At 54.3% G+C, this 245,007-nt stretch overlaps 57 protein-coding genes and 4 non-coding genes across 61 annotated transcripts; 28 read left to right on the plus strand and 33 right to left on the minus strand.

Moving 5' to 3' along the window:
* Positions 1-16: 16 nt before the first annotated feature.
* On the minus strand, positions 17-347 carry BZA05DRAFT_448995 (uncharacterized protein; the record flags this gene model as incomplete). The annotated part of the gene is made up of 2 exons (XM_051487305.1): positions 17-25; positions 93-347. 2 exons carry the CDS (start codon positions 345-347, stop codon positions 17-19), a joined length of 264 nt encoding a protein of 87 aa, XP_051335218.1.
* Positions 348-3,615: 3,268 nt separating this feature from the next.
* BZA05DRAFT_448996 (uncharacterized protein) lies at positions 3,616-4,529 on the minus strand (the record flags this gene model as incomplete). The annotated part of the gene is made up of 2 exons (XM_051487306.1): positions 3,616-4,447; positions 4,507-4,529. 2 exons carry the CDS (start codon positions 4,527-4,529, stop codon positions 3,616-3,618), a joined length of 855 nt encoding a protein of 284 aa, XP_051335219.1.
* Positions 4,530-6,831: 2,302 nt separating this feature from the next.
* On the plus strand, positions 6,832-7,684 carry BZA05DRAFT_448997 (uncharacterized protein; the record flags this gene model as incomplete). The annotated part of the gene is made up of 2 exons (XM_051487307.1): positions 6,832-6,842; positions 7,519-7,684. 2 exons carry the CDS (start codon positions 6,832-6,834, stop codon positions 7,682-7,684), a joined length of 177 nt encoding a protein of 58 aa, XP_051335220.1.
* Positions 7,685-9,410: 1,726 nt separating this feature from the next.
* Positions 9,411-11,022, plus strand: BZA05DRAFT_439413 (uncharacterized protein; the record flags this gene model as incomplete). Its single annotated transcript, XM_051486535.1, has 5 exons — positions 9,411-9,649; positions 9,757-10,182; positions 10,331-10,388; positions 10,594-10,746; positions 10,841-11,022. Coding segments are annotated over 5 exons (1,056 nt in total), but the record flags the coding sequence as incomplete, so codon positions are not given.
* Positions 11,023-12,935: 1,913 nt separating this feature from the next.
* Positions 12,936-13,395, plus strand: BZA05DRAFT_448999 (uncharacterized protein; the record flags this gene model as incomplete). Its single annotated transcript, XM_051487308.1, has 3 exons — positions 12,936-13,095; positions 13,119-13,287; positions 13,335-13,395. The coding sequence occupies 3 exons, from the start codon at positions 12,936-12,938 to the stop codon at positions 13,393-13,395; spliced, it is 390 nt and encodes a 129-aa protein (XP_051335222.1).
* A 3,752-nt stretch (positions 13,396-17,147) lies between these two features.
* On the plus strand, positions 17,148-17,750 carry BZA05DRAFT_411724 (uncharacterized protein). Its single transcript, XM_051485030.1, has one exon. The coding sequence runs from the start codon at positions 17,197-17,199 to the stop codon at positions 17,593-17,595; it is 399 nt and encodes a 132-aa protein (XP_051335223.1). The 5' UTR covers positions 17,148-17,196; the 3' UTR covers positions 17,596-17,750.
* A 1,982-nt stretch (positions 17,751-19,732) lies between these two features.
* BZA05DRAFT_439415 (uncharacterized protein) lies at positions 19,733-22,279 on the plus strand (the record flags this gene model as incomplete). Its single annotated transcript, XM_051486536.1, has 7 exons — positions 19,733-19,995; positions 20,159-20,244; positions 20,674-20,828; positions 20,865-21,010; positions 21,070-21,343; positions 21,377-21,490; positions 21,854-22,279. 7 exons carry the CDS (start codon positions 19,733-19,735, stop codon positions 22,277-22,279), a joined length of 1,464 nt encoding a protein of 487 aa, XP_051335224.1.
* A 2-nt stretch (positions 22,280-22,281) lies between these two features.
* On the plus strand, positions 22,282-22,692 carry BZA05DRAFT_190135 (ankyrin repeat protein). Its single transcript, XM_051479402.1, has one exon. It carries the CDS (start codon positions 22,319-22,321, stop codon positions 22,562-22,564), a length of 246 nt encoding a protein of 81 aa, XP_051335225.1. The 5' UTR covers positions 22,282-22,318; the 3' UTR covers positions 22,565-22,692.
* Positions 22,693-23,519: 827 nt separating this feature from the next.
* Positions 23,520-25,239, minus strand: BZA05DRAFT_449003 (uncharacterized protein; the record flags this gene model as incomplete). Its single annotated transcript, XM_051487309.1, has 3 exons — positions 23,520-23,784; positions 24,095-24,579; positions 24,655-25,239. The coding sequence occupies 3 exons, from the start codon at positions 25,237-25,239 to the stop codon at positions 23,520-23,522; spliced, it is 1,335 nt and encodes a 444-aa protein (XP_051335226.1).
* A 2,552-nt stretch (positions 25,240-27,791) lies between these two features.
* BZA05DRAFT_411728 (glycoside hydrolase) lies at positions 27,792-29,312 on the plus strand. Its single transcript, XM_051485031.1, has 4 exons — positions 27,792-28,335; positions 28,393-28,680; positions 28,742-28,841; positions 28,895-29,312. Exons 1-4 carry the CDS (start codon positions 27,958-27,960, stop codon positions 29,215-29,217), a joined length of 1,089 nt encoding a protein of 362 aa, XP_051335227.1. The 5' UTR covers positions 27,792-27,957; the 3' UTR covers positions 29,218-29,312.
* A 3,487-nt stretch (positions 29,313-32,799) lies between these two features.
* On the minus strand, positions 32,800-34,471 carry BZA05DRAFT_449005 (P-loop containing nucleoside triphosphate hydrolase protein; the record flags this gene model as incomplete). Its single annotated transcript, XM_051487310.1, has 3 exons — positions 32,800-32,888; positions 32,948-33,679; positions 33,727-34,471. 3 exons carry the CDS (start codon positions 34,469-34,471, stop codon positions 32,800-32,802), a joined length of 1,566 nt encoding a protein of 521 aa, XP_051335228.1.
* Positions 34,472-37,324: 2,853 nt separating this feature from the next.
* BZA05DRAFT_344183 (eRF1 domain 1-domain-containing protein) lies at positions 37,325-38,542 on the plus strand (the record flags this gene model as incomplete). Its single annotated transcript, XM_051481112.1, has 2 exons — positions 37,325-37,402; positions 37,457-38,542. 2 exons carry the CDS (start codon positions 37,325-37,327, stop codon positions 38,540-38,542), a joined length of 1,164 nt encoding a protein of 387 aa, XP_051335229.1.
* A 115-nt stretch (positions 38,543-38,657) lies between these two features.
* BZA05DRAFT_449007 (uncharacterized protein) lies at positions 38,658-39,371 on the minus strand (the record flags this gene model as incomplete). Its single annotated transcript, XM_051487311.1, has 2 exons — positions 38,658-38,851; positions 38,903-39,371. The coding sequence occupies 2 exons, from the start codon at positions 39,369-39,371 to the stop codon at positions 38,658-38,660; spliced, it is 663 nt and encodes a 220-aa protein (XP_051335230.1).
* Positions 39,372-40,560: 1,189 nt separating this feature from the next.
* BZA05DRAFT_344167 (uncharacterized protein) lies at positions 40,561-41,442 on the plus strand (the record flags this gene model as incomplete). Its single annotated transcript, XM_051481110.1, has 1 exon — positions 40,561-41,442. The coding sequence occupies one exon, from the start codon at positions 40,561-40,563 to the stop codon at positions 41,440-41,442; it is 882 nt and encodes a 293-aa protein (XP_051335231.1).
* Positions 41,443-41,509: 67 nt separating this feature from the next.
* On the minus strand, positions 41,510-43,894 carry BZA05DRAFT_411777 (IMP dehydrogenase/GMP reductase). Its single transcript, XM_051485032.1, has 3 exons — positions 43,450-43,894; positions 43,048-43,391; positions 41,510-42,849 (listed from the first exon to the last, which is right to left on the minus strand). The coding sequence occupies exons 1-3, from the start codon at positions 43,572-43,574 to the stop codon at positions 41,735-41,737; spliced, it is 1,584 nt and encodes a 527-aa protein (XP_051335232.1). The 5' UTR covers positions 43,575-43,894; the 3' UTR covers positions 41,510-41,734.
* A 1,968-nt stretch (positions 43,895-45,862) lies between these two features.
* Positions 45,863-51,247, plus strand: BZA05DRAFT_344221 (uncharacterized protein; the record flags this gene model as incomplete). The annotated part of the gene is made up of 7 exons (XM_051481115.1): positions 45,863-46,386; positions 46,462-46,669; positions 46,744-47,847; positions 48,217-48,552; positions 48,631-50,465; positions 50,513-51,077; positions 51,140-51,247. 7 exons carry the CDS (start codon positions 45,863-45,865, stop codon positions 51,245-51,247), a joined length of 4,680 nt encoding a protein of 1,559 aa, XP_051335233.1.
* Positions 51,248-51,321: 74 nt separating this feature from the next.
* Positions 51,322-51,684, plus strand: BZA05DRAFT_411782 (uncharacterized protein). The gene has a single exon (XM_051485033.1). The coding sequence runs from the start codon at positions 51,338-51,340 to the stop codon at positions 51,632-51,634; it is 297 nt and encodes a 98-aa protein (XP_051335234.1). The 5' UTR covers positions 51,322-51,337; the 3' UTR covers positions 51,635-51,684.
* Positions 51,685-52,558: 874 nt separating this feature from the next.
* On the minus strand, positions 52,559-52,645 carry BZA05DRAFT_t283. The gene has a single exon. It is a non-coding gene; the product is annotated as a tRNA-Asp (tRNA).
* Positions 52,646-54,308: 1,663 nt separating this feature from the next.
* Positions 54,309-56,251, plus strand: BZA05DRAFT_411784 (uncharacterized protein). The gene has a single exon (XM_051485034.1). The coding sequence runs from the start codon at positions 54,782-54,784 to the stop codon at positions 56,156-56,158; it is 1,377 nt and encodes a 458-aa protein (XP_051335235.1). The 5' UTR covers positions 54,309-54,781; the 3' UTR covers positions 56,159-56,251.
* A 1,072-nt stretch (positions 56,252-57,323) lies between these two features.
* BZA05DRAFT_422397 (uncharacterized protein) lies at positions 57,324-58,585 on the minus strand (the record flags this gene model as incomplete). The annotated part of the gene is made up of 3 exons (XM_051485785.1): positions 57,324-57,997; positions 58,061-58,264; positions 58,354-58,585. The coding sequence occupies 3 exons, from the start codon at positions 58,583-58,585 to the stop codon at positions 57,324-57,326; spliced, it is 1,110 nt and encodes a 369-aa protein (XP_051335236.1).
* A 2,650-nt stretch (positions 58,586-61,235) lies between these two features.
* On the plus strand, positions 61,236-62,283 carry BZA05DRAFT_422399 (uncharacterized protein; the record flags this gene model as incomplete). The annotated part of the gene is made up of 3 exons (XM_051485786.1): positions 61,236-61,349; positions 61,400-61,697; positions 61,886-62,283. The coding sequence occupies 3 exons, from the start codon at positions 61,236-61,238 to the stop codon at positions 62,281-62,283; spliced, it is 810 nt and encodes a 269-aa protein (XP_051335237.1).
* An 11,866-nt stretch (positions 62,284-74,149) lies between these two features.
* BZA05DRAFT_t282 lies at positions 74,150-74,221 on the minus strand. The gene has a single exon. It is a non-coding gene; the product is annotated as a tRNA-Ala (tRNA).
* Positions 74,222-85,119: 10,898 nt separating this feature from the next.
* BZA05DRAFT_t280 lies at positions 85,120-85,191 on the plus strand. Its single transcript has one exon. It is a non-coding gene; the product is annotated as a tRNA-Ala (tRNA).
* Positions 85,192-85,630: 439 nt separating this feature from the next.
* Positions 85,631-86,568, plus strand: BZA05DRAFT_477417 (uncharacterized protein). The gene is made up of 2 exons (XM_051488306.1): positions 85,631-85,862; positions 85,937-86,568. The coding sequence occupies exons 1-2, from the start codon at positions 85,835-85,837 to the stop codon at positions 86,338-86,340; spliced, it is 432 nt and encodes a 143-aa protein (XP_051335238.1). The 5' UTR covers positions 85,631-85,834; the 3' UTR covers positions 86,341-86,568.
* Positions 86,569-88,687: 2,119 nt separating this feature from the next.
* BZA05DRAFT_411787 (uncharacterized protein) lies at positions 88,688-89,701 on the plus strand. Its single transcript, XM_051485035.1, has 2 exons — positions 88,688-89,140; positions 89,219-89,701. The coding sequence occupies exons 1-2, from the start codon at positions 88,942-88,944 to the stop codon at positions 89,611-89,613; spliced, it is 594 nt and encodes a 197-aa protein (XP_051335239.1). The 5' UTR covers positions 88,688-88,941; the 3' UTR covers positions 89,614-89,701.
* Positions 89,702-90,144: 443 nt separating this feature from the next.
* BZA05DRAFT_t281 lies at positions 90,145-90,231 on the minus strand. Its single transcript has one exon. It is a non-coding gene; the product is annotated as a tRNA-Asp (tRNA).
* A 1,156-nt stretch (positions 90,232-91,387) lies between these two features.
* Positions 91,388-94,871, minus strand: BZA05DRAFT_411790 (P-loop containing nucleoside triphosphate hydrolase protein). Its single transcript, XM_051485036.1, has 4 exons — positions 94,658-94,871; positions 94,558-94,597; positions 94,322-94,441; positions 91,388-94,262 (listed from the first exon to the last, which is right to left on the minus strand). The coding sequence occupies exons 1-4, from the start codon at positions 94,680-94,682 to the stop codon at positions 91,442-91,444; spliced, it is 3,006 nt and encodes a 1,001-aa protein (XP_051335240.1). The 5' UTR covers positions 94,683-94,871; the 3' UTR covers positions 91,388-91,441.
* A 1,610-nt stretch (positions 94,872-96,481) lies between these two features.
* On the minus strand, positions 96,482-97,844 carry BZA05DRAFT_411793 (ribosomal protein L15e). The gene is made up of 4 exons (XM_051485037.1): positions 97,752-97,844; positions 97,273-97,621; positions 97,098-97,219; positions 96,482-97,038 (listed from the first exon to the last, which is right to left on the minus strand). The coding sequence occupies exons 2-4, from the start codon at positions 97,619-97,621 to the stop codon at positions 96,898-96,900; spliced, it is 612 nt and encodes a 203-aa protein (XP_051335241.1). The 5' UTR covers positions 97,752-97,844; the 3' UTR covers positions 96,482-96,897.
* A 1,454-nt stretch (positions 97,845-99,298) lies between these two features.
* Positions 99,299-102,634, plus strand: BZA05DRAFT_461926 (uncharacterized protein; the record flags this gene model as incomplete). Its single annotated transcript, XM_051487692.1, has 2 exons — positions 99,299-101,491; positions 101,541-102,634. The coding sequence occupies exons 1-2, from the start codon at positions 99,526-99,528 to the stop codon at positions 102,632-102,634; spliced, it is 3,060 nt and encodes a 1,019-aa protein (XP_051335242.1). The 5' UTR covers positions 99,299-99,525.
* Positions 102,635-103,797: 1,163 nt separating this feature from the next.
* BZA05DRAFT_344205 (inhibitor of apoptosis-promoting Bax1-domain-containing protein) lies at positions 103,798-104,941 on the minus strand (the record flags this gene model as incomplete). Its single annotated transcript, XM_051481113.1, has 3 exons — positions 103,798-103,848; positions 103,909-104,175; positions 104,285-104,941. 3 exons carry the CDS (start codon positions 104,939-104,941, stop codon positions 103,798-103,800), a joined length of 975 nt encoding a protein of 324 aa, XP_051335243.1.
* A 1,447-nt stretch (positions 104,942-106,388) lies between these two features.
* Positions 106,389-109,824, minus strand: BZA05DRAFT_432000 (putative DNA excision repair protein). The gene is made up of 3 exons (XM_051486208.1): positions 108,646-109,824; positions 106,777-108,595; positions 106,389-106,710 (listed from the first exon to the last, which is right to left on the minus strand). The coding sequence occupies exons 1-3, from the start codon at positions 109,787-109,789 to the stop codon at positions 106,485-106,487; spliced, it is 3,189 nt and encodes a 1,062-aa protein (XP_051335244.1). The 5' UTR covers positions 109,790-109,824; the 3' UTR covers positions 106,389-106,484.
* A 2,139-nt stretch (positions 109,825-111,963) lies between these two features.
* BZA05DRAFT_449025 (uncharacterized protein) lies at positions 111,964-113,892 on the minus strand (the record flags this gene model as incomplete). The annotated part of the gene is made up of 3 exons (XM_051487312.1): positions 111,964-112,273; positions 112,356-112,537; positions 112,591-113,892. 3 exons carry the CDS (start codon positions 113,890-113,892, stop codon positions 111,964-111,966), a joined length of 1,794 nt encoding a protein of 597 aa, XP_051335245.1.
* A 4,758-nt stretch (positions 113,893-118,650) lies between these two features.
* Positions 118,651-119,151, plus strand: BZA05DRAFT_422407 (uncharacterized protein; the record flags this gene model as incomplete). The annotated part of the gene is made up of 3 exons (XM_051485787.1): positions 118,651-118,672; positions 118,746-118,849; positions 118,912-119,151. 3 exons carry the CDS (start codon positions 118,651-118,653, stop codon positions 119,149-119,151), a joined length of 366 nt encoding a protein of 121 aa, XP_051335246.1.
* A 965-nt stretch (positions 119,152-120,116) lies between these two features.
* Positions 120,117-121,810, minus strand: BZA05DRAFT_422408 (uncharacterized protein; the record flags this gene model as incomplete). The annotated part of the gene is made up of 4 exons (XM_051485788.1): positions 120,117-120,479; positions 120,976-121,044; positions 121,263-121,274; positions 121,742-121,810. 4 exons carry the CDS (start codon positions 121,808-121,810, stop codon positions 120,117-120,119), a joined length of 513 nt encoding a protein of 170 aa, XP_051335247.1.
* Positions 121,811-123,667: 1,857 nt separating this feature from the next.
* BZA05DRAFT_411802 (uncharacterized protein) lies at positions 123,668-124,992 on the minus strand. The gene is made up of 2 exons (XM_051485038.1): positions 124,851-124,992; positions 123,668-124,776 (listed from the first exon to the last, which is right to left on the minus strand). Exons 1-2 carry the CDS (start codon positions 124,903-124,905, stop codon positions 123,884-123,886), a joined length of 948 nt encoding a protein of 315 aa, XP_051335248.1. The 5' UTR covers positions 124,906-124,992; the 3' UTR covers positions 123,668-123,883.
* A 6,072-nt stretch (positions 124,993-131,064) lies between these two features.
* BZA05DRAFT_411804 (uncharacterized protein) lies at positions 131,065-132,099 on the minus strand. Its single transcript, XM_051485039.1, has 4 exons — positions 131,822-132,099; positions 131,609-131,768; positions 131,305-131,529; positions 131,065-131,246 (listed from the first exon to the last, which is right to left on the minus strand). Exons 1-4 carry the CDS (start codon positions 132,072-132,074, stop codon positions 131,216-131,218), a joined length of 669 nt encoding a protein of 222 aa, XP_051335249.1. The 5' UTR covers positions 132,075-132,099; the 3' UTR covers positions 131,065-131,215.
* A 2,460-nt stretch (positions 132,100-134,559) lies between these two features.
* Positions 134,560-135,582, minus strand: BZA05DRAFT_449030 (uncharacterized protein; the record flags this gene model as incomplete). Its single annotated transcript, XM_051487313.1, has 3 exons — positions 134,560-134,658; positions 134,809-135,396; positions 135,460-135,582. The coding sequence occupies 3 exons, from the start codon at positions 135,580-135,582 to the stop codon at positions 134,560-134,562; spliced, it is 810 nt and encodes a 269-aa protein (XP_051335250.1).
* Positions 135,583-141,282: 5,700 nt separating this feature from the next.
* Positions 141,283-144,381, minus strand: BZA05DRAFT_190465 (uncharacterized protein). Its single transcript, XM_051479403.1, has 4 exons — positions 143,005-144,381; positions 142,791-142,943; positions 142,429-142,716; positions 141,283-142,366 (listed from the first exon to the last, which is right to left on the minus strand). Exons 1-4 carry the CDS (start codon positions 144,181-144,183, stop codon positions 141,329-141,331), a joined length of 2,658 nt encoding a protein of 885 aa, XP_051335251.1. The 5' UTR covers positions 144,184-144,381; the 3' UTR covers positions 141,283-141,328.
* A 2,857-nt stretch (positions 144,382-147,238) lies between these two features.
* BZA05DRAFT_190489 (protein SSU72) lies at positions 147,239-148,034 on the minus strand. The gene is made up of 2 exons (XM_051479404.1): positions 147,585-148,034; positions 147,239-147,528 (listed from the first exon to the last, which is right to left on the minus strand). The coding sequence occupies exons 1-2, from the start codon at positions 147,958-147,960 to the stop codon at positions 147,254-147,256; spliced, it is 651 nt and encodes a 216-aa protein (XP_051335252.1). The 5' UTR covers positions 147,961-148,034; the 3' UTR covers positions 147,239-147,253.
* A 3,349-nt stretch (positions 148,035-151,383) lies between these two features.
* BZA05DRAFT_190504 (uncharacterized protein) lies at positions 151,384-153,776 on the plus strand. Its single transcript, XM_051479405.1, has 2 exons — positions 151,384-152,832; positions 152,893-153,776. Exons 1-2 carry the CDS (start codon positions 151,542-151,544, stop codon positions 153,594-153,596), a joined length of 1,995 nt encoding a protein of 664 aa, XP_051335253.1. The 5' UTR covers positions 151,384-151,541; the 3' UTR covers positions 153,597-153,776.
* A 4,460-nt stretch (positions 153,777-158,236) lies between these two features.
* BZA05DRAFT_461951 (uncharacterized protein) lies at positions 158,237-159,022 on the plus strand (the record flags this gene model as incomplete). The annotated part of the gene is made up of 1 exon (XM_051487693.1): positions 158,237-159,022. The coding sequence occupies one exon, from the start codon at positions 158,237-158,239 to the stop codon at positions 159,020-159,022; it is 786 nt and encodes a 261-aa protein (XP_051335254.1).
* Positions 159,023-166,142: 7,120 nt separating this feature from the next.
* On the minus strand, positions 166,143-167,414 carry BZA05DRAFT_344217 (FAD-linked oxidoreductase-like protein; the record flags this gene model as incomplete). The annotated part of the gene is made up of 2 exons (XM_051481114.1): positions 166,143-167,108; positions 167,184-167,414. The coding sequence occupies 2 exons, from the start codon at positions 167,412-167,414 to the stop codon at positions 166,143-166,145; spliced, it is 1,197 nt and encodes a 398-aa protein (XP_051335255.1).
* A 2,056-nt stretch (positions 167,415-169,470) lies between these two features.
* BZA05DRAFT_321982 (uncharacterized protein) lies at positions 169,471-170,173 on the minus strand (the record flags this gene model as incomplete). Its single annotated transcript, XM_051480454.1, has 3 exons — positions 169,471-169,784; positions 169,865-169,952; positions 170,090-170,173. Coding segments are annotated over 3 exons (486 nt in total), but the record flags the coding sequence as incomplete, so codon positions are not given.
* A 74-nt stretch (positions 170,174-170,247) lies between these two features.
* Positions 170,248-171,263, minus strand: BZA05DRAFT_190544 (uncharacterized protein). The gene has a single exon (XM_051479406.1). The coding sequence runs from the start codon at positions 171,027-171,029 to the stop codon at positions 170,484-170,486; it is 546 nt and encodes a 181-aa protein (XP_051335257.1). The 5' UTR covers positions 171,030-171,263; the 3' UTR covers positions 170,248-170,483.
* Positions 171,264-174,991: 3,728 nt separating this feature from the next.
* Positions 174,992-176,408, plus strand: BZA05DRAFT_190576 (uncharacterized protein). Its single transcript, XM_051479407.1, has 3 exons — positions 174,992-175,057; positions 175,136-175,296; positions 175,353-176,408. Exons 2-3 carry the CDS (start codon positions 175,225-175,227, stop codon positions 176,076-176,078), a joined length of 798 nt encoding a protein of 265 aa, XP_051335258.1. The 5' UTR covers positions 174,992-175,057; positions 175,136-175,224; the 3' UTR covers positions 176,079-176,408.
* A 156-nt stretch (positions 176,409-176,564) lies between these two features.
* Positions 176,565-177,538, minus strand: BZA05DRAFT_411833 (uncharacterized protein). The gene is made up of 2 exons (XM_051485040.1): positions 177,229-177,538; positions 176,565-177,006 (listed from the first exon to the last, which is right to left on the minus strand). The coding sequence occupies exons 1-2, from the start codon at positions 177,385-177,387 to the stop codon at positions 176,770-176,772; spliced, it is 396 nt and encodes a 131-aa protein (XP_051335259.1). The 5' UTR covers positions 177,388-177,538; the 3' UTR covers positions 176,565-176,769.
* Positions 177,051-177,995, plus strand: BZA05DRAFT_190601 (molybdopterin synthase small subunit CnxG). Its single transcript, XM_051479408.1, has 2 exons — positions 177,051-177,313; positions 177,517-177,995. The coding sequence occupies exon 2, from the start codon at positions 177,535-177,537 to the stop codon at positions 177,796-177,798; it is 264 nt and encodes an 87-aa protein (XP_051335260.1). The 5' UTR covers positions 177,051-177,313; positions 177,517-177,534; the 3' UTR covers positions 177,799-177,995.
* A 9,219-nt stretch (positions 177,996-187,214) lies between these two features.
* On the minus strand, positions 187,215-187,826 carry BZA05DRAFT_422421 (uncharacterized protein; the record flags this gene model as incomplete). Its single annotated transcript, XM_051485789.1, has 1 exon — positions 187,215-187,826. The coding sequence occupies one exon, from the start codon at positions 187,824-187,826 to the stop codon at positions 187,215-187,217; it is 612 nt and encodes a 203-aa protein (XP_051335261.1).
* Positions 187,827-188,766: 940 nt separating this feature from the next.
* Positions 188,767-189,084, plus strand: BZA05DRAFT_422422 (uncharacterized protein; the record flags this gene model as incomplete). Its single annotated transcript, XM_051485790.1, has 1 exon — positions 188,767-189,084. The coding sequence occupies one exon, from the start codon at positions 188,767-188,769 to the stop codon at positions 189,082-189,084; it is 318 nt and encodes a 105-aa protein (XP_051335262.1).
* Positions 189,085-190,098: 1,014 nt separating this feature from the next.
* BZA05DRAFT_449043 (uncharacterized protein) lies at positions 190,099-190,918 on the plus strand (the record flags this gene model as incomplete). Its single annotated transcript, XM_051487314.1, has 2 exons — positions 190,099-190,396; positions 190,455-190,918. The coding sequence occupies 2 exons, from the start codon at positions 190,099-190,101 to the stop codon at positions 190,916-190,918; spliced, it is 762 nt and encodes a 253-aa protein (XP_051335263.1).
* A 748-nt stretch (positions 190,919-191,666) lies between these two features.
* Positions 191,667-192,927, plus strand: BZA05DRAFT_461959 (uncharacterized protein; the record flags this gene model as incomplete). The annotated part of the gene is made up of 4 exons (XM_051487694.1): positions 191,667-191,705; positions 191,781-191,884; positions 191,958-192,696; positions 192,754-192,927. 4 exons carry the CDS (start codon positions 191,667-191,669, stop codon positions 192,925-192,927), a joined length of 1,056 nt encoding a protein of 351 aa, XP_051335264.1.
* A 450-nt stretch (positions 192,928-193,377) lies between these two features.
* On the minus strand, positions 193,378-194,066 carry BZA05DRAFT_449045 (uncharacterized protein; the record flags this gene model as incomplete). Its single annotated transcript, XM_051487315.1, has 2 exons — positions 193,378-193,763; positions 193,838-194,066. The coding sequence occupies 2 exons, from the start codon at positions 194,064-194,066 to the stop codon at positions 193,378-193,380; spliced, it is 615 nt and encodes a 204-aa protein (XP_051335265.1).
* Positions 194,067-196,696: 2,630 nt separating this feature from the next.
* On the minus strand, positions 196,697-198,734 carry BZA05DRAFT_422426 (uncharacterized protein; the record flags this gene model as incomplete). The annotated part of the gene is made up of 8 exons (XM_051485791.1): positions 196,697-196,841; positions 196,898-196,939; positions 197,121-197,245; positions 197,344-197,381; positions 197,726-197,835; positions 197,991-198,003; positions 198,112-198,131; positions 198,214-198,734. The coding sequence occupies 8 exons, from the start codon at positions 198,732-198,734 to the stop codon at positions 196,697-196,699; spliced, it is 1,014 nt and encodes a 337-aa protein (XP_051335266.1).
* Positions 198,735-201,191: 2,457 nt separating this feature from the next.
* BZA05DRAFT_190635 (uncharacterized protein) lies at positions 201,192-202,292 on the minus strand. Its single transcript, XM_051479409.1, has 2 exons — positions 202,156-202,292; positions 201,192-202,082 (listed from the first exon to the last, which is right to left on the minus strand). The coding sequence occupies exon 2, from the start codon at positions 202,052-202,054 to the stop codon at positions 201,335-201,337; it is 720 nt and encodes a 239-aa protein (XP_051335267.1). The 5' UTR covers positions 202,055-202,082; positions 202,156-202,292; the 3' UTR covers positions 201,192-201,334.
* Positions 202,161-203,002, minus strand: BZA05DRAFT_190640 (uncharacterized protein). The gene has a single exon (XM_051479410.1). The coding sequence runs from the start codon at positions 202,595-202,597 to the stop codon at positions 202,268-202,270; it is 330 nt and encodes a 109-aa protein (XP_051335268.1). The 5' UTR covers positions 202,598-203,002; the 3' UTR covers positions 202,161-202,267.
* Positions 203,003-204,168: 1,166 nt separating this feature from the next.
* Positions 204,169-205,263, plus strand: BZA05DRAFT_190686 (uncharacterized protein). The gene is made up of 2 exons (XM_051479411.1): positions 204,169-204,949; positions 205,049-205,263. The coding sequence occupies exons 1-2, from the start codon at positions 204,400-204,402 to the stop codon at positions 205,132-205,134; spliced, it is 636 nt and encodes a 211-aa protein (XP_051335269.1). The 5' UTR covers positions 204,169-204,399; the 3' UTR covers positions 205,135-205,263.
* A 6,620-nt stretch (positions 205,264-211,883) lies between these two features.
* On the minus strand, positions 211,884-214,385 carry BZA05DRAFT_477438 (uncharacterized protein). The gene is made up of 5 exons (XM_051488307.1): positions 213,897-214,385; positions 213,772-213,803; positions 213,638-213,717; positions 213,478-213,559; positions 211,884-213,403 (listed from the first exon to the last, which is right to left on the minus strand). Exons 1-5 carry the CDS (start codon positions 213,970-213,972, stop codon positions 212,048-212,050), a joined length of 1,626 nt encoding a protein of 541 aa, XP_051335270.1. The 5' UTR covers positions 213,973-214,385; the 3' UTR covers positions 211,884-212,047.
* A 1,381-nt stretch (positions 214,386-215,766) lies between these two features.
* Positions 215,767-216,719, minus strand: BZA05DRAFT_190865 (uncharacterized protein). The gene has a single exon (XM_051479412.1). The coding sequence runs from the start codon at positions 216,572-216,574 to the stop codon at positions 216,011-216,013; it is 564 nt and encodes a 187-aa protein (XP_051335271.1). The 5' UTR covers positions 216,575-216,719; the 3' UTR covers positions 215,767-216,010.
* A 1,068-nt stretch (positions 216,720-217,787) lies between these two features.
* On the plus strand, positions 217,788-223,015 carry BZA05DRAFT_190877 (C2 domain-containing protein). The gene is made up of 5 exons (XM_051479413.1): positions 217,788-218,212; positions 218,366-218,449; positions 218,556-218,847; positions 218,920-221,888; positions 221,940-223,015. Exons 1-5 carry the CDS (start codon positions 218,084-218,086, stop codon positions 222,900-222,902), a joined length of 4,437 nt encoding a protein of 1,478 aa, XP_051335272.1. The 5' UTR covers positions 217,788-218,083; the 3' UTR covers positions 222,903-223,015.
* Positions 223,016-225,763: 2,748 nt separating this feature from the next.
* Positions 225,764-226,687, minus strand: BZA05DRAFT_323731 (galactosyl transferase; the record flags this gene model as incomplete). Its single annotated transcript, XM_051480462.1, has 5 exons — positions 225,764-225,914; positions 225,985-226,068; positions 226,127-226,394; positions 226,452-226,523; positions 226,579-226,687. Coding segments are annotated over 5 exons (684 nt in total), but the record flags the coding sequence as incomplete, so codon positions are not given.
* Positions 226,688-227,375: 688 nt separating this feature from the next.
* BZA05DRAFT_344176 (triose-phosphate transporter family-domain-containing protein) lies at positions 227,376-228,549 on the plus strand (the record flags this gene model as incomplete). The annotated part of the gene is made up of 3 exons (XM_051481111.1): positions 227,376-228,162; positions 228,220-228,347; positions 228,406-228,549. The coding sequence occupies 3 exons, from the start codon at positions 227,376-227,378 to the stop codon at positions 228,547-228,549; spliced, it is 1,059 nt and encodes a 352-aa protein (XP_051335274.1).
* Between the last annotated feature and the right edge of the window lie 16,458 nt (positions 228,550-245,007).

A 245,007-nucleotide genomic window follows, 5' to 3' on the forward strand; every position in this document is an offset into this window, starting at 1 on the left:
TTGCTCTGTCGAAGTGTTAGTGGAGCTACTGGCTTAGGAGACGGGTGAACAATATGAAGGGAGGTAGCACAGAAACAGCGGGGATGTAGGACACTGGTAACGGGCGGGGGAGACTCACTAGTATCGTGGTTGACGGTAAGCCTCAGCAACGAGAGGTCAGGGCCATAAATGGCGCAACCGTCGCCGATGAGCTTCAAGTCGGCACTGACTCCATCGCTGTGCCAGTCGACGTTGGAAGCCGAGTAGCCTCGGCACTTCTCGTTGACACCGGGAGTGAGGTCGGCGAGCGCACGAGCGGACAGCAGCGACGCCGCGATGAAAAGTGTTTGGACTGGGAAACTCCACATAGCGGGCGGGGGGGGGGGGGGGGGGGGGGGGGGGGGGGGGGCGGCCGATACGAGGAAGATTGAGTGAAGAACAGAACCGTACTGTGACCTGAGGGGATCAGGCTTCACATTTGTACCTCTCCACGTCTCGACGAAAGGGCCCGGTCAATGCGCCATAGGTTCGGGGGTCCACCGCCAAGCCCGGAGCGCGCTGCAGCCACTGCGTCACCTCTGCCGATGTCAGGCTCCGCCGCCGCAACTCTTCCCCGCACACTTCGCTCGGTGTAAGTCCTTCTCGACGGCGGTCCCGTAGCTAGCGTTGGCGCATCCGCATCCCAGATGTGCGGGGGAATCACCATGCAGCCCGCCGCTCGCCATGTGGTCCGACCTTGATCGGGAAGCTGGCCGAGCAGACTCCTCAACTAATATAAACGAGGGTGCTCAAGCAATATCGAGACATCTTTTTCTTTTTCGGCGCTGAGCTTCAATGTCGAAAGAGAGTAAGGTTTCCTCCCGGCGGGGGCGGGGGTGGAGTGTGGAGAATGATCGCTGGAAGCGAGCGAGTCAGCCTTTCGCGAGATGGTAGGGAAAAACATCCGAGTCGCGTGCCAGCCACAGTGTGGCGTGGTGAGCCACAAAGAGCTCGATAGAGTTAATTACTTTGCTACGGTGTGCCTTCCAGTGGCAGTCGGCATTGCCGCATTGCCGCATTGTGGCCACATGGGAAACAGGCCCTTTATGCACGAGTAAGAATGCACCAGGCGCACCTCACGTTCTCACCCCTGACCCCTGGAACGGGATACTCTCTTGCGTTGCAGTCGCTAGTGCACACTAACCACTCAAAAGAAGTAGCACTGCCACACCTTCACTCCCACCGAACAATTTATGGCATAACTTGGCGCGCTGACCGGGCGCGCTCACTGGAGTGGAAACATGTATGCAGGCGGCGACATCACCATCACTCGGTTTCCCAATGAACTGGAAATAGAAGTATTTAGACAACCACCGCGTCTGCAGAAGGATGTCCCCCCTGAACGGATATCCCTTGAGCACTGTGGCGCTGTACTTGTATTTTATTTTTTTTATTTTTATTTACTGCCGCAGTAAAGAGTTTAGCGCTGCAACGCAGGACCTACCCCCCCTGGAACCCGGTGCACCGCCTCCCCCGCGTTGAGCCACACTATATCCGCAGCGGCTGCTGCACACGAAGAACGAATCGAAATCCAATCGAAAAGGCCGTTTGCGGGGGCGGGCGCGGAACTGGCGCCAGTCCGGATGACGGAAAATTGGCGGTGGCTCGTTGGGCTATGTATGCTACTAGAATATTCCACACCCGCTGTCAGATCTACCGACAGTCAACTTCCTAAACGGCGGCCCACCACATTGGCTCCATTATCGCTGCCTCCGCTGCCACGTTACGGTGCCTTGCGCATGCATGCATGCTTGCTTGTTTGCCATGTTTTCCGCGTGGCGTGGGTTCTGCAGAACGGTCTTCCCGCCGGTCTCCCCATTACTTTGTTCTTCTCCGCATGCTTCCTCGATTAATCCCTCACAAAGCTGCATGATGATGGTGATGCGCGAACAACGTGGAATCCACATCGGCGTGAGTGAACGGGGAACCGACCGAACCACACACACACGAAGTCGGCAGTAGTGAGATGGTGGATGGGGTCGTATGTGCGTGAAGACAACACCACTGCGAGTACATACAGATGCGAACATTCGATTGGTCCGGAAGTCTTCACGAACAGCGGTTTGGTTCTCCTCCCGTAAAGGCCCAAGCCACGATGGCAGCCAGTGCAGGACGGATACTCGGGGATTGTAATGTAGAATGTATATACTTCTGAATACTGCTACATGTATTCCAAATACTGCTAGGTGACTGGACTAGACGATACAGAACACAGCTGGCAGGGAATAGTAAACGGGCATGGGCCCCCGAGAATAGTCGCAGAGCGCTGTAGGATTCCCGCTGATTCCTCGATCGCCATGGTATTGTGGAGTCCAATATTGTGGAGTCCAATATTGTGGAGTCCAACTACTACTTCGCGTAAACTTCGGACGGATGACCGATCAGGCGTCGCCCGCCGGCCATCTTAAGTTGCGACTTTCGAATACAGAATGGCCACACTCCCGGTCATGGTGTGGGGGGCGATGGCGGGCACGGAGATCTGTACTGCATCGGCACTGGGTATCTAGTATGATTCATCTAAATATACTCGATTCCACACTTTGACACTTGCCAAGAGTAGCGGCCACAGCTCTGAGGGCGGCTTCATCGGCGGCGGCGGAGGAGGAAGAGGGATGACGCTCTACTTGGCGGATGCAGAGTCGAAAAGCGAGGAGCACCCACGCCTTGACCGGGGTGCTGGAGCACGTTGATCGGCGGTGCGGCTCGATTGGTGGCAGGGAGCTTATGGTTGGCGGGAGAGGTTGCGTTGCCGCGGGAACCTCTCCTATACGGACCTGAACTGAGTCCAGAGCTGGCGGACCATGGTGGTCGCGGCAGTCGTTTTGGACGGGAGCTCATATCTGTGCGGCGATATTGTCAAAATTTGACGTCCGAAGATGATGCAACTCGGATCGGATCATCGGAAGTCTTGGACAATGGAAGCTCTCGGAGCACCCGAGGATGGATCGATGTGATGGATTGGCATTTCAAGTTTTAACCAGTAGTTCCGGCCTCAATTTCTGAGCTGCTAGGGATGGGGTTATGGAGACTTGGTATTGTCGGCAATGGATATGCAGATACCGATGCAAGGATGTCTAGACGATGTTCTGTTACTTCTCGTGCTTCTCGTTCGCCCAGGGCCCAGGGAGGCCCTCTATGTACATGTCCTATCCGCTTCAAGATATCATTCCTTCACGTAGAAGATATTCACGTCATCAGATAGTTCGCCAGGGGTTTTTGATGTATCCAACAAATCGTAAGTCAGGAGCCTTCAAGAATCCTGCTGTTGGAGGTATTGAGGCCATTGCTTCAGGGCGCTGAAGCCGTCGAAGAATTAGCGAGGGATAGAAGAGGATTGTCCATCGCAGGGCACCCACCACTTTCTAAGCATCGAAGTCCTGTTTCCAGCACGGAAAAAAACCCCGCGTGGTCTAGTGGCCCAGGCCACGCAAACGGTGGGAGGAGTTGGGGGAAAATTGCGGGTTCAACCCAGGTGAAATGTTGGAAGGATTGGTGGTCGAGATCACCGCAACGATCACGATGGGGAGAGGTGTTGTGTTATTCTCTAGGAACTACGATCCGAGTACACATCTAGCAGGCGTGACAATGGACATCGTCTCAAAGAACGATGCCATGCGCAATCCGTAGATGGTGCCTGACGGAGCCGCTGTTACTGTTGTAGCAGCTGCGCTTGTCGAGGCAGTGCTTGCATACCCAGTGACGTTCAACCTTGACCGCGACAGGGTCCCCATGCTGCCATATCACAGACGTCAGCTTCTGCCGGCCTGCGGTCAGCGCAGGTGCCGGTTCCGCAAATTTCGCGGGTGGAACGCTGGGTGCCTGGGCACTGTCTTGATGCTTGACGCGTTTGGAGCTCCGCCGAGTCTCTGGGACCCTGGGTGTCACCTGCGTGGTCGAGACCCTGTGGTTTTTCGCCGGCGGAACGCTGGGTACCTGGGTACCGTCTTGACGCTTGAAGTGCTTGCTGCCCCGCCGAGTCTCTGGGACCCTGTTGTTCACCAGCGTGGTCAGGACGAGATGGGGGAGACTCAGTAACAACTCTAACCGGAAGGTTGCTTGCTCCCAGTCATCTGGTAGCGAGTGTTCTTCGAGTAATCCGCCCTCTCCGACGACCAAGACCCGGGGAAGGAATTTTGGCGGCTCCTCAATACTGGACCGGAGGGTGACGTTGATGACCGACCAGTCAACCGTGGTGACGGTGCCCTTAACGGTCTTGACCAGCTTGACGTCGCAAGCCTGCGTGTTCCCCGGGAGCTTTGTAATGATGGCCGGGAGCTCCTCGGTGATCGTCCCAACCTTCCAGTCCCAACCGTCGTCGGAGTCCCGACCGTCGTCAGAGTCCCGATCGTCGTCAGAGTTCCGATCGTCTTCAGAGTCCCAACCGTTGTCAGAGTCGCAACCGTTGCCAGAGTCCCAACCGTTGTCAGACCTACAGGGCGATTAGCGGAACGAACAGCTGTAAGTGACTGTAAGTCGGAAAAAATCTACATGGGTGCGATCGAGCTGTTCATTGCGTGTTGATGTTGCGTGTTGCGTGTTGGGGGTTATGTGTTCTGTTTGAGGTTTCGGCGTTGCGGGATGTGGGTTGGTTGCGAAGTGTGAAGCAAAGAAGGTGGATGAGAGAAGGGGATTGAAGTATAGAAGCGTAGGCTGTGTGTAGGGCAACGGGAGTGATTAGGGGCAACGGGAGCCAGAATGTGAGTGGTGTTTTCACAAGCTGTGTATTGGCCGACACACAACTCACTAGTTTCAATGACTGGTGGGTGAAGGTGTCTTTTGAAAATGTGACGAGAATTCCCCACAAGTATGGAGTATAGAAGCGAAACCGTTGTAATACTGGTTGTTGACGGGAAGGGCAGGCTACTGGCGACTGCTCACAGAGGTGCCCAGTGTTCTCTCATCCGATCCGAGCCAGGAACAGACGGTTGCAAAAGTTCTTCATCAGGTCCGAGCCGGTCACGGACGGGTCGGTCCCCGTCCGACGGTGGTGGACAGCCGTCCAAGTCACGGAATACGATTCGGCTGTTGATGATTTCTTAGCACTGATATCCTACGCCTCACCGCGTCAGCAGCACATACCTCACCGCTCCGCAAGCTGTGCGAAATTGCAGCATTCTGACTCGGACGCCTAAGTTGCGACGTCCTGTCCCTACCACAGAGCCCTAAGCACCCTATCTCACTCGGACACTCAAGTTCCGCACCCGAAATCAGGTTTTGTCCAAGGCGTAGCAGACTGCCATCGACGGCTGGACCGGACGACGGAGAACACTGGTGGACGGTCTACCCCCGCTGGGCTCCCGAGTCTCGTAGTCCAGCACCTCTACTGCATCCTTTCCCACCGTAAAGGTAGCATAGCATCAAGAATGACGAGGGATAGTGGTTGGCGGGATTACGTTCGACATTCCGTCCTTGTCAAAAACGCCCCCTCCTTTCTGTCCACTTCCATCACTCGCCATGGTACTCATTGTGGCTGTTGTGATATCTCACTCGTTGCTCAGTCGCTTACGCAGAAGATCCTGTGGACGGAGGTGCGAAAGAAGACTGGCCGAGGGAATGATAGGTTTAAAATTAGGGACCTCTTTGCCAATCAAGATTGCAGCAAGGCCGTCCTCTACTTCCTCACCACCACAGATGTGGGCCGGCGGGTGCCCCCTTTGGGGTAGAGCCACAAGCATTTCCGAGCTTGACCTCTCTGACTTGGCAGCGGCAGCGGTGGATCCCACCTACCCCATAGCAGGAGAAGAGAGAGAAGGAGCGAGAGCGGCGGCAGCGGAGAGAGTAGCAGCAGCAGAAGAGAGGCGACAGGCTTCCGGCATACGCGAGACGAGATGAGGCGTTAAACAGGCGGGAGGAGTTGGCCAGGGAGCTGTGAGGTAGGGTTTTGAGAAAGACTGACGCTTTTCCTTTCCATTCCAGTTTGTCATCTCATTTGGTCTTCTCTCTTTCTGTCTTTCCCTTTGTTATGCGTGGATGGGCCGGGCGGAGGGCAATAGGAAACCCACATCGAGCTCGCGGCCAGCGGTCGGAGAAAGTGGGGTGGAACCGGACGTGTATACAGCCATGATCTTCTAGGGTCGAATGCTACGATGATGAAACAAAACAAAGTTCGTCGCAAACCTCATGCAGGGTCCGTACTACTATAGTGTAGAACATGCAGATACGCGCGATAAACCACTATGGAGAGAGAGAGGGAGAGAACATCGATTTATTATCGCATACGGCCTTAGTAGGTAGATCATCGCAGTCGAATGCTTTGGATATCACTCGGGTTCTTGCATATCTCGGTCCGGATTGGACACCGTTCTACACTACAGCATGTAGCTACGGAACAGGAGAAAAGGAGAAGGGTGGAATAATGGAAGCAACAGACGGGAGACAAGGTCATTGACGAGTTGGGGGCGGTGAGCGGACGAGAGGGGGTGGTAGGTAGAGTCCCTAGGGTACAAGTAATGAGGCAAACCAGCATTTTATGGTCAATGAGGTTGCAAGAAACACCATCCTAAAATAAGTTCACTCAATTAGTGAATGGCGTGAGGTCCAAGATGTCACATTAACGGAGACGTCACTCAATGCAGCATAATGATGAATGCGACAAGACGTAGAGGCGCTGGGTTTTGAGATGGTATTGTTGCAAAATGCGATATTTTGAGTAATTTGCAGTGTTATCAAATCGGTTACATTCATATGTGGTACTATATACGGCTTATTCTCCTATGCCTTCCTCTAGTTACGCCGCAGCACCGCCCTCTCCCTACCGCGGATAGCATACTCTCCTTGCCGCTGTCCTTGCTGTCCTTGCCTTGTCCTTTCATGATGTCCTCGCTGTCGGTTCCATCTCTTACTATGCAGTCCTACACTCGAGTCAGCTCAATCTCACTGCGGATATCACTGCCATCTCACCACAGATACCACGCTCTCGTCGCTGTCCTCGCCTGTCCTCCTATGCCATCCTACAAAATCAGCCCAGTCTCGTAGCGGATACCACACTGTTGTGGAAGTGATTGAGCAGCTGTCTGTGAGAGGAGGAAGTGGATGATGCAGAGATGGAGCAGGTAGCGAGGGGAGGAGCTGTCAGCGAGATGAGGAGCTGTCAGCGAGTAGCAAGAAGGGCTATCAGGGGGGGGAGCAGTTGTCAACGAGGAGGATAAGTTCTCAGCGAGTAGTAGGAAGAGCGATCAGGGAAAAGGAGGAGTGGTCAGCGAGGAGGACTTGTTGTGAGAGGAAGAATTGATTGAGGAGATATCAGCGAGGGGAAGGGGGACTGTCATCGAGAGGAGGAGTTGCGGGGGAGGGGAGAGTAGGAGCTATGGTGAGAGTAGGAGATACGTCAGGAGTAGCAGTTGCGGCGGGTGTGGGAATAGCTTGCGGCGGGAGTAGGAGTAGGAGCTATGAGAGAAGAGGTATCAGCAGAAGTAGTGGTAGCAGTTGCGGTGGGAGTAGCAGTTGCAGCAGGAATAGCAGTTGCAGCGGGAGGAGGAGTTGTGATGGTGATGAAAACAGGAATAGGAAGCAGGAGAAGAAGAAGAAGAAGAAGAAGAAGAAGAAGAAGAAGAAGAAGAAGAAGAAGAAGAAGAAGAAGAAGAAGAAGAAGAAGAAGAAGCAGAAGCATACGGCCCCGCCATGGACGCTAGCGTCGACTCCCGCCAACGTTGATGCTCCCCACTAACCACATCCGCTTCCTGGCACAGATACATCCTCCTCCTCCTGCTTCTGCCTCCTTCCGCCGACAGCTCCCTCGCTGGACCCTAATAATCTTCGGGCCGGCCGGACTATTCCCAAGTCTGGCCGTTTGCAAGTCCATTGTGTGGTGGCAGACGAGAGTAGAGGTTCAAGATCAACTATCCTGTAGATGATGGTGATGACTAGAGAGAGAGAGGAGGTGGAGGTTGAACGTGTATTCTGCAGACGAGATGAAGATGATGAGGGAGAGAGAGTGAGATGAGACCTGTCGGACAGCCTTCAAGTTCGCTGCCTGCCCGCTGCCTGTCCGCTGCCTGCCCGCTGCCTGCCCGCTGCCTGCCCGCTGCCTGCCCGCTGCCTGCCCGCTGCCTGCCCGCTGCCTGCCCGCTGCCTGCCGAGTTTGCTGCATTTACTAGCAATAATGCATTTAGCACGGTGCGTATCTGTCACCAAATGAGGAGCACCTCATGCTGCGACATTTCGGATGCAGTCAATGAGTGATTCACTCATTCCTTGTACCCTAGGGAGTGCGGACATCCAAAAACACATCTACCCCACTTTCTCTGGGCTCAGCCTTCTTCTTCGGCCGTTCTTCGCCCGCCCTTTCCCCCTCATCGTCGGGCAGTAAGCCTTCATTAGCCTCGCCCCTCGGCCCGGATGTGTGCTCCTTCACACCATGTCACCACGCACCAGGCCCGAGAAAGGCCTACCCACCCACAACAAAATCCCAGGATCGAGCGCCTGGCTCACCGTCACACCTGCCAGTTGAGCCTCCCGGACCACCCCGCTCTGCCGAACATTACCCCGCTTCCTTCTGAGTAATACCCCGCTTCCTGTGTCTATTGGTGACACGCGGACTCTGCGCGTGTCAGCCGCACAGATGTACTCCCTGGGTGAGCGTGCATACTGCTGCCCGTTCTATGTCTTCATTGGTGAGCGCGGAGATCGTTTGGAAGGCGAATACTCGCTGCCGCATCAGTCATGACATGATCCGGCGACTGTTTATGCACGTTGTTGCGCGAAACGGAGCAGGCGAGCCGACACGCATCGGTAGCGGAGCAAACTGGAACATGTGATCTTGCGGTGATCCTACATGTGTATCTGTGTATTCCTCGGTTCCGCAAGTACACTGCTCGGCCTGCCGAACAATTGGTATGGAGAAGTTGTGTCATGCATTCGCGCAATGGCTGATCCACTGTGCCATACGAGTAGATCCAGTCGCCTCTATCCGTCGCCGGTCGATCTCTATCCGTCGCCGGTCCCCGCTACCCGTCGCCGGTCGCAGCTGTTTATTCTTTTCCACCACCACCCGACCGGCGCCGAGCCGAAGCATCTCCACTTCCCCCGCATTACGCGCAGACAGAGACTCGCTAAGCCCTGCTTATCGTGTGCGGAAACATCCACAGAATCTACATAAACCTTTCCCCCCCCACGTGTATGCCATATCAAGCTGCATATAAACCGAGCGCTGCATCACGGTTTCGATGAGCAACCGTTGGAGAGCCTCGCGTGCCAGCAGCTACCGAAGTGAACCCGAATCTGAGGACGCAAGCGCGAGTATTCCTTTATTGGCGACAAGTGATAGTGGTAAAACGAATCATCCTCAGAACATCTACCCTTCCCATTGCACTCAAAGTTCTTCATCTCGCTGACAATGCATAGACCATCTTGCCTTCTCATCAACCTATAAGCGACACCGCTCAACCAGTGCCATGGCGAAAAGCCAGGATGAACCCGAGGCGACTGCCGGGGGTGACGACCTCCCCGACTCCGGGACGTCAATAACAGGCTTGCTGATATACAACCTGCAAAGGTGGAGCCGCGAGCGCTATCCCGGTGCGGCCTTGTTCAACTTTGGGACATTCCTCCTTCCTGCTATCTACGGCACGCTGTCGAAACTGTGGGTCTCGCAGATTGATAGCTCGCTGGTGGCTACGACCGACGTGTGTACGTACGTGTTAATTGCTTTTCCTCTGATCGATCGTTGTTTATTACACCATCACCATCATCATTGACAGCTCAAGTCAATAATACCCACTGGCCGTATGTCGTATGTAGATACATTGGCGTTTTCGCCGAAGTCCTCAACGAGGGCCTCCCCCGAGTTTCCTACCTCATCATCGGCGACCGCTCCTCGCGTACCATGCACTCACGCATCCAGCTCTCCAACACGCTCATCGTCTTCCGGACGCTTCTGGGCCTGATCATGTCGATCGTATTCGCCACGTCGGCGACGCGGTTCGCGCAAACCTTCGAGATTATCCGCCCCGCGCTTCTCTCGATCATGTGCGTCCTCCTGATCGAAATCCCGCTGTTCCTGATCCTGACCTTCGCCGCCGTGCGGCCGTTCGCGCTGTACCTCTCCGGGATTCAGGCGGTAGCGGACGTAGTCCGACATACGTGGCGCACGATCGACTGGTGCTACATATTCTACGCGGTGTCGACACAGGCTTCGGCGATCCTGCTCGCGACCCTGCCCGAGCTGTATTGGTGGAAATCTTTCGCTTCGAATCTACTCTGGGACCGTGGGCCATTGCGATTAGTCGCATCAATATTACTGAGGATACGGCGTGGCGGTTTCATGCGGTTGTGTTTGGGGGGAGTTTGGTGCCGAGTGCTGGTGTTACCGCAGTGGTTGTCGGGTGGTGGTGGTGGTGGTCGTTCGGGAGGGGGAGGGCGAGGCTCGGAAGGTGGGTGGCCACGTAGGTCGACGGTATGAGATGGAGGAGGTGGCAAGCAAAAGAATAATGATTCAATCCACATATATTCGTACGGTCCGCTGTGCGCAATGTCGCCGCCAGTCAGGTGTCTACCATGACAAAATGGAATCGATACCCGGCCCGACGATACCACCAAATCACACTCATGGCAATTTCTAACTCAACAAGACAATAGAAAGCTTGGTATATCAGCCCTTCGCTTCCAGAAAGGCAGTCACTCTCCGTGGAATCGGCTTCCTCGATCTCCTCCCTCCGCGTCTCGGTGAGGGCATCTGCTAGGCAGGGTTCTTCAAGTTCTCACTCTGGCCGGGCCTCCGCCGGGTGTCTTGTGAGTTTCTCGTAATATTTCATGCATTCTTTCCTTCAGCTTCTTCCCAATGTGTTCGATTGGGTTCGTGCTATCATGTGAGTTGACGGGCCAGGTCACGTCCTTAGTGATCAATCATCAATGTAGTTCTCCCGACGATCGGACGAATCTCGTGGGTGCGGCGGGTTTTGTAGCGCGCGAGAAACGCGTGAATTGTGGACTGTGGACTTGGGATGGGTTAGACTTTAAAGATTTGGATATTTGGGATAGCGGGAGATTTTGTGATGGAAAGCGAGGATCCGGAACTTCTACAGGAAGGACAGGTGGCCAGACGTGGTGAAGGACTTCATCGTGGTGGGGGTGATGGTGATGGTGGTGCTGCTGCTGCTGGTGCGAGACATCATCGTCGTGGTGGTGGTGAGCGCGGTTGGAAGGAGTGGGTGTTGCAGTGGCGGGGGAGGCGCCGGTGAGGCTGAGTACCCAATCCTGTTTGTTCTGGCCGAATGGCGAACCGTCAGCTATCATCTGAATACATGTATATAGAGAACCCACTTCTGAGATGAGAAGAATAATAATTAAGACTTTCTTTCTTCATATTCCTACATTTCACAGATCTGGTGGCAGACATACAGAATGAGGCGGACACATCGAGCGAGTAGAAGCCTCCATGGAGCTCAACTACGATGACGGCACGCTCAGGGGCAGTGCGCTGGCGAATTACGTCCGGGAAGCCATGGAAATCGCTGGGTTCATTCTTCATACCGATGATGTGCCGGAGACGTTCGGCAAGGATGCCAGATTCGTCGGTGTCGAGGTGCACAACAATGAAGCAACGTTAGGCGTCGGATTTAACTTTTCGCGCTAGTCAGCACTAGGGGCGGGAAGATCACTTTCTATACCACTCTTGTTGCCGATATCTATCATAGTATCTTCTATCAGAAGATCATTCGGCCAGAAAAGAGTTCTAAGCTCAACGATTAGATTATCCGATAGAACACAGATATCGACTCGATGAGTACGCTACATTGTACCTATTGCGTCGTCGGTCTCCGCTGCGTCTACTGGATTAGGATCAAGGGGACATCATCTTCGCCCATCCTTTTGTCCGTCGTCCACCTTCGGCACTGGCACTGGCGCCTGGTATGCTAGTAACTACGTGAACGGCTTAGACGGACGATGTTTTCCCCGGCACTCGTTGCCGACTAAGTAGCACGGTGCGTACCGGTCAGCAAGCGCTGTCAACACTGCGGAAGTGCTAGCAGGGATGGAAGGAAAAGTTATTCCAGTTCCTACGTCAAGATGCAGCGTAGGCACTTTAGGTAAGGCGAACCTTGAGCAACCCGGCACTAAGCGTCGGCACTCGGCAGTCAACCGACCGGTCCGTTTTGGACCCAGCACGAATGTACTCAGATTATATCTGCGTTCCCTCACAGGACTCTATCAATATCATTTGTATTACACCCCATCACTGTACGGTAATCACAGTTGTGGTTGAATGACAACCGGTGATGCCGGGATTTTCCTTGATCTCCTTGGGGTTATTTCAACTTCACATTCGGCAACGACTCTCGACACACACGTGCGATCACCAGAGGCCCGGTCGTTGGGAGGAAGATTCTCTACAAGCGCCTAATCCTCCTCACAGGGAACATTCTAGAGCATCATCTCTGTGTTTAGTCAACAATCGATATGTAGTCTTTCATGCAACTTTACCAAGATCTATAGCTCAGAACTCTCACTTCCGTACAGAGCCGAAGAACATACACAACTCCAAGAAGCGGTGGTTGGAAAGACCTCCGGCCAATTTGCGCGCGCTGTGATGCCTCTAGCTTCTGCAAAGGAACGGTGATTATCGAGCCCTGCTTTTGACCCGGCATCTGGAGGCAACCAGTAACAAAACTGCGCGCCCCGAGATGAGCCGGAGATGGGCGGGATTTTAGCTTGAGCTACGCCTTTAGCTTCATCTACAGCTCTAGCTTGATCCACAACTTTAGCTTGATCTTCACCTAGGTACCTACGCTATATCTTCTGTCGGCGCAGTCTGTCGGCACCGAAAGACTGCGCCGACAGCCCTCAAAGAAGGGATATAAAGACACCTCCTGTATCGGTTACTTATCCTCACAAACCACCACTGCAGACCTCCTCGAAGAAAACACCGCGACTAATCACCACCACCACGACTACCAGCACCACCTCACTCTCCCCAAGCCATGAAGCTCCTCTCCATCGCTGCCGCAGCTGCCATCCTCACGGTCGCCTCGGCCGCACCCCCCACCCTCAGCGCTCGCGCCGGCAACAGTGCCACCTGCAAGTACACCGATTCCTCGGCGTCGTTCACGCTTCTCGACTTAAGGTTCGAGCTTCGGGGGCGTGGGTCAACGACTGGGGCAAAGGGTTCCTGGACAACCTGCACGGGCGGTGCCGGAAGATCACGAACTGGACTTTCGACTACCCCAACGGCGTTGGCAGAGCCAGGTTCGCCGCATCGAGTCTGCTCAAGGCGGGTTGCGTCGAGGATGCTATCTGGCTCGCGAGCAAGCCTACTGGCGCTATTAGAGGCGTGTCGTGCTCTTACCAGAATCCACAAGCTTCCTTCCCTAACAACACAGCGATACCACGTTCTATGCTACTAATAAGACATTCGCTTGTAAGCAGCTTGAAGAACCCTGAATGCTGGTAGAAGTATTCAGTCCTCTGCCGTAACTTTTAGAACGACGGGATCATGAATTCTAACGCTCATCTGGACAGAAGTAGAAAACCGTCCTCCACTTTTGAAGCGGGCCGCGGCGACGAAAGCACGGAGGATTTTTTGCGAGCAGTGTAGATTTCCATCTGGGGATGAAGATCGTGATGAACAGTAGTAGTAGGGTAGTGGCAGGAAGATTTTTGTGCTGTTACGGGCCTGGATATCGCTATCGTGGTAGGTGATACGAAATTGTGCGATGAAGTTCCATCCGTACGAGGACCCCACCGACTGGGATAGTTTCCGCTCACGTTGTCGTTTCTAAGTAATTTAGCTATTATCTACCCTGATAGTAGCTGACTTTCGTGGTAGTTCCTACGTTTCCTCATAAGGCCACCTCGCCCCCTACTTCCATAGCGTCCCCCGCTATTTGGTAGGCAACGTTCCCCGAAGTTCACTGTTCTGTAGGTACTGCACATGGATACGACGGTATTCATCTACGCACAAGAAAAAGGTGATTCTTGGTCCACATTTTGCAGTGATGGCCCACCAAATCTCCCTCGGCTAGTACGCAGCGCCGCTAGACCTGAGCGACTCCGACAACTCCGGCTTGGTTGTCTCCTACTGCCGATACCTCCGGAGATACAGTACAAAATGTACACAAGATCAACAAGGGTTACCAGCATCTTCGGTCGGTGTAGAGGTTCGACGCCCCTGTTGTTGCCAGTTGGCAAACTGCAATGCGTGTTCAGCTGCTTTTCTGACGCCGTGGAGTTCTATGTCGTACACTCCAACTTGCGTGCCTGGGGGGAATGTACCTGGTATCTTCCGTGGAAGGGGGCGGCTGGGTTATTGACGGAGAGGTAGGCTGCACTAGCTTTGTCGTCAGGATCGATTCATCGGTCAAGTAGTAGGTTTCGGGCTTTGTCAGTTGCTGCTCCGATCAAATTCGTGACAAAGGCTTCCATCACCGGCGGATAGTCTTCTGTGAGGTACTACCCGATTTTTGAAGCTTCCCCGATACCACTTATAAGGGAATGAGAGGATCATGGTCAGTCGTGCGCAGAAAGGCTTGGTTGGAAGTGCTATTCCATCTTCACCATCTCCACTGGTCCTCTGTGCTGAGGCTCAGTTCATACACAACGTACCTCGGTTAACGAAATACGTCTTCTGCCACCCTCACTATGTCCCTGTGATGAAGTCCGAGTTCTCTGCCCAACCATCTGTCTGCTTCGAGTTTCCGCTACCATATGGAAGGCCAGCTTTTGGACACAGTCCCTCACATATCGGCCCTTATTACCAATAGACTACATACAAATATCCGTCATTGAATATCCTGCGAATGCATGCTTTATCGGTTGGGGGAAATTGTAGTAGTTGTACGTCAAAAAGCACTAGTTAGTAGGGAACGTACCGGTATTTCTCCACACACCGGGCCGCATCTCCTTCAGAACACAGCAGCACTACCATGTGGCAGATTGCCGCGCAGTAGTCCAGCAGCATATCCGCTGCAGAGTTGCGGAGTGATTCCCGAGATCAGGACCGGCAGATGTGACGCACGGTGGCGACTGACCGCGGGCAAGCCGAAACGAAACGGCGAAAGAAGACAGCGCGCATTGGACTCGCTGCCGGCCACTACTACCTACTGGATAATTAATTTATGCAGACACTGTATATAAGCGAACTTTCCCCTCCACGTTCCTCATCATGCGCGGTTCACTTGGGTTCGATGAACCGTGGGATATGTTGGCCCAATCGCACACACGACCAGGCGAGCCGGGGAGAAACCCCGTCTCCAATGCCCTGTGTGTATGCACACATGCGTGCTGCTCCCAATCGATACTGAACGGGGATGCCGATGGACGGGTGATTTTACCAACTGGTTAGCCCCTTTTATCGCTGTGGCTGGTATTTCGGCGGTAAGTAACTACATGTCGCGTATGTACTCTACATACCTGGCTGTGCGGAAAAGCTGCACTCTCGCCAAACGTCGTGTGCAAGGGGACCTTTCTCTGGACGTCAACCCTACTATGTAGTACTGCCGAAGGGGCCTGCTCTCGATGCTGCCAAGCGCAGGATCAACCAAGCTAAGTACTTACAGTAAGAAGAAGCGATACTTTTGCGATTCCTACATATCGGTACCAGCTGAAACCCCAGCAGATAGGTAGCAGATTTACCCGGTGTTTTGGCGGAGAATACTACCAGCGAACCACCCGAGTCCGGCGTCAGCCCGAGCTGTGATGAATTGTGTCCAAGCTTTGATGGATCCAGCACTGTGGCCTTTGACATCAGGATCGCACCTCCTTCTGCAGTAGCTGTATTTACATCTCTATCTTTCTTTTTTTCTTTCGTCCTCGTCGTTCGTTACTGCTACACGAGAGTACTTGCTACTTGCATGATTACTTGAAGTACGACTTACAGAAGTGCTTGGCTGGTCGCCATGCGGTGTGGACTCTTTTTTGTGGGTTAGGGTTCCCGGTGCTCACAACACCATTATCATTGTTACCAGGTAGTACCTATTCACATCTCAGTACATCGGTAACTACTGTACGCACAGGCTGCGTGTCACCTTCCGCCTGTATCAACTTCGCCAACGCCGGTATCACCATATTGAGGTGTACTCGACGCCGACCTCTTGCGAGGACAAAATGCCTATTCCAGTATGTACGATCCCCATCATCCGCTCAATGTGTAGCATGTTACGCATAGTATGTTGAATTCATTGGAAGAAAAAAGACAACAGCGAGCGGTGAAGAAGAACTGGCAGTAGTGGAGATTATTCTGGCACGACGACATGGTACTGCTCTGTGCCGGCGGAGTGCCACCTTGTTCAACAGACCCCACCACCGGCCGGAGTTAGTCAGTGAGTGCGAATCGATGCATTTGCAGGAGCCCTTCAGCATAGCTCGGACCGGAGGCTAGATGTAGCCAGTGTTGGGACTGAGGTCGCCATATCCGTAACCGATGCGCCATTCCTGCCGGTGCGTGAAGGTTGACGGTGATATGGCCACGCGACAGGATTAGTAGATGGTAGTGCAGAGCGCCGGGGAAGGAGGGGCAATGGGATACGGATAGATGGATGAGCGGCATGAAGTGTGATCCGTTTGGAAATACTCGGTACTGTACTTACGGTCTCAAGGGAGGGCAAGAATCGTGGAGTATTAGTACGGTCAGAAGACGTGGGTTTGGGGTCTTGATCCGATAATAGCAACATCATCCGTCCAGCAGAAAACCTAGTTTTTGGTTTACCTTTCCCTCGGACTACACTGCACGTACCCACCGAGGGAGTAAACGTTACCCATCTGTACTTACACCTTTGCTGTCAGCAACTCGCTCTTCATTTGATCCGATGGAGCCGCTCCTCCTCACATGTCACATAACCCTCATTTTCCCACTTCCTTCCGCAGGATTTCCGAATCGTCAAGACTATGGAACACGCAGCAGGCAAAGGACTGCAACCGTGGACCTTCCCTCCTCGGATGAATGAGTGTTTCCTATGCCCGCGGCCCCCACCTGAGCGCATATTGAAAGTTGCAGATGGCCAGACGGCCAAGCCGATGGTTGTCGGCGTCTGCACCGGCTGAGTAGAGTAGGCAATATAGCGACCTCGTACGGACATTCCGCTGCATGATATATCACTATATACACCGCCAGCCCGTCTTGGGAGCTGTCCTGGAGGGGTATAAGTATCCAGCCACCTCGCGGCCAGAATCTGAATACTCCCCCTCATCAACATCAACAAACTCCTTCTTCTCTACTCCACAACACAGCCATATCCACGCCTCACAATGCAGTCCTTCACCGCTCTCATCCTGCTCCTCCTCCCGTTGACGCTCGCCGTCCCCTCGCCGCAAGCCTCCTCGGCCCCGATCGTGCCGCCCAACCCGTGCACGACCAAGTGCGTCACCACCTACAAGTGCCCAACCACCTGGCCCGACTCCTGCTACTGCTACAACAACGCGGTCGCGCTGTGCGCGAGGCAGTGCAAGCAGGAGCCCCTGCCGACCCCCAAGGACTGCACCGTCAAGCCCTCCGATTGCATGGTCAAGTGCGAGACCGTCTGGGAGTCGACATACAACTGCACCGCCATGCCGTTCCCCGATAGCTGCTACTGCAAGAATAAGGGCACCACCGTGTGTGCCGAGCAATGCAAGGAGAAGGCACCCGTTTTGCCCCTGTGCGCCTAGATTTAGTCGCGGTTTCGGATGGGTTTTGTGGTGTGGTGGCGGTCGTCGTAGCCACTCCACCGGACATCTGGGAGGGATTGTGTGGTTGTTGGTCGGGTATGGGCGTGGTGGGAGGTTTTGGGGGACATTTGACTGCGGAAGTTGTGGGTATGAGGATGCTGGGAAAATATTATGTATAAGAAGCAATCGAAAAACACTTGGGTTGTCTCACTCTAGTCTATCCAATGGTGACGAAGTTGCTGCCGTTAGTTTTGTCGCTTGTGCTCAGTCCTCTATGACGGATTTCAAACAAACATTGTGTGGTGAAGATGTGAAAATACACTCTGTTTACACAGCAGTAACCATGCCGACTTAGAGAGCCTCTAAAGAAACGCTTCTGCTGTTATTGGCTACCCCGGAGTCACCTGACCGGAGAGCAAGCAGTAAGTGGGCGTCCCAATCGATGACCGATAGTGGTCATCAGAAGCCACCAGTAGACCACCAAGGCGTTGCGTTCAGCGGATCCTCGAGGTCAGCTATGCAAAACAATGGTAGTCCGATAGTCTTACCGATTTAATTCTATGCATAAGATTTTCCCACCGGTTTCGCCGTCGTTCGGGGCATGTATTTATCGTCTTTTCGGCACTGGTTCCGCCCGGGCGACGCACTGGGATCGGGCCGGATTCTGGCGATGCAGTTGTGATAGACTCTTTGGGCTTATCATCATCTCAGAGATCCGGTATGACGCTTGGAATCTAGCTAGGTAGCAGGTATGCGACTCCTAGGCCCACTCCAATTCGGTAGTGAATTCGCCTTCGTTTTGGCATCACTCGGAATGCTGAGAGGTCCGTCCACTAGGCCAGCCGCGCGGTTAGATTAAAGATTAGATCCGTGGCTCTTGAAACAATAGGTAGTAAGTAATTGCATAGCGATCGGTCGGCCGCGTGTTGTCTGTCACGATACGTGGTTAGGGTGATATCAAGATGAGAGATGGATAAGGTTGGAGTGATAGATCAGATGGGAGATAGGCGATAAGGGGTGCAGGATCAGAAGGCGCAGAATACGCTAGAGCCAATCGGGCTAGCCTCATCTGGCTGGAGGAGCCATGACATGGCTCTCCGAGCAGTAGTAGAGGACAAGTGAAGTGCTTCTATCATGTTTCTCTCTATCTTTCGAGTGTCCGCCAGGAGCATATACCGAGTTCATCACCACTGCGGCTTCGACCACTAACCTGTAAGTATTAATTCGCGTCGCGATAGACGACAGCGATGACGGAAAGACCCCAATATATGGGAGCTTCGCACGCAAACATCGCCATACTGGATATATTTTGTAGTGTCAATGTGAATCAGCGATAACCCAAGTTGAACGCCGCTAGTGGAGAATCGATAGAGTACACTGTATGTACTGAGAGGCGCGAAGGAAGAGGCGGCCTGGTGTCATCAGTGAGCACCGGAGAGAGGAGACCTTGTTGGGACTAGGGGAGACCTGGTCGGACCTATGTGTTTTGGAGGTGGGACCCGATGCGGATCCGATGCGGTCTTTGAACTTTGAATTGTTTCTGTTGTCACTATTTCTGTTCTTCCTGTTCGTCGTTCGATCTTTAATTACACACCTCTTGTGCATCATCATCGATCGAGAATTCTAGTGCACATCGATCACGTTTTTGCTCCTCACCTATTTTTTGCATCTCTCGGACTTCAGTACGTTGCTAGTAGTAGCTATGACTTCGCGGTAAGGATCAGTAGTTGTGTCTTTGGACAGCCGTTCTTTATCTGCATGTATCTGGATTCTGTAGGTGCATCCAATAAGCTCCCGTACCAACTGTAAAGGATTTCGGTATCATTGGCCATGGCGTTGTCGGCGTGGATGCGAAATTGCAAGGGCTGCTTCGTGCTCGTGCATGACTGGAGCCACACAACTCGAGACAAATATGCAGGATCATGCCCAGCCGCACCCATCAAGACTCGCTCGAATGGTGTGAGGACGTCGGAGCATTTGGAAGGGGCAGTGGGGCGGCACATTGGGGGGGGGGGGATACTGGGGAATTATTGTCTGATAAATGTAGGCTTGCCACCCAGTCCATTCGGCGGCCAGTCCTTGCCGGTATCGAACAGACACACCCTCGAAGCTAGCAAAACATACAGACCACCGCGAGATGCATGCCGATCCCGAGACTCCCTCAGCAGCGCGACCGACAGCCCTGGCCACTTGCTCCGATTCATCACCAACTCAGTGGCAGTCGCAGCAGAGGTTCGAAACCGAAATCGAAATTTGTAACCAGCCTGCTGGCCCCACCGCCAGCCGCAATCTGACCGGCAGCAGAATTTTCGGCGGCCACCGCACATACCAGGCCGGATCCATGAATAACGAGTTCAAAAGGCCGGTTTTCAATGGCAACCAGACCTTCATAGCTAGCGGGTATGTACTATCCCGCGTCCATGCCTGAAACGATGGCATCTCTATGGGATATTAGGCCCCGCTGATTGAAGCGATCCGGCAGATCAAATGGTATGGCAACCGGAAAAGGTCGGCTCGCAGGAATACGCCGTGATACGCCACTGACACTATGGCTAGGTTCCAGGAGGTCCGAGATCCTAGAGTGGATATCCGTAATCTCGTACACGGATCACCACGGGCGTATCAGTGGTAGTCGGCTACATGGTACTAGTGAGTGGATCTTATGGAAGACGGAGTACCGCATGTGGATTTCATCAAACCTTTCGATGTTGTTACTGCTGCGGGGAATTCGTAAGTCTGAGCCACCCTATTTCGTCGGGGGGTAACTGCTCGTCTTACTTGCTCATCTACTAGCTGGGGCCGGCAAAACATACATCCCATCGAGAGTCATCGATTCCCACCTTTCGAGCCAGACGTCCTAGAAGTTAGCCTACTTCTACTGCAATCGAGCCGAGGAAGATCGCCGGGATCCCGCGAGCATACTGAGCGCACTCGTCCAGCAGCTTGCCTGGCAGACGTCGAAAGATCAAGAACTCTTGAAACCGATCATCGATATCTAGGAAGAGCGAGAGAAATCTTGCCAAAAGTCCTCGCGGCTGCGCCTCGCCGAAAGTCAGGAGCTGCTCGTTAAACTCACAGATACATGTCCTGAAACGACTATATGCATCGATGCCTTGGACGAAGTGGAATCCAAAGTCCGCTTACAATTACTGAAGTCGCTGAAGCATGTCATGGAAAAAACCAAGAACCGGGTCAAGATCTTTGCAACAACTCGGATGGACACCGACATTCTTGTGTAGTTTGAGATGTTTCCGCGGATCGAGTTACAGCCCGACGACAATGCCGCTGACATCAACCGGTTCATACAGACGATTATTGAGGCTGCCATCAAAGATAAGAGACTACTTGACAGTGATATCTCGGATGAGGTTAAAGGCGAAATATGCGACGCTCTTCGGGAGCGATCCAAGGGAATGTGAGTTCGTCGTGACTGCTTCAATGCTGAAGAGCAAGTGACTGACGGCATATCGCCAGGTTCCGACTAGGTGCGCTTCAGATTACCGTTCTCTGCGATATGTCCACTAAAAACGAAGTGAGACGCAGTCTGGGGTCCCTTCCGAAAATACTGGCCAACGCCTACGCCGAGATGTACGAGCGCATTCTCGGCCAGCAAGGTAGCGCTCCCCAACTAACACTCAGGGCGTTCCGGTGGATCCAATGCTCATACGAACTGAAACGAACCGAAACTTTGCTTGATGCGATCATGGTCGACGTTGGCGGCTCGGGTGAATTCGCCCACGACGGCACGGTATGGGCAAAAATATTACTGAAAGCCTGCCAGAACTTCCTCATCATGGACGAACGTTCAAATGTGTTCCGATTCGCACATCTTTCCGCGGATGAATACCTCGAGACTCAGCTGCTCAAGGTCGATTCTCACACTGAGATCGCAAAAGTTTGTCTTTCACTGCTGACATCGGCGTCTTGGGACGACTATGACATGCATATCTCAACTCGGGAAGAGCGCTACAGTGACCGCCACCTGTTGTTGTACTCGACTGTCTTTTGACCGTGGAATTTTTTGGGTTGCGGGGACGCAACCAACAGTCACGTTCTAGCTAGCCTGTGGGATTCGTTCGTATCAGCAACTAACTATACGCGATGGCTCGAGTATCATCGCAGCTGTTTCATAACCGACTCCAACAAGTGCGTGGAATCCTTCTGGCTTCGATATGCGGCTCTGCGGAAAGGCGGCGACCATCTTCTTTCCTTGGTCTGTATTTTTGGGTTGCGATGGAAGTGCTCTACCGTAATGGAGTCTGCACTGGAGTCTCTGAGGTCTGCTCACGAAACCGGCACGGGCCGGTTTTTCTGTTTGTTTGGCTTACGACGGATATTCATCGGCGTATTCCAGCCCAAGTCCAAGCGGAATCGTGTTCGCATGAACCGGTTACTGCTCCACGCCTGCACGTTTGGAGACCTTGATATCGTCCAGCTGCTGCTTGACGGGGAAGCCGACGTCCCGGCCGCCAACTGTTGGATACGGACGCCATTGCACGAGGCCTCGTCGGAAGGGCATGGGGCAGTAGTGCGGCTGCTCATCGGCCGGAGAGCTGATGTCTCAGCTGTCGACACGGATGGGCACACGCCTCTGCACCTGGCCGTAATGCTCGAGAATGAAGTCGTGGCACGGCTGCTTATTGACCGCGAAGCAGAAGTACCTGCCGCGAACACGGACGTGTAGACGCCGCTGCACTATGCCGCAAGTGGAGGGCATGAGGCAATGTTGCGGATGCTCCTCGATCGGGGACCCGACGTCTCGGCCGCCAACTATCGAATGCAGACGCCATTGCACGAGGCCTCGTCAAAAGGGCATGAGGCAGTCGTGCGACGACTCATCGACCGGGGAGCCGACGTCACGGTCAGCGACCGACACTCAAAAACGCCGCTGCACCTAGCCTCAAATCGGGGGCACCAGTCGGTAGCTCACCTGCTAGTCGACGCGGGGGGCAGACGTCACTGCTCTTGAATCTTGATGCAGATAGGCACACGGCGTTGAAGTCACTTTCTTCTTATAGGAAACGGGATTTCAGATTCGGTCATTGCATATGTTGCTCATCACGCAATGAACGGGAGGAATACGGAATCGGGCAGCGTGGAATAGGAGAGTTAAAATGCGAGTCTTCCACCGTGGTCAGGCCGAGGAGTGACGCGTCTGATCCATCGTGCCCGGTGGTGCCTGGGAGGGTACTTCGGAGGCAGGTAATGGGGAGGAAGGGGGGCGGGGCGCGCCGCTTTCAACGTGACCAGGCCCGGCGAGAACACGGTGTCTGACCTATCCGTGACGATACCCAGGAAGCATCTGCGAACGCCGGCGGAGCGGATGAAGGAAGGGAGGGGAGCGTTACTTCCGTTGTGACCAATGCATCGGCGTCCGAATCGTCCTTGGGGATGCCCGGCATGGGGCTGAATGGTTCGGTAGCTTCGGAGGACACCGGAGGCACCGGTGGCAGCTGTGTTACCCGGAGCGCATACCCGTACCCGCGAGCCATGGTCCTGGCCACCTAGATATCACCTGTATATAGACGAAAACACCCACCATCTTCATGCTCTTAAATTTTACAGTAGATAGTGTGTGACACTGTGACCCGTAACTTGCGCCGGAATATGATGGTTGCACAGGACTCCGTACGGATAGGTGGTTGACGTACTACTGCATCCACTGTTTCGCATGCAGAGGGGGCACACTACTGTAAACTTGACATTGAAATTGTCGGGCTTGGGAATGGGCGGACTATGGCTTCGGGTAGGCAATGAGGATGATGGATGCCCTCTATACATGTAGTCGATCGCAAAAATTTCACCAACTCCTTCACAAAATCCGCGCCAGCTCTCCGAAGACACAAAAATTCATTGGTAAGTGCCATACCCCCCCTTCTTCCGCTTCCAGGTTCGTTCCGTGACCGCCAAACTTTCACAGTCTCTCAATCAACACCGTGCATTTCCACCTCCTCCGTTTCCACTTTCTCCGCCTCGGCCTCCTTGCGGTTTTCGCAGTCGCTGCCGCCTCCGCGCGTATGGTCATCGGCATCCAAAATGGCTCCGACGGCAGCGCGACCTGGCGTCGGAACAGTCGACCGACCCATGCGCCGGGAGTTCCTTTCCACGCAGCCCACCAGTCCGTGCGCGTCTACAATCACAATCGGTAGAATCTGCGGCCTCATGCTCGAAGGCGGCGGTGGATCGTCGCTATGAATAGGAACAGTGACTTCTAGGTATGCCTACTGCTACGCTAAGGGCATCTCCACAGGTTCGTGCAATGGACGGAGTCGCTGGCGCGGGTGTTCATGATTGGGGCGAAGGAAAATTGACTGTCAATTGATGAATCACTTGAATATGCTCGCTACTTCGGAATCGAATCGATACACTAATTCTAATCTCTGGGGATCACTATTTACATTGGTAGTAAATGGACCTTTCTATCCCAGGGAATCAGACCCCGAGCCATTCCAACCACTCTGGCTTCGTCGTTCCCTCGTCCGAATACGGCCGCACATACAGCCACGCGAGACTCCCGGCGAGAAAGATTTCGTACATGGTCCCGCTATACGACAGCACCTTACATGCCGCCGGGCCATCCGGGAGGCTTCGGGCTCGCGGCGTGGAAACCGGGAGGTAGCACGCAAAGCCTAGCAGCGCACTAGCGACGACCCGGAATACCCACGTCCATTCCAACAGCCAAAACCCTATCATCGGTAGCCACATATAAAAGACGAATGTGTTTACTCTGAATCGATTATCAACAGCACACAGGTTGTTTATCGTAAGCACGATCAGAAACACCATGAGGTGGACGACCAGAAAAGTACTTGTGGGACCCTTGGGAGCTTCGCTGCGAAATTTGGAGATGGCCATGTAACACCCGTCGATCCCCGCAAAGAACCAGACACTCGAGAATGCAACGATGCATGCCGGCGCCCACCAAGCTTTGCCGACAATGTCGGACACATGTTCACGACATTCGGCCACACGGTCGGCGGAAACCTTTTGGTCCCAACGCACCAGTAGTAATAAAGCGATCGACAACTACGAGAACACGTACATGAACCCGCAAGCTACGAGGAACGGTACTCCCGAAACGACGCAGGGCTTGATGAGCACAAACACGACGGGGATCGTTGTAAAGATCTGAATGCGAAGGTGGTTGCGGGACTGGCTGTCGTAGTACTGTGTTTCCGCCGCGCGGGCATGGCCGGTGATGCTGTGGGTGTTTTCGCTGCGGTGGAGAAGCAACACGCCAGCTGTCAGGCGGTAGCCATGCACGCTTCGGGAAATTCGCCGGCGTATCGATGTCGCCGTCGACGATGGGCCGCCAAGTAATCCACTCTGTCGCCCATGAGGTGTCGTGAGAAGGCATATCACAATCATCACGCCCTCGATCGCGGAGGAGAGGGGCGAAAGTCGTCGCAGCCAATGTTCGGGCCCGCGAAAAACGAGCAATCCGTAGGGCTGTGTCAAGCAACAAAGCCACAGCGTGAGAATGGTTGAAATCACGTTTGCCTTGGTGAAAGTCGGAGGGTGGTGGCCTTTGGTCTCGTCCGAGTCGGTGGCGATGTCTCCCGCGAGGACGGTCGACAGGAATACCGACATGCCATCGAATGCCCCCCAAACAGGCGCATTTACAGCGAAGCGAGTGATATCCATTGATGGAAAGGCTATTACCGGAGAGATCTGCTCCTACCTTCAAGCTAAGTTGCCGTATAACCTCGGATAACAGTTCACTTTGTGGAATGAGTTTAGCCTTAAAGACGGATTAAGGGCGGCTGAAAGATACTCGATCCTCAAAGACTTAATTCGATCCGTCGTTAAGCTTGGGGGTTGGAGTGATACGAGACGAGCTGGGTGTTGGTGGAGGTACGTATGTACCGCGCTTCAGACCAGCTTTTGTCATCTGAGCAAAAGTGCAGTTACGCGTTGTGCCCAAAGTGTTTGTGCTTGGCTATTTGGCTGCTTTCGGTTGCCGTACATGACCTGCGCTTTTGGTTTTTGGCTTCGGTGAAGCAGCCATGCAAGCACATCCGGGGTTTGGGGCATTTCAGTGGTGACCAGGTCGGCATCCAGTGGTGGGGAGTATTCTATTCGGCAATCTCCGCCGGTAGGCGGGCCGTGGATGATCGTCCTCCTCATGCAGACTTCGGAAATGAAGTTGCGGGTGCGGGGTAACGAGACCTGTACCTGCCTCATGCTATCAGGCGCCTACGCCCCGGGTTTCCGACAAGAATCCCCACAACTCGGGTTCGAGATAAGCTTTTCATTCCCGCTAACGGTTTGGCCAGCCCACCCCAGGCAAAATATAGCAGTTCACAAATAGCCCATCCAAAAACTACCATGGGGATACTTATGCACGCCTATGCAGCTGCTCCGGACCGCGGACTTGAGCTAGCGACGGCTACAGCCGCTACACAGGTAAATCAACTGCCCACATGCTGCCCCTTAAACGCAAGGTAAAAAAAGCAGTGAATTCTGTCATTGTTTACCTTTGTTTATGCCGGTAACCGTTCATGTGATTGGCAGTACTGTTCGAGGACATCCATTGACGGGCTCATGGCTACCATATGACCGTGAACGAAGACTCATGATCTGAGCTGGGCGGCCTGTGCGGGTAGCGAGGGTTTTGTAGGAGCCCCGAAACGTCCCGCATTTGTGGCATCAGGCATTGATTAGGGCAGCCTGCCTAGATTCGAATCGGGTGTGTCACCCCCACCCTCGGAGCTATTACACCGATTGATGGCGAGCGGCTGCGGTACGTACTCGTACTCGTGCTCGTCAGTGAATTACTGATCCCACTCCGGTACTCTCCATGGTGGACGTGTTTACCGGGTCTGATAAACCGGGAACACGACGGTCAGGGGCAGCGAAGACGGGGAAAGTTTTGAAGTAGTACCTAGTGCCGGAGAGGATTTCTGGTTATATTTGCCGTTCCTCCGGCCACCATTTGTTGTTTTTTTCAGGGCACGCCTCCGGGTATTCCACTGGGTGCTGTATTCAGCCGAGGCGGTTGGGGTTGGGGTTGGCGAAGGAGCACCTCAACTTTTACTATTTCCCGTACACGATCGAGCGTAGCTGGAATATGGCGAAAAAGAAAAGAAGGAGCCGAATACTTCATCGGATCGGATGTGCGGCACCTCCTAGCACCACGTGATACAAAGGCACAAGAGATACGAAGAAGCAAGCAACTGTACGTGTGCTCGGCGCTGAGGCTATAGGCTATACTAGCACCCGGCCCGTGTGCTAATAGAACCGTCTGAGGTCTACTACATGGGTCCTTGTTATCATGGCATTATGCCAATCGTGCAGGGTCGCCGCCGAGTCGATTTAAACAAATGGGATTATGGGCGTGCAGCGGACAGCCACAGGGGGTGGAAAGCTTATTTTAGCTAAGGTGTGGCCGCCAACTTTGCTCCAGCGTTGGGTAGCGACGCTTCTGTGCAGACGAGTGCTACGACGGACCATGGCGCTGGGAATCATGTAGCTACCTACACCGGATCTCAAAGAAGAAGGAAGAGGTTATATATAATGCCGGCGTGTCGGGTGGTACACTCGATATACACACATCCCATCGGATGGCGAGAAGTTCCACCGTACGGACTGGTTCCCGAGGTACTCTACACTTTTCTGAGCTCATGGCACTACCGTGAGTAATCCGTTCCGCACATTCGACCGAATTGGAGAACGTCTGAATGTTTGAAGAGGTCCGTAGAAAAATATCTGGCCGCGGTGGTGATATTCTGTAGCGGCTGCGCTCGCTCTCCCCGTCCGCCCATCTAATGGCCACCAGGCCATCCGTTCAATCTCCAGCGATTTTCCCGATGGACACATTCCGCTACTATAGCCGGATATTGGTTTTTATCCAAGTTCATCAGCTGTTTCTAAATGGATCGATTTCGGCCGAGTTAGCCTCCCGATGGGCATTGAGTTTATCCGTCAAGGAATGAGGCCACAGCGTATATTACTCTTCTCACCCATGCCACCGGTAATGCCCGGCACAAGCTATGCATTTGCACGTTACGAACCCCTCTATGTAGCTGTTTGCGACTGTCATTTCCAGGGATTTTGTGTTTGAGTTGGGTGGCACAAGGACTTCATTTGATCGAGTACCTACTCCACTGCCGTCGCACGGGCCTGCCGGCACGATATCCGAGTTCATCATATAGGATCTCGCGTTCGGCACTGGCAATAACTCAGCCCGAGCCAATCGGATGTAAGATTCAGTGGCCTTCCAGTATTTCGCCAGCCCCAATTGCAAAGTACATATAAATCGTCAAATTTTCCGGTCTGTATTTCATTCTTCAGCCTACATAGACTGAAGCCGTTCTGTTCGTACATTCCCCACTCCTTTCGTTTAAAGAAAAAAACACAACAATGCGTTTCACTACTGCTATCGTCGCTGCCATCCTCCAGCTTGCCGCTGCTATTGCAAATCCAACAAACGTCGAGAAACGTGCTTCTTGTACGCTTACCAGCTTCAGCGACCTTGCTTCGGTCAAGTCCAGCTGCACTACCATCACCGTCGGTAATCTTGCCGTCCCAGCGGGACAGACTTTAGACTTCTCGGGCCTGATCAGCGGCACCAAGATAATCTTTACCGGCACCGTGACTTTCGGATACGTGGAATGGGAAGGCCCTCTCGTGACCGTCGGCGGAAGCAAGATCACCATTACCGGTAGCCCCGGCCACCTATTCAACGGTAATGGTGCCTCTTGGTGGGACGGCCTGGGTGGCAACGGCGGAAAGATAAAGGTACATACCAGCACAGCAGCCAACCATGTATGAATCCGATCTAACGATTGTCATCAGCCCAAGTTCTTCGCCGCTCGTTTGACCGATTCGACAGTTACCGGTCTCAACATCAAGAACACCCCTCGCAATTGCTTCAGCGTCAACAAGTGCACGAACCTGACGATCGATTCGGTGATCTTTGACAACCGCGATGGAGACGTCACCAATGGCGGTCATAACACCGATGCTTTCAATGTTGGCTCCTCCACTGGCATCACCATCAACAATGCCACGGTTTACAACCAGGACGACTGCTTGGCTGTCAACAGTGGAGAAAACATCGTCTTTTCTAACAACTACTGCTCAGTAAGGATTTCCCTGACATTTTTTTTTACCATTCACTCAAAGTTCTTACCTCTGACCCTAGGGTGGCCACGGTGTGTCCATCGGATCCGTCGGCGGCCGCACCGACAACATCGTCAAAAATGTTACCATCTCCGATACCAGTATCGTGAACTCTGATAACGGTAATCTCTCCACGCACTCACTAACACGTCGTCGTGTTGACATGATGAACCAGGCGTCCGTATCAAGACCGTCTACAACGCGACGGGCTCGGTTTCCGACATCACTTATTCCGGCATCACGTTGCTGAACATCGCCAAGTACGGCATCGTCATTCAGCAGGACTATGAGAACGGTTCCCCAACCGGCACTCCCACCGCCGGGGTCCCCATCACCGGCCTCACCCTGAAGAGTGTCAAGGGCACCGTTGCGTCGAGCGGTACCAACATCTACATCCTCTGCGCCTCGTGCTCCAACTTCTCCTGGTCGGGTGTGTCGGTAACTGGAGGAAAGAAGTCCACCAAGTGCCAGGGTGTTCCGTCGGGTGTCAGTTGTTAAGCGGCACACCGGCGAAGCGGCTTTGGTGGGGCCGTTAAAGACATGGCTGGTTGTGAAATAACTGTATCATATAAGAGAGAATGGGAATATATGTGTCGTTTCAATGAACGATACCTAGCCATTTCCGCTTGAAAACCGAGTTTCCGAGTGATTATTTGTGATAGTAGCCCTGTGGAAGGACGAGCACGCTCTAGCACCGAATGGTAGGGCTAGGCTGAAACTTGGCGGCACTAAGGGCTTAAACGGATGGGTTCCAGAGAATGGCAGATGCACAATAAGGGCAAGATATAATGAGAGTGCTACGGGTCTACAGGATCGAGTCGCCAATGCTCTTGGGCTGCTGTTCGTGGCAACTATCGTAGTCCTCCGTCGTTTGGTTCTCGGTCTATATTAAAAGCAGTTCTGACACAGGAACGGTAGCCGACTCGACGTTATAGATCATTTGACCTTCATGGGCTGGGAAATGGAAGCCATGAGAAGGTGGCATTGGCTTTGATATATTTGGATACCTAAACCTCCGACTCAGGATGTGGGAGATGACCGCGCAGGTTGCTGGAGTGATGTGGATGGCAGACGGCAGCTAAGTACAGGGGAAATACAGAAACCAAACCCAGCCAAATTTCCAAGATTCAACCGGCTAGTCGACTCACACTATTCAAGCGGTGCCATGTTCGGCGCCGGTAACCGCCCGCGGCGGACTACCGGGAACACTGGAGGATCCGCATGTTTTCCAATCACAGAGGTCCTACGTTACTTCACAAGCGGTTTTCGGTTGTCCGTATCGTGGTCTACACACTTCGCAGAATTGGCCATGTGTATGTGCTAGTCTCCAGGGATAACGCTCCCCGTCCCTGTTTTACCAGCGACCGGGTGGAGATGTCCCTCTTGTGCTGCGAGACTGTGAAGACAATCGAGGAAGTTCGCAGTGAACATAGGAAGAATTTCTCTCTTACAAATGTCCTTTAGGCGGTAACTAGCTCCATAAATACTTTCGAACGGAAAACAACAAACACGGATTGACGCATACCGAGTGACAGCAAGTGTAGACTACTCTCTATTACCAGATTATTGCTTTACGATAAGGCTTGACACTTGACACCCGTAGATATTTACTTACGTAGCTGCGAGCGTCCTGCGGCCGTATAATCACCAAAATACGGAATTTTCTAGAGATTTTAGGTCGGTCGGTGTCCTCGGTGAGTGAGGAGTCATGAGTGAGTTTGTAGCCAATCAGAACGTTCCTCTCTTGAGCGAGTGACACAATCTGCGATTTGCTTCCCAGTTAGTCGCATGGTTATGAATATTTCTGCAACCCACTAGGGACGACTACCATCACGCCCCGAGGCAGGCGGTTTGTCGTCAGCTATAGCACAGCTGAGAAACTAAGAAACAGTTTAGCACAGCGGCTCAAATGTTGAGTTTAGTATGTTCGGAATCAAAGCGCCGAAATTCACATGTGCAACAGTTGTCAGTATGTCCTCGCCGCGGTGGAAACAGGAACCTGCCGCCCTGAACTGGTAATGCTAACGTGATACCGCCACAGCGCCGTGCTTGGAAACGAAGCTGCTCCGCATGCAGCTTGGCTAGCCATGCCTCCTTAACTGGTAGCAACCCGGACAGCGGAAAGGTGCCCTATTCGATAGCTCACGAGAATTTTGGCCGCGAGCGAGAAGGTCTCTGTGATTGGATTGCGCCGGGAAATAATATTAGAGGTGTTGGGTAGGCTTTTCGATTGGATGACTGCGTGGTACCAGGTTCCTTTGGGTGGGTAACGTACCAGTGTATCTGAGGATGAGTACATACGAGTAGGCACCACGAGTGGCATACTACGACTCTCAGTACTCGGCCATACCGGTTGGGGCACAGGTAATACATCTACGAGGCTTAGAAGCGGGTTGGCTTCGTCTCGATGGTAGAGTGATCTCTTACTGGTTCGCTCCCTGTTGTTCCGAGCCTGGGCGTAATTTGTGTTTACATCTGAGTGTTCATCAAGCTTTGTTTCCGTCCGGGATGCCGCTTTGTTCTCGAAGTTGACCTACGCGTGGTTGCATCTCGTGGATGGTTTCTTGTCTTATCGTATGCATCGGTCGCTTCAATTCGCTTTTCCGCTTGACCGCATTTCGGGGGGTCGTTAATTTGAGGACTCCGCGATGAGGCTATTGTTCATGAGAGTGGATACAGACACAGTTAGGAGTCTTACATTCGCGGTATTTGTTTTGAAGTTCCGCGCACAGCTGTCATTAGAGGCCGTAACACCCAACAGCCCTGTAATTTCGATTTCCCGGCCAGACGAAAATTGAAAGTAACACGCATCCTGGAAATCGCGAAGCACTTCTGCACTCCTCAGAGCTTACTTCACCGTGTAGAAAAAAACCGGTCGTTTGCTCTACCTACGCTGCTTTTAAGCCGGGACCACTGATTGCCGATGGAAAACTCAATAGGCATGGAAACTGCACAGTAGAGGATTTTAGAGTCTGGTTCCTCTGTAAGTACCAAGCAGTCAATAACATCATATCATGCCCTACATTTCGTCCGGTAATTACAAAGAAAGCGACCTGCTTCTCGCAATCGCATTTCCAACTAATCGTCTTGATCGATCTGGCATCTGTGGAAAACATCCGTCAAACCATGTAAACGACTTCATCAATTTTTTTGCCTCACCTGGATATTTCTTCGCACTACCTTTTCAGTCTAGGTTTATACCAGCAGGCTTGCATTCTGCAGTTGTAGTACGTCAATAACACTGCCATATGGTGCGGGGCAGGTTGCAGATATACACCTGATACGACGTCGACACGAGGGAAGCCCTTAGGCGCGCCACCTGATTGACGGAAGAAACTGTCCGAGGGTGATTCTTGCCGAGGGTCGTCTCATAGCCGTCGAGAGCCCGCTGGAAACACTCGGCGGAACGGTCATAACAACCTCGATAATATTCTATAATTCCAAGCGTATACAGTGTATTTGAGATATTCGCAGTGTCTTCATTTTTAGCACAGTGATAATATTTGAAAATATTTTGGGGGCCAAGATCAATATGGTTAGATATTCGTCGTTCAAATTCCAAATACTCTGCTGTCCTACCCGGGGAATCCGTGATAATAACTGTAGTAATCAATGATATCGCTTCATTCGCGTGTTTCCTCTGTTCCTGATCATTGACCCGCTCCCGGGCCCATTGTTGAACGAGTGGGTGTATCCAGAAGCTGTCGCACTTAACAAACGAAGTGGCTTTCCGCTTGACCAGAGAGACCGCCAAGAGATTCTCAATAGCGAGGTCAAACGCATTGTCATCTTTCGCAATGTCAGCCCACTAGTCACGCTGCAGAGACGTCATTCGAGCACACCTTGATTCAACCATTCGACCCCAGACTTCCCACGATGAAACAACACATCCGGAATATCTTCGTTGCTTAGGAATGCTCATACGTGCAGCAGACGCGCAGCAGAAGGACAGAGCGCTTGAAACGAAATTTCCCAACAAGTGAAAACCGAGTCGTTCCGGTAGGTCCATACGCTTGGTTTTGTACTCGCAGTACGCTTGAAATTGTTTTCGAGCTTTTGCAGGTATGTTTTGCAATCGATCTATGTCATTGCGATGTACGCTGCAGCTTGGTTGATTGCCAAAGGGAGTCCCCCAAGTTTTTCCACAACTTCCTCTGCGTCCTTGATTTCTATCAGACCCAATTAGCGAGAGCAGAAAAGCGAATCTGCGGCGATCGTATATAGTTACCTGTCGCTGTCAATTCTTCGCCGTCATCGCGTATAATCTTGGTCAGCAGTTCACGGCCAACGTCTTTCTCCATCTCAGTAACCGAAACCGAATGACCAAGTAATTGGGTTTCCGAACGACGAGATGTTACGATTATGCTGCCCCAGTTCGAGTTTGGAAGGTAGCTCGAGATGTTGACCGCCTCGAAGTCCTCATGGTTGTCGACTAAAAGCAACCATCTCGAATTTCCCCTTCTTTGAAGCCATTGCCTAACGCTTTTCCATACCAAGTCGGGATTGCCGACCGCCTCCTGATTGATATTGCCAGAAGGATCAATACCGCCTGGGACTCCCAGATCATTGGCGAGGCGTACGTAATCGGGATTCGGGGAAAATTCGGTAGCATAATGATGTACTAGCTGCTGGAGAACCCTGACACCGCTCGACTCCAAAGCTCCCCGGTCCTTTGCATCAACCCATAGAATCGCGCTGTATAACTGCTCGTAGCGGAGGGCATACTCCAGAGCTATTTGCGTTTTCCCGATACCTCCCAAGCCATGTAGAGCGATCAACCGCCTCGCGGTAGAGGTGGAAGAAGTCACATCTGCCTCGGATTTCGCCGGATGGAATATCGCGTGAATCCGTTCGATCGCCTCGTCTCGGCCACAGAAGAATTCGTTTCTGAGAAACGGTAGCTCCACTGGAAGCTGGAATTCGTCGAAAGAACGAGTCTTGTTCGTGGATGGCTTGTTCACTTCTACAATCAGTCTCGATGGTTTCGACTTGGCAATGGGAGCCTACCGGGTGGTACGAAGAGGGGTTTGGTGATCTTGGATAGACCTTCGTTGTATTCTTTGAGTCGACGAATAAGAGTACCAAACTTTTCCTTGTCCGAGACAGCCCATTTCCACTGCTTGTATGAGGATATCTTTCTGTCAAAGCCGACTGCTGATTGTGCGATCTGTTCAACGATCGTCGCGTCCGAAATCACGGGAGCAAATGGTGCCGGATGAGAGGATAGGCTGGCGGTAGAGGCTGTCCTTTTGACTACCGTTATATCGGTCGATTTTTCGTCTCTCGGTTTTGATGGTGACCTCCCAACCAATTTCCGAAATTTGTTATGGATCGAGAAGCTTTTGGGTCTGCCGCGTTCTCGGTGTTTGCCCTCCGGGGTTATCAGGATTCTTGGGATGGGCGACCCGGCCGAAGTCGGAGGCTGGCCCTCAATCCACAAGCCGTATGCGCTTCCCATACTCTCGATACTGGCGAAAAGATGTGCGATTTCGGCAGCCGTATTGACGATAAGCTTATACCGATCGTTCTCCGACTCGAGGACTTCCTCAAGTTGGCGCCCAGCTGTGAATTCTGCTAATCGCCTCACCCAATCCTTCAAACTCTGCTCCTCTAGGCAGAACAGGTTGTGGTAATGGCGGAAGTCCTCATCGAGCGCCCGAACATCGGAGAAAACTGCGTATCCTTGGAGACTCGTCTCGATGAGCAGACCGACTAGCCCGGGAATCCCTAAAAGAAGCCCGGTAACCTCCATCTTTGAAACCGGTCAGTGAATGTTCGATTAGCACAGACTGACTATTGACCTCGAGCTATCCCGATGTGCCTTGACCGATAAAGAGGTAGTCGCTAGTAGATAAAATCAAGATGATAGCTGTGGCTATGTGCGTGCAGTAGTCGTCCTGGGTGACTGATCGGTGCGGTTCTTATCGTTCTATGGAAGGTGTATTCGCTGGTAAAGGTGCGGGGTAAGAAGTGGGGAACGAGGCTGAAAGTGCTTGCAGCTCAATGGACTCCTTGTAATTGCAAGGGTTGGTAGGTAGCGTATGTAGCTCCCTGCAGGGTTAAGGGCAATCACAGTAATCGTTAGTGTTATTGTTACCAGAGTATTTTACTACACAACGAGCCGAAGATGTTTCTCGATAGCAAGTGTATCCTATCGTTGAGAAATCCACTCTTCCACATACGGCAAAGTATGATACCTATCTGACTCCGTCCTCGATGGTATATATAGTCCAGATTTAGTATCCTAGCGAATATCGTGGTCAGGGCTTAAGTATTTCGTCTTACTTAGTAACAATGCAATACGATATACCTGCTGGAGTTTGCCGCCGCTTCTGTGAGGCCACTGAAGGGCTACCTAACTAGTCCAGCAACGCGTGAGTTTTTTCCTTCAATAATATTGCTTGGAGAGCTATCCGGCAGCCCTGCGGAAGAATTTTCGACTTGAGGTCAGTATCGACCATGCAGCTGCTGTCGTCGTTCTTCGTGGATAGCCCATCTCCGTGGGCCCCCTGTCGCTTACGGTAGCTGCCACCGTTAGTTGCGCCAATAGGTATTCTAGTATAGCCATAGCATCAAACCGATTTCCCCCCCATGCAGCCCATTAACGCCATGACCGGGCTCAGGCCAGACGACCACTGTCTGGATCGTCAACCGAGCGGAACAGCGGCGGATCTACCGACAAGCGGCTATTCCATCGAGTTTGGGCAACTGCAGAATGGCCCCGATGACGAGATACCTCGGGATGAAATCAGAGCAGGTGAAGGCGCCCTGTGACGTATCCTTAGATGAGTTGAATAGCCGCAAAGTGCATGCATGGATATCATGATTTAGCACACGGTGCACGTGGTAGTCCGGAAGGAAGTAGGAGGCGGACGAGCAGATGCTACTTACTAGGTATGTACTGGTATGTATGAGCTTGGTATTGTAAAAAACCAATGTTGGGATTTTCTTACTAAAATAAGTACCAAAGTAGCCATCTTGCGGTCTCGCAATCCCCTCAATCTTCAATGGCAGCCCTCAAGTTTTCATCTGAGCTTCGATCGTGTGAAAACAAACACATCAATTGAGCACAAGTTTCAACGACTGAGCAAGGACGTCCGTACTCCGGCTGGTGAGCCTACTAAAACGCAGCCAGAAATCATGATGCGCTACGTTCAGGCGAAGCAATCTTCCTGTTCCCTCGCACCCACGCCAACGCCTCGCCTCCTCTTTTGTCCTCACTACTGACAGGTCGGGCCTTCCCACTGCCCAGTACTGGGAAGGGTGGTTCTCTGTGTTTAATCATCACCATGGCATTCGACCATACTAGAGCATGGCTGTTACATATACGTGCCAGCACCACTGCCCGGAGGCGTGACATGAGGTTTCCTATTACTCTCCACCCGTCCTTGCTGAACCTTCCAAGGACCCCAAAGAAAACACTGTAATCAAGAAGCGAGATGAAATGCAAGTAATCCGCCGCAAAGATGTCCATAACAGCCCCCGTCCAACTCCCTCCTGCCGTCAAGAATTCGTCCAACTCCTCATCCCTTTCCACTTCCCCTTATAGCTCTCCGCCCCTCGCTCCGCCTTGATTTGCTCTTGTTCCCGCAGTGGTGCCTTCCGCGTCCGAATATATAGGTAGCCGTCTTTTGACCCGTAGCCGTGGCCTGAAGCTGATCACATTCTAGGCTGGGGACGGGGGCGTAGGAAGAAAAGCAGATTCTTCCCATTCTCCTTGATTGTTCCGTGGCCCGGCGAGTCCTCTTCCCCGGTTTTCTGGATGCCTCGCTCTTCCAGCCACTGTGCTGCCCGCCTGGGCCCATAGCGACTTTTGGTGTTGCGTGAATAGTACCAAGTACTTATTTACTCAAGTACATGATTATTAACCATTTATGTAGGTAGTGGGTCATCGAGAGCAGCAATCCGCACAAAGCGATAAGTAAAGACTCGGTTCATCGGACATACATGTTGGAATACCAGCACTATACGGAGGTGTGGGTGGTCAGCGGCGGCGGCGCCGATAGGACGTCGGCGGAGGCAGGTGGTGCCGGCAGGTAGTCGACGGCAGGATATAAGAGTCGGTAGATAGCTGTCAATGGAAAGGCAACTCTCACACATATCATACATTCGAGTGAAACTCTGTGCCTTTCAACAATACACAATCTGTTCGGACTTGGGTTGCTGATAGAAGTAATCAATCGACTCCTCCGGTCTATCTAATCGCATCTAATCACATCTCGTAACTCACTTGCAAGCCGGTCCGGTCAATGGCGGTGGTGAAGCTCCCGCTCACCGGGCAGGTAGACTTCCAGGCGCGAGGACCCACCGACTCTCGGGAGCCCCATTCACAGATTATTCCGAAGCTCAATTCCTGCAGCTTCTCCCCATTCCGCTTTTGCCCCATCTTCAAGTTCAGAGATCTACTCGATTTTCCTAACAAGAATCGAGCCTGTATGGTTGATGATTACATAAGTTTAACTAGTAGTTAAGCGACTCAACACCTCCCCTCCATCCCCCCCCCCCGCACACAACGTCACCACCCTACGGTACCAGCCTTACGAAGCACCACCGAAACCATCAACACCAGCGACACCACCAACATCATCAACACCACCAACACGCGATGAGGCTGATCCGCAAAAGCCTCGAAAAAGACGGGCAAGGGCAGATGACGCTTCTCCCGGAAGTAGCCGAAGACATGGTGCGTACCTCGCAGCGGGCAACTCGCAATTTCCAGCGGCGCTAACCCTCGCAGTGGCACGCCTACAACCTGATCCGGCCTGGGGACGTATTGCGAGCATCCGCGCTGCGCAAAGTGACCACGACGTCCGCGACGGGAACCACGACGTCGACGCGCGTGCACACGATGCTCACGATCACCGTCGACAAGATCGACTTCTCGCCGGCGGACCTGGCGCTGCATATTGGCGGGCGCGTGTGCGACGAGAATAAGTACGTGGCGGTGGGCGCGCACCACACGCTCGACCTAGAGCTGGCGAGGAACTTCACCCTGTCGAAGCCCGAGTGGGACTCTGTCGCGCTAGAGACAGTGCGCGAGGCGTGCTCACCGTGCGATAATGCCGAGATCGCGGCTATCACACTGCATGATGGCCTCGCGCACGTGTGTGCGGTTGGGGAACATACGACGGTCATTAGGCAGAGGATCGAGATGGCGATTCCGAAGAAGCGCGGGGGGAACATCGAGGCGCACGAGAAGGGGTTGGCAAAGTTCTACGCGGCGATTACTGAGGCGTTCCTCAGGCTGTTTGAGGTGGACAAGGTCAAGGTGGTACTACTGGGGAGTCCGGGGTTCTACGCTACGAAGCTGAGGGAATACATCTTTACGCATGCGGAGAAGACGGAGAATAAGGCGCTGCTCAGGGCGAGGCCCAAGTTCATTGTTGAACACACCAGCAGCGGTCACAAGCACGCGCTCAACGAGGCGTTGCTGAGTCCTGCGGTCCGCGCGAAGTTAGCGGATACCAGGTTTGCGCGCGAGACGGACGCGGTCGAGAGATTCTTCCGGATGATTCACACGGAGGAGGAGCGCGCGTGGTACGGCGCGAAGGAAGTGGCAAAGGCGGTGGAGAAGGGCGCGGTGGCTACGCTGTTAATCTGCGACAGTCTGTTCCGCAGCCAGACGGTGGCCGAGCGGCGGAGGTACGTAGCGATGAAGGAGGAGGTGGAAAAGCAGGGAGGCGAGGTGATGGTGCTCAGTAGTATACACGAGAGCGGAGTGCGGCTGGACGGACTTGGAGGGATCGCCGCGATCCTGACATTTCCGCTGGCCGATCTGGACGAGGACGACGAGGACGTCGCAATCGAGGAGAATCAAAACTGAACCTCCTCCTCTATCTTTCCGGCTGTGTGTGTGTGTGTAGGTGAAAGCAAACTCCGAACGCCGATACGTGAGGATATTGTACAAATGGTGGTGCTACAACCGGTAATCTCGCCGCCTAGTGTCGTGTCGCCATCGCCGCCTCATCCGCCGCGCGCGCCTCCCGCCGTCCAGCGCCAATCCCCATGTATTCAAACACGCCTCCATGCTGCCCCTTCAAACAGCGTATCGCGTCCTGCGCCAGCCCAAACCCCGCACCAATAACGAACCCCTTCTTCGCAGTCCGCACCGCAAACCCGTAGCCCAGTCCATCTATTTCCCGTCAGCCTCTCTCCCGCATCCCACCGCCCGGGGAAAACCCACGCCAAAGCGAAAACACCCCCGCGCCGCCCAAGCCCGCACAGACAGTACTCAGGGCATCCACGCGTCCTCTTAACCGATCGACCGCGTCCTCAAAGATGACAAACATGGCGACCCACGCGCCCACCCGGACCGCATGCTTCACGCCCGCCACAACCGCGCCGTACGCTACGTGGTAGTTCTTCGTCTTGTGGTAGAAGTACCAGCCCTTTGTCGACGTCGGTTGGCGGTGCGAGTTCTCCGCCCGGAAGATCAGCGACGCTCTGTGACCGCCCACCATTGACCCCAGCGCGCCGCCGAGGAGGATCGATGTGCCCGTCAGGATGGGGAGGCGCAGGGCGAAGGGGATCGAGAGGCGCGGGGTTTGCGCGGTTGGAGGAAGAAACATTGTGGGCGTGGTGGGCGTGGTGGGTGTGCTGGATGTGGAGCTCGGCGTGGTCGTTGCCGTCGTGGTCGTTGCCGTCGTGGACATCGCGGTCGGTGATGGGTCGGCGGCCGTGGGAGCTGGGCGGGGATGTGTTGGTGGGGTTACCCGGTTGGTTACACGGGGTTGTGTGATGCGGCAACATCCGCTCCACACATGGCTAGATCGATCTGTGTCCGTCGATGTCCGTACGGCGGGACCAGATTCAACAATTCTCGGAGAATAATCAAGACATCTATTGTATGGTGATAAGAGGGTCAAATCATGAAGGAAGAATAAGCACGTGATGGGCTGACTGTCGCCAGGAGCTAATCCATTCTGGCAAGCGTCACTGGATTTACGTCACGACAAGCCACATAACGTGGATTCGGAGCAGTAGATGTGAGCATAACCTTTTCACATCACTCTTTGAGTCCAACACCGCCGTAAATCACATTGCTTCCGTTGCTTCCGTCGTTCCTTCAATTGGATACTGCACAATGGACTTGTTTCCGCTATTGTCAGGGAACTAATTGAGCACTCACCAAATGTTATTCAGTTTCTTCCAACTGGATGTCCGTGTGGATTGGGCCCAGCCGTTTCCTCGGTGCCATGCCTTGTCATTGCCTCCCGAAGCTTGATTAAGAGGTGGCGAGTCTCGCCCGATCCCACAAAACCTATTGGATACCCAATTTCGCAATTGCTTATATCGGCGTCGCTTTGTACGTATTTACCTGCGGAGCCTGTGAATCCTGATCAGGACGGTATGTAGACACGATAACCCGGTGCACTGTGTACGTACGTCATTGTTTGGAACACGGAAGCCTAATGCCCAAAGAGTGAGATTTACCTCTTCGTCTAAAACGGCGGCAGTTTGATGTGTCATACTCCTACATACCTGTGCGTGACCGCCGCTGCTACATATCTGACGACTTGCCAATTGTGGTGATATCACCACCTCCAAAGCCTTACCGTTGGTACCCTCCAATATAGATATCTCGGTACCCACGCTGACCACATCCACACTTCCACGTGCCAACGCGGCCGTTCGGATCCTCGGCACGGGTATCATCCCTGCAGCCCACACTCTCGCTCCACCACCATGCCCGCACCCCAACGGCCGCCCACTTCCAGTATATCAACAAGTATGTACCGCCTCCCCCTCCCCCTCCACCTCCGCCCGCTCTCCCACCTCACCCTTCCACCAATACTCCTCCGCCCTCCCCTTCCACCCCACTGCCCGTTCACAACCTCCCCAATGCCCCCCAGCACCCCCTCCACTCCCCGCCACAGCGCACCCGCACCCCGCCCCTCATCCTCCCTCCTCCTCCTCTCCCCCACCAACCGCCTCCTATTCCTGCAGCGCCCAACACACCACAGCTTCGCATCAGCCCACGTCTTCCCCGGCGGCGTCGTGTCCCCCACCGACAGCAGCGCACAGGAGTGTGCGCTCCGCGAAACGTTCGAGGAGACGGGGATACTTCTGACGGCTTCTGCACCACGCGGGCTGGCTGGGGCTGGGGGGGCGGGGGCGGGGGAGCTGGCGGACGCACAGGCGCGCGTACACGCTGGTACGCTGTCGTTTTCTTCGTGGGTTAGCAGTATCGGCGGTACGCTGCTACCTTCAGCCGAGCTGCTCCCGGCAACAACGTGGACCACCCCCCCCGGCCAGTGGAAGCGGTACTGCAGCGCTATGTTTCTCGCGCAGCTGCCTGGGTGGATTCGCGACGAGGACGCAGTGGGGGATGGGGGGGTTGAGGGGGTTGGGCGCCCGGTGTGGATGAGCCCGGAGGAGGCGCTGGTGAAAGCGAGGGGGGGGGAGGTATTGTTGTACCCGCCGCAACTTTATTTGCTCACGGAGATGGCGAGGGTGCTTGGAGAGGGAGGCGGGTGGGAGGGGGTCAGGGACTGGGCGGGGCGGAAGGGCGGGTTAGAGTGTGAGCCGGAAAGGGAGGTAGTGCTGAAGAGTGGTGAGTGGGTTATGGGACTGGGGCCGCGGGGGGATAGGGACGTGGTCGTGACGCTGCTGGTGGGCGAGAAGGGGACGGAACCGAGGGCTATGGAGGTGGTGCCGCGAAAGGAGATGATGGAGCGGCTGGAGAGGGAGAGGGTGGAGGGGGAGAGGTTGGAGAAGCTGTAGATGTTAGGAAGACATGCATATCACTCGAGCTGAGACGGTGGTGTTGAAGAGTGGCATGCTATGAACTAGGACTGCACACACATCCCAACCACCACACGCTTGGTACCTGTTAGCCCCAGAGTATCATATACAAAATCAACCGATCCCACTAGCAGAGACCGAGCACGACAGAAAACAAATCGAAAGAGAAAATAAGCAGAGGCCCCATCCGCCGCTCTTTTAGTTATCCCATAAACGCAATATCCCAACGCAGCCAGCCCAACCATACTCCAACTTAACACAAAGCACCCATCTAAGCATATAGCTTCTTGTTGAACTCGTGCAGGCCGTGCACGTTACCCTCCGCCTGGGCCGAGACAGTTCTGATCTCGAAGCGCACCTCGCCCTTGCGCACGCCCTTCTGCAGCGCCTCGATGCTCGTAACACCGATGTCCTGGAGGGAGTGCTGGAGCCCCGCCTGGAGGTACGGCACGAACTTTGTGACGGAGCCGCGGTCGAGCACGGAGCCGGAGACACCCTGCGCGACGCGCACACTATCGCCCTCCGAGAAGTAGCGGCCGGTGGCAGCGTTGTCCGCCGACTTCTGACTCTCCATGGCGTCGATCGAGCCCATGCCACGGTAGGCCTTGACCATCTTGCCCTCGGCGGACAGGAAGTACTTTCCGGGGGACTCGGTGGTTCCGGCGAGGAGACCACCCATCATGACGGTGGAGGCACCAAGCGCGATGGCCTTGACGATGTGGCCAACGTTCTGGACTCCTCCGTCGGCCATGCACGGCACGCCGAAGCGGTTGGCGAACTCGCAGATGGAGTATACGGCAGTGGCCTGGGGACGTCCGACGGCCATGACCTCCTGGGTGATGCAGGCGGAGCCAGAGCCCATTCCGATACGGAGACCGTCGGCGCCGGCAGCGATCAGGTTTGCGGCCTGCTCACGGGTGACAACGTTACCGGCAATGACGTCGATGTTGGGGAAGGTCGCCTTGATCCACTTGAGCATCGAGATCTGGTACATCGAGTTACCCTGCGACGAGTCCATGATGACGATGTCGAGGCCAGCCTCGACGAGCTTGCGCAGACGCTCCTTGTCGTCCTCGCGGGTGCCGATGGCGGCGGCGCAGAGCAGCTGCTTGCTGTCGACTTTGGACGCGAGGGGGAAGTGCAGGTTCTTCATCAGGTCGGAACGCGAGAGGAGCGCGGTCAGGTTGTTGTTCTTGTCGACGATCGGGAGCTTGCCCTTCTTGGACGAACGCAGGATCTGGTTGGCCTCGGCGAGAGTGATGCCCTCGGGGGCGGTGATCAAGTCCGTGGTCATAACCTCGGCCAGGGGGGTGGTATCGTCACGGTGGAACTGGATATCTCGCATCGTGACGATTCCGACGAGCTTGGACTTCAGGTTGCCATCCTCTGAGCAGCAATAAAGTCAGCGAACCGTCGACAACAATTGCGAGTAGTATCAGGAAAATGAAGTTAAAGAAAGAGAGCTCAGTTCCGTCTTGAAACATAAGAAATATAATCCACATAGATAATTGAGGAAGGAAATTGTTATAATCACAGCTCTGGGGAAATGAAAAAAGAAAAAAAAGATTGAAGGAGGAGTCATACCAGTTACGGGGATACCGGCAAATCCGTGCTCATGCTTGACCTGGCGAACGTCTCCTACGGTGTTCGCGGGGCTCATGACCACCGGGTCAAGGATGAAACCGTTCTCGTAACGCTTGACCTTGCGCACCATCTCGGCCTGCTCATCGGCGGTGCAGTTGTGGTGGATGACACCAACACCTCCCAACAGCGCCATGAAGATGGCCATGTCGGTCTCGGTGACGGTGTCCATCGGCGACGACACCAAAGGCAGCCTCAGCGAGATGCGCTTGGTGATCTTCGACTCGAGGGTGACGTCGTGCGAGGCGAAACCGATGTAGCCGGGCAGGATCAGGAAGTCGTTGTAGCTGCAATTCCGGCAAGATCAGAGACGGTGATAGCGGAGGGAAGGAACATGGTACTCACGTCATTCCTCCCCGCTTATCGGAGTCCAAGAGAGACTTGACATCTAAGCCGTCCCTCTGGTAGTCGGTCTTCAGATACTCGACAGCCGACGTGAAGTCGAGGATAGTGGGAGTGGTGGAGGACATGGTGTAGGAGTCGTGGCGGGTAGAAGAGAAGGAAGGAGGAAAGAAGGTGGGTTCTTTCTGCTTGACTCGAAAGTGTTTCCTGTTCCTACTACTTCTTCTGCGGGAGATGTGAGAGGGAGGAAGTGTTTTCAGAGACAAGGGAAACGGGTATTGACCGGTCCAAGTAAAAGAAAGAAGAAGAAAGGAGCGCGAGATGGCATTTTATGGCGGGGCAGATGACACTATTTTCGCATTAAGCTAGGGCGCTGTGGGCCGTGTGAACTTTTTTCCTGAAAAATTTCAGTTGTTGGTGGGGGGCTTGGCGGTGGGGTGATGGTTCAAGTTAGGGCGAGAGCGCGTAAAGCATCGTCCCATCCGGCTAAGTCATTTTAAGCTTGACTCGCTGACATCTGGGCTACTCGTTATCTTATCAATCGCTGAGTCATGCTGCGTCGGATGTTTTTGGCATCTGCTCGACGGCGGGATTGACATGGCCACCGTTTGGGCGGGTGGAGGGGTGTGTGCTAGAAATCGTCCCGCACATGTGGAAGTAGACCCCGACACCCTGGGGCGACGATCAAGGGCGCAACCGGAGAAGGGCTGGGAACTTCCGTAGGCGGACACGCACGAAAGACGAGGAGGATGATGAAGATGTCACTCTAACTCCGCCCTGAGGTCGCATCTGCTCTAGCGTTATGCTTCCTCAGACGCCGTCTGATGCTGCTCCCCTCATGTTGCTTCGAATCTCATCGTATCGTATCTTATCTTATCACATCCCTCTGGACGGTAGTCAACACTGCGCCAGAAGTATTGGCTACGGCTTCAAAGAGGATGTCACAATTATCTGCACATGTTTAAAACTGTTGTTGAAGCCCTCGCTCCCTCGAGCCATCGAGTCGTCCTCGGTCAGCAGCTGCCAGGATGTCGACTCGGAGAAGCCACGGGAGCACACGAGGTGATTTCCGCTGATTTGGACAACCCGGTGTGCGTCGCGCATTGAGTGCTGCCGTCGAGGTCTATGTGTGTGCAGTCATCTACTCTAGATGTGTTTCTGTCAAGCTGCGATGCCATCCTCTTTATCTGATCTTTTCCATCTCATCTCTGCCGCCGCGCAACTAGCCACTTCGTCCCACCAGCCACACCCTGACACACCCGCCCCTCCGTGGTTGCCACAGCGACGAGCGCACCCTGCGCACACAACAAACAGCGCATTTCGTTGGTTCACAGGCCTGCGAAGCCATCGCTCCCAGCCAACCAGAACCCCCATCGCGGCATGTACCTCATGTAGAGTGGATGGTGATACGGTTCTCTGCATGATATGATCCCCCGTGAGAGTTTGTTGTTTTGATGCGCGATAGTCAGAGACTGTTGAAAAGGACCGCGACGGGAAACAGAAGCCCAACTTCTCCATCTCCATCTTCTCCATCTCCACCTTCCTCTTCTTCTGTCTCCGCTCTAGCGACCGAACCATACTAGTAACTACCGCACCCCAACGATCGATTTCGTCACCTCGCATCTCCCTCCCCCTCTGCCTACCACCGCCTCTTCGTCTCCCCTGACCGCCATCTTCACCTCTTCAACCTCATCCCTCTCTATCCCCTTCGCAGCGCGAATCCACGCCTGTTGATCGATCACGCACCTCTCGTCCGCGTCGCTCTTCGCCGTTCGTCCCGCCGCTACTTGCTCGGGCCTCCGCTCGCTTATCGCCGCCCACACAGAACTACACGAACTAGAGCACCTATACCGAGATAGAGAGAGAGAGAGAGAAAGAGAGAAAGAGAGAACCGTGACCTGCGGAAAGAGCCTCCTTGCTGTTACGACCCCTCATCAACATATCCCCACCTTCATATCATCCCAAAGTACCACAACACCCTTTCCAGCGCTATCCCTCGCGTCTGGTCGCGCTCCTTCAGCTGCAAAATCTGCGAAGTGAGTTCCTGCCCCCACAGCGATCATTTACGCGCCGGGCGTGTGTGGCTGTGTGTGTGCGTGTACGACCGAGGAGACCTGAGAGACTGAGAGTGGCAGCTACCAACCGATCCTGCCTCTGATCCCCCCACTCCTCGAAACCGGATCCCACGGTCGATGTCATGTCCATCTACCCCCCAGCCTCGCCTCACACACGACAAGCTTCGACCGCTTCGAATTCCTCGCTCAGTGGTGTGTCGACGTACTCGTTCCCGTCCTCTCGCTCGGCCACAGTCTCGCCCACCTCATCCTTATCCTCGCGCTTCGGCAAGTTCGAGAACCGCTCAGCCAACCTTACCGCCGGTCACAAGCACGCAGCATCTCTCGGGGGCCCGGCGCCGATGCTTTCCAGCTACACCACGAACCTCGCCAACAGCAGCAGCAGCACCAGCACCAGCGAAGCTCCCTCGCGCCAGCCAACACCCCTCACTCCGCCACGGAATGCCTCGCCGCTCACGCGCCAGCCAACCCACAACCGAGGCGCCAGCGTCCCGAACTACTCGCCGAATCCTAACGTGTCGCCGACTGCTGCCGCACGGCCAACTCCATCACCGTACAACTCCGCGCATCGCAATTCCGTGATCGCCGGCACCACTTCGCTGAAGAAGGATGATATCACACACCTACGCAACAGCAGCGTGTCGCATTTCCGCACGCTGTCCCGGCTGACGAATGAAGGGAATGCTGAGGAGTTCGGCATCGTGGCGGGCGCCAGCGAGAATGTCGCCGGAATGCATGGACGCAAGCGGTTGCAGCGCGCGCAGACAGATAACATGACCAGCTGGGAGAGGATGACGTGGATGGATAAGCGGAGGCAGTACATTCAGGCATACGAATACCTGTGTCATATCGGAGAAGCAAAAGAGTAGGAGGAATCCCCGTCGAAAAAATAAGTGGGAGAGCAGGCTTCGGCATAGTACTAACACGGGAATTCGTGCAGATGGATGGAAGATTGCATCGGCGAGCCCATTCCGCCCATCGTGGAGTTGGAAGAGGCACTACGAAATGGCGTCGCACTTGCAAAGTTGACGCGAATATTCTCGCCCGAGCTTGTACCACGAATATTCGAGCACCCGAAATTACAGTTCAGGCATTCGGACAATATAGATCGGTTCTTCCGGTTCTTGCGCAAAGTCGAGCTACCAGATGTACACACGATCTAGTGGATCACCATACCACCCGTCCTGCCTGTCCAATTGAGTTGCGCTAATCTCGAGACTAGATATTCTTCTTCGAGACTACCGATCTGTACAACAAAAAGAACATTCCCAAAGTGATTTACTGCATCCACGCCCTCTCGTTCCTCCTCTTCCGACTGGGCCTCGCGAGCCACGCGGTCGGCAACCTCGTCGGAAAGCTCGAGTTCACCGAGACGGAAATCCAGAACACACAAAAAGGCCTGGACACGGCCGGCGTCAGCTTACCGGCCTTCCGGGGCGTCAACAAGCATTTCGAGGTTGAGCCCGAGCCGGAGCCGGAGGAGACCGAAGAGGAGCGGATAACGCGGGAGCTTCGCGAAGCGCGGCACGAAACGTTCGAGCTACAATGCCTATGTCGCGGCGCGGCGGTGCGGCTGCGGTTGGGAGATATGATGGACCGGCTGTGGGATGCCGAAGAGGAGATTTTGGATCTGCAGGCGAGAGTTCGCGGGATGTTTTGTCGACTGTCGTTTCAATACCGCGCGGATATGTCGAGGTGGGCGACGAATCTTCAGGCCATTTCGAGAGGGTATCTGGCCCGTCAGCGACATATTCAGCAGCTTCGGTATTGTGATAAGAACCAGAAGATCTTTGCGAGGTTGCAGGCTAGGATTCGCGCCAACAAGGTGCGCGAGCAGGTGAAGGAGCAACGGACGCAACTGGAGAAACAGCAGAAGGGAGTGGCAGTGGTGCAGTCGGTAATTCGCGGGCTCCTTGTTAGGCGGCGGCTCGGCGAGCAGGTCGCAGATGCACTCGAGAGTGAGGATCACGTGGTCGGACTCCAAGCGCTGGCAAAAGGAATTCTGGCGAGACGGAGGTTCGCGGGTCTCATGGGGGAATTGCGGGACCAGGAGGAGATCTTCACGCGCTTGCAAAGTGCTGTCCGGGGAAGGCTGGTCCGGAGCCGGATTCACCAGGATACCACCGCCTTGGAGCAGGCACAGGAGGAGTTTGCGGATTTGGCGGCTGCGGCGAGGGGTGTGCTTGTGCGGCGTGAGGTGCAACGGACCAAAGAGGCGCTGGCGGAACAGGCGGAGGTTATCACATCACGACAAGCTGCTGCGAGGGGTGTGTTGGTACGGCGTCAGATGCAACAGACCAAGGAGGCTCTGGAGGAACAGGCTGAGGTGATAACATCGCGACAAGCTGCTGCCCGTGGAGTACTGCTGCGTCGGGAGATGGCAAGGACAAAGGAGGCACTCTCGAAGCAGGATGGCGCAATCACTTCTCTTCAGGCTGCAGCCCGGGGTATGCTGGTCCGTAGCAGTATGGATAGTGACCAACAGCAGTTGCAGGCGGTCACCGAGGACGAGAATAACACACTTCCGCTCCTCCAGGCGATGATCCGCGGATACCTTCTCCGACAGGTGTTTAACGCGCAGAACCGGGCACTGGAAGCGGATATGCAACTGTGGATTCAGCTGCAGGCTGCGTCGCGTGGAACGATTGTGCGATGGGATTACAGGTGGAAAATGTTGTGTCTGGCCGAGGCCGAGGACGACATTGTCGATATCCAAGCATGTGCTCAAGGTTTTCTCGTCCGGAGCGCCTACCACCAAACTCTGGAACAGCTTGACGCCACCGTCGGCGGTGTCACTGCGCTTCAGGCTCGCTGCCGTGGTGCGCTGGTTCGTTGGGAAGTCCTGGACACCAATGCTGCGCTGGAAGACGAGGAAGAGAGCATCGTCGGACTCCAGGCACATGCACGCGGTTTCTTGCATCGGCTCGCACGGGAAGACTTCTTGGCGGAGTTGGAAAGTCATGTTGCCGATATCGTTGACGTTCAGGCTGCCGCGCGCGGTGTGCTGATTCGGTGGAGACTCGACGATATCGTCATGGCGGTCCAGGACCAGGAAGAGGCCATCCTCGAACTACAATCAGCGGCGCGTGGAACGATCGAGAGGGTCAAGTTCCAGACAAAGCTCAAGCACTACCGCGATAACATGGACAAGGTCATCAAGCTGCAGAGCTTCGTAAGGGCGAAGCAGCAGGGAGAGGCCTACAAGTCGCTGATGGGCGGCAAGAATCCTCCGGTCGGAACCGTCAAAAACTTTGTGCACCTCCTGAACGATAGCGACTTTGATTTCGACGAGGAGATTGAGTTCGAAGGCTTGCGCAAGAAGGTGGTGCAGCATGTCCGGGCGAATGAATTGGCCGAGGCGTACGTCGACCAGCTCGATGTCAAGATCGCGCTGTTGGTCAAGAACAAGATCACCCTGGACGAGGTCATCAAGCATCAGAAACGGTTCACCGGACATGTCGGCAACCTCCTCAGCAACACCGACATTGCAAGCTCGGATCCGTTCGACCTCAAGGCGCTCAACAACAACTCGAGGAAGCGGTTGGAGAAGTATCAACAGATGTTCTACGCGCTGCAGACTCAGCCACAGTACCTGTCGAGGTTGTTTAAGCGGATAAGGGAGCAGAATACCGCCGACAAGGAACTGAAGAGGATCGAGAACCTGGTCATGGGCATCTTTGGATACTCGCAGAAGCGGCGCGAGGAGTTCTACCTTCTCAAGCTGATCGTGCGCAGTGTCAAGGAGGAGATTGACAAGTGTGAGCGACCCGAGGACTTCCTACGGGCCAATTTCTTCTGGATCAAGCTGGTGGGAAGTTACATCCGCTCGCCGAGAGATCGCAAGTTCTTGCACGAGCTCCTGGGCCCGCTGGTCCGCGAGGAGTTCATCGACAACGAGGAACTCGATCTCGAGAGCGACCCGCTGCAGATCTACCGCGCGTCGATCAACAACGAGGAGCTCCAAACGGGAATGCGCAGCGAGCGCAATCCAGATGTCGGACGCGATCAGGCGATCAGAGATCCGGAGACAAGAGAGACGTTCATCGCACATCTACAGGCCCTTCGGACGCTATCGGAGGACTTTATGAACGTTCTCGACAACAATGTCGAACGCATGCCGTACGGCATCCGGTACATCGCGCGCAAGGCTATCGAGGCACTGCTGGAGCGCTTCCCCGAAGAGAATGAGGATGTCATTGTTCAGGTCGTCGAGCACTTTGTCTTCCAGAAGTACTTCAATCCGGCGATCATTGGACCCGACGCTTTCGGCATTGTCAACAAGACCTTGACGCCCATACAGAAGAAGAACCTGGGCGCGCTCTCCAAGCTGCTGAATCAGGTCAGTTCCGGACGCCTGTTCGCCAACGAGAACATGTTCCTGCAGCCGCTCAACGAGTACGTCTCGATCGCGATCGGCCAGTTCAAGGAAGTGTTCAAGGCGATCGTCGACGTCCCCACGGTCGAGGCCAGGTTCGAAATGGACGAGTTCGAGGACTTGACCAGCAAGCAGAAGCCGACGCTGTACATGAAGATGTCGGATATCTTTGCGATCCATCGCTTAGTCGCGCAGGAGATCGATGCCATCGCCGAGACACGTGAGGACCCCCTGCGCGAGATCATCAATGAGCTCGGCAGCGTGCAGACTTCGGAAAGCGAGTTGAAAACGGTGGGGAACACGGAGATCTCGCTGCAGTTGGATCCCAGTTTCCACGTCGTCGACGATCCGGAGTCCGAGATTAAGGCGCTGTTCGTCGAGACTAAGCGCTGCATCCTCTACATCATCCGCATACAGACCGGCACGAACTTGATGGAGATCTTGGTTAAGCCGATTACCGCGGAGGATGAGGAACGGTGGGATAGTCTGGTTGCCGAGGAGCTGCAGAATTCGGGCGGGAAGAAGAGGGGTGCTTATGCGGATCACACCATGCTGACTGATATCAACTCGTGGGTACCCTCGCTCATCTCGTGTGACGATAAGCTGACTTTGGTAGGATGTCGTATGCTCAGTTGAAGCGCACCGCGCTCGAGAACATCATCAACCTCGAGCGCTTCGGCAAGATCACGCGCAAGAACCAGTACCAAGACATCCTGAACCAGATCGCGATCGACATCCGCACCAAGCACCGACGGCGCGTGCAGCGGTCGCGCGAGATGGAGGGCATCCACCAGACCCTCGCGCACCTGCAGGAGAAGGCGGTGTACCTCGACCAGCAACTCAAGAGTTACAACGACTACATCGAGCAGGCCATGGTAACGCTGCAAACGAAGAAGGGCAAGAAGAAGACCATCCTGCCGTTCACAAGGCAGTACTTCCACATGCGCGAGCTCGAGCGCTCCGGAAGAGTGCCCAAGTTTGGCAGCTACAAATACTCGGCCCGCGCGCTCGCTGATAAGGGCGTCCTCGTCAAACTCGACGGTTACCCGGAAAAGCGCTGGGATAAGATCAACTTCACGATCGCAAGCGACGAGATCGGTTCCTTCTTTGTCGAGGCTAGTAATGGCAGCATGATGATCCCGGGCGCGTCCGCGCAGGTGCTGCTCGATGATTTGTTGCAGGTTTGTTTTTCCTACACCTTTCAAACGAGAAGCAACCTGGCTAATGAATGATGGAATAATAGATGCAATTTCACAACAACCAGTTCATGATGCTGTGCGAGGGCATGATCAAGTTCAACGTCAACTTGTTCCTGCACCTACTGTTTCGAAAGTTCTACCGGGACGAGTAGGGTCGTCGCACGCTGTTGCAGCGGGGTCGGCGGCGGTGGTGAGAAAGAGGGAGGGGGGGGTGGGGGAGGTAAGAGGGGGGAGGTATCTTTATGGGAGTTTGTTCGTTTTTTGCTTTCCTCTTTTTTGTTGTTTGTGGCTTCATTTACGCGGTTTTGCGTGCTGTCGGGTCCGGTGGGGCGGGGGTTATCTGGGGGGATTGTTATCGACGAACTACTTTTGCTGGCAGAGGATGGGGAGAGGACGCGGCGTGCGGCGTGGGCTTGGTGCGTGGGGGCGAATTCTCGACTTTCGGTTGCTTTCTTTTCTTTTCTTTTTTTTCGTGTACATGCTCTGTTCTGCTCTCTTCTCTATACCACACCGTGCTTGATGCGTTTGTTTATGCTTGATGCTTGATGCGTTTATGTTTGATGCGTTTGTTTATGCTTGATGCTTGGTGCTTGATGCTTTGTGGTTATGCTTGTTACGTTTATGTTTGTCTTTTCTTTTTCTTTGTGTTGTTTGTGGTTTTTGTGTTGTTTTGTTGTCTGTGATTCTTGTGTTTTGTTTGTTGTTTTTGCGAGGGGAGTGGTGTGGCGGGACAGGGGGAAGGCGGAGGGGAAGAGGGAGGTGTATATACCACTTTTGCTACGGGAGGATGACAGTACGGGACTTGGCCCTTTTATTTTCCAATGGATCTAGTGGTCTATTCTATTATCTCGGTGGTTGGTGGTGAGCGGAGATTCGGAGATTCAGAGTGAATGACTACCGTACTTACCTAGATGGCCTCTGTGAAGAATTGCGGAAGCGAATGTGGCAACGTTACGGCAGGCAGATGAGATCGAGGCGGGGAATGGCTAGGGGAGGGGAGAAGGCTGCCAAAACACGCCAATTGGAATGGAAATCGGCGCACAGTGTAACCACCACTCCGGCACTCCAGCACTCCAACAGAGCCTAGCGAAGAGCTGGTTAACGGTTGGAAGTGCACTCCAGCACCCTTGCTCGCGCAGCCCAACCGTCAGCCGCGTGTTCGCCGCCAACGGCCAGCCATCCCTTATATAATACACACACGGTGGCGCCTCGCTCGCGGTAGTTGAACCTGACAACTCTAATCCAACGTCCGACTACACAGCCGGACGCTTATTCCCTCCCTACCGTCCTCTCTCGCAACGTCCCTCAATCTCGGGCTTGGAGTTTCCGTACATCGGTGCCTACCTTACGCGAACCCAATCAGCGATCGTCGACTGGTAAATGCAACATCCCACGCCCCCCTACGCACCCAATAGCGCAAAAGAGAAAAAAATCGGACACACAAAGGCATGGGTAAAAGGATACTCTCTGTCAGGGAATTGAACCCTGGTCTCCCGCGAACTATCATGAGAAATGACAGGCGGAAATACTAACCACTATACTAACAGAGATTTTGTATGAGTGTTTTACGATAGTTACATCTAGGAATATATTATTTCATTTTGCTTCACTAGTCAATGGTGAATGATGAAAGTGAGAAACCTCTCTTGAGCCGCAGTCAGCGCTCGGTTGGTGAACTGTTTGGGAGTGTAAGTGAAGTTATTAAGTTATGCTGCTTTGAAACGTTCATAGGGGACAATGAACATTGCACGGTATTTCAACTTTCAAGAGGTTTTCCGCTTTGGACCCACTTCGATCGACAAGCGACTAAATACCTAAGCGGTGACAGAATTTGAAAACCTTTGGCATTTTGGACTGTTTCCCCAAAACTATAGCTTGGCATTTTAGACGTCTGCCGTAAAATTGAACATCCACGGGGCGCACTTGCCACTGGCTGGAAGGAGGGAGACAAAACCTGTCCGGATACTATCATACCGAGTGATAGATTGTGTCTTCACCGCAGCAAACCGTTCCGATTGATCCAATGCTGGAATTAGTTATGGCCACGCTAGTTTCGGACGTTTCCGCCGCGATCGTTCGTTCATTTTCATTTGGTCGTACGATTTCTTGCTTCTGGTATATGCGGTGGGAGGCGGCGTGGCGGGGGTAGCGGAGCTTTCAGCCATGTCGTAGTTGTGTCCATGCGGCGCCGTTTCACGTGTGAATCGTCGTCGGTCCATGGAGTTGTTCTGGAAACCCAATCCTAGCCACATTTGTTATAGTGGGATAATCTTCAGCTGGTACTGTTCGTGTCCCCGCATAGCAAACCCCGCTGCGCCACTCAAGCATCGCAAGTCCGTAACACAGGTTTCACTACATCTCCGGAAAATACCGCATCTAGAGGTGCGGGTTTAACTCCGTGGACGCGAGTACTTCTCTTTTCGGTCTAAATCGTCAGATAAACTCCGAATCTAACGCCTTGGCACGTGCATCTAAGTCTTCTGCGACGCGTCAGAGGTACCGGTACCGAGAAACGGCAAGGCTGAGCAATTCTGTCGTGAGCAATTCTGTCGTGAGGGAGTCTGTCGTGATGATCTCTGCCGTGATGAGCCGTCTTGGATGTGTTCTATTAGCTATGCGAGTCCAAGGAGGAAAGAAGGATACGGAACCAGTCCTAACCCAGCCCATTCCTCGAATCGAAGCGCTAACCGTTTCAGGACTTTTGTCCCGTTTGATGTCCATAGCCCGATATAGTAAGTGCCTTTGTGCTCGGGTATCTCAATTCTTGAGTGCCGATATGCATAACACAACCTCCGCCCTGTCAGGTAGAAGACGCACATCACCGCCTATGTCCGCCAGTGTCCAATCATAATGACAGCCCGGGATAGACATGACTTTTGTGCATCAGAAAAATATTTCATAATCACTGGCTCGTAGCCGCGTGTGTACCTGGATGGCCGATACCTTTACTCTCATCAGATCAGCTCCTTTGTGCGGAAATAGAGCTCCAAGCCTAACAAATGAACAATTAGATAGATGATCTGATAGAAAATATACAGCCCTGCCTCCGCCTGCAGGCACAGCCTTCGGGCCACGCTACCGCGTCGGGGATATAGCATCCCAACTCGGCGAGTGCCGTTGGGCTTCGGAGTGATTCGTGTCCGATCGGAAACTGGTTAAGCAACAGGGTTCCGGTTAAGGGTTAAGAGTAACAGCAGAACGCATCGCCTAGAGATTATCTTCTGTCCCCCTCCAACTCGATCCCAGCTCCAACGTCAACCCCCAAATATATTTTCTGAGTTCTCACGAACCACGTTCTTTGCACATACATCTTTTTTTGGGTGGCGTTTGGGAAACGGATACCCACTGCAGTGTGATTGACGCAAGTATATCGAGAAAATGCCGCCCCGGAGGTCGCACACAAAGTCGCGAACAGGTTGTCAGAGATGCAAGAGCCGCAGAATAAAGGTATGACCCGAGTACGGATACGGCGCTGAACGGGTTAGGCATCAACGATTTTCATACTGCGTGGATGTACGAGCATAGTTCGATTTGCTAACCCTTGCCTCCAGTGCGATGAGACCCATCCTTCGTGCAACAACTGCATCAATCATGCTATTGTCTGTGATTTCTCACTGCTTCTCGAAGAGCATCGCGCTACTTCCCAGGAGGTTCAGGCGGCTCCGCGAGTCACTGCTGCACATGTGATGACACCGTCATCGACCGCGGCTTCATCACCTGCGGAGCTCCCAACGCCTCGTTATTCACCCAGCGTGCCTGATGTCCAACAGTCACGCGCGCTGGAGCTGATGGACTCTATGCCTTCGCTTATCTTCACGGGAGCATTAGACGATGACGATGGCTGGGGAGAAGCACCTGGGATATCTCCGTGGTATCCCATCACGGTTTTCTGCACGATCGGGCCCAGCGGCTGCAGTGATAGTGATACTATGGATCCTCTCCTTCTCCACAGTACCGACGGCATGGAGTGGTACAATCCAGGGCTGCCGTCTCCATCCCCGTCATCACTGCCTTCACCATCCCATAACGCAACATCGGCGAGCCAACTTTCGATCTCCCGTCCCTTGTATCCAGGAATCGCAACAGTGCAACAGACCAGTCTCAATGTGCTCGACCTCTCACTGATGCATCACTGGTCAACCTCCACTAGCTACACAGTCACCAGCCGCGGGGATGTCCAGCAACTATGGCGCATCCACATCCCGGTGATGGCCTTCCAGCACCCATTCCTGATGCACTCGACCCTCGCCGTCTCCGCACTCCACCTGCACTCCAAAGAATCCGACCCCTCCAAGAACCAACCCCTCCTCTCCGCCGCCACTCACCACTACGAGCGCGCTGTTCGCAGTCTCGCAGCGAGCCTCACGAACATCACTCCGGATAACTGCCAAGCGATATTCGTCGCGGCGGGGCAAGTCGCGATCTTCTCCTTCGTAGCCTCGCGCATCAGCGACACCAGCGGGCACAAGCCCTCCCAGATCGCCTCCTGGATCCCTTTGCTCCGCGGCGTCAAGAGCATCCTGATGCGGTCCTGGGACTGGGTGATAACCAGCCCGCTCGCACCGATCATCACGCAGCACCAAGCCACAGGCATCGACGCGCTTGACGCCGAGACCGAGCAGGCGATCCAGAGCCTGTACCGGCTGTGCACGGACCGCACGCTGCCGGACGCAGGCGAGCTGTCGGACCCCACCGTCTCGACCGCGTACTTCTCCGCGATCGCGGAGCTGCGCCGCGCCTTCACCGAAGTCTCGAGCTGGGACTCCGTCCTCGGCGATATCTTCAAGTGGCACATCTTTGTCGCCGACCGCTTCGTAGAGCTGCTGAACGCGTGCCGTCCCCGTGCCCTGGTCATCTTTGTGCACTACTGTGCACTGTTCACTCGCTTCGAGAAGTCCTGGTGGGCCAGGGGCAGCTTCGTCCATGAGCTCAGGAAGTGTGAGAAACATCTCGGCGAGGAGTGGAGGCCGTGGATCACGTGGCCGAGACTCATGATTCTTGCGGGGAACATGGAGGGTGCAGCGAACATGGAGGGTGCGGGATTGCCGGGGGGAAGGATCTGAGCTGCTGCTATGTATTGACCGGTTGTGTTTTCTTCCTGTTTGGGTTTGGGTATCGGGAGTTTTGTGTATTGTACTGTAGTTTGATATCCGAAGCAGTCTAATAGAATAACGTGTTTTATATAGGATACATATCCTAGATTACAACAAACCCGAAATTTGAACAGAGTGACGATGTGGCTTGATAATGTTACTTATCGAGTGAGAACTTCCACAGCAACAGCAACATCCACCACCAATACCGAGTGATGCCATATGCTAATCGCCTGGATGCCCAGATGCGTACTTCTCGAGGCAACAGTGCACGAGCACTGCACAAACACCTCCTTGCTGTATACATACATTAGGTACATGTATACAAGAGGTTTCTGCGATATGCATCTCTCTTATCGTTATTCAGGCCACTCCCGACGCGACGACATGCCGAAGTCACCGCGTGATCCGCGCGATTCTGTGCTGTCGTGCACCATGATCTCCACGCCGAACGCCCGTGGTTCATGCATGCAGGGGGTGGTAGGTAGTTGCCCGTCCAGACCGGCACCGATAGCCATGCGCGTGTAAACGTACCTATCTACTCCGATACGGCGATACGGGTCACGGGGGCAACGAGTGCACCAGGAAGCGCACAGCACCTCTAGGGACTGGCCGTGCATGCTGGCGGCGAGACTCAAAGTCGGGCGACTTCTTAAGCAGCAAGATTCAGCCGCGCTTTCCGCGGCTAAAGCCAAGTAACATGCAAGTGCGAAAAGCAAAGTACGCGACGTTTGCCCACCCTAGCTATATCTATTAGGCGCTTGGATCGGCACTATTCTATGTATGGACATCATCTATTAGATGATGCCATTTCGTGCATATGCGGGCTTGATTATTCTGCAAGGAATTAGCATTGAGTGCCCGTACCATCTTTGCTCTGGCCTGATCGATCATCGAGCATGGAAGTTTGTGAGTGATGGGTTTTACAGAGGAACACGCACCGGGCCACTATGTTTAGGGGTAAGATACTGGGGTGGAATTGGTTTTGTATCTGCCATGACCCAAAGTGGGACGCATAGGTAGATGAATCATGATCAAACATTAAACAAAAAAGCAAAGTATTTATGTACAGGAAGCCGACACTGCAGCCGAATATTTTTCGTAAAAGGGGGGTACCAAGACAGAATATGTAGAACTAAACCTGGCCTCCGCCGAAACAAGGACCCAGACCGCCAAATCCATCGTCAGTGACGGTTCCGGGGAGAATCCCCACCGATCCAAGTCCGGACGGACATTGCGCGGACGGATCGGTCGACTCCGACGCTGACGCGAGCGTGCAGAACCCCAGGGGCGCGTAGAAGTACCAGCCACTGCAGCCGGCGGCGGAGTCGTAGCACGCGGAGCAGCACGCGACTACGTCCGCCTGGTCCTTGAGCACGTCCATGCCACCTGCGGCTGTCATTCCGGCTGCGGTCTGTTGCGCCGGGCAAACGGTGCTGATGGTCGTGCTGGTTTCGGTCTCGGTGACGGTGGTGGTGGATGCGGCATCAGTGACGGTGGCTAGCGGCGTGGTCGTCGTAAGAACGGTGGTGGTCGCTGTCTGCGTCTCTGTGAGAGCCGCTGTCCCGGGAAAGGCCGTGACAGTCAGCGTTTGTGTCTTTGTTGTGGTGTGGATGACGTGCTTGACTAGCTGTGAACATGCCGCCGAGATTGCGGCTGGCGCGTAGCTGCTGAGAAAGGCCGGTGGACTGACATTGCGTTTTCGGGCCGCGGCCGTTACGAGCGGCGTGCCGACGGTGGAGGTGAGCGTGGGGTTCGCAACGGTTTCGGTCACTGTAGTCGTGATTGTTGATACCGGCTCGATGGTGACTTGCATGCAGTGTTAGCCTTGGGCTTTCCTTACCAGGATGGAGCGATCGAGATTTCACTCACCAGTCAGAGGTGGGTCTGTCACGATAGCCGTAGTCTCGAGCGTCAGACCGACCACCGAAGTCACTGTGGTAGGACTACACTCCGGTCCATCACCGCATGTGGTCTTGGTGACCGTTTCCGTCACCGTCGGATGTAGGTTAATGTAGGCTTTACAGAAAACCCACTGCTTCTTGGCGAATAGAAGGGAGACCAACGTCGGATCATCTACATACCGAAGCGCCTTCCAGTTAGTAACTGTCTGCTCACAAAACCCGATTCACCGAATGCAGAGTACAGGGCTGCGGCAAACTTACACGCTGAAGAAGAAGAAGCAGAACTTGGCATCGGATTCCGTCTGTCAACCGCCGCCGCAGCAGCAGTAGTCAAGGTGGCAGCAGGAGCACGCCACATGTCGATTCCACCGTTCTCGTTGTTGTGCAGCACTTTCGTGACGTAGCCGGTGTTCTCGTCCATGTCGCGGGCGAACGCAAAGCTGCCGAGTAGCAGCATGATGCAAGCCGAGAGTGCGGATCCGGAGGAGACCATAGTGTGCGACTGGGCTGATTATTTCGGGAGGATTGATGCATGGATGGACGGTTTGTGTGTGTGTACGGGATACCTTTGATGGGTTGACAACTCGATATATATACCGCGAGATGGCAGAGCGAGACTCCGACTGAAGTTTGAACCGACGAGAAAACAATTTCTGCAATGGATAGCGACATGCACTCCGCGAGTCCCACCTTGCATTGAGTCTCCGGCCCCTCCGGATAATCTATGTCTCGCTACCAGCACGACAGGGATCCATCGCTACGACGATTTTCCGGCGCTGTCCGTAGCCGGTAGCGTAGTATGTAGGACGGCCCTTGTCTTCGCTTCGCTGTGTGGGAAGATGGGAGGGACGGGAGTTTCTGTATCGTGCCATGGATGATGAATTCACTGGGGTTCACGTTCTGGGTACCTACCATGAGCACTTCGGCTGGGATGAAGTGCAACCGAAGTACGCGCGAACCGCCCGATTGCGAAATCGCGATGGCAGGCGACAATGATATGCACGGAGCGGAAGAGCAGATTGTCGTTCGACAGGCTCTCCAGATCGTTTAACGCCTATACATAGCCTTCTTCCCTACCTGGATTTTATTCTCGGGTTGCTATAGGGAAGGCAAAGATGTAAAGTTTTCGTGGCCTAAAGAACCAAAGACCTTATCAGTGGATAATTACCGTACGCGTATCTAGTGGTGCTCCCGAAGGGGAGTCTGGGAGCATCCCACCAGCGAGACCGCAATACGTCGGCAGTCAGGTTACTGCCGGCACCGAAGCCTCTCCACGTGGGCGTAACATTAGCCAAAATCAAGAAGCGCAGAAATCGTATCAAGAGTGGAGCCCAGCCCAGGGGAAAATTTCTTGCGAGCAATGAATAGCGTTAAGATACATCCGGTCGGCAAAAAAGTAGTAGCCGTGTAGTACATATGAACCGGCGCCCGCAAGACTATGGACGGTAATTCAAACTTCAGCCAGCTGAACCGGAGGGTCTACAGATTCTATAGGAACCGTGCGATGCACATGCCGAGCGATGTTTCCATGTAGGAGACCGCTCGTCCACTCCCTGACTTGCCCCGGGACTCAGCTGCACGCTGTCGGAAATGGATATACCAGCCATGCCTGGCTCCAGCCAGCCAAAGCCATACCACGAATCTTGATGTCCTCGCTGAAGCACTCGTGAATTCACTAGAGGCTCCCTCCGAGTCGTATGCCTCCCTCTCTCTCATCTCTCCTCTCTCTCCTCTCTCTCCCTCCCACCTCTGTGGGTGACCTCAAACAGTGTTCTCGATACTCCGGTCCAGACTGCAGTCCGGACGGGACGCAATCTTCTTGACTATGGTGGACTTGCCAGTTCCGCAATTGCGAATAATCACCTCGTATTCCGAGCCAATGGTGAGGTTGTTCTGAACCATATGCAATACAGCCGGACGCTCCATGATGTCGGCAGGACCCAAAACCGCAATTGGCTGAAAGGCGGCGTATATGTTTTTCTGCGGGTGTTTCTTGCGCCAGTAGGCGTATCCGGCGTCCACAGTTAGCAAAGCGACCGCATAACTACCCAGGACAAGACCAGATATTCTAGTAGCTGGAGGTTGGGAAAAGGAATCAATCCGGATGTTTGCCATTCTCACGTCGCCTTATTAAGCCAAATCCACGTTTCGGCGCCGTTCGCATCTTCATCTTCGCCTGTTCTCCGCTCGCGGCGGCCCCCTGCGTGGGTTCCCCGCTCATGGTAGCCACCGGCACTGGCACTAGCGTATCGGACGCGAGCAACAGTATTACAGCCACCTCGGAGGCAGGCCTGGGAATCGTCCGTCCCGTCCGTCCGAGGCTGTGTCCCGGACAAGACGGAATTTGTCGGGCGCGGAATAGCAATGACTATAGGGCTCCGGGCAAGCCGGAGGTCTACTGGGGCCCCATTCGGGCCCGGAAATTGTGGCGCTAATACTAGCCTTGGGCAGTGGCATAGTGGCGCCGTGGCTCAGCAGGCAGAAATGACGGCAAGGAGCACACGAGTAAGGAGTTGACCGCACGGTGAGGAGTTAGACGGCTAAGGATCTGGCAGGACGGCGAAAAATGGGCACTCCCGTATCCGATCGGATGCAAATTTTCACTGGCCACAATTTTGCGGCAAGCCGGCACCGTACACTTAGTAGCCAGCCGCTTCCGTACTAAAAAATCCCGGGCCCCGGGCTTTTTGGACCTGGGAGCCCGACTCGTCCGGCCAAATCCTCGCCCCGGACAAGACGGGTAGACCCTCGGTACCACTTCTATGGAACACTTGGGGCTGGGAAGTCGCACCTGCTCGCTGCGCTTACCTGTCTCCTCATGCGCGAGGGAAAGCGTGTGATGTTCATCCCGGACTACAGTGAGCTCTTGATGAACCCAGCACAGTACTTTTCGCACCGCGTTGCAGTTGACGTTCGATAATCACGAACGCATTGAGCCTGAACTTAAAGCACTGCGTCGTCAGCACTCAGAACAGTCCACTTCACTCAAGCGGATGACTGGTTTATGTGAGGGGCTGTCCGAGCATGGTGATTACGTTCTCTTCATCGTTGACCAGGCAGATGCGGTCGATGATGCTCCACCGGGAATGCCACGCTTCTCGAACGAGAACCAACACGTTGTTCGCTCGTTTTTCGACACTGCCATGTCCTCACATATGAAGTTGGCAGGCTACACTGCCAACTACAAGTACGCTCAGGTGGATGAAGATTGTCAGACGTCTGAAAAACGTGTTCAGCTCTACCATGGTTTGAAAAATGTAGGAGATTGCGTTCCGGTGTGGTCATGCATGTCGCTAACTGTTAATAGGAAGAGATGAAGGCCTTGTGGGGGAACCATGGGGGAGCTCTGTCCAAACAATTACATCCGCCAATTCCGTTCAGCAAAGCTGAGAAGAAGTACCTAGAAGACTTAACTGGCAGAATGCCTCTCTTCCTTCGATTGCTGGGTGACACTACGCCCGAAAGCAGAATCCAGCTAACCATCGAGGCGCAGGGACCTCTCGGTCTTGCCGACATCGTCAAAGCCCGTGGATCTCCCGATCTTGCTGAAATTCCGCCACGGCTCACCCAAATTTACGACCGTGTTTGGAAGTCCGACGAAGTTCGTACGGTGGTTCGGCATATCACCAGGTTTTGGGAGAACAATCGAACCCAATTAGCCGTCGAATAGATGAGGGCGTAAGTCCTCCCTACCCTACCATCTACGACTCGCGCAGACAAAGTAGGGGTGCTGACGGACGGGCACGTGCTAGATACACTGACGCAATGCTTGCCTGTGTGACCAACCGCGAAGTGGATGCTGGAGCTTCCGATCTCCTAGACTCGCGGTACTTTTTCGTTGATCGGGAAGGCATTGGGCATGCTACCTGCGGCTTTTCCTGGCAGGTTGCCAAGGGTTTACTCCTTAACGTTTTCAATATCAGCGACTTCCCCGATACGCTGTGGGAGGCCAACTTGATACTCAGTGGTGGCAAGAATCGATCCGTGCTAGGTTTCCATGTCGAATGCCTCGTCCTCAGAAAGATTATCAATGAGGGGTGTCCGGCAGCAGGCCCAGGGTTTGAGGGCCGCGGGAGTCATTCGGTTTTCGGGGAAGACCTGCCGCCGCCGGTGAATGATGATTTCGAGGGCTGGAGGCTGTATATTCCATCAGCCTACAATTTCCGACCCGTCGATGGCATCCTGGTGTAGCGCGCGGAGGAGAAGAAGACGGAAAATGACGCCACAGGGAAGGCGGAAGTTAGTACCATCAACAAAGCCGTTGTGGTTGGGATCCAGATAACCATAGCTGGTTCGCACCGCGATTCCGAGGGGATGTTCTTCCGCAAATGACACCAGTGGGCGGCGACTTTGAGATGTGACAAGATCAAACTTTGGTTCTTATGAATCGTGCAGTACACTTGCGGCAGGCTATACGAATAATTAATTCCCGCAGAGTTAAGGAGTGGCGGCACGGTTACGTTGGTACCGGAGTTCACAAGGCTAGTGGCTTCAGTCACGGATGTGGCACCGAGTGTCGGTGGGAGTCTGGAGAAGGCCAACAAAAGTCGGTGGGCAACAGCGCAACGGTAATGGTCTGTATGAACGCAATTTCTGTTTGTTTTTATTCATTTTCTGAGGCTGCATGTGATTCATCGGAGGCGCGCGGGAGTAGTTCGAGGATTCGATTCGGTGCTGCGTATTACTTTCTTGGGGTTCTTCGTATTTGTGGCGATGGCGGTGTGATGTGCAGTCTGTTCGCGGAGGTGGATAATCCAGGATTGTGCCGAGATGATTAAATGGAAGAAAATGCGAGCCGAAATAATGGGATAGCGGGGCGCGCCTAGTCTCTAAAAGGAAGGGACACCTCGGCGTGAGGGAGCGCGGTAGCTGCGTCTGCTATTCATACCGCACCTTTGGATTCAAGAACTTTCGAAAAATAGCCCATTTGTTCTTTTATTGCACGTAGTTGCTCCCTCTTACGGCTGGCTTTACGATTGGCACCTAGAATGAAAAGACGCACCACGGGATATACAATGGAAAGACAAAGGAGAGAAGACAAACAAAATCCCGAAAGAATTCCCTTCCTTCCCCTCCTATTTCGCTCCCCCGGAGAGGTCAGTAGGGCTGGAGACAGGGTGGAACAAAGGTTGTATCAGTTCCTGTCACCGCCATAACCTCCCCATCCACCTCTCTCTCCTCCCCCAAATTTTCCTTGCGTTCCCTCTGAGGACGTGCTACCCAGCTCTTCCTTCACTGAGGGCGCCAGCCTCTCGCATTTGTGGTTGGCAGCAACTGCAGCATGGACTTACAGTACTGTTCGACCGTTAACTTTCCGTCTATGTTGTGTAGCTCTTGCAGGTCGAGTGACTTGTGAAACAATAACGAGTGATTGGCAGTGCGACAAACGAGCGAGCAACAGTGATGTTGATTGTTATGTTTGTCTGATTGATTGTTCAAGGGTATCTCTCGTTTGCTTGTTTCCTTGTCACGAGTTTGTTTCACAGTTTGTGTTTGTTTCACAGCCGACTCGCATATTGCTGATTTCTGTCGTCATCACTGTTGATTGCTCTCTCTGCTGTACGATTGAGGATCTGCTGTCTTGGTACCTATAAAAGGGCCTGATCCTGGGCACCTAGCTAGACTTCCATCTTAGATATCTTCTTCAGTCGAAAACTATCTCCATTACCTACCACCAACAGTTCAACAAGTAATTGCAGAGCAGAGCGAGTGGCAGTCTATGCGATCTTACAAGTGTCAGCTCATGCACCCGTGCTATACCCATTCGTCAGAGATGAGGGTAACAGCAGCTAATTCAATAGATGTGTAGTGTGCTATCATCTGTTTCTATAATATTGGAAAGTACGTCTGGACTGCTAACAGAGGATGGGATACGAATTACATTTGCTGTTTACAAGGTGCGAATTCCTTTTAGCACATGCACAGCGTGAATGGTACACACTACCGCAAGATGCAGGCATGATGTACACCAGCTTAGTACTGTCACGGATTGCAACGGGACAACCGAGGGAGATACGGAACAGGAACTGGATCGCACGAGAGGCAACACGCGGGCAGCGCAGGAATGAGCCGCAGAGGATTGAGGTTGTGTGCAAGAAGCCAGGGTAGCTGTGACACCCCAATAGACTCTCGGGCAGTCATAGCAGGAGTGGAACGTTCGGAAGTGATCGAGACATAGGATTAGATAGTCATGGCGTGAAGACGAGTTAGGCAGGAGTGAGCAAACGGGATCCAGAGTCTAGACAGGGATTGACGATACGGGTGATGCTCGGTAAAGTCCAATACAACCGAGACGGCCTGAGGCAGGGCATCATGGAACCCTGTAGAAAGGAACGACAATCATGGAACATGTTATGACGCGCGATTACCAATGTATCGAGAAATGGGAGCCTGTAGAACCGGGCCGGTTCTCTGCGCCGACATGAAGATATGTACTACTTACTCTGAGTGTCAGGGCTTGCGACGGAAAGACGAAGGAAGAGTCGGCGCAAGGATTATAAAAGTTGGGAGGGAGTGCACCGGCAGTGCACTGGCAGTGCAAGGATGAGGCGAAGAAGATTGGGGGTTGTGTGCAGGGAGCAGGGATAGCGCAGTAATCAGCCGTAGGGGATTGAGGCTGTGTGCAGGAAGCAGAGGTAGTACGGCTGCACAGGGTACGAGTCACGGAAGCGGGGTACTGGCATGGTGGATTTCTCAGGGTCTGGCACACGCCCACGGTCATTGTCAGATTGCGGGAACAAGTGGAGGATGTTCTATATAAACGGGCGGTTGCCCCTCTGTATTTAGTTCTTCACGCAACAACTTGTTAATTCAATCACTGTTACCTGTGTCCTTACTTCGGCTGCCGTCTGCGCCGTAGTCCTTGTCCCTGCCTCTGTTCTCAGTTGCCGTCTGCACTGAGCCCTGCCTTACCTTGTCCTCTGCATACGTCATGCCTCTGCCGAACCCAGAACCCGATCCCCCGCCCGGCTTCGCTACCTGAAGCCTTGCTCGACCCTGCCGTTACACTGAGCTATGCTCGGGTAGGAAGTGGTAAGCACTTCTTGCCTAGCCGGAACGGCTATCCCTGCAACAGCTTACGACGATTCTATGGCCTAGACGCAGTGAGTGACTCTTCATAGCGCTTACGTCAGAGCATGACGTAAAGGAGCATTTGCAACGGAGTTCCCCACAACAGAGTTTGCCGATCACATGCCAGGTGTCTGGGTAGAATCCATAGTCACTCGGCCATCGTCACGCAGATCCCGAACACCAGCACAACCAGAACACTGAACACTACCAACGATACCCCGCAAGATTATTTCGTTGTGAATTATTGAAATCCCTGACTTTTATTCTATACTCGATATCTATCAAGACTCGGATGTCCTGAAACCGTTCCAGTCTCACACTATAATCTTAAGAGTCATAAGTTACCGATTTCACAACACACAACCACTATGTCATCCTCCAACATAGACATGCTTCGCCCCAAATACTCACAGACGCTTGACGCGGCGCTCTCAACCACACACACGGCCGGCGCCACGATCGAGATTGCAAACTGCTCTGCCTGGTTGAGAATGATACTGCAACAATACCACCTTACGCAGTGCGACCTACGCCAGATGTACACCGCATGCGGCCAAGTCTTCAACCGCAACGGCAGCCAGATGCGAGAAGCCGAACGCAACTACTACCAACTCTGCAAGGCCATGAAGTATCTTGATACGCAACACACGGCAAAAAACAAACTCGCTACGGGATGGCTACGCACGGAACTAGCAAACGCCGCCATCCAAACCTGAAACAGCGACGTGTGGGCAGTAATTACAGAGCGCAGCAAGGAGGATGAGATTAGGCTGCAAAACAACAGCATAGCCCACGCCCGACTCCAAAGCGTGATTATCTGCCTACAAACCGTTCAGGCCGAGCAGAGAAAAGCCCAGGAACACTACAATCGCAGCATCAAGGTATGGGCGGAACAGGAGGTGAGAAGGAGCGGCGAGCTCCACAAACAACAGGAGGTGTTGAAGAGGCTAGTGAAGGAAAATGTAAAAGCATTGAAGCAGGTGGAGATCCACGCAGGAAAACAGAAAGAGAAGGTTCCGGAATGAGTCCGCACAAGCGCAAGAGAAAGATCAAAGTCTGGAGGATCACGCGCATCAGCTGCTGGCCCAGTTAGGGACCGCGATGGTTCTGGAACGGTTCCCCCTCCCCCACCTGCGAGAAATCCAGCTGCTAACGCCAGAGGTGACCACTCGGATCACGAATCCACTGACGATGAAGAACCTCCGACAAGAACCTCGTCTGTTCACTGCGGAGGCCACTCCGCTCTCCACCGGGATGCCGGCCATGTGGACGAAGCACAACGCTTAGCCCGCATCATGGCTGAGTGTGACGGGGGCTCCTCCTGAGCGGCCGACAGGTATCCTCACTAAACTGAGAGTAGAATTTTCGTACTAACTGAAGATATCCCGAGTAACTATTTACTCAGACACTTAGAAGAATCTTAAGGTCTTCGCTATCGAGGTAGAGATGGTTGTTATTGTGCTCTAGAATTATTGCGGGCGAGCGACCGTATTCTTTATACAATCCTTTCTCGTCTCGACAACTTAATTCTATCACCTACAAACAGCTGAGAGCACCGCGCGACGACACAACACGTTTCGCGAAGATTCCCGGCTGTCACACGATACTTTCTTATCGCCGACCCGGTAACTCCGGAAAGTGTTGACGTCACTGGGATTTGGGCCTGTAACCTTCTGCAGGTTACGCGGACCAACTTCCTAATGAAGACTCACTAACCGCTATACTATGACAGACTTATTTATGTCTGTCTTCATTTCTATGTTATTTATGTGGGTAGGTGGTTACGCAGACTCTAGGCGTTTGCACCCACACCACCTCTTTATTTCTAAGGTTCTGCACTTGTTCACTAACTACAGCGACATGCGTGCGCGGCCAACTCCTACACCACTTGGTGCGGGGTCCCTTCGGGATCCTCTGACCGCTCGGCGTCCCGAGTGGCCTTGATCCGTAGCACGTAGTCTTGTAATGCACAGGTTCTCCGTGTTGCTGATTCGGCTGCAGCCGACTCTCAGTACAGGGAAACGTGTTACATTGTCTGCCTAGTAAACCTGCCCTTACTAACTATCTGACACATCCGTGACACTGAGGCCCTCACAAGGGCAAACTGAGGGATTCAGAAACTCCGTCTAAGAAACCCCAACAACTGCTTTGGCAAACCAACCACACCTTTCAGACCGTGGTGAGATTCTGTGGAAGAATACCTCGGCTTCTGCCCCAACACCGACAACGTGCAACGTATCGCCTGGGTGGGAACACTGATGGCCCACAAAGCGCGTGTCTGGCATCAAGCAGGAAAACGCGTCCTACGCGGACTGGACAATTGGCAAGCTTACCAGGAAGCTATCCAAGAAGGATATCGAGACTCGAGGGGAGGCGCAGATGCTCACAGCAAGATGTGGGCCTTGAGGTATAAGAACGACATCAAGTCATACCTCACAACCTTCCGAGCCCTGAACCTACTGGCGACTGCCACTGGGGAGCCGCTCCAACACATGGTGGACCAAGCGATGCCGGCGCAAATCCTCACTGTGCAATTCTCGCACAATCCAGGACTGTTCAGGGAGGACAAACCCTTCTTGCACGCCACCTACAAAGCCGGCAGACACGTGGAGATGTTGAGGGCGTTGTTGAAGTCGAAGGAGGGGACGAGTAGAGGCCCGGGGCACCGGGGCTTTGGCGGCGACCAGAAGGAACCTGGTGAGGGCCGTACTGGCCGAGGGAATGGAAGGGGAAAAGGGAAGGGTACCGGGAGCCACCAAGAATGTGGGGGATCCCAGGTTGACCAAACGGTCAAGGAGGCTTTGCGTGCCAGGAAGGACACCCCAGAGGAAAAGAGGACTTTTGAGTCAGGAAGAGAGGCATTGGCAGGCATTCCACAGTCGGAAATTGATGCGCACAAAGCTTCGGAGTGCGACTGCTGCAGATGTGGCAGAGACGGCCACAAAATGTACCAAAGCTACGCCAGGAAGACGGTTGCCGGCACGAACCTGACAAGCGGCAATCAGGTGTCGGCGTTGACGAAATGGAAACACCACAATGGTGACGGCGAATCCATGGTAGCGCTGGTCAAACACCAAAAGATAGCAGCAGTTGTGGTGGCCGACGTCCACATTAGCGAGTCTCCTCAGCTCTGGGAAGAAAGCTCAAGTGAGCCCGAGGATTATTGGTGGGCCCCAACACACCGCAGGTTGGGCAGCCACCAGTATATGTCAGCGGTATGAAGCGACCACGGCACCAGGAACCAACTAGTGCTAACAGGGATAAGCAAAGACAGACGGACCAACCTATTTCTACCAGTCCAATCAGGCTGGGCGCAGTTGAGTGCGAGCCCCCTACCCCCACACCAGACCACGACACATCATAGACATGCTACTTCTATGGTCCGAGGGTAAACAACACCTGATCTGTATGCTCCTAGACACAGGATGCACCATTCCGATCATCGATGGAGGTCTTGCAAAGAAGTTGGGACTTGTGACACACCGATAGGTGTCGGGAATCACGACGGTCGCAAGAGATGTGATGTAACGGCACGGTTGGGCAAGGCTCCAGGTAGCGGAGTCGGGCTGGGGACCGGGTTCTGGGTTCGGTAGAGGCAAGACGGGTTCAGGGGACAAGGTGAGGCAGGGCTCAGTGCAGACGGCAACTGAGAACACAGGCAGGGACAAGGACTACAGCGCAGATGGCAGCCGAGGCAAGGACAGAGGTAACAGTGATTGAATTAACAAGTTGTTGCGTGAAGAACTAAATACAGAGGGGCAACGGCCCGTTTATATAGAAAATCATCCACTTCTTCCCGCAATCTGACAATGACCGTGGGCGTGTGCCAGACCCTGAGAAATCCACCTTGCCAGTACCCCAGTTCCGTGACTCATAACCTGCGCAGCCGCACTACCCCTGCTTCCTGCACACAGCCCCAATCTCGTGCGACTCATTACTGCGCTATCCCTGCTCCCTGCACACAGCCCCAAATCCTCTGCGGCTCATCATCGCACTGCCGGTGCACTGCCTCTGCACTGCCCCCCAACTCTCCCGATCCTTGTGCCGACCCTCCCTTCGTCATTCCATCGCGAGCCGTGACAGTAGTCCCTCCTAAGGCTCGAGTTCCCACGAGAGCAAGTTCGACTGGTCCAGGCTGCATGGGGTATCGTCGATGGAAGTCGTCCACAGCTTGTACCTCGGTAAGGTTCTCCTCTGGTTCCCATGTTGGTGCCGCGTACGTGACACCCTGGTCGCAGTCGGCCCGACTTCAGGGTTCGGCTTCTTACCAACGGGAGTTCGGGAAAAATAGTTAGATAAGATCGGGAACAGGAGGGAACCTTTAGATTAGTCGTAGCTAGTCAGAGACGAGATAGGAAGGAAGGAAGCAAACGGGACCAGAGTCTGGGTGGGATCGGAGGCGCAGCGATACGCACGAAAAGTCCGATACAGTCATCCTTGACTTGAGGCAGGCGAATCGCGGAACAAGCGCAGAGAAAACTCTGATCGGAGAAAAACCACTATGACGAGTGTTGCCCCTCTTCTCGCGTCTTAAGCAAATAAGAGCCGTGCCGAAAGGCGCAGCCGTTGCCCAGCGAAAAGATAGCTGAAACCGGACTATGCTCGGGTAAGGATTGGTGCGCCATACCTGCCTAGTTTGTATAAACTATCCTGAAGGCTTACGACGACTCTGATAACATGGCAGAAAAAGTCTCCGCACCAAAGTGCAGAGATTTCAAGCCAGGGTTCCATCCGGCAACAAGCTGCGGCAACGGCCGGCACGTGACTCGACCAAATCATCCAACTAAATAGACTTCCGACGACACGGCGAAAGATTCATCATCAGAATCAGCAACCAGAAAACCATCGACACTACCCCTTAAGATTATTCCGCTTGTGAAAGAAAGAATACTATCTATCTTCATTCTTATCCTATTCTATCAATCGACTCCGACGACCGAAATCGTTCCAGTCTCACACTCGCGGTGTAACGGCACGGTTGGGCAAGGCTCCAGGTAGCGAAGTCGGGCTGGGGATCGGGTTCTGGGTTTGGTAGAGGCAAGACGGGTTCAGGGGACAAGGTGAGGCAGGGCTCAGTGCAGACGGCAACTGAGAACAGAGGCAGGGACAAGGACTACGGCGCAGACGGCAGCTGAGGCAAGGACAGAGGTAACAGTGATTGAATTAACAAGTTGTTGCGTGAAGAACTAAATACAGAGGGGCACCGGCCCGTTTATATAGAAAATCCTCCACTTCTTCCCGCAACCTGACAATGACCGTGGGCGTGTGCCAGACCCTGAGCAATCCACCTTGCCAGTACCCCACTTCCGTGACTCATACCCTGCGCAGCCGCACTACCCCTGCTTCCTGCACACAGCCCCAATCTCCTGCGACTCATTACTGCGCTATCCCTGCTCCCTGCACACAGCCCCAAATCCTCTGCGGCTCATCCTTGCACTGCCGGTGCACTGCCTCTGCACTGCCCCCCAACTCTCCCGATCCTTGTGCCAACCCTCCCTTCGTCATTCTATCGCGAGCCGTGACACGCGGGTTCCGTCGAACATGGCTGGCTCTGGGACACGCTCAGCGCGGCTTTGAGGTTGGGTTTCGACGGTTGCGAGGCGGTTGGCGATGCGGCGGGCGTCAGGAAGTTGTTCTTCGAGGTCGTCCAATCGCCAGGTCGGTACGGCTATTGGGGACAGGGTGATTGCGCGGGCGAGGATTTCAGGTTGCGGGAAGAAGTGGAGGATTTTCTATATAAACGGGCCGTTGCCCCTCTGTGTGACGGGGGCTCCTCCTGAGCGGCCGACAGGTATCCTCACTAAACTGAGAGTAGATTTTTGTGCTAACTGAAGATATCCCGAGTAACTTATTTACTCAGACACTTAGAAGAATCTTAAGGTCTTCGCTATCGAGGTAGAGATGGTTGCTATTGTGCTCTAGAATTATTGCGGGCGAGCGACCGTATTCTTTATACAATCCTTTCTCGTCTCGACAACTTAATTCTATCACCTACAAACAGCTGAGAGCACCGCGCGACGACACGACACGTTTCGCGAAGAATCCCGGCTGTCGCACGATACTTTCTTATCGCCGATCCGGTAACTCCGGAAAGTGTTGACGTCACTGGGATTTGGGCCTGTAACCTTCTGCAGGTTACGCGGACCAACTTCCTAATGAAGACTCACTAACCGCTATACTATGACAGACTTATTGATGTCTGACTTAATTTCTATGCTATGTATGTGGGTGGGTGGTTACGCGTACTCTAGGCGTTTGCACCCACACCACCACTTAATTGTTTGTAAGGTTCTGCACTTGTTATCTAGCTACAGCGACATACGTGCGCGGCCAACCCTCGCACCACTTGGTGCGGGGTCCCTTCGGGATCCTCTGGCTGCTCGGCGTCCCGAGTGGCCTTGATCCGTAGCGCGTAGTCTCATAATGCACAGGTTATCCGTGTTGCTGATTCGGCTGCAGCCGACTCTCAGTACAGGGAAACATGTTTCATTATCTACCTAGTAAACCTGCCCTTACTAACTATCTGACACATCCGTGACACTCTGTATTTAATTCTTCACGCAACAACTTCTTAATTCAATCACTGTTACCTCTGTTCTTGCCTCGGCTGCCATCTGCGCCGTGGTCCTTGTCCCTGCCTCTGTTCTGAGTTGCCGTCTGCACTGAGCCGTGTCTTACCTCGTTCTCTGAACCCGTCTTGCCTCTGCCGAACCTAGCACCCGATCTCCTGCTCCGCTAAGCTACCTGGAGCCTTGCCTGACCGTGCCGTTACAATCTGGAGCCTTGCTCGACCGTGCCGTTACAGATACGGGCAAGATGGCTTGAGGTAGTGCATCATGGAACTCCGTAGAAAGAAACACCAATCATGGAACCTGTTATGCCGCGCGATTACCAATATATCAACAAATGTCAGCCTGTAGAACCGTGCCAGTTCTCGGTCCCAACATGAAGATATGCACTGGACACTCTAAGCTACACTTGGGTAGGAAGTGGTAAGCACTTCTTGCCAAGTCGGAAACGGCTATCCCTGTAATAGCTTACGGCAACTCTACCACCTAGACTTCGGGGGTGACTCTTTGCGGCGCTTATGCCAGAGCATGACTCCAAGGGCGTTTGCAACGGAGTTCTCCGCGATAGAGTTTTCCAATCACGTGCTTAGGTGCACGGGTAGACTATATAGTCACTTGACTATCGCCATGGAAATCCAAACACCAGCACAACCCGAAAACACAGAACACTACGGACAATACCCCTTAAGATTATTTTACTGTGAATTGTCGAAATGCCTGACTTTTCTCCTATACTCGATATGTATTGAAAACTCTGACGTTCCGAAAGCGTTCTTGTCTCACAATAACTCATTTCTGCGCTACCCCTGCTCTCTGCATACAGCCTCACTCTGCTGTGACTCACCCTAGCTGTGAGGCTGGAACGATTTCGGTTGTCGGAGTCGATTGATAGAATAGGCTTAGAATGAAAATAGATAGTATTCTTTTCACAAGCGGAATAATCTTAAGGGGTAGTGTCGATGGTTTTCTGGTTGCTGATTCTGATGATGAATCTTTCGCCGTGTCGTCGGAAGTCTATATAGTTGGGTGATTTGGCCGGGTCACGTGCCAGCCGTTGCCGTAGCTTGTTGCCGGATGGAACCCTGGCGTGAGATCTGTGCACTTGGTGCGGAGATTTCCTCCGCCATGTCATCAGAGTCGTCGTAAGCCTTCAGGATAGTTTATACAAACTAGGCAGGTATGGCGCACCAATCCTTACCCGAGCATAATCTGGTTTCAGCTATGTCTTCGCTGGGCAACGGCTGCGCCTTTCGGCATGGCTCTTATTTGCTTAAGACGCGAGAAGAGGGGCAACACTCGTCATAGTGGTTTGTCTCCGATCAGAGTTTTCTCTGCGCTTGTTTTGCGATTCGTCTGCCTCAAGTCAAGGATGACTGTATCGGACTTTTCGTGCGTATCGCTGCGCCTCCGATCCCACCTAGACTCTGGTTCCGTTTGCTTCCTTCCTTCCTATCTCGTCTCTGACTAGCTACGACTAATCTAAAAGGTTCCCTCCTGTTCCCCGATCTATCTAACTATTTTCCTGAACTCCCGTTGGTAAGAAGCCGGACCCTGAAGTCGGGCCGACTGCGACCAGGGTGTCACACTAGCACTGCCAGCGCACCGCCTCCCTACTCTTCCAATCCTTGCGCCGGCCCTTCATCCGTCATTCCGTTGCAAGCCCTGACACCTGCACTGCCCACGCAGTATCTTTGTTTCCTGCACACAGCCTCAATCCTCTGCCACCCAGCCCTGCACTACCGGCACACTGCCTTTCAACTCTTCAGATCCTTGCGCTGGACCTTCCTTCGTCATTTTGTCCTGAGCCGTGACAGTTACCTTGGTCCTTGCCTCAGTTGCTATTTTCACCGTAGTCCTTGTCCCGTCCTGCTTTCTCAGTCACCGTCTGCACTGAGCTTCCTCTTGCCTTTTCGCCACCACACCGACTCTCGTGCCAACCATCCCCTTGGGTTTTCTACTTGGAGCCTTGCCCAACTGGACAGTTGCATTCAAGAAACAAAGGAGATATCTCAAGTTTATCTCTCTTGCAGTATCCTGCATCCCAAAATGCTTGGCAATCGTTCATGCATACTAGTTTCATACAACTGTAGCGTATGAATGCTACTACTACCTAAATTATAGAGCTGAAAAACCCTTTGGATTAACTTCAACGACGGTTGATTGTGGTTGGTGAGTGGAAAATCAATGAATTGATTACCCATAAAATGAATACCCCATCAACAGTAACTTCAATAGAATGTTGGAGCCTGCAGTTCATTTGCACCATAACTCTCCTGTCACAGTTCAGAAATTCTAGCCTTAAGTGGCTACTGGGATGATGGCCTTCAGCCATTAAAATAACTTGTTGGTCGAGTGGTATAGTACTTTCCCAGTGTAATTTATTACATCCCCTTTGGGTTGCCAAAACTTCAAAAATGTGGAGGAGCAGGGAATCGAACCCTGGACCGCCTCTATGCTAAAGAGGAATTATACCACTAAACCACACCCCCAACTATGAGGACTGTGCACCCAGTGCTTCTTGAGTCATTCGAATGTAGTTCTGTTCATCTTCCATGCATTTGGTGTGATTTACAATTGGATTTAAAAAGGATCCGTAACAAGGATCTGTATGAAGAATGCACAGCATAGGGTAACCGGCCATTACAAGCATGCCAGACAGTGCTAAAGCACTTTCCGACCTCCGCCCAGTGGTAGAAATATCACAATACTTCAAAAACCACAGTATGATAGACATTAAAACTTTGAGCTAGCAAAGAGAATACATTTAAAAACCTTTGCTTTGAATATAAAAAAAATCCGGCACCCAATAACCCATACTGATCTGGGCTAGACTAACTACCTCAAATCTCACTGCTACCACCCCCACCTGCTTTCAACTGTGAAGAGTCTTTCTCAAAGTGCTGTCAGGCAGTTGGAAATACGGGTTAGCAGGTGTATCTAGCCAAGGGATTACTTGCAGAGAATCTTCTGTGGTATCCTCTTCATGGTCTTCCCACTCGCTCAAGTGATTGTCGAGCACAACCACTCAATTTTGACGCGAGGCTGAACTTGCTGCCGGACTGTTAAAACAAGTCCCAAGATGTGGTTAGAAGTGTAACAAGGTAAAGAGAAGAGGTACTTTACCTACGGAGTACATATTGCAACCATCTGGTACGTGTCTGGGGTAGTTTTCCAAAGTGAATCTGCTTGATAGGTTTGACGATGTGACACCCCGATAGGTATCGGAGGTCACGACGGTTGCAAGAGATGTGATTAGATAGTTCGGGTGATTAGAATAGAGTTGCGAGCCGAAAGGATAGTTAGAAGCGATCAAGGACAAGATAGGAAGGAGGGAGCAAACGGATTCCAGAGTCTAGACAGTGATCGGAGATGCGGGTGATCGGGATAACAGTCCAGAGGACTCTGAGATCTCCGTTCATGGGGCCCCGCAGTAGGAACTCCGATCCAGGGAAAAACTGTTATGACGAGAGAATCGAACATCGACCGATGGGGGCAGACAACTTCGAGCGAAGAACTCTGCCGGCGCATGAGGGAGATAATTGCTCGGAAACTCCGATCCATCTTGGGCACGTGGTGTTTACCACCTGCCTAGTCGAGAAGACTATCCGAAGAGAGCTGACGACGACTCAGGCTAGGCCGCGGAACTCCGATGCAAAGGAAGCAACGGAGCTACGTTAGGCCGCACTCTAGAGAAATCACGTGCTGAGGATCGGAACGACTATAAGTCGAACCGAGCGAGCAACCGAACCAAACAACCATCATCGCATCGAACAAACCATCGAACAAACACCCTTAAGATTATTCCGTTGTGAATTATCGAAATCCCTGACTTTTATTCTATACTCGATATTACCATAGACTCCGACGACACAAACTCGTTCCAGTCTCACACTATAATCTTAAGGTTACAGTCACCGATTTCTATCAAAATGTCCTCCTCAAACCTCGACATGCTCCGCCTCGAACTTCCTCAGACCCTGAGCAATCCGCTCGTTAGCATCCCGCAAGCATCCGAAACCGTCGAAGTACGAAACCCGGCAGCCTGGCTCAGGCTGAAGAACCACCAATATCAAACGGCACAAAGAGACCTGCGCCAACTTTACCAAGCATGCGATCAGAAGTTCAACGAAGAGGACTCCCGAATGCAGGAAATCAGAAGGAACTACGAACAACTCTGCGATGGGGTCAAGTATGTGTACAACATCTACGCTCACAATGCCGAAATGAATACAGAATGGCTTCGAACCGAGCTGTCAACGGTAGCGAACGCGACGCACGCCCTGAGCAGCGACGTATGTGTAACGGCACGGTCGGGCAAGGCTCCAGGTAGCGAAGTCGGGCTGGGGATCGGGTTCTGGGTTCGGTAGAGGCGAGACGGGTTCGGGGAACAAGGTGAGGCAGGGCTCAGTGCAGACGGCAACTGAGAACAGAGGCAGGGACAAGGACTACGGCGCAGACGGCAGCCGAGGCAAGGACAGAGGTAACAGTGGTTGAATTAACAAGTTGTTGCGTGAAGAACTAAATACAGAGGGGCAACGGCCCGTTTATATAGAAAATCCTCCACTTCTTCCCGCAACCTGACAATGACCGTGGGCGCGTGCCAGACCCTGAGAAATCCACCTTGCCAGTACCCCACTTCCGTGACTCATACCCTGCGCAGCCGCACTACCCCTGCTTCCTGCACACAGCCCCAATCTCCTGCGACTCATTGCTGCGCTATCCCTGCTCCCTGCACACAGCCCCAAATCCTCTGCCACTCATCCTTGCACTGCCGGTGCACTGCCTCTGCACTGCCCCCCAACTCTCCCGATCCCTATGCCGACCCTCCCTTTGTCATTTCATCGCGAGCCGTGACAGTATGGGCAGTCATTCGAGAACGTAACCAGAAAGACGAAGACAACCGCGAGCTGCAAAGCGTCGCAAACGCTCGGCTACAAGACGCCATCGTGTTCCTCGAAACCGCGCAAGTCGAACAACGCAGGGAGCAAGCGGTGTACAACCGCAACGTGGAAATTTGGACAGGGAAACAGGAAGAGAAGGCAGAATACCTCTACAAGGAGCAACAGCGAATTAAGGAAAAAATCGCTCGAGCAGAGAAAAAATTGAAGGCTGTAGAGGTAAGGACAGGAAAGGCGAAGGAAAAGGCCCCAGAGTGGGTAAACACCACACCAAGAGGAGGATCGCGGGCAGAAAGGTCAGCAACAAGGGCAACTCCGGCAGGTGCAGGAATGTCCCCTCCTCCTCCACCCCCAAGACGTCCGGTAACTAACCTTGGAGGTGATCCCTCGGATGAGGAACCATCGGATGATGACGATTTCATCCCCTTGCCGTGTCGTTCGCCGCCCCGTCACCGACACGCTCCGCTACCAAGAGAAGACGACGAAGACGAAGAGAGTCGCTTCGCTCGGATCATCGCTGCTGCCGTCTCCGCATCGAACCCGAGGGCCATCAAGCTTAAAATGAAAGAGCCCAAGCCGTTCGATGGCAAGCAAAGGACAGCCTTCCGTCCATGGTGGGACTCAGTTGAAGAATATCTTGAGTTCCACCCAGAGACAAACGAGCAGCAGAAGATAGCGTGGGTGGGATCCTGACTGGAAGGAACAGCGGCAGAATGGCATCAGGCCCGTCGAAAAAGCCTGAGGCAGCTACACTTGGAAGATACCTGGCAGGCGTACCAAGAGGCACTCAAGGAGGCGTACCGCGACACACAGGAAGGAGCGAACGCATTAAGAAGGATGTGGGCCCTCGAATACAAAGGAGACATTCAGGCTTACATGACCTCCTTCCGATCGCTCAACATGATCGCTCGCGCCACCGGCGAACCACTACAAGACATAGTCAACCAGGCCATGACCACCGACATCGTCGACATGTGCTTCAACCAGCACACCGAACCCTACGAAGACGATGAAGACTTCCTGGAAACGGTGCTCAGGGCTGGCAACCATGTGGAACGACGGGACGCGCTGAAGAAGGCAAGGGCAATGAGGAAAGGGGGATCGGGTAGCCAGGGTTCCGGCGACGACCGGAAGGGACCTGGCAACGGCCGGCAGGGCCAAGGAAAGGGCAGAGACCCCGGGGGCCGCAAGGAAAGCGGGGAGTCCCCGGAGGGCCGAAAGGCCAAGGAAGCAACAGGAGTCAGGAAGGGAAGGACAAGGGAAGGGGACATCTACGTAGGAGCAAAGGAGGCTCTGGTAGGGGTTCCTCAGAAGGAGATCGATGCCCACAAAGCATCCAAATGCGACTGTTGGCGTTGCGGACGAGATGGCCACCGAACCTTCCAATGCTACGCCAGAAAAACAGTCGCGGGTACCGAACTCCCCGAGAGTCCAAAGGTGTCATCCGTGACAAAGAGAAAGCGTGACACCCAAGATGCCGAACCCACTCGACCAAGGTCCAAGCAACACAAAGCTGCGGCGGTTGTGGTGGAGGATGAAGCAATGACGGAGGCGCCTCCATTCTGGGAAAGGAATGAGAGCGAGCCGGAGGATTTTTGAGCGGCCCCAGCACTCCGCAGACTGGACGGCAAGGTGTATATATTTGCGGAACGAAGAGACCACGGCCTCAGGATATCGACAGCGAATCCAGAGATAAGCGAAGACGAACGGATCAACCTATTTCTACGAGTCCAACCGCGCCGAGCGCCTCAGGGTGTGAGCCCCCAAAACCTGTCAGCGGACCACGACCAATCATAGAAATGATGCTCCTCTGGTCTGAGCACAAGCGACGACGGATCCGAGTACTCCTCGACACAGGATGTGCCATTCCGATCATCAAACGAAACCTTGCACGAGAACTTGGGTTGCCCCTCATTCAACGACCTAAGCCGGTGGAAATCAAGGACTTCCACGTAACCATAGTGGAAGGAGCTGGGGAATATTATACAATGCCGATGCTCCTCCAACACCGGAGACACTACACCAACGAAACCTTCGAAGTGGCTCCCTTGGACGACTGCGATGCCTACCTCCCGTATTGGTGGATGGCTAAGCATGAACCGACAGGGTTGTGGGAGAATGAAGCACAGAAAATTCGCTTCACCAGCACACGATGCAAGGAACAATGCACCTTGCAACAAGCAACCAGCTTTCCGATGGAAGTTGACACGTCTGTCGTTCACAATTCGGAGGCTCGCATTATCGGATACGTCTCAGCTGGCCCGGAATCAGATCCACCCATCAATCTGCTTCCGGAGAAGTTCAGACGATATGCCAACATCATGAGCAACGAAGCAGCCGATAAGCTTCCCGACCACAAGTCCTACGACCACGCAATCGATCTCAAGGAAGGAGAGACTCCTCCATGGGGTCCTATCTATACGCTGTCAGAGAAAGAACTTGAGGCCCTCAGGGAGTGGCTCAAGGAGATGCTCCAGACAGGCAAGATTCGAAGATCCAAATCACCAGCCGGGGCGCCGATATTATTTGTACCAAAGGTGCACGGCAGGGGTCTCCGATTGTGTGTCGACTATCGCGGTATCAACAAGATTACCGTAGCCAATCGCTACCCACTCCCGATCATGGTAGAGTTGCAAGACCGAGTCAGGGGTGCGAAAGTCTTCACCAAGATTGATCTGAAGAATGGCTATCACCTTATCCGCATCAAGGAAGGTGACGAGTGGAAGACGGCTTTCCGCTGTCGATACGGACTATTTGAGTTTTTGGTCATGCCGTTTGGGCTGACCAACGCTCCAGCGACGTTTCAGGACATGATTAACCACATATTTCGGGATATGTTGGACCTGGGACTGGTCGCGTACATCGATGACCTCCTCATCTATGCTAAGACGCACGAGGAGCATGACAAGATAGTCATCGAAGTACTAAAGAGGTTGGAAGAAAATAAGTTGGCAATCTCACCAGAGAAGTGTGTCTGGTCGACAGGGAGAGTCGAGTTCCTAGGATACGTGATATCCCAAGATGATATTGAGATGGCTAAGGACAAGGTGGAATCTGTGCTCTCGTGGGAGGCGCCGCGGTCCCTGAAGGAAGTACAAGCCTTTCTTGGGTTCGCCAATTTTTACAGGCGCTTCATCAAGGATTTCTCAAAGATCACGAGACCCTTGACCGAGAGCACAAAAGAAAAAGGGAAAGATTGGTGTGAGACTGGAACGATTTCGGTCGTCGGAGTCGATTGATAGAATAGGATAAGAATGAAGATAGATAGTATTCTTTCTTTCACAAGCGGAATAATCTTAAGGGGTAGTGTCGATGGTTTTCTGGTTGCTGATTCCGATGATGAATCTTTCACCGTGTCGTCGGAAGTCTATATAGTTGGGTGATTTGATCGAGTCACGTGCCAGCTGTTGCCGTAGCTTGTTGCCGGATGGAACCCTGGCGTGAAATCTCTGCACTTGGTGCGGAGACTTTCTCCACCATGTCATCAGAGTCGTCGTAAGCCTTCAGGATAGTTTATACAAACTAGGCAGGTATGGCGCACCAATCCTTACCCGAGCATAGTCCGGTTTCAGCTATCTCCTCGCTGGGCAACGGCTGCGCCTTTCGGCACGGCTCTTATTTGCTTAAGACGCGAGAAGAGGGGCAACACTCGTCATAGTGGTTTTTCTCCGATCAGAGTTTTCTCTGCGCTTGTTCCGCGATTCGCCTGCCTCAAGTCAAGGATGACTGTATCGGACTTTTCGTGCGTATCGCTGCGCCTCCGATCCCACCTAGACTCTGGTTCCGTTTGCTTCCTTCCTTACTATCTCGTCTCTGACTAGCTACGACTAATCTAAAAGGTTCCCTCTTGTTCCCCGATCTATCTAACTATTTTCCTGAACTCCCGTTGGTAAGCAGCCGGACTCTGAAGTCGGGCCGACTGCGACCAGGGTGTCACAATTGGAGATGGACAGGGGAGATGGAACTGGCCTTCGAGGAGCTGAAGTCTAGGTTCACCACAGCACCGATTCTCGGGCACTTCAACCCAGAATTACCTGTCGTGGTGGAATCCGACGCTTCGGACTTCGCCTTGGGCGCGGTCCTGTCTCAAAGGGCAGAGGATGGGAAGTTACACCCAGTTGCGTTCCACTCAAGAAAGTTTACCCCAGCCGAAATCAACTTTGAGATTCACGATAAGGAACTACTCGCGATAGTAGACTCTTTCAAACGCTGGCGGCAATACCTCGAGGGAGCAAAACACCAGATCCAGGTGTACAGCGACCACCAGAACCTTGAGTACTTCACAACCACGAAAGTACTCAATCGACGGCAGGCGAGATGGGCACAAGAACTCGCTGGCATCGAATTCAAAATCTACTACCGGCCCGGCAGCCAGAACGGCAAGCCTGACGCATTATCCAGGCGCCCGGAGTACCGCCCTGAAAAAGGGGGGGTGAAGATCAGCCGATTACGACGATCCTGCATAAATCACACTTTGCAGGCGATGATTCGAGAGTTTCATCAATCAGCACCGGAGGCGAAAGCACCGTGTTCCTGGTTTCGACAACTCGGCTACAATCAATCCCCGTGCCAAAGTGGAATGAAGAATTTCTGGGTTGGGTCAGGAAGGCAGGAAAGGAAGATGCTGGGTATCAGGAAGCTCTGAGTAGCATCAAGGACACGAACGAGGACGCGGCTCAGAAGGACACTGAGTCGGAGGGCCGAAAGGCCTGGGAACTGGCCGCCGAGAGTAGGGACTCCGGCAGGATGGGTCGAAAGGCCAGGATTTTGAGGATGGAAGAGGGGTGCCTGTATAGGAAAGAAAGGCTATGGGTACCAGACGACAAGGAACTCGTCAGACACATCCTCAAGTCGAAACACGATACGAAAGTCGCGGGGCATATGGGCCAGGACAAGACTATCGAACTTATCCGACGCAATTTCTGGTGGCCGAAGATGGACGAGCAGATTATAGACTTCGTCCGGAGTTGCGCGCAGTGTCAGAAGGACAAAGCAACAAGGCACCAGCCGTATGGACTACTCAATCCCCTCTTGTTACCATACACCCCATGGCAATCAATAGCCATGGACTTCATCACCGACCTACCGGAATCCAACGGATGCGACCAGCTATGGGTGGTCGTCGACCGCTTCACCAAGATGGCGCATTTCATCCCCCTACCTAAGGATGGAAAGATAGCCGAGGATCTCGCGAAGATTTTTGCCCGCGAGATATGGCGCTTTCACGGATTACCAGCAGACATAGTGCCGGACGGAGACTCACGGTTTACCTCGGGTACATGGAAAGAATTCATCCGGCTGCTAGGCATTAAGCCCCGGATGTCAACAGCGTTCCACCCACAGACGGATGGACAAACCGAACGCCTCAACCAGACGATCGAAGCATACCTCCGCTCCTTCGTCAACTACGAGCAGAACGATTGGGTGAATCTCCTACCGATGGCTGAGTTTGCCTACAACAACTCGGTTACATCGGCAACTGGCATGTCGCCCTTCTACGCGAATTTCGGATACCACCCGTCGGCGACAAACCCTGCTGCGGCAAATTCTCTCAACCCCGCCAGCAAGGTCTACGCTCACTGGATGCATACAGTCCACGAGGAAAACATCAAGACCCTCGAACGAACGCGCGAACGAATGCGCAAGTATGCAGATCAACATCGTCAGGAGGCACCGGCTTATCAAGTAGGAGACTTGGTAATGCTCAATGGGCGGAACATTCAAACCCGCCGACCCTCGCGGAAGTTGGACCACAAGAACCATGGTCCCTTCCAAATCGAGAAGATCGTATCGCCGCTCGCTGTCAAGCTCACTCTGCCAAGGAAGTGGAAGATTCATAATGTCTTTCACGTCTCGCTCTTTGAACCATTCCGAGCCGGCACCCGAGCACCACCGGATCCCTCTCAAATCTTACGAGAGGCCGATGATGTGGAAGGCAACGAAGAATACGATGTCGATGAGGTTATGGGCAGCTCGAAGAAAGGTCGACGAGTGCTCTACCTCGTGAAATGGCTCAACTATCCCGAACGACGGGACTGGACGAACGAGCCATTCGACAACTTCTCAGTAGGCGGTCGGGAAAAGCTACGCAAGTTTCATCGCAAAAATCCCGATGCGCCGAGGGACTACCGGCTCACAGATGAGTAAGAGTTTTTTCCCATGTGGTTTTCTCGAACTCGGGCAGGTAGTAGGATGAAGGGGTTGGAGGACTTCATCCACAGTTATCAAGTTAGGATAAAGGCGAGGACTTGGGTGCTTCGGGCCGAAGCCTCGTGGGAGGGGAGATGGTGTGACACCCCGATAGGTATCGAAGGTCACGACGGTTGCAAGAGATGTGATTAGATAGTTCGGGTGATTAGAATAGAGTTGCGAGCCAAAAGGATAGTTAGAAGCGATCAAGGACAAGATAGGAAGGAGGGAGCAAACGGATTCCAGAGTCTAGACAGTGATCGGAGATGCGGGTGATCGGGATAACAGTCCAGAGGACTCTGAGATCTCCGTTCATAGGGCCCCGCAGTAGGAACTCCGATCCAGGGAAAAACTGTTATGACGAGAGAATCGAACATCGACCGATGGGGGCAGACAACTTCGAGCGAAGAACTCTGCCGGCGCATGAGGGAGATAATTGCTCGGAAACTCCGATCCATCTTGGGCGAGTGGTGTTTACCACCTCCCTAGTCGAGAAGACTATCCGAAGAGAGCTGACGACGACTCAAGGCTAGGCCGCGGAACTCTAATGCAAAGGAAGCAACGGAGCTACGTTAGGCCGCACTCTAGAGAAATCACGTGCTGAGGATCGGAACGACTATAAGTCCAACCGAGCAAGCAACCGAACCAAACAACCATCATCGCATCGAACAAACCATCGAACAAACACCCTTAAGATTATTCCGTTGTGAATTATCGAAATCCCTGACTTGTATTCTATACTCGATATTACCATAGACTCCGACGACACAAACTCGTTCCAGTCTCACAGACGAAGATGTCAAGTTCAATCAGGACGCTCGTTGCTTAGTGCATGGTGTAGTGCATGGTGTAGTACTCCTTGCAACTTGTGCTGTCAAAGCAGATGCTTGTCCCTTCGTTGGTCCCGAACTTGAACAGTTGATGTTTTGCCATCCACCAATAGGAGAGGTAGGCATCACAATCGCCCAGTGGGGTGATTTCGAAAGTTTCGGTGGAGTAATGCTTCCGGTGCTGAAGAATCATTGGCATTGAGTATTATTCACCAGTGTCACGGCTCACAACGGAACGTTCGAGGAAGAGTCGGAACAGGGGTTGGAAGGCAGCGCAGGGCCTGCGCAGGCGGCTGCGCAGGCGGCAATGCAGGAATGAGTCGGAGGAATTGGGGCTGTGTGTTGGAGACAGGGGTAGCGCGGCAGCGCAGGCTGTGAGTCACTGGAGCGGGGGTAGCGGCGAGGAGGATTTCTCAGGGTCTGGCACACGCCCACGGTCATTGTCAGGTTGCGGGAAGAAGTGGAGGATTTCCTATATAAACGGGCCGGCGCCCCTCTGTAATTAGTTCTTCACGCAACAACTTGTTAATTCAACCACTGTTACCTCTGTCCTTGCCTCGGCTGCCGTCTGCGCCATAGTCCTTGTCCCTGCCTCTGTTCTCAGTTGCCGTCTGCACTGAGCCCTGCCTCACCTTGTCCCCTGAACCCGTCTTGCCTCTGCCGAACCTAGAACCCGATTCCGAGCCCGACTTCGCTACCTGGAGCCTTGCCCGACCGTGCCGTTACAGTGGATTTCTCAGGGTCTGGCACACGCTCACAGTCATTGTTAGGTTGCGGGAAGAAGTGGAGGATTTTCTATATAAACGGGCCGTCACCCCTGTGTACTTAGTTCTTCACGCAACAACTTATGAATCCAACAACTGTCACCTCTGTCCTTGCTTCGGCTGCCGTCTGCACCGTAGTTCCTGTTCCCGCCCATGCCCCTGAGTTGCTGTCTGCACTGAGTCCTGTCTTGCCTCGTCTTTCCGTCTTGCCTCGCCCTTGCCCAACCCAGTTCCTGTCCATCTGTCCACCTGTCTTCTCTACCTGGAGCCCAGCCCAACCGTGCCATTACACCTGGAGAAGATCCAATTTGGGACTGACTCCCCAATCGTCTAGCTGCATACACTAGTCCGGAAGAGCTTTTTCCATAGCAAAGCTAAGCACCGCTCTTTCGGCCAGAGCATTGTGGATATCCACCTATGCCGAAGTGTCTTTTGTTCTCCTTCTTCTGTTTAACTTGTTTGGAAAGTTTATCAAGTGCTATGATGTGGTAGTATGATGTGGTAGTATGAGTGTCAAGGAACTTTTACTGGTTTACTGGAATAGGCAGGGTCAAGTACGGGCTTAGTTGAAGCTAAACAGTGTCCGGGTTCTTTATAATGGCAGGTTACCCTATGCTATATAGTTCCCTTCAAGAATAGTAGGCAAATAGAGCTAGACGCAAATAAATTGCTTAATAAAAGCTAAGTTGTTCCTGCTCTCACAGTTGGGGGTGTGGTTTAGTGGTATAATTCCTCTTTAGCATAGAGGCGGTCCAGGGTTCGATTCCCTGCTCCTCCAGTATTTTGGAGTTTTGGCATCCCAATCGGAAGTTATTGCGCACATTCGTTTAGTTTTGCTACATAGGGGTCTTTTCGGTTGGCTTTCGCTTTTGCTTCTCTCATGCATGCGTCATCCATGTGCATACATAACCCTGCGTTAGAAGGGAGGCCGTGATGCGGGCCTTGGCCCGCACTCAAGCGCTGCAACAAGCATATCATAGCTGAGCTTGGTTGTTGAATCCTTGGTGGATCTGCAGGTGAAACTTCAGCCCCAGCCACAGCGATCGTGGCTGGTAATGTGGTTCGAGTGTTGTCTCGTGGAGCGGGCGTACCTCCGCTATCACTACCGCTAACCATATACGGTCAAGCTTGTCACCCATTGTGTTCTCGAATACTGCGATGAATTCATAATGCTCGGAGCGCCGCCGAACCCAGCGGGCCTCGTACGTAGTTGACAACGCACTGACGGGTTATAGGAATATATAGTCGTTCCGAAATCTACAAGTGATAAGTCTCGCCCGTGGAGCCACTTTTCGACAGACAGCTTTCAGGACCGAAACCACCTGCCAATACCTAGTATCGTACATACCTACTCGTCGGTCCGCCATTGCTCCTCCTCCAGCCAACCGATCAACCAAATCATCACCACGCCGGAAGATACCATGTCAGAACACCGGTCCAGCACGCCAGGTAGGTGGCTCACAGTCCCCACCGCCTCCGCCGTCCTACATACCTACATAGGCACGCAATACTAACAAACCTAGCCTCCCCTACCGACCTGGTGCAGATTTTCCTGTCGGCGTGCACGTTGCTGGTCGCGATCGTGGGTGTGACACTGGAGTATGCGCGGCGGCGTCGCCGCCGCCGCCAATTGCTCGCTCATAATCCCACCACCAACAGCAATCTGGAGAGCTCGGTAGCGGTGGTAGAGGCACTCGCGGAATACGGAGATGTCACTGGCGGTGGCACTTCGACGTCTGCAGCCGCGGGCGAGGGCGAGGGCGAGGTCGCCCGGTACATCCATAGAGTACTGGCGCTCTGCGTGCTTCTTTGGCGACTTGCCCTGGCGCTGGCGATGCGGATCGCGACTGGGTGCGGATTGGGCGTTGATGGCTGGGGTGGTAGACGGGCGGTATGCATACTTTCGTGGTTTGGCTACGGCACATAGGTGCATTGGGGTACATTGGTTGGGCTAGGTTATCGGTTATTGGTTATTGGTTGCGGAGTTGGATTTGGGGTTGGAGTTAGATTTCTCATTCGATCTCTTCGGTTTTTGTTTTGTTTTATTTTCTGTTTTGTTTCGACTAAGGCTTAAGCTTGCCGAGCACCGACGGCTGCGGGCATGAGCGAGCTTCGCCTTGCAGACCGATCGAATGGTTTTGGCTTGAATATGTACGGTTTCGGTGTTGAGTTTCTATATCCTTCGTCTTTTGGTTCTTTGGTTTTTGTTCTGTCGGTTTACATATGGATGGTTGGAATACAGGCGCGACTGGCTAGTCGGTTCAAGGCCCCGGCGTTAGACCAGTAGTACTCATACTCATCCTGAATCCCAAGCTCCCCCCACATATCATTTATTTCCGGGAGAACTCCCAGGAACTTTTTGACCGCTTCATATCTCGTGGCGTAGGTGGCAGGCGGTGGGACGGGGGGTGCCGTACCAGCTGTGCCTGAGGGGAGGGCGATCCGGTCGAGCTGCTAAAGTCACGTAGCTACATCCAAGCCCCTTGCGAAGCTCAAGCTTGAATGTAACGGAAATGGCAGTCAATGCTCAAATATTTCCGGTCGCAAAAAAATGCTAAGCGGTGTAATGTACGAGTGCGATTTCATGAGCATCACTTACCAGGCGAAAGCCGCGAATGCCGAAAAGAAATAAAGCTACCTGACCTGTCTTTACCATTAGCCCGCAGGTCAGCATAGAATGAAAGTTTCTGATAGATTCCATCGTGTCTAAAAAATTGCTAGAGAGCGACGAGCCGAGTGATATTCCATACTGGTGTGCTACCGAGTGCTGTTTGATGTGGGAGCCGATGCCGTAAGCGTAGGAGTTAACTTGGTGTTACTAATTTTGAGGCGACACGTTCCCCGCTTTTATCGATGTTCATCACGTGAAAAGCTTGGGAGTCGAGTTGGATACAGTTGTCCCTCCAGACTGCTTAGAAGATGAGCAACCTAGAGCCGTAGAGAAATATGTACATTCTACTAACCGGACCCGCCTGCAGCCGGAATAAGTGATGCGTCAAGGTTAGTGAGGTCGAAGAACGTAGGATGAAAATCAGATCGGTATGCGAAATTCACTACCTACAATCAACCGAATAATTGTCGATTGAAGACCACGTAACCATAAGATATCTTCATAATAGTACCCGTATGGCTCTACCTTCTAGCTTGTTTCACGATGGTAACGCACCCAAGTTTTCCACGTGCATAAAAGGAAGCCGCTGCATGCTGCATGAAATATCAATCAACCTCGAACGGTGTGGAGTTCGCTTTTTCTTCGCCAGGTAGGTCGCGGCCTGATCGGATTTATACAGGCGGGGGGCCGAACCCTCAACCTCTCCGGTTTCCAGCACTTCGGGTCCCCACTCCCGGGCCCCGGCCGATGAAGGCCTCGAAAGAAACACCGTAACAACCGGGACCAAGCGCCTAGGAAGGCAATTAATCCAATTTCGATATAGAGTACTCCGGCGATTGAGGACACGGCATCCTGGCATTCGCTTACGGAATCTGCTCAGACATCTACTCCATGGCGGCGACAATAAATTCTATGGCTGAGCCACATGCAGCCACGAATCTAATCTCAGATAACAACCTGCAGGGGGGGAATAGGGTGGGACAAACTTTCGGGCGGGGTGAGTATTGTTTTTTAGCCGAAGAGAAACGTTCTCAGTTCAGTACGGGGTTTTTTTTTTCATGTTGGAAGGATATTGAAGTCTTTTTGTACTGGTTGTTCGAAGTTTATCCAGCGGTGGTAGCGGTGGTGGTGGTATGGGTGGTGATGGTGGTGATGGTGATACCGCGCGAACCAAAAAGCTGGGTTGATGGTGGAGATGGCACTGTTTTACCGGATGGGACTTGGTTTCCGTGATATGTAAACCCTAACCAAGCTCCACCTCGTAAAACTCCTCTCCTCGCTCTCACCTACCGTCCTCTCGCAATTTTCGCTCTCTTTCGCTCTCCCTTTTTCTCTCTGTTTTTGTCTCGGTGGGCGCTCTGTTGCGGTGTACTGGGGCGACTAGGGGTGTGCAGTTACAAAGTGCTGTGTTGCAAAAACGCTGTGTTGAACATGTTTGGCTATTTGTCCACTTTCGACCGCCGTAATTTGCTTACTTTCGCCCGCCGTACGTATCGACTGTGCCGCCAGCTCCGGCCTTCGTCGTTCGTCGTTCCTCGTATTGGTCTCACGAGTTCTTTTGTTCACCGGTACTCGACGTTGGCGTAGGTACCTATAGCCGGGATCCATCGGCTAGGTAGCTCACGTAGGGATACCTACCTACTCCCACATATCTTGCGAGTCACGACGCACTCGGTAGTGCTGATCGGCAGACATCTCCATCTTTCCATTCCTTTGGGGGTTGCCTCCTACAAGCGCCAACGGGGAACCGTGCCGTGGATGTAGCAAGCGACAGTTGGTCGGACCTTAGCATGGATCATCGCATCCGTGGTCTCACAGTGACGCGCCCCGGACCCCAGTCGCAGTACGGAGGAATGGAATCATTCCTTCGCCATGATTTCATTCTATCTAATACCTTTAGGCATGTAAACATGGTATATGTTCACTCCGACTTCCCATCACTCCGACTACATTTTCAGGGACGGCTTATCGACACCACCTAGGGTCTTACCGCGACCAACTCGACCAGTTCTACATACGCACAGTTGTACGTCTCCCGATTTCGACTTTCTCCCAGCAGTACTTCAACATCCGTATCCCCCCGTGGAAATGATCGAACTCTGCACGAGCAGCCCCAGTAAGTTCCACTGTTTCCGCACCATTATCTCCCCCCTCCCGAGCAGTCCGAGGACGTCAACTCACAGATCACTGGCAGTTCCCGCAGGCGATTTGATACAGATAGCTCTCGGGGCGTGCATGCTCCTAATCATGATAATCGGGCTAGCACTCAAGCATGCACGGACTTCGGAGGGGGCCTATACTGCGCGGCCCAGGGCGAACGCAAGTTCTCCGATGCATAGCATCGGTCGACACCGCCAAGCTCTACGGATCGATACGGAAACCGCGGCGGATTCGGAATTCGAGGAAACCGGGGGCAACACGATAGCTCCAGCCACAGTGGCACTGGTTTCAGAGATCGGACGGGCGACGGCGAGTCCGTATCTCTGGCGGTGGCAGCCGGTGCCTTCCGTCTTTGGAAGGGGTCGACAAAGTCTCTACGAGTGGATCAACATGCAGATTGTCACGGGATATCAATCGTGGAGGAAGTAAACGGGCACTTACGTGGCGTCGGTGGTGGTTTCTTTGGGCATATATATACCTGAAATTATTTTTGGCTCGTTGGTTTGGTTGTACATAGACGGAATAGACTGCATATCGCTTCGACTGGTACGCTCTCGAGTATTTCGCTCCGTCAATGTTCACGGGAGGAATATCGATCGGATATGCAACTCACGCTAAGTCGGCAGATTAAGTCAGCAGAGGTTGGAGCACATTCCCTCTTGATATCTGCCCAACATCAGAGCCTACACACTGAGAGGCCATGAAGGAAGCCGTGGGGAGGAACAGCGGGAGTTGATCCGGACTTCTCGACCACAGCACCCTCCTCCTCCTCCTCTCGCCTCAGCTCTACCTCCCTTTCTTCCCGCTTCCCTTTCTTCCTCCCACTCGGATCATCGCCGTATCCTCCCCCCACCCCCCCGCCTTAACATCATCCCTCAAAACTCTCACCCGACACGAGGAAGCACCAAAAGAACAAAAGACCAAAAGCACCAAAAGAACAGAACAGCAAAAAGAACACCTCTCTCTGTCAGGGAATTGAACCCTGGTCTCCCGCGGACTATCACTTGGAATGACAGGCGGAAATACTAACCACTATACTAACAGAGATTGATGTGAGGCGTAGGTGGTAGCACATATAGCCAGGAGTTGATGATGGCGGTGCTCACAACATGGTGGGTCCTATAGTGGTGGGTGGGGAGTGCCGTCTTCGCTCAGCGCTGAAGCTACCCGATTAGGAGATAATTGATTGGTCGACATGCAGGTATGTATGTAGGGTGGCGCTGCATGCCATCTCCCCCCCTCGCTGACAACGAGTTTGAATACATACGGAAACTGTTTCTGTCATACTTCTGATACATATGCCGGCAATTACTGCGCAGTCCAGTGGCTACAATCTGTCGCATATGTAAACACTGACCAGTGAAGCCCGAAGCGGCCCGTTATAGACAGATCATTTACTCGGCTAGTTAGAACGTGACATCGCACCCAATGGAAACTTGAAAGCTCGCCCCGTGAGTGATCCCCTCCGACTCCCCTCACACGAAGGATTAGATCCTCACTGGTCAAGTTTGTCTCCGCGCAACATGCGTACCAGTACTCTATGGTGAATTACCGTGGTGGGTGGGATTACGTTGTGCGAGCTTAGTCATCATTTCCTCAACCACAGCCACAGCCACAGCCACACCATTGCCCCATCGGTATCGGCATCAGCATCAGTGCTCGATGTACGAGTAGGTATTAGAAAAGAAGTATCAATTCTCCCCTCCCCTCCTCAATTCTCCCCTCCCTCCCCTCGTCCCCTCCCTCCTCCCCAGCAGTAGAAAGAAAGCAACAAAACACCCCGCCCCGCCAGTGCAGACACCCCAGTACCCCAGCAAGCAGCAAGCATAAACAAAACATCAGTCACCCCCGCTCACAATCCAACGGACAATCCCCAAAAATGTAATCGTATCGTATCGTACCAGAAAAAAGACCAAGTCAAGACAAGACAAGACAATCCACAAACCACAAAAGCCAAGAGACAAAGCGAAAGAGAAGAGACAAGACGAGAACATTACCACCCCCCCACCTTCGTTCGTTCGGTTCGTTCAGTCGGTCATAACGAATGCAAGAAAAGGAAAGCACAAGAACAAGACAAGAAAAGAGAAGGAAGAAAAAAAGAAAAAGGTCCCCATCCCGCAAGTAGTCGGAAAGTCGTCCCTCGGTCTCGGTCGGTCAACAAAACATTGGTATATTCACACACCCACCCACAGGGACCCACCCACCCACCACCCACACAGCACACACACACAGAGAGAGACAGAGAAAGAGGCTAAGCCTATCTCCTCACCGGCGGCGGCGGCGGGGGCATAGCCTTCCTATCGGCAGCCGAGGAGCTCGCATTAGGCGCAATCGACTGTCTGCCCAGACTGGTATGTTGCAGCGCGGTCGCCGCAAGTGCGCTAAGCTGCAGCCCACCTCCACTTACAGACGAAACGGTCAACCTCCTAGCACCGGCCTTAACGCGCGTGCTATGCGGCGATAGGACGCTGGGGACACCGCCGTTGGGAGCGTTTTCCTTCTCGCCGCCCTTATTCGGGAGGCGCTTATTGAAGCCGGTCTTGAACTGGCCGGCGCCCCCCTCCGGCGAGGTCTGCGAGGAGCTGGTGGGGCTGCGGCGTTTGGTGGCCGGGCGGATGGGACCGTGCGTGGCGAGGCTCTTGCGCAGTGCGCCGCGCGTGGGACCGACGCTGGGCCGCCACGGCTTGTTGGGCTCTTCTGACGAGGAGTAGCCGCTGCTGCCGCCGTCGCCCTTGAGACGATTGATTACCTGGTCGACCGTGTCGTACGGGTTCAGGCCGTCGTCGGCGCCGTCGGCGAGGCTGTAGTCTTCCATTGGCGGGGAGGGTTCGCGGGGCTTTGGCGCGGCTGCAAGGCTCTTACCCACGAGACTGTTGCCGGCCTTGGGGCGGATAGGCGGTGCCATCACTCCCTGCGGGTGCGGTGCGGCGAATACGGGCTCGGGATCAAGCTCGTACGACGAGGGTGGCGGGGGTGAGCGGGCACGTGAACTGAACGCCGGTCGTGGGGGTGGGGGCGGCATTTCGTCTCCTTCCTCGTCGAGCGGACCAAAGTAGTGGTCGTTCGCGAGGAAGCGAGAGCGCTTGCTGTCTTCTGAGACTGGGTCCTCGAGTTCCTCATTCCACCTGACTCTCTTCTTCTCGGCGAGCTTCTTGTTGAAAGTAACTCCCTTCTTCGGCGACTTGTGCTTGATATGCTGTCTCGGCGACGATCTGACGGGAGATGTCTGCGGCGGCGGAATCATCGAAAACCCATAGTTGGGTACCTTAACGGGCGACGCCAGGTAGCTCTGCCTCTTCTTCTTGGGGGACATCAAGGACGGAGGCTGATACACAGCGGTCGACACCAGTTCACCAGACGGCTTGATGACGACTGATAACGCATCTCCGGACCCCTGCTGCACCTGGAATAGCGATTTCCTAGCTCGCTCCAGCGCCTCCTCATCGGGAATCCTATCCTCCATGATCCTGTTGATAATGGCATACGTTTCGCAGTGCGCCTTGACCAGACTGTTGACCGACTCGGTCATATCGATTTCGGTATTATTCATAGCCTGGAGCATATCCCTCTCGGCCGTGATATTCAGCACCTTCGCCTCGGTCTCCAACACCGCCAGATCCGACTCGGCCACGCCGTCGATCGACTGGAGGTTCCTAAGACTGTTCTGCAGTGCCGAGTCGAGCGCCTTCTCCCAGCTCGAAACATTGAGCCGCTGCCTGACCATGCGCTCGTTCTGCTGCAGGTCCTTGAGCACCTTCTCCGCCTCGGCCCTCATCTTGAACAGAGCCGCGGGCGGGGGGGCATCCTGCTCTCGCGCCTCAAACACCTCGTCGAACGCCGACAACCACGAGTTGACCAGCGATATGCGGCGTTCCAGTATCCTCAGGCCCTGCAGCAGCTGCACTCTATCATCCCGTGCCGCTTTCGACCCCTCGTGCGCCGCGCGCAGCCGCTTCAGACCCTCCTTGATGGAAGCGTCCTTTGCGACGCGCTGCTTGTTGAGCTGAGTGCCGGCCTCGACCGTGGCATCCTTCAGGCGGGTCTTGAGCGAATCCACCTCCTGCCGCAGGTTGTAGATGGCCTTGACGTACTCGCTGACGTGGCGGTTGACATTGATGATGTTCCGCGAGACCTTGGTCTTGATGTTTTTCGCGCGGTTCGCGTACTTGAGCGTGTTGTGAGTCTCGTCGTAGTGCTGGCTCGACGGGCTGACGCACACGATCATGACCGTCTTGCAGTTTCCGCCGAGCGAGAACTTGAGCAGCCGCGTGAGCTTCGAGTCTCGGTACGGGACGTGGTTCTTCCGGACCGGGTCGCAGAGCGAGTTGATACAGTTGCCGAGCGCCAGGAGTGATCTGTTGATATTCGCGCCCTCCAGCAACCGGTCACCCCGGTTCTTTGTCACCGACGCCCGCTCGCTGCCCGCAAGATCGATAATCGACAGCGTCGAAGCCATATGGTTCTCCGACAACCCGGCCGTCCGTGGCTTCTGCGTAACATTGATCTGCAGAACGGCATGCGACCGCGACGAAGTCGCATTGGCTTCCGTCGGCGACTGTGTCCGGTTCGAGTTTCCCAGCACGATCATGTCCATCACCTCCTCCACCGTCCGCGGCGCGTGCGTCGACAGCCCAGACACACTGATGTTCGCATTGGTATCCTCCCGCAGCTGTAGTCCGAGCTTGCTCCCCCCAGGCACCAACAAGTCCCGGATGGTCTCATTGTAGATCTCGAGGTACGACAGCGTGAGCTGGATCTCCTTCTCGTCAACCAGAGCATCGATGCGTTCGAACAGCTCCGCGCACGTGAGGAAGATGATTCCGGGATGCTGCGGGTTCCCGCTGATGGTGTGCGTTTTCCCGCAGCCGGTGGCGCCGTAGGCAAACACCGTCGCGTTGAACCCGTCGAGCACACTGTCCAGCAGCGATTTCGTCGTGGACTCGTACACGTCCTGCTGCGTGCACGTCTCGTCAAATACCCGATCGAAGCCGAACCGCATGTCCTTGACCCGCTTGCCCTGCGGCAGGATCGTCTTCTGGTACCGCGCCATCGGGTTCTCTTCCGCCGGGTCGAAGATCCTGCAGTGTCACACGTCAGACACACAACACAACACCAGGGGGAGCAAAGCATGGCTCACAGCATCCGCTCATCGACCACTTTTACCACGCGCCGCACTCCCTTCGCCGACAGCGTCGGCTTCGGGAAGCTGGCTAGTGATCCGTCGCCGAAAAACGTCGGTGCATCGTCGGGTCGTGTCCTATGTAATGTAGCACCACGTCAGTCAGCCCGTCAGTGGGTCGGTCTTGGCTAATGTTTCGTTTCGTCCGTCGGGTCGGGCTCGGTATATGGACTACATGTGGACTAGGTACGTACAGCTGGGCAGCTTCACGGATGCTGAACGGGCGCACGCGGACTACACATGGTCAGCTTCTTCTTCTTCTGGAGGAAGAGGGCGGGGGCGCAAGGAGCTTACCGACGACCGCGATGGAGGAGGCCATTGGGGCGTGGCGTTGTGCTGCTGGTGCGGGTGGGATGAATCTGAGGGGGCAACAAAGAACTCTAGTTGTGCTGTATGATGGTGGTGGTAGGTATCGTTGTTCAGGCCCGGTTCGAGGCCTGAAGTATTGCCGTTATCGTAGCGAAAGATTCCGTCGTCGCGTTCTCGTCGAGCTTTGTTGTTAGTTAATATTGTTGTGGTGATGTTGGTGGTGGTGTTGGCGGAGGTGGGTCGGCTTGGGCGGGTGGGAGGGGAGCGAGCGGTGTGAAGGGTTTGTTTTGTTGTCGGAAGCGATCTTGACTGACAACAGTGCTACTTGGTGTTGGCCCGGCAACAGCAACGCATGGGCAGGGATCAGTGATTCAGTGCTACACAGATCAAAACACGGGGAAGCTGTCAACGCGGCAAGAGCCGTAGGGTAGGTTGTTCATCATGAACGTGTAAAAAAGAGTGGAGTTTTTACTGATTAGCGTGCCTATCGTGTCGGTCAAGCGATCGGGAGAAAATTGTGGCTAGGTGGCGAAGTCAATGTTGTTATTATGGACGCCGTGGCAGCTGGTACCTGGCCCAAGATCCAGCCCTATACAAAGTATCGCCAAGATTCATAGGGTCTGACTCGATTATCAGACCCGGGGATTGGAGTTAAACGGTTCAGTATTACGCCTCAGCGCCGCAAGAGGAACAAGATTCCGATCAAAGGCTGTGCAGCCGTCCCTCAGCTATGTCTTAGGCTCTTCCCACTGGACTACTTTCTAGTCTCGAGTCAAGAGCACAGTCGAATACACTTCGACCAAATGCACCAAATCGCTTCGGCCAGAGACACTAGCAGAGCTGTGACCACCAACCAACGAACGCGTAAACAACTACAGATACCACTCACGCGAATTCACGCTGCTTATAACCGCCTTTCATCGCACCAACTGAATACCGGTACCGCCCACGAATCCAGAAACAGATGACCAAGACATCACCTGTAGCCGATGTTCACCCCGCCCGACCAAGCTCAACGAAACAATATATCTCAACCCGCCCGCTCAAGTTCCGGTCCGCGCAGCAAAGATAAAGCATAAACGGGTTGCCTCCACATGCTCATAATACAGGTTCACAGCGCATCCACTTCCCCGCAATCTCGATGAGATCGGACGAGATCGAAAAGTAGCTCCTTCAGGAACTGGCTGCCGGAGGGATTAATGGGTTTGCCTCATCGATGTGAGCGGCCTGGAGACCTGGACGGCTCCGGGTCAGCGATGAGAGCGGTATCGACGGCACTGTAGGGGCAGTGCCACCCTGCCCGTGACCCTGCCCTGCCTCGGGCCGCCGGCGCGGTCGATACCGCCGGGACCCGAACTGAGGATTACGCCACTTTGGGAACCACGCAGCCGGAGATTCGTGGCTTTCCGCTGCGGGTACATACTAGTGACATACTGAGAGTCACGATTCTACATATATGCACCGTGCACATGTTTCTCGCTTCACGGAAACGGCTTGGCATGGTATACAAGGCGGGAGGTATTCTAGAAGCGGTAGGTTTCTAGAAGCAGGATGTGGTGTGTAACTTAAGTTGGCATGTCAGAATCACCTCGGGAGTCGGGGGTCGGCTGGCAAACTTAATTTAGAGTATCTACCGGTATCTGTGGTTAAGTTTTGATTGGCATCCGGGAGTCGGGAGTCGGGGACACCTGCTATTCTGGTATGTAGTCATGGAGAACGTGATACTGCACGCAACGACGTGGAAGTAAAATGTACATAGGAAATATCCTTGTAAACAGAGTGGCCGTCATGATTTCTTCGATTTTGACCATACAAGCGATGTTCCTTCAAAAGACCCTCGTCTTTTCTCCATCAGACGGGATGTCATAACTCAAAAATCCGCGTGTATGTATTGAGCGACGCAACAAGCGAAATAGAAGCTCCTGATAGTTCTTTTTCTAGAATGGGAGTTTTGGCGGAGAATAAGCTGTTCAAGCTTGTTGTCATATCTACTCCGGCTTTCAACGTCCCCACCCAAATGGCACGTATTTCTCTTTTCCCGCATTCCACATAATTTCATCACTCTCACAATCACAATCAAAGTCACAACAGTCCAGTATCTCATGAATCATGCGGCATGTGGAATTCGAAAAGCGAGAAGATATTTTCCACAAGAGCGCCCCACGCAAAGAACAACAGTAGATACGACAGAAACCGACAAAGAGCGAGCGATGCTAACGACCCTTCTAACGGTAACGGTGGACCTGGAGGGTGTTGTGGCGCTTCCAGGTCTTGCGACGACCGGCAGTGGTCTTGTTGTAGCGATGGCCCTTGTTGAGACCACGCGACTTCTTGCCGGTGGCGGTGAGGCCGCGGGACTCGCGGTGCTGTTGGGGTGGTGGGTTAGTGATTGCGGGGAAGAGAGGGGAGCGGGGATGTGGCGAACCTTGTGCACGGGCTTCACGATCCAGTTGATCCTGGCATCACGGCGGATGGCCTTGTGCTGGGGGTCGACGAGGATCACCTCAAAGTACTTGTAGGTGGCATCCTGGTTGATCCAGTAGGAGTCTGCGTCTCCAGTCAGCCGTTGATTCCGCGCGCGGATCATCGGGACAACTCACTCAACACGCGCAAGTTAGCGCATCGCCGTCCGACACGCTCCTCAGCGGTGGAGCGGAGCGACCGCTGGTACTTGAGCTGGTTGACACCCTGGTTGGTGGGCTTTCCGTAGGTGGCACCCTTGGGGACGGGCTTCTTGCGGTTACCACGGCGGACGCGGATGCGGTAGATGACGTAACCCTGCTTGGCCTTGTACCCGAGACGGCGAGCCTTGTCGGGGCGCGAGGGACGCGAGGCGCGGTGGATCACGTTGAGAGAGCGGTACTCCCAGCAGCGTACGCGCAGCAGGAACCGGAGGATGTCCGACTGCTTCTTCTTGGCGATCTCTTCGACGTACTTGAGGGCTCCCATCTAGTGTCGCCGTGCCACGTTAACAACAATTTCCTCCCTCCCGCGATAATCGTCTCTTTCATTCCGCGAAGAATTGCAGAATTGCAGAATTGCGGAAATGCGGAATTCCACAGTTTGGAGTGCGACGAACCTTGGCGATCTGCTCCGGGAGTTTGCTGGGTGGATTGTCGGGTGGGGTTGTCGGCGGGTCGTTGGGCGTAAACGGGCGGTGTATGAAACCGTCTCTGCTGAGGTTCCGAAAATTCGCCAGACCTTGCGTGTGCGCCGCGGATTTGTGGGCTAGTGACCGTGGGTAGGGTTTAGGAGCCCTGGTCGCCCACAATGAAAAGCAGGCCTGAAGGCCCGATAGCCGCAGGATCACGTGATACAACACACACAAATCAGTGTTGAGTATTTTCGTCAACGATCAACGGGTCGTAGTCTCCCCTGAGGAGTTGGCGATTCCTCTGTGATCCGATTCTTTGTTGAAGAACTTCGTCCTCTGCTCTTCGAAGAGTTACAGGCGCAGACGATAACCGAAACTTTCATTCGAGCTCGGAAACCTTGTCGAGGGACGCCTCACGAAGTAGAGAGTCTACCCACTCGCTGCATCGATGCAACCACCGCGGGGATGCAGATACAAGCCCACGGTCACGTTGGATGTCCCACCCCCCCGCCGGGCGACCACCTCGAACCTCCAATCTCTCGCTTAAGGCATGCGCATGCGTAGGTCGTTCGATTGCCGAGACGCTATGAGCAGCTAAGCCCACCCAACGCTGATCGATCTTGGCGTGAGTGATGGTGCGTGAAGATGCTCGGCTTGAATCCCTTCCGTGCTGTCTGACAGAATCGCGCCTTCAACTAACTTCACTCCACTACTCTCGCCGGACCACGTGTTACTGAACTGCGATGCGACTGAAGTGTGAACTCTCGCTGCTGTCTCATGTACATTCTCCCGGCTCCCACGCTGGCCGCGGCATTCGATTACCCTGCATACGTCCTCGAATCTCGAGTGTCGAGTCTCCGAGTCTCCGCAGCATGAGCTAAAGTCGGGGGTTGCGGACTTGTGCGCCGTGCGGCAGCCCGGACGCCGGGTCCCAGGACCAAAGTCGCGTCTGTCCGTGTGTTTGAATTCCTTCCTGAGGAGAGGAGGAGAGCGAGGAGGAGGCCGAGGAAGACAGAGTCTCGACTGTATGCTGTCTTGAACGAAGCGAGCCCGCAACACGTGCTCCACCGCCATGTGAGCGCATCTTATACATAAATTCCCTTTCCCAACGCGTCGATTACCTTTCTTCGCGCTTTGGCCGTATTCGCCCACCCGTCCGCATCTGCCGTAGTCTCGCTCCCGCATTGGGGCCAACAATGGCCCATCCCAGCCTGCCCACACCCTCCTCAACTCGCCCCAGAGCGTGCCCACCCCATGCGGCGCGGCCGCTCATAACTGCCGGCGTGCTGCCTGCCAATCCCCCCCAATGTATAGTATGTATCATATCACCTCCGTCCCTACCACCGATATCCCGCCCATTCCCTTCCCACCACCTTCCTTCCGTGATCTCCATCGTAGCCACCCCCCGAGTCCCTGACCTCGAGAAACCACAGACAGACACCCCGAGCGACTCGCGCACCCTTCAAGGCTTACCTATACACACACCTACACACCACACCACACCGCACGCACGCATCCCGCGCCGGCCGGCGTTTGCCATTCCCCGACGCCGGCGACGCCAGCGCTAACTCCTGGTCCCGCTGCCACCGACTCGCCGACGGCCGTTCCCGCAGCCCGCAGCCCGCAGCCTGCCGTGCTGCCATCCATCCCTCGCACCAATAGGGACCGCAGTCGATGCACACAAACCTAAAAAATTAATCGCCGAGCCCCCGACATCATCTTCCACCCCCCCACCGACCCGATCTGTCTGTCCTGTCAGATGGCGTTCGATCCCTCTCGCCCGAACGGTCTGTCACCCACCTCCGACTCCGACGCGTCAAGCTCTTCCGCTTTTGCTACGCCTACGCTATTGTTCGCCGCTGCGTTCAGACATCACAGCCACAACCACCACTCGCACCCGCGCCCGCAAGCACAGTCACATCCTCGCCCACAGGCACAGGCACAGGCACAGGCACAGGCACAGGCACAGGCACAGGCACAGGCACAGGCACAGGCACAGGCACAGGCACAGGCACACCCTCATCCACACCCTCATCCACACCACCTCCAGCCGCGCAGCAAAAGCAACAGCAACGGCAACAGCAACGGCAACAGCAACAGCAACGGCAACAGCAACAGCAGCCAATACCCCTACCCCGTGCACCCACCGCCCTCCCAGCCCACACCACCACCGGGCGCCCTCCCCCACGCCCTACCACCAATCCACCCCTCCCTCCCCCCCTCCCACACCCTCGCACCCCTCCACGCCCGCGCCCCCTCCACCAAACCCCCGCCCCCCTCAGACCACAAACGCCCGCGCGCCTGCGAGTCCTGCCGCTCCCTGAAAGTAAAATGCGAGCCGCACGACTCCGCGGCGCCCACAGGCACATGCCGACGGTGCGCGCGCGCGCACCGGGAGTGCATATTCACGCAGCCTACGCGTAAGCGCCGGAAGAAGACGGATTCCAAAGTCGCCGAGCTCGAGAGGAAGATTGATGCGCTGACGGCGAGTTTAAGGGCTACTAGAAGGGCGAGGGACACAGGGGAGGGGGGGGAGGATGGGGAAAGTGGGGAAAGTGGGGAGAGCGGGGAGGAGGGGGAGGAGGGGGACGGGGAAGGGGACGAGGAGGAGTCGCTTGGGCCGTCGTCGGCGAGCGAGAGGACGCCTGGGAAGCGGTGGAGGAGCGAAGAGGGCAGGCCGGTGAAGACGGAGTTGCCCGAGAAGGCGGCGGCGGCGGATAGGTTCGCGCCGAACACCGAGTACGTCGACGTTATCGACCAGCACATACTGAGCGTCGACATGGCGACGAAGCTGCTAACCTTCTACAACGAGAAGATGGCCCCGCACTTCCCGTGCGTGATCATCGGCGCTGACACCACCGTGCAGGAGCTGCGCAAGAGCAAGCCGACGCTGCTCCTGGCCGTGCTGGCGATTGCGAGCGGCGCATCTCATCCCCCGCTGCACAAGGCGCTGCAGAAGGAGACGACACGGTCGTTCGCGGAGCGCATCCTCGTCAATTCCGAGAAGTCGCTAGAACTCGTGCAGGCCCTCATCGTCACGTCGATATGGTACTATCCGTCGGACTCGTTCGAGACGCTGAACTTCTACACGCTCATACACATGGCCGCGGTGATGGGGCTTGATCTGGGGCTCGGCAGGAGACAGAAGTCGGGTGCGAGGAGGCAAGTGCCGCTTGCAAGGCCGCCTGGGAAGGGACCGGCACCGCCTGGGTTTGTGCCACATCTCAATCCTCTCTCAATAACCGCGTCGTTCAACGCGTTATCCACGAAAGAGCGGGAGATGCCGGCTGGAGTCCCCGCCGCCGCGGGTAAGTACTGGTCGCGATCGAGACCGCAGGGGAAGGAGCCACCACCGCCGCCTCGTAATTCCACCCCGCTACCGGACCCGTGTACGATGGAGGCGAGGCGGACATTCCTGGCGTGTTATTGGACGTGTTCGCACGTCGCGGTTTCTACCCGGCGACCGAACATGATGCGCATCACGCAGTTCGTCAGGGAGTCGGTCGATGTGCTGATGACTAGTCCGCAAGCTGCAGCGTCGGACCAGTTGTTCTGTCAGTGGGTGAAACTGCAGATGATCGTCGAGGAGGCGGCGGCAACGTTCGAGTTCGATGATCCCAGCGCCGACTTGTCGATTCGCGATTCGAGGGTGCAGATGGCTATCAGGGGGTTCTCGAGGCAGCTCGAGAGTTGGAAGAAGTCGGCGGATGGGTCGGTCTTGAATAGTGCGTACCTTCCCTATCCTTTCTGTTTCGGGGATGTAACCGTTTCCAGCAACCATCGAGGTGAACTTTCAACTGGCGAACATGATCGTCAACGAAGTGGCACTGCACGTCGACCACAACATCGACGACTTCCGGCCGCCATTCACGCAGCGGGTGATCCGCGAGCCGATAATGCAGCCGAACGTGATCATCCCGTCGTACCACTCTGACGCGATCTGCGCATGCGTCTCCTCCGCACAAACGCTGCTGGACAAGTTCGTAACCTACAACGCCGACGAGCTGCACTGCATACCAGTGTTCATGTTCGTGCGCGTCGGCTACGCGATCATGGTGCTGATCCGGATCTGGGTGACCGCCGCCCTGCCGGACAGCGAGATGGGCAAGATCCTGCGCAAAGACGAGCTCAAAGTCGAATACTACATCTCGCGCTCCCTCGGCCACCTCGTCCGCGCGGCCAAGGCCGGCGGGAAGAGACCCGCAGAGAAGTTCACCATGATCATCGTCATGATGCGCAGCTGGTACGCGGCGTGTCGCATCGAGCTGGAGGGCGGGAATGCGGCTGATGCGAACGCTGATGGCCGCTCGCCTGGACTGCCCGGTGATATTCCTACTACCCCTGAACCCCACGACGGCAGAAGCTCCCACCCCCAGACCCCGCTCCAGCTCCTCTCCGACGCCGCGGTCTCCGTTGACCGCGGCGCGAAGTATCAGCAGCAGCAGGCGGAGCAGCACGCACAACACCCACCTCACCCGGAAGCCCACGAGCACGACCCACACCCCGAACACGCGCACCACCCGCCCGCCGCGGGCTACCACTTCGCGCCCCCTTCCTACTACCCGAGCCACTCCCAAAGCCAGAGCCAGCAGAGCCAGCAGTTCTACCCCCTCGTCAGCGGTGGGGGCGGTGACTGGTTCGATGCGGGCGGGATCCCGGGATTCGTCGAGTTCCAGGCTGGCGATGTGCCGCTCGGCCTCGGCGGCGTCGGCAGAGAGGTCTTTGCTGATGATACGTTCTGGGGGATGATTGAACAGGGGAATGGCATTGGTGAGGGGTATGGCTGCGAGGGTGGGGGCGGGGGCGGGGGAGGGGGCGCGGGCGGTGGTGGGTATGTTTGGCCTGGGGAGGGGTGGGGTGCGGAGTAGAGGTGGGGGCGTGGGGGGGGGGGGGTGGAAGGCTGGCAGGCAAGGAAGGAGGGTTTGTTTGTAGCTATGTCTATGCGGGCGCTCGGAGTTATGTTTTCTCGTTGGGTTTTGGAGGAAATGGGTGATACATATTGTGTTGTGCTGAGGCTATATACCTAGACGACTTTGTCATACTACTGTACTAGATAGTGAGAGACCTCCGAAGGGTATATACGGGCGACTGGTGAGATGAGACAGATTGGATTGACTACCAGGTAGTACATAGAAAGCAATAAGAAAGCGGCAAGAAAGCAGCAAGAAAAGAAAGCAGCCTGCCCGCCTTCTTCAGGCCAGGCCGCACAACGTCAAAGTAGTACCTATCTCGGCGATGTTAAAGCTGATAACCCATGCCCCCCCTCGCACACTAGAACCCGCGAAGAGAGAGTGAGGATGTGCACGTGGCAGTTAAGTTGACCCTCCCCTAGTGCTTAGTGCTTACGACTGCTGGGACTGCTGGTATGAGGTGGTATCCAAATTCTCTAGGTAATCTACTCTATAAGGTAGGTACATACGGTACCGGACGCATTGTGTTTTCATGTATGCGATAAATGTTCTGAATGAATGAATGAAGTACCTACTGTACAGAATGAGGTTTTTTGTCCCCCCCTCAGAACTCTACATACGTTGGGGCCGGCGTGGACTGGGTTGCGAAATACTCGATTCTACAACTGTACTGCACTATACTGAATGATACTGAATGATACTGAATGGAATTGAATGGAACTTCAGTTGGCATTGGGGGGTTGAGGGGTTGGTTGGTTGGTTATAACCCCGCTGTAGGTAGGTATGAGGTATGTACCTTGTAGACTACGGAGACAATTCTCCTGTAGTTGTATATGAGGTACCACCTGAGAGGTGAAGTCATTGTCAACGCGTTTTTCGGCTAACGCCGGTATGTACGTGGAGAGTACGATAGCGAGAATGGATGGATGGATGGATGGTATATGTATGCATATGTAGGATGATGAGAGGAGTCTCTGAATAGACACAGCAAAGAAAGAGAAAAAGGAAAAGCAAAGCAAAGCAACGCCAGCCAGCAAACCAGCCCATGAAAAAGCCACTCCAGATAGAAGCAGGTACCTGTATACCGTAGTACCTAACCTACCATAGCACGCGGTCTACTTCTACTTCTTCCTCTGCTGCCCACCCAGTATCTGCACCAGCCTGACAAAGATCTATTTTTTCCCCTTCATCAGTCTCTCTCACCCCCACTCAGGATCGATCGGACCACTCACATTGATAAAATCCAACTCCAGCCTGACACTCTCATTGACGGTATCCTTCTTCATGACGCCGCGTTCCGCCGCGCGCGCATGGTTCAGCACTTTCTGCACGTCATACAGTGTGAACCCGCCAAAGACCGCGAGCCCTCCGTACAGCGAGATCGCCTCCGCGCCCATCAGCGCCCGGCTGCCGAGCGGCAGCACCATCGGCGCCAGACCAGAGAGCGCAACTACCGCTACGCCCGCGAGTAAAGGCCCGCCCAGGTACAGGTATTTATCCTGTCACATGTCAGCTTTCAGCCTTCAGCCTTCAGCCCTCGGCCTTCGGCGCGCACGAGGGGGGGGGGGGGGGGCAGGGGCAGCGTGGAAGACTGAGACTAGGACTGACCTCCTTCGCCGTCGCGGCGACGTAGCTGATGCTCCCCATGATGCCGATGGTATACAGCCCGGCCCTAGCCAGCACCGCGGGATTATAAAAGAACAGCGGGGCGAGGACCAGGGCCTGGGTGAGATTGAAGCCGACCCACAGGGCATGTTTCTGCGCCCAGTTCTCGGGGTCGGTATACAGGGTGCCCATCATGGTGCCTACACTCGCCACCAACCCGCCGCCCAGCACAACCCACGGATTCATCGCCATGAGCCGATAGCTCCAGCCGAAATTGTGCAGCGACTTTGCTGCCAACCCGATGATGCCGATGCCGACGCCCGTGTACGTGAACGTCTCCTTGAGGTACTGCCGCTCGAACGCAGGGATGGGGTTCACCCGGCCCTCCGAGTTGAACAGGATGTTGATCGCCACCAGGGTGCCGCCGAACAGCGCGCCGCCCACCGCGAGCTTGCGGTACGCTTCGGATTTGCTGGGCCGCGCGGTGATCGCCGGGTCCGTGGTGAAGGCGCGTTTGCTGGCGGCGGCGGGGAAAGCGCGGCGGGGTGCGAGGATTGCGCGCACGGATGGCCGGAACGTCGTGAGCGTTCGTGTGGTGAGAGATTTCGCGAGGGGTGTAAGGGCCGCGCTGCGGCGGAGGGGCGCGAGGAGTAGTTGCATGTTGTGTGTCGTGGTGTGTTGTGGCAATGGTGGTTTCGTTTCACGGGATAGAGGTGGGGGGTTTATCAAGTGGTGGCGTCAGTCGTCGGGTCGGGATACAAGTGTATGACGTTATCACCCAGCATGTTCTAGAAAGTAGAGTAGTGTGCGACACAGCTGGAACTGACGTCTTGGCGACGGTTTTCGATCCTTGGCTGCGGACCTTAGACGGACTTGTTGCCAAGATGTGGAACCAGATGTGGACTCGGCTCTACCATACAATTAGGTACCTTATATATACAGGAGAATTGTCTCCGCAGTCTACAAGGTACATACAGTAGCAAAGAAAGTAGAAACCTGGTAGTTCTTCGGTATTCAAATGACTGCGGTATTCACCACGTATCAATCGCACCCTACTTTTTGCTACTGTACATACCTGCATACCTTCAGTAGGGTTATAACAAACCCCAAACCCCCCAACCCCCTAATGCCAACTGAAGTTCCATTCAGTAGAGTACGTACCGCGAAAGCGGGCGGTCGGATTCACATTACCTACATTCTTATGATTTACCGGTATCACCACAGTGAAGTTGAACTTGCAATCCGGCATCTTGAAACTTATTGCTCTTTTCTTCTGATTTATGTACCGTATCATACGCTTTTCCCTTGTCCCTTGTCCTTTGCCCCTTGTCCCTTGTCCCTGGTCACCTAACTTGCGGCCGGGAGGGGCTCGCTCCTGGCTCTCGTTCTCTTTGATTCGCACGTGTAAACTGCCGTTACGTAGGTAGGTAACTCCTTGTGAAGCTCTCGTATGTACTCTACATACACGAACCCGGCGCGACCTAGGTTGAGTAGGTATTACGATGATAATTACCATACATTGGGCCCAACTTCTAAGTCCACGCCAGTTGGTATCGAGTGCCGAGTGTCGAGTGACGAGTGAAGCACTGCGTTCGCTCTGTCATATTACTCTATAGTGAAGGGGGGGGGGGGGGAGGGGGTAAAAGATACGCTTTTTGGCGTATCGGTACGGTCACAAATCGTATTTTTTACCCTCCCCTTCAATATACAGTACGTACGGCGTGTGGAGCACGGGAAGGGTCTCTCGTGTCCGCTGTAGTTAAGGCGATAGTGAAGTTTCAAGGAGCACTGTTCTGAAGGAGTCAAGACACAAGGACTCGGGCATGCGAGCTGTAGCCGGAGGACCGGGGGAGGAGGTGTGTACTTACTGTCTGGTCTCGCCGCCGGCTGGCAGGTCCATCTCCCTGGCTAATGGCAGACATATCCTGCATACCTACCTATATAGAAGAACACCGGTCTCCGCGGATTAGAAGAACAAGCAGGCAACAAAACAGTTACATCTCCCTACCCATCCACCTATCGACCTCGGTATATTTGACAGGACAGTGTTCGCTCCATAACGTGTCACTTGCTTCACATGGGTACCTAGGCAGCATGGATTGTGATTCGGGCCTCCTGTTGAAGGGATGATGTTCTGTGCTGGAGGGGGAGTATTGTACAAATTACAAAACGTTGAAGAGTATAAACAAACGCTCAAAGAGGACTATAACTCGTCTTCTGTGTCGCTATTCGCCGCCTCTGATGCTTCTCTCTCAGTTCTGGTAGCAGCAGCAGCAGCAGCAGTGGAATTGACCGGAGTCGGCGCCGGAATAGCAGTGTCAGGCTCATTCTCCTGCGCCTCCGCTTCCTTGATCAACTGTGCCCCAACCGCATCGAGTGCCACCACCGCGTCGGCCTCATCTTCCACGCCTTTCCCGTCTTTCTCGCCCCTATCCTGCCCATCCAGTTTCCCGTCCTCCCCCTCCGCCTCCCCCTCCTCCCCCAACCGCTCCCACCCCTCCCTGCGCATCTGATAAAACTTATTGAGCGCGGTCGTGCGCTGCGCCTGACTCCAGCCCTCAACAACCAGCGCAAACTCGCGCACATCACTGAACCCAAACATTTTCGCGGCGGTGCAAAACTGTCTCTTCCTTACCGCCGTGGGCGGTTTGAACTTGTACCTTACCCTGTCCTCATCGCCGTAATCGTCGTCATCGTCGTCAAAGAATGCCGGTTTGTCCACGGATTGCGTATCGTGCGAGGCGCTCTCGACCGCGCGCCGCGATAAAAGTTCTTCGATCTTGGACGTGCCGACGACCTCGGAGTTTTCGTGCGTGTAGGATACGCCTGCGTCTGCGAGGATGGCGGCGATAGGGTTGTTTTTCGCTAAGGGCTTGGGTTTTCTCGTGGGCTTGACGCCGAGGTCGTCGAGGTCCCCCGCGACGCGCGTGAGCACTTGTAGCACGCCGGCTTCCTCGTCGGCGGGGATGACGTCGTCGGTTTCGTCGGCCTCGTCAGCGGACCCGTCCATGTCCGCGACCATGACGCCCGCCTTGCGCTCGGCAATGTTCGTCTTGTTGACGATTTCCTGGAGGATGGTGTTTTCCTGGAAGGTGAAGAGGTTTTTGAGGCCGAAGAGCTCACCCTTGTTAGTTTTATCGCCCATGACGCCGGTGAAGTAGCGGCGCTCGACGCTCGCATTGTATCCGATCGACGCTTGCTGCTGCTTGTACACCTGGCGGGCGTACACAATCTCCTCGATCGTGCCGGTCGAGATCAGCCGGAACACCTCGACATCACGCGTCTGTCCGATGCGGTATGCGCGGTCCTGAGCTTGCAAGTCGTACGCGGGATTCCAGTTCGGGTCGAAGATCACAACTTTGTTGGCCGCGGTGATGTTCAGCCCCACGCCGCCGGCCTTGGTCGAGATCAGGAACACGAACTGGTCCGGGTCGGAGTTGAAGTCGTCGACGGCCTTGGCGCGCTCGCCGAGTGGCATCCCCCCGTCCAGGTAGCACACGTTGTAATCCGTCCTGCGGAAGAGCGCGTGCAGAATATGCAGGAGGTTTAGTGAGTAGCTGAAGATCAAAACCTTGTCGCCGTTGGCGTACCAGAATTTGAGAAGCCGCTCGAGCACGATCCATTTCCCGCACATCTGCGGGTCCATGTAGTTGTACATCCTCTCGCGTGTCGACAGCTCCTTCCATCGGCCGGGAAGACACGTCTCCAATAGCTCCAGCTTCTGCGCGCGCACGTCTCCTGTGTCGCCGTCGTCGGGGACCCAATTGGCCAGGTGGTTGGAAAGCTTCAGCGTCCACATGATGGCGGGGAATACAAGTTCGTTGATTCTGCGGCCCTGCGAGTCTTCGCGGTGGCAGCAGATCCGCCGCTTCTTGCCGCTGCCGCACGCGCACGGGTCGCTGGCGTCGCGGATCAGCCGCACCATTTCGCTTTCCGTGAAGTTCATGTATGCCTCCTTCTGCGTCTCGGTGAGCGGGCAGAACACGATCTTGTCCGACTTCTTCGGCAGCTGGTGCGCGATCAGTGTCTTCATCCGCCGCAGGAACATGCGCGGCAGCAGGTTGTTGACCAGCATCAGCGCCACCTTCCGCGCCTTCCCCAGCTGCCGGACCGTGGCATTGTGCGTCTGCCCAATCCGCAGCGGCCCAGAGATCGTGCGCTCCCAATCTGCTACTGTCCCGACCTGGCCCGGACGGCACCAGTTGAGCAGTGTCCACAGCTCTTCGTACTTGTTCTGTATCGCCGTTCCCGTCAGACCTATCCGGCAGAGGGAATTGATCTCGTTCATCCTCTGCGTCGTCTGCGAGCTCCTCTCTACCCGCTCATCAGCCGCGCCCCAGCTCCATCCACAGATCATCACCAACCCTTAATCTTGTGACACTCGTCGGCAATTACCGCATCCCACTCCACCAGGTTCACCTCCATATGCCTCAGTCTATACGTTTCATAATTCGTAATCACTACTTCGGCACTACCTGCCATCGCCGCACGCAACGCCATCTCCTTATCCTCTTTCGACCCATGATAAACATACACCTCCCACCAGCCCCAGGTCTTGAACTCGGAGCACCAATTCGCAATCAAGCTGCTGGGGCAGATCACCAACACTCTCGGATACCACCCACCCGCGCGCCTTGCCTTCCTCATCCGCTTCGCATCGCGCGAATCCCCCGTCTTCCCAAACGCGGCAGTGAGAAACGCAATGATCTGGACCGTCTTGCCCAGCCCCATATCGTCGCCCAGGATACACCCCTCCTGCAGCACAAAGCACCTATGCAGAAACCTCACACCATCGACCTGGTACCCACGCAGATACTGTGCAATGCTGCAGGGGACGACGCCCAGCGAGTCAGGCAGCACGATATCAGCGTACGGCGCGCACGGCTTCACCACGCCGCCAAAGTGCGGCCGGCTCTCCAGCTCTCCTAGCCTCTCATCATCACTGAACACCACATCGTCCCAGCTGGGCGGCAGCCTCACGCCACCAAGCGTCGGCGCTCTTCCCTGCGCCATCTCCTCGCGCGCGCGCTGCACCGCCGCCTTCCGCGGGAGCAAGTACTGCGGCAGAACGACCTCGTCGTCCTGTCGCACGCCGTCGCCGGTAGTCGCACGGTCCTCGGTAAAGTTCCACGTGAGCGGAGGCTGCTTCCTGCCTGCTGCGCCGGCAGCCGTGCGCCCGACGATCCGCTCGGCGGGAGAAGGCTTCGTGGTCTTCTTACCCGCTCGCGATGCCTTCTTCTTCTGCTTCGGCTTACAAGCAGCCGCAGACTTCCGCCGCTTCCACGCCGCCAGCACCACGTCGTCCTCGGAGTCGTCCGTCATCATGATGCGCGCGCCGCTGCCGCTGGGGTGCGCGGTCGTACGCAGCGGTACGGCATCGAGCTCCGCATCTGGTGAGGGTGGCGCCGGCGTCCGTTTCCGTTTCGCTTTCGCTATAGCCTTCGACGGCGCGGCAGGTGCGTAGTCTAGATCGAACTCGGAGTCTGACGCTGACGCGGCCGTGGACATTGCGATGGATGGATGGGTGGATGGATAGATGACTGTGCGCGGGGCGACGCGTTGTGCGACGGTTGGGGGAGAGGCGTTGGCAACGCGTTTCGAGTCACGTGGAGATTACGAAAGCGAGAATAAAGTTGATTTTACGTCGCTGAGTAATTTGAAAATGCTCAGCCTTGAGGATGCTGTACGACAGCCTTCTACGAGTGCGAGGCCATGCAGATGCGGTAAGGTGCAGGGATCGGCTATCGCTCATCGCGTGGGGATGTTTACCGCGCCTAATAGCCACACCTTGTTCATTCGCCAACGTCGCGTCTCAAATCACTCGCTACTCCACCTCCACTACTATAGATCAACCCCGCCCATAGTCGAAAGTGGCATGGAAACGGGGGGATGTACGGGTAGATGATATTGCCATGATCTAGATAGGTCGCATGCAATCAATGAATGAACAACAAAAAAAAAGCCCATAGTCAAAAAGTACGATACCCCGGACACTCCGAGAACGCGACCATGCGCTCGACTCGAGAACGACGTCCACGCCGCCCGTCGCCTCTCACTCCATGAAGCCATGGCGACTTACGCTAACCGATCAACTCGTCCTCGACTCCGGTCTACAGGACCACACCGACTGCTGTGCGACCTCGGAGGAGCTGAGCGGCTTCCACGCGGATAACCATCCCGACTTCCTCCGACGCCCATGTCGATCTGCAGGGCGCGAGAGTGATACTGGAGGAGTTACAGGATTGCTGGGGCGATGTGTGAGGCGCGACTCCATGACAGAGTTGTCACTCTGCCCGGTGAGAGGATGTGCTCCACCCCCGCCTCGCGGCCGACGGCCTGTAAGAGAACAAGAACAGAGGGAACCACCGTATCTCGAGCCTGTGAGGCTGGAGGATTATGGAGCCGCTGGGGTATCTCGGTGGCGTGCTGGGAATGTAGATGTGGCAGGAGGTCTCTCCGGATCCGTTGCGGTGTTGGAGGGAGCTCGGGAATGCGATCAAACAAGCGATGCGAGCGTAGGAAGGGGTTGAGAAATTGCTTTCAAAGCGGTAGCAGAGGTTTCAGAGGCTCTGGAATCTGGATTTCCATTTCTGCTTGTACGTTTCATGGTTCCTTCATGTATGGTTGTCTGGAGTCTTCTTGCTCCAGGATAACCAAACGTTGGCTCGAGGTAAGCAATAGTATGGATGCAGAAATTTCCGGTTATTGAAGCGGCGTCAAGCGACCGAGTCGTCACTGGAGATCGGGCCTGCTCTGGGGAGGCCGGTCCAGGGTTTGGTTGTGTCATAGTAATGATCACGAATTTCCACTGTGGGCTGTTAACAATGGAAGTGAACTTGAATGGAACCCTTCGCCGCGGTAAATTAAATGATAACCGGTGCCGAACCGTGGCTCTAACCGTGGCCCCCAAACGACCCAGAAAAAAATGGGGTTTGACAAGGATAATCCAGTTTTCGAATATAATGAGCAGGATAATCTAGTTTTTTTGTCCGTTTTGTTAAGCGCTCAGCTGCCATGCTGCGCCACACCGCCAGCGGGCCACCATCAGAAAAGATTAGTTTCAGGTACCGGTGCTCCAGGTGGCCATGCCGTGACAGTTATCCAAGCTGTCAAGAAGATTCCGATAGCCTTCATGCCTGCTTACATGCCACGGCATAACTGAATCGCAGCATACAATGCTGCAATGCCACCGGTATAGATGGAAAACAAGCATATTGAAGCATAGCGATCTGAGGAGGAGGAGGAGGAGGAGGAGGTGGTGGTGGTGGTGGCAAAATGTCAACCACCGCTCACCCGTGTTCCGAAAGGGCGGCCCCCAAGGAATCGGATGACAAGGGGTGAAATGAGAAAGAAATGGACGCTGGAGCATGAGGGGGAGTTGCCGAATATCCCAGACCGTGCTCCACCTTGCTGTTCAACATGCAAAGGGACCGGCCATTATGCCTCTACGTGCAGAAAGGCGCATTCATAGGCATCGTTACTCTTCGGGGAGTCTTAGGTTATATGGTCTAGTAATGCTGCAAACGACGATAAATGGATGATTTTCTCTCTCTTGTATTATTTACTGACACTGCTGCGCTTAATGTGGGCTATCCTCGCCCCCCCCCTCCAAAAGAAAAAAAAAACTGGATTAACCTTGTCAAAACCCGTAAAATTCAAGCTCCCCAATTACCAGCTATGCATCACCGCCACCCTATTCCCGGCCATTCATCCTCCTCGTCGTCACTGTGCTCCTCTTCGTCGCCGTCGTCCTCTTCGTCCTCGTCATACTCGTCATCGTCATCGTCCTCACCATCCACGTCGTCCTCACTGTCCTCATCGTTCTCGTCGTTGAAGCCCAGCCCCTGTGTCCGATCCGGCCCGACCTCCAGGCTCTCGATCTCCTCCCTCAACCTCGGGGAGAAATCCTCCTTAATCACATCCGCCTTATGGACGATCGACCTGCCTCTGGCCCTAGTCAGTTCAAACTCCGCCTTCAACTCCTGCAGCTTCCTGATCCTGCGTTAATCCTCCCTCGTGAGGGTAAGAAGCGGGGATTTCGCATCCAAACGCTGCAATCGGTTCGGAGAGCTACGGGTGTCCGGCGCGGAGTCGAAGACTGCTGGGGCCCGGAGGAGACCTTTCGCTGGCCGGGTGTGCGTGGGCGGCGGGACGTAGGAGCGGGAAGTCACCATCCGCGTGTACGAGGGTGTGGGCTTCGGACGCCGAGCGGGTGCGGGTGCGGGTGCGGGTGACGGCGGCATGTACTCGAGACCACTGCGCGCGAGTGGGCGAGCTCGCCATCTGCAGGCGGCGGGGAGTTGGTGTACCTCGGACGGGCTATCCGGTGCCGCAAAGGTATACACCTTCTTGGAGGTCCTGGTGCCGCGTTCCTCGACGTTCGTCGCTGCAGCGTCCTTCGTCATCTCCGACCTCCATCTCTGGCGTGCAATCGTTGCATCCAGCCTCTCCTTGGACGTATCCGTGCCAGGGCCGCTCTCCTGTCCCGCCAGCTTCTCCTTTCGCAGGAACTTCGAATCCTCAACACGTGCTCTATTCACAGCCGTGGCTGCGAACGGAACAAGTGTTGGATCGTTCGTAAATCGTACTCGTCGATTATCCGGCTCTACTAGAGAGCCTGTGGAGTCAGAACTGCTCCGTCGCCGTTTCCTCGACAGACTGAAGTCGGACCCGGACCCCAAGCCCGATCTCGGTGGGAGGATAGCGGGCTTTGCTCCCAATGCGACCACTGCATTGGTTACTAGCGCGAGCGGGGAAGGCGTAACTCTTTTTCCTCTTCTGCGGTCGTCGACGGTTTCGGTCTCCGCTGCATCCACGAATCTGGCATGCGAGCTCAAGCTTTGTCTCGTGCTGGGAGACAACATCTTCTTCCTCTCTAGTCTCAATCTTCGCCTGCTTTGAGCTCGCGCCACCTCTTCGGATCGCCGCCTCTGCTTCCCAACCTTCTTGTTGAGTCTCTCCCTGAAGGCATCGAGCCTCGTCTTAAAATCGTCCCTGTCACGGTTCCGTTCGCGTCCCACAATCCCCCCGGACCACCGCCGCCTCTCTGTTTCAATCTTCGTATTGAAACCCTGCTTCAATACACCCGTGCTAGGGTTGCGTCCGCGTGCCATCAGCTTCTCGGATAGTCGTGATATCGTCTCCTTGAGCTCCTTCAAATCCGCCGTCTCGTTGGACTCCTTCTCGTTCGATTCATTCGACTCCTTGGAGTCCTTCGTCTCCTTCGATCCAATTTCATTGGACTCCTTGGAATCCTTGGTCTGCTTCAACTCCCTGAGCTGCTTCGACCCCCCCTTCAACTCCGTCGAAATATTCAGATCGGTGGCTGGGGCAGGAGTGAGTGGGGTATCGTTTGTCAATCGCAACCTTCGACTACTCGGCCCTTCAGGAGATGGGTTGTTTGTGTCTATGTCCTTCGCGTCAGAGCTGCTGCGTCTCCGTTTCTTCAACCGAAGGGTGTCAGATCCAGATCTCATACCAAATCTCGGTAAGGCAATGGCAGCGGGCTTGGTTTTCGGTGTGGCGACGTTGTTAGTTACTGACGCGAGTGGCGAACGCGTAGCTTTCGGTTGTTTCTCGTTGCCGTCTGGACCGTGTTTACCCATCTCCATGATGCGTGGTTTATCCGTCGTTCGTCGTGGTTAGCTATCAGTGACTGAAGCGTGGTGAGAAAGATGTGTGGTGGTGGAAGCAGGAGTTGGGAGGCCGTGGTGTGTGGGGAGAGAGGAAGAGGAGAGGTGGGAGGAGAGGTGGGAGGAGAGGAAGTGAAGCGGTGTTATCGCTAAAGGTCATCAGCTACTCCAGGGCGTTGTTTCCGAGCCAAGGGCTAGAGGCCGAGTGACAGCCAATGTCTAGCCGTATCCACGTGAAGTCACATTTATTTATTTATTTATTCTTCATACAGCTTAGAGCCCTAAGGCTATGGCCGGTACAGAAACGAAAATCACCAACCAACAGCAAAACAGAAACAGGTATGCAAAGCAGAAAGCGAAAACCCGACAAAGAAAATCCTCCACCCGGCCACCAGCCGCCCTCCTTCCCCATTTCCGTGCTCAGTTGTGTAAAGAAATTCGTGCGATGGTGGAAAACCCTTCCGAGTTCTCGGCGTTGCTGTTTTTGTTGTTTCGTGGTCGTCGTGGTCCTGGCCGTGTGCCTGGGCTCTCCCCCTAGAGTTCACCCTTTCCTCCCCTCTTCCCCGCCGACAAATAAACGACCCCCCTCCTCTCTCCCTCCTCCACTTCACCCCCTCACGTGAAGCCACATCGCTCAACGCTAGACATCACCTCATCGCGCAAGCAACTTCAAGATCGTCGACAATCAGCGGCTCTACCGAACATCATGTACCTACTCTACTCTTTGCCTCTTCGACGTCCATTTAGGAACTCGCCAATCCATCGGTCAACCTAGTACGCAGTCGGGACCTAGAAACAGACGAGTGAGCGATGCTGATTCCTATCTCAACCTCATGCCACTAAGCATGATATGTGGTTTGCTCGCATGCAGCATATTAATGGATTAAAACCTTGCCCCCTTGAAGTTTGTCAGGACACCACGATGCGAATGCACTCTGGAGAAAGTCTTCGGGACTCGGTCTACCCCTTTCCCTTTTCCCTGTACCGTTGCTTTCTTTCGGTTTGCCGACCCGCTCCTCGCCACCTGGCTCGACCTGCTCTGGCATTGGCAATACTTCGGAGAAGGCCCGGCTAGCGGCTCGGCCTGCTCTCGCATTGCCAATGCTACAGAGATGGTTTAAATTTGCCAGGACACTACGATGCGAAGGCACGCTGGAGAAAGTCTTCGGGATTCGGCCCACACCTTCCCCTTTTCTTGCTTTCTTTCGACTCTCTTCACTCCTTTCCCTTTGCCTCGTCCCGGCTGCAGAACCTTCCAGCTCTGGCTACACATACCCGCTCCATTTTACCTAGCACACGAGGGAGTACAGGGTGAGGAAGAACTTACCATTCTTTCTCCCTGACCTTCGACGGTAAATTAGAAATCGCTGACTCTATGCTGAAATCATAGGTTCACATGTGCTGGAGGATTCTGGATTTATTTCGGTTCGTTGTTTGGAGGATACGGGGGCTAGTTGGAATTTGGTTTTTTCTTCTTTTGTATCTAGTAATGGACTAATATCTTGTTTAACTCTAGCCACACCACGATTGGCAGAGTGCCGTGTGATTCTCCTACGGTATCATGCTAAGATTTATTCACGTAAACGCACTCGTTGCTCGCTGGGTTGGCGGAGCGTGGCATTTTGTAGCACGGAAAAAATACCTTCGTGAGGTAGTGGTGAAGGCCACAGCACTAGGTAGCGTATCCAGCGGGAGAGGATTGGTTACCAGCTCAACACCGGCGGAATTGCTGATGTTTCCAAGCCACCCACCAAGGGTGGTGAAGGTTTTTGTTTTTTTGTTTAATCATTAATTGCATGCAACGCACCTAGGTAGGTAGCTAGATCATGGCAATACACCCACACACTTCGTTTCCATGCCACGTGACATTCTGCAGGAGAACCTACAGCACCTCCCTTTCCTGCGGTTTGGAACTTGGAAGTAGAGCTGCACGACCCTGGTGCGTTTGCAGCTCCAGGGGCCACGATAGACGAGCCCACCAAGTGTCTCACCCTTCTCTCTACTACAAGTAACGATTCCGCATAGCCCGGGTATCACCCGAACTACCACCCTACTGCACAGCTACGAGATTAAAAGACGTGATACCCATTTCTCAGGCACAGAAACGTCCCAGTACGACATCTACGGCTCAAAACATGACGGACCGATACGGAAGCGGGGCTTCATGGGAAGATACTGGTTCGCAAGACACCAGCCGACACCAGCGGACACCAGCCGACACCGGCGAGTGATGGCAGTGTACGAGTGAGTGGGCGTGATTGTGGCGCAGTGCGACGCATGGCGGCTGTGCCGAGCACATATATGTGCGGAGAGGGGCAGGGCAGGGCGAGGGCTGTGCGACTGCAGTGGACGTGTGGAGACTTCGTCACTTTGCTCTGGTGAGTTGTTGGGAGGGGATCGTCCAAGACGGAAGATGGGCACGTGTGGGAGCTGGACTGGGTGAAGGTAGGACCTTAGGTAGGGCAGGACTTAGGAGATGGTTGCGCGCACGACAACTGAATATCGGCACTACCCCCCTCGGTTGCATACTCGATTGACAACACACTAGGTTTCGGTAGAAGTTGCTGTGGGATGGACCAACGACGATGCGCAGTTGGCGTTGTTGTTTTAGTCGTCTGTGGGCGCAAACACCTGACCCACTGCACACTGCGCACGAGTGCGCACCAAACAATCCGAACTACTCCAGTAGGCAGCAAGATAGTGACGTGTCAAGAACTCGCTGCTCGTAGTTCGCCTCAGGTTCGGTGGTAACCTCGTTGCGGACGCCTCAGGGATTCAGGCTGCTCAGCAGTGAGGATGGGGCAGTGGATGGGATTTTGACCTATCCGGCTCCGAGTCTGCCATCATAATAGAGCGGGGTTTGGGTATCGTGTTCAGCAGAGAGGGGAGAGAGAGAAAGAGAGACATTCGGATTATTTTCGCAGACGGACTTTGCAGAATAGACTATGGCAACCACACAAGTGTCCTTTCCTGTCAGCTCCGCGGCGGTGGAGAGAAAGCGCCATTTCCACGGCCCGAAGTTGCTGCACCACTCGATCTCAGGAGAGGGAGTTTATGATCTGCCCAACCATGTATCTGTGAGTTTTAGATCATGATGAAAGTTTGCATTTAAATCTCATTGCCATAATGAGATACGGCCGAATGCAAAACGATGAAACATAAAAGACACCCACCCTTTTATTCTGTGTTACCTTGAAGGTGTAGTGCTGCTCTTGAACAGTTGACATAGCCCCCACCTCTGTCAGAATTACGAATATGTCTGTACAAATTTAACCACACTTTCACTATTCCTCTGTGGTGCCCAACGATTTGCTCGCCAATATGGAGGCGGGAAGAGGCATTGGCAGAAGAGCCCCTCGTCAAAACACCATTGGTTCTGCATTGCTTGCTTGCCAGTTCTCTGCTTGCTGTTTCTCTGTTTTTGATTTCTCCAATTGGCCCGATAGTCGAAGCGAGGACGGTGGAGCACAGCCAACAGCAGACGGATCGAACGACCTAGATTAAGGTGCTTACTCGGCAGTGTTATTCTGGGAGACGACGCGCTGTGCCTCGTCGCTACACGCTGGGATGATCAAGGCGGTAGGGTTGGTCCGCATCGTGCCACTTGGCCACGAGTGTATATATTCAAAGAGCACTGCCCCCACGCTCCATGAGTGCCATCATACGGCGTTGTATTTGAGGACAACAAGGCACCTCATAGAGTCCGGCCAATACACAAAGTCTCCTCCGCAGCTTGTGAGAGAGGATGACTGTTCGGTCAGCACACCACCCTCCGCCGGCTTGCCCGGATTCTTCCTCTTCCATCATACTCCTCCAGAGGACCTTTGCCTAGGCTGGACTCACTGAAGCCGATTCTCGCCATTTTGGGACTGTGGAATGGCTGTTATACGAATCAGGACCATCCACATCCCTCAGATGAGATCAAGTAGAGTTCAGAGGCGGTGATGGGAGATGTATCATTTTGTCCGAGCATATACTAAATAAAAATCAGCAGGGTAAAATCATAGCAGTAGTGTAGTATCCAAATACCATTCATTAGTGATCCACCGCAAGGCTCGCGTTCTGATTCGATGGTGATGCGTGGCGCGGCCATGTCCCCGTCAATTCTATCGATTTGAGCCGTTCAAACACCATCTCCCGCCATATTTCCACACCACGTATCTCTCCAGGTGCAGTGCCCCGCTCGCCATCGCCCCACGGCCATCCACCCTGCTCACCTCCGAAAAAACTCTTGGCTTAGGACGGGCACATCGACAACGCACAGACACAACCCAAAATATCGCAGGCCAGGCAACCCTTGCTGAGGAGGTACCTAAGTATTTACTTATGCAAACCCATAAAACCGTCTTAACTCCCTGCTCCCTGCTCAACACTCCCGCCGAGGGCTCGCCTTCATCACCACCTCACAGTGATACATATCCCCAACCACATTTGCAGTCAAAGGTGAGCAGCCTGCTTCCTACTGTACGCAACTACTCTTCTCACATCGTATAGGTGCGCGCATACGAGCATACACTTTGAAACATACACACGTTACGACAGAGTTGCAACTATCTTCTACCACAAAAGACCACAATACGGAAGACGATTCCAAGCCCGGAAAAAAGCATCAACCCTACGGCGCATGCCTCCGGGCCCGTTCGGCTGCCTCACGAAGCATCAAATCTAACCTGCCACCATCGACTCTGAGTGCCGGCTTTGCTCTCTTTCATCCCCGCTCAGATTGCTGCCGTTACAATGTCCGTTCCGAATATTACAAGTATGCATACGAGCCACCCACTGCAACCGTTTCTTCGATCCATCCAGCGAACTTAGCCTCTAATGTAATATAGTTCCCGTCGGCGATGTGGTGCAGATAGTCCTTTCGGCCTGCACGCTGGCCGTGATGATCCTCAACCTGGCATATAAGATTCTCTCGCAGTCGGCGCGGGCAAAGGTACGTACTCGGAGGTCGGATAGTAGGCCCCATGTTTCTCGCAGCAGCTAACACAACCCCAGCCCACCGCCGACTTCGACGTCGAGAACGCCGTCGCGGGAAGCGCCGACGCCACCGACCGGAAATTCCCGTCCATCGGACGGCAGCTGACGCGTTACCTCCGCACGTACTCCGAGCTGCTGCTCGATTTCCACCGGCACACCGTGGTCGACGGCGCTTACCGGCTGCGCCGCAGCCTATCGGACGTGCTGCTTACTGGCGGTAAGGAGGCGGCTGCAGCTCCTCCTTGCCGCGCCGCTTAGATCCGCCGACGTCGCTTCACTGTCGCTATGCGAAATCAGCTGTTACGAATTATACGAATTTACGAATTATACGAATTTACGAATTATACGAATTTACGAATTATACGAATTTACGAAATCAACTTCTCTTTATTATTCGCTCTCAATTGTATTCCGCTTTCCTGGCTCTTGAGAGATTTCCTTTGTCCTACTCGGACGTTGTTGTTGGGTTGGAGAAGGTGTCGGTGGCCGCAACTAGGGGTTGTGCGGCCGGTGGGTGGGTGAGTGGGTGCGTGGCCGGTGGGTGGGTGATGGCGAGGATTTCTAGTGTTCCTGAAGAACCGGGCCGGAGGAGCAGCTTCCGTCTCGTCCCGTAATGTATAGGCGAGGGTCATGGAAAGACTCGAGGAGATCACTGGAGCAGATACAGATACCGAGGTGCTGGAGGAGTTGTGGGAATGGGGGGGGGGGTAGGTTTTTTGTTTTCTTTTTGTTTGTTTTGGCCGTGGGGAGGAAGGGAGTGGGATGGGATTATTGTCTCGTGCGCAGCCTCGAGCTGGCCACAACACATTGGGTAACATACGTACTTTTTGCGCCCGGGTGTGGCAGCCGGATGAATGATGGATCATGGATGATGGATGGAGGAAGACTGTAAACTGTATCAGTAGTCCTAGTAGTGTACGTAACGCGACGGCCAATAGGCTCGGGAGTCGGCATGCACTACGTCTGGAATGCAAAAGTTCTTGCTTCTTCACAGTTCATTGAGTATAGTGCGTCTCTTGCATTAGTGATACACGGCTATTCGCTATAGTTAGTAGTACCATGGCGGAATCTCCAGCCGGCCGCAAAATAGACTATTCACTGAGAGATGCGGATTTCTTATCACCGCACATGCCTCTATGAAGTTGCAATCCCCCCTTCGGCCCGTCCACCTCCAGATTCCATTGAAGACAACAGTGAAGTTTGTAAGATCTTTCATTCCCTAACTAGAGAATGTTCTTGATGATTCTCTCTGGCTCTTTGCAAGGAGCACCGTTCTTCTTGCTGGCGGTGACCTCGGCTGTCTTGGGCGGCAGTGCAGGGGAGATGGAGCGGCTCCTGGTGGCCGAATCGGAGCGGCGACGGTAGGATTTTTCGGTGGTTGTGTGCTTGGTGGTGGAAGGCTGGACCTGGCAGCGGCGACCACAGATCTCTTCATTAGAGACAGTATTCTTGTCCTTAGTAGTGACACCGACAGCTTTCGCATTGGTGATAAAATTCTCTTTGGTGACAGCGTTGTCTTTGGTAATAAGTTGTTGAAAGAAGTGGTCGAGAATTTCTTGCGAAGGGATGAAGTTGTGCTGAACTTGCTATGAAGTGAAGAAGTAAGGAAGGAAGGAGAGAGGGAGAGAGGGGAAAAGGGAGGGCGAGGGCGCTTGTCTCGGAGATGGTTCAGGCTAGACAGCGAGGTAGAGCCCTAAACATTCCATCACTCGACAAATTGTAATCTCATCACTACTTGCATTAGCGATTGACCCTGATAGCGACGCAGCAACTAGCCGACGGCGATATGGCTAGCTAGAAAATGTCGTGTTTATGATCGCCATAGTCTAGAGAGGCCGTATGTGACGATAAATTGATCTTCTCTCTCTCTCTCGAACTTTGACATGAATTGCCATGATCTAGAGGGATATTGAGGAACAAGATGATGAAACCAAGTAGTTCCGACAGTAATGTAGTGGACTAAACATCAGAGGTAAGTTACGATGAACGGATGCTTCTAATATCGAACGACCTAGCAAGCAGGCGCCGAGTCCTCGCATCGACGCGCATCCCGCATAGCTATCTCGTTGTTTGCGTACCTACCATAGATAAACAATTTATACCAGCAGCAGCAGATCTTTTGTCACCGGCAGCTACGAGCAACTGCCGGAGCTAAACCAGCGCGGTAGTTGTGTGAGAATGTTTGTGAGTGCAGTCGCTGGGGAGGACGGGATAAATTGTCGTTGTCATTGCTCGCGGTGTTAGTTTTGTTTGATCGTCATCATAATTTATTCAGCCTACCTGAGACCATGACTGCCTAGGTGCATTTTTGCTCTTCCTCTCCATGCAAACCGTGGCACTGTTCCAGGAGACAAGAAAGGCATACGTACAGAGATAATTACCTAGGGACAGGCGCTTGGGCAGTGTACTACTATTTGCGGTTGTCAACGGCGAATGATACGTCAACTAAAGGATAACGATTGAATCGCTTTATCTCGTGTTTCGACTATTCCATTGCCGAGCATCTACTGTGACCTGTAGAGTCAAATACGGATCTCGCAGTATTGTGCGGCAAATCATAATACACGACAAAATTGGGCAGGGGATTCCTAATAGTAGAGTACAACGTCCATAAAAGGAAGTGACAGCCGGTCAGTGGTCAGTGGTCATAGAACTCTGCCTCATTAGAGTAGATATCACTCGTCTCAGAAGTCGAAGTCCTTTCGATCGTTCCGATATCAAACCCATACCCGCCCGTCGCGTGTGCTTCCGACCTCTATACTCTACTCTACACGTACACAGTGAGATAAAACCCGATGTTTTTGCCCGCCATCGATAGTCGCGACTCCCGGGTGGTTGGACAACTTACAAGCGACGCGAGTTCCCGACGTGTGTACGGCGGCTTGGCTGTTGTCAAGATAAAGTTGGCCGGGATCATGGTGGATATCCTCTACTTCATCTAGGGTGATCGACTAGCCGCTTAATGCCTGGAAGTCGAAGCTGGTTGTCGTCCGAAACAACTCAGGAAATGCGCGGCCGTAGGACACAAGGAATCTTGAGTGGACTGCGATCGATGCCTGTATGTATCCTCCCAATTCCGCCCGACCGTAGTTAGGCGGCACACGTCTTCGGCTCTAATTACCAGATACAGGCAAGTGCAATCCACCGCACGCACGATCACTTGGGAGGCGGCAGACAATACTTTTCTTCCTGTTTCATTGATCTTGCTCGCGACGGTGTTGGGGATCATGCTCTGCCGGTCTGTAAGTAGAAATGAACCCGTGATAGCCGTGGACGTTGACCATCGAATCCGCCGCCCGCGTCAAGCGCCGAGGCCCGGGGCCCGGGGGTAGGGAGAGTGCGGTACCTCACAGGTCTGAGCTTTAAGCCTTTAACGGGCCTATGTACAACGCAGTCGTACGCTTCACCGGAACTACGAAGTTGTCGCTATGTAGTTCGGCAGGTCTCGCTATCGAATATGGCGGTACCTATGCAGTAAGTAGCACTGCTGCACTGCCGCCTCGTCGCAGTGTCAGAACGTGCCACTTCGCAGAGCTCCGACATATTCGGAAGCGCGCGTAGCAAATCTCCAGCACGGAAAACCCCCGCGTGGCCGGCGGAGTTAGCTCGACAGCAGTACAGCTATTGGGGTTTCCAAGCCACCCACCGGACCGGGGGTAGTGAAGGTTTTTGCCATTTAGTTCGAGCCATGGTGAGGCTTTGGTTTTGGTTTTTGTTGGATCATCGTGAGATGAGGCCGTGGTGCTAAAGAGCATGGCGGTTTATATGGCGGTCACAGGCCGCTGGATACGAGATAGATACTGGTTCCTTATGGCTCGCCACCCCAGTGTTCTCTATCGTCCGGTCCGTGCGTCCTGGGCCCCGGATGAAGACGGACGGCGTGCCTTCCGTCCGTCCGTGCCTCGGACATGACGGCCAAGGTTATTTCAGCGGACGGACCAGACGGACCGCCGTCGACGGCCGTCCTGCCGCCGTCTGACGCCAAGCCTTGAGAAAAATGAGATTTCGGGCGTGGACCTCAGGCGTGCGAGTCATAATACTACTTCTTTTCGTCGCAAGAGCGTCGGCATGACTAGACAATTTGTGCGCTGCACTATCTACTCTACGTCCTCCTCATCAGTCGCGTTAAGTATGTCCACACCAAAAGAGTAGTTAGTGTAGAGTGAGCATGGTAACATATGTCGCTATCCGTAAGTCATGACCAGCAATTGCCAAAGGTCGTTGATCCCCATACAAAAGATATCATGGTTTCTCACTCGCCTATCTGCAAACGGCTAGTTTATGCTCCTATTGGGACGAGTGATCAGAGTATCATCATGTGATCTGGACGGTCGTCCTCCACCGTCGGACGAGGACCGAACCGTCCGTCCCAAGATCGGACGTGACGGAGAAATTTTGCAACCGTCCATCCCAGGCTCGGACCGGACGATGGAGGACACTGCGCCACCCAGCCGTTCCCTTGAGTTGAACGTCCCCGCTCAGCCCTCCCTGCTCAATCCCAACTCCCCCCTTGACCCTCTCCATCATCCCCAGCTCGCAGCTCGAGTACCCCCGTTCAACCCACCCCGCGGAGATTATAGATCATCCGTTCCCAAGCGCGTAGCCAGAAACTCGCCATGATCGTAGTCTTTTTTTTTTGCGAGGGAAGAGTTTGGTTTGAGCACCAGCTCAATCCCGTGACTCATGTAGGTAGCTACTTAAGCAGAGTACTCTCAGTGTGAAGAAACCGTTCCATGGGGTTCCAACTCATCCCTCGGTGGGCTTCAGGAAATTCCACAAGCGGCCTCAATTCGTGCGTAAATACATTTAGACCCGAAAAGAAAAGAAAAAATGCATTAAGTACAGGTAAAAAAAAAGTAAAAAAAAAAGTAAAAAAAAAGGGCCCCAGCGCAGAAAACAACTCCAAACCATCGCAAACCCGGATATAAGACATACAACGCAAACCCAAAGCAATCCGAAACTTGAAGCAAGTAATTGGTAGGTTGTAGCGCTACCTCGTCTTCGTCTTCTCCCTCTTGGCCGAGCAATTCGGACAGAACCACTTTCCTTTGGGCTCCTCGGTGAGGTGCACGCAGCCCCAATGGAACCATTCGTAGGGACACTCCTTGTCGTCGCATCCTACCATGCTGCCGTAGCTGACCTGCTGGCAGAGACAGTACAGCTTTTTGTCCTCGCCCTCACCGCCGTCCTCATCCTCGTCGTCATCGTCGTCATCGCCATCCTCATCGATAACCTTCTTCACCGGCGGTTTCTTCCGCCCCGTCTTTCTCGTCCCACTGTGGCCAGACGGGGTACCAGCGCGACTGCTCTCGTTCTTAATCCCGGGAGTCGCCGGTCGCCCCGCCAACGCCGACAGTGACGGTGTGCCTTGATGTCCCAACTTCAGCCTCTTATTCCCACCCGCCTGCAGTCCCGGCGTAGCCGGCGTGCCGCCCCTATCCTGCGCGAACGACCTCGACATTCCGAGCCCGGGACTCGCCCTCCCTATCCCTCCCGCGCCCCGCCCACCCACATGCTGACTCGCGGCGGGGAGATTACTTGGCGGCGGGGCGGGGGTCAATGCATCGGCTGGCATGGAACCATCGCGCACGAGATTCGCGATCCCTCCGTCGAGCCTGCGCTTATGCTTATCGATGAGGTCGAGCGCCTTCTGGGCGAGGTGGATCTTCTCCTCCTGGAGCTCGAGGACGCGGCGGTGCGCTTTCCGGATCGCCTCGACGTACTGCGCTTCCTTGGTATTCTCCGAGTGCGAGCCGTGCAGCCGGATGTGCTTTTGTAGCGACGCGTCGCGCGATAGGTAGCTCACGCGCTGCTCGTTCAGCAGCCGGTCGCGCGCGATGATCTCCTCGTAGATGTGGATTACTTCGGCGGGGAAGTTGGAGGCTGTGGCAGTTTGCGCAGAGGTTTATTAGCATCGCCGTTTGCAGGGTGAGCACGTGCACGCGAGGGTGAAGAACCATCGCTGACGAAGTTTTCGAGGACTGTAGCGGCGTCCTCTTGCGGTGCGGACATTGGCGGCGAGTGAGAAGGTGCAGAGGAACAGTTTTCGCTGGTCGGTGGTAGTGAGTGTCGTGGACGAGTGGTTGGAGTACGGTCGGGAGTGGGGTCGACGTTTCGCGCGTCGCGTTTAGGTTGGCGTGTTGTCTGGGACCCCTGCCAGGCTCTGTGTGACGTTCGTCATAGCTTGGCAGCTGCAACATCCCTGCTGATCGCATGCATAGTCAGCGCTTCTTCCATTGTATGGCCTGCCGGACGAACGAGGAGACAAACATGGGCGACAGGATGAGTAGCTAGACTTCTTAGTGGAGCTCACAGAACGCTGGACGGGCCGAGAACCGGACTGGTACCTTCATCCAGTCATTCACTCTTTTCTTTTTTTGGTGTTGTCTGTCTTTCTGTATTTCTTTCTGTTTGTCGGGTTGAGTGGAGAGGATTATTCATGGAGGATTGAGCGGGAATGATTGCGCTAGGAGGGCTGCGCGAGGAGGATTGAGCGGGCATGGCTGTGCGGGGGTTCAGGGGATGCTTGAGCGGAGAGCAATAGGGAACCAGTATCAAGCTCGCGGCTGGCCAGCGGCCCCAGCCATGGTGGAAAAGGCTATGTAATCTGCCATGATCTACTAAAGTCGAATACAATGATGGTTAAACAAAAAAAAAACAATCGCAACATCTGCCCACGTCCTCACAGCATGATCGCTCCGATGCTTGCAATCGCGATTTCTCGCCACAACTACCTGCGATTGAAAAGAGAAGTTGTGGTAGGTTTCCACTCTTGCCTCTTGCAGTGATATCACGTTTAGAATATCCAGGCTCGTGTGCTTTGACTTCCTTTGTTCTCCCACGGAGCGCCCCTATTCAAAATCCACCTTGGGAAACCACAAAGAAAGGTTAATTAGCCCTCGAGGAGCGATTCTCGCCCCGACGACATAATGTCTTTATTTGCCAGCGAAATATCGGAGGTGGTCTCGTGGTCTCGTCGTGCAACCGGTAGAGGCGATGAAGGTTGCAAAAGGGAAAATGTCCGGGCACATGGAGATGCATTACGGCCTAGGTACTCGATCGAGTGAGGGGATATTCGATTGACTGCTCGTCCGTTTGTTCCGCCTCATTACCGAACCTTGCCGTGTTCCATCAGTCGAACGTGAAAGAAGCAGTATACCGCGCCAATATATATTGACACCATTCCCGTCCTGCTTGTCTCTCTCACCAAATACCCTTCCGACTGGCAAGACAACACTTTCCCTCCTCAGCAGTGCTCTCCCCTCATTCACTCCATGGGGTGGGGGGCAGGGCCATACCACTCAGGCATCTTCATCTTCCACAGCCCTACTCTGGCGCGGCTTTCTTGAACTTCAACATTATATCAACTTATTCGCTGGCCTGCTGGCCCTCTGCCGGTCTTTCCTGTATCCCGCGAAGAACCAGCCAACACTTACCCTGCCGGCATGGCTTTCCGAGTCCCCTTCGAATCCATAGTGATTGCCCAACACTATACCAGTTAATTCGCTGGCCTACTGGCCCTCTGCCAGTCTTTCCTGTCTCCCGCCAAGAACCAGCCAACACTCCCCCTTCCGGCAGGACTTTCCTGGTCCCGTTCCAATCCGTAGTGACCGTCGAAGGTACTACTTTCTTTCCGCTCCAAGCGAAACATTCTTGGCACCCTTCGATTCCGCAGGAGTCGCCTAGCTCTAAACTACACTCGCTCTCTCGACCGGGCCTCCTTCCAAAATCACTAAATTCTCTCCTGAGTTTCCACTGCATCTACAAGCTCCGAAGGACTCTCTCTCGTCCGATATTCGGGAGCAGGGATCTCAATCAATTCTCGACGTGTGGTAGATTCGACGAGGCGGCCTACAACGAATACTTCCGAAGGACCGACCATCTTCAACTTATTCGGATTTCGCTGGAATTATGAGGGAGGCCTGCCCGGGCCCCGGGGGGAATAAAGTCTTTCCGTTTCCTCGGTCACTCGCGGCCAGCGCCTACAGCAAGCGGGCGTGACCCTACCATCTTTGAATCCTTCAAGATTCCTGTTTAATTGCGCGGAATCTACATGCTCCGAAGGACCTTACGCAAAATCCTTATCGCGCCAGATTATTCGGAGTTGGGCGGGGATATTGAGGGACGTCTGCCGGGGAGATAGTTTCTTTTTGTCCTTTCCCCGGTCACTCGCGGCCAGCGCCCACAGCAAGCAGGCCACAGGTGCGACCTACGTTCTTCGAATCCCTCGCGAAAACAGTCTTATTCACGTCCCCGACGTAATAATCTATTGCCGTTCTGTGTCGATGTTCCCTGCACTAGAGCCGAACTTCATGGGTGCAGCCGGTGCAGGCGAAGGATGATGTCCTGACGGCTATGGAAAATTTCCTCCGGTAGCTTCCTTTTTCTTGCCACCATCCTGGTGTGGACTCTTTGGAGCGGCTGAGCGACCGTACGCATTTATTCCTGGAGTATTCCGGTCGGAGCAACTGTACTCATTAATTTCCCGAGTCTTCCAGTCTTCCAGTAGGAGCTTGCCTGTCGTCCGACAGAGACGATGTCCGAGGCTCTCCCGATTCCCCAACCGTTTTAAAGTTCCAGTGGGGCAGTTCAGAGAAGAGGTACCTATCGCGGCGGACAATGGCAAGGCCGGCACTGCAGATGGATACCACATCAAAACACTACACTGTGACCAGCAGCCCCTGCGCGGGAAAGACACCACAAAGCGGAAGATTTACCTATCCTATTCCATGCCCCTGTCCCTTTTGCGACAGGAGGCTGACTACCGTCAACACACGTCACTGCCGTCGGCGCCGCCCGCTACCAAGTACGTGCGCCGGAGGACTAATCATCAAATTCTCTCAACGATTATACGACAACCTTTCATCTGGCGCGACTTTCTTGACTGGCCACGAACTACAGACACCAGTAGTCCACTCCCCTCCCCGGGTTGCGTAGTCGAGGCTGGCGTCGATCGGCATCAGCATCGCCCGCGGGCTTTCTGTTGCCAACGCTCTGGAATATAACGCTATTCCCACGCCGTCTCCTACACACGGATATGTACTGTCCTCGATCAACCGTCCCAGAAGTGCTGGTCGGCGCTGCATACCAACGGTTAACCCTGGCCCAGCTCGTATGCATCTCTCGCTCGCTCTCCCCTCCGCCAGATGATACACAGTAGGAATCAATAATTGCTATCGACTACAGAGCCACAGACTCACATCAGCATCGCCCGCGGGTTTTCGGTTGCTACGGCTCAGGTATACTCTTCTATTCCCCACGCCGTCTCCTACACACGGATATGCACTGCCCTCGATCAACCGCCCCGAAAGTGCTGGCCGGCGCTGCATACCAATGGCGAACCCCGGTCCAGCTTGTATGCATCTCTCGCACACTCTCCCCTCCGCCGGATGATACTCAGTACGGATCAAGAATTTATCGACTAGAGACTCAGAGCAACAAGTTACAAGCCACAGCCGTGCAGAAATCTCGTCGATCAGCTGATGGAAGATATCACGTTATGGGCCCGCCTCGGCCCCGGATCACACGCGGACCAAGTTGAATTCAAGAATAGAATAAAATGCGCCCGGCTGGCTGGCTACAGCGGCACGGACAGTGCAGAAACGTTGAGCCTCGTGATTGCAAAACCGGCTTATCCCGGTCACGAAGACGGCGCAGAGAGACCACATCGCATCGACTACAAATTGACCTTGTTTTGGGCCCTTGGAGGAGTACCGTATGGAGGTTCTTAGCGTTTTAACCTACCGAGGGCCCAATCCAGAGTCCGGACGTCAATACTACTTATCGTGGCCCGGCAGCTTTAGCTGCATTGGCCCTGGGCAGTACGACTAATAGGGTCCTCTCGGATGATTTCCTCAGAGGCTGCCGGCCAACTGTAAATATCGGCCCCGAGCGCGGCCGAACCCACTTTTGAACGGTATGGCATGGAGCAAGCCAGTAGGCATCATATTCTGGACAACATCACTTCTGTCTCTCGAGCGGCTAAGGATTACGCCTCATGGCTCTTGTCGTCTCTTCCAGCGCTCGCCGTTCAACCACCTCGAGGCTAGCCTACGAACGCACAAGCTTTATTGCCCGGTGCCCACAACAATCTACAAACCGTCCTGCACGTTGCCAAATGTTCTCGGTGGCTAACGATGCCAACGTCTCATGGCTCTCGGCGTCTCTTCCAGCGCTCGCCGCTCAGTCACCTCGAGTTTGCCCTGCTAACGCACAAGCTTTATTGCCCAGTGCCCACAACAACCTCAAATTGCCGTGCGCATTGCAAGTTGCAACAGCCGCACGAATATCTAAAATTCGCCGTGCGCGCTGCCACAGCCGTGCGGATATCTACAATAATTGCCCTGGACGTGGCCACAGCCTGGCGGATATCTACAATTAATCGCCCTGCCTCCACGTCGGGTAGACCATTCTTCGAAATGTATCAATTATCGCACGGTGCGCCGCACTCCACCGGTCGACCGCCCGCGGAATCCGGATCGCCAAACCCATGCACCCATCCGGCCCGAGCTACCATCGCGGTTTCCTCCGGGTAGATATTTTTGTTTCGTGTCTGTTTGTCGGCAAATGGGAAACCGCCTCCACTTCCACCACGTACGTACGTACACACACGGGCGGGAGCCAGAGGCCGGCGCCGAACCGGCAGTCGAAAACGTCCTATTGTGCGTGCGCTCCAGATACAAGCTACGGCGGTGCCTAACGAATCTTCATGCGCAATAGGGAACCCACCCACATCGAGCTCGCGGCCAGCGGCCAGCGGCCTCCGGTCGGTGCAGAGACTTCGAGCCTTGTGATAAGAAAACCGCTTTATTACGGTCGAGACGGCGGCACAGAGGGACCACATCACATCGCTCACAAATTGACTATGTTTTGGGCCCTGGCGGAGTAACGTATGGAGGTTCTTAGCGTTTTAACCTATCGAGGGCCCAATCCTGACTTCAATACTACTTATCACGGCCCGGCTCGAGGCTAGTCTGCGAACGCACAAGCTTTATTGTCCAGTGCCCACAAAAATCTACAAACCTTCCTGCACGTTGCCAGTTGCAACAGCCGCACAAATATCTCAAATTCGCCGTGCACGTTGCGGCAGCCGTGCGGATATCTACAATTAATCGCCCAGTCTCCTCATCAGGGAGGGCATTCTTCGAAATGCATCAATTATCGCACCCTACCTATCGACCGCTCGCAGATCACCAAACCCACCCACCCATCCGGCCCGAGCTTCCATCCGCAGTTTCCGCCGGTTAGATATTTTTGTTTCGTGTCTGTTTGTCTGCAAATGGGAGACCGCCCCCCACCGCTTCAACCACTTCCACCGCCTCCACCGCGTACGTACGTACACACAGGCGAGCGCTGCAGCCGAACCGGCAAGCAAGCGCGTCATATTGTGTGTGCGCCCCAGATACACACGGGCGGGAGCCAGAGGCCGGCGCCGAACCGGCAGTCGAAAACGTCCTATTGTGTGTGCGCTGCGGATACATCATACAGGCTACGGCGGTGCTTAATGAATCGTTTTGTGCAATAGGGAACCCACATCGATTCGAGCTCGCGGCCAGCGGCCTGCGGTCGCCGGTCGGAGACAGTGCAGTGGGGTGGAACTGGACGTGTGTACACTGGTGGCTGCACTCGCGAAGAGGCTGTTTAGTCCGTTTTATGGTCCGACAGCCTACAACCTAGGGGCGGCGAGGCACCGACTATATCGCCGTCAGAGGAAGCGGGGAAGTGCGGTGCACCCCGGGCGGCTACATCGGCGAAGAGGGGATCCATTTTATTCTGGCCTGAACTGTGCCTGCACTCCCTCAGTGGATTGTTGAGCCGGAATAGCTGCAAGCTTTATCGCCGTCTGGGGAAGTGAGGATGTGGGGAACCGGGTGCGCCCCAGGGTACGGAATCCATCAGTGAAGACTGAAGACTGAAGACCGGAGCATCTCGATCGAACACTGCTGAGGGTGGGGCAGTATAATTTCCATGGGGCGATGCCGTGTGTGGTGGGGGGCGAAGGAGTGGGGGGTTTTGTGTCGTGGTGCCAGCTGGCGGGGAACTGCTGGCGGGGAAGACCAGCTCGGGCGGGATTGTTTGGAGGGAGAGAAGGATCTACCTACCGTAGCGGGAACACAAGATCCTGAGATCCTACATACAACGGTCTGTGAATGTATGATATCATTGACTCGTCGCCGAAATACGTGATTCATTCTCTCTCGTGACAGTTACATGTAAAAATCGCATTCTCCCGCGTCTCCCTCTCCCGAACAAGCAGCAGGCTACTATCGCCAGCCGCGCGCCCGGTTCTCTTCTCGTACCTACGCAGAACCAAACATCTCCGCTATGCAAAGAACGAAACATGCGGATGATCCCTATTCACTCCTGGATCAGCATTCATCCTTTCACTCCCACTATCAGGAAGAAACCCACCAGTGATTAGCCGTATCGGACCCCCGATCCTCCATAGACCGCCAGCTAGCCCACGCCTTGGGGTTGACATCGACCTCGCGGTTCCAGATCTTCTGGCCCCAGATGATGTATTTCACCTTCAGACTTGAGTGGTTGTTCATCGTCCACTCGGCGATGGTTTGGCCAATTGCACTGCGGTTGGGGACCATAAGGTCGAGGGCGAGGCCGAGACCGTGGTCGCCGGGCCTAGGATCGATGGGGACTGTTAGCTTACCATTGATAAGGGGGCAGGGGGCAGAGGGAAGGAGGGAAAGAAGGGACGGACTTGTTGGCGTAGCACCACACAGTGTGCACCTTCCCCGGAAACTGGTTCAGGATTTTGTAGCCGTTCGTTACGACATGGGATTTGCAGTTAGAAGTGGGGATCGTTGGGTTTCCGCCGGACGGCTGGCAGCACTTAAAGTCTGCGGGGCCAGGACACAGGTCTTTCTATACGTCAGCAGGCATCTCTGTGGGGGAAGAGGGAGAAAGCGCGTACTGGACACGGGCGTGCCAGTGCACTGGCTGGTCCAGCGACAGTTCCCGCCGGATCCGCAGGACGTCTTGGTGCAGCACTGGATGCCGACAGGATCGTTGGGGCAGAAGCCCGCGGTGGACTTTCCGCCGCCGCTGGAGCACGCGGCGGTCGACAGGCAGACGCCGGGTGTGCCGGAGACGGAGCACGGGCCGTTGACGGCTGCGCTGGCGCTGGCGGCGAAGAGGAACAGAGTGGAGATGAGGGTGAACTGCATCCTGTTGGAGTGTCCGAGTTTGCCGTGTAGGTGAGGATGATGAACGGAGGGGGAGAGGATGGAGGGGAACGTTATATGGTCACTGGCCAGGCCACCGCCGCCTGGCCCGAAAGAATCGTCGGCACATCCGAACGGGCGTTCGTGTTCAAGAGTGCACATCACGCGAGGTCTCCTCCTCGTATCCTCCGCATGCGGCTGAGCCACGCCGTCGAACGACGCAACGATCCCATTTCCCAGCCCTCTTTCGTGTGCGACGTTTGTGTTACTGCAGATTTCCGTTGCTCGGTAGGTTAGCGAATCGCGGGGGTTGAGGAACCTAACGTCGACAGAGCAGCACGAAGGAATTAAGGAGGAATGTTCCACGGGCGTCTCCGATGATTTGGAATTAATTCGCCGGTGACTTCCTAGGGCCAATTGAAGGCTTGGTGCATATTCTGGGATGAATCGACATTGGAGGGAAGATGGAAGACATGGGTACGGGACGATAGGGCAATGCGCGCCTTGTCGTGACTCGTCCGCACCAGCACCAAGACTTCTTGTTGGCCTGTGTGAGCTGAATCCTGATGGAATCTTTACGGATTCATGGTGCGGCCTTGATTGGGAGAGGAAGCGTGCCAATGACGATGTCTGCAAACTCCCTACCGTATTCCCTACGGTCCACTTTTTGTCCGTGTATTTAGATGGAAACTCCGTGAGACGTGAAGTGCAGATAAAGTAGCCGCTACGCTGCAGACACCTACACCCTCATCCCTCATCCCGGCTTCGGACGCCCCGCGAATATTAATCCGCGATCGCGCTACTGGTAGAATAGCGGGGATCTCCGCGACGCACCACCCTGCGGAAACGATTCGTGCGTTGCGAGGTGGACTCGTCCTCCTTACCACTATGAGGTAATACGATTCCTCATTGGATTCCTATTTGCGGTTCGTGGAACCAGGCCGGAGTGTGGCTCATCCACAGAAATTCGATTTTCCTTCCACTTCAACCGCTCGCACACTGAAAGGGAGGCGTTGGTGCGGATTCTTACACACGCATCTGCATCGATCCTTTCCGTTGAACCCAAGATTTTTTCCCCGGTCGGTGTGGTGTCGTTTCATAGGTACTCTCCCTTATGTAGGGCTCAGGGTTCGAACTTCGGCCAGCGCCCGTTAGCTCGCTTCACTTCCCCGCTTTCGGCGTGGCAAAGCAGGGGCCATAATACTAGTAGTTATGGCCGACGTCGAATTAAGGGACTTCCCGGTGGAGCGAGGTGGCCACTATTAGTAGAGCATTGCAAATCTTCGCATTGGCTACGCTCATGGAGTTTCGGTACTTTATGTCCACGTCCACAAACACGGCGGATTATCTCCAGACATGGGTATCACTCGCATTAGGCCTCCATCAACAAGAAAACGTACGTACGCCAAAATGCGATGGCGGATTTGGTAAAGCTACCGTGGCAAAAAAAACTGGTAGAATGGACACTGGATTGACACCATATCTATCCAGGTTTATTGGTTCGAGAACTTGGTTTAAACCACAAGTAATCCGGTGCACTGTTCACTGCCGTACGTTCCGCTTCGTCCCTTCTCTCGGTGATGATGTTCATCATCTGGATTCTCGCCTCCACGGAAAGAGAGGGAGATATCTTCCTGTTTTATTTTGCATGCAGCCTAACTAGACTATGGCGAACCAACGAACTCCTTTTCCTGTCCGCCCTGGCCAGTCGAGGTGAAAGCCCCGGTACTGATCAGTCCGATGCGGCGCCCCACTTCCCCTGCCCATCCGCCTCGGGCCGACACAAGCAAGGAGTAGATTGACAGTAAAGACCGGAATGAGCCTACATGCCCGCTCCTCCTGCTCCCCCCTCGCTTCTCTCCCCCGTCTTCCGCTTCCGCTCCAAAAAACTATCACCGCGTATCCTCATCTCCTACTTCCTCGAATTGGCTGCAGACGCAGTACCCTGCTGGGCACTCTTTCTCTGTCCCTTCTCGCGTCGACGGCCGGCCGCGCAAAGGCGTGTCATATGATACTACCGAGTGATAGGTGGTGCCCCGCCATAGACAATAACAATGACAAAGTGCCGCCCGTCATCGGAGCGTCTGGATGGTTCTTTCATTTCAGGCTACGGTATCGCTTGCTTTATAAACACATACTACCTTCATGGCGCTGCGAAGGTTTTCTACTTTCTACGACAATCGCAGATTTTATCACCACCACTGCAACTAGGTACATTATGTAGGTAGATAGTTGATTGCATGTTCAACGTATTCACTGAGAGATGCGGATTTGCAAAAATCACCGCACATGCCTCTATGAAGTTGCAATCCCCCCTTTGGCCCGTCCATCTCCAGATTCCATTGAAGACAACAGTGAAGTTCGTAAGACCTTTCATTCCCTAACTAGAGAAGCCTTCCGAAAAAAGAAAAGAAAAAACAAGAACTTGGCCGGCCTACCCCCCTCACCCCGGCCCCCTACCCCCCCACATCGACCAACGGCCGGGCGTCTAGTAGTCACCTCCCCAGACGCACTGGGTGTTGCACCCCGGCAGAGCCGAGGGCCCTATGTACAGGTACGCGAAATTCCACCTGCTTAGGTCGGCAGTCTATAGAGTAGTTAGTATCCACACGTCTCCTCATATCGATGCATCATCAACTTACCAATGGGGGGGGAGGGGGGTAGGCCGGAAAAGTTCTTGTTTTTTTTTCTTTTTTCGGAAGGCTTCTCTAGTTAGGGAATGCAAGGTCTTACAAACTTCACTGTTCATAGGAGCGTTGGTGGGCTTGGAGGTAACGGTGGCGTCCTTGGGCGGGCGTGCAGGGGAGATGGAGCGGCTCTTGGTAACGGAGTCGGAGCGACGACGGCGGGAATTTTCAGTAGTCGTGTCCTTGGTGGTGAAAGGCTGAACCGGGCGGCGGCGACCACGGACCTCTTCCTTGGTGATAGCATTCTCTTGGGTGACAGCATTGCCCTTGGTGACCACTTTGTCCTTGATGACAGCGTTGCGCTTGATGACAACTCTGTCCTTAGTGACACCCGAAGTGATGGTGTTCTTGTCCTTAGCAGCGTCACCCACAGCCTTGGCCTTGGGGACTCTCTTGATCGGTAACGCGTGTATAGTTCCAGACTTATTATTGATGACATAAGCGTTCTTGGTGCGAGTGATGCTGGGTCTCTCATTGCTGCCAGTAATCACATCGTTCTTCGCGGCGGAAGAAATGTCGGGAGCGGGGGTGGTGTTGTTGGTGTTGCCAACGCCACGGGTGCTTTTATACTTGGAGACGACGCCTTCGACAAAGTTCGAAGAACGGTTGGTCGGCGACGGGTTCAGAACATCATCAACCTTGAGATCCAAGCCGTTAGTTACATCGGAGTCATTATTAGTACACAGCGGAAAAGAACTAACCTTGCTCTTCTTTGAAAAGTGAGTATGACCCTGCACAGGGATGGACTTGTTGGTGGGCGTCTTCGAGTCGACGTTGGGGTTTGACTTCATAAAATGAGCCGCGGTGGGGCGTTTGGGAGCCATTCTAATTGTGCGTTGATTCTTGAAGTAGAGGGTTGTGGTTGTGAAAGGTAGGATGTGAGGGAAACTGTGGTCGCGATGCGAAAGTGAATGAGTGGTTGTGGGCTGGAAGCAAAGACGTTGTGGAGAAGAAGTTGTGGAACGAAGTTGTGGAGAATTTGTTGAAAGAAGTGGTCGAAAATTTCTGGCGATGGGAAGAAGTTGTTCCGAACTTGCTGTGAAGTGAAGAAGGAAGGGAAGAGAGGGAGAGGGGGATCGAGGAAAAGGGAGGACGAGGGAAAAAAGCGCTTGCCTCGGAGATTGTTAGGGCTAGACAGCGTGGTAGAGCTCTAAACATTCCATCACTCGACAACCTGTAATCTCATCACTACTTGCACTAGCGATTGAACCTGACTGTGACGACGGCGATAGGACTAGCTCTCTACCCGCGCAGAGCTGGCAGGAAATATCGCGTTTATGATGGTCATAGTCCAGAGAGGCCGTATGTGACGAATCCGAATGCTTCTAATATCGAACGGCCAGCGTGTGCCGAGTCCTCGCATCGACGCACATCCCGAACAGATATCTCATAGTTTGCGTAAATACCATAGATAAACAGTTTATGCCAGCAGCAGCGGATCTTTTGTCACACAGTTACGAGTAACTGCCGGAGCTCGTCTACCGGCCATACAATCTTCATGTCTCACATCTGCACGGCAACGGTCCTATTGTTATGCCCATCCGTATCTTCACGGGTCAGGTATCTTACGGATGTTGCATTGCGCCCCCGCCCCCTCTGCACTCCGTCGAGCATGGTCATCCCAGTGCTTATCTCCCGATTACTCAGGCGCCCGTACGTAGTACCCTCCTTTCCTTCCCTCCCGCTCGAACACACCTCATCCCGCCGCTCCTCCGACCAGATCACCCACTCTCACTCGCGTTTCCCACTATCCTGTCTCGTCGAAACCAGCGGTTGCGGTTCGGTGAAAGTGGATCGTCTAGCAAAGTGGCGGGCGGGACGGACTACTCTTGGAGCGTAAGGAGCGGAGAGGTTTGACTGCAGGGAGGTTTGGGCCGCTGGACGGAGAGCAATAGGGCTCGGAAACCGGTATCGAGCTCGCGGCCAGCGGTCGGCGCCAATAGCCGGGGGAGACGGATATATAATCTGCATGATCTACTCTACAGTACCAACGACGAAGGTAGTGATGATGCAACAAAAAAAAAGCCTGTAACGCAAGGCGTGTCACATGATACTACCGAGTGATATTTAAGTACCACTCGTAGTGCTCTACTCCGTCACGCCGAAAACAAGAAACCGTCACCACCCCCGGCCGGTGGGTGGCTTGGTTTCGAAGCCCCAAGAGGTTCAGTCAATCCAAAGGTCATTCACCGGAACATTCCCTCATTCCCTCAATTCCCCTCGTCGATCGATCGATTGCATGGCGCAGTCGGTACTTAGTAGACTACTAGACCACGTGAGGGTTTTCCGTGCTAGAAACATGAATGCGATGCTTATAAACGACGGACAAGCTCCGCCACAACTCTGGCTGCGTTGGACGAGCGAACGGCATGTCACGTGATTTGAAGGGATCTAGTGCGATGGATTTCAAGTTTAAACGAACGGTAAAGACAGCGCGTTAATTGTGGGGAATGTTTGTGAATGCTGTGTCTGTGACGAGGAAGGGGGGTGTTGTCGTTGTCGTTGTCGTTGTCGTTGCCGGTAGTGGTGTTGGTTTCTATTTCATCACACTGCACTGTATTCACAATAGGTACTTTCAAGAGTCAAGACTATGGCTGCGAAGTATGTACGTTGTTGCTCTTCCTGTCCACAGTCCTGTCACGGCAGATGATTAGTCAGAATACCGGCCCTTCCGACTCCTCTGGCTAGGTAGGTAGATTGAAGTCTTACTAAGGAAAGAAGCGACCAAGGAGGAAGCGGTAAACATTGCGGCGAGCATCAAATGGATGACGTTTAGTTTTTGTGGTATAGACCGTGGCACTGTCTCGAGAGACCAAGGAATTCGCACACAGGTCACTACGGGGGCGTGGGAAGGGTATGTACTACTATGTCATTGCCAGCGACGAAGGATACGTTAAAGGATAACGAAGGAATTGCTTTACCTCTGAGTGTTTCGACGATTCCACCCGTGTAGAGCATCCTCCAGAGCCAAATACGGATCTCGCAGTGCAGTACTGCAGATAATATTTCGCGACAGCATCGCGCAGGAAATCTCTAGTATGTAGAGTACGACCCCCATCAAAGGAAGTGACAGCCGGTCACTCCATAAACTCTGCTTCATCATTAGATATCACTCATTTCCGAAGCCCTTTTCGATCGTTCCGATATCAAAATAATCAATACAGTGCTCGCTCTTCAGGGGTCGCCAATGGAGCGGACACATCACTGTGCATAGGGCTGTCTGAAATCGAATGGCAAAGCACATGCACTTTATTATTAACAGCATCGGGCGAGTTTGATGCTATGAAGCGGAGCTCGCCCACGCCATCGAGTCACGACTCTTTAAGTACATGTATCTCACCCACTCCCGATGGTATACAATTCCTCCAGAAAGAGCGCAGTATCCTTTCCGGAACACCTGCACGGTATTATCTACTCCAGGTACTTTTATTCTCTCCCAACTCTCGAGCCTCGACAAGAACTATTGGTGTATTTTGTACTTTAGTTTTCTCGACCGAGCTAGGAAGCAGCATCACGACGGACTGGACTCCGATGTGTTTCTATCTTACAGCACAAGCACAAGCACAAGCATAAGCACATTGTCGCCCCGGGGTGGTGGTGGATGAGTGAGTGCTCCGCCATGACGCCATCCGAATTCTCACAAAGCCTCACAAGTCCTCACAAATCCTCACAAATCCTCACAAATCCTCACAAATCCTCATAAATCCTCACCCATTTATGTCGCAGCTGCGCACTACTATAATTATCATCACGGCTCTTCACTCTTCTAGATACCTCGCGTACAATTGATGATCAGGATCGCAGCAATCCTCGGGGTCTCAATCCCCGGCCGGCCAGAATGGGCAGGAAAGGAGTGCGACGTTTCGAACTACGCCATATTCTGGATAGGCTGCATGCAAAATCAACTGAAGATCCTATAGGGGGGCTCGCAAGACTGCAATCGCAACGCGTGACACCATTCGGCAAGAGACTCCTGGTAGAGTACCTACAACGCCCATAAAAAGAAGTGACCGCCGGCCACTGCACAAACTCTGCCTCATGCGGTATCACTCATTTCCTCAGTCCTTTTGGATCGTTCCGATATGTATCAAATCGAGTCCTCGCTCATCACTTGTCGCTATGTAACGTAGCGAAGAGAGCCTAATGGCTCTGTGCCCTCAACTGGCCGAAACTGAACGACAAAAAAAGCACGTGCTCTTGAATAACAAAACCGGGCGAGTTTGGTGCCATGAAGCGGAGCTCCCCCACGCCAACAACTCGCTGGACCCGCCAACGCTGATGCTCCCTACTATACTAACCACTTCCGCTTCATCCCCTCTAACAGAAATCCTTCATTACTTCCTCGAGAGCCAAATACGGGGCTCGCGGTGCTGTGTTATAAATCACAACGCTTGGCAACACTGCGCGAGAAATCCCTGGTATGTAGAGTAGGTACAACGCCCATAAATGGGAGTGACAACCGGTCAGGGTCACAAACTCTGCCTCATGGGGTATCACTCTTTTCGGAAGTCCTTTTCGTTCCGTTGATATCAAAATAATCAAATACAGTATTCACTTGTCGCCTGTCGGTTTAGTAATGAAGCGGACAGAGCCGGAATTCCCCTGTTACCAGGACTGGCAGAAACTGAACCACAAAGCACATGCTCTTGAGCACATGCTCTTGTTCATCAATCAAGTCGGGCGAGTTTGATGCTATGAAGCGGCGCTCCCACACGGCAACAACTCTCTGGGTAAGCATCCTCACAAATCCTCACCTATCACAAATCTCCACCCACTTGCGTCGCAGCTCCCTGCCAATTCACCTTACGGCTGCTCACGCTTCTACTCCAGATGAGTCACGTGCAATTGGTTAGGATTATAACCAAACCTGCAAACCTACTCTCTCTCGGATCTCGGGGCCTTGAGCCGTGGAGGAAAGTTTCCGGCGTCCACGACTCCACGACTTCACTCCACGACTCTGTTCCAGCGAACAAACCGCCACAATCGACGTGCCAGCTCTCCCAGCTCCAGTATACTGGGTTTTCAGTTTCCACCACAAGTTTCAACTTTCTACTTTCGAAAGCAAGATGCTAAGGCATGCGTGTCACATGTGCTCGTCGGGAATCGGGAATTAGTATGGTATTTTAAGGTTCGCCTGAACTAGATGCCGCACATCACCTGTGTACCGGCACCACGGTGCTCCCGTTGCCTCGGGAGGCTTCCGTACTCGGTACTAGTAGATGGCGGCAATCCTATCACGATCACGAACCAGCGTTCGCACCGACAGTCTAGGACTCTAGGTACCTATTCCATTCGACAGCCAACCACAGGTCCACAGCCAACCACGGCGATGCAAAACGCGAGGAGGTAGCAGAGCCGACTCCTGAGGATGAAACATAATCCATTTGAATCGTTCCTCACAAAAAAAACCAAACCAAAAACCAAAGGAAGATATATAAGCTAGTATAACTACAACCACGAATCGAAACCATCCCCCCATCCAGCCATCTTCACACATCGCTCATCCATATATTACACCCCACCCCACCCCACCCCGCCCCGTCCCGTCCCGTCCGCTCAACTCAAATCCACCCCCGGGCCCACGCTCACACCCATCTGCCTCCTATTTTCATTATCGATATCCTCGACCGTACGCACGAGCTCCTTCGTCTCTCGTGCCATATCAAACGCGAGCCCCGCGAGCTTGGACTTTCCATCCTTCGCCACTCTGTCCCCGCCATCCGCATCCAACCCCTCCCCCCTCCCCAGCCCCACCCTCATACCCACCATCCTCTCCAGACACGCGCCGAGATTCTTAACGATCCACTCAGCGCGGTCCCGGAGCGCGTGATTCTCCATCGCGGCCTCGGTGGAGGACAGGACTTTCCCCACGACCGCTTCGATCGACAGGATGTGCGCGCATAGCTGCCCCGCTGAGCTGTCCGCCTTGATCGCTTCCAGTAGGGACTGGATCGATTCTACGATCGCGTTGGTTTGGTTTTCGAGGAAGAGCTACCAGAAGGGGGTGGGCGTTAGTGGATGGTTGCGTGTGAGACAAGACAGTGGTAGGTGACAGGGGAGGGTTGGGGGGAGAGACGCGCGGCAAGGAGGGACGGGCACGCCTTCCGCATAGGGAGGTGCCACATAGGGAAGGAGGACAGGGACAGGGGAGGGACACTCTACATATGTAGAGGAGCGTGGTATGGGAGTGAGGGAGGGTAAAGGTATCGTCATTTTCCTCTAGGTATGGTATAATGTTCCTCTACATGTCCGTTTTGTCCTGTCCTGTTCCGTGTCCCATATGTAGCAGTAAACAAGAGCGGCGGGCAGTAAAAAAAGAAGAAAAAAGAAAAAAGAAAACAACCAGAAAACAAATTGAACAAACCGACAACAAGCAACCTCAAGGTCTATGGTGTTTATACAATCAAACCCCACCAATGAAAGAAAAAGCGCAAAACAACAGTCCGGATGAAAAAAGAAAAAGAGTAGGAGGCAATTAAACCGGAAATAAGGGCAACAAAGGACGAAGCAGCAGTCAGGAAGAAAACAAAAAAACAAAAAACAAAGGCGCCAATCAATCAAATCAATCAATCAAGCATACTGCATATTCCGGCTTGGGGGCATAGGAAAATCGAGTGCACCTACCCTGAGCTCTTCAACCTCGCTTCTCGCGAACTGCGGCGGCGGCGCGCTGCCCCAATGCCTGCTCTCGGTGCCGATGGTACTGCCCAGTAGCGCGGACCCGTCTCTACTCCTGGGTCCGTTCCTGCTGCCCCGCGGCGAGTTGAGCGGACTATATAAAGAATCGTTACTTAACCGGTTTTCGGCTCCACTCACGTCCAGCTCCGGCACGTTGACGTTGACGTTGCCGCCATTGCTGCCGTGGCCGTGGCTGTTGCGGTGGCCACCGGAGCCGCCGCCGTTTACGTGGTAAGTGGAGGAATCATGGTCACCCACCGGCACCTCGTAGCGAGAATCCTCGTTCGGCGGCTCGGGGACGAACTCCTCCTCCTCGTCGGACTCGCCCTCTATCGTGGGGCGGATGCGCACCAGCTTGACCAGCTCGATGACAGACGCGGTGAGATGGGATGCGGCAGCGTCCAGCAGCGATACCGGCGACAGTCCGCAGCCGGTGGCGTGGTTCTTGGCCGCGGTGGTGAGGTTGTTCGCCGTGGCCGAGATGCGAGATTTCGCCCGGTTAACGGCCTCGCTCTGGTCCCGCTCGAGTCCCTTGGTTAGCGCGCGAGTCGCCATCACGACCGATTTGACCTGGTCCAACGATTGGTGGAAGTTGATGCCGCGGGCGACCTTGAGCAGCTCGTCGATCGAGATCTGGAACTTTGTGAGGAGCACAGCCTTGACGAGGCCATTGGCATCGACCAGATTTCCCTCCTTCCCGAACAGTCCCCCCGAGGTTGGCACCTGAAGTCCGAGGGTCGAGCTTCGGATGGACCGGATCGTCGTCTTTGCCTTCGCGTACCGCGCCTTCCACTCCTGTACGTCGCCCTGAAGCTTTTGGATTTGCGCGTGGAGCCTCTCTTCCCGTTCATATGACTCATCAGCTCGTTCGGAAATGTCCTTCATCTGCTTGAGAAACTCCATCGCCTCCTTGCGAACCTCCTCCGTAACCTGTCTTCGTCAGCATCACGACCGCACTCGACACCACTAACAGCCCAAAGCCCAAAGCATACCTCTTCCTGCTCCCTCAAATCCATTTTCAGATCTTCATGTTGTCGTAGCAATTCTTGATATTCGGCAGAACCTCCATCTCCACCACCACCTCCGCCTCCACTCCTCTTCAGCTGTCCAACTTCTTCCTGCAGATCCCTCACATGCTGCTGTAGCGACTGCTCACTCGCCGCCGAATCCGCCTTGACCCTATCGAGCTCCGACCGCAGATTATTATTCAGATTCTCAGCATCCGCCAGTTTCCCCTCGAGTTCGTGCCGGAGGTTATCCCATTCGCGCTGCTGGTCATGCTGTGACACGGGAAACTACGTCAGCCACAGCCACATTACGAGCGATATGTAAGGGGAGTGTGAAGAGAACAAACATCCTGATCCCTTGAGCCGCCGCCGCCGCCGCCCGAGGTCCTGAAAAGATTCAATTCCTCCTCCTTCTCCTCCAGACTCGCCTCGAGGCTTGAAACCTTGTCGTGTAGAATCTCGACCTTGCTCTGGTACTCTGCGATGACTCTCTTATCCGCCTGCACACACACACCTTGTCAGTCCGCATTCTCCACAAGGGACAGAAACCAGCCAACTTACATCATGCCCGGACCTACTGGCCATACTCCTGGCGCTCTCCCTCCTGCCAGGGTCATTGCTGCGGCGGTGGCCATTATCCTCGAGCCCAAACGCGTCCATATCGTCGTCGTCATCGCCATCATCATCCTCGACCATAGTGCTCTTATTCGGGATGATAGTGTTATTCTGAAACGTTTTCGGTAGCGGTCTTCCGAACGAGTTCTGACCGTCGGGGCCCATGAGACCGCGCGGGGGCCCCGGTGGCGCGTTTTGCGGCGGCGGGCCGCGCGGTGCCCCGCGGTAGCCGTTCGTGCCACCTGGTGTGCCCGGTGGTCCGTTGGGGCCAGGCCGGTACGGCCCGCCGGGGCGCATCATGCCTGGGCCCGGACTCCCCGCTCGCATCGGGCCCGGCGAGCCCATTCGCGGCGGCATTCCCGGCGAGCCCCGGCCGCCCATCGGCGGGATTCCGCGGCCATCCATGGAATTGGTCGGCGAGGTGATGGGCGGGATCAGGCCGGACTGGAAGCGGGGGAATCGCCGCTCGAGCTCGTAGAAGACGTCGGTGGCGAGGTCGCGGAAGCGCTCGGCGGGGAGCGTCGACAGCTTCTGCCGCGCCTGGTTGCGCTTCTCGTGGAAGTTCGGTTTCGGCGGCAGGAACGGCGGCGTGTCGCCCTCGGGGATTTCCTCGCCCGTGGACCCCGGCTCCCGCCGCTGTAGCTCGTCGTACACGTCCGTCGACAGCTCCTGGAACTGGATAACCGACAGCCGCAGCAGCTTGTCCCGCGCCCGGTTTGGCCGGATGCTGCCCTTCGTCCGCAGGAAGTCGCGCAGCCATTTCGCTAGTGCCGTGTGGTGCAGCGCCACCTGCTCCTCGAGCGCGATGTTCTTGAGCGTGACGGAGCCCTCGCTCGAGGCGTACAGGCCGGTGCCGTCGGAGCTCCGGGCGATCGAGGCGGGCGGCGAGACGTTGTGGCGGCCGCTCATCGGGTTACTGCTCGGGGGCCCGCCAAACATCAGATCGTTCTCGGGAGAGTTGTAGTTTTTGATTCCGGACCAGTCGCTGCCGGCGACGGAGACGGGAGAGAGGGCGGAGCGCGGAATGTTGGCATTGCCGTTGTTCATCGAGATGGATAGATTGCCGCTCTCATGACCTCGGATGGTTGGAGGGCTCTGCGGACTCGGGGGATCATTCGCGTTCATCGTGTTCTTGGCGGGGGGTGTGGATTGGGGGGTGGTTTCAGGTATATCGTAGGGCACCTGGAGGAGACCAGTGACGTCCGATCTTTACTCTAAGTTTCCAGGATCTCGACGAGCGACAGCAATCGCGATCGCAACGTAGTGGGGTATGGGGAGGGGGGTGGAGGTGGGGTGGGGCGTGAAGTATAGTAGAATGACTGTGCCTTCGTCGACGCCTGTGCAGTGAAACGTCTCGAATGGTCGCAGCGACTTTTCCGTGAACCCCCTTTCTCCGTTCAATGAACACGACACCCGTCGGCAACGACTGCCTAGCTATGCTGTAGCACAACGAGACTTGCTCGACCGGACCGAGGTATATGCGAGAGGGCGTGAAGTCGGGAATGGGGGTGTGGGTTTCGCGATGGAAAGAGTTGACCGTCTTCGGGTGGTGTGTGTAAGTGCGTGTGTGGGTGGGTGTGTATTGGGGGAGGAAGGGGAGTGCGAGCGATCTCTGGTTTGGTCTGGTGCTGGTGCTTGGGAAAAAAGGGCCGTTAGCAACAACGACGGGATCTTCTGCTCTGCAACCCTGGTATGGCTCGGTGTTGGTTCGTTCGTCGAGTTTCGGATAGCTCGGTATAGAGAAGGAAGTTCGTCGAAGGTGTCGGCCCCCCCTTTTTTTCTTGTAGCTTTCTCGGGTCGCTGCAGAACACAACTGTGGAAGCTATGGCAGGGAGGTTGAAAGGGCAGTTCCAGGGCGTATATGTGTCTCCTCCGTGGAGAACTTGTTCACTTCACTTTTCCCAGGGCGCGAGGAACCAGGTAGGTAGAGTAGGTAACTAACCTGACGATGAGTGTTCTCCGCAACGCAAACCACCACCAACTTCCAGCCAACTTCCAGCCGCCGAGTACAGACGCTAAAGAGTCACGACGCCGACGCTTAACATGGGAATTCTCTCAATCGGGATTCAGTCAAGGAGTCGATGGTGGTGCAATTGTCGAGTCGCGATGTCGAAGTCCTCGCGGTGTTCCTGTCTCGTCTCGTCTTGACAGACCTGTCTAGGCAGGGGGGGCCACCACCGACCCGAGTCCGGCCAGATCATAAGAGAGACACAGACATGAGCTCTGGGCGGGCGGGCACGCACCTCGCACTAGTTCCCCCACCCACCCGCACCACCACCAGCACCACCACCACCCGCATCACCAGCAGCAGCACCAACATCATCTCCCAGAGACACGCCTTCTTCTCGCCCTGCTGTCGAGCGAGCAAGCCCCACGTCCCGACGCGGCGTTCCCGTGATGTTTCTCGCCTCGATCGTTTTGATTTCTCCGAAAAAGAAAAACAGCGCCCGCATCCTGGCAGGCTGGCAGGGACCCAGGGTGGCCCTGAGTTCTGCACACGCACTAACCACTTCCGTCGACGGACTGGCAGGGGGTGGAGGGGGGAGTGAGATGTCGTGAACGATAATGCTGCTGACAGGACTCCTTGCTCGGATGGTCGGACCTCGATGGTTGCCGGCGCCGGTGCCGCTTCCGATGCCGGTGTACTTAGAGCCGGTGCGGAGTAGAGCCGGGAATACGTACCACTCCGGATATTCGTAGTTAGAGTTACCGGAATTCCTTCCGGCCCGATAGTATTACCGCTGCCGCGCGGTCGTGGCAGTGCTGCTTCTGCGCTTGGGGTTTGCCCTCGTAATCGGTTAAGGGCTTGATACCTATTCCTGTATACTGGTAACTATCTATCAAGATCAGAAATGATACGGGAAATGATACGGAGAAAGAAAGCAAACGAGGAGAGGAAAAGAGGAGAGGAAATAGAGCACGGCAGACCTGTAACCTATTTGCGAATGGGATGAGATAAACATGGCTCCTGATCGGAAGCAGTGCTAGAATAGGTACGTGGGGAAGAAAATCCCAACGATAGGTAGAAGAGGCCGAGGCTGGGGCCGAGGAGGTGGAGGATGCCGAGAAGGAGGAAGCCGAGAAGGAGGAAGCCGAGGAGGGTGAAGCCGAAGAGGAGGAGGAGGAAGAAGCCGAAGAGGGGAGCGCCGCCACCTGGGTATGAAGTCGAACAGGAATTCTCGCGGGCCGGTATTGCATTTGCAGGAGGTGATCATGTTTTTCCAATGTAAAATTGGTTGGTTGGTTATCGGTCGGTAGGTAGCAGCGTAGAAACGGGCCGTGGTTGTGGATGGAGCATTCTCTCAAGCGGAGCTGGCAGGAAAAATCTCGGGAAGGGAAGGGAAGTTGGTGGTTGCCGTAGTCTACCGTAGTAAACTGTAGTTAAGGCCGCACCGCATGCGATAATCAATTGATGTTCTCTGAGGTCTCACTCACTGGTACACGGATTTTGAGCTGGTTAACGATAATGATAGGTACTGCCATTACGGTATTTATCTGGAGTAGGAATAGGAGTTGTAGTGGAAGTGGGAGGAGTGCGGGTTGTAGATGACAGCTACAGCACCGGGAACGTGCAGCCGATAAGTCGTGCCTCACCACCATTACGTATTATAATCTCAAGGTGAGGCAGCACTTACGCTTACACTCGAGTACAGTATGTACGGTAGAATGCTTTGACATGTGGAGGGATTTGATTTCTTCCCATCATCGACCAACTAGATTGGCACTCGTACATAATCCATCATCATCGGGTATCTTCTTATCCCCTCCTGGTCATGCTTTACCCTCGAGCACGTCCATCACCCGCTCAAGTCTCAATCTGCAGCCGTAGATACTAGGTCGGCATACGAGGTATGCACACTCACTCACTCGTGCCTCAATTTGCCCCGCCATTAGCTGATCCTATGATTGCCATTGACCAAGCCATGGCTGACGCAAAGGTGAAGAGATCACCCGTTTCCCACTCGTTCCGTCAAGTACAGTGGGAACCAAGTAGTATAGTAGCATAGCAGTAGTATTCCAAGAACAGCCAGCAGAAGGTAATCAACGAAAGTAGAAACCAAACAGTATAGTATAGGTAGTAGCAGTGAAGTGCAGTAGTATCAAGCACAGCCACCATCACCAAACCTAACCAAAGAAAAGCAAAGCAAATCCATCCCAAGCAAACGTACCGAACGCCCCTCCCATGCCCCACCCCCTAGAAGTAAGTCACACTCCACAGCGCCGGCAAATTAGTCCACTTCTCCTGCCACTTTCCGAGGACCTCTGGCACACGCGCATCCACGGTGCCACGCTCAAACGGTCTGCCGTCGGCATCAGCCCTATCGCGTTCCTCCTTCGCAGCGGCGGTGAGCATGTTCGCCAGCTCCAGGATCCCGCGCCCCCCCACGATCGCCTCCTCGTGGTTGTCCTTGATGTCGATGTTGATTACGTGCACTAGCCGGTTGAGAGGGGAGTTGCGGTTGGTTAGGTCTGCAATATTCACTGTTAGCGGAGTGAAGGTGGGGAGAGAGAGAGGGGGGGCGCACCATCCAGCACAGCGTCCCAGCATCTCTCCTCGCACGTGACGACGACGTCCACAACGCCCTCCTTAACGCCCTCCCCCCCTCCCCCACCCACAGCCCCACTCCCCTCCAGCCTCGGCACGCCCACCTTCCAATCCTGCCAGCGCTCCGGATGTCCCTTGATGTGTCTATTGCGATCCAGCATCTGCAGCAATCCGTTTGCCGAGTACAGGCGGGGATCCTTGCTCTTGAGCTCCTGGAACATCTCGTCGTAGGTGGTGCTGTTGAAGCTGTAGATGTTGGGCTTGTCGATCGACGGGCCGGGCAGCCGCACCGCAGAGCCGGTGCCGAACGAGATCACGGGGTACTTCGCTAGCGACAGGACCAGGTGCGCTTCCATTGATCTGTGAACACGGGGGGGGGTTCTCAGCGCGGGTTCGGAACGATTAGATCGCGCGCGCGGTGGGCGTGGGATGTGGGGGTCGCTTGGAGGGGCAGCAGCACGGGCTTGACGGGGATGGGTGGAGTGCAGTGGACGAGTGTGGATATTGACTCGCATCCGTCTCCGCCTCTTCGTCGACAGCAGATCATGCTGCCTCATCGACGAACAACGCAGACAGAGCAGGTACACAGGATTGATCAGTGCAGCGAGATGGTGCATGATGTCTATATTCTACATAGTGGGCGTGGCCCTTGATATCCTTTTGTCCCAAGCTTCCAGCTGCTGCCCTCCATAGTGGTTCACGATACCGGCATGCGCAGATGCACGCGGAAGAGAAAGTCGACAGTGACACAGTAAAAGCGGGGACAAACCTGTTCTGGTTGCTGGCGCAGACCGTGCAAAACGTGAGGGGAAAGTCTTCGGCTCCGCTGGTAGAGATGCCTTCATGCGGCGGCTGGGTTTCCATTGCGGTGGTGGCCATTGCGATGGTAGATGTAGATGTCGGTGTCGCTTCTTGGTGTGTTTCACGATTCTAGGTTCTTTCGAGACCGTTAGCTTTTGCAACACGTGTTTCGGTTTGGGTTTTCGCGAGAGGAAAAGTGGGGTAAGACGGGGGAAGTCAGAAAAAGCCTCTAGATGTCTATCCGCATCGCCAATTCCCCTGATAAAGGAGGAACGACTAAGACAGCTCCAATATAATCTTAATTCATCACATGAGGGGCAGTTGTGGGAAAGTGGGAAAGTTTGTGCGTGTGCGCGTAGGTGCGAGTAGCTGAGGATAAACATACCAGTTGCTGTGAGATCGCGCAGGGATTTATTATTGGAGACGGGTGGCGATGATGGTGATGGTGGTGTAGAGAAAGACGGTGGTTGATGTTGGTTGTGGTGATGTTGGTGGTGTTGATGGAAGAGGGAGATGAAGGAGGAAAGAAAGCTGGCGTTGACATAGGCGACCGGAGCGGCGAAAACTGTGAAACCAGTCACGTCCTGGACTAACCGCAAGTGAAAAGGCACAGGAGAAAAAAAGTGGGAAAAGAAATAAAAGAGGAAAGTGCAAAGAAGGAAGTGCCCTACCGCAACCGCCGACGATTTTGGCTTGGCAGAGAGCGAGCGAGCGGGGGGACGCGAGGGACAGGCAAGATGATTGCACGCCGAGGAGAGCTTTCTGGCGAGCTGCTGCGGAGAAAAGAGTCTGTCTGGTTGGACGGCCTGCAGCTCAGCGCAGCGCGCGCGGAAACATCTTTGATTGCTGGGCTGGTTGCTGGTCTCAAGCGCCGAAGATGCAGATGCGCATCTGTCTCGGGGAAAAGTTGACGAAGAGAACACAACCGCAGTCCACACCCCGGAATGGAAAAAACAGAAGGGTGGAAGGGAAGGGGATGAGGAAGCGAGAGGACAGAGACTAGAACACTCCCGATGCAGAGTCCTGCTTCTTCGGCATCATCTTTGTCTTCTCCATCGTCGGCGAGCGCGAAGGATGAAGGGTGAAGCCCTTGCATTGCATTGCAGCGTGCTGATGTGGATGTTGTATCATACTATGTGTAGAGTATCTACCTTCATGTGGAGCAGGCGGATTGGAGCAGGTGGCAGAAGGTACTTGGTAGGCAAGTAGTTCTGCCGACGTTGATCCCCGCCGCGGCCGTGATGATTCCTGCGAATTGCCCTCACAGGTATCTTCGGCTTCCCTCCTATGGCCATTCATCCAAGGCTATGGCCGTTGGTGCGATGGAATAATGTGCCCGGTCGTAGCCGTAGCCAAAGAAGACGACTCGGATAAACCGTATAGCACCTACTCTGCAATGCCCCACGAGCTGCTCTGTAGGTGCCACTCAGCCCAAGTGCCTGATTCTTAGAGGACAAATCATCAAGGCGGATGGGCGGGCGGGTCTCTAGTCTCCGATCTCCGACGCAGGCACCTACCATACGGACGAACAGCTTCCTTCACGTTCAGGCCAGTTAGTTCGCCATACAAGCCTACAGTCACAGTCACGTTCACTCACATGCGGTTCGGCGGGCAGCAATTCCAAGTTGATATCGTTCAAAACGTGGTTCCTGGGTTCGACAGCCCCGGCCTTGATCCGTCAGCCACATGTACCGGTAGTCTACCACTGACGGGATAATTCTGGTTGGGTTTGGCACATTACCATCGGCATTACGATAGGAGGCTGGTTGTCGGATCGTCGTGACGGAAGGGGGGATGACGGGACCAAACCCTGTGTCTTCGATGTGCCTTCGATTCGCATTCTTCGGGCGCTTCAAAAATAGAGTAGGCAAATAGCTACTCCGTAGTACTCGGGTGTAAGGGTAAGTGCTGCCTCACCAGTTTTTCCCCCATACAACTTAGTCACAACCACTCACTCGTTTAAGTGTATCTGGCTTACTAGTGCGCTCCCAATACAGACTAGTGCTTCTCATTCGTAATGGTGGTGAGGCACCGCTTATTGGCAGCTCCTGGTACATAGATCGCACGGCGGGAGATGGATGATTGATTGATGATTGCCAACCACCTCAGGGGCGCAGACTTTCGGAGCACTCCTGGAGAGTGATCGTCAGCGTTCATATCGCCCGCCCACATCCGCTCGAACAGCTACCTGGTAGGTCACTTACCGGCACCCGTGCCTGCCATTCAGGGTTCCTCGTTTCGCATACCGTCGTCCATCGTCCTTCCTTCCCGTATCGATTCGATGGATTCGATAGGCAGTTTGCATTGTACCTATAGCAAGTACCGTACCTTCGTGCAGACCTCTGTGATGTCGTCGGCTGCCCGTCCAGTCATCGGCCCCAACACATGATGGAAAGTCCCCCAGTCTGCGTCTATTGCCTGCATGACTTTGCTCTTCATTCGCCTCTGGCGCACAGACTGGCCCACCACTAAACCATCCAGTCCGCTCCTCGCCTTCACCATTCGAGGGCGCCAAACTGGCCACTGAACTGAGCCTCGCTTCGCCTCGCCTCACTCCCACCACTCCCACCTCCACCTCCACCACCACCACCACCTCCACCTCCACCACTGCCCATCATTCCCCAACACCCACCCCCCAATTACTCACCTGCATTCGAGACCACCCCCCCGTCCGTCCGTCATCGCATTCCTCCAAACCACCTCTCCACTCCCAAAAAAAATCCACCTCAAACCCTCCGCCCCTCCTCCTCTTCTCCCTCCCCCCCCTCCTCCACCCACCTCCGTCTCTCTTGCCGCACCGCCACCTTTCATCTCCTCCATTCTCCCTTTCCCGACCCCCCTACTGCGTCACGGTCCAAAGTCTCTTTTGGCTTCTCCGCTTTACTTTCTTCGCAAACTACTCCTTTGCCATTCGATCGTTCGTCGCTTCTTCAGAAAAAATAACTGCAGCTGGTCTGGCTTCTGTTCTCTTACCCCTTCGACTTCGTCGATACGTACATCCCTTTTTAGCCTTCGTTACCACAACCGCTTGCAAGCGATCCCTCCCCCTCCCCCCTCCACCAGCAGTCGTCGGGACGCCCCCCCATCTCCAAACTCCTGAACTTCCCTGACCTCTGCGCCCTCAATTTCATCATCCATGGTCAGCGCAGAACCATCCGATAACACAACAACCATGGCCTCCTCGGCTCCCTCGGTCGCCCTGATGCCACCGATGCCCGCGCCTGGTCTGAGGGACCCCGCTGTTAGCCCCAACCCTGCCGCCGCCGAAGCTTCGTCGCGCCTTAATCGTCGGTCTCGGATACTGTCGCCTCCCGATACGCCCACGAAGCGGTTATCGATGGCGTCCAATCCGTCGCGAGAAGCCCCCAAACCCAGCCCCTCACAGCTGCCACTCTCGTCGTCACCCGGCGTGCGTGGGCCGAGCCCGTGTCCGAGCCCCAATCCCAGCACCAAAGGCCACACGATCCCATCGTTCCCGACCACCCCGCAGCCCTCGACGAGAATCTCCATCATCTCGCTAACCTCGCCGCCCTGCGATAACGACGACGACGGCCGCTTCCGCCCCCAGTTTGCGTCGTCACTGTCGTACGCAAGTGTCAGGGATTTCGCATACCCGCCTGTCCACCCTCTGCACTATGGACCGACAATGGCGGCGGGGGCGACGACGCCAGGCGTGGACCTCCAGGAGGCGGTGGCGGCCAGCGGCGTGTGGTTCCGCCGGCTGTCGGATCCAGCCGTGTCGGGAGAGAATCCTTGGGGCGACGATTTCGGGGTACAGTTCCGACGAGGTCAGAACAATCAACCGCCGCCACTCAACTTTGCCGACGGACCGCCATGGAGCGAGGATGAAGATCTGCAGAGTCCCGTGGTGGTGCCGAAACACGCGGTCCATCGGAAACACAAGTCGAGTGTGCCGCAGAGCCACCATTCGCGCGCACACAACGGCAGCAACACCCTGACACCTACGCAGCTGCAGCACTTTCCGGGCACGAAGGGGGACTGGGCGGTGCGGAGGCGGAGCACCGGCAACGGCAGCGATCTGGGCGAGAGTTATTACCGGACAAGCGCAGGACCGCAGGATCTGGAGGATGGCGAGCCGGGCGGCGAGCTCTACCATCTCGCCGAGGTGGACGAGTACAATCCGCACAGCGCCGGCTACTACGATCCGGACTACGTTTACTCCGACGACGAGGGCCCGGATTTCAACGTCGAGGGCGAGGACTCGTTCGCAGACTACAGCTCGCGCTTCAGCAGGGATTACCAGTTCACGATCGCTAGCCCCGCAGAGGAGATGCACGGCAAGGCGGTGGCTCTGTTCGATTTCATACAGGAGAACGAGAACGAACTGCCACTGGTGGAGGGCCAGGTGGTGTGGGTCAGCTATCGGCACGGAATGGGCTGGCTGGTCGCCGAGGACCCAAAAACAAGTATGCATCCCCTTTCCCCGGGTCCGAACGACACTATATCAGCAAGCTAACAGGCCCAAGGGGAGTCCGGCTTGGTACCAGAGGAGTATGTGTGTCTGCTCAGGGACATGCACCCCGGCCCGGACGGCCACATGGAGATGAACCCGTCGGCGCTCGTACCCGACGACGGTCTCGAGCACCACGCGCACGTATCGCACTTCTCGACCAGCTCGCGCGACGTGCATCCGTACGGCTTTCAAGTCGGACACGAGGACAGCAAGGAGCGCCTCGAGCAGATCCGGAAGGAACATGAAGAGCGCGAACGTGATGCCGCGGCAACTGAGGATGAGGACGCGGACTGCGGTACGCCGAAGCTCGGCAGTATTGCGTTCGAGGCCGGAGTTAGAGCAAATGGGCGTGTGCCCGGGGAGGAGGAGATGGATGCTGCTCAGGAGGAGGCGGATGCTACCAAGGAGGAGACGGATGTCGTCAAGGAGGAGACAGCTCTCATCAAGGAGGAGATAGCTCCCACCAAGGAGGAACTCCGTGCAGAGGAGATACCCCGCACCACGGGAAATGCCCAGCCAGCAGAGCAGAAATCTCCGGAGATTGAGGAGCAGACCCACACTCAGGAGAAACCCCGTGCAGACGAGAAACTCCGTGCAGAGGATACACCCCGCACCTTGGGGAATTCCCAGCCAGCCGAGCAGAAGTCTCCAGAAGCCGAGAAGAAAGAGACCAAGAAGCAGAAGAAGGGAAAGAAGAAGGCCACAGCGAAATCATAAAGGAGTATGTACGCCCACGTCTACGACCATGCTATGTATGATGACGACGACGATGCACGAAGGAAGACAAGGGGGATGGAGGGATGGAGGGATGGAGGGATGGAGGGATGGAGGGATGGAGGGAGTTTATTTTCGTTGTCCTTCATCTTCATCTTCATCTTTTTTCCAGCCTTATGAATGTTACCTTCCTCCTTCCTCCTTTCCATTTGCTTGTTTGTGAGTGCTGTGCGGTGCGGTCCGAATGGGGTTATTTTGTTTGTACTTTGATGCCCTTTTTTTTCTTCTTTTTTTTAGTAACCTCGTTACTTACTGTTAGCTTTCATTACGGGGGGGGGTTAATGTGTTTGCTTTACATGCGTGTCAGGGCGGTTGAGATGGGGAGATGGGGAGATGGGGAGATGGGGAGAAGAATGGGGAGAGAAGGAAGGGGAGATGGGGGAGATGGGGGAGAAGCGGAGAGAATAGTAAGACGGACGGCGTTACGGTCGAGCTGGTTTCCTGGTTTGTGCATGCAATGCGATGAGAATGAGACGTGACTTGTGATGTGATCTGATCTGATCTGATGTGAAGCGATGGGATAGGTTGGATGGGATGGAATGGGATGGATGGGGGGGGATGGAATGGGATGGGTACCTCCCGTGGTAGGGCGTGGTGTGGATTTCGTGAGGGAACTCACTGCCAACTGATAGAGGTATTAGCTCAGTGCTGCGTTCCAGGAGTCATTGGTCCCTGGGTTCCCCATGAGTCTGTATCGGTGATCTAAGTATCATCCTCCGTCGACCACCAGCGACCATGCTGCTCGACTACAGTGTTGACCAGCCATTCCATCCCACCTTACCTCGACCAGCACTGGTCCGCATATCCCGAGGGAGCGAACGGATGCCCATAACTGAACGATTTTCACGGTCCGTAGCACTTCGGAGTCCGGACCGATTACCTACGGATGTAGCTTACTCACTCACACGTAATCAGTCGTCATTGCATCACGAGGTCGCATCGGCTTGCCTATTCGGGCTCGCGAATAGTTAATCGATCAGCAGCGTTTCAGATGATGGATGGTGTGGGTTGCGCGGGAGAGGCTGGAGCTGGCGGAAAGATCACTGGGCTCAGCCGCTCAGCGGGATGAGTTAGAGTGGGGAGTGGGGTCTGTACCAGGTAGGTGGTAGTAGGTACTAACTCTACTCTTGCAAACAATGCATAATCTCCCGTGTCTGGCCTGGTGAGAACGTGGTGGTGGTGGTGGTGGATGTGATAGGGTGGATGGGATATGTAGATGGGATATGTAGATGGGTACGTCGCCTGGTTGATGTCGTGAGTGGATCTCCGTCCAATTGATGGAGGTATTGGCTCCGTGCTGCGTTAAAGAGAGAGAAAGATCTTCCTTTTTATTTCGCGTGCAACCTATCTAGACTATGGCAAACCGTCGCACTCCTTTCCTGCCCACTCTGGCCGGCCGAGGGTTGCGACCCCGTTACCAGCCAGCACGATGTGGCGCCGCTGCCTGCCTGCCAAACAAATAACAAAAGTAATAGCACCACGAGAATATTACCGCATATCCTCATCTCCTACTTCCTCGCACCGGCCGCAGACACAGTACCCTGCTGGGAACTCTTGCTCTGCTCCCAATGCGATGCTTGCCTCCTCCTCCTCCTCCTCCAGGTCTGGTGGAGCTTTCCTCCCCACATCCGTCGTTCTTAGAAACTCTAGGATTGCCTCGCTGCACCGCTCGTCGGCGAACAAGCTATCGACCACCTCTCTTTCCTTCTCTCCGTCTCCTTCCCAACCTTTGCCCACAAGGCTTTCTGTTGACTTCTCCACCGTGAGTAGTTTTTGAACAGGTGTTCGCGTGATTGCTTGGTAGGCCTATTGTCCGTGCTGCGTTATAGGAATGTCATCGGTCTCTGGGTTCCCTCATCGGTCTCTGGGTTCCCTCATCGGTCTCTGGGCTCCCTCATCGGTGATCTACTAAGTACATACTATGTATCATCTCTCCCATCGGCCATCGGCCATCCGCGACCACCCATCCTGCACGCCTACCTACCGTACACAGTTGACCAGCCACCCCGCCCCGCCCTGCCTGACCGGCACCGATCCGAATATCTCGAGAGTCGAGGGAGTAAAAGGAAGCCCGCGGCTGATCAATTTCTAGCTCAGCGAGTACGTACGTGCGGATGCAGCTTACTCACTCACTCACGCACGCACTCACGCACGCGTAATCACTCGTCGTCTCATCTTGGTGTCGCATCGGTTTGCCTATTCGGGCGCGTGGAGAGGAGAGGCGTGAAGGGGGAGGCGAGAGGCGGGAGGATATACGGTACGGTAGGTACTTGATCGGTCGGCAGTATTCAAGTGAATGGATGGTGTGGGTTGCGCTGTGGGTTGCGCTGGGTTGCAAGGCGTGTTCCGCGTGAGAGCCGGGAGTTGGGTGGAAGCTGAGCGGAGCTGGGTGAAAAGATCACTGGGCTCAGCGGGCTCAGCGGGATGAGTTAGAGTGGGGAATGGGGAGTGTACCAGGTACATACCGCTTTGTTTTTGGTTTAATCATTGATTGCATGCTACCTAACTAAATCGTAGCACTATACACTGAAGTCATTCAGCAATGGCTAAGTCTATAGTGTATAGGCTATATTCTAATAACGATAAAACAGAAAGAAAAAACAGTTACACGCAACAGCCTAGGGAAACGCACGTGCGGGCTTGTAGTAGTCCCTATGCTTGATTTGTATCACATGGAGGAAGCCATTAAGACAAGGTGACTCATTTGTGACGATAGGCGTGAGACTTCCACTTCATGTGAAGACTGAACCCCCCTTCTCACATAGATGTTCAGCTTTGTGGCGGTGGGAGCTCTTCAGCGATGTAGAAGCCGACGATTCCTCTGTGCGTACTTTTGTCAAGCGGATCTGAGCAAACGAGTGAGAGAAAGATGGAGATGTGATTGCTAGATACAGAACAAAAAAGAGCGGACAACAGACAGTATTTAAAGAGATACACAGGAGCAAAAACCAAATCCCAAGATATCCGTCCGCCCCACAATATCCGTCCGCCCCACAATATCCGTTCGTCCCATCCTATCCGTCCGTTCCCATCTTATCCGTCCGTTCCCAACTCGGTCTATTGATGCCCGAGGACATTAAACCAAATCACCGACACGTACATCGAGTTGGCGACTGGCTGGTGCCGGATGGTCCGGAGTATCGGTGTCGACAACCATTGAGAAGGAGCCGAACAACCAGACCTTGGAAGAGGCGGTGCTTGAGCGGTGTGGGGCGTTGTAATTCAACTTGAGGAACATCTGTCAGGCGGCCACCACGAAAACAATGAAGATGAAGCTCACGATCAGGTTAAAGATGAGCGTCGTTTGGTCGGAGGCGCTGCAGTAGCTGAAGTGAGGCACTTTAACTACCACAATGCCAAAAAGAGCGTCGAGCAGCATCGTCACCAGCACAAAGCCAGCGAAGAGCCGAGTCATGGTGAAAAGTGGCTGCATTTGTGTATTCGGTACTGTAGGTTTGCTGACGGAGTTTTGCGGGAGTCGAGGCTGGTTAAAAGGCGTGGAGGTGAGAAAGTGTCTGTTGGGGATCGGCGTGATCATTGATGTAGCGGGTGAGAATGTGGATGCTGCTGTGTGGGCGGCAAACGAGAAGCAGGGTCACAGAAGTGCGCTGTCGAGCAACCTAAAACGTGGAGTTGCTGCTTTCTCGGTGTGCAAGCCACCCACCCCGCTTTGCCGCTACCTAGGTAGGTAGGCACCGACTCTGCTCGCACAAATATTCCATCATCTCCCCAATCCCCCAGTCCGAACGTGATGGCTTAGTACCTATGGCTCGTCTGTTTCAGCCCCGAGCTGAAAATCACGCTCAGCCAAACCTCTGACTCTATTTGTCCTTTCCATTCGGTGACGACTTGGTGAGCTGTGAGCACGTGGTAGTAGTGGAGGGGATGATGCGTAGACTAGACGAATAGACGAGGAAGAGGAAGGACGATTTGGAGAGGAAGGATGATTTAAAGAGGGGAGACCAGCGTCCGAGGCCTGGGTCCTGGGATGGGTTGCTCATCCGCGCAGTACTCGACCGAAGGTTGTCTATCACGAAGTACAGTGAGCTGTGTTTCCGCTGCCCGGAAGTCGCATCTATCCATTTATCACCATCCATCACGAAACCAACTTGAGAGTCGAGAGGGCCAGAGCGGATTGATTACGCAAAGGATGGCTGGCTGGCTTTACTATTGTAGATGGGTAGAAGCTACCTCGCTGGTGGATAGTGGATTGTCACGTGGAAGGAAGTACCTTGGCATTTCGACTGGCCGCCTCCCCAGAGAAAGGGTGCGAGAGATTTTGCCATTGCCCCGCAAGAATTCCTGTTCTATGTATGACGCTGAACTAGGTACACTAACTTCTGCACGTGCTTTGTCTGGTCTGAGTTCTGCGTGATATCTGATGAAGACGCTCTGAAGGGTTGCTGCTAGTGAATCCTGATACGGCGACCAGCAGCATCGCTTTCGCTCTTAAACAATCACCTTCGACCCTCCTACATCTTCTCTCCTACAACACACAACCCTCCTCTACCACAACACCCCAACCCTCTACCACAAGACTTTCTCTCCACATCTCCCCACACAACCCCACCCCAAGGCCCACCATGCCGAATCTCGCTCCTACTCCCTACCACCGCTGCCAGCTTACTCCTTACGACCGCCGCCAGATTCATCTCCGCAGCATGCGTTACACCATGCTTCTGCTCTTTGTGGGCAGCGTCTTCCTTTTCGTTTGGTCGACGGCAATTCTCATCGATGCCGACCACCAAGAGAAGTGCGACGCCGCCGACATTGACAGGACGCACTGCTTCATCTTCGGCTGGTACCTGGGCCTCGTTACGTCCTCCAGCTTCGTGGCCGGTTTCGCTCTCACCTGCTTGATGTTCCTCGACCGCCCGATCAGGTTGGTCCTCTTTCGCATCCACCTCGACGAGTTTCATCCCGAGAGGGACCTCGAGAACGGCCTCGGCGGAGATGGAGCTGTCAACAAGTTCGACGACAAGGACAAGGACGAGAAGCTCTACGACGCCAAGGAGGCCCTTCTGTTCAGGGAGGCCCAGTTGTATCATGAAGCCCAGTTGTATCATGAGGCCCAGTTGCTCAAGGAAGTGATGGAGTTCGAGGAGGAGATGCAGTTCAGGGAAGCACTATTGCACACGCAAGAGATCTTTCTCATGGCACAGGATTTGTACGAAGCGCAGGTTTACGAAGCGCAGGTGTCCGACGAAAACACCGGTGGATCGACAGTGGCTGAGTACGGCGGCTCGGACTCCGGCTCTGACTTCCGCTCTGAATCTAACTGTGAATCCAACTGTGAATCCGACTCTAACTCCGACTCTGACTCTGACTCCGACTCCGATATGGAGGAGTTCGTTCTTGCTGACGCTTAGAGGTTTGTGGAATATACCCTCGGCGGTGGTGACAGTGCTAACGTTAGAGAATCAAGTCGGCCGATCACGCGCCACTCGTTACTGCGTCTTGTCTGTCCGTGGAGCCGATGGATAATGTTTCGAGAGCTGGGTTGATACTACATACTTTCTTCAAGGGTTCTGAGATACGGTAATGGGAAATAATGATTGTTTTTCAAGGGTTCTGGGATACGAGAATGGGAATTGATGATTGTTGAGAAAACTATCGCTCGCTTCTCGGTATTGTGACTATGTGCTTGTCGAACTGCTCAGTTTCCTCCTGAATTCCTGCTCCGATCCGACGTGGCCCGGTGTCTCTACCTCTATTAACCACCTAGGTATTCTCAAGCTCCACTCCCCGCCAATGACATCATGTATCTCCACCATCATTCACGCCTATGTACTTCGACATCCACGCCCATGTCGAGGAATCATGTCCGCCAACTTGTAGCACAAACAGAATAGAATCCTAGAATCATATAAGCTCTACCTACCCAAATCTGGATCCCTTTCACCGCAACCAAACAGGTGCGATACAATCTGCCGTAACTACGGAAAGGGCTGCTCTCCCCGTCCCGTCCTAACAGCCGGCAGGGAAAGCATGGACCTCTTGGAGATACAAGCAGTTCCGGGGGACGCCCGTCACAACCCTCCCTCCTCTCGGTCACGAGTCACGTTTGCTTGCGGATCCGCAATATCATAGTTCTGATACTAGAGCAGAGTCCAGAGGAGTAGGAAAACTACGTCACTATACCTATGTGGTAGAACTACGTTTCCGTTTCACAGGAGCGGTCGCATGCAGAATCCGGACGGGCCACGGCGATCTACTCTGACTACCGGTACAAAGCTGGGCACTTTTTATGGTGGCAGTTAATCACGATTAAGCATCAAAAGGCCGGCGGTTTTTTTTTAAAAAAAATGTACATAGACCAACTGGGAGAGGAGAAGTTAGAACCCCGAGCCTAACGATCTCAACCACCAGCTTTTATCCAACGGGGAGTCAGGGACCAGGGCGGGCACGGCTACATACGAAGCCGATGATGGGAACTGCTAGGAGTCTAGAGTCTAGGACCTTAACGATCAGAAGAAGAGGCATGAGTGAGCCGTAGCGGGTGGCACCCAGGAGCAAGGAGCAAGGAGTAAGGAGCAACGGCTGGTCTTCCATGTGGCCTTCTCCATCCCCGCGTACAGCAAAGACCGCTGGGCTGCACCGGGTATTTATAACTGTGGCTGTTTCAGATTTCTGAAGAGCAACATTTCAACTCACTGGATACGTAGAATTCACTAAACGAACTGCAAACTTCCGGCAAAGTGTTCATGTCCGTGCTCGGGCCATGATTACGTGTAATACGGTATCGGAGTTATGATTCGTGTGCAGATAAGACGTCTCAAACGACAAAAGGTGATAACGTTTTGCACGCCTCGCACCAAAACACTTGAGCCACAATCAGGATCAAAAAACTACCTCATATTACATATCACATTCAGGCGCATCAGACCTGTTCAAAGTATCTCGCAATAGAGACAGCAATTTTCTCATTTTCAACGATTGCAGTGCCGCAGCGAGTGATATCGCATGAACTCCTTCGGATGCCTGGCACTTCTCATCGAAGAGCTTCGGGCTGGCTATTAGGCGTGTTCGAATATAGGGTTTATTCGATTACACGGAGCGGCGGAGCAAAAGGATATACGCGCAAACCTCAAATACGGATGTCACAGAGAAATGACACTCGATTAAAAACCGCGGAAAGCACCGCCTGCGCTTTATGGGGCATCATCTAATAACGTCGAATACAATGATTATCAAACAAAACGGCAAATGTTTAAAATGCCATGGTTTTCGGCCTGAATTTTAAAATACCATGGTGTCAGGGATAGGTCTTTTTGGGTACGCCACCGCCAGCTGCTGGTACTGCTTTGCAAGGTCATTGATGTATAATTATACGAGAACGAACTGCTCCATTATATTGCTATGTTTCTAGCTACTACTGCTGCTCGCCCGGGATATATATCCCCCCCTCCGTGCCTACGCGGGCGGAACCCCGCCTTCCCCACTCTCCGCGCCTTCCGCGCCCTCCGCGCTCTCCGGGCGCCCCGCCGGACAGCCCAAATGAAAGGCCCCAAGGAAGTGCCCAGTTTGAGCTGGACTGCCTCGATGTTTGCCCTTGGCTTCGTATCTCTCCGCAAAGAATTGGATTTTGCTAAAATCAAAGTAATTTTCAAAGTGCGGATCAAAGCCAAATAGGCCCGAGACATCAACAGTGACCATCCATACCAACCCATCCACACCGACGCAAAACCACCGAGGTCCGACACTTGAACGCCGACACTACACTGATCCGCCAGTTTAACCTGGATAACTGGTTGATTATCCAGGTTAGACTGAAAACCTATTTTCGATTGCGCCGGAAACTGGCCAGAACAGTATCATCGAAGGGAAACAGACTGCAGTGCTTGCTCTCAGTAGTTGATGGTTTACTGTTCGACTCCAGTTTCGCGCGGTGGAGACCTCGGGGTTCTCCACGGAGAGTATTCTGGCACAGATTGATACCGACGAACGCCGCTATCCAGAAGTGCCAGAATACTCTCCTTGTTATATTGCCAGATCAAGCTGGCCTCGCGGGGCCCCCCCCCCACACCTCCACCCAAGTACTTCCCGAGTACTTGTTGACAGCTGGCCACGTATGGCCATTAGGAAAGGGGTGCAAGGCACCCCGATCCGATGCTGGGTGCGGGAGATGGAAAGATCCATGGCAGTCACTACTGCCTGGCCGCCCGCGGCCGGCCCCCGGACCGGTCGACGGAGGGTATTATTCTCGTGGACGCGCACATGGTGTAATCGTAGTTCTGGTAACCCACCGGTGGCACTCTGCTGAGCCGTCTGCTGCTCGGCGATAGGCACTTTACCACTTCGGTGGCATCACCCTCGGAATAGTCACTATCCGAGGGTGGGTATACGCGGGGAATCACTTACGCGTAGAAGGGGATGTTTGGAAGACCGGAAGACGGCCAGCCGTCGTAGGTTTGGCAATCTTGTCGAACTCGTCGAGGCAAATTATTCCAATTTCTGCCCTCCTAACATCATGGTTCGCGGCTACCAGTAGCCGCGAACCGCCAGGTCGCGGCGCACCCTGAGATCAGGGTGCACTTTGGTCGAGTAAACCCTGCCGGTCCGGCCGGCAACATCTGTTGGGGAGCTGCTGGGAGATCTCTCCGAGCAGCAGTTAAGAGTGGCGTCGCCGCCACCCCCAACGGGCCGGCAAAATCTTGCTCGAGCTGCTCGGAGGTCTCTCCGAGCAGCAGTCACGGGTGACGTCCCCGCCACCTTCATTGGGCCGGCAACATGTTGCCGGGCTGCTCGGAGATAACTCCGAATCGCAGTCAAAGGTGGCGAGGTGGGGTGGGCGGTTCGCGATCTGCGCGTCGCGCCGGCGCTTATGCTGATCGATAAGAAGTTCGGCCATCTGCGCCAGGCAGGCTGATGTGTTTCCGGAGAGATGCATCAAGGGATCGGTTGATGAAACACTCCTCGTCGAGTTGGCGGTCTCTGGCGGAAATTGGTTGTGGTAATTTAAGTAGAAAGCCACGTCGCGTGGAAGGTGAGCCGACTCTTGAGAATTGACCAGGCTATAGGTCGAAGCCGTCCGTCTTAGTGAGGCAGTGGGAGAGGTCGGATGAGTCGGTGTCGGTAGTAGTCAAAGGCGGCGTCGCCGCCGCCTTCAACGAGCCGGCAACATCGGTTGTCGGGGTGTGGCGTCACCGCCACTCTCAACGGGCCGGCAACATCTGTTTGGCAGCCACCAGCAGCCGGTGCACCGACTGGTCCACATCCTCACCGACACGGTGCGGTGCGGTTCTTGTCGTTGGTGCACATCTCGCAAACCCACATGTTCGCGCTCCTCATCTCTCCGACACCAGGCCCGGCAACACAGCTAGCTGGTCGACTTGCTGCTGCAGCCTCCCCTAACAGCAACCAAAGGTGGCGTCGCCGACACCTCCAACGGGCCAGCAACATGGGTTGCTTGGCTTGAGAGGTCTCTCCGAGCAGTAGTCGAGGTCCAGCAACATCGGTTACCGGGCTGCTCGGGGTCACTCGGAGAAGCACTCGAAGTAGCGGGCCGGCAACATGTGTTGTCGGCCTGCTCGGAGGTCTCCCCGAGCAGGAGTCAAAGGCGGCGTCGCCGCCGCCTTCAACGGCCGCCAACGACGAGCCGGCAACACAGTAAGTTGGTTGACTTGCTGCTGAAGAAAGAATAAGAGTAGCGATTCCGCTTGATAACGGTGCTAGCCAAACGAACGGTGTCATGGGCGGGCCCAGCGACAAGATTGGTTCCTTCGAAGCGGTCTGCTGAATTGCTAGACGAGACGGATACGGCGTCGTCCGGAGACAGTGGTTTGGAGGTAGCCTTTGGTTCCGCATCCATGCTTCCCCTCTTTCGAGTACCACCGACAGAGGCAATGACTTCTCCACCTTTGTGCCACCGCACCCCGCGACCTTCCACGCGCCGGCAACAACGTTGCGCGGCTGCGCGGCTGCTTGGCTGCTCGGAGGTCTCTCCGAGCAGCAGTCGGTGGAACCAGCGTCAGCTGCACCGCCATCTTCAAGCGGCCGGCAACATTTGTCGACGCCCTGGTCGGAATCTGTGACTTCGACTAGCCTCAACGGGCCGGCAACATTAGTTGCTGGCCCCCCGAAGAGCAGCCAAGGTGGCAGTGCCGTTCTCCTGGCGTTCAACTTGCCGCCAACACGTGGTGTGTTGGGCTTTTCGCAGGTCTCTGCGAGCAGCAGCCCATGGGAGCTTCGGGTTCGGCATCGGCGCCGCCACAAGCGACTGTGGCTGCGAACTGCTCCGGTATGGTGTTCGGAGGTCTCTCCGGAACGCAACAAGGTAGGCGGCTTTTTCATAGCCTTTGGCGCACACAGCAAAAATTGCTTGTGGAGAATGTAGTAGGCAGCCACATGATATTCGACGCTTCCATTCTGAAGAAAAGAATATCAGTATGGCTTGGCCATAAGTAGCGATGGTGGTAGGAATCACTTACGTGTTGGAGACGAATCTCCTTTTAGCAGCTGCACACTGCGGTGCAGTGGCCGGTGGGGTGTCAAAAAAACAAACTCCCACCGGCAACGGGTTGAAAGAAACCCCAGAAAACCTCCCTATCGAAAAGGGGCCTCATCGCGGACAACAATGTATTGTTGACGGTAACCGCGACGGCGATGGTGTCGCCGACGGTATGCTTGATGTTGTCGACACGATCCTTGATGGTGTCGACGGGAGACTTGATGGTGTCTTCTCCGGTTTTCGTGATGTCCCCTGCAGTCGGTGCTGCTTGGTTGCCGCACCGGCAGGAGCGGCAAACATTGCCTAGGGGTAGGCGGAGCTCCACAATGTCAGTGGAATGGCTTCTGAAGAAAATAATATTAGTATCTATGACTAGGCTATGAGCAGAGAAGACGGGAGTAATCACTTACGCAGCCTTGGTGGTCTTCATGTTGGCATGAACCGGCGCCCGCACCAGATTCCCGCACCAGAATTCCTTGCCCCCGCGACACAAATCTTTTGCATGTTAGTAGCCACACTGAAGGAGGAGGTGTTATCCTACACACGATCCCTTGAGACCAAGCTCTTTTCGAATCGAAAGCAAAGTGCGGGACTATTGCAAGTCAGTACTATAAACACGATGAAGGAGATTGGGATTATCTTACACTCGAGAATGACCAAGTGATCTTGGATATTTGTGATATTAGAAGTGAAGAGAGAAAGTGAAGAGAAGAAGAGAAGAAGTGGAGGACGAAGAGGTTGAATTTATAACAAAATCTACGCCAGAACACACGGACCACCACGGCAGGCGAGCCCTAAGTCTACGTTTGCGACTCCGCTGGGGATAACCCTCTTCGCAATCGCAATTCAAAATTGAAATGTGTGAGAAGTGGGCAGGTTATACCCCATGAACCGCCTCGTAGATTCACTCACTATCTTGCACTCGCTTTGAAGTTGTCTCCCGGGTGCTGGTAATTACAGATCCTGGTCATCCATTGCAGCAACCCCCACTGCAACCCCCCGCTCTCACCTTCACCATAGACACGGTTGCTTTGAATCAATGCAAAAGAAGTCACCGTCGCATCGCCTCGGCCGCTGCCGCTTCACAGGTTAACTGCCGAGTCCCGACCGGCAGGCTCCGAAATCCCGACCGGCAGGCTCCGAAATCCCGGGCCGTATCCACCTACCTCTAAGTGTTAGACCTCTACAGTCTATATAGAGTCTACGACACAGGCACGCACAACCTCCCGCACCACCTCCGCAGTAATAAACATAGAGTGTATAGTATCGTCGTGTATGTTTGGTCTAACACTTAGAGGTAGGTGTATACGGGCCGACTAGACCTCCAAGTGTTAGACCAACCGGCATATATCGGCCCGTGTACACCTACCTCTAAGTGTTAGATCAACCGGGTGGTGGAAGGCAGCCGTCAGCCGATAGTACATCACGAGCTCGATTATCACGGGCCCACGGCGTACATCAATCCGCTCCTCCCGGAGTGCCCTCTCCGCATATCCCTTTTCCGGCTCTTCTAGACACTCTGCAGAATCAGAGACAGCCAGAGGTACTGGAAGTTCACACTGCACAGTACATGAGAGATATTTCTGGTATTTGTGCTACGTATATTCGAGCCACCTATATTCGATATGATATACAGTACAATACTACAATACTACAATCAAAAACAAAGAATCCAAACTCCGCCGAGGTGTATCAGTGAATCCTCAAAGTGTACAAGCAAAAAAAAAACAGAGACAGAGATCAACGCCCGCCGAGGTGTATGAGTGAATCATGCCTGCCGCCCCGCCGCCCCGCCGCCAATCAATACAACACTACAATCAAAAAGTCAAAACAAAGTCCAAACTCCGCCGAGGTGTATGAGTGAATCCCCCAAGTGTACAGACAAAAAACAAAAACAAAAACAAAACTCCCGCCGAGGTGTATGAGTGAATCCCGCCTGCCCGCCTGCCCGCCTATAAAACAAAAACCAACGCCCGCCGAGGTGTATCAGTGAATCCCACATCCCCCCATCCCCCCATCCCCCCATCCCCCCAGCCAGCCTAGAACCCAACCCTCCTCCTCAACTCCCCCACCACAGCCTTGTAATTCTCCCCACTCCTGCCAACAGCGTCCTTATTCTCCTCGGCCCTCCTCAGCAAATACTTAACGCACTCGCCGGTAGTCCCCCAGACGGCATACTTCAGCACCGGTGCTCTGCCGACCAGGCTCAAGCTGAGCTCATCCGCCATCCCCATGAGCTGGGCGAAGACCAGCAATCCCCTCCCTCCCTTCCCCTGTGCGTCGACGTCAGCCCGCAACTTGAGCGCGCACTCGACACTGCGGCGATTATGCGACGCCACCACGGTATCCACACCCTTCCTCATCAGCTGCTCCAGCGCCGCATCATACGCATGATCCGTCTCCGCCTTTGTGCCCCACATCCCCGCGCGCGGATCACTACCCAAATACGCGCCGCGCACGAGTTTAACACCGAGCCGCCACCCCTCCCGCTCCGCCAGCGCCACATGCGCAGCTAGCACTCCCGGCGCCCGCCGCAGGTACATCTGGTAGGTATTGAACACCACGGCAGCACCGGTGGGGGAGGTGTTGTACCGCCGCATCATCCCCACCGCCCACGCGTCGACGCCGCGCTGCAGCGCCGCGTGCTCCGCGTCGATCAGCAGCGCGATGCCGCGCGCGCGCGCGGCGGCGCAGATGGTATCTAGAGCTGTTGCGAGCGCGGGGATGGTCGTGCATGGTTGGGAGGAGGAGAGTAGTGGCAGGATCGATGGCCCGGCGCCGCTGAATTTTAGGGCTACGAAGTCCCCGGGCGTGCTGAGGGATATGGTGGTGAGCGTGCCCGAAAGCCAGGAGGCTATGTCGGCGGAGGTGCTGGTGGGCGAGGGGGAGGAGGGTGAGGAGACCTCGCGGGCGTACGCGAGGATTAACCCGCTGTAGCCTAGCGACCGTAGCGAGGAGACAGTGCGGCTTATCTCTGTTGGGGTGGAGCCGGCGCAGAAGTGGGCCTGTAGGACGGGGGTTCAGTACTTATTCACTCACTCACTCACTCGCTGGGATAGTGGGGGGGAGGGGGGAAATACGTAGAACGTCTTATCAACCACCCACTTCAGCGGCGGAATGCGGTCGATATTGTCTGCGGTGGCGAGCATGACCTTCGTGCCGAGCGCGAGGAGCGTGGGCGAGCTGGTAATCGTGTGCAGCAGCAGGGAGCGCACCAGCGAGGCGGTCGGTAGGCGTGCGAGTGGGCCGGTATCGCGCGAGGTGGGCGGTGGCGGTGGAGTCGCTGCTGTGGGGAGCGAGTGCGAGTGCATGGAGGAGACGGTTGATTGGAATCTAGACGGAGAGCACAGTAGCGGTGCGGGTATGCACACTCGAGACGGGACGGCGAGACGGCGGGCGGTGTGCCAGAGGGCGTGTGCTGTTGCCATCGTAGCCAGGGTAGGTATGGAAGCTCGCAGGTAGGTACTCGTGGTAGGTACTCGTGGTATGTAATCTCGTCCAGTATATCTCTATTTCCAATCGTGTGCTGTTATACCTCAGTCGTGTGCTCAAGAGGTTCTTAAAGGTGTTCTTACAATCAGTTCTTATAAGAGAATGAAGGAGGAGGCGGGGAGTTTATAGTAGGTGTTTAGATTCCAGGAGCCAGCCGGCCCTTGAAAGGATAGCTCAAGCTCTGACGTCCCTTGACGTAGTGCAGGGTAGATGGATGGCCATCGTGATCTCTCAACTCCCGCTTATCAGCGGCATCGCATCCTCATCCCCCGGCCCCTCCCTCACCCCCTGGACACTCCCATCCCCCGGTCCCGGCCCCCTCCTCCTCCCTCCCCCTCCCTAGATAAGGTCCAGATAGCGCCCTGGCCCTCCGGAGGAGCACGCCCGCAGCACTCACTGGGTCAGATTAGAGACCGTCGCAGTCGGCAATTAAGTACGGAATGGAGAATGAAGGCGGGGGTCGGTGAGATAGATAGAGAAACATGTGCACTCAATCGCGGTCTCTCGGTCTCTCGCTCTCAATGAGCTTTGACCAATTCCGAGCAAGAAGAGGATGTCATCCCCCGGATCTGATTCATCACAGTCTATTTCAACTCAACTCATAACCCCAAAAACGGGAACCCAGAGATCCCTCAAAATGACGAGTAGGTACAGCAGCAGCAAGCAGCACACTCAAAAATCAATATCCAATGCTCTCCAAAGCTTTCAAGAAAGAGACAAGCAAGTATCATAAGCATAGAGCAATGTAGAGTAGGTATAATCAAAAAAGGCCATCAATCATTAACCCCCGTCGCTTCCCGTCGCGTCGCTTTCCCATACCATGCCTTACCATGCCTCGCCGCCCTGCCTCCGCCCTGCCTCCCCCCCTGCCTCCTACGGATAATAAACCCCCGCACTCTTCCTGTACGCGCCCGGTCCCGGTCCTGGCGCGGGGGCATGGGCATGTATGTAAGCATGTTCCTTCCTCTCATGCTCTCGTTCCTTCTCGCGTTCCTTCTCGCGTCTGCGGCGTCTCCGCTTCTCATCGTCCTTCTCCCTGCGCCGCTCCTCCTCCTGAGCGGCGAGGACATCGTCGTCGGCGTAGTACTGGTCCGCGTGCGGGTGCGGGGGCTGCTCGTACTCGTTCTCGACGTAGACGCGAGAGCGCGACTTGCCGGTGTTGGGGAGTGCGCCTAGCGGCGCCCGCGAGACCGGCGAGCAGCTGCGGTGCCGCAGGAAGCGGCTGCGGAGGTCGTCTTCCGTCGGTTGCGGCGTGGGCGAGTGGTAGTGCATGCCCGGCACGCTGTGGAAGGCGTGCAGGTGGGATTCTGAGGGGCGGATGTAGGTGGCGGGGGGCTCGAGGGTGGTCGCGATGGGCACGTAGGGATCGATGACGACCGGATCGCGGTCGGGCGTGTACACGTAGCCGGCTTTGAGGTACTCGCGCGAGGGCTGGCGACTGCGGCTGTGGCTCTGCGAGCTGAAGCCGTGGCGGTGTTGCGAGCGGCTGTGGCTCGTGCGCCGCGAGTGGCGCGACGCGTAGAGGTCTTCTTCGATGTCGCTCGTGACGGGGGTTTCGACGACCGTGTGCCCGTATGCCTCTGGGTGGGAGTAGGAGTGGTGGTGTCGATGTCCCCGACCTGAGGAGCGATACGCCGAGCGGCCGTGGTGATCGTGGTGGTCATGCGCGGCCGGCGCACTCCGAGAGTAGTCCAATGGCTCCTCGTATGCCGTGTGGCGATGCCGATGCTTCCGTCTCGGACGATACGCCCAGTCCTCCTCTTCGCTTTCTATCGGTATGCCAGTCGAGATGTTGGCCGGTTCCGGTTGTACGGCCGCCTTCGCGCGCTCCTCGAGCTCGCGCTTCTTCTTCTCGGCGTTCTTGAGCGCGAATGCTTCGTTGTGCCATCGCTCCGTTTCTACGTCTGTGTATCGCGGGAACGCCTCGGCTGGGATCTCGCGCGGGAAGGGCTCGCCTGTTTCCGGATCGCGGAGCATAAAGTTCCGCACCGCCTCCTGGATGTACGGAACGTGCTCTTCCGGATCGAGAAGCAGCTGTATCGTCTGCCAACACGCGAAGCCCCGCTGGCTCAGGGCCGGGATCGAGGGAGGAATGAAGTCATCGCCGGGTACGGGCTGAAGAGAGTGTGCACAGCCCAAGGTCGAGTAGATGTCGGACAGTTTCGCAGCCGGGGTACCGAGGAACAGCTCTACAAACCCCTCGTCGTCAGTTCGAACGAACGAAACGAAAGAGAAAAGAGAAAAAGAGGCGAAAGTAAAAATAACCCACCATCAAGATCCCCTCCAACCTCTTTATAAAAAGCCGCAAGTTTCGCCGGCGTGAGCGTCCGGATCTCTTTTGGCGCCATGTTCTCGATCTGGATTACGTTTCCCCACAATTTAGCCCCCGCTGTAACGATAGCGAGCACCCCCCGCATTCCCCCCTCCCGCGCCGCGCAGCCCAGTGTCCAAAACCCAGGAGTCGATAAAAAGAGAGAAAAAGAGAACTCACGACATAATCCGCAATAGCACCGAGCAGCCTCCTAAACAGCGGTGTGGGCTGCGTCGGCTGATCGCGCGAGATGAGGTACCCCCAGAACTCCCGCGGCGACTTCTCGGGCACGCGGGACGAAGTTCTTGGCGGCTTCTCGCGCTCCCGATCAGCCTTCACGCCGCCGCCCGGAAACCGCTGTGGCGACGGGTGCCGCGACGCCGGGTGTGATGCCGTCCCTCCCCCTCCTCCGCCTCCTCCTACTCGGTCCCGCTCCGGCGACGCATCGCGCCGGTTGTTGTAGCCTATCGGTACGAGATCCAGCTTGACGGTTGTGCGGGGTGAAACGGGGATGGGGTTGCGGGGCTGGCGAGCTGCGATGTGACGAGAGGTGCTGCGAGAGGTCTTTGCGAGTAGGTTACGCAGCGTCTGTCGTCGTAAATAATCGTCGTCGCCTTTGTCGTCGGCGTTCGAAAGGGGGTGTGTGTGGGGGTGGAGAGCGATTTGATCTCGTGAGAGTAGATGGGTGCCGAGTATGCAGATTGAACGAAGCGTTGGGTTGTGTTAAGTGTTGAGTGTTGAGTGTTGAGTGTTGGGTTGAGTGTCGAGTGTCGGAAGATGATGAGTCTGTCGGACAGTCTGCAGGACGAAAACTGGCGGAGTTGGCGGCGGTAAAAATCGAATGCTGCTGCTGCTGCTGTTGTGGTGCTGAGCTGTGCTGTGCTGTGCTTGCTGGCTGGCTGGCTGGCTGGCTGGTTTGGTTGCTGGTTGCTGGTTGCTGGTTGCTGGTTGCTGGTTGCTGGTTGCTGGTTGCTGGTTGCTGGTTGCTGGTCGCTGGTTGCCTGCAGGTTCCAATAGGTAGAGATCGACTCGCCGACTTCGCTTTACATACATGCTCTGCTCGACTTTTCCAGGGCCTTCTTCCGCCCGAATGAGCGAACGACGACGATGATCCCTCGTGCATATGGTAATATAAAGTGGGAGGCCTTCCCCCGTCAGACCAGATCAGATCAAGGTGGAGTAATGGAGTAAAGTAATGATGAAGTATACTTCGAGCCGTGTACTTCTATCGCGCCCTCTTTTCCCGTGATGTCCTTTCCCCTTTCTCCTCCTTTCTCCATCGCCATCGCCATTCGTCGCTGGTCCAGGAGCAGCGCAGACTCAGCAGAGTGCTTTGGATGGGGATGCTGACCAGTGAGCGACCACGTCAGATGCATCTACCTACTCTAGTACGGCATGGGGAAGGTGCAAGTACTGTATCTAAAGTACTGTACAATTTGCCCGTCACCTCCAACGAGCGCAGTGATGGGCTGAGCTGAGCAGAGCGATGAGGGGGCTCGCGCAGTGCAGCGACTCGCGACTCGCGAGCTCTCGTAGATAGAGTAATTCCGCAGCCGACTTCCTACACTCCTCACTCCCCACTCCTCCCTCCTCACTCCCCACTCCCCACTCCTCCCTCCTCACGATAGCCCTGTCCGATTAACCGTCGCCAGCCTCGATGTCGAAAGTCGATCCTCCTCCCCCCCCCACCCCCCCCCCCCCCCCCCCTACACCCCACCCCGGCCCGAGCCGGACAGGGTTACATAACAGGGCCCAACTTTCCATGCGAAGTCACAACGTGGCACTCGGGCTTGGCTGACGTAACCATCGGACGTAACCATCTTTCTCTCTGTACCTGCTGGGATTCGTGAATCGCAGACATCGAACGCCGCAGAACTCGTGGCGCGGGAGCCGGGGGCGGAAGTAGAGTACGTATGCTTCGAGTCGAGTACTGCATATTCGGTCTTGCGTTCTCTTGGGCTTCGGCTGGGGTTGTTCGCACGGTCTTGCGTTCTCTTGGGCTTCGGCTGGGGTTGTTCGCACGGTCATTCGCTGGAGTTTTCGCAACACCCCGCAGTGTGAAACAGTAGATGCGGCACGGCATGGTGATGCATCATGTTTGGACGAATGAGAGAGAGTGGTGGGGAGGTGGGGAGGTGGGGATGTGGACTCTGAAGGTGTGGAGTTGTGGACTACTTATCGCTGTCTTCGTAGTCGTAGTCGTCGTCGTAGTTGTTTGAGACGAACAACAGCGACGTCGGTGGTGCGTGGTGTGTGGGGCGTGGTGTGAACTATGGCTGTAAGCCTGTAACTATCTGTATGCATAGTCGTCTGAGACGGGAAACAGCGACGGCAGCGACGGCAGCGACGGTGGTGGTGGGTGGATGTCGGTATGTAGAGTATCGACCCGACGTGACGGTTGAGAACTTGAAACTTCAGAGACCGTAAGGCGTAACGGTTAACCTCCCAAGTTCCAACAACACAGAGTTTCGTCCCATGATTCCATGGTTCCATGGTTCCATGAGAGCACTTGCCCACTGGTCACTGGACGACGATACGCACTCTCGGCGGCTCCAGTTGTCTACATACATAGAACCGCAGAAAGATGGAGACTCATGGTCGTAGTCGCGGGACTCGGGAGAGGTAACGTCGGCGTCAATGGGATACCAATGGAGTGTCCAAGCCCATCACACCCATCGCTCGCCCCGCCGCATCCCTACCTCCCGTTGCGCACGCGCCTGAGTATCCCATACATGCACCCAGTACGGTACATACCATTCCCGGAGGCCGGAGGCTGGAGGCTTGAGCTCATGTCACGATGGCCTCGTAAGCCTCGTAATCCACGCCACGCCACGCCACGCCACGCCACATCGCAATCATGCGCGCTATTTGCAGTCATAGTCGTGGGGGAGACGATTGTGGCGTCAATATGGCACCAATGTGCGCTCCTCCCCCGTGCCAGACCCCGAGCCCATCACAGCCATCATACCTATCCATCACTCGCCCCGCCGCATTCTGGCCTCCCGTTGCGCACGCGCCTGAGCATACCCAGTACGGTACATACATACCATTCCTGGAGCTCAGGTGATGGCCTCGTAACCCACGCCCCATCGCAATCAAGCGCGCTACATATTACCGTACCATAGGTATGCCATTTGTCTCCTCCTCGTCGCCGCCGTCGTCGTCGTCGTCCGAACCCCTCGTGGCCAGCCGCCGGCTCCGTGTCTCGGCTATATTGAAGCCACAAATACCTGGGTAGGTACATAGCTGCTGGCATCGCGGTGTCGCTGTCGCTGTCGGGATTCTGTGGAGGGATGTAGATGTTGGGGGGATGTAGATATTGGAGGGGTGTAGTGTGCGCATAGCATAGCGACGTCCGCGTGTTGCTGTAATTCTGGTAGAGTGGATCCGCATACCCACCATCGGTAGGTGAGCATGTACGCCACATCGCGGCAGAAAATACCTCCTAGCGCGTATGTGCGCGAGATGTCGTGCATAGGTAGGATCGCTCTCCGCTCCATTTGAACTTCGAAGCGGCTTTCCGCAACGGAGAGGAGAAACATCTTGGGGCGAGTGTGGCAACTCTGGAACTCTGGAACGGCCGCCGGTGCTATGTGGGTAGTGGCTGTGCAGTGCTAACTGGAGGCTCCAGACACGTTTCTCGGTCTCGGGAGCGACTGTGACTGTGACTGTGACTGTATTTAGATCGTTTAGATCGTTTCAAGTGGGGGGAGTCTGTGTGTGGGGTGGAGGGGAGGGGGGGGGTCGAGCCGTTTGAGAGCTCAGTGTATCTTATCATCGCATCATACGGAGGGAGGGACGGTGCGCACGCACCGTCGTCCGAAGAATATTTTCCTCGCTGATCGGCAGACAGCATGCTCGGAACTGGACCGTGCAGCCGCTGCTGCAGCTGGCGGACGGGCGAGGACGGCAAGCGAGCGAGTGTGCGAAAAATAAACCGAAACCGAGGGTACCAGCGATAGCGGCAGCGCTTGTATTTCGCACGCACTTCCCGGCTGGAAGGTACTTCCTCCCTCCTGGTAGGTGTGTAGGTGGTAGGTACTCTCGTTATCGACAGCTCAGGATCGCGACACATTGCCTATTCGAAACGGTCGGGAATCGGGCGACATGGACAGGCTCTTTGGCTCCGGGGGAAAGAAGCTCGTTTCTCTTTTTTTGTTTTTCGTAGGGGTAGGCGAAGCTCAAAATAAACACTGGCTGTTCTGGCTAGACGCCGTGCATGAGTGGCTAGGGAGACCCTGGCCCCAGAAACGGCTGGGAAATTTGTTTTGCCTTGTGGCGCGTGCAGAACCGCCCGAGCCAATGGCGAGAGGGAATTGAGTAGGATCTGCACGGTTTCATCACGACGATGGGGGGCCACGGGGGGTCCCGAGATCAATCGGATTCAAAATGGAATGAAACCGTGGCTTGTGGCTGGTGCGGTGGAAGCAGGTACCCTGACTATGGACATGCCGCGCTGCACTGCACAGCTCATCTAAGTGGTCGCAGTACCCGCCCCCACCAACCATGAGCGACACCTGCGTTCCTCGTCTCCATGACTCTCTCCCGCACGGAGACTGGCGATGAGTGGCCGTGCTATTCACGACCTGTCTGTCGGTTTCACCAGGCAATGCCCCACCGGAGCCGCGGGCACGCGGCCGTAGGTATGGTATGGTATGTGGCTTGACTCGAGAACGAACGTGAGGAGGAGGAGGAGGAGGAGGCTGGCTTTCTATTCTGCGTGAAACCATTTCGTTTCGATGTCGCTGGCAGCAGAGTCGCCGCCTCCGTGACTGTGACTGTGACTGTCGCCGGAATCTGGAAGGAAGGCGTAGGTTGTAGCTTTGTTCCTACACGGCCCGGACGACTTCAAATACTCGCCTCGCCCACCTGCAGTGTCACCTCATTATCACTCACAACACTCAACTACCTCGGGCTCCATTCACTCTAACCTTCTCACCCTAACCACCCTCACACCTTTTCTACTTCCACAGCAGCTTCTATTCTTCCGCGGACTGGCTCCCCCTCTTCAACCTTTTCCTCCCCTTTGAACTCCATCTCCGCTACCATCTACCCTTCATTTAACCACTCCCGCTCCCGCTACTGCTCGGCATCTCCCATCCAGTTCACCTTGATATCCCCTTCGTTCATCTTCCACACTACAAGCAACCTGTAAGTCCCCCGACTCCCCGCCTATAAATTCGCAGTTCGCAACATCCCGAGAGAACACTAGTGACTGATACTTTTTAGCACCGATAACTTTTGCTGTTTCGCTCCTTCTAAACCAACATCTACATAACACCCAACTACATATTACGATCTCCCGCAAATCTACCAATATGCGTTTCACATCCGCTCCTATGGGCTTGACCCTTCTCTCCGCCATCTCCACCGCTTTCGCGCACAGTTGGGTAAGTCTTATTATTCCTGCTGTTGATGCCCATGAACAAGACTGACCTCCTCCCAGCTCGACGACCTGACCGTAGTCGGCGGCGCTAGTATCGCCTCCACTCTCGGCTCGAAGGGGTACATCCGCAACTACCAAGGGCACGTTGACTCTACCTCTTCCTACCGCATCGAGGACCCGACCCTCGCCGCGCCCGCCTGCGCACAATTCCAGCAGAGCTCGACCTCATACACCAACGCCTTGTACCCGCAGCTTACCGCATTCGCCGGCGACTACATCCAGGGGGCCTACCTCGAGAACGGCCACATCTCGAAGAAGGAGTTGCCAGAGACGCAATCGGGCACCACCTACTGGTTCGGCACGGCAGACAACTCGCTGCAGCCCACGCTCGCCGAGGTCATGGCGTGGAAAGACGGCGGCGACGGCGCGCAGGGGAAGCTTCTCGCCGGGCCGACGGATTTCGACGATGGTACTTGCGTCGAGGATAATGGTACCCCCGAGGCGATCAAGCGCAAGGCGGCCGGCGGCGGTGGACCCTGCAAGAGCACGTTCAAGCTCCCTGAGGACCTGCAGCCGGGCTCGACTTACACCGTCTATTGGGTCTGGGACTTCTCACTGCACTTTGGCCCCCAGAAGGTCGGGCACACCGAGTGGTACACTAGCTGCGTCGATATCAAGATTGGCGGAAACACATCGACTGCGACGGCGGCGGCGGCAGCGGCCGGCAACAAGAGCACACGCAGCATCCCCCGCATCCGTGGAAGGGTCCCGGCGGCGAGGCTTTAGTGAAGTTGACGAGAGTGATGGGCTGACGGACTGACGGACTGACGCTTTGTTTCCTGCATTTCTTATGTTTTTTATCTGCATAAAGGGGGGGGAGTTCCTTTTTCCTTTGGGTTTCTCTTGTATCTGTCCTGGTTGGGGAAGCATCATAAACGGGAGTTTGTTGGACATAACTGATTGTTTTCTTTACGTTTTCTTTTTGTATATGGTCTTTTCGCATTTTTTAAGCACGGGGAGAGGGGTGATGGTCATGAGTGACGAGAGTAGATACGAAACTTTGGGGTCATGTATTGGTGATGAAATTTTATGGTGATGAAATTTTATGGGTTTGGCATCTGAGTTGGTTAAGACGAGTGATTGTGATTGTGATCGTGATAGTGAGAAGCCGCAACCGCAACGTGGTATGAGATGCAAACTTTCAATTCACAGGAGTAGGAGTATTCCCTTGCTTGCAAGTTCGAAAGCTTCTACTCTATCTCAACAAAAAACCTTGACGATAAAGTTTTATTTTTGACTCTATTCTTGTTGCGTAGAGTTTATACTCATGGGTCATCACTCGCTTTCATCTGCCAAGCAATCTTTGGCTGGTCGGCCCTGGCTGACTGAGCCATCACCCACGCGCCAGCACCAGCGCCAATCCCGTCGGCGAAAACTTTTCTCCCATCCCACTCGCACTACCACCACCGTTCCTATTTCAACCACCATCGTCCCCCCACTTCTGCTCCACTCCTCCCACCGCCGCCACCACCACCACAACCATCACCAACAACAGCACCAACAACACCAACAGCACCAACAGCACCAACAGCGACAGCAAGGTATGAGATCGTCTCTCATTATGCCTTCCACATCCGCACGGACAACCACTACAAGGGACACGAGGAATTCCGGCTGATGAATTGAATGAATTCGTGTCTCGCCGTTGATCAAGGTACGTTCTTTTTTATTCTTCTTTCTGCGCGATGATGGGGCAGGGGACGAGGGAGGGGGATTCAAAGTGATGATTTTCTTGCCTACATGCAATGGCGTTTCCGAGTTTATGCTGCGGATTTTATCTAAGAACGGCCTTCTGATCTGGATCTGTTTTTCGACATTGTTATTCGCGCGATGGGTATTTGAGGGGGATCATGTGGCTGACAAGGGGGGTTATTAGGTGATCGGATACTACTGCTACGGCCACTGCTACTACTACTACGACAATAACAATAACCGGCGGCTGCCAGGGTGGAAAAGAAAGGGTACGTTTTTCATCTCCGCTACATGCCCGCTTGCACAATGCACAACCCTCGGTGTTACAATGATGATTCTTCATGAGACCTGTTCTAAGGCTTTGCCAATGCTTAATTCATATTGCAATTGTTCTATCTCTGACTTTACACACCCTCCCCTCTTTTCCCACCCTCTTCATCTCACTCCATCAGTTTCTAACACTCCCTCAAAGACCAGATCCACACATACCATGTCCTTCAAAATGCTCTACTTCGCCGCCGCAGCCGACTACGCCAAGTGTGCGGCCGAACTGCTGCCCGCGCCGTGCACGGTGAAGGAGCTGTTTGCGCTGCTGGACAAGAAATACCCCGGCATGGCGGACGTCCTCGAAAGCAGCATGCTCACGGTTAACCTTGAGTATGTCGATTTGCTCGATGAGCATGGGGCGCAAGGCGCCACGGTCATTAAGGAGGGCGATGAGGTCGCCGTTATTCCGCCCGTTAGTGCGGGGTAAATGAATGATGATTATTATTATACGTGGAGACAATGGTGTGTGTTGTGCTTGATGTGATGTGATGGGGGAGCCGCGAGAAATTGGCATTGTACTCTACTATCGTGGATGTCGTCGCTGTGATCACGGCGTCCAAAGACAAACCTGCTCGTTTGAACATACGATACTTCAAAATGCCCATATGTTTCGTCACAAGCAGGCTTCACATCAGAAGCAGACGTTATAACTTATAGCCGCACCATAACCAAGTCACCACGTACCCAAAACCCGCTTGTTAACCCATCCATAAGAGCGGCGGATGAGCATCGGATTCGCGATCACTCAAGCATAGAAGGAGTAGATGTGCACGGTACGGTAGGAGTGATACTTCGTGAGCAGCTGGACTCCAGTTTTCACGAAGTATCACTCATCCACTCTTCAATCTTGTCCCAAGTGTTTTGCCGCCAGGAAGCGTCACATCAAGCGTTACATCATGAGCAAGCGTTCTGGCCGCACCATAGCCAAATCTCTATCTACCCATAATTCGCTTGTCGCCCATCCAATCGTCAAAACGGTAAGTGAGCATGGGCATATGATTCTCGATCACTGCAGCATGGAAGGAGTATGCACGGTAAGAGTATCCACAGAAGGAATGATCCTTCGTGAGCATAGGGGATTCACAAAATATTACTCATCCACCATCCACGATCTCTGTTGAAATCGAGAGAAGAACTTGACTTGATTGATGAGAAAGACGAGAAAGACGAGAGAGAAGACTACTTAAAAGGGAAACAATGAGCCTGTGTAGAGAAAGGTATGAATGCTGCGTATGTGACGATGCGAAATGATAGAGGACAGAGAAAAGTAGCAATGGCACCGGAATAGGCCAGTAGACGTGGGAGAGAGAGATCTTCGGTTTATTTCGCATGCAGCCTATCTCGACTATGGAAAACCGTCGCACTCCTTTCCTGCGAGGCAAGTAGACGTGTAAATAACCGACAATCACTATACCCGGCAGCAGTGATTCTTCGTGAGCAAGGGAGGATTCACGGGGTATCACTCATCCACTCATCCACCAGACGCTAACATAATCTTTTTCACTTCTCTTTTCCTTCTCTCTCATTGCCCTCTAAGGTACCTACCAGTACTGCAGAAGTTACTGTGTGCACAGGACAAAATGGCAGGAAGAAGACTTCATGATCCGAGACCAACTCGAGTATCGAGACCTCTTCGCAGACGAGTGGTGCGGACGAGCGGCGCAGTGCAGTGTACCTATAGTAGTCAAGCAATTCCACTACTGTATGAGCTTCCTCGAATTCTTCCCAGACGGATCCTGGAGGCTGGAGGCTGAAGGCCGCAACTGGAGCATTCACGAAGTATCACTCATTCACCGACACCATCTCCTGTTGAAAATATGAGATTGATATTATTCAGTTGCTTGATTCATTCGTAAAACACAGCGGATGACTAGCTAGACAGAAGCAGAATAAATAGGATTCTCGAGGCGCACACGAGGCGCATATGACCAATATGACAAATGTGCAATCTCTTGGACGAGTGACGACCGTGGCTGTTCAACGAGAATCGCAACATCTCCTTTCGTTAGAGAAAGCACAGCAGAATTTACTCTACCTACCGTGGGCATAGACCTGGAAGGAGACTTCACGGTCCTAGACGAGACATTTTCGTAGACGAGCAGCGCGGTGCAGTGCAGGAAGGCCATTCCACCATAGGCTTCCACCATAGGCTTCCTCGCACTCTATGCTTCCTCGCAGAGTCGTACAGTCGCTACCACGGACGGATGTGGGCATTGGGTATGCGGATCCTGGAGGCTGGAGGCCGCAGTTGGAGCGTTCACAAAGTATCACTCATCCAGCAGACACCAGACACCAATACCATATTTTTTTCCTTCTCTCTCCTTCTCTCTCCTCAACCCCCAAGATTCTTACCACCACGGAGTCCGCTGAAGAAGATGCAGCAAGTGAGGTGTCCGAGTGGGAGCTAACTTGCCGAGAGAGCGGGGATGAGGCAGACGGCGAGGAGGCGGGAGGAGGAGGCTAGGTAGTACTGAGTTCGAGGAGCCTACACCTTCGTTTATGGAATCTCCTGATGAAGAGGTAGGGACGAGGATTTGTCTTTTCCCAGTGCTGGGGTGGTGAAGGTTTTTGCTCTCGGCGTTGTCATGAAACGTCACTCGTTTATGCTATCAACCACTGGTGAGATTTCATTCGATGCTGGGGCAGACAGTGAGCTCGGACAAAGACTGATCACTTCCCTGGGAAACCTTGGACGGGCAGAAGAGGTGACGGTGGTTCTCGAAAAATCCCAAGCACTTGATTGCACGGTCACTACAGACGAGGCAGTCGCAGCGAAAGTGCACGCGGCAGGCCCACAACCCCTAGGGCTCTCTATGTACACAGACGGATCTCGGAAAGAATCCAAAGCTGCCGGCTTCGCTGTTGTCTGGCGCTCCAGCGACGGATGGAAGGGACACAAAGTCCTGATGGGATTCGAACACGAGGCGTACGACGCGGAATGTGCAGCATTGGTTCGTGGTCGTCGTGCTCCTGGCCGTATGCCTGGGATCTCCCCCTGGGGTTCACCATTTCCTCCCCTCTCCATCCTCCGCCTCACCCACTTCTCATTCTCACTCTCCTTCCTCTACTCCTTCCGTCTCCTCTTATTCCTCCCCCACACCTCTCTCTACTGCCTCCTCTTCCTCTTCCGGCCCCTCGCTGGAGCCTTCTCTATGATCGTCGGTTGGGTTGTTGAAAGTTCCCCACTCTGGCGGGTGCCGACGTTGGCGTTCTGGATCTGGATCTGTCCGATGTTGGCCCAGTTTCCATCCGCGTGTGGCCACCTTGGTTGTGGCAATGTAGGTATCGAGAGCGTCAGCTCCCATGTTGGTGTAGAGGAGGAGGGCCAGCCGAAGCCAGTGTTCTCCATAGTCCAGTCCGTCCGTCCTGAGCCTCGGAATGGACTGGACTACATACATCCAGTCCGTCCGGAGGTGTCTTTTGGACGGACTAGTCCACCAGTAAGGTCGGACGGGACGGACTGCAGTCAACTGCAGTCGACTACCAAGACTAGTACAAGGCGACAGAAATCATGATAGAAAGCCCGCGGCGCATTATCGGTGGTTGTGGTGGCTGAGGGGAGTATATGCGCACGGGCTCAAGATGACACCGCGGCGTTGATGGCACTTAACAACTATTGTGGCGCAGATTGTGGCGCAGATTGTGGCGCAGTTTATTGCGCCTGAACGAAGATTGTGGCGCAGAATACCCGGTACTGGACGAAGATGGTGTCGCCGCTCACGGTTTTGCTGGCACTGGACGGAATTCAACACACGATAGTGGAAATACCATCAAATTTGGTGGGATAAGTGCTGAAAATAGTTGCATTTGTTTTCACTACCGGACTGTAGTCGACTGCAGTCGACTGCAGTCCAACCCCGTCCAGCAAATTGGCGGACGGGACGGACTACTTTTATCCCGTCCGCAAAAAGGCACGGACGGGACTGGATCTTGGCAGTCCGTCCCGTCCGGACTGCAGTCTGGACCGGACTCTGGAGAACACTGGCCGAAGCTTGGAGATCTTGGGCGTTGTTCTCCTCATCAGCTGCCTGGCTTTGAAATGGTCGGGGCACCTTAGGATGAGATGCTCGGGCGTCTGAGGGGGGTTGCCGTTGCAGTGGCAGCTTCGTTGCCGTTGACGTCGGTGTGGCTAGGTACCCATTGAACGGTGATGGTGGTATTGTTGAGGGCCTTGAGGGCGGTGCTGACTGTTGCAGGCACGAAAGCATATCGTCACTCTCCGTCAAAGGGAGCCTGCGATCACCATCGAGATTAGATGGTGCCCGTCACACAAAGATGTTCCCGGGAACGAGAAGGCGGCCGAATGGGCCAAACTGGCAGCTGACCACCCGACCGCTCACGGAGTGGAGGTCACTCGCCACAAGTACCGCTATGGCTCCAGTCAGCCACCGCCTGAATCACTGGCATTCCTGCGACGAGGCATCACAGAAATGAAGTGGAAGGAAGCGAAGGCATGGGCGGACAGCAAGGTCTCTCATAAGAAGTACCGATGCAGCCGGAAATCTGGCCAGAGACCCGACCCAAATCCAGAGATGGCCCCCAAGCGCCTGGCCTCGAGGTTCCCCAACTGAAAACAGGCCACTGCCACAACGGCCAGTACCTCCAGTGGACGAAAAGCCGCCCGGATGCCCGCTGCGGTTGCCATCTGGTGTCGCTACAAGACACAGACTCGGAAGCACCTCTTCAAAAACTGTCCCGAATGGAAAAGTCAGCAAAAGACACTCTGGGCAGAAGTCCGGAAGCAGACAAGGAGGGGAAAAGACCACTTCAAAATCCGGGACCTCTTTGCAGACGAGCGATGCAGTAAGGCCATCCTAGACTTCCTCTCCACCACTGATGTGGGCAGACGAATGCCAGAGGCCGATGAGGAAGATGAAGCAAGCGAGGCATCCGAGTCACCGAGTGGGAGCTCAGGAGCGGGAAGACAGAGCGGAGCTGAGGCGACTCGAGGAGGAGGAGGACGCTGAAGCTGAGGAGCCAAGCGACGTAGAGTAGCCGACCAGAGACTTGCGGTGGAGGTGGACGTGGACGTGGCGGGGGGGAACGATCGTTGCCTCTTCCTAGCTCTGCCTCTGCTTGGTGCGCTCACAAACTGTCGGGAAAGGCCAGTGCGGAGGGCAGGGGAAGCCACATCGGGCTGCCTGATGAAAGTTGGATTGGACAGTCACCAGTGGCGTGGAAACGGGGGGGGGGGGGGGGGGGGGGGGTGCACGAGCAGATGATATTGCCATGATCTAGATAGGTCGTATGCAATCAATGAATGAACAAAAAAAAGCGAGCCCGTCTATGGATGGGTTAGATTTACCAGCTGGCCAATATGTGGGTAGAATGTTTTGGATGACCGGGCTGGTGCACTCACAGACACGGATTTTCTGCAGTGGGGGAGCCCATTCATGGATCCACGGGTGGACTCTCGTACTGCTACCTAGATTACTTTGCACCAAAGTTCTGTAGGTAACCTGTTCATAATCTCCAGTTTCGGTTCTCAATCCGCAAAGATAGCAGATAGTCACGAATATAATACCGACAGCGAGTATGGGTATCTATCAGAGCGCCATGAGTACAGGTACCGTAACTCTGGTTTGTAACTAATAGCCACTCCTGAGTCCAGGGTCCCTCATCTCATCCCCTCACTTCACTGACTTGCCCCTCCCTCGGTAAGCTGTACGAAGGACAGAAAGTGGCCGACCGATCATACGTCCACCCTGCCGCGAAAAAAAGTTCATGAGTAAGCCCGGGGTGGTGAGGGAGGAAGCTGACTTTCAGTACGCAGGAATGATTCACTCCAGGGGACTCCTATCCCCAGGGGCTAGGGTAGAGGAAGTGTTGTAATGGTCGTTCGCTCCTTAGGCCTCCGTTTCTTAGGCCTCCATTCCTTAGTCGTTCATTGCTTAGGCTTCCGTTTCTTAGGCTTCCATTTCTTATGTAGTCGTTCGTTCCTTAGGCGTGCGTCTCTTATACAGGCTTCCGCTTCTTAGGCTTCCGCTTCTTAAGCGTCCGTTTTTTAGTCGTTCATTGCTTAGTCAGTTGTTCGGTCATGACGGTGGGAAACACTGGCCGCCTACCACCCCTCTTTTATGTCTTCTCTCGAGGCCTTCAGACTCTCTCCATAAAAAAATTGTTCATACCCTCCAACAGGAAGGGGGTTCGAGAAACGAGTTGCTATATACGACCGGACGGCGGAGGTCTGTGTGATGGAGGACGAATACCGGTACGAGTCGACGGTGGTAGAGAAGATGACGAAAGGGTGGAGGCGGACGATGGCGGGATGACTGGGGCGGATGTGGGACTGTGTGTGTCGCGCTGTTGAACCTGTCAGCAAGTAAAGCAGAAGCCGTGCAGGAAGGAAGGAAAGCTCACGCATCCCGCGCCAGTATTACTTATAGCTTGGTTACCGTAGGGAGATAGGTAGGACTTCCGTTCACCGGCAGCCCGAGGAACTCGTCCTCCACGTCCACTCCGCTTATTCGAACTTTGAACGTGCGAGGCGCTGTCCCAACTGGTTACAACACCCGCACGCAGCCGGATTGTGGGTGCTAACGAAGGAGGAAGAAGGCTGGGTGGTGTAAACATCTTTGGATCGATAGGTACCGATGGTGATTCTGTCGCTTCGGGGCGGTGGTGATGAAGGTTAGAGCTGTTCAGGCGGAGAGTGCGGAGTGCGGAGTGCGAAATGGTAATTCAAAGAGAGCGCGAGAGTGTGAATCTCTGTGCTTCCATGATGTATCGAAAGGGAGTTTTCTGTGACTTGAAGAAGTATATTGTGCTTGTTTACGAGCATATGGTTGCACCACAATTGGCGGCTAAATCGCATTCAGATAAGTTCGAAGGCAAAACAGATGTAGCGTCTGGTGACGGTAGCGTCGGGTCGAATCTTAGGGCTGAATCACGTGTTCGCTTCCGCTTCCACCTCTCCTTCCCGTCCTCGCTCTCTCTCTTTCTTCCACTCCACATCCTTCCCTTTCCCCCACTCCACATCATTCCCTTTCCCCTTCTCAACATCCTTCTCTCCTTTCTCCCAAAGACCTTCGGGTCGCAATCATTTCCTTTCCGCTTTGCTCATCCTTTTTTTTTTCTTTCGGTTTTTTCTCAGCTCATCGCCTACCGACGGCACCAACGATGACTTGGGTTCTCGGAAAAGCAGGATGGTACTCCATCACACCACCTACGGAGTACGCCCGCAGAGACATCTCTGCGAAGCGCGGCCGAAAACCCAACCTGGGCTGTGCTGCTTGGAAGAGGAGATGACGTACTCCTCGTTCGATCAAGCCTTCGGCGGAGTACTCCCCAATCTTTGGTTTGGAGAACAACTACTTCCTAGGTGATTCCCTGAAAGGGTGGGTACTCCATATTTCTTCCTATACAACGTCAGCCATGCTAATAAGACTTCTCGGAACAGTTGCGAACTCCTGCCGCCCGGAAGTGTGAATCCAAAGTTAGTGTATGGACAACAATGCCCATCTTCTCCAAGATGGCACACGTGGTTTTGCTACCTGCGATCACCCGACTAGTTGGGATACTTTCAGCCACGAGTCCACGAGAACCCGAATGCAAACTGCGCGGAGATCCCAATGCCAAAGACTCCACCATTTCTTGGGTTTCGCCTTTCCCACAGCCATTGCGTATGACTGTCAATTTGGATGAAGGTTTTTCCCTGAAGGCTTCGGCCTGATGGGGTTTTCCTTGCTGTTCGCAGCGAATAATATTATTCCCTGGCCGCTGTGCGAGTGAATGAAATTGTTCTATCGGTGTTGTCTTCTTCCGCAGTGGTGCGACTTCACCCTGGACTAGAAAGAAGCTGGTTCGCTCTCTGTCCCACTCCGTTGCGATATGTTTAGAGTCTAATAGACGAGGAGGAGAGGGGCAAATAGATGTCGATGGGGAGCGCATCGGGGGGCGGGCATACCTATGCGAAGAAACAACTTGTCTTGATCTGGTATGCTCTATGACGTAAGTACCCATGCCCCACAAGTACCGCAAACCATCAAACCGCACTAAATCATTCGGCGTGAGCTGTGACGATAGGGCATACCGATCCCTCCGGGTCCGAAGTATAGTACCGACAATTCAGAAATCGTCGCTCGGGTTTGCGGCTGTCAAATATAGGCTCAGGGACTCGTCAGTAGATGCGTTGGACGTCGGTGCTGGAGCCCAGGCTTTGAAGCATCATCCTCGTTCTCCAATTTATCCTCGGGAAAACACCCCTTCCACCCACAGCAGCAGCGGCAGCAACATGAGCTTCTTTCTCGGAAGATCGTCGGCTCCTCGTTATCACAGTGGCCTAGCTTCCGACCATTACTGTTACGTTCTCATCCCCCTCTTTATCCTCAGGACAACTTCCCTTCTACCCACAGCAGCGCCATGAGCTTCTTCATCGGAGGACCACAGGCTCATCGCTACCGCGGTGGCCCAGCTTCCGAGCTTTACCTCTACCTTTACGATCCCGATTTCGGCCAGGCATACCGTGCCTCAGGCCCTAAGAACGATACGCAGGCGACCGAAGCCACTACCACACTCTTGAGCAACAGCCACCTCCCTCCCGGTTTCATTCGGGTGCGAGAGTGAAATCCTAGAGCTGAGTGGATTGATACTCGAAAACACCGGCGCCGGAGGCTTGTGGCATCGGAGATGGATGCGGGAGCGTGGCGCATAGCCCCCCGCCAGCTGGGAGCCGAAGGAAGCAACTGGACAGTCTGGACGACTGGACCGCTGCGTGCGTTGGCGCGAGGCAGAGAGGGAAAGGCGGAAGATGCCGGTGGGGAGGAAGGAATGGGAGTGGAGACGGAGCGGCTGTGCGACGAGCTGGATGGAAGAATCGAGTTGATGGAGGAGGGATGACTGGAGCAGTGACGAAGGAAGCAACTGGACGACTGGGCCGCTGTGTGCACAGGCGCGATGCAGAGCGGTAAAGGCGGAAGATGCCCATGGGGAGGAAGGAATGGGAGTAAAGACGGAGCGGCTGTGCGACGAGCTGGATGGAAGAATTGAGTTGATGGGGGAGGGATGACTGGAGCAGTGACGAGGAGGAGGAGGATGTGGTTAGTGTAGATGTACATACTACACAAGGGATCGGAAGTGGTAGAGGCGGTATTGCGTGCCTAAATTATCCCGATTCTATGGAAGACGTGGGGCTGCGACGGCTATCTGCGGCCTGGGGAGGACTGTTTCCTCCCGACAAATCCATGTCTCGTTCGCTTTCGTCGTGATTGTGTCGAATCGTGTGGTGCTTCGAGATCCCGACTGCCCGACGAAGCTGGATAATCTACAGCCTCTACTTCAAGCGCAAAGATCCTGAGTCCTGACGGACTGGATATTACTGGCCCGTAGATTCTACTTGGCTACGGAATCAATCTGTACGACTAAACTGCTCACGGCTGAAAATGATGGCATATTTACACCTCAGCACATTACTTCTTCTCCAAGAGTATTTATCTCGGCCTAGGTATCTCATCGCAGGAGGTGGGCTTCTGGTAATGACCTGCATGCTACTCACGATAGCATTTCCGTGGATTACCATCTCCATTAGCACGATTTCACGATTTTGCGAGATCCCACCGCGACAGATCCGGGTGTTTCTCCGAATATGGTCGATTACGTATAAATACCTCCCGTACGGCTCTGACAAGGCTGAGTATACGGTAGACTTGAAGGATGCAAGAGTAGGTACATAGTTGCTATGGCGGAAGGATCATTGATATTTGTATCACAGAATGAGGAGTCTAGCACAGGAGAGAAAAACTGTTTGAGCCTTGAAAATTCCCGATTCTTCAGACGACGTCGTTACTACCAGTTACAAGCTACTGGCCAGCTATTTGATGCGTAGAGAGCCAAGCAGATACCCAGCTAGATATTGTCGGCGAGATGCTTCTCAAGCCTCTCCCTGTCGCGCAGAAGATCTTCCTCAGTGACACCCAACCACTCCTGAACAGCGGAGAGCACGAGCTCGCGGCCCTGCAGAACGCCCTCCTTCCTGCCGTGAGCGCGGCCCTGCTCGATGCCTTCCTTCTTACCACGCTCGTAAGCGTCGATGATCATGCGCTCGAGATCGATGGAGTCCCTTTTGCCACGCTCGTAAGCTTCCTTGAGGACGCGCTCGAGGGCGGCGTCAGTAATCTGGTGGTTACCGGTTGAGTAACCCGAGTCCGCTTGATGGCTGCACTCGTCGACGACGGCGGCGAAGTTGGAAGAAGCGAGAGCGGGGCGGGCCTTGTGCCAGTTGGCAGCAAAGACGGACGTTGGCAGGAGACTAGCAGCGAAGGCAGTCTTGGGCGACATGCCGCCAACGTCTGCATGATGGAGACTCCTGTAATTCGTGACGAGATCTGACAACTCGTGACCAGTCTGATCCATGCTGACGGCGTGGCTGTCGTGGCCACTGTGGAAGTTTTCGCCGGTAGCCTCCTTCGAAGTGGTCTCCTCCGAAGTGAATGTCTTGTTGGTTGGGAGGGGCTCCATCTGGATGGTAAGTTAGTCGCGACGTACAATCGGAGTTCGCGGGAATCACACCTCGAAAGTTCTTTTGAGGTGTAAAAGCTTTTTTTTGGAGGTGAGGGGGGGTTATTGTGATTGAGGAATGGAGAGTAGTTTGTGGGTACGGTGGATGGTTTCTGAAGTGTAGATGGGTACGGTGGATGGTTACAGAAGTGTAGGTGGATTGTACGTCAGGTAGGGTTGTATCGAGTTTAGATGGTTCTAGATAACACGACATTTCCGCATTCGGACAATCGAGAGATCTTTGGCTGCTCGTCTTTGATGGGTGAAGACTGTCAACACATATATCTGGCATGCCGCTAGTCTTCCACTATTCCCACTTTTCCACCGTGCCCATAGTCAAGAAACCAGGATAACTGCCTGGGAAAGTGATTCGGCGAGCGAACTGTAGCCTTTCTTGATGCTATGTTATTTTGATCGTGACTGTATGCTTGCCTTAAAAATTCTTCTGGTTATATCTCTGTACTGTCAGCGGGGCGGGAACGTGAAGAAAGAGCCTTGCTGCTAGACCAGCCCACGTGAACTGGATTGATACAGTTGGTGAGGCTCCTCAATATGACCACTGCCTTGCTAGGGTACTTCAACTGAATTGAGACAACCGATGACGCCCAATAGTATGAAAACGGCCTCGGAAGCATTCAATTGTATGGGGGTGTGCCCTCCCCACCTACAAAAGCTCTCATCCACCACCAATCCTCCCACTCTTTCCATCCATTCTTCCCATCAACCTTTCCGATCCACCCTTTCCATCGATCCTTTCCGAACTCATCCACAACCAAGAAGCGGCCTCCGACAACATCAATATGCAGATTCGTTTGTGTATTCTCCCGGTCCTCTCCGCCATCGCCGCGATGGTTTCGGCTGCTCCCCCGCCATCCTTCCAGGCCCCGGTAGTGTCTCCGTTATGGACAACAAGGCTATCAAGCAGACGACCCACAAGATCCTCGCCGAGTCCCACACCATCCACTTCCCGCACTTCGAGATCCCCGGTATCGACGACACCCAGACGAACCCGGAGAGCAAGTTCGACCCTACGCCCATCGTCCGTCCCAACCCGGCCTCCGACGTTAGCTTCAACTACTACAACTCCACCACGGATGTGAGTGCCGCCGCGTGGCTCTGTGAGCTCGTCTGCGAGACATCCTGGGCGTCGCTTACCTACACCGAGATCGACGGTCTCGTCGACAAGCTCGTCAAGTCCAAGAAGACTTCGTGGATGTAGAAGAACGACTGGGGCAGCAGGTGTACGCGCTTGCACAAGGTCAAGGGCGGTGAGCTATCGATCTGTAGAGAGTATGCTTGGAGCCTTCCCTCCGCAGCGCTTATTTGGGGCTCATTGGAGATCAAGAATAAGTGTGGACGCGATGGTATGATGCATAGGGCTGGTGGCTACTACCGCTTTATAGACAACGTGGAAATGAAGGGTGTGATTCATTAGATTCTGGCTGGCTGCTGAGGGTAGAGGGCTGGTGGGGGTGAGATTCGGAGGCCAATAAATTACTTGTTCCTCTACCTTTCTTTCTTTCTTTCTAGACGTAGGGAGGGTGGGAATTTCACCCTTCCCATGAGCTCTCTCTCCAGGTAGATACGGCAGCTGGAAGCGCCCTATGCAAGTCCCGAATTAGGCGTGACCGTGATGATTTCCTGAGATGTGCTGCAAAACAAGTGGATAGGTCGGTGGAGTGTGCCAATGAGAAGACTGAGGTTTGTATCATTTGTCTATTAACCAAACTATAGGCTACCTATACGACCCACTCAGTTCGACCTTCGCCATAGTCTAGATAGGCTGCATGCAAAAATAAACTGAAGTTCTCTTTCTCTCGGTTCGAGTATCACTCGCCATAGCGGAAAGTGGGGGTGTTGCATCGATCAAACCTAGGGGGACTAGGCTGCAGACGGGATGGGCGTCACGATAGCTACCTACCTCGTATGAATTATATGATCAAACAAGAGATCTCGCCGAGTATTAGCATGCGGCTTTCTCGCCCCAGGCCTCACTTCGCGCGTCACAGGGTATCACTACTCGACAGGCAAACGTTCGTTAAGTTAATTTGGACGGATAGCTTTGTGAGCTGCTGAGGCGCGGTGCTGCTGGTGAACGCATCGTGTGTGGCTAATCCCACCGGATCGATAATGTCCGCCGTCGTACAGCAGTTACAATTGCAGTGGCGGTGATGGTGAGTACGGAAGCTTTAACAAGCTTACGCACGGCAACTACTTCGATTGGAAACAAGACATGTTTATGTTCCTCGAAACATTCGACGCGCTCGAAATCGTGCTCGGCACGGAGAAAGAGCCTGCTCTCGACGACACGGACGAATCTCGCGCTGCGCACGAGCGATTCCACACCAGGTTCAGGCAAGCCATGTCTGCCCTCCGCTACTCGTGCACTCATGAAGTGTTGTTTATGCTTCCAACCGGCATCCGCGACCCAGTCGAGACGTGGCGGCTCTTGAGGGACAAGCACGACACTGCGGCGACTCTGCAGTGCCGGTTAATGCTTCTGGAGACTGCGGCCCCGGCCAAACGAGCCGGTACGAGATTTCTGCGACCGCCTGGTCGCCGCTCGCGCCCCGCTCCAGGGCACCGCAGAAAAAATCACGGACATCCACCTGATCAGATGCTTGCTTGATTCAATCTCGAAGGAATACGAGCCCATCGTCGACGCGTGTATGCTCCTGCCGGATAACAAGGCTACGCTCGAGCATCTATTCCGCCAGCTCCACGAGTTCGAACAAGACAAGATCCTTCTGAACGAGATCGCTGCCCAGCAGCAGTCGGAAAATCGAAGTGCCCGCAGAGCGCGACGAGGCCACCGCGGCAACCGTGCGCCATCCGGAATCGCCCAGGTCGTCTACCAATGCACGTACTGCGAGATGGATAACCACGCCACCGAAGAGTGTAGTCGCCGCGCAAACTCGCGGAAACACGCTCGCAGCGACGACGATGACTACTGCCACTACTGTGTCGAGCCAGGCCACATTCAGAAGGACTGCCCAATGAAGACGAGAGCCAAAGGAATCCGCAGGCTCGCATCCCTTGACCACCATGTCTAGCCGAATAATCGCAAACGAGCTGAACGGAGAGCTCTATCTTCTCCTTCTTCTTCTTCTTCTGGCCAACGGTCACTGCAGTGCGGATGACTCCTGCGGTATTACAAGTAATTTGGCGGTCGAGGCGAAAGAGAGAGTTGGGCGAGGCCGGCAACATGTTTTCACTACGAATTTTAATCGAGAGGTTGAAGAGGGGAGAAGGCTGTACTTTGGCGGATGAGGCGAGCGAGAAGGGGTTCGCCAACGAGAAGTCAATATCGAAAATACGAAGATCTGGGGTGGAGAACCTTTCTGCAAACATCCGAGCAATACTATCTGAGAACACCACCGGTTCGCGAAACTGCATCCGTTCTTGCCATACCTACGCCTGCCAGTGTTCCATCCGATCCAGACGACTTCCGCAGCCCGCAGCTTGCTTCCCATTGCAAAATACGTGAACCATGATCTCCTGTCGGCGATATCGAGGCTCGTGCCTCGGAACATCGAATTGAGCAGGCGATACCGCAGCTTGAGATGGAAGAATCATCCGACGCACCGATTTGGCGGCGAGGGGAGTGGAGTAGAGGGGAAGGTTCCTTGCCCGGGTGAGATATCCTTTGTACTCTGAATACTCTTGAGGTTTCCATTGTTCAAGCCACCTACCGGGCCGCCGGGGTAGCGACGGTTTTTATTTTATTCAGTGTAGCACTCGATATCACTCGGCAGTGTCTATCACGTGACAGGTCTTGAGCTGGGAAGTCGCACGTCCCGGATGTTTGTCGGCGACTTGATGCTCACCTTGACGGGTTGCGTGTGTACGTTCTCAGAACTCGATGCGGAGCTCGAAAGCCTCGAGACCGACGATACCGCCGGATTGAACTTCTAGGATAAGGCGAAGTGGGCCGCGAAGGAAAAGTACACCGCGAAGCTGCTGGGCTTCCTGCAAATGCACAAGCAGTCCCTGGTTCTGTTTCTGTCGATCAATACAAAGTTTGTCGAACTCCTGCTCCGCATCCCACTGCGTCTTTTTTTTTACGGAATTTTCGCTAATTCTAGAGTTCAGCGGATCGGTACAAGAGATGCAACGAGACATGGCAGAATTTAAGCAACTGTTGTCCTCCGTATTACAGGCGATTCCCGACCTCGCAGAGCGCATGGCGACAGTCTCGGTGCCGATATACCACGACTCGGATCTACGCGCGGCCCGTGCGCACGCACCCGCGGATCCCGACGTAAATGTCAACACGATACGTTCCTGGGCGTCGATCTTCAGCACGGAGACCTCGAGATCACTCCGCCGAGTCCTGTTTGACCGGCGTCTCGGCCAGCCTGCGATGTACGGCGAGAGACCACTCCTGAACTCTTCGAGCAGCACCGTCCACACCGCACGTACGGGAGATTCAAACGACACGGACACGGACACGATCCGTTCCATGACATCGATCCGCACCACGGACGCCGTCAGGTCGCGCAGATTCACCTTCGACCGGTGTCTCCGCAGCACGCGCGTGTACCGGATGTCGTTCCGGAACTCGTCGAGCAGCGCGATCGTGACCGAGCACACGCTGGACTCGGCGTTCTCACAGCTCTTGGGGCTGAGCTTGGCGCAGATCTCGAACATTTCGGTTATCAGACTCCCCGTGTACACCGTCGAGCTGAGCAACGGCTACGTATACGACGAAGCGCAGGCGAGCGCCGTGAAGGACGTTAGCATACCGGCGCTATCGCTTAACCGTACCCCCGCCTCGGTACCGAAGATCTTCGCCGGAAAAGACTCGGACTCGGACTCCACGATTTCCGCCGTGAGAAGCACAATCACCAAACGATATCGGCGTGCCTCGGCACTCGGCCGGCAGTAGTTCTCGCGGTCACGTCCGTTGAGCTTAGGAAGGCAATCCATGGTCCCCACATATAGACCCGCCTCGGCATCAGATCGTCGACGGTTCTCGCTGTTGAGCTCGGTATTTTTCACCTGGAAAGCGCCCCCTATCGATACCGTCAGCGTGGCGTACGACGATGAATTACTGTACTAGTTCCTGAGCAGGCGGCATTTCACACTCCTCATTTCGATTTCGGACTCGGCCTGTGGTGGGCACTCAGAGAGTACCGGTATCGACGGGAAGCAAGGTGATGGGGTCATCGAGTAACTCCTAGTACAAATGTATTTAGAGTGTTTTTTTGTTTATCCGTGCTAGGTTTTCATTAGGAGTAATTGGGAGTATAAAAAATAAAAGTCCGATATCCATTATTCAGCCAGTACACAGTCACAATCTCATCGCTCGGGGGTGGGCGGAAATGCATTGAAGCCAAGGTTTTACTCATGAAATGTTGCCGTCTCGGAATGCTCGACATCCAACTCGCTCACGCGGCAATGTGATAACAGGCAGGTAATAGATTCCGCCACATTGTAGAGTAAGTAGGTAAGTAAAACGAGCCTCCATCTATGTAGCCCTCAATATCCGCCCACTCCTAATTGCAGCCTTCTATTCGTCCATCCACTCGCTAACATAGCCAGCATCCTCCTGATCAGAGTCGGTTTTAACCTCCTTCTTGACGCTAACCGCCCTATTCCTCAAGGGCTTCTTCTTGACGACAATCTCGACCTCGACGCTCGCCTCCTTTTTGACCTTGACGTTCCTGCGCGTATTCATCTTCTCGACCATCTCGGCGTACCCCGCAACGCCATCCTCCTCATTCTTCTCCTTCTTTACCTGCACCTTCTTCTTCGCAACCCTCTTCGCCGTCGGCGACATCTTCAGCTTCTCCGGCGCAGGCACGGGGTACGCGCGCATGCTCCTGAGGAACAACTCCCACGTGACCGTGCAGCCGCACGGGAGGCGCCACAGCTCGTCATTCGGCTCTTGGGACCCTGTTTCCATCCTTCCGTTACAACCATTCTTTACAGCCCGCGCAGGAGGGGGGGGAGGAGGGAGTGCGACTCACGAGAAGAAGCAGAAAACATCATAGGAGCAGCCATGATCGCGCGCTCGACGCAGAACTGGTCGACCAGGTGCCCACAGAACATCGACCAGCTGGTCGAGGGGCCGTTGCTACCGCAGGCAGTGGGGTCGTGGCAGGCGCAGGTGCGCTCCGCCTCGAGGGCTAAGTCGAGAGTCATGTCTGAAGTGTCGGCCTCGGCGGCAGCGGTGGTGGAGGAGGAGGCGCGGGACATGGTTGCAGCAGGTGGGGATGAGTGGTGGGAGGTGGGAGGTTGAGGGGATGTACGAGGTTTTAGGTGTGAGTTGTTGCAGCGTGGGTTTAAAGTGTGCGATATGTGGGAGTGGTAGGGAGAGGAAGTAGGTGGCTTTATTCGCTAGCGGTGTGGCGGTGGCATGCGTGATGCATAGTGAATCACTCGTGTTGGACTCGATTTACAATAAGAAATGTTCCGGCGCAGCAGACGTGGCGAAACCCCTCCGCCAACCAACACAATCTCGTCAGTATAATCGATAGGTTTAGAATATTTACTTGTTTGTTTACACGATGCTAGTGTAGGAGGAGGAAGTTTGCGCTTTATTTTTGGTTTAATCATCGATTGCAATCCACCCAACTAGATCATGGCAGTACACACTGAAACATTCAGCGATGGCTAAGTCTATAGTGTATAGGCTATACGCAAAATAACAATAAAACAGAAGAAAAAACAGTTTCGCGCAACAGCCCAGGGAAACCCACGTGTGGGCTTGTAGTAGTCCCGATGCTTGATTAGTATCACATGGAGGAAGCCATTAAGACAAGGTGACTCACTTGTGACGATAGGCGTGAGACTATCCACTTCATGTAAAGACTGAACCCCCTTATCGCTCTTCAGCGATGTAGAAGCCGACGATTCCTCTGCGCGTACATCGAGTTAGCGACTGGCTGGTGCTGGATGGTCCGGAGTATCGGTGTCGACAACCATAGAGAAGTAGCCGAACAACTAGACCTTGGAAGAGGCAGTGCTCGAGCGGCGTGGGGCCGGGGCGTTGTAATTCAACTTGAGGAACATCTGTCAGGCGGCCATCACGAAAACAATGAAGATGAAGCTCACAATCAGGTTAAAGATGAGCGTCGTCTGGTCGGAGACGCTGCAGTAGCTGAAGTGAGGCACTTTAACTACCACAATGCCAAAAAGAGCGTCGAGAAGCATCGTCACCAGCACAAAGCCAGCGAAGAGCCGAGTCATGGTGAAAAGTGGCTGCATTTGTGTATTCGGTACTGTAGGTTTGCTGACAGAGTTTTGCGGGAGTCGAGGCTGGTTAAAAGGCGTGGAGATGAGAAAGTGTTTGCTGGGGATCGGTGTGATCTTTGATGTAGCAGGTGAGAAAGTGTTTGTTGGGGATCGGTGTGATCATTGATGTAGCGGGTGAGAAAGTGGATGCTGCTGTGTGGGCGGCAAACGAGAAGCCGGGTCACAGAAGTGCGCTGTCGAGCAACCTAAAACGTCGAGTTGCTGCTTTCTCAGTGTGCAAGCCACCCACCCCGCTTTGCCGCTAGTGCGTATCACCTTTCGAATCTCCGACACCTCGACTCCCTCTCGCGGGCACAGCTGAAGACACCTAGGGACCGCAAAGGTTTGCCCTTCTGTACATCCGAGACTCATAGTTTATTTGCGTGTCGTTGCACAGCGGCTTCTGGTCTCGGATGGGTTTTACAATGTGAATTTCGTGCACTGGTTAAAGAAAACCACCTTGACTTCTACCGTCATCTATCATCCATCAAAGCTATCTGGTCTAAGAAACGTCTCATTCTCCGTCCTTACCTTAGGACTCGTCACTCTCTACGTGTGGCGAATCCCGTCGGTAGCGGTAAACTTGACGGGCATGATGATAATGTAAAACCGTTCTTTGATTGTGCTTCTGTCATGACTGGGCAAGACATTTAATGACCGTGCTAGTGATGCCTCGTGTTGTTAATGGCTTCCACTCGACCACTCTTACGGAGGAATTCAAATCCAATATTCCCTTATTCAGCTATGATATTCCCCTATTCTACTGAGACTCCCTTATTCGACTGAGACTCCCTTATTCGACTGAGACTTTTACATACAGAGTAGGTTACGTTTGTTTTCACCGTTGGAAAAACAACGGACCTGAGCAAACCAAACAAACTTCGTTATCTCCCCTTCTTCCACTGCATTCGCTGACGCTCGAATTCAAGCTTTCAGGACTAGGAGGTCTCAGCCAAGCAGAAATACATATCGAAACGAAAAAGAACACAAAAAGATCCCGAGTGAAACAAAATTGAGAGAATGTAGTAGCTAACAGGGTGTGAAACAAAAGACCTAGAAAACTGCAGTAACTGTGCCATACTGCCAGTTATACCAATGCAATCCATCGCAACTAGCTTCAACAAACGTATCAAGCAATCATGAAACAATCCACGTAGTAGTACTACCTCAACTTTTGTGACTTCTATTGGGCCAGATTCCCGCAGGTTACTACTAAACAATCATCAGTACATGTACATAACAGATAATGATCGTTAAAGGAATACGTACTTTAAGCATGGGGGTAGCATCTCAATATGAGAACGAAGACCACGAGACCCTGCATGGCCGGGCTCGGCAAGCAAGCGATTCTCGTTAAGAATCTTACTCGCTTCCGGGCCGGGCAGGGTCGAGTCTCGCGAGCGTTTGGATCTCACCAAGAGTCTTACTAACCGCCAGACCCAGCATGGCCGGGCCCGGCAAGCAAGCGATTCTCGTTAAGAATCTTACTCGCTTCCGGGCCCGGCATTGCCGGGTCTGGCAAGCATTCGGATCTCATCAAGAGTCTTACTAGCTTCCAGACCCGGGCTTCACATTGGATACCTACGTATCCATCATGTAATTTCTAGCCGCCCATTGTAAACCGAAATCAAACACTGATCGTAGACTTGTTGCGCAAAGTATTCGTCGTCGTACTGGGTGCCGTGCTGGTAACCGTGTGAGTCAGGCATGTCATTGAGGCTGCCAGGTGTCTCGCGCCTGCGGAAGTTCAGCATTAATTCGCATACAACTACATCTTGGAAGGATGCACTTACTTGGAGATCTCCGCCCCACGCTTCTTCCGGCCCTTCTTGGAACTTCACATTGGGTTCACAAACCTGAACACATAGGCATTAGTATCTGGCATTCAAATCGCAATTGAATTATGACGGTAAATACCCAACATGGCTTGCCAATAACCTCGTGCATGGTCGAAGTTAACCATGTACGAGCACCTCACCCGTGTGGTGTGGAATGGCAGAATGAAGTCTTGACTACTTCTCCCTTCGCCCCCAATTGGCAGACTTGACGGCCTCGCCCTGGATTTCGTAGACATCGGAAGCCTCCGTGACGGTGGATGATTCCGCCGGAACCGACAGCAGCAACAATTCGACGTTGCCGATCTTTGTTGTGGAAAGCCGCTATGGGAGACGGCGACCGTGAAGAACTACATATGCGCATTAGTGTGAGAAGGCGGTTATTTTCTGAACTGTAAACGTACCTGTTGTTTTGTTGTTAATGATTTTTTGCTACTATGAGCTGAATTGAGAAGAGAGTTGGTTGTGAAGGAATGGAGGGGAGTTGGTGGTAGAGGAAAGGAAGGATAGATAGGATAAACTCCGAGGGTTTAAATAGGAAAACCCAAATCGATCCACGTGACATTCCCGCCTCAAAAGACCGTGCACGCACAATTTAACGCAAAACACGCACAAACCTGAAACAAGTTAACCCACGTGACTTTCACCGTCTCAAAAGAGCCACACACGAATCAATCCACGTGATAATCTCCCTTTCGTAAGAAGCCGCCAGTAATCCACTCTAGAGGCCTGTTGAACCACAGCGCCGAGGGCTTGCATCCTTGAGACAAATTATACATTACGTACCTAGTCGCGGCGTGCTCATGTTCACACCCTCCACAAGGTTCTCGCAGCACATATCGGAAATCACCACGATAACACCCAATTCAAGGTCGCGTAGTACAGAGCGCTTCCGTCTACCGAATATACATACTTCGAGGTCAGGGTGGAATAATCCAGCTGAGTTCATCGTTCCCTATGCTTCTTCACGGCTAACAATATTCTCTGGATTCACTTCAGGTACGAGAACTATCCGAGCGAGGAGGCATAAAATCACCTTTCGCAAACGCACGGTGGGAGAAAAACTACAGTCAGACAGCATTCACCATGCACCAGATCACATCGAGATAGAAAGGTAGGAAGGTAGCGGAAGAATCAGTTTGCCTCCGAATCTCACTCCACCAACCCCTCACCCTCAGCGTTCAGAGTAAATCTAATGAATCACAGTCCTCAGGTAATTAGAATCCGCAAAGGCCAGGTAGCCACCAGCCCTATGCATGAACTGATTTCCGCACCTATTCCTAATCTCCTTGCCGGCCCACGCAACCGCGGGGCAAGGGATTGCCCAACCCCCCCTGCCACACAGCGAGAGCTCGCCGCCCTTGTACCGTTGCAAGCGCGTGCACTTGCTTCCCGTATGATTTTCCTGGCCACAGGTATTCTTCTTCTGCTTGGAGACCTTCCAGACGACGTAGTCAATCTCGTCGTAGGTTGGAGACGCCCAGGAGGTCTCGCAGACCAGCTTGCCGATCTCACCTGCCGAGGTGTAGTAGTTGAAGGTGCTGTTGCAGGATGGGTCTGGGTAGATGACCGGCGCAGGATCGTGTTTGTGCTCCGGGTTTGTAATAGCGTCGTCGATGCCCGGGATCTCGAAGTGCGGGAACTCGATCATGTGGTATTTGTCGGCGGGCTCGTTGACCGTGTTGATGGACGTGGCCGAGACGCTGCCGGAGCGTGGAAGAATGCCGGAAGGAGCAGCCGAAACTACCGCGGCGATGGTGGAGAGGATCGGGAGGATACACAAGTTGATCTGCATATTGATTGTTGTAGTCTGTAAATGTTGTCTTTGGTGATGCTTCGAGAAGGAGGGTCTTTAGCGATATCTTCGGAAGGAGGGAAGGATTGGATTGTCGAATATGGATTGGTTGGGGATGGGAGCTTTTATAAGGGGAGCAGGCAAAACCGCCGATAGGCACTTGAATGCATTCAAAGGAGTTATCCAGGAGTGATCATAGAATGTACGTGATCGTTATCAGTTGTGTCATTCACATTGGAGGGTGCTACCTAGCTAGCATGGCAAGACTCTTCCGTCATGTTCCTGCCTCCGTAGAGGCTACGGAAGAGTGCTCAAGGCAAGCTCTCCTCTCGGCGCCTACTGCTGCCGGGCTGGCAGGGCATGTAGAGCAGCTTTGTTCGTCCAGCCATATCTACTGTCAGCTATGCTGCGCCCATCCCACGAATACAACACGCAGAACTAGTATTTCCGACTCCTTGTTGCCATCAGACCCTATATAGCTCCGTAGTAAATAGTAAACTTCGAAAATCTTAGCAAGATAGCATCGAGAACCGGTTACCGCCATTCCTCCGCAATTCCCGCCCCGCCGACTCACTGATCCGCATGCGCAGACACTTTATCACTGGATCGTGGTGTTGAACTCAACGTAGCTGGCAACAGCGTCGAACTTGTGGGTATGCGCTGCGTGAAAAAACGAGAACAAGTGAGAAATCACATCTCGGGTGTCCCGCGGGAGTGGTTTAACCAACGGCTGACCGAACGACCGAAGTGTGGGAACCCTCGCAGCCAGCGGTCGGTGACAGCGAGGTGGAAACGGATAGTATATGTCTGCCATGATCTGAGTACTAAGTTCGAATGCAGTGATGATTAAACAACCAAAACCGAGCGAAATGTTCGGGCGAGTGAGTGTACATGCGCAGCCGAGAAGGCGAGAGAATGGGGGATAGACGTCCGGCAGGTTCGAGGCCTAGGTTTACGAAATGCTCTCGACCCACCGGCGGCTCCGGTGGAACTTGCGGTATCAGACCTTTCACCGCGAACCTGCGTCCGAATAGGCCGATGGAAGGAGCTCTCACGTAGGAGGACCGGATCGATTATTCGGTGGAGCATGTATATAGAGATGCTGTCCGATCTGACGATACGTCCATCTGTCTATCTCCGTAGATGGCAAGCCCTCGTTCCCTCTCATTCAGACTTGAGTCCTTCTGTCTATCTTGTTTGGTCACCAGGAGGTCCTCCTCGCGAGTTATCAAGCATCGGTTGCAAACACTTCGTTGGGACTCATTATGAGTGCGGGGGGTAGTGGGGCGGATGGGATCAACGACTGGGGGAAACGCTGCAGATACAGGTTCATGACAAGCGATGACAGGGTTTCCGAATGGAGATGGAGGTGGGATATAGAGTGCAGTGAATGGAGAACGATGAAGATACGGTATATAATCGAAAGAAGGGGGTGCTCTATATAGACAGTAAAAGCTAGAGCTTCTGGTGTGGAATCTGGACTGCTAGCCACATAACGCCCAGCCCCAGGCCAATCTTAAAAATTTGACAAACAAGCACGTGATCAATCAGCAAACAACCAACGCGTGAAAAACAACACACAATGTTGTAATTGAGAGAAGAACTTGACATGATTGACGAGTCGAATGAGAAAGACGAGTAAAAGAGAGGCTGCTTTTGAGCAAGGAAACTACTGCTCTGTCTCGTTACTACTCTAGGTATGATACTGAACGCCTTCAGCGGGCGCTCCCGACTATTAAGACACACCGCCCCACATCCAGCCCACCCGCTGCAATGTGTAGGTCTTATATCTCCCCCATCGCCGCCACCGACCCTTCGGAAGCGGCCCCTAGCCTAGCTCTGGAGGGCGTTCGCGCTTGCGTCTGCACCTTCAACGGCTCCGCCGCCTGCGGTAGTACTACGCACATCCATGGCTCGCCAATCGCGATCCGAAACCGGCTTCCCAGTCACTCTGATGATACATGTAAGAATGCAGTCCTATCCATCCCCAGTCCGCGGTGAACCACTCGCTCTCCGGCTCCTAGTCACCAGCATCGTTTTCGAGCAGTAACCGCACCACATCATCGTGGCCATTCTTGGCTGCCCAGTACAGCACCGTCGACCCTGAATCCGTTGTTGCCTTGATGGAGGCATGGCGATCGAGCAGTAGCTGCACTACATCTCCGTGCCCATACCGGGCCGCAAAGTGCAGCGCCGTCCAACCGACATAGTCCCTCGCTTTGATACTGGCGCCATGGTCGAGCAGCAACTGCACCACGTCGCGGTGACCGTGCGAGGCAGCCCAGTGCAGCGCCGTCAGAGCGGAGCTCGTCATTACCCTGATGGCGGCGCTGTGGTCGAGCAGCAGCCGCACAACATCCCCGTGATCGTATCGCGCCAAACAGTGCAGCGCCGTCCAGCCGACTCCATCCAACGCCTCGATGATGGCGCCGTGATCGAGCAGTAACTGCACGACATCGCCGTGGCCGCGCTCGGCTGCACAGTGTAGCGCTGTCCACCCCGCACCACCCAGGGATGCAATCTTTGCGCCGTGCTCCAGCAGCAGTTGCAATACCTCAACGCGGCCGTACTCGGCCGCCAAGTACAGTGCCGTCAAGCCGTTAATGTTTTTTTGCTTCTATCGTGGCGCCGTGCCCGAATAGTAGCTGCACTAACTCGCTGTGACCGTGCTCAGCTGCAGCGTGCAATGCCGTATCCGAATCCTTGTTCCGTGAGTCCACATCGACACCCAGGGTCGCTATGTGCATTTCGACGGCAGCGGTGTCTCCGTCGGAAGCTGCGGCGTGCAGCAGAGAAACCAGCTGACGCTTGGGTGTTGACGCATGCCGGATCCTGGTGGCGAAATCTGTGCCACTGTTCCGCAGCCGTTGAAGTGGCTTCGTAGAGTTTTTCGCGGCCGTGTCGAAGTTTCGACGCGCCGTCGCTCCGTCACCGCTGCTCCCCTGTACTTCATCGTATACGTCACCGTTATTCAGCTCCACAGAATACACGGGAAGTCTGATAACCGAAATTTTCGAGATCTGCGCTAAGCTCAGTCCCGTGAGCTGCGAAAACCTCGATCCCGCCGTGTCGACGGTTCTGACTGAGGCAGTCGAATAGTTCCTGAACGCCCTCCTGTACACGCGGGTCTCGCTAAGACTCCGCTCGAACATGAATCTGCGAAAATACTTCTTGGTTGCCGTGGTAAGGAATGAAGCAGCCCCGGAACGGATCGTGTTAGCGTCGGCGTTGTCTGTAGGTACTGTGGCTGTTTCCATGCGCTTCGCGAGGCCCGGGATCGATTGTAATACCGTTGCTAAAAGCTGCTTCAATTCGGCCATGTCTTGCTACATCTCCTGTGCCGAGCCGCTGAAAGCTACCATCAACAAATTCCCACACCTAGACATGTCGTGGCCAAGGCGGAATGACAACAGAGACCTACCTTGTGTACACAGACAGGAACAGATTCAGCGAAGCCTTGTGCATCTGAAAGTTCTGCAGTATCCTTATGATATTCAGATCCTTTGCCGCCCACTTGACCCTATCCCAAGCGCCTAGCCGGCCCCGTCGCCATTTCCATCGCCATCGCCGGCAGTCCCAAGCCCTCCAAGTTCCATGTCCAGCTCGGAGAAGGCGCACACGTAGCCTGTCAGGGTAACCATTAGGTCCTCAACATAGATCCTCGACTTGCGGTCTGTGTTCTGCTCGGCAAACGTGACGACGAAGTTCTCGAGCTGGAGGAAGATGGCGTGCAGTGCGCTGACCTCGATGAGCACGTTGCGAACGGTGCTTGGAGCGTCAGTGACCCCGGAAAGCAGCCGGATTATTACCGGCGCGACTCGCAGTAAGCCCACAACCGCGGCGGTGATCGTGAGAGACTCCATTTTCGGAAGAGATGGTTTGGGGAAAAGACGTTGTGGATGACGTTAGCGGAGCCGACGACTCCCCGCACTAGATGAATGTCGCGATGTTCTTCCCCGCAACCGCCAGGCCCGTGCTACCACATGTTTCCTTCAACTCGACGTGGCAACTCGCAAGCTGTCTGCCTCGCGTCTGCTCGCCAATGCGCATCCGAGGAAACCTAAAACTAGCTGCACCGCCCCGTATGTAGTCAACTCAACGACAATAAGTAAGAACTGCATTCCCATCGGCAGTCACAAGCAGTAACTGGCTGTCTGGTGCAATGGACGGTCCACTTACCTGGCCTCCCCTCCCGCCAGTTTGAACACATAGTATCACCCGCCCGTCATCCTACCCGACTACCTACCTCATACGCAACATCCTCCCGGGCTGTTCGACCCGATACCGTACGTAGTGAACGACGACTTTCGCCTGCCGATTGTCGGCTGCCGTCTCGTGGTCTTTGGTCTGCGGTCAATGGTCAGATCTGCTCGTCAAGGACGAAAAGACGGGATCGACAAGCTCGACAAGCTCGACAGCCGCAGAAAGCGTGGCCTGGCTGTATACCAGTAGTAGATCACGACGGCGTAGCTTTTTGTATGTACAGTACATACTTCTCACTCGTGCCCGAAAGTTAAACGGCAGTCTGCGAGTACACAGCGGATTCTCGTGGACTGCGTCGGCGGAAAGATGTTTCCAAAGCTTGCTGGTGATGTTGGTCTTGATTTGATACACGGACCTGGTTGCTGGGTATTCCCCCGCAATCCTCTAGAGTGGCCAAGGGTGCTACATAGTCACGCTAAAGTACCCCGGGGAAAGTCTTGATTTAACGTGTCTACAAAGCGGGTTGCAGTCGCAGAGGCCGGGATCACTTCTCCCCTCGATCGTCGTTGATTTCTTACGTACGAAATGGCAGCCTGGGGGCGGGCAGCATCAGTACTCAGTGCCCGACACACTGTGTACGCCGACGGTCGAACAAGAAGTGACGTTTGCCATGTTTGCGCCCGGTAGACACGTGCAATTCCCCGCCATGCCCGGAATCCTGCAGCGATCGCCGTCCCCGCGAAGCTGGGTCGAGTCCGCCAAGAGGTAGCTACCGCATCTAGGTGAGACGCACTGAGGTGACGAGACGATGACGCAACAATCGCCAGCCGCACTCCTGATGCAGCGACGCGCGCATACTACAAAGTAGAGTAGAGTCGATTCGCCATGATCTTGATGGTTGGTCGTTCTCGTCGTTCTCACTAGGTGTGTACGGTACGGTGTGTGATTGGAAATCTCCATGAGTGCGGAGGTGCACTGCAGTCTGCGCTGCGATCTGCATGCCGGATTGGTCGCTTTAGCGATGCGCACACTGAACTTGGTGGGTGTGCACCGGAGACATGTAAACAGGCATGCTGAATGGCTCTGTGGACTGTAAGATTTCGGCTCGCTATCGGCGGTGAGAACCGAAGGACAAAGGTCGGAAGGACTCTCGAGTGGTCGGGCGCAGAATGGATATTGAAGAGCTAAAGACCGGAGGGGCCCTTATAGTCAACGTTGGGAATGCAAAGGGTGAAAGAGGCCGAGTACCTACGAGTCACAAGAGAGAAAAGAGGACGAGACTAGAAATGGACCACCGATAATTCAGGAAGTCCCACACACGGAAGAAAGCGATCCCATGACGATGGACGATGAAACAGACTGAAAGACCCGCCGGCAAAATAAACAAGAGCACTCTGGACGTTTAAACCCACCGAATCTGGTCTAGCCAGGCCGGCGAAATTTCGCCGCTCGTGCATCTGCCATGCCCGCCGTTTCCGCTATGTCCCACAATGTCCAGGCGGCGCGAGACATCAATTCCATAGCTATGCTGCATCGCCATGCATCTAGACCTGTGCCTCTCACCGGAGACGAAGTCCCAGTTCCCGAACAAGCCCTGAGAGTCCATCTATTTCTTCCCGGTTTCGTTTGCAGCAGGGAGCTCGTATGCGTCCTGCGATCATCTGCACATCTGCACATCTGCCAATCTTTCGAGACGAAAGGAGGACAGCTCTGTAGTAAGACAACATCCACCTGCTCGGTAGTCCGCCTCATCTATCGGTCCCACTCGACACTCGCGGGGATCTCCCATCACAGCCTCCGCCTCAAATCGTGGCCAGATTGCGATATAAAGATCCCTCTCCCCCTCTCCGATCATCAAGCTCACAGACATCCTGGTACATTCATCCAACAACACGCCGAAAGAACCAACCAACCAACCAACCAACACAAAACCAAAAACAATGGGCCAATGCATGGTTTGCGGTTGTTCCGACCAAACCGGAGATCCCTGTCAGTCGTGCGGCCATTCGCATGTATGTCCGCCGCCTCCGCCTCCTCCGCCCCCTCCACCGTGCCCGCTCCTTCCTTTCTTCGGATGCGGAGCAGTCGTTGCTGACGTCTGGCCCCCGTAGGGAAATTAAATCTCCTTCGAGTCTTCGACTCGCTCGACATGCTTGACTTGGGGTGGATTGGGGGCAGGAGGACTGTGATTTCTTGATTTGGGGTTTCGTTATGGTATTTCGGTACGTGGTATGTACCGGTATTCAAGGAACAGTTGAGCAAACATTCCGTGGCATCAGTGATGCATCACAGCAGTAATTCCAATCGTTACGCAGATGGCAGATTGCAGATGGCATGTGCAGAACCAGAGTAGTGGGCGGGTGGTGCTTCGGAGCGAGACCGTCCATTGAAGAACCGAGATCCGGAGGGGCCCTCAGCCGACATTGGTAGAGATAGGTTATGACAGCCTACGGGGATGAAGAAAGTCGAGCACAAGTCACAGGACAAATCAAGTCACCGGCAAAGCAAACAGGCCATGAAAGCAATGATGAAAATAATATTGATGGACGATGAGAGAGACAGACTGACCCGCCGGCAAAATAAACAAGAGCACTCGGAACGTTTAAACCCACCGAATCTGGTCTAGAAAGGTCGGCGAAATATCACCGGTCGTGCATCTGCCATGCTCGTCAGTCCCGCTGTGTCCCACACCATCCAACCCAACTTACAGTAGTGGATGGAGCACACCGCTGCGGTTGTTAGAGTTTTACGGTGGCGGCGTGGGTGGTGGCGGTGGAGCTGGAGCTGGAGGTGGAGGTGGCGCTGCTGCTGGCGCTTTGTGCTCGAAATCGGTGGTCGACGGTGGACGCTTTGAGGAGCGGCTGGTGAGGCTTCGAGCTGCCCAGCGGCCCAGAGCAACGTATGCACCTAGACCTATGGCAATGGCTGCAGAAATACCAACCAGCGGGTACTACTGACGTAACCCCGGAAGGTTGTATCTTCGAAGAGCCATCTACATAATATGGCTCTCCTCCGCTGCCTACAACGTTCGGTGTCACTCGATCCGACTAGCCTCTCATCCTCCTATGTTATCAGATCCTACATCTATCCTATACATGCTCCTCTCCCGGTGGTGGCAGACGACAGCTAAGTACCCATGGCTTCCGAGGGTGTAGAGTCCGAGATGGATAGAGTGTAGGTACCGAGGTGTGGATTGGAAGAATTGGCATACAGAGGAGGAGGGGGCAGGTCTTGCTCATGCCACATCGAAAATGCTGCCCACTGATGGAGTGTGCAGTGGGGGGAGGGTAAACCAGTGAAGCCTTCCGCTGTGGGACCCAGCTGAAACCTACGTCTTGGCCGACGGTTTCTATCCCTGCACTGACGGACCTGAGAGGGACCTACTGTCAAGATGTCGGGGACCCGGGTGGGACCAGCTGCGATGACCAGTTTTACCATGTGCGAAGTGGTTTGTTTTGATTTCGTTTGTGAGCGGGAACAGTCGACGTACGAGCGATGAAAGTTAGCCCCACCGAATCTGGTATAACTCGGTCGGCCAAATTTCGCCGAACTCAGGTATATATAGTAGGGTCGTCTGCCTGTCTGTTGGTCTTATCATCTGATTTGTTCTTGTTCGTCGCGGTTATCTTTCTCGTTCAATGTGATTTTTCATTGTTTGTCTTAACCTCGACCCCCGAGCTTCTAAAATTTCCTGAATACCACAGAGGTCAACTTTATCGCTCCCCGTCAGTCCTTCCTTCCTCTTTCATTCCTCCTTCACTCTTCCCTTCATCCCTCCTCTGTTCCTTCCTAATAACACTTCCTTCACTCTTCACAATCATACCGACAACTGCATCCTTAAGGAAGCACACCACTCAAGCTCAGCGGGAAACTTCAACAGCGAAGCCAACTTCACCGACTCCATCCTTCCTTCCTTCATAACGCCGTAGCGGAGCGATAGATGAGCTGTGGGCGGCAGAAAACGGATGTGGTTTGTAGCCACGATGGCGGGGGTCCAGAGAGTCCTCTCTCTTGTCATCTCTCATTCACTTCTCTCTTTTATCATCCACCGAATCGACTGTCACTATCCATATCTCCTCTCGTTCATCTCTCTTCAACATCTACCAAATCGAAAATTAACCCCCATATCTTTTATCTCTTCTTCACCCTTTCCCGTCGTCTACCGAAAAGATCATAAACCTCTATATCTCCTCTTCTTCTCTGTGTGCTCTCCTCTCGACCCGTCGCTTTCCGGCCTAGATAGGCATTAGAAAAGAGCCCTTGAAAATACCCCATCTAAGAGGAACCGACTCCCTCCTGGCTTCCTAACAACACCATCTTCAGTCTTCACACTCATATCGACAACCTCATCTGTAAGCAACTCCATCCTGCCAATCTTTCCCTCCCGTACTTCTCACCACCAATATATTCTCCTCGATACCTCTTCTTCTTCCAACAAATATGTTAGTTGCGGTGGTAGTATCTACGAGGTTCAACATAGCTGAGTCCTTTTTCTCTTCATCCCTATCGTAAGTGGCCACATTTTCTCAGCGTCACCTCTCACTCGGGATTTTGCTGATTTAGAGCATAGGACATCCCGATGGATATCGATCTAGACTCGTTACATTCATCACCGCACAGGCGGCGCGCACTGAATCTATCACCACCTTGGTCCAGAACCCGGACGGTCGATGCTTAGCCATCGAACAACAACAAAAGAAACTCCCCAGGTGGGAATCCTGGGCTTCCCTTTCCAACCCAGCCAACTCGCAAGAGCTGGTAAGCGACTACGAGAGCCGCCCGTCCGGCCACGTCATTCTCAGTGAAATATCTTTTTTCCAGTTATTTATTTGCCTCTTTATCGCCTTACTCTGCATTGACGCTTTAGTCACCTTTCTTTGCACTTTTTATGCTTGATTTGACTGTACGCTTCGGGGCGAAGTTCATGTGCCGGGCGATCCTAACCCTCGCCCTTACACAGGCCCGGGTACCCGGTGGCATTCAAATTCACTCGGGTGGAATAGGATAAGGCGGGAGCAAGCAAAAACGGGACGGACGGGCCGATCCTAGAGTTCCCAGGAACGTCAGACGTGGAAGGAAAGCTCCGCCAGACTTGGAGGAGGAAGAGAAGGAGTCCAAAGAGAGGCAGGAGGAGAATGAGGAGGAGGAGGAGAAGCAGGAGGAGAATGAGGAGGAGGAGTAGTCCGAAGAGAAGGAGGAGGAGGAGAAGGAGCAGGAGCAGGTTACTATGTCCGTTCCCGGTGCGAGGAAGTAAGAAACGAGGATATGTAGTATGTTCTTTGTGCGATTTCCTATGTTATTTTTTGGTAGGCATTGATCTCTCCTACCACTCCACAGCACCTCTATTTACTATTTTCCACAAAACCACAGAACCCCCCAGACACCATGAAAATCGACTCCGCAATGCTGGCGCTCAATCCAGACCCTCCCCACCGCGTGATGCGCCCATACCACCCATACTGACACCCCCGGAACTCCTGACCCTCCCGCCGATCCCGCCAATCCCAGCAAGCATCATCAGTACCTCCCAAAGCCCAAGAAAACCCCAAGCCCACCAGCACTATCCGTCGCATAAAGACCACTCTGAAATCGACCTAGATGATGAGTTCCGCTGCGCTGCGTGCAAGCAGCCGCTGGACCCCATCATGCACTCGCACGAGTCGGATTTCGGGTGTGGATGCGAGGGTACGTAGCTATTCCATCCTGCTGATAGACAGGAGGGGGTGCTGAGTGGTATGGTGTGGGGTAGATATCCAGCGGAGAAAGAAGCAGCAGCGTACCAAAGCGTGGGTGGACTGGGCGTTCGTCGACGATGGCCCCGCTTCCGCTTCCGCCTCTGACGACGAGGAGGGTGAGGAGACATCCGCCTCCTCCTCTTCCGAAGAAGAAGAAGTCACAGACCCCGCCCTCACAGCTGAGCACACGCGCTACGCCTCCTCCTCGGTATCTGGCGACGACGAAGCCACAGACTTAGCCCTCACCGTCGTGCGCGCTCGCTACGCCACCCGGCAGGCAAACGTGCACCTGACATGCACCAAGCGCCGCTACATCGCCACGCGATACACCATGCTCGCGATGCGGGGCGCGCTAGAAGAGTGGGAGCGCCTGCGGAAGCGGAGCATACACGCGCGGATCGGGATCTTGATGAGGCTGAGATGAAGTATAAGATCGCGAGAAAGAAGCAAGAGGAGGCCGAGGAGAAGTGTGGAAGCAAGTTACCGGAGTATGTGAAGGAGTACGAGATCCCGATTCTATGCGAGGATGGGAGCTGTAACGATTGGGTGTGTAGGGATGATAGGCATGCGTGTTAGCGGGAGGGCGGATGGGGGAGAGGGCAGAGGGCAGTTCGACGATGTGGGGAAGGCGTAGATAACCTTCTATATTATCTCCGCCGAACTCATGCTGCTCATTATCCTCTTCTGTCATCTCTTCTAAGTTGTAAGCATGCCTTCCATAATATTTTATCCTGTTCACGATTCTCAGCAAGGAGCCAGCAGTAGCTATCTTCGAGAGCGGCTACCATTATACCGTTGGAATCCTGGGGAAATCTCTTTTTTGTTTCATAATCGACCGCATGCGACCTGGCTAGACTATAGACGATAGATGATGGCAAGACCGAATGCATTGTTCGGATGAAAAACAAGAACGAGGTCCGCAAATCACACTCCCAATTCCCGCGTGCGAGTGAGATATCATGTGTCTGCCGAACGCTTTTCGCGATAGTTGGCGTGACCACAGGGGGTATCACTCGTCCGGAACAGCATGAAGGAAGTTTAGACTATCCGCTATCTCAGTGACAACGAGAACGAAAAAGTAACTCTACATCCTCATCCCCTCGTCGCCCGTACGCACAGCGTCACAGAGTCACAGACTGCCTCCTCGCCGTGCCTCCCCACCTTCCTCTGCTCACGTCTCCAGCCCATCCTATCCTCTTCCTCTAACCAACCAACCAACCCACCAGCCATTCCTCCTCCTGGGCCCTGGCAGACAAGCTCTACATACATACTAACCACGCGACTACCGCAATCTTGCGTGTGAATTTACTTACAGGTGGTGTCGTGCTTCCGCGCGTGCGTGGACGGTGGATAGAACCGGCGGCGGCGCGCCGGCGACGGCGGAGCCAGAGATACGTGGTAGGTACACAACGGATGCGGCGAGGCTGGGGACGGAGCATGTGTGGATAGTTCGCGTAGCCTTCCGTCCTTCCATCCTTCCATCCCTCAACCCACAACCCACAACCCCCAGGTGGCAAGATTTTGATGGGCGCGGGTGTGGGTGTGGGTTCTGCTGTGAGCATAGTTACTACCTACAGGCTACAATAGTAAAAATTGGGGGTTTATTGGTATGGAGGCAGTACCTACCAAAGCCAGGCGCCATTAGGTCAAATACAGGTAATCCAACATCGGCGAAGTTCTTACATACAGGGAGCAAAGGAGTATCATGTGAAAAGTAATGCCCATGACTCTGCCACGTCGGTACCTAAAAATGACATTCACCCCGTTATTTGATATTGATCGCCGTATGGCAAGATATTGGCGTTCAAACGTATGCGTTTTCGCACAGCTCTCATAACCTTACTACCTAGATCGATATGGCAACCAGATGGAATTTTCTACTCGTCGAAAGCCAATATTACCTGCTAGTTATGCGCAATCAGTGGATATGAACATTAGATCAATTTCGGTATTTTATGTGACTATACTAGTGGTATTGAGGATGTGTATTGATTTGTAGACCACTACGGGGCTGGCTTGTATGCAGTGATCCTGTGTGTCTCGCATTGAACTGCTATCTGGCATTCTGTCTATCTACTTCCATCACAACGCCAGCGACAACGCAGCTTTAGCCGCCTGCGCTGTGGCTATATAACTGCCCCGGCAACAGTCAACTCCAGTACTATATCCACGTTAGCGACAGGGCGAATCTTAGACAGGACTACATAGTACTGCTCCACAGCAGCGAGGGGAGTATCCCCATGCCAGCGGGAGGATAATTCTTAGCGGAGCTGGTAATCTACTGCTCCACAGCAGCGAGAGGGCAATTCCTAGGTGAATCCAGTACTGTATGGATATTAAGCCAGCAATCTTCATCCCCACGTTTGTATTGTAAAATACAGCGCGCAACTTGCAAGGAGTTGTAGCTTTTTGTTGACATACCTACCGCATCGAGCTCAGCTGTCAATGGTCATATCCGGATCGAGCTCCCCAGCCTCACCTCCTGCCTACGCCCTACACCCTTCAAAGCTTTGACCCCACCAGTTTACAACCACCCGCAATCCCACATGACGGAAACTCCCGCGTAGTTGCGTGGCTTCGGGGCTGCGAGGCTGCACAAGCTAGCACTCGTCGTTCTAGGCATCTTCGAACAAACTAATGCACACAATATCACTCGGATCGGTTTTTCCTCGGCTCAGCTCAGAAGGTTTGAATTCCGGGCTAGAGCCAGCTCAAGGCTGAAGCCCGGCGCGATTCACGCTGTCAATAGAATACAGTACACGCAGCTGACCGCAGCTGACCTGGCGGAATAGCGGAGTGCTGAAAGAAAGATATATAGCAATCGGTGGGGTTAACAGGTAAGTACTTGGTAGTGTGTTGTGACTTGCTCGAAGAGGAGAATCGTTCGCAACCATCCGAGTTGAGTTCCACAACGACTCGCGAGTGATAGTGACAGTAATCCGTCGCGACTTCCCTCCTATACCATCATCGCCATCACCATCACCATCACGTGCGCATCTCGCCTTCCGGATGGCCTAGCCGCGGAATCTCACCACCCAGTCCTCGCAAATCAAATCAGTCTCAGGTCCGTCTATCATAGATCCATCGATAAAACCCGCTGCAATCATGTTGTCCCGAAACATCAACTACAATCTGTACAACCAGTACTGCGCTGCATTTCAAGACCCACAACCACAACCACAACCACTCCCCCCTACCCCCTCCCCCTCCCCCTCGCAAAAGAGCTACAAGAAAATAAACGAATGAACCCGCAAAATATCGCAAGTGAAAACCAAGTCCAGTGCCACTACTACCATTGCGTATGCCGCCGCCGCCGCCACCTCGAAGGAACGAACGAAACACTCCCCATTTTCACGTCCTGCAGGCCCCGGCCCCCTAACCCAACAGATCCTCGAGTCCATTCCCGCCACTATTCGCTGGAGGTTTATTGCCAGCGGCCGTGGATCCCGCCGCAGGTCCGGTTCCCCAGATGCCTGCGGTGGCCTTCTCCTTGGCCATAGTCTGGAGACTTGGCGTCTTTGCGGTTGGGGTGGCCGACTTCTTGATGCCCACGCTGGCCTGGTTCCAGATGCTTCCGAAAGCGTCGCCAGAGGCCTTCTTTGGCTGTGTCGTAGTGCTGGGGGAGAGAGGGGAGCCGGGGGTGTTGGCCGCGACTGGGACCGAGGTGAAGTAGTTCGGCGCTGCGGGTTGGAAGCCGGTGTTGGAGGGCTTCATCGCCGTCATGCCGCCCACCATCCCCATGTTGCCTATGCCGCTCCCCGTGGTGGAGGGCGTGATGGCGGGGGTGCCAAAGGCTGAGGGCGTCGTGGATATTGGCGGCGAGGTGAAGCCGGTCAGGGTTCTCATGTCAGAGCGGTCGTTGCTGGATACCGGCTTCGGATGGACGATGCTGAGGCTCGAGGCGGATGATGTCAGGGGAGGTGGCATCGGTGTGGAGAACGAGGGCATCGACGGAATTGCTGGCATCGACTGGGTTTTCGGGGGCGCTGCGGACTGGAAGTCGTCAAAGTCGTCAAAGTCTGCTGCGGCGGAAGAGGTAGCGGCTTGCAATGGTGGTGCCGCCGCCACTCGACCCGAAGGAGCAGGCGCGAAAGCATCGTCACTTCCGAGAAGATCGACCTCGGGAGCGGGCTGCTTCTTCTTTGGTGGTGGGGGAGATGGCTTCACGGCGGCCGCTTCTTGCCGTCTCGGTGGTGGTGGTGGCGCGGCGCGGCGCGAGGAAGTAGTGCCTCCATCGTCGTACTCGTCGTACTCATCAAACTTCTGCGCGCCCCTCGAATCCGACCTCGAGGTGGACCCCCCCTCATCCTGGAACCCACCCGTCGCCCTTCCGCTGAACCCACCGCCATCACCGTAGACACCCCCGCCGCCATTGTACCCGCCAAAGTCCGCCGACTCGCTGCCGAACCCGCCGAACCTGCTGCCGCTGTTGCGATTGCTGCTCATGCCACCCATGTTCGTGCTGAAACCTCCAGCACCTCCGCCCTCGACGCCGATGTACTTGCTTTTTGTCTGCCTCGCCTTCTTCCGTTCAGCGCGGATCTTGTCGACGTCCGAGAGTAGGTCCGCGAGCTCCTTCGCGCGGTTGCGGACGTTGACGCCCTGGTCCTTGCCGGCCTGATCGATGAAGTAGAATTGGCGCAGCATCTTGATGGTCGACAGGTGCGAGCGCGCATCGTCGATAACCTGCTCGGCGCCGTTCTTGATCAGGAATTCGAGGAGTTGCAGAGCCTGTTTGTTGCGCACTGTCAGCTCCACCTAAATCCGCACGGTCCTGCCTGCCTGCCACCACGAGCGAGACCAACCTTGTAGATCTGCCTCCACTCCTCGGCCGACTTCTCAGTGAACCGTTTGTAAATCATTGGCATAATCTCGTTGAGCAATTGGCTATCGATCGATCCGTGAGCACAATGCCCCCTTCACTGCCCCCCTACTCCACTCCCCCAAGCATCGATGCGAACTCACTAATTATACGTTCCACTCGCAATCTCGTTCATGAGTGTGGACGAAGCTCCCCAGGGCTCATTATTTGTCGCTTCCCGGACCTGGAATGTGCATCAGCACCAGCACCCTTCCCCACCCGCATCGCGAAGACATACCTTCGCCTCCATTTCGGTGTAGTTCATCACAACTGTTCACATTAGCCATCTCTCATTGCGCGAGACATCTCTCGTTTTCGCGTGCGAGGGAGCAAGGGAGGGGGATGAGCGAGGGGTGGACCCACCATTCTGCGCCTTCCGTACGGCAGCCTTGACTTCGTAGAGGGAGACATTATTGATCGCGTCGCGAATCACGTCCATCGTGGGAATTTCGAGTGCGGGGTGGTGGAGGTGGAGGTGGAGGTGGAGGAGGTGGTGGTGGAGGTAGTTGTCGATGGCGAGCGTTGAAGTCGGGTGAGGTAAGGTGGAGTGGGGGGGGGGGGGTAGAGGTGTGAAACGTGCCAGGTGGTCGTGGCTGCTGCTGCTGGCTGCTGTGGCTCCGCCTATTTCGGCTCGCAAGCACCCTGCACTAGAGTAGAGTTCTACCTGCACCACCACCACCGCCAAAACCAACAGCAATGGAGGGAAGAAGGGGAAAATGTATCAGCGACGGAACTCCCACTGGGTTGCTATTGCACGAAAGCGATAGATTACAAATCCACCGTCTTTGAACATGAAATTGTCGCGGCTGTGGTGATCTGCAGAAAAGTCACGGTTTACTCTACATACCTCATAGCTGGACGATTGCAGTTACAATTGCACTTACAGGATGTGCCCAGATATCTAAGGTGGGGGCTTCCGCCTTGTTTGTACTCACTCACTCACCTCACTTCGAGCGATCCCCGGCGATTGGAGGGTGCGGATTTTATGCATGCATGCACGATGATGTAGCGTTTACCATCATTGTATGAGAGTCTACATGCAAGCTGAAGAATTGCAAATCGATTGGGAGAATCTTGGAATCGTACATACATTAGGTACATGCTTACAGATGAGACTCCTCCGGAGTCCGAAATGGGAGGAGACCGAGAGGCTCAACGGAATCGAGCCTCGGGGGTGGTGGACCGTGGAACTTGGAACATGTGAGACTGAGAGTGCTATTCAAACTCGGAGGTAGTGATTTGGAAGGGCAGTTGCTTTGTTACTTGGTTACTGCAGTCTCCAGCCTCCATTCACCAGTCAATGGGGGCTCGATGCACAGACTCATAAGCTCATGGAGTCGCACCGTTCCGTCTCCTTAGCAAGCGGAGACTCACGGCCCGGCACTCGAACATCCCCTCGCCTCGCCTCGCCACACAGCCCCCGCGCCGTCCCTCCCTGTCTCACCCTCCCCGTCCCTCCCGCCGGAGACAGACTCGGAGATCAACGAGACCTCTTCATTCCCGACCGTCATCGTCGGGTTCATTTCTTGACTATACCCAGGTCAGGCTCATCAATCAACGTTAAAAATCGCCATCAATCGACAATAATCGCCATCAAGATCGCCCACGTGCGCGCGAGGAAGTAAGTAAGCAAGCATGCAAGCAAGCAGGCTTCCGAATCTTCACTCCCCCCGGGATGTCCTCCGCGCCCAGCACCCCGCCTCGCTTCGCCGACATTTACAGCACTCAATCGCCCCACCACTTCCCATCACAACCATCAACCGCTCGTCATCGCATCCATCCTCCATCCATCCATCCCCCATCGAACGCACATGCTCGCTCGCTCTTTCTTTCGCGGAGTTGCCTCCTACTCTATCTACCACCTTTTTCCTTTGGTTTTTTCTTTCTTTTTTTTCTTCCGCATCTACCTTTTTTTCCCAGATGTTTCTGTTTCTGTCGCAACCAGTGGCGACATGCGGTGCCCGCGTTAGCTGGCTAGAGCGACTCTAGTGCGATGCGTGCAACTGGGCGCGCGCCGCGTTCGCTCCCTCGCTAGCGAGATTGAAGATTGGAGATTGGATTGGAGATGGGGGCGCACGCTGTGCGGTTGTGTTGCTGTTGCCACACCGCCACGGATGTCTCGACTTCTCGATATCGTGAGGGGAGCAGGAGTCTTGAGGGATGGGGGGATCAAGGCGACGGGAGCGGGAGTCCCGAGGGGATGGGGAGGAGAGACCGACGGCCACTCTAGTTACCCTACTTTAGTAGGATACACCATGCACGCGACACACAGCATCCCCGTCCGTCTCCATCCCCGTCTCCGTCCGTCTCCCCTTCCCCCCTTCAGGCCAGATCGTTCATGGCCGTGGCGGCCGTGTCCTTGTCCTTGTCCGTGGCCGTGGTCGTGGTCGTGCTCGTGGTCGTGCTCGTGGGTCGTGGCCGTGTCGCGCCAGCGCTAGCGCTGGGAGCGGCTAGCCGTTCCCCCCCGTCGCGCAACCTCATTCAGCGGATCTTGCAGGGTCCCCCAGCTCCCAGCACCACGATCGGGCGCAAGGGTAGGGGATGGGTTTGGGGGGTGATTCGCGTTTCCGATCCCCCCCTTCCACCCCAGCGAGGGAGGGAAGGAAAGAAGAAAGGAAAGAAAGCAAAGAAAGCAAAGAAAAAAAAAGAGCGACAGAGACAGAGACGGAGGTGTGGGTGATGTGCGATGTGTGATCCTTGCTGAATGACGCAAGCGGGTGGGTTGGGTCTGGCTGGGGGGAGCAGAATGGAGACAGCGAGAGAGAGGGAGAGAGAAAGAGAGAAGAGAGAGTTCCGTTCAATAACAGATGGAAGAGACTGATTGGCCGCCGGTGGGTGGCGAAAGCGATTCGTCCTCCGACGCCGACAAAGAGATGGCTCCTCCGACAGCAGTCAGGTACAGCGGATACATGACTCGCTAGGTAGGTTTGTACCTGGGAGACGATGGAGGGAGGGACAGCAGGTACGAGACAGATATGATAGATAGGGACGCAACACATGTCCGCGGGCTCGTGGGGATCCTCATCATCATCAGCATCCATCAACAACGCATCCACTTACTCTACTGTAATCGAGTAGGTCGATACATCCTACCCATCCGTCCGTTGCATGGACCGGCGGTTTGCATACATATACACGATGCAGCGCGTTGCATACATGTGGCCATGGAAGAGAGGATGTCCCCGACATGACACGCATCGAATAGGAATGAGGGGAAGCCCGTGAAAATCTGCAGATGTATGGATGCGAGTGGCCGGCCAAGGATACATATTGTGAGTGTGAGTGAGCGGGTGTGCGTGTCTGAGTGTGTGTGTGGTGGCCGTGTCTGCGCATGTTGTTGCTCCGCAAGTGGGTATCTGGTATCACTCCTTCTGCGTGTGGTATGTGTGCTATCTATCGACGACTCTACACGACTATGAGGAAGGGATCGAGACGTCGCGTGTTTTGCGCGCAGTTGGCCGTTCGCAGCATCAGCAGCAGCAGCAGCAGCAGCGGTTAACGAAGCCATCTGTTCTTTCCGTCTCTGGCCGCTGGTGGAGGCGTCCGTGCATGGTGGTGATGCACCGGTGGTGGTGGCCGAGTCTACTTTATTTTATTTTATTTTTGTTTGTGTTGGATTTAGTGCCAGAGTCCAGACGGTGCGGTAAGTAGAGTAGAGCAGCGCAGAACAGAGCAGATCAGAGCAGAGTAGGAGGTATCAGGTATCCATCGAGTCTACGGCGATGCGACATGGGGGCGAGAGCAGGATGCGCGGTGCGGCAAGCAAGGAATAGCGTCGCTCTGAATAAGTCCTCGCTGGTAGTGGCTACACAACACAGAACACACCCCCCTCCCTCCCCAAGAGACAGAGAGATTGTGAACACCTCCTCCGCCCTGCTTGCTTGCAAGTCACAAAGGACCAACTACTTCCTGCTGCCCAGCCAGAGTCCAGTCCCTAAACCCAGCAGAGATAACTAGACGGCCACATCCACATCCGCATCACGTTAACCAACTGGACGGGTCCTTTCCCTCATACCCATCCTTTGCTTTCCCTCTCTCCCTCTCTCCCTCCCTCTCCTCTCCTCTTCACCCTCACTCACCCCCACACACAACTCCCCTCCAAACAGAGTAGCATCCATTCAAGTCGATTGATCCCGATCCCAATTCCATTGTTCGTGGTCGTCCGCTTGCCTGCCTCTGCTGTAGCCTCGTCACGCATCCGCTTGCTCACCACCTACCCCTTTCGAAGGCTCTCACCGCCAATCATACCGCGTTCTTCTCCGAAATACCCTCGTTAGCCACCTCACCCCAACCCCCCACTACCAGCACCGACAGGCAACGTCAGCTCGGAAGCGAGCGAGCCAGAAAAGAAAGCAAGAAAGCCCAAGTGACGTTGCGGGAGCAGATCACTACATAATCATCTTTTCCCGACGCGCGTTCTGAACTCCAACACAACACTCGCTGCAACCCACCTCGCCCGCGACTTCCAATTCTTGACAATCACCCCCCTATATCCTTTCCCAGCGCCTTCGTTTTCGAGACGCTGAAGGGTTTCCTGCTGCCACAACAGCATGGACACCAGACAGGCTGCAAAGGCGGAGGAGCACCGCATGGCAAAGGATGCCCGCAATGCTGGAGTGCCCGCCTTTGAATTCCCCGCGAATGCGACTCCGGAACAGAAGGCTGCTATGGCAAAGAGGGTATGTTGCCATTCCCCTTTTCTCTTCCTACTGCTCCTCCGACGCCTCGTTCTCCCCCTCTATACGATCGCCGGCTCCGGCGGAGAGTGAGGGGGTGGGGTGACGGTGATGTGACGCGTGCCGAAGCTTGAGGCTAATTTACCCCCTCCATAGGCTATCCCGGCCGGATTGGATCTCGAGAAAGCTAAAGCTACAGTGAAGGCGAGCACACCGCAGGAGGCCATTGTTTCAGATCTGGTGAGCTCCTTTTTCTTATAATATCTCCGCCGCCGATTCTCGACACTTGTGGTACCGTGATTTGAATCGGGAGATGAGCTGACCGGTGTGTGTTTGTGATGGGTAGGACGGTGCTGGTTCTGGTGCGACCGTGGCCATGCCCGCCGCTCAGAAGCCCGCTCAGAACGGAACCAACGGTGCTACCAACGGTGCTGCCGCTGCTGCCAACGGCGCGACGGAAAAGGAAAAGAGTCCCTACGTGAACGGTTACCCCAAGGCTGGAGACGGCGAGTGGGAGCGGACCGGATGGGAGCCCAGAATAGGCAGTCTCAACGACGCGCTCGGTCTCAACACACTGCCCGACGGCGCCGATCATCAGACTTGGGTCGAGAGCAACCTGGACGACAAGTTCTTCGGAGGTGATTAAATTTCGAACGAAAGCCCGGTGGTGGTGTCCGTGTCGAACGACGATGGCTGACTGTGAGAAACAGAATGGTGGCACAACGCCGGTATCATCGCTTTCGCGTGTTTGAGTACGTGGTTCATCACCAAGGTCGGTCTCGGCCTGGCCTGGGTCACCATCGTCGGAGCCATCTGCGCAACTTACTACCGAACGTCCATCCGCCGCGTGCGCCGAAACGTCCGCGACGATCTGAACCGTGAATTGATGAAGACCAAGTTGGATACCGACCTCGAGAGTCTCGAGTGGCTGAATTCGTTCGTCGTCAAGTTCTGGCCCATCTACCAGCCCGTCCTCGCCGCTACCGTCATCAACATGGTCGACGGCATCCTCGCCGGTGCGACTCCCGGTTTCCTCGACTCTCTGCGCATGACCACCTTCACCCTCGGAACCAAGCCCCCCAGGATCGACCACGTCAAGACTTACCCCAAGACGGAGGACGACATCGTCGAGATGGACTGGGCCTTCAGCTTCACCCCCAACGACACCGACGATCTGACCAGTCGCCAGCTCAAGAAGAAGGTCAACCCCAAGGTTGTCCTCGAAGTTCGCGTCGGAAAGGGAATCATCTCGCAGGGTATCCCGATCGTTGTCGAAGATATGGCGTTTGCCGGAACTATGAAGGTCAAGATCAAGCTCCAGCTGCCTTTCCCCCACATCGAGAAGGTCGACATCTGCTTCATGGGCCCGCCCAAGTTTGACTATGCGCTCAAGCCCCTCGGAGGAGAGACCCTCGGATTCGACATCGGCTTCCTCCCCGGACTCAGCACATTCATCCAGGAGCAAGTCCACGGAAACCTCGGCCCCATGATGTACAGCCCCAACGTCTTCACCCTCGAAATCGCCAAGATGCTCGGAGGTGCACCCATCGATACCGCCATTGGAGTCCTCGCAGTCACCATTCATAGGGCCAATGGACTCAAGAATTCCGACAAGTTCAGTGGCACTCCCGACCCCTACGCCGTCGTCACCATCAACCAACGTGCCGAGCTCGCGAGGACCAAGACTGTGCACGAGAGCACCGAACCCAAGTGGAACGAGACCAAGTACATCATCCTATCGAACCTCAACGACTCTCTGGATCTTCAGTTCTTTGATTACAACGAAATCCGCAAGGACAAGGAGCTCGGTGTGGCCAGCTTCGCATTGGAACAGCTCAAGACGGACCCCGAACACGAGAACATCAACCTGCCAATCGTGTCCAACGGCAAACCTCGCGGTAACATCATGTTTGACGTTCGTTTCTTCCCGGTTCTCGAAGGCCGCATCCTCGACGACGGAACCAAGGAACCCGTCCCGGAGAGCAACACCGGTATCGCTCGCTTCACCATCCATCAGTGCAAGGACCTCGACGCGAGCAAGAGTGTGATTGGACAGCTGTCGCCGTACGCACAGATGACCCTTAACAGCAAGCCGATATTCACCACCAAGATCAAGAAGCGCAACAACGACCCGCAGTTTGAGGAATCCCACGACATGCTCATCACCAACCGTCGTACTTGCAAGCTCGGTGTCATCGTCAAGGACGAGCGCGGTTTTGTCGACGATCCCGTTCTCGGAAAGTACCAGATCAAGCTCACGGACCTCTTGGAATCGAAGGAGAAGGGTACCGAATGGTTCAACCTCGTTGGCTCAAAGAGCGGCCGTGTCAAGATGACTTGTCAATGGAAACCTGTCACTATCAAGGGTATCGCTGGAACCGGTGGCTACATCACCCCGATCGGTGTCATGCGTTTGCACTTCCAGAGCGCAAAGGATCTCCGAAACTTGGAGGCTCTCGGCAAATCCGACCCCTACGTCCGCGTCATGCTTGCCGGTGCCGAGAAAGCCAGAACCGTCACCTTCGAGAACGACCTCAACCCGGCTTGGGACGAAGTCCTGTACGTCCCGGTTCATTCCGCCAAGGAGAAGTTGACCCTCGAGGTTATGGATCAAGAATCTATGGGCAAGGATAAGTCCCTTGGTGCCATCGAGCTGAGTCTGGAGGAGTTCATCAAGCAGGACTCTCAGGAGCTCTACCAGGTCCACGCCGAGAAGAGGAACCGCTCCGAGGGATTGTATCTTGGAAAGAAGACCACTCCCAAGGGAACACTCAACTTCACCGCCTCCTTCTTCCCGTGTCTCAACGTTGCTGATCCCGAGGAGGAAGAAGAGGAGAAGAAACTTCTCGAAATTGAGAAGCAAGAGGCGGAAGAGGCGAAGAAAGCCCTCGGGGTCCCGGCTCCGGGCTCCTCTCCCAAGATTGCCGAGCCTGTTGCCGAAGCCGACATGGCGAAGACGCCGGTTAATGTTGCGTTTACGGATGCCGATGGTGACGAGACCGACAAGAAGGCTCCCAAGATCCGGTTGTCTCCCGAAGAGCTGCTCCGTCACGATTCCGGTCTCATCATCTTCAAGTTCATCGATGGCGCGCTCGCCCACAAGGATTGTTACCTCGAGGTCCTCATGGACGACATGCACTTCCCCAGTTTTTCCAGCACTAGGATTCGGTCGAAGAACGTCAAGTTCGATGAGATTGGTGATGCGATGGTCCGTGAACTCGAGTTCTCCAAGATCACTCTTCGTCTGCGCGAGCACGGTGACGATGGCGAGGATGCCGTCTTGGCCAAGCTTGGTGGAAGTACTCTCGAAACTCTCAAGATGTGCCTGAACAACCCGACCGTTCTTACTCTGAAGGACAAGGATGGACAGCCTAGCAAAGTCAAGATCAGCTTGAAGTACATCCCGGTCGTCATGAAACTGGACCCCAGCGAGAGCATCAGCAACATGGGCACCCTCCGCGTTGACATCCTCGATGCTGCGAATCTTCCTGCTGCCGACCGCAACGGCAAGAGCGACCCCTTCTGCGTGTTCGAACTCGACGGCAAAGAGATCCACAAGACCAAGGTGCAGAAGAAGACGCTCCACCCGGCTTGGAACGAGGTTTTCGAGACCCAGGTTGCTTCCCGTGCGGCGGCAAAGTTCGAGGTTGAGATATTTGATTGGGATATCGGTACCAAGGTGAGTGTTTAATCGACTCGGGTTCAGAGCGAGTACTGATGATCGGCGCAGGCGGACTTTTTGGCCAAGACGAGCATTGACTTGACAGCGATAGAACCCTTTAAGCCGCAGACCGTTGTCTACAAGCTCAAGGGCAAGAAGGGCGAGGAAGGTAAGTTTGGCGAGTTGCGTCTGAGGATGGTATTCAAGCCAGACTACGTCACCCGTACTCGCCAGGGATCATCGACGTTCCACGGTACCTTTGCGGCACCCGGAAAGCTCGTCACTGGTGTTGCCGGTGCTCCCCTCAAGGTCGGAGGCGCTGCCGTCGGTGGAATCTCCAAGGGCGCTTCGTTCCTCAAGAAGAACACCTTTGGTCGTGCTAAGTCAAACACCGTGTCGGAGGACGAGCCGGTGGTCATTGAGCCGGAGATGCAGGCGATTTCTGAGAACCGTCCCATGTCGAGTGGAAGTGCCATCCGCATGGATGGCGCCGACGACCGTCTATTGACCCCCACTGGACGTGGCTCCTCTAGCCTAAGCCCTAACTCAGCAGCCAGGAGCACCTCCCCCCACGCCCGCTCGCGCAGCACCTCGAGTCAACACTCGGTCCCGGGCGTTATCGGCAGCGGCCCCGACTCGGGCACCGCCACTATCCGCCTCGTCGCCGCCTCCGGCTACCCCGCGGGCACCAATGTACAGGTCCGAATCCGCGCCGTCGACAAGAACAAGGACCTCCTCAAGTCGAAGACCGTCAAGTCCTCAACCGGTGATGCCTCCTACGACGAGCAATTCAGTGTCCAGTGCTTTGCCGACACGCAGTTCAAGGTATTCGTCAAGGACAACCACCTGTTCAAGGACGAGGAACTGGGCGAGGGCTTGTTCGCTGTGGACGATACTGGTTCAGGAAACGACACCATCGTCAATGTCGGCGAGGGCCGCGTTACCTTGCGCACTAGCTTCAAGAGCGCGGAAAACGCAAGTACCGCTGACAGTCCTAAGGCGTCCAGGAGGAAGGGTTTGCTGAAGAAATGATACAGATGTAGGACTTGTTTGAACGAAAGAGACGGAAACGTTTGCGGCTCTGATGGAATAAGGCGCTGGCTGGGTTAGGAGTAAGTAGAGGTATTGCGCTCGCTTGGGGGACTATCGGAATATGGTCTCTCGCTTTTTGCGCGGGGTTTCTTCTTGCGTGGTTGGGCGTTTTTTTTTTCGCTTTCGCTTGCTTGTTGTTGGTACCCGTTTTTGTCTGGTCTGTGTATGTCTAACCTCCTTTGCATTTGGACGATGAAGCGATACTTCTTTACTACATCATGCTTCTCTTTCTTCTCATCTTTTTTTTGCTGTGTGTTGTATGACATTTTATTCTCCATTTATTTTTTTGCTACAGTGTTTCGTTTTCAGCGGTTGAGGGATGGGGACGCGGGGACAAATGCATGGGCCGGGCGTGTGGGGGCGTGTGGGGTGTGTGGGATGAACACGGGGGATGAACACGGGGGATGAACATGAGGAGTGGTAATGAAGGGAGTTACAAGCTACAAGCTACTCGTCGTGGACCGAGTGATCTGATGGTGTGATGGTGTGATAGTGTGATGGTGTGGATTGTCACCAAGTTGTGTTATCTACTGTGTAATCATTTCGTTTCACGGTTTGTCCGATACAATGATATGTACAATGATGGTACTAATTTGTTTAAACATACTTTCCTCAGGTTTTTAGTAGCCAGGTGGGTGGTAAGGTGGTAACGATGCGAACATTAAAACTCACATGGCGGAATCGAGTGATCTGGGGGTAAGGTTGGAAGGATGGAAGGCTACGCGAACAACGGTATACAACCAGGCTGCGTCGCAGCAATTGACGGATCCGCTCCCACGATCCCTCGCCCCCGCCACCACTGCCACTGTTTCAATCCGTGCTGCATTGCAGTGTGCACGCGGATATACCTATCCTCCAGTGAATGTATCCAGCAGGAAGAGAGCTCGCCCCGTCTCGGGCTGAGCTCTACCCAGTATGTCGACAATGCTACACCACCTTGTTCCCCTTTACGCGAGGGTGAAGGTGGCCGAGTTGATATCCATCTAGTGCATACTGCGACATTAATCACCACTGCAGGCGTTCAATTGATGTGATACCCTGCAGCCCTTCGAAACCGCATTGGATCTCGTGCTATCATGCCTCACTCACCTCCCACCTGCCGTTACGGTACCCCCACGTCGCGACACGGGAATCCGCAGGGTAGAAAGTTGGGAGCGCTACTACCGGGTAGATCAACACCTGCCATACTACCCTGCTACTACGGGAATACGCTTTGGCGATGAGGGATGAGACGTGCTATGCATGGCTGCTGAGAGCTGGTGGCCGATTTTGAGAGGATATGGCCAGAGATCTCGCGTACGAGGCCACGATATTACGGCTTGTGGGGGGAGGGGGTAGCGTCGGAGGCAGGGCCAACCTCATCAACGTCTCAAGCTTCGAGTCTTCGACTCTGTTGGGGATGTAGTCCTTGAGCGTGAGGTAGTGGTGGTCATGTCGGTATGCGAGAGCGGATGCCCAGTCTACACGTAACACGTTATCGGACGAAGACTAGCACGACACTTCCCATAGTGTGCGCTGTGTCAGAGAAGAGCACGTACGCCCCATCCCGCTGAGGGCGGTGTCTTGTATGTTTGGCTATGGGAATGGTATGTGAGGGTGAAAATGCTCTGCCTGCAACGCATAGAACAACTACCGGACATCATCACCATCCAGCTGTTGTCGTAGGACGAGTGCTACTTTATGTCGCACCGTGGCTTAACCCAGCGTCAGCACCAAAATCAAAATCCCAAAACTCAAAAACTCAAAACTTGCTTGGAAAATACAACAGCCGGACCAGCGTTTTTTTACCCGTGTGTGAACCCGGAACGTTGGTGCGCTCTCCGCGTCGATTGCGCGGCTAGACTCCATACTGGGCTACGCGGGGTTTTTTCCGTGGAGTGGAGTTGGAGGTGTTGGGGTGGTATCTAGTTATACTGGTGGGGTCGAAGGGGTGGGGCCAAAGGGGTGGAGGGGTGTAGGGGTGTAGGCAGGGGGGAAGCTCACCCGGATACATATGTGAGAGGATATGGCCAGATAAATCGCCTACCTACGAGGCTACGATAGGGCTTGTGGGGGGAGGGGTACCGACGGAGGTAGGGACAACCTCATCAACGTCTCGAGCTTCGGCGCCGTTCAGTATGTAGTTTTTCGAGCGTGAGGTGGTGGTGGTGGTGGTTATAGTGCGGCTTTCCATCCCGTATGACTAAGTAGACATGACGTCGTCCACGCAAGCCAGCCGCGCTGTACAGACGGGACCAGTGAGTAGTCCGGCCGGCAGCGGCTTGGTAGCATCTACCCGACCAGAGCGCGCAGCCAAGCAGGCACCACGCCGGAGCAGGGGTCATGCTCGGGCCCATCATTGCGGTTTCGGGAATCGGAATTTGGAATTGGGCTGCCATACATACTCTAAACATAGGCTGCCCAGGCCCCAGTGCCATTACCCGTATGCCCACCTACCCGCTGGGCCGCTGCCTAGTGCCCAGAGAAAATCGGGCCGAGTTCCCTGCACTTCGGGAGTACGCTTGTTTTAACGCACTGGCTTTGTTTCACGCCATGCTGTTGCTTTCGACCCCTGGTTTGTGTACAGGCAGTTTTTTCTCTTCACGGTGGGATGCTACGCGTTCGAAGGTCTGCTACTGCACGTTCGACACCATTATAAAGAACAATATTTTCGCAAAGAAAGAAAAAAACCCCAAGTCTATAGTATGATCGGCGCAAGCAAGCGATATCTACACCTTTCTAGGCAGCGTATCAGTATTTACGACCGTCCTCCTATTCCAGAAGTCGACGGCGAGCTTATCACAATCCTGCCCGGAGTTCCGACATCCAGCAAAGTGCACCAGAAAGTCGTGTTGCTGAAAGTGGCCCGGGTAGATGTTGATCTTGCTCTGCTCCACGATGCCGACGTGCTTGCGCACGTGTGGGTGCGTCAGGATTAGGTGCGCGAGGCCGTCTTGCTCGTTGAAAGTGAACCTGCGGGAGAGGCTGTTAGGTGTGTACTGGATGCCCAGTGAGGCGGTGGAGAGGGGAAGGGTGGAAGTACTTGTTCTTGATGAGATAGGGGTCGCGCCAGAGGTCGACGAACGCAGACATGAAGGCGTTTCGACGGACAAAGAAGCTTCCGGTACTATGAATGGTCAGAACTGCCCACGAACGTCAACACCGTTTGGGGGAGGGGGACAAACTTGAGTCCGTTGCTGTCGTTCGATATGATGAGGTAGATGTTGTTCGGGTCGACGATCGTGGGTGTCTTGAGTTCCAGCTCATGCTGCGGGAGCTGTTTCTTTCCACCGAACCAAATTGGACCCTCCGATTTCACTTCCCTCATCAGCGCCTCCGGCGAGAGGAGGTAGTCCCATAGCCCGATCGTTGCGTTCATGATGATGGCGTCCGAATCGAGACACCAGATCCACTCGACTTCCGGGTGCTTGTTGAAGGCATCGTTGAGGCCGGCTGCCGTCATGGTATTAGCGAAGCTCTTCGCTGGCCGGGGAAGCTGCTAAGACGTACCAATCTTGGACCACTGTGGATGGATTTTGAACTCGGGGTAGGTCTCGAGATTCGCCCACATGAAGCTGTATCCTGTTGCAGCCCGTCAAACTCCAGCTCAAATCTGTCGATTGGTAGAAAGACCCACCATGAAAATCGGCGTAACGCTTCCTGTTATCTATCGCCTTCTCGAGCCAGTCCTCATGGAAGCCATAGTCGCTTTTGGTCGCCCTGTCTTTCGGCAGGAGGATGAGTAGACGGTCGACCAGACCGGCTGGTCCCTTGTGGTGCGAAGAGCGCGAGGAATAGCTGGGTTCCATCCAGGGCTCTGGGATGGAGCTCTGGTAGGAGTGCCGATATAGCGCGGAAAGGGAGACGATAAATATCAGCAAGCATGCACCGCCGATGACGGCCGTCGTGGTGAAGTGTTGCCGTATTTTCGTGAAATTGGACATGGTGGACGAGAGTTGCAAAGCTGAAGGAAAGATGAAGGTGGTGTTTTAAGTGGAGGTACTTTTCCTTGAGTAGATGCCGTACTCACAACGGAATAGTTTGATCGCGGTAGCGCAAGCTCAAGACTTGCCGCGTAGGGTCCAAGACTTCCAAGCCGCTTATGATGTCAATCCTCTAACTATTCACAGTCCGGCTTCACCTTACGGAAGATTATTATTCGCTCCCGCCCCCCTCGCAAGGCAAATTAAGTATCTTGAATTGTGCGTTAGGCAGGAGGTTTCATCGATCCGAGGTGTTTGCATCAAAAACATCCATAAAAGACAGCGACCGACACGACAGCAACCACATCACCGACACAACCCTGATCACAGATGGGTCCATCGAATCCACGAGTCTCGTCGGAGAGCATTCCACTAGTTCCGCTTTTGCTGGGTATATCTTCCATCTTACCACTGATTCTTCAACATTGCTGACCCGACCCCAGCGAAACCGATGCCTTTGGTCGATCACTCGGACAATACCATTCCCCCGGAAAATCATGGCGACCCAAACATTGCTCTGCAGGAGCTATCCGATGAGGAAGACAACGAACCCTCGAGTCAAGAGAAGCCGCTATTGTACGCGGATGAAGAATCCCTTGCAGCTCCCCCGCCTGTGTCAAAAACAAAGCGAAAGAACCTGATCGTTCTCCTCATCCTGGCCATAAACACAATTTCGACCTGCTGTCTCGTCGTTCTGAATAAGTTCATCTTCTCTTTTCCGCGCCTGCAGTCGCTGCAGTTCTCCTTCACCGCCTGGCACGTCTTTTGCACCTTCGCCATTCTCTTCGCCACCTCGCATTCCCCGCTCAGACTGTTTCAGCGAATCTACTTGGACATACGCCAGGTGTTTCCGTTGGCGGTGGCATTCGCCGCATGGATAATCCTCAACAACCTCTCGCTCCTGCTCAACCCACTGGGCTTCTACCAGATCGCCAAGATTGCGACTACGCCGACCGTCGTCTTCCTCAACTACCTGCTCAACGGCGACACAGTCTCGCGCACGGTTTTCGCGGCACTCGCCACGATCTGCGCCGGCGCAGCGCTCACCTGCCACGGCTCCACGAACACCACTCCCCTCGGCGTCATCATCGCAATCGCCGCGTTCATCACCACCGCTGTCTACCAGATCTGGATCGGAAAGAAGCAGACGGACACCGGCTGCTCCGGTGCGCAGCTGCTGTTCAACCAGTCGTACCTCGCGTTGGGACTCCTCGGCGTGCTGGCGCCTTTGGTCGAGGGTCAGCTACTTGTGGCGGCGGCTAGTAGCGGCGGCGGTAGCGGCAGCGGTGGGCAAGGCGGTAGCGGAGATGCCAGGGCGCCGATGGATGCCAAAGTGTGGATTGCCATCTTACTCTCGGGAGCTACAGCCATGGTCGTAAACCTAACACAGTTTCTGATCATCGGGCGCACATCCGCCGTGACGGTACGTTTCCCTGCCCCCGCGATTCGTTTCTTCAGTTACTGACGTCGGTGGCATATAGTTCAACGTTGCGAGCCACGCCAAAACTGCCATCATTCTGGCGGTAGGATGGCTTCTGGAGCCGGGAGGATTCGGCTGGGCCGAGTTTGTGGGCACGGTCATGGCGGCCGGCGGTGCAGTGATTTACTCCTGTAGTAGCCGGTAACATGTTCTGCACGAGTTATAAATGGGAATCAAGCGTTGTGAAGTTTGATAGAAGGTTACTACGGGTGCATTTGTTTTGCTGGATCTTTGTCTCTTTAATCATATTCTTTTCCTAGCTACCGTGCCGCTGCAGAACATGGTCGGTGAGTCGGATCGTAGCGAGGAGCCGTTCGAAGGAGGGGGCATTCCGGGCTGTGGCGCATTCATGAAACCCAACATCCGAACGACAGCTCAACCGCCCAAAGTAGAAGGAAAAGTAGCAACATAGCCCACCTCGCAAGTCACCAGTCACTAATAAGGTCCATAATGATTGGCCATTTCACTACATCCCCGACATCGAGATGATGCCAAATGTGATAACTGTGAAGGGAAAAGGACGAGCTGTATCATGCTTCCAGTCAATCACGACAGCTTCCACCTATCCTCGCCGGCTTCCATCTATTCACCTCCGGTTTCATCCATTCAAGCTTTGCCGCCGCTGGTTTCGAATAAGCGCAGTCGGAAAGGTGTTTTGAAAAGGAACATTCTAGCGGGAGCCTGTGATGGATGCTCATGTGTCAGGCTTCTCTTGTGATTATACTTGCCTGTGAACCTACTACCACGTAGTTGATGTGAGTAATGCCGTTGTTGGTAACGAAGATGTACCTTATAATCTCGGATAACCGTCCAGTGGGTGAAATGGATTTAGCACCACGAAACTCACTAGTGTGAATCGGGTCCGCGCCGGCGCGGCAATAGAACATCAGCTGATTAGGTTGGTAAGGCTGAAGCTCCTGAAGCATGTACGGAATTGTAGATGCAGAGCTATGCAGCGCACCCTACAAACATTAAGTCGCCAGAAATCACGGAAAGCATAATGGAGATCAACTAGATCACCTTTCCTACGAAGATAGCACACGCCGACAAAGTGATATTAGTATTTGAAGCTCTTATTCTCACATCTACGGTTGAAGATGCTCAGAACAACAACAATGATGAAGACAAAAATATCGAGCTGATTGCTCCTTAAAGATGTCTACTCCAGAAGGTGCAGTGGGTGCGCTCACGACAGACTCGGTTGATGCGTCCTCAGCAGCAGTCTTGGAGTGTAATAAAGTACACTGAGAAAGTACTATACCACTCGGCCAAAAGGTATTTTGATGGCTGAAGGCCATCATCCCAGTAGCTACTTAAGGCCAGGATTTCTGAACTGTGACATGGAGGATGTGCTCTCGGCAGGTTGATTGTTGTGCGCTTGACGTATTTGAAGGGTGCGCCGGTGGAAGGTTCAGTGGACTCATCCTCGGCAGGCTCAGCGGTCACTCTCTCAGTACACATGTGAGACTGGAACGGTTTCAGGACGTCCAAGTCTTGGTAGATATCAAGCATCAAATAAAAGTGAGGATTTCGATAATTCACAGTAAAATAATCTGAAGGGGTATCGTCAGTAGTGTTTGTCACAGTTCAGCAATTCTGGCCTTAAGTAGCTACTGGGATGATGGCCTTCAGCCATCAAAATACCTTTTGGTGGAGTGGTATAGTACTTTCCCAGTGTACTTGATTACAGTGTTCAATGATGTGTAGTTGCTGGCTTGGGATTTCCATCACAATAGTCGAGTGGCTATTGTAACGGCACGGTCGGGCAAGGCTCCAGGTAGCGAAGCCGGGCTGGGGGTCGGGTTCTGGGTTCGGTAGAGGCAAGACAGGTTCAGGGGACAAGGTGAGGCAGGGCTCAGTGCAGACGGCAACTGAGAACAGAGGCAGGGACGAGGACTACGGCGCAGACGGCAGCCGAGGCAAGGGCAGAGGTAACAGTGATTGAATTAACAAGTTGTTGCGTGAAGAACTAAGTACAGAGGGGCAACGGCCCGTTTATATAGGAAACCCTCCACTTCTTCTCGCAACCTGACAATAACCGTGGGCGTGTGCCAGACCCTGAGAAATCCACCTTGCCAGTACCCCACTTCCGTGACTAATACCCTGCGCAGCCGCACTACCCCTGCTTACTGCACACAGCCCCAATTCCTCCGGCTCATTCCTGCATTGCCGCCCGCGCAGCCCCTTGCACTGTCCCCGCGCTGCTTTCCCACCCCTGTTCCGACTCTTCCTCGAACGTCCCGTCGCGAGCCGTGACAGTAGCCCCTCCTAAGGCTCGAGTTCCCACGAGAGCAAGTTGAACTGGTCCAGGCTTCGTTGGGTACCGTTGGTGGAAGTCGTCCACTACCTGTACGTCCACAAGGTTCTCCTCAGGTTCCCACGTCGGTGCCGTGAAACCCCTCCACTTGACTAGGTACTGGAGTCTTCCCCTCAGCGTTCTGCTGTCCAGCACTTCCTCCACCTCCCATTCTTCTTGGTCGTTCACAATTACCGGTAACGGTGGCAGCAGGATCTGGCCGGGGAGGGGGTCGTGGGCCGATGCATGGAGGAGGGACACTGGGAAGGTGCGGTGCTTTTGGATGGTGTTCGGGATGTCCAGTTCGTATGCGTGGGTTCCGATGGCTCGGGTAATCCGATAGGGTCCGTGGTGTTTGTTTTCCAGTTTCCGGCTTGGTCGCTCCGTCCGCCAGTTTCGGCCGTCCACCCATACCATGTCTCCAGGCTGGAAGGCCGGTGCGGGGGTTCGGTGCCGGTCCGTGTTGTCCTGCTGTCGTGCTTGGGCGTAGCGCATCTCACTTCGGGCAACGTCGTGGATCTGTTGGAGTCGCTCTGCCGCTGTCTGCGCCTGTCGCTCTTTGTTCTTGTCGGTTCGGATGTCAAGCTCGAAGTCGCAACGGGGGTGGTAGCCTAGGTTAGCAAAAAACGGGGACAGGGTAGTGGTGTCGGATGCCTGGTTGTTGCCAGCGAACTCTGCTAAGAATAGGTAGCCGACCCAGTCGTCCTGCAGGTAGCTCACGTATGCCCGGAGGTGTTGTTCCATTACCGCATTCATCTTCTCTGTTTGACCGTCTGTCTGCGGGTGGAACGCCGTGGAGAGCCGTGCGTCGATCTTGAGGCAAGAGCATAGATGTTTCCAAAATCGTGAGGCAAACTGGGGGCCCCGGTCCGATACGATGGTGTCGGGTAGTCCGTGGTATCTGAAGATCCGTTCGCAGAATAGTTCGGCGAGTCCCTCGGAGGTGATGGTCGTGTTGCAGGGGAGCAGGTGTCGTTGCTTGGTGAGGCGGTCCACAAATACGCAAATGGCATCGAATCCTTTTGAGGGAGGGAGTCCGGTTACGAAGTCGACGGATATATGTTGCCAGGGTTTCTCGGGTACTGGGAGTGGGCGGAGCACACCGTAGGGGGCGTGTCTTGTTGCTTTGGTTCGTCTGCAAGTGTGGCAGTTCCTCACCAAACGGTCAACGTCCTTCCGCATCTGGGGCCAGTAGTAGTTCCGGGCCAGGAGTTCCAAGGTTTTTGCTCTTCCGGGATGGCCCATAGCCGGCGGGTCGTGGTGGTCCTGGATCAGGCGAAGTCTGAGTGGGTCGTGTTCAGGAACGTAGAGGCAATCGCGGTAATGTAATTGTCCGTTGACTTCGCTGCAGTCGGCGAGCGAGATGTCCTTCGAGTGGCGTGTTCCGTTTCTGAGCAGTTGGAGGACCTTGTTCGGCACTGGATCTGCCTGATATGCTTCGGTTATCAGGGTAGAGAGTGCGGGACGGGGTACTTCCAACGGGTTGGTTGCTGACAATCTCAATTCTTCCGGCAGGTTTTGGGGCTTGAGGACTGCTTGTTGGTTCGCCAGCAGTCTTTCATCCCCCTCCTTAGGGAGGTCTCCGGACCTCCTTGTCAATGCATCCGGTTTCCCTCCTGCTTTACCAGGTCGATAGACGATTTTGAAGTCGAAACGGGACAGGAATTCCGACCATCGTGCTTGCCGGCGGTTGAGCAACTTGGTTGACATGAAGTATTCCAGGTTCTTGTGGTCGCTCAGGACTTGGATCGGGTGCGCGGCTCCTTCAAGGTGTGGTCTCCATTCTTCAAAGGCCCGAACAATCGCCAACAATTCTTTGTCGTAGATTTCGTAATTGCATTCCGCCGGGGAGTGTTTCTTTGAATAGAAGGCAACTGGATGCAAAATTCCATCGTCGTCGTACTGGGAGAGGATACCGGCCGATACGTAATCCGAGGCATCAGTTTCCACCACTATTTCTCGGTCGTAGTCGAAATGTCGGAGGATCGGGGCGCTAGTGAAGGCAGTCTTGAGAGTGTCGAAGGCTTGCTGTTGGTCAATACCCCATTCGAAGGGGACGTACTTCCCATTTTCCTTTTTTGTCATTGCCGTCAGGGGAGATACCACCTTAGAGTAGTCCTGGATAAAGCGTCGGTAGAAGTTCACAAAGCCCAAGAAACACTGCACATCCGTTACCGTCGTCGGTTTTTCCCATTCGAGTACGCAAGAGACTTTGGCAGGATCCATCTTAATACCCTCCGTGGTTATGATCAGGCCCAGGTATTTGACCTCCGTCTGGTGGAAGTGGCATTTCTCCGGTATCAAGTGCAGTCCGGCCGATGAAAGGGCGCGTAGCACTTTGGTGACCTGTTTTTGGTGTTCTTCCAGTGACGCGCTGTAGACAAAGACGTCATCTAGGAAGGCAACACAGAAGTCGTCCAGGAACGGTCGTAAAACGTCGTTGATCAGGGCTTGGAAGTCGGCTGGCGCGTTGGTTAGCCCGAAAGGCATGACCAATGATTCGAAAAGTCCGTAGCGGGTCCGGAAGGCCGTTTTCCATTCCTCCCCTTCTGCCATTCGTACCAGGTTGTAAGCACCGCGGATATCCAGTGTTGTAAAATACTTTGCACCGGACAGTCGCATCAAGGTTTCCTGGAGCAGGGGAAGTGGGTAGCGGTTCTTGATGGTTCCTTCGTTCAGGCCTCGATAGTCCACACACAGTCGCAAGGAGCCGTCCGATTTTTTGACAAACAGGATCGGTGATGCCGCTGGTGATGAGGACGCACGGATAAATCCCTTGCTCAGATTGTCGTCAAGCCATTCCTTGAGTGCGACCAGCTCGGTTTTCGAGAGCGAATAGAGGGGTCCGTAAGGGGGCACAAATCCTTCCTTTAGTGGGATCTTGTGGTCGTATTGCCGATGGGGTGGTAGGTTCTGCGCCAACCTTTCGGAGAACAGGTGGAGAAATTCGTGATATTCGGGGGGAATGTGGGCGGTTGAGCTCTGTTTTTCTTCAGATAGAACTTCATTGATCTCCCTCAGGGTCGTGGTGGAGATGGTGAGGTTCTCCTTTCCTGCCATCTGCTGGAAAGACTTCATCCGGAGGGCTGAGATTCTGACCGTGGGTTTTCTCTGGTTAGCATCCTGCTGGTGTTCATTGATCTGGGGAGACGTAACGTATCGGGCCACGATGTCGCCGGCCCCCGCGCTTACCGCTGGCTCCTCCAGAGCTACGTTTGGTGCGAGAGCGTAAGGTAGTTCCGGTGGGTCTGTGGTGATACCGTGGGCTACTGTGGGTACCGTATTGCAGTGTGCAGTGCAATATTGGGAACCAAAGGTGAGGGTGCGTGAGCTGAATCGGATGGCCACGTCGTGTAGGTCCATCCAGGGAATTCCGAGTACGATTGGGTAGTGCCCCAGTTTGGTGACGAACATCGGGAGTTCTTCGTGGTGATCTTGGATTGACAGGGTGGTGGTGGCAACGTGTGTGATGTCGCTGGACTCGATGGGGCGGCCGTCGATGACCTCAAGGGCGCGCGGGGATTCAAGGGGTACAAGGGGTAGGTTGTGATGGCGGGCGAAGTCTTTGTCTACAAAGGCGATTCCGGTTGCTCCACAATCGATTAGCGCATGCGTGGCAATGGTTTTGTCACCAAACGAAAGGTTACATAGTACAACGAGATGTTTTCCTTCCATTGATGATTCCTCCACTACCATCCCAGACACTGACAAATTGGACAAACGATAATGAGTAGAAAAGGGAGAAAAAGACTTATCCTGGGTACGACCAACAACGGTGCCATCAAGCAGTTGTTGGTCTAGGCTTTTCCCGACTGTCCTTGGTTGTCGCCACAATTCTGGTTGCAATTGTGGTATGGGTGGTCGGGGGTCAGGGTTCCAGGTTGCTCGTGCGTCAGCTGTGCAGCTGCGGCACGGAAAGGGTTCCGATTCTTGTTCGGGCAGTGTCGGGCCATGTGGCCACTGCCTCCACAGTATAGGCACCGACCCTCGCGGAGACGCGCAGCTCGTTCTTGATCAGAGATCTTGCGACTGTTCGCGCTGAGGTCCATAGCCCCTGGGGCTGTTCCGGTTGCAGTGGTTGCCGGTGGTGTACTGTTATGCGTTTGATTCCTCGGCGGAGCTGGGGGTTGCGGGGTGGGGTTTTGTCGCGGGGGGTTGCGGCGGCCTTCACGGAGTTGGAGGGCACGTAGCTCGGAATCGAGGCTCTGGCAGAGAGCCACGAACTGGTTGTAGGTGAGTCCCTGAGTGCGGCCCACCAGTTGTCGGTGGAGCTCGATGGAGACTCCTTCGCGGAGTGCGTCGAGTTTGGCATGCTCGTCCCAGTTCAGCTTGGACACGAGTCTTTGAAACTCCGCAAAGTAAGACGTAAAGTCCTTGTTTCCTTGCTTGAGGCGGTGAAGTTCGGCGCGTGCGGTGGCTGCTGGGTCGGGATCGCCGAAGGCGTTTTCGAGGATGGTGACCATGGCATCGGCGTCGGTCAAGCTGATCACGTTGTTCTGGATGTACGGCAGTATCTGGGCTTGGGCACGGCCTTCGAGACGGTTGAAGGTGTAGGCCATTCTGAGTGCTGGGGACGGGAAACGGGTAGGGTCGCTGTATAGTTTGAGTCGAAGCTGGGCAACGAACCCTTCGAGCTTCTCTCGAGTGCCATCTAACATGGCTGGCTCCGGGACGCGCTCGGCGCGGCCCTGGGGTTGGGTTTCTAGTGTGGCGAGACGGTTGGCGATACGACGGGAGTTGGCAAGTTGTTCTTCGAGGTCGTCTATTCGCCAGGTGGGTGCTGCTGTGGGGGATTGGGTGATTGCACGGGCTATGATTTGGAACTGGTTATACAACCCCGACAGTGTTGCATTGTCGGCGGGTGAGTCGTGGTTAATGATGATCTCGAGTTGTTCGTAGACGGTGGCGGGAATTTCTCGACAGTAGGGGGGTGCCACCACTACTTCCTCCTGCTGGGGAGGGCCTGGTGCTGGGGTATTGGTGGCCATGGTTCTTCGCTAGGTGGAGAGATGGGCGACGCAACAAAGTGTAACGGCACGGTCGGGCAAGGCTCCAGGTAGCGAAGCCGGGCTGGGGGTCGGGTTCTGGGTTCGGTAGAGGCAAGACAGGTTCAGGGGACAAGTTGAGGCAGGGCTCAGTGCAGACGGCAACTGAGAACAGAGGCAGGGACAAGGACTACGGCGCAGATGGCAGCCGAGGCAAGGGCAGAGGTAACAGTGATTGAATTAACAAGTTGTTGCGCGAAGAACTAAGTACAGAGGGGCAACGGCCCGTTTATATAGGAAACCCTCCACTTCTTCTCGCAACCTGACAATAACCGTGGGCGTGTGCCAGACCCTGAGAAATCCACCTTGCCAGTACCCCACTTCCGTGACTCATACCCTGCGCAGCCGCACTACCCCTGCTTACTGCACACAGCCCCAATTCCTCCGGCTCATTCCTGCATTGCCGCCCGTGCAGCCCCTTGCACTGCCCCCGCGCTGACTTCCCACCCCTGTTCCGACTCTTCCTCGAACGTCCCGTCGCGAGCCGTGACAGCTATATAGAGTTCCCATACACTATGCATGTGATGGGAAAACTCTGCCGTGAATGTGACACCCCGATAGGTATCGGAGGTCACTACGGTCGCAAGAGATGTGATAAGATAGTCCAGGTGATTAGAATAGAGTTGTGAGCCGAAAGGATAGTTAGAAGCGATCTAGAACAAATTAGACAGGAGAAAAGTAAACGGATTCCAGAGTCTAGACAGTGATCGGAGATGCAGGTGAGCCGGGTAACAGTCCAGAGGGCTTTGAGATCACCGATCATAGGACCCCGCAGTAGGAACTCTGATCAAGGGAAAAACTGTTATGACGAGAGAATCAAACATCGACCTATGGGGGCGGTGACTCTCGAGCGAAGAACTCTGCCGGCGCATGAGGAAGATATTTGCTCGGGAACTCCGATCTATCTTGGGCGCGTGGTGTTTACCACCTGCGTAGTCAAGAAGACTATCTGAAGAGAGCTGACGACAACTCAAGGCTAAGCCGCGGGAAACTCTGATGCAAAGGAAGCAACGAAGCCGTATCAGGCCGCACTCTAGAGGAATCACGTACCGAGGATCGGGACGAGTATAAACGTCGAGCTGATCGGTCAACCGATCAAAACACAATCATCGCCCCGAACAACCATCAAAGAAACACCGCTCAAGATTATTCCGTTGTGAATTAAATGAATCCCTGACTTTTATTCTATACTCGAAAATACCATAGACTGTCACGGCCCGAACTCGTTCCAATCTCACACTATAATCTTAAGGTTACAGTCACAGATTTCTATCGAAATGTCCTCCTCAAACCTCGATAGGCTCCGCCTCGAAATTCCTCAGGCCCTGAGCAATGTGCTCGTTAGCATCCCGCAAGCATCCGAAACCGTCAAAGTACGAATACCGGCAGCCTGGCTCAGGCTGATGATCCACCAATACTAAATGGTACAAGGAGACCTGCGCCAGCATTACCAAACATGCGATCAGAAGTTCAACGAAGAGGATTCCTGAATGCAGGATGTCAGAAGGAAGTACGAACAACTCCGTGATGGGGTCGAGCATGTGTACAACCTCTACGCTCTAAATACCTAAATGAATACACAATGGCTGCGAACCGAGCTGTCAACCGTAGCGAACGCAACGCACGCCCCGAGCAGCGGCGTATGGGCAGTCATTCGAGAATGTAACCAGAAGGACGAAGACAACCGCCAGCTGCAAAGGGTCGCAAACGCTGGGCTACAAGACGCCATCGTGTTCCTCGAAACTGGCCAAGTTAAACAACGCAGGGAGCAAAGGGTGTACGACCGCAATGTGGAAATTTGGGCACAGAAACAGGAAGAAATGGCGGAATACCTCTACAAAGAGCAACAGCGAATCAAGGAAAAGATCGCTTGAGTGGAGAAAAAATTGAACGCTGTAGAGGTGAGGACAGGGAAGGTGAAGGAAAAGGCCCCAGAATGGGTAAACACTACAACAAGAGGAGGATCGCGGGCAGAAAGATCTGCGACAAGGGAAATCCCGGCAGGTGCAGGAATGTCCCCTCCTCCTCCACCCCCAAGACGTCCGGTGACTAACCTTGGAGGTGATCCCTCGGATGATGAACCATCGGATGATGACGGTTCTATCCCCATGCCGCGTCGTTCGGCGCCCCGTCACCGAAACGCCCAGCTACCAAGAGAACACGGCGAAGACGACGAGTGTCGCTTCGCTGGGATCACCGCTGCTGCCGTCTCAGCATTGAACCCGAGGCCATCAAGCTTAAGATGAAAGAGGCCAAGCCGTTCGAAGGCAAGCAGAGGACAGCCTTCCGTCCATGGTGGGACTCAGTCGAAGAGCATCTTGAGTTCCACCCAGAGACCAACAGGCAGCAAAACATAGCGTGGGTGGGATCCCGACTGGAATGTCTCCTGTGACAAAGAGAAAGCGGGACTCCCAGGATGCCGAACTCACTCGACCGAGGTCCAAGCAACACAAGGCTGCGGCGGTTGTGGTGGAGGATGAAGCAATGACGGAGGCCCCTCCATTCTGGGAGAGGAATGAGAGGGAGCCGAATGATTTTTGAGCAGCCCCAGCACTCTGCAGACTGGGCGGCCAGGTGTACATGTTTGCGGAAAGAAGAGACCACGGCCTCAGGATATCAACAGCCAATCCAGAGATAAACGAAGACGGATGGACCAACCTATTGGTACGGGTCCAACCGCGCCAAACGCCACAGGGTGTGAGCCCGCAAAACCTGTCAGCGGGCCACAATCAATGATAGAAATGATGCTCCTCTGGTCTGAGCACAAGCGACGATGGATCCCTGTACTCCTCGGGCACAGGATGTGCCACTCCGATGATCAAACGAAGCCTTGCACGACAACTTGAGTTGCCCCTCATTCTACGGCCCAAGCTAGTGGAGATCAAGGACTTCCATGGTACCATAGTGGAAGGAGCCGGGGAATATTATACAATCCCGATGCTCCTCCAACACAGGAGACACAACACCAACGAAACCTTCGAAGTGGCTCCCTTAAACAGCTATGATGCCAACCTCCCGTATTTTGAGACTGGAACGAGTTTGTGTCGTCAGAGTCTATGGTCTTCTCGAGTGTAGAATAAAAGTCAGGGATTTCGATAATTGATAACCGAATAATCTTAAGGGTGTTTCTTCGATGGTTTGTTCGGTGCGATGATTGTGTTTTTGGTTCGGTTGCCCGCTCGGTTCGACTTATGGCCGTCCCGATCCACAGCACGTGATTGCTCTAGAGTGCGGCCTAACGTAGCTCCGTTGCTTCCTTTGCATCGGAGTTCCGCGGCCTAGCCTTGAGTCGTCGTCAGCTCTCTTCGGATACTCTTCTCGACTAGGCAGGTGGTAAACACCACGCGCCCAAGATAGATCAGGGTTCCCGAGCAATTATCTCCCTCATGCGCCGGCAGAGTTCATCGCTCGAAGTTCTCTGCCCCCATAGGTCGATGTTCGATTCTCTCGTCATAACAGTTTTTCCCTGGATCGGAGTTCCTACTGTGGGGCCCTATGAACGGAGATCTTAAAGTCCTCTGGACTGTTATCCCGATCACCCGCATCTCCGATCACTGTCTAGACTCTGGAATCCGTTTGCTTCCTCCTTCCTATCTTGTCCTTGATCGCTTCTAACTATCCTTTCGGCTCGCAACTCTATTTCAATCACCCAAACTATCTAAGCACCTCTCTTGCGACCGTCGTGACCTCCGATACCTACCGGGGTGTCACAGTATTAGGTGGATGGGTAATGTAACAGGACGGTCGAGCAAGGCTCTAGATAGCGAAGCCGGGCGGGGGATCAGACACTGGGTTCGGCAGAAGCAGGACAGGTTCTGAGAACAAGGCAAGGCAGAGCTCAGTGCAGACCACAACTGAGAACCGAGGCAGGGACAGGCACTCTGCGTGCACGGCAGCCAAGGCAAGGACAGAGGTAACAGTTGTTGTATTAACAAGTTGTTGCGTGAAGAACTAAATACAGAGGGGCAAAGGCTCGTTTATATCGAAAATCCTCCAATTCGTGCCGCAACTTGACAATGACCGTGGGCGTATGCCCGGCGCTAAGACATCCACCTTGCCAGTACCCCCGCTTGCGTGACTCATACCCTGTGCAGCCGCACCACCCCTGCTTCCTGCACACTGCCCCGATACCCTGCAACTCATTACTACGCTGTCCCTGCTCCCTGCACACAGCCCCCAATCCTCTGCGGCTCATCCTTGCACTGCCCGTGCACTGCCTCCCAACCCTCCCAATCCTTGCGCCGGCCCTCCATTGGTAATTCCGTCGCGAGCCCTGACAGTAGTTCCTCCTCAGGCTTGAGTTCCCACGAGAGTAAGTTCAACTGGTCCAACCTGCATGGAGTGTCGTCGATGGAAATCGTCCACAGATTGTACCTCGGTAAGGTTCTCCTCTAGTTCCCACGTTGGTGCCGCGTAGCCTCTCCATTGGACCAGGTACTGGAGTTTGCCCTGAGGTTCCGGCTGTCGAGAACCTCTTTAACCTCCCATTCTTCGTGGTCGTCCACTCTTACCGTAAGTGGTGGCATTGTAATTTGTCCAGAGAAAGGATCGTCAGCGGAGGCGTGAAGGAGGGATACAGCAAATGTTCAGTGCTTCTGAACGGTGTCTGGGATGTCCAATTCATAGGCCTGGGTTCTGATTGTCCGAATCACGCGTTAGGGACCATGGTGTTTGTTCTCCAGCTTGCGACTGGGTCTCTCGGTGCGCCTATTACGACCATCAACCCATACTATGTCGCCTGGTTGGAAGGCTGGCGCAGGGATTCGGTGTCGGTCGGTGCCGTCCTGTTGCCGTGCCTGGGCATACCGCATTTGACTCCGGGAGACGTCGTGGATTTGATGCAACTGTTCCGCTGTACTCTGAGCTCGATGTTCCTCCTTGGTGTGGCTTCAAATATGCAGCTCAAAGTTCCACCGTGGGTGGTATCCTAGGTTAGCGAAGAATGGGAACAGGGTAGTAGTGTCGGAGATTTCGTTGTTGCCAGCGAATCCGGCCAAGAAGAAGTAGTTGACCCAGTCATCCTGGAGGTAGCTGACGTACCCGCGGAGGTGCTGTTCCATGACGGCGATCATCCGTTCGGTTTGGCCTTCAGTCTGGGGGTGGATGGCAGTCAACAGGCGTGGCTCGATCTTGAAGCATGAGCATAGGTGCTTCCAGCATCTCCAGGCAAACTGGGGACCCCTATCCGGGACGATGGTTTCTGGCCACCCGTGGTACCTGAAGATACGGTCGCAGAACAGCTCAGCCAGTTCTTCTGAGGTGATGGATGTGGTGTGTAGCAGGAGATGGCGTTGCTTGGTCAGTCGGTCAACAAAAACACAGATGGCGTCAAATGTGACACCCCGATAGCTATCGAAGGACACGACGGTCGCAAGAGATGTGATTAGATAGTTCGGGTGATTAGAATACAGTTGCGAGCCGAAAGGATAGTTAGAAGCGATCGAGGACAAGATAGGAAGGAGGGAGCAAACGGATTCCAGAGTCTAGACAGTGATCGGAGATGCGGGAGATCGGGATAACAGTCCAGAGGACTTTGAGATCTCCGTTCATAGGGCCCCGCAGTAGGAACTCCGATCCAGGGAAAAACTGTTATGACGAGAGAATCGAACATCGACCGATGGGGGCAGACAACTTCGAGCGAAGAACTCTGCCGGCGCATGAGGGATATAATTGCTCGGAAACTCCGATCTATCTTGGGCGCGTGGTGTTGACCACCTGCCTAGTCGAGAAGACTATCCGAAGAGAGCTGACGGCGACTCGAGGCTAGGCCGCGGAACTCCGATGCAAAGGAAGCAACGGAGCTACGTTAGGCCGCACTCTAGAGGAATCACGTGCTGAGGATCGGAACGACTATAAGTCGAACCGAGCAGGCAAACCGAACCAAACCACGATCATCGCACCGAACAAACCATCGAAGAAACACCCTTAAGATTATTCCGTTGTGAATTATCGAAATCCCTGACTTTTATTCTATCCTCGATTTTACTATAGACTCCGACGACACAAACCCGTCCCAGTCTCACACTATAATCTTGAAGGTTACAGTCACCGATTTCTATCGAAATGTCCTCCTCAAACCTCGAGATGCTCCGCCTCGAACTTCCTCAGACCCTAAGCAATGCGCTCGTTAGCATTCCGCAAGCATCCGAAACTGTCGAAGTACGAAACCCAGCAGCTTGGCTCAGGCTGATGAACCACCAATACCAAACGGCACAAAGAGACCTGCGCCAACTTTACCAAGCATGCGATCAGAAGTTCAACGAAGAAGACTCCAGAATGCAGGAAATCAGAAGGAACTACGAACAACTCTGCGATGGGGTCAAGTATGTGTACAACCTCTACGCTCACAATGCCGAAATGAATACAGAATGGCTTCGAACCGAGCTGTCAACGGTAGCGAACGCAACGCACGCCCTGAGCAGCGACGTATGGGCAGTTATTCGAGAACGTAACCAGAAAGATGAAGACAACCGCGAGTTGCAAAGCGTCGCAAACGCTCGGCTACAAGACGCCATCGTGTTCCTCGAAACGGCGCAAGTCGAACAACGCAGGGAGCAAGCGGTGTACAACCGCAACGTGGAAATTTGGGCAGGGAAACAGGAAGAGAAGGCAGAGTACCTCTACAAGGAGCAACAGCGAATCTAGGAAAAAATCGCTCGAGCGGAGAAAAAATTGAAGGCTGTAGAGGTAAGGACAGGGAAGGCGAAGGAAAAGGCCCCAGAGTGGGTAAACACCACCCCAAGAGGAGGATCGCGGGCAGAAAGGTCAGCAACAAGGGAAACTCCGGCAGGTGCAGGAATGTCCCCTCCTCCTCCACCCCCAAGACGTCCGGTGACTAACCTTGGAGGTGATCCCTCGGATGAGGAACCATCGGATGATGACGATTCCATCCCCTTGCCGCGTCGTTCGCCGCCCCGTCACCGACACGCTCCGCTACCAAGAGAAGACGACGAAGACGAAGAGAGTCGCTTCGCTCGGATCATCGCTGCTGCCGTCTCCGCATCGAACCCGAGGGCCATCAAGCTTAAAATGAAAGAGCCCAAGCCGTTCGATGGCAAGCAAAGAACAGCCTTCCGTCCATGGTGGGACTCAGTTGAAGAATATCTTGAGTTCCACCCAGAGACAAACGAGCAGCAGAAGATAGCGTGGGTGGGATCCCGACTGGAAGGGACAGCGGCAGAATGGCATCAGGCCCGTCGAAAAAGCCTGAGGCAGCTACACTTGGAAGATACCTGGCAGGCGTACCAAGAGGCACTCAAGGAGGCGTACCGCGACACGCAGGAAGGAGCGAACGCATTAAGAAGGATGTGGGCCCTCGAATACAAAGGAGACATTCAGGCTTACATGACCTCCTTCCGATCGCTCAACATGATCGCTCGCGCCACCGGCGAACCGCTACAAGACATAGTCAACCAGGCCATGACTACCGACATCGTTGATATGTGCTTCAACCAGCACACCGAACCCTACGAAGACGATGAAGACTTCCTGGAAACGGTGCTCAGGGCTGGCAACCATGTGGAACGACGGGACGCGCTGAAAAAGGCAAGGGCAATGAGGAAAGGGGGATCGGGTAGCCAGGGTTCCGGCGGCGACCGGAAGGGACCTGGCAACGGCCGGCAGGGCCAAGGAAAGGGAAGAGACCCCGGGGGCCGCAAGGAAAGCGGGGAGTCCCCGGAGGGCCGAAAGGCCAAGGAAGCAACAGGAGTCAGGAAGGGAAGGACAAGGGAAGGGGACATCTACGCAGGAGCAAAGGAGGCTCTGGTAGGGGTTCCCCAGAAGGAGATCGATGCCCACAAAGCATCCAAGTGCGACTGTTGGCGTTGCGGACGAGACGGCCACCGAACCTTCCAATGCTACGCCAGAAAAACAGTCGCGGGTACCGAACTCCCCGAGAGTCCAAAGGTGTCATCCGTGACAAAGAGAAAGCGGGACACCCAGGATGCCGAACCCACTCGACCGAGGTCCAAGCAACACAAGGCTGCGGCGGTTGTGGTGGAGGATGAAGCAATGACGGAGGCCCCTCCATTCTGGGAAAGGAATGAGAGTGAGCCGGAGGATTTTTGAGCGGCCCCAGCACTCCGCAGACTGGACGGCCAAGTGTATATGTTTGCGGAACGAAGAGACCACGGCCTCAGGATATCGACAGTGAATCCAGAGATAAGCGAAGACGAACGGACCAACCTATTTCTACGAGTCCAACCGCGCCGAGCGCCTCAGGGTGTGAGCCCCCAAAACCTGTCAGCGGACCACGACCAATCATAGAAATGATGCTCCTCTGGTCTGAGCACAAGCGACGACGGATCCGAGTACTCCTTGACACAGGATGTGCCATTCCGATCATCAAACGAAGCCTTGCACGAGAACTTGGATTGCCCCTCATTCAACGACCCAAGCCGGTGGAAATCAAGGACTTCCACGGAAACATAGTGAAAGGATCCGGGGAATATTATACAATGCCGATGCTCCTTCAACACCGGAGCCACTACACCAACGAAACCTTCGAAGTGGCTCCCTTGGACGACTGCGATGCCTACCTCCCGTATTGGTGGATGGCTAAGCATGAACCGACAGGGTTGTGGAAGAATGAAGCACAGAAAATTCGCTTCACCAGCACCCGATGCAAGGAACAATGCACCTTGCAACAAGCAACCAGCTTTCCGATGGAACTTGACACGTCTGTCATTCACAATTCGGAGGCTCGCATTATTGGATACGTCTCAGCTGGGCTGGAATCAGATCCACCCATGAATCTGCTTCCGGAGAAGTTCAGACGATATGCCAACATCATGAGCAAGGAAGCAGCCGATAAGCTTCCCGACCACAAGTCCTACGACCACGCAATCGATCTCAAGGAAGGAGAGACTCCTCCATGGGGTCCTATCTATGCCCTGTCAGAGAAAGAACTTGAGGCCCTCAGGGAGTGGCTCAAGGAGATGCTCCAGACAGGCAAGATTCGAAGATCCAAATCACCAGCCGGGGCGCCGATATTATTTGTACCAAAGGCGCACGGCAGGGGTCTCCGATTGTGTGTCGACTATCGCGGTATCAACAAGATTACCGTAGCCAATCGCTACCCACTCCCGATCATGGCAGAGTTGCAAGACAGAGTCAGGGGTGCGAAAGTCTTCACCAAGATTGATCTGAAGAATGGCTATCACCTTATCCGCATCAAGGAAGGTGACGAGTGGAAGACGGCTTTCCGCTGTCGATACGGACTGTTTGAGTTTTTGGTCAAGCCGTTTGGGCTGACCAACGCTCC

This window comes from Tricharina praecox (assembly GCF_024521635.1).
Source record: "Tricharina praecox strain CBS 144465 chromosome Unknown BZA05scaffold_37, whole genome shotgun sequence".
Taxonomy (NCBI): domain Eukaryota; kingdom Fungi; phylum Ascomycota; class Pezizomycetes; order Pezizales; family Pyronemataceae; genus Tricharina; species Tricharina praecox.

Coding starts and splice junctions, on each gene's coding strand:
- BZA05DRAFT_190877 (XM_051479413.1), top strand. CDS start 218,084: ATGGACACCAGACAGGCTGCAAAGGCGGAGGAGCACCGCATGGCAAAG. Junction 218,450..218,555: donor AGGCCATTGTTTCAGATCTG/GTGAGCTCCTTT, acceptor TGTGATGGGTAG/GACGGTGCTGGTTCTGGTGC. Junction 221,889..221,939: donor ATTGGGATATCGGTACCAAG/GTGAGTGTTTAA, acceptor TGATCGGCGCAG/GCGGACTTTTTGGCCAAGAC.
- BZA05DRAFT_411728 (XM_051485031.1), top strand. CDS start 27,958: ATGCGTTTCACTACTGCTATCGTCGCTGCCATCCTCCAGCTTGCCGCT. Junction 28,336..28,392: donor GCAACGGCGGAAAGATAAAG/GTACATACCAGC, acceptor GATTGTCATCAG/CCCAAGTTCTTCGCCGCTCG. Junction 28,681..28,741: donor TTTCTAACAACTACTGCTCA/GTAAGGATTTCC, acceptor CTCTGACCCTAG/GGTGGCCACGGTGTGTCCAT.
- BZA05DRAFT_190504 (XM_051479405.1), top strand. CDS start 151,542: ATGGTCAGCGCAGAACCATCCGATAACACAACAACCATGGCCTCCTCG. Junction 152,833..152,892: donor CGCCGAGGACCCAAAAACAA/GTATGCATCCCC, acceptor AACAGGCCCAAG/GGGAGTCCGGCTTGGTACCA.
- BZA05DRAFT_190635 (XM_051479409.1), bottom strand. CDS start 202,054: ATGGCCGAATTGAAGCAGCTTTTAGCAACGGTATTACAATCGATCCCG.
- BZA05DRAFT_411802 (XM_051485038.1), bottom strand. CDS start 124,905: ATGTCCGCACCGCAAGAGGACGCCGCTACAGTCCTCGAAAACTTCGTC. Junction 124,777..124,850: donor CGAAAACTTCGTCAGCGATG/GTTCTTCACCCT, acceptor AAACTGCCACAG/CCTCCAACTTCCCCGCCGAA.
- BZA05DRAFT_190544 (XM_051479406.1), bottom strand. CDS start 171,029: ATGCACGAGGGATCATCGTCGTCGTTCGCTCATTCGGGCGGAAGAAGG.
- BZA05DRAFT_411787 (XM_051485035.1), top strand. CDS start 88,942: ATGTTCACTCCGACTTCCCATCACTCCGACTACATTTTCAGGGACGGC. Junction 89,141..89,218: donor ACTCTGCACGAGCAGCCCCA/GTAAGTTCCACT, acceptor GATCACTGGCAG/TTCCCGCAGGCGATTTGATA.
- BZA05DRAFT_190601 (XM_051479408.1), top strand. CDS start 177,535: ATGTCCTTCAAAATGCTCTACTTCGCCGCCGCAGCCGACTACGCCAAG.
- BZA05DRAFT_411793 (XM_051485037.1), bottom strand. CDS start 97,621: ATGGGAGCCCTCAAGTACGTCGAAGAGATCGCCAAGAAGAAGCAGTCG. Junction 97,220..97,272: donor CGCTAACTTGCGCGTGTTGA/GTGAGTTGTCCC, acceptor CTGGAGACGCAG/ACTCCTACTGGATCAACCAG. Junction 97,039..97,097: donor TCGTGAAGCCCGTGCACAAG/GTTCGCCACATC, acceptor CCACCCCAACAG/CACCGCGAGTCCCGCGGCCT.
- BZA05DRAFT_411790 (XM_051485036.1), bottom strand. CDS start 94,682: ATGGCCTCCTCCATCGCGGTCGTCG. Junction 94,598..94,657: donor CTCCTCCATCGCGGTCGTCG/GTAAGCTCCTTG, acceptor GACCATGTGTAG/TCCGCGTGCGCCCGTTCAGC. Junction 94,442..94,557: donor ATCCGTGAAGCTGCCCAGCT/GTACGTACCTAG, acceptor TACATTACATAG/GACACGACCCGACGATGCAC.
- BZA05DRAFT_190465 (XM_051479403.1), bottom strand. CDS start 144,183: ATGAACGCGAATGATCCCCCGAGTCCGCAGAGCCCTCCAACCATCCGA. Junction 142,944..143,004: donor CCAGTAGGTCCGGGCATGAT/GTAAGTTGGCTG, acceptor GTGTGTGTGCAG/GCGGATAAGAGAGTCATCGC. Junction 142,367..142,428: donor ATTTGAGGGAGCAGGAAGAG/GTATGCTTTGGG, acceptor TGACGAAGACAG/GTTACGGAGGAGGTTCGCAA.
- BZA05DRAFT_477438 (XM_051488307.1), bottom strand. CDS start 213,972: ATGGACGTGATTCGCGACGCGATCAATAATGTCTCCCTCTACGAAGTC. Junction 213,804..213,896: donor CGTACGGAAGGCGCAGAATG/GTGGGTCCACCC, acceptor TAATGTGAACAG/TTGTGATGAACTACACCGAA. Junction 213,560..213,637: donor GCGAGTGGAACGTATAATTA/GTGAGTTCGCAT, acceptor ATCGATCGATAG/CCAATTGCTCAACGAGATTA.
- BZA05DRAFT_190640 (XM_051479410.1), bottom strand. CDS start 202,597: ATGGAGTCTCTCACGATCACCGCCGCGGTTGTGGGCTTACTGCGAGTC.
- BZA05DRAFT_190865 (XM_051479412.1), bottom strand. CDS start 216,574: ATGGATGCTGATGATGATGAGGATCCCCACGAGCCCGCGGACATGTGT.
- BZA05DRAFT_411777 (XM_051485032.1), bottom strand. CDS start 43,574: ATGTCCTCCACCACTCCCACTATCCTCGACTTCACGTCGGCTGTCGAG. Junction 43,392..43,449: donor GATAAGCGGGGAGGAATGAC/GTGAGTACCATG, acceptor CCGGAATTGCAG/CTACAACGACTTCCTGATCC. Junction 42,850..43,047: donor TGCCGGTATCCCCGTAACTG/GTATGACTCCTC, acceptor ATTGCTGCTCAG/AGGATGGCAACCTGAAGTCC.
- BZA05DRAFT_411833 (XM_051485040.1), bottom strand. CDS start 177,387: ATGAAGAATCATCATTGTAACACCGAGGGTTGTGCATTGTGCAAGCGG. Junction 177,007..177,228: donor TAGCAGTAGTATCCGATCAC/CTAATAACCCCC, acceptor AAAAGAACGTAC/CTTGATCAACGGCGAGACAC.
- BZA05DRAFT_432000 (XM_051486208.1), bottom strand. CDS start 109,789: ATGTCCACGGCCGCGTCAGCGTCAGACTCCGAGTTCGATCTAGACTAC. Junction 108,596..108,645: donor CGAGTGTCACAAGATTAAGG/GTTGGTGATGAT, acceptor ATGAGCGGGTAG/AGAGGAGCTCGCAGACGACG. Junction 106,711..106,776: donor TATCAGATGCGCAGGGAGGG/GTGGGAGCGGTT, acceptor TGGGCAGGATAG/GGGCGAGAAAGACGGGAAAG.
- BZA05DRAFT_411784 (XM_051485034.1), top strand. CDS start 54,782: ATGACACCGTCATCGACCGCGGCTTCATCACCTGCGGAGCTCCCAACG.
- BZA05DRAFT_190489 (XM_051479404.1), bottom strand. CDS start 147,960: ATGGAAGCGCACCTGGTCCTGTCGCTAGCGAAGTACCCCGTGATCTCG. Junction 147,529..147,584: donor CTGGGACGCTGTGCTGGATG/GTGCGCCCCCCC, acceptor TGAATATTGCAG/ACCTAACCAACCGCAACTCC.
- BZA05DRAFT_190686 (XM_051479411.1), top strand. CDS start 204,400: ATGCCCGCCGTTTCCGCTATGTCCCACAATGTCCAGGCGGCGCGAGAC. Junction 204,950..205,048: donor AGTCGTGCGGCCATTCGCAT/GTATGTCCGCCG, acceptor TGGCCCCCGTAG/GGAAATTAAATCTCCTTCGA.
- BZA05DRAFT_477417 (XM_051488306.1), top strand. CDS start 85,835: ATGTCAGAACACCGGTCCAGCACGCCAG. Junction 85,863..85,936: donor ACACCGGTCCAGCACGCCAG/GTAGGTGGCTCA, acceptor TAACAAACCTAG/CCTCCCCTACCGACCTGGTG.
- BZA05DRAFT_411724 (XM_051485030.1), top strand. CDS start 17,197: ATGCAGTCCTTCACCGCTCTCATCCTGCTCCTCCTCCCGTTGACGCTC.
- BZA05DRAFT_190576 (XM_051479407.1), top strand. CDS start 175,225: ATGCGTTTCACATCCGCTCCTATGGGCTTGACCCTTCTCTCCGCCATC. Junction 175,297..175,352: donor CCGCTTTCGCGCACAGTTGG/GTAAGTCTTATT, acceptor ACCTCCTCCCAG/CTCGACGACCTGACCGTAGT.
- BZA05DRAFT_190135 (XM_051479402.1), top strand. CDS start 22,319: ATGTTGCGGATGCTCCTCGATCGGGGACCCGACGTCTCGGCCGCCAAC.
- BZA05DRAFT_411804 (XM_051485039.1), bottom strand. CDS start 132,074: ATGCAGTTCACCCTCATCTCCACTCTGTTCCTCTTCGCCGCCAGCGCC. Junction 131,769..131,821: donor CACTGGCACGCCCGTGTCCA/GTACGCGCTTTC, acceptor ACGTATAGAAAG/ACCTGTGTCCTGGCCCCGCA. Junction 131,530..131,608: donor GTGTGGTGCTACGCCAACAA/GTCCGTCCCTTC, acceptor CATCGATCCTAG/GCCCGGCGACCACGGTCTCG.
- BZA05DRAFT_411782 (XM_051485033.1), top strand. CDS start 51,338: ATGGGAGTTTGTTCGTTTTTTGCTTTCCTCTTTTTTGTTGTTTGTGGC.